The 244198-nt window shown below is 42.3% G+C and overlaps 2 protein-coding genes across 3 annotated transcripts; one reads left to right on the top strand and one right to left on the bottom strand.

The window, feature by feature from the left end:
* Positions 1–16963: 16963 nt before the first annotated feature.
* LOC116984255 (interleukin-6-like) lies at positions 16964–18462 on the bottom strand. Its single transcript, XM_033038375.1, has 5 exons — positions 18424–18462; positions 18158–18324; positions 17713–17826; positions 17322–17468; positions 16964–17223 (listed from the first exon to the last, which is right to left on the bottom strand). The coding sequence occupies exons 1-5, from the start codon at positions 18437–18439 to the stop codon at positions 17050–17052; spliced, it is 618 nt and encodes a 205-aa protein (XP_032894266.1). The 5' UTR covers positions 18440–18462; the 3' UTR covers positions 16964–17049.
* Positions 18463–78621: 60159 nt separating this feature from the next.
* rapgef5 (Rap guanine nucleotide exchange factor 5) lies at positions 78622–222263 on the top strand. 2 transcript variants are annotated; one of them, XM_033046205.1, is made up of 26 exons: positions 78622–78948; positions 100172–100225; positions 105585–105691; positions 106578–106699; positions 112906–113077; positions 117543–117627; positions 121308–121356; positions 122902–122969; positions 130262–130411; positions 153524–153639; positions 153984–154072; positions 172053–172131; positions 182810–182957; positions 183046–183143; positions 189933–189963; positions 196112–196184; positions 197536–197685; positions 198758–198855; positions 199387–199509; positions 206741–206910; positions 212501–212591; positions 213619–213669; positions 214837–214924; positions 216467–216531; positions 218167–218221; positions 221261–222263. In XM_033046205.1, the coding sequence occupies exons 1-26, from the start codon at positions 78757–78759 to the stop codon at positions 221377–221379; spliced, it is 2643 nt and encodes an 880-aa protein (XP_032902096.1). In that variant the 5' UTR covers positions 78622–78756; the 3' UTR covers positions 221380–222263. The 2 variants fall into 2 exon arrangements, with proteins under 2 accessions (XP_032902096.1, XP_032902087.1); XM_033046196.1 differs by having other exon boundaries at positions 100169–100225.
* Positions 222264–244198: the final 21935 nt, after the last annotated feature.

Genomic DNA, 244198 nt, shown 5'->3' with positions numbered 1-244198 from the left:
AGTCGTGCCTGTTTGGGGCTGCTGGAAATTGAACCTTGTGTGGAGGGAGTGAATGAGAAATTGGAATAACAAACCTAGTGTGATCGATGGTTAGCATAGACTCAGAGGGCTAAAGGGCCTGTTTCTATGCTGCATCATTAAACCAAAACAAAAGCAAAGTTCTTCCTCAGATTCCCTGTAAATGTATTCTTCCTCTACCTATATCTATGCCCTCGAGTTTAGATATCTCTGCTATAGGGAAATCTTTCCTACCACCTACCCTATTTGTGCTTCACATAACTTTGTATATATTTGTAAGGTTCCCTTTAGCCCCCTATGCTTGAAGGATAACAAACCCACCTTATCCAGTTTCTTCTCGTATCCAAAATATTCTATCGCAGGCAACATGCTGGTTAATCTTTCCTGCATTCTCCCCAGGGAGAGAGATATTAGAGGACTGGGAAGGGGAGAAGGACACAGGGCAAGTGCTCTCAGTCAAATTGGAAAGAATGAGTGGCAGACCTTCTGAAAGTTTCCAAGGGACCAGACATTAGGATTTGGTGTGCATGGCCAGAATTGGGAATCTTTATGGTTAGCCTTGTGGCTGGTGTTGAGTCCAGTTAGTTAGGTGTGTGCCAGCCAGGGGACTGGTGTGATTTGATGTGGTGGGTTGTGTTGGGTACAGGTGTCACAAGGATCCCTCTGTACTTCACACATCCTCAATCTTTTTTCCATTTAGATAATAATCTGCTGTTAGGTTCTTCTTACCGAAGAGCATGACCTCACACTTGCACACATTAAATGCCACTTATCCAACCACACACTCAATCAACCTGTATCCTGTTATAGAGTGCAAATCGCATCATAACAACATGCCTACATACCTATTTGTATATCATTGATAAATTAGGATACCTTGCGCGCTCCTCCATACTCCAGATAATTACTGTAAACCATAACGTCATCAAATCATATTTTCTGCCCCTCCTGTTATCTTTTAATTTTAATTTCCCTCCTCACTATCTTGCACTATTACTCCCTTAGTTATTTAAACTGTATAACACATTCCATCACTTGAAGCCTCCTCTCTCTAATTTAGACCGCCAGGATATTCACAAGATATCTCATGAGGTTTGATCTATTGCATCATGGAATTACTATTTAGAATATCCCATAGAGTAGGAGTTAAAACTGGCATGTAACAAAGGTAATGCCACTATGGTGATGGGGGATTTCAATATGCAGGTAGACTGCGAAAATCAGGTTGGTTCAGGACCCCAAAAAAGAGTTTGTAGAATGCCTCCGAGATGGATTCTTAGAGCAGCTTGTAATGGAGTAGACCAGAGAAAAGGCAATTCTGGATTTAGTGTTGTCCTATGAACCAGATATGATAAGACAACTCGAGGTAAAGGAACCGCTTGGAGGTAGTGATCATAATGTGATTAATTTTAATGTAATTTGAGAAGGAGAACGTTAAATCGGAAGTGTCAGTGATGCAGTTGAACAAAGGGGACTATGAAGGCATGAGAGGGGAGCTGGCCAAGGTAGACTGGAAAGGGATCCTAGCAGGAATGACGGTGGAACAGCAATGGCAGGAATTTCTGGGCATAATCCGGAAGACGCAGGATCATTTCATTCCAAAAAGGAAGAAAGATTCTAAGGGGAGTAGGAGGCAACCGTGGCTGACAAGACAAGTTAGGGATAGAATAAAACTAAAATAAAAGATGTATAACACAGCAAAGAGTAGCCGGAAGCCAGAGGATTGGGAAACTTTCATAGGACAACAGAAGGAAACAAAACGGGCAATACAGGCTGAAAAGATGAAGTACGAAGGGAAGCTGGCCAGGAATGTATAGAAGGACAGTAAAAGCTTCTTTAGATATGTTAAGGGAAAAAGAGTAGCAAAGTCAAATGTGGGTCCCTTGAAGGCAGACACGGGTGAAATTATTATGGGCAACAAGGAAATGGCAGAAGAGTTGAATAGGTACTTCGGATCTGTCTTCACTAAGGAAGACACAAACAATCTACCAGATGTACTGGAGGACAGAGGATCTAAGGGGGTAGAGGAACTGAAAGAAATTTTCATTAGGCGAGAAATAGTATTGGGTAGGCTAATGGGACTGAAGGATGATAAATCCCCTGGGCCTGATGGTCTGCATCCCAGGGTCCTCAGGGAGGTGGCTCTAGAAATAGTGGATGCATTGGTGATCATTTTCCAATGTTCAATAGATTCAGGATCAATTCCTGTGGATTGGAGGATAGCTAATGTTATCCCACTTTTCAAGAAAGGAGCGAGAGAGAAAACAGGGAATTACAGGCCAGTTAGCCTGACTTCGGTGGTGGGAAAGATGCTGGAGTCAATTATTAAAGAGGTAATGGGGCATTTGGATAGCAGTCAAAGGATTAGTCCAAGTCAACATGGATTTATGAAAGGGAAATCATGCTTGACTAATCTTCTGGATTTTTTTGAGGACGTTACAAGTAAAATGGATGAAGGGGTGCCAGTGGATGTAGTGTATCTAGACTTTCAGAAAGCCTTTGATAAAGTCACGCATGGGTGACTGGTGACTAAAATTAGAGCTCATGGTGTTGGGGGTAGGGTGTTGACATAGATAGAAAATTGGTTGGCAGACAGGAAGGAAAGAGTAGGAGTGAACGGGTCCTTTTCAGAATGGCAGGCAGTGGCGAGTGGAGTGCCGCAAGGCCGCAGCTGTTTACCATATATATTAATGATTTGGAAGAGGGAATTAGGAGCAACACTAGCAAGTTTGCGGATGACACAAAGCTGGGTGGCAGTGTGAACTGTGAAGAGGATGTTAGGAGGTTGCAGGGTGACCTGGACAGGTTGAGTAAGTGGGGAGATGCGTGGCAAATTCAGGATAATATAGATAAATGTGAGGTTATCCACTTTTGCGGCAAAAACAAGGGGGCAGATTATTAACTCAATGGGGTTAGGTTAGGTAAGGGGGAGGTACAGCGAGACCTGGGTGTCCTTGTACGCCGGCCACTGAAAGTTGGCGTGCAGGTACAGCAGGCAGTGAAGAAAGCTAATGGAATGTTGGCCTTCATAACAAGAGGATTTCAGTATAGGAGGAAAGAGGTTCTTCTGCAGTATAGGGCACTGGTGAGACTACATCAGGAATATTGTGTACAGTTTTGGTCTCCTAATTTGAGGAAGGACATCCTTGTGATTGAGGCAGTGCAGCGTAGGTTCACGAGATTGATCCCAGGGATGGCGGGACTGTCATATGAGGAAAGATTGAAAAGACTAGGCTTGTATTCACTGGAGTTTAGAAGGATGAGGGGGAATCTTTTAGAAACATATAAAATTATAAAAGGACTGGACAAGCTAGATGCAGGAAAAATTTTCCCAATGTGGGGTAAGTCCAGAACCAGGGGCCACAGTCTTAGAATAAAAGGGAGGTCATTTAAGACTGATGTGAGAAAAAACTTTTTCACTCAGAGAGTTGTGAATTTATGGAATTCCCTGCCGCAGAGGGCAGTGGAGGCCAAGTCACTGGATGGATTTAAGAGAGAGTTAGATAGAGCTCTAGGGGCTAGTGGAGTCAAGGGATATGGGGAGAAGGCAGGCACGGGTTATTGACAGGGGATGATCAGACATGATCACAATGAATGGCGGTGCTGGCTCGAAGGGCCGAATGGCCTCCTCCTGCACCTATTTTCTATGTTTCTATGTTTCTATGTTTCTATAGAACATTAAAGCCAAATAAACTAATTCTATAGATAATGTAATTTATAATGTATTTGTTTGTTCTGGGAAGGAACATTACTTAGATCTTATTATTTCTTTCCTTTCAGCAATGTATTAAAATGTTGCTCAAAATCTTTGGTGTGGAACTTTGTAATTTTCTTTTACCTGGTGGCACCCTGTTGGACTGTGATAGATTTGCTGCCTCACAGCTCCAGAGACCCAGGTTCGATCCTAGGTGCTGTCGGTGCGGAGTTTGTGCGTTCTGCTTGTAACTGCGTAGGTTTTCTCTGGATGTTCCGGTTTCCTCCCACATCCCAAAGATGTGCAGGTTGTAGGTTAATTGGCTTCTGTAAATTGCCTCTCGTGTATATAATACGAAAATGGGACACATGGTGATCGGTGGTCGGCATGGACTGAAGGGCCTGTTTTCACGCTGTATCACTAAAAACAAGTGCATTTATCTTAATGACCAGCTTTGTAGTCAGTGCTGAAAACTCATGCCTATTGCCCATATCTACCTGGCATCTATAAATGATCCAAGCAATGTGGAAAAGGTGGAATTCTGTTTTCCAACTTTGGTCTCTGGTGCATGTGCAGAAATTGGTACGTCATTGGAGACATACTGAATTTAGCTTTAGCCTTCTGAGCAATTAATGGCATGCTTTCTTGGCCCTTGTGTCAATGTGGATGGACGGGATAAATTATTGGTAATGATTGGTGCTCCGATTTCCTCCCACACTCCAAAGTCATACAGTTTTTGTAGGTTAATTGGCTTCCTGTAAAATTGCAAATTATCCCTGGTGTGTAGGATAGTGCTAGTGATTGCTGGTCGGCATGGTAGGCCAAAGGGCCTGTTTCAACTTTATCTCTAAAGTAAAGTAAAGTGAATTTAGGAGTTTGAAGCTCTTGACCATTTCCACTACGGCACCATTGATACAGATGGGATGGGGTGTGTACTCCACGCTGCTTCCTGAAGTCAAGGAGCAGCTCCTTCACTTTGTGACATTGAGGGAAAGGTTGATGTCCTGACACTAAGCTCTCTCTCTCTCTCTCTCCTCCAATTACTTAATCTCAACATTATTTGAGATCTTGCCCACCACGATGGTGTAAACTGCAAACCTGTAAAAAATTGAGTTGAAGCAGGCTTTGGCCACACATTTTCAAGTGTATAGGAAGCATTGTAACGGGGACGAAACACAGCCTCAATTATCATGGAAGATATTTTGTCGCTTGTCCTTATTGATTGTGATTTATGGGTCCGACAGTCAAGTATCCAGTTGCAAAGCTGAGACTTGCATCCAGGAATTTGGAAATGAGTTTGGTGACGTATGGTAAAATGATACAGGGCTACATGACGCTGTCTTTTGTGGTTTTCCTTTGGACATGAGCGTAAGAATTCTAACTGAAGCATTTGAATTTTCCAAATGTTTGACTGTGTTTATTAAAATTGTCCATTCAAATACAATGTTTACTAATACTTGGAGATGTCTGAAACAGGCGTGGCCATTATTTCTTGCCCATTGTAAACATTCTTTACAAAATGTTATTCATAATGGATCTTAAGACTTGCTAAATCACAGCAGGGGCCAATTAAGCTCATTTATGGGACAGATAAAGAAGGATATTATTGAACCAGGGCAAATAGTGGGCAGTGGAGGCCAAGTCACTGGATGGATTTAAGAGAGAGTTAGATAGAGCTCTAGGGGCTAGTGGAGTCAAGGGATATGGGGAGAAGGCAGGCACGGGTTATTGACAGGGGATGATCAGACATGATCACAATGAATGGCGGTGCTGGCTCGAAGGGCCGAATGACCTCCTCCTGCACCTATTTTCTATGTTTCTATGTTTCTATGTTTCTATAGAACATTAAAGCCAAATAAACTAATTCTATAGATAATGTAATTTATAATGTATTTGTTTGTTCTGGGAAGGAACATTACTTAGATCTTATTATTTCTTTCCTTTCAGCAATGTATTAAAATGTTGCTCAAAATCTTTGGTGTGTAACTTTGTAATTTTCTTTTACCTGGTGGCACCCTGTTGGACTGTGATAGATTTGCTGCCTCACAGCTCCAGAGACCCAGGTTCGATCCTAGGTGCTGTCGGTGCGGAGTTTGTGCGTTCTGCTTGTAACTGCGTAGGTTTTCTCTGGATGTTCCGGTTTCCTCCCACATCCCAAAGATGTGCAGGTTGTAGGTTAATTGGCTTCTGTAAATTGCCTCTTGTGTATATAATACGAAAATGGGACACACGGTGATCGGTGGTCGGCATGGACTGAAGGGCCTGTTTTCACGCTGTATCACTAAAAACAAGTGCATTTATCTTAATGACCAGCTTTGTAGTCAGTGCTGAAAACTCATGCCTATTGCCCATATCTACCTGGCATCTATAAATGATCCAAGCAATGTGGAAAAGGTGGAATTCTGTTTTCCAACTTTGGTCTCTGGTGCATGTGCAGAAATTGGTACGTCATTGGAGACATACTGAATTTAGCTTTAGCCTTCTGAGCAATTAATGGCATGCTTTCTTGGCCCTTGTGTCAATGTGGATGGACGGGATAAATTATTGGTAATGATTGGTGCTCCGATTTCCTCCCACACTCCAAAGTCATACAGTTTTTGTAGGTTAATTGGCTTCCTGTAAAATTGCTAATTATCCCTGGTGTGTAGGATAGTGCTAGTGATTGCTGGTTGGCATGGTAGGCCAAAGGGCCTGTTTCAACTTTATCTCTAAAGTAAAGTAAAGTGAATTTAGGAGTTTGAAGCTCTTGACCATTTCCACTACGGCACCATTGATACAGATGGGATGGGGTGTGTACTCCACGCTGCTTCCTGAAGTCAAGGAGCAGCTCCTTCACTTTGTGACATTGAGGGAAAGGTTGATGTCCTGACACTAAGCTCTCTCTCTCTCTCTCCTCCAATTACTTAATCTCAACATTATTTGAGATTTTGCCCACCACGATGGTGTAAACTGCAAACCTGTAAATTGAGTTGAAGCAGGCTTTGGCCACACATTTTCAAGTGTATAGGAAGCATTGTAACGGGGACGAAACACAGCCTCAATTATCATGGAAGATATTTTGTCGCTTGTCCTTATTGATTGTGATTTATGGGTCCGACAGTCAAGTATCCAGTTGCAAAGCTGAGACTTGCATCCAGGAATTTGGAAATGAGTTTGGTGACGTATGGTAAAATGATACAGGGCTACATGACGCTGTCTTTTGTGGTTTTCCTTTGGACATGAGCGTAAGAATTCTAACTGAAGCATTTGAATTTTCCAAATGTTTGACTGTGTTTATTAAAATTGTCCATTCAAATACAATGTTTACTAATACTTGGAGATGTCTGAAACAGGCGTGGCCATTATTTCTTGCCCATTGTAAACATTCTTTACAAAATGTTATTCATAATGGATCTTAAGACTTGCTAAATCACAGCAGGGGCCAATTAAGCTCATTTATGGGACAGATAAAGAAGGATATTATTGAACCAGGGCAAATTATTTGCATTAATGCCTGTTTTTTTCGACTACTGATTTAAAATTCTCCAAATACCATGGGATTTGAATACACATCCTCTGGAGCGGTAGTCTTCAGCTTTACTGTGTTTTATTTTGGTATACCTCGTCCAACAGCTAGTAATAGGCGATATCTCCACGATATTCCAGCATCTGCAGTTCCCTTTTGAACAGCTAGTAATAGACAACTTTATGTTTCATACAATTAAATATTGGGACGACCAAGATCATTGTTTTCAATCCTTTCCTTTCCAAGCAGCAAACTCTGCCAACTTTCTGATGTTGTCCGCTGTTATATTTGACTCCAAAATAAAGTTCTAAGCTCATATCTGTTCCATTATCAATAGTATTTAGATCAACTTTCATAATATTGTCAGATTGTGGCCCTATCTCAGCACATCTGCTGTTGAAAACTTCCCCTATGCCTTTACTACCTCCAGATACTACTATCCCTTTTCCTCCTTAGTTGGCCCCCTCTCTTCATTTAAAATTGTTCATCTAAATCTTTGTGGCTTAAATTTGTAATTTTACCAAATCTTATAGAATCTAGAGCACAGAGCAACAGCATGGAAACAGGCCCTTTCCCAATGACATTGACCAAGATGCCTATTTAAGCTAGTCTCATTTGCCTGCCCTACTGATATAACCATATAACCATATAACCATATAACAATTACAGCACGGAAACAGGCCATCTCGGCCCTTCTAGTCCGTGCCGAACACGTATTCTCTCCTAGTCCCATCTACCTGCACTCAGACCATAACCCTCCATTTCTTTCCCGTCCATATAACTATCCAATTTATTTTTAAATGATAAAATCGAACCTGCCTCCACCACCTTCACTGGAAGCTCATTCCACACAGCTACCACTCTCTGAGTAAAGAAGATCCCCCTCATGTTACCCCTAAACTTCTGTCCCTTAATTCTCAAGTCATGTCCTCTTGTTTGAATCTTCCCTACTCTCAGTGGGAAAAGCTTATCCACGTCAACTCTGTCTATCCCTCTCATCATTTTAAAGACCTCTATCAAGTCCCCCCTTAACCTTCTGCGCTCCAAAGAATAAAGACCTAACTTGTTCAACCTTTCTCTGTAACTTAGTTGCTGAAACCCAGGCAACATTCTAGTGAATCTCCTCTGTACTCTCTCTATTTTGTTGACATCCTTCCTAAAATTAGGCGACCAAAATTGTACACCATACTCCAGAAATGGCCTCACCATTGCCTTGTACAATTTTAACATTACATCCCAACTTCTATACTCAACCATATGCCACCATCTTATTCACCCATAACCTAATACTTGCTGCTCTTCATCGGTATTCAGTTCAATTGTTCTCTATTCAAGAATATGGGTAGCAAGGTGGCACTGCGGTAGAGTTGTAGCGCCGGAGTCCCGGGTTTGATTCTGACTACGGGCGCTGCCTGTATGGAGTTTGTACATTCTCCCAGTGACCGCATGGGTTTTCTCCGAGATCTTCGGTTTCCTCCCACACTTCAAAGACATTACGGGTATGTAGGTTAATTGGCTTGGTGCAAATGTAAATTGTCCCTAGTGTGTGTAGGATAGTGTTAGTGTGCGGGGATCGCTGGTCAGTACGGACTTGGTGGGCCGAAGGGCCTGTTTCCGCACTGTATTTCTAAAAATAACACCTTGTAAAACATCCGTTTGTCTCGACTCCTGCTTTCCAATTAACAAATTGTTATGTCTTGTTACGTTTAAAGCTTTTTGTAATTTTACACTTCTATTCTCCAAACTGCTTTGTTATGTGGGCAGAAATGTTCCATTGTTCAGTAGTATGAATCATTCAACATTGTAGCACTGACATGTTGTTCTGTATAATTTGCTTCCAATAAATAATAATATGTTAGTTCTTTGGCCAGAAATATCCATTTCTTTTTAATTGAACACATAACATTTATAATCTCTGTCCTCTTTCAACACACATGCAAACTGAATTGAAAGATTGTTGTCAGCAACCGAAAATGCCCTCAGTTTCAACTGGGTGATTATCTTTGATTGTCACTATGACGTATATATGATCATCTCTCAGAAGAAAAGTGAACAGGCTCCATCTAGTGGTTTGTGAACTTATAGAAACATAGAAACATAGAAAATAGGTGCAGGAGGAGGCCATTCGGCCCTTCGAGCCAGCACTGCCATTCATTGTGATCATGGCTGATCGTCCCCAATCAATAACCCGTGTCTGCCTTCTCCCCATATCCCTTGATTCCACTAGCCCCTAGAGCTCTACCTAACTCTCTCTTAAATCCATCCAGTGACTTGGCCTCCACTGCCCTCTGTGGCAGGGAATTCCATAAATTCACAACTCTCTGGGTGAAAATGATTTTTCTCACATCAGTCTTAAATGACCTCCCCTTTATTCTAAGACTGTGGCCCCTGGTTCTGGACTTGCCCCACTTTGGGAAGATTTTTCCTGCATCTAGCTTGTCCAGTCCTTTTATAATTTTATATGTTTCTAAAAGATTCCCCCTCATCCTTCTAAACTCCAGTGAATACAAGCCTAGTCTTTTCAATCTTTCCTCATATGACAGTCCCGCCATCCCTGGGATCAATCTCGTGAACCTACGCTGCACTGCCTCAATCACAAGGATGTCTTTCCTCAAATTAGGAGACCAAAACTGTGCGCAATACTCCAGATGTGGTCTCACCAGAGCCCTATACAAATGCAGAAGAACCTCTTTACTCTTATACTGAAATTCTCTTGTTATGAAGGCCAACATTCCATTAGCTTTCTTCACTGCCTGCTGTACCTGCACGCCAACTTTCAGTGACCGGTGTACAAGGAAGCCCAGGTCTCGCTGTACCACCCCCTTACCTAACCTAACCCCATTGAGATAATAATCTGCCCCCTTGTTTTTGCCGCCAAAGTGGATAACCTCACATTTATCTATATTATACTATATTTGCCACGCATCTCCCCACTCACTCAACCTGTCCAAGTCACCCTGCAACCTCCTAACATCCTCTTCACAGTTCACACTGCCACCCAGCTTTGTGTCATCCGCAAACTTGCTGGTGTTGCTCCTAATTCCCTCTTCCAAATCATTAATATATATGGTAAACAGTTGTGGCCCCAACACCGAACCTTGCGGCACTCCACTTGCCACTGCCTGCCATTCTGAAAAGGACCCGTTCACTCCTACTCTTTGCTTCCTGTCTGCCAACCAATTTTCTATCCATGTCAACACCCTACCCTCAATACCATGTGCTCTAATTTTAGTCACCAGTCTCCCGTGTGGGACCTTATCAAAGGCTTTCTGAAAGTCTAGATACACTACATCCACTGGCACCCCTTCATCCATTTTACTTGTCACATCCTCAAAAATTTCCAGAAGATTAGTCAAGCATGATTTCCCTTTCATAAATCCATGTTGACGGACTAATCCTTTGACTGCTATCCAAATGCCCCATTACCTCTTTAATAATTGACTCCAGCATCTTTCCCACCACCAAAGTCAGGCTAACTGGCCTGTAATTCCCCGTTTTCTCGCTCCTTTCTTGAAAAGTGGGATAACATTAGCTATCCTCCTATTCACAGGAACTGATCCTGAATCTATTGAACATTGGAAAATGATCACCAATGCGTCCACTATTTCTAGAGCCACCTCCCTGAGGACCCTGGGATGCAGACCATCAGGCCCAGGGGATTTATCATCCTTCAGTCCCATTAGCCTACCCAATACTATTTCTCGCCTAATGAAAATTTATTTCAGTTCCTCTACCCCCTTAGATCCTCTGTCCTCCAGTACATCTGGGAGATTGTTTGTGTCTTCCTTAGTGAAGACAGATCCGAAGTACCTATTCATCTCTTCTGCCATTTCCGGTTGCCCATAATAATTTCACCCGTGTCTGTCTTCAAGGGTCTGCCAACCTGCCTGTCGTTTCTAATGGATGTATAACCCTGAATATTAAGTTCCCAGGCCCGATCCTCCTGCAGCCACGTCTCAGTAATCCCCACAATGTCATATTTACCAACCTCTAACTGAGCCTCAAGCACATCTACTTTATTTCTTATACTTCGCGCATTCATATACAATAGTTTTAATTCCTTACGCATCTCACCTTTCACATCGATCCCTATTACACTTGGCCACACTCTCCTATCCATGTGTGAGCTTCCTTTCCCATTAATTCTGGGGGTCATTAACTATCCCTTTACTCTCTTTCCCTTTAACTCCATCCTCGATCATCCCATTTGACACCGCTACCTCCCTTATTCAGTTTAAAACTACCAGTGTAGCAGTGGCAAACCTGCCTGCCAGAATGCTGGTCCTATTTTTTTGTTATATTTATTTTATTAGAAGCAATTGAACAAAGAGAAAGTAATTGATATAACAGTTATACAAATTATCATACTGCCTCAATTTTAATATTTTATAAACTAATAAATAAATCGGAAAAAAAGAAAAAGGAAAAAAGAGAAAGAAAGAAGAAAAGAAAAAGAGAAGAAAGAATTTCGAGAAAGACCCTACCCTTCCATAAGCCTGCCCTCCCGACCCTAGTGTCAGTTTTGAGTTTGTGTTCAACCATTATGTTGTTGAAGAAACTCAATAAAAGGAGACCATATTTTGGAAAATTGATCTGGTTTGTCAGTCAAGACAAGCCTTATGTTTTCTAGATGTGGTGTCTCGGTCATTTCTGTGATCCACATCTTCACTGTGGGAACTGTTATCTTTTTCCCAAAATTTTAGTATAAGTTTTTTCGCAGTTATTAAACCATAGACAAGGAAGCGTCTTTGAGATATCGTTAAATTAGGACAGCCCTCTGACATTCCTAATATTATTAGTTTTGAATTTGAAGTGTTTTAGAAATGATGTTAAATACTTCCGTCCAGAAGTTTTGTATTTTTATACACGATACAAAAGAATGAGTTAGGGTGGTTCTTGAAAGTGACATTTATCACAAAGAGGAGAGACAGTTGGGAAGATCTTGTTCAATTTGGTCTTTGAGTAGTATAACTTATGTAATACTTTAAATTGTATCAGGCAATGCCTGGCATTTAAAGAACAGTAGTATATGTATTGTAGGCTTTCCTCCCATATATCATTCGAAATGGGTAAACCCAGCTCGTCCTCCCATGTTCGCCTATAAATCTCAGAGGGTGGGATGTCAATATATAGATGGGTGTTATAAATGTAAGATATCAACTTACTTGTATCGGCATCTCTATTCAAACAATTGTCTAATATATCTGGACCCATAAGAGGACAGTCTTGTGTATATGTTTTCACGTAATCTGGGATTTGAAGATATCTAAAAAAATGATTGGCATTCAGGTCATATTTCTCCATATTAAGTTTGTGAACTTAATCACTAATAGCACTCCTAACTCATCTTTTCAGCAGTGTATTGTTATTTGTTTATTATTATCACATGTACAGTGAAAAACAATGTTTTGCGTGCTATCCAAGAAGATCATACCATACGCGAGTACAACTGGTTGCAAAAGAGTTACAGTAATTACAGCTACAGAGAAAGTACAGCTAAAAAGGTACAGCTGCCACGGGGTAGATTGGAACGTCAGGAATTCATCCCAAGCATTTGAGAGATCCATTCAAGAATCAGAGAACAATGGGGAAGAAGCAGTTCCTGACTCTGGTAGTACGTGCTTTGAAGCTTTTATATCTTCTGCCCGACGGTAGGAGAATAAAAAGAATGACCGTGGTTGTGAATGGTCCTTGATTATATTGGCTGCTTTCCTGAGACTGCACAAACTATAGATAGAATTGATGGGAGTGGGAGGCTAGTTTATGTGATGGACTGGGCTATGTTCACAACTTTAGGCAATTACTTATAGTGGGGCAGAGCAATTGCCATACCAAGTCATGATGCATCCAGATATGATACTTTCTATGGTGCATGTATAGAAATTGGAGTCAATGGAGACATGCCAAGTTTCTTTAGCCTTCTATGGAACCAGAGGCATTGGTTAGCCATCTTGTCAATGTGATTGGATCAAGCCAAGTTGTTGGTGATTCTACACCAAGAAACCAGAATCTCCCAACTGTCTCTGCTCTCAACCATTTCTTCTTCAGCGCCATTGATGCAGACTAGGGTGTGTATGTCACCCCACTTTCTGACATTGATGATCAGCTCTTTCCTTTTGCTGACATTGAGGGAGAGGTTGATCTCTTGACGTCATGCTATTAAGCCCTCTATCTTACATGCTCCACTACAACATTTTTTTCAGATGTGACCCACTACGTTTGTGCCATCTGCCTGCTGCTAATGTCAAGGCTTCTGCACAAACTATTTGCACCCAGACGTAGATTCAATGCTTGGCATTTCTCTTGGAATACAACTTGACTGAGAAAGTCAGCAGATAACTTATAGGGCGGCACAGTGGTGCAGCGGTAAAGTTGCTGCCTTATAGCGGCAGAGACCCAGACTACGGGTGCTGTATGTACGGAATGTGTACGTTCTCCCCATGACTTGCGTGCGGTTTCTCCGGGGAGCTCCGGTTTCCTCCCACATTCCAAAGGTCCAAATACGTAGGTTATTTGGCTTCTGTAAATCATCCCTATTGTGTGTGAGAGAACTAGTGTCTTGATGATTGCTGGTCGTCATGGACTCGGTGGGCAAAAGGCCTGTTTCCATACTATATCTCTAAAAACTCTTTAAAAAATAATGTGCAAATGTGGAGAAGTAGGTGGTAGAAGGTTCTGGAAAAGAGAGAAAGGCACACAACAAGACATTAGGTTTCCAGGGAACAATTGTCCAACGTGAATATTTTGAAGAAAATGATGTGATACACCTGTGCTTCAGAAAATGTGCTCAGTCTGAAATCTGTCAACAAATGTAGCTAAAACTACAATCTCAAACAAGGTAAAGATCATATCACTAGTTCTTCTCAAGATGCTGACAGCATCAAAATGTTCTGACTTTGCCTCCTGCCTTCACATTTTATCTCGTTGGTCTTTCCTTTTGCCTAATGAACCAACCTCTTTGTTTCTTCTCAATTTTAATTTTATCTGATGAACCCCCAAATTTTTTTTTCCAGCTTGTAAATGATTGATGCTACTACACAGGTCAAGAGTTTAAAGTAATCTTTAATTGTAACACATAGTATAGCGGTACAACAGGTTATTAGTTGTTAGTTCATCACTACCGCTTCCAAGACTACCTAATATAGGAAGTGGGTGTTAATATAAAGCATACAGTAAGGTGGGGTTAATGATGCTACTCTACTATGATTGGTTCACATGCAATAACCAATCTACACAGCTCTTTATCAAAACCTGCACGGTTAAAATACTTTTACTAAATCATACTTTGACTCCTCACACCCTTGTAATGGACTGTTCGAACTACTTCCCTCCGGCAGACGTTACAAGGCCTTCTACGCCCGCACCTCCAGACTCAGGAACAGCTTCATTCCCAGAGCTATAGCGGCTCTGAACCGGCCCTGCTGAGTGCCCCCCACCCCCATGGACTGTCTCCCTCGGATGGTCACGTCGCACAAACACATCTGCACTTTAGTCTGTTTGAACTGTTTTGACTATTTTACTGTTGTAATGTTCTTTTACAAACCATGTTCTCGGGGTATCTAAATCTAAATCTAAATTTTATTAGTTACTTAAGTTATGACATCGGATGGATGTTGCATACCAAATCTCGTTGCACTTATGTGCAATGACAATAAAATATATTATTATTAATTATTATTATTATTATTATTACATATTCTATGATGAAAGTAGTTCCAGCATTACAGATATGTCCTTCTAGCAATAGTTTTCATTACTTGGTAATATCATGTGGAATCTACAATATATGTACTCCTAGACATTTTATGACATTAATATCTATCTACATAATGAAAAATTAGATTTTCAGAAACCAAACATAAATGCAGAACTCTGTCAATTATCTAACTATAATCTAGTAGAAATGTATCAGCAGTTCATTGCTGTTTTTGTCTCTGCTTACACTATCCTAATTTTGGAAGCCGTCTCAAGCTTTTCAGAAGTTAATTTTTTTAACTTGATAGAATGGTGTGATACTATCCAAATATGTTGTAAGAAATTCTATGCATTTATAGTGACTAATTTACAAACATGTGTGATCTAAGCTACACTAACTCGTATTAGGCAATACTAAGGATATTTGATTCATTGTGGATGCAGCAGTAAAACTATTTAGAAAAGGAAGCTACATTGGGCCAAAAGATTGGACAGGTTAGACTTGTACCTGCTACAATTTAGAAGAGAGGTACCAATTGAAACATTTAAGATTCTGAAGGTTCTTGACGACATGGGAGAACCTCGAATGTACTCGGCTCACTGTTTAAAAATGCTGTTTAAAACCAGTGGTATCATTTTAAGAAAAAGGAAGTGAAAGGGTATTTCTCTTCCTCAAATGGTAGAAAAAGTATTTGTATACTTTCAAGACCGATGCTTTAGAGCAAAGAGAAGAAAGATGACCACAGGGAGATGTGAAAGCGGAGTTGAGTTACAATCAGGTCAGCCGTGGAACTATTGAAGATCAAGGCAGGCTCGAAGGGACAGCGTCCTGCTTCTGTCGTTAATTCATGTGTTCATAAGGAGATGTTTAATTTTCATTTCTGACTATTAAATACGTTCATTCTGTGTTTCACATAGAAAATTATCTCAGTGGAACGTTTTCCAATTTGTTGGCCTTTCTGGTTTATCTCTACTGATTAAAAGACAATTTGATCAGATCCAACCTGTTTGCCTTGTGAAACAAAGAATTTATATCATAACCAAATCATTAACAGTCTACAATTTGACGTTTTAATTTATTGTATCTGCTAGGAAAATTGGTGGTCTATGCATATCTATCAGAATTATTAAGACCAGATTAAAACTTACACTTTAAATATCATCATGTTTAATTTATTAAATATATCCCAATCAAGTCTATACAGTGGTAACATAAAATATACACAACTATCTCCAGACTAATTTGGCATACAGTAAACGACATTCAGTGAATCTGAAATTGGCTCATGTAGATAATAACAGTATCATAAATATATATTTAATCATCACAAAACATACATAAATATTTATATGAATTCAACAGTTAGTTTGAATTCAACATTGCTCACGATCTAAATTATAAATAAATAAAGCATATTTCAAAATATCACTTAAATTTTGATGGGGAAAAATAAATATAAATAACATTGAACAGTGTAAACAACGTTTTACAAACATTTTCCAAAATACAACTTCTGAAGTTTATAAAGTAATTTCTTTTGCAGAATAATCTTTATGTACTTTAGTAATAGATTGAATCACTAAACACTGAACTACAACGTTCATACACTGAGACGGATACTGCCTCGCGTTTAACCAAATTGTAGAGGTTACAAGTTTCCTGGAGTTGGAAGGAAGCACCAACTCCGGCAAGTGGGCACTCGCGTGAATGAGTTTTCTCAGCAGCACTCGTGAACAAACACGGTCAAGCGCTGCTCGAACGCCTATTGCAAACGCCAACAGCGCATTCATTAATCAAGATGGTAATGTGGACTTGTTTTTATTGAATCCAACTAACTGCGCAATATTTTCGCTATTCCCACGGCACTCCATTTGTTACCACTTCTGCTGGAACAATCAAATACATAGTCGTAGATGGACACAAAAAGCTGGAGTCAGCGGGACAAGCAGCATCTCTGGAGAGAAGGAATGGGTGACGTTTCGGGTCGAGACCCTTCCCGAGACGTCACCCATCCCTTTTCTCCAGATATGCTGCCTGTCCCGCTGACTCAAGTTTTTTGTATCTATCTTCAGTTTAAACCAGCATCTGCAGTTCCTTCTCTCTCTGCCAAGTCTGGGGTGAGCCCGTCCTGTGGTCTCACAGTCTCATGAAGCGAAGGGCTCGGGATGATTTCTCCATGAACCGAGTGAAGTCTCGCAGGGTGACATGCACGTTCACTTGTCTGTTCCAGTCTGTTTTTGACACCAAGTCCGAGACAGAATCTTCCAACTCGCTCTGGCCCACACCACTGATGCCAAACTCGACATTCAACTGAAATATAAAGAAAACAGCAGTGTCGGTGATTTGAGTTTTCAGATGCTGCTGTGAGCATAACCGGCTGTTCAGTAAGTGGTTCCGTTTACACTAACCTGGTGCATTAACAATTCAGATAGGCGCCAGGAGCTGGATCGCACCCATATCATTTGATCGTTTGAGCTCACGATAGATGTTTCCGCTGATACCAAGAAGGGGTGGTATTTTTGGAGACCTGTTGCAATCGCTCTGAGGCATGTTTCCTGCATGGAAAAAAATACTTAAAATAGGCTCTTCTCACTGTTTTGGCAACCTGTACCCGAATTGCATTAACTACTACTAATACTTTGTAAAATTTATCATCCAAGCCTAGTAGCCGAGTTGTACAATTTAGCTTATGGTATTTTTTTGGTATACAACTACTATAAATCGAGAGTGAGGCAAATAAACGTTTTACATAATATTCCACCTCACACCGAAACTCCTGCACCAACCGCGGAGACTCACCTTGTGGAAACTGATCATAGTACATCTGTCCTGAGCTCGGATCTGCGGCAGGTTAAAGTCGTAAGTGAGCAACGAGCCCTGGTCCCCGTCACAGAAGGAGAAAAACTCGCACAACTGCCGGGGAAAGAAAGGTGAATTAGTGAGAGGTTGAGTAAAGACCGAGTCAAAGGTTGTGCGGTTCCGGCCCCGCCTCTCCCAGCGCCGCACCTGCTCGCATTCAGTCATTCTTTCATTCATTAATCAACCAATTAATTAGTTAATTAATCAATCAATTAATTAATTAATTAATTGATTCATTCACTCGCTCACTCGCTCATTCACTCATTCACTCGCTCATTCGCTCATTCATTCATTCACTCACTCACTCACTCATTCATTCATTCATTCACTCACTCACTCACTCATTCATTCATTCATTCACTCACTCATTCACTCACTCGCTCACCTGGGTGTCCCGCAGCGCTGCCGCTGTGCTCCGTATCTGCAGCGCCAGGGGGGCGCAGGTTGCACAGCCCAGGGCGGGTGTCTGTAACCGCCCCGCCGCATCCACCAGCTCCGTCACGGGAAAAGCGGCGACTCTTCCGCACATCGCCAGGAACAGCAGGTAAAAATCTGCAGGGAAAGAGACAGAACAGAATTAGAATTGCCGCTTCCTGCGAACTCCACCTGAAATGAAATACGAACAGATAACTGGGATCTTGGTTCACTGACTTTGAGCCGGTCTCATGTTGTGTTTCTCTTGATCAAAGCTCTGAGATGTTTACCTGCCCCAGCTTTTTATTGCCCACTATTTATTCATCACTACCTTTGAGGAAATTCCAGTTGGGAATTTACTTTCGCAATGTTTATATTACAACATCAATTACTCACCGTTCGATTCTTCCCTACTTCGAGGACGTGTCCCGGTGTTGAAGAGGACTTCCACTCCTGCATAGGTATCGGGTCTGAAGAAGGGTTTCGGCCCGAAACGTCGCCTATTTCCTTCGCTCCATAGATGCTGCTGCACCCGCTGAGTTTCCCCAGCAATTTTGTGTACCTTCCACTCCTGCATTGTTGTTTCTGAGGTGACTGATGAGGGCAGCGTTGAATAACCACGAGTCTTCCGCCTTTCGTATCATGTCGTTACGGTGACAAAAGCTCACGATATATCCGAACTTTTTAATCAACATACTGAGAACTAATCACGCTTTTCGTTAAAAAAAACCTCATCATAAAATCACCCCTTAAAACAAAAAGCAATATACAATTTATTTCTGAACGGTATGTTCAGAAATGCACCGTGCACCGTATGTATGAAGGAACTGCAAATGCTGGTTTAACCCGAAAATAGACACAAAATGCTGGAGCAACTCAGCCAGACAGGCAGCATTTCTGGAGATGAGGTTTCGGATCGAGACCTTTCTTCACCTACACCTTGATGATTAGGTCCCACACAAAAGATTAGTGTGCAAAATTAGAGCACATGGTATTGGGGGTAGAGAACTGGTTGGCAGACATGGAACAAGGTGTAGGAATTAACGGGTCCTTTTCAGAATAGCAGGCAGAGACTAGTGGGGTGCCACAAGGCTCGATGCTGGGATTTACAATATATATTTACAATTATTTACAGTTATTTACAATATATATTAACGATTTAAATAAGGCAATTAAATGTGACATCTCCAAGTTAGCGGATGAAACAAACTTGCTATGAGGCTGCTGGGTGACTTCAATAGGTTGGGTGAGTGGGCAGATGCATGACAGACGCAGTACAATGTGAATAAATATTAGGTTATCCACATTGGCGACAAGAACAGGAAGGCAGATTATTATCTAAATGGTGTTAGATTAGGAAAAGGGAGGCGCAACGAGACTTGGGTGCGCTTGTACATCAGTCACTGAAAGTAAGCATGCAAGTACAGCAGGCAGTGAAGAAAGCTAATGGCATGTTGGCCTTCATTGCGAGAGGATTTGAGTTTAGGAGCAAGGAGGTCTTTCTGCAGTTGTTTGATGCTCTGGTGAGACCACACCTGGAGTATTGTGTGCAATTTAGGTCTCCTAGTTTGAGGAAGGACATTATTGCTATTAAGGGAGTGCACCGTAGGTTCGCCAGGTTAATTCCCGGGATGGCGGGACTGACATATGATGAAAGAATGGGTCGTCTGGGATTGTATTCACTGGAATTTAGAAGGATGAGAGGAGATCTTATAGAAACATTAAAATTCTTAAAGGATTGGACAGGCTAGATGCAGGAAAAATGTTCCCAATGTTGGGGGAGTCCAGAACCAGTGGTCACAGTTTAAGAATAGGGGGGTAGGTCATTTAGGACTGAGATGAGGAAAAACTTCTTCACCCAGAGAATTGTGAATCTGTGGAATTGTCTGCAACAGAAGGCAGTGGAGGCCAATTCACTGGATGTTTTCAAGAGAGATCTGGCTCTTAGGGCTAAAGGAATCAATGGATATGGGGAAAAAGCAGGAATGGATACTGATTTTAGATGATCAGCCATGATCATATTGAATGGCGGTGCTGGCTCGAAGGGCTGAATGGCCTACTCCTGCACCTATTTTTCTTTGTTTCTATTATCGAATGCGTGTTTGCATTATGGATTTAAAACTATTTTTGGCTGGATTAAAAACAAAAATAAATCTGTGTCTGCACTGACAATGAGTCTCAGCCTAAACGTTACGTTTATGCTGCATGCCCTGTGTATGTCGTTATAACTTTATACCCCGTTCAATGATAAAAATTATATTCATATCCCCATTTATTAAAACCCAGAAATACATCTACATATATTTTCACTTATTTTTACGTCAACATTTTTGCTTTGTTTTTAGTTAAAAACACATACATATATAGCATGGAAGGACTGTAATTTAGTCGACTGTGTCCAGAAAAGCTAAGATAAAGAAGAACTCAGTCAAATTGTGGTAACCAGCACGCCCGTGGCCTTAGGTACAGTATTTCAAGCGCATAACCAAATAACCTTAAATGTCATCAAGGTTTCTATCTCCACCACCCTTTAAAATAGCGAGTTCCAGTTCTTCACATTGTCAGGATGTAATCTTCATTTTCTACATCTTCTACTATTTGTTTTACATTTAAATCCTTGGTTTTGACCTATTAAATAAAATAGATATTTCCTCTCTCACTCAAGGCTTTTCATTAATTGTAAAAAAAAGAATATAAGAAATAACAAAAGTTGGCCATTGGACCCTTTGAGCCTGTTCTGCCATTCAACAAACTCAGTGAGTCAAAGTGCACATTTCCGTGCTTAAATACTGTATTATTCTAAAATCATGGCTGAGGTTCCAGCTCAACATCATTGCCTGTTTGCAGATCCCTTCTTGTTTCCTCTATGCTTTGCTTGGACATCCGGGGCTTTTATCTCACTAAGTGTGTTCTCATTAAAACCTTTCAAAACATTTTATTACAGGGGATGTTAGTGTTACAGATAGTAGTCATTGAGTAGTAGTCAGTTCACCATGGTCTTCTTGTGTACAATAGATGTTCTTTCGAAGCAGGTGGAAACATTGTGTCACAGAAGTGGGAGGTTGAAGATGTGATTGAGTACTGCAGTCAGTTGGTCCACACAGGCCTTTAGTAAATGGCTAGGTAGCTGTCTGGGCTGGAAACTTTGTTTGGATTCATCTTTTTGAAGGATGCTCAGACATTCACCACAGAGACTGATATCACAGGGTTGTAAGGCACTGTGTGTGTCATGGTTCTCCCCTTATATCTGTGAGTAAATAACATTAAACTCATGAGTAATAGCATTGAACTCATTTGGAAGTCATGCATCATTGTCACACGGTACCTGGTTTTGCCTTGTAGGAAGTGACAGTGTGTAAGCTTTTCCACCACTGATGTGTTTGGAAGAATGAGAGGGGCTCATTCTTCCAATTTATACATTTCATATCTGGTGCAGGGAAGATTAAATGTGTGTGTGAAAAGGGGTTAATTGCACTCACTGCTCTTCACTGTAAGATACCAATATTAAATACATTTAGTTTTAATCTACATTTCAAATTGCCATATGCTGGTGACTCATAGTTACCTGTAATAACTCATAGGCAGCGAGGAGACAATCTCATTCATAAAATTAAACTGATGAGAAAACTTGAAATTGGGCAACAGGCCACAGAGTAAGCTCTTTGCAGTGAAATCAGATAGCAAACATGAGGTGTAAAATATTTTCTCTATTTCCTACTTATGAAAAATTCGTACATGTATTTTGAATAATTTTCGCAGCAGTGTAATTGTGATATAATCATAATTATGTTTATTGTGTTTCCATTTATAATTACAATGGACATAATTAACAAAGGAAATCAGTCACTGCAGAAATATAATTATATTGTCTTTCAATCCTTTAAAAAAAAAAATATCTTTCTGCATAATTACCAATATTTTAACTTAATGAATGCACATATTTTGTTGTTGGTCAATAAGGGGTTACACATCAACTGAACTGGATATCAAATATCTTCTTCCAAAAAGCAAAAAAACCTGCAGCTGTTAGAACGTACAGACAGCACCCGTAGTCAGGATCGAACTAGGGTCACTGGCGTTGTAAGGCAGCAACTCTAACGTTGCACCACCGTGCTGCCCAAGATGAATTAAAAAACATCGGTATGAGTAAACAAAACGTTTTGGAGAAATAAGGACGTTTTATTTTAAGATGTAATTCGTAGAAAAGAAAAGGGAGAATCAGTGAGCATGATGTATTTTCAGGAAAGCCATTGATAAAGTGTGACAAAAGAGATGAGTGGGCAAAGTTACATTGGATTGGGGTAATATACTGGCGTGGATTGAAAATGGTTTTACAGGAAACAAAAAGTTGTAATTAATGGATCTTTTTCAGAGTGGCAGTAGTTTCCCAGTAGAGTATGATAGTGCCTGGACACAGAACACAGGTAATGATTTGGGTGAGGGAACTGTGATGTCTGGGCACGAATCCTTTACAGGAACCAACTGTAATATTTCTAAATTTGTTGACAACATTACCATATTTATTAGATGTGAGGGAGTAAAGAGGCTTCAAGGTGATAGGTAGATAAGTTAAATGAGTGAAGAAATACACAGCAGGTATAGTAAATAGGGATGAATGTGACATTATCTACTTTGGTAGAAAAGTAGTCAGATTAGCGATAGATTTTGAAATGATATACAAAGGGATCTGGATATCTATGCGACGTTGCTGAAAGTAAATGTGCAGATGCCAGAATTTAAGGTGGCATATAATACATTGGTCCTCATTGTAAGTACGGGAACAGATGTCTTACTACATTTATACTGGGCATTACTGAAACTCAGAGTATTGTATGCAATTTTGATCTCCTTACCCATGAAATAAAATATATCATTAAGAATGTGCAATTGCAGAAATGCCTTCTCATTTGTCCCGTGGGACACGCCGTTTATGATGGAACTCAAATAAGTTAAGTCTGTCACGTTACTACTCCGACCCCACGTCACCCGTTTCGATGCCCATGTAGCAACATCTCCAACTACGCGTTCACTCCGACAGTCCTCCCTCACGCATTTTGATCCTTGCACGTCTGACCGTCCTGATGACATTTCCGCCGCTGCAGGTAAAGTTCAGTCAGCACCTCGCAACACTTCACAGTCACTCGCCTAACCTCGCCCCCACCCAAAACCAAACACATCAGCGTACACAGCAGGGTCGGATTCACTCCACCTTTCAGTCACCGTCTGCCCTCATCTGTCTGCTTGTCTTTCAATTCAAGAAACAAAACGATCTGAAGAGGCAGTGTAGCATACACCGACTTCCCGCCTGACAGGCTTGAGGAGTGGCGAGCCCTGGCAGAGAGGACACTGTCTGCCCGCTGCCACCCCCCTCTCTCTCGCCGCCGCCTCCGCTCTCCCCCTCAACCCGACCGCGTCCCCCCCACTCCCTCTCCTGCACCCCCCACCCACCCACCCACCCTCCCGCCCAGCGGCTCCCGTCGTGATTGAGCTCAGTCCACCCGTGGAGAAATTGTTCTTTTTTTAAGGATTAAAGTTCCTCATTTCAGTCTTTCGTCTCTGTCATCCTTGCAACAGAAACGTTTGCGCCGGCAATATATATCTGAAAGAATCTGACCATCGAACACTGTCGCTCGCAAGGTGCAGGTGTGTGCAGCGACAGGCATGGGCTCAGGCTTGATGAATTGAGATGATCCGTGTGACACAGAGACGTGCTTGCAGCCCACAAAGTCCGTCCTGACAACCACCCTGTGCACCTGTCCGATGTATTAGTCCCACAAACACCGCCCCAACACATTCTCCCCACAACCAAATACGAGGGCACGTCTTTATCTTGTGGGAGGAACTCCACCGTCGCAGGGAGAATGTGTAAAGTCTCCACAGACAATACAGGACGCCAGGGATAAACTCAGGCACTTGCCTATCCCCACATGACATGTATATCAATGACATTCCAAATGCAGTTTCGGCCAGATTTCGACTAAAACACCTGAAGACAGCTTGTCCAATACAGAAGGATCTGGATGTTCTCTGTGTGTGTGGGGAAAAACCTGGCAGATGTCATTCAATACAAGCAAATGTCATACCATGCATGTCTCACACAAGATGAAACCGCTTTTATCGGAGTTCAACATAGGTAGCCATACATTGCTTGCTGTCGACCATCACCCATATCTAGGAGTCGAATTAAGCACAGGTTTAAATTGGGTGACGCATATTAATCAATTGTCCAACAAAGCAAATAGAACTCTCGGCCTACTCAAAAGAAATTTTCACGCATGTAGTACATCCGTCAAAGAGAATGCCTACAAGTCCTTGGTCAGACCCAAATTGGTGTATTGTGGAGCCGTATGGGATCCTTTCAACAACAACAACAAGATCACCCTGGAGAAAGTACAACGCCGAGCAGCCCGCTTTGTATGTAATGACTACAAGCGCAAATCAAGCGTGCATAATATGCTGACTTCTCGTGAATGGGATACCCTAGAGCTCCGCAGAATCAGGCTAAGACTTATAGCAATTTACAAGGAGATTCACAAAATCACGCCATCAAATCTCCCGTCATCCCAGACCACCAACTGCCATGAAACGACAAAATAACGATCCCTACATCATCAACTCGCTAAATTTCAATAAACCTTGCTACCAATATTCCCTTTACCCAAGGACGATAAGGGAATGGAATACGTTACCACCCAACACACGTGCTGCTCCCAATGTTAAGTCATTTAAAAACGGGATTGAGCAACTAGATCTCAACTTGGTCAAAAAGGCCCACTTCAACATGTAATCACTACTCTACTCACTCCGACCTGCATTGATAACCACTGATTAGGTGTTTACACAGTAATCAACCAGAACCAGAACCAGAACCACATCTACGGGGACTTTGTAAATAAACGTTTGCTTCTGTATTTAAACATAAGCCTGTAATAAGGCTGTCTTCTTGCATAAGGCGTGCACAGCCTAAAGTTGTGGGACACCTCGTTCTATTTGATCTTATTTGATTGTGCACACCAGGTTGATTGCATTCGTTGAAACAGGGCGGGCCACATGAAGGTTGCAATCTCCCACCCCTAACAAGGCAGTAATTAGCCTCTGTTGTTGTTGAATCTATTCAGAATCTTCTGTGGTTCATCATTGGTGCTTCCAATATTTTTCTCCATTAGGTGACTTTTTAGGCGAGTGCAGGAGACTCTGCGCTCGCCACATGGTCACCACATGTTCGCTGGTGGTCTCTGGTGAGTCTCCTTCATGGTCGTGAGGAGTTCCCACATTCTGGGAACTTGTCGCGGCCTCAGTATGGTCGTCGCAAAGTTTTCAACATGTTGAAAAATTTTCTGCGACCAAAAATTGGTCCCATGGAGATAATCAATAATCCTGTAGTCGTAGGTACAGTTGTAGTGCGGTCGCCATGTAGTTGTAGGTAGTCATAGGTAGTTTTTGCCTTTGCTGACCAGTCATTTTCAGTGGCTCAATAGGGAAAAAAAACGCAAGCAAGAGTTTTCAGAACCAAGGAAACTGACCGGTAATGTTTAATGTCCGCCAAAATTCACAGCTGTGTATCTCTGGCTTATTAAAAGTCGCCGTTCCAGTCGCCGGTTTTTCAGTGACCTGCTACGAATTGACAGTCGCCGGCAGTCGCCTGAAAAATCGCCTAAGTGGGACAGGCCCATAACTTTTCTTTCCACATCCAGAATCCAGATCGGGCGTTCTCTGCATTACTTCTCACTCCATTAACTCCCCACCCTCAACTTCTGACATTTTCAAAGAGACTTTCCCACGATCTTCACCTTCCCATCGCCTCCATTTACAGCCTTCTGACCACCAGGGGCGCCGGGGAGATGGCCAGCCCAGTCGGCAGTCCATTCGTTTTTTCATCTTTTGTTATTTTTAGCGTTTGTTAAGAGTCTGTTTTAATATACTTCGGTTTGTTTTATGTGCAGGGAGGGGAGGGAGGGGGGATCGGGGGAAACTTTTTTTCAAGTTCTTACCTTCCCGGTGATGCGATTGATTTTTGGATCAGATTCTCCGGGATCTGCGGCCTACCATCGCTGGAGCTGGAGGCCTCCTCGGACTGTCGTGAGCCCCACCGTGAACCTCGCGGACTTAACATCGGAGCGTTAACAATCCTTGTTAACAATCCCAACAATCCTTGCCTGGGATCGCTCCCACCGCGGCCTGCAGACTTACCATCAAGGGTTCGCAGTCTCAGGAGAGGCTAGTTGGGAGCTCCAATGCCGCAGAAGGTTCAACCAGCCCCAACGCACGGTTCGATCGCTCGGCGCAGGGGAGCTGATAACCCCCCGATGCAGGAACTGAACGCCTTGACACGGAGGGCCCGAACGCCGCCGCCTACGGGAGTCAAGATCGTCCCGCCAACAGAGGGCTCGAGGCTCCTGACCGAGGAAGAACAAAAGGAAGGACTTTAACTTTATTTTGCCTTCCATCACAGTGAGGAATGTGTAGGGATCACTGTGGTGGATGTTCATGTTAAAATGTGTTTTTGAATCTGTTGCTTTTAATTGTATGACTGGCCAGTGAAATTCCTCGTATGTTGCAAAACATACTTGGCGAATAAAGATCTGATTCTGATTATGATGGAACCTCTGGAATGCTCTGAACCAGATCCATTGGTTTTACAGCACCTTCCTGTGCTATCAAATGGCACATATATTTGAGTGGACAATAGCTGCTTTAAAAAGAGTGGCAGGGACACACTTTCCTAGCAAAAGGATTTGAGTATAGGAGCAGGGAGGTTCTACTGCAGTTGTACAGGGTCTTGGTGAGACCACACCTGGAGTATTGTGTACAGTTTTGGTCTCCTAATCTGAGGAAAGACATTCTTGCCATAGAGGGAGTACAGAGAAGGTTCACCAGGCTGATTTCTGGGATGTCAGGACTTTCATATGAAGAAAGACTGGATAGATTTGGTTTGTACTCGCTAGAATTTAGAAGATTGAGGGGGGATTTTATAGAAACTTACAAAATTCTTGAGGGGTTGGACAGGCTAGATGCAGGAAGATTGTTCCTGATGTTGGGGAAGTCCAGAACAAGGGGTCACAGTTTAAGGATAAGGGGGAAATCTTTTATGACCGAGATGAGGAAAACATTTTTCACACAGAGAGTGGTGAATCTCTGGAATTCTCTGCCACAGAAGGTAGTTGAGGCCAGTTTATTGGCTATATTTAAGAGGGAGTTAGATGTGGCCCTTGTGGCTAAAGGGATCAGGGGGTATGGAGAGAAGGCAGGTACAGGATACTGAGTTGGATGATCAGCCATGATCATATTGAATGGCGGTGCAGGCTCGAAGGGCCGAATGGCCTACTCCTGTACCTATTTTATATGTTTCTATGTTTCTATGGTAATGTTGAAAACAGTACAACACAGGGAATTCAGCCCACAATATTTTTGCCAATCATACTGCAAAGACGAACCCTGATCTGCCTGAACATGGCCCACATCACTCCATTCCCTGCATATCCAGGTGCTTATACAAAAGTAGTTAAACTGGAGCTATCATATTTGCCTCCACCTCCACCCCAGGCACTCACCGCCCTCTGTATAAAACTTGTCCGGCACATCTACTTTAAACTTTGCCCTTCTCACCTTAAAGCTTGCTCTCTAGTATATACATTTACATTCCTGTGAAAAAGGTTCTGACTTCCTACCCTATCAATGCCCCTAACAATTTTATATACTTCTATCTCATCTCCCTTCAACCTCCTGTGCTCCTGAACAACCAATCCAAGTCTGTCCAACCTTTCCCTGTAGCTAAACCCTCTAATCCAAACATAATTCTGGTAAACCTCCTCTGAAGCCTTTTCAAAGCCTCCCCATCCATATATATATATATATATATATATATATAATAATATATACACACACATATATATAAACTATATATATATATATAAAAATAAAAATATAAATATATACAAATAAATACAAATAAATACAAATAAATACATATACATATATATTGTTGTATATGATATATATGATATATAGTTGTATATGATATATATCTAGTTGTATATGATATATATATCATATAGAACTAGATCCCAGCAGAGATCCCCGTGGAACTCCTGTGGACAGACTTCCAGCCTGAATATTGTCCTTCCACCACAACCCTCTGTCTTCTATCAATATGCTAGTTCTGAATCCATACAATCAAATCACTGTTAATTCCATGCATTATAATCTTCTGTATTAACCTACCATGAGGACTTTATCAAATACTAACATCTATGTAGACAACATCCACCACCCAACCCTCATTGATCATCTTTGTCACCTCAAAAAACACAACCAGGTTAGTAAGACACAATCTTCTGTGTACAAAGCCATGCTGACTGCCTCTAATTAACATATTCTCTTCCAAATGGAAGTAAACCCTTTCCCGAAGAATCCACTCAAATAGCTTCCCAATCACTGACGTGAGGCTCAGTGGCCTATATTTCCCTGGAAATTTCCCTTTTCAATTGGTTTTACCAGACCCAGGCAATACTAAGGAACCTGAGGTGATTATATTTGTCTTGGAGTTACCCCACATACAGCATAGAATTTCATGGATAGTCCCTGCCATAACCTGGTACTCTTGAATAAGAAATAATGACCACATAAGACTGACTTCAGGTAGAATCCAATCTGTGGTTTCAAGTGCTGATTTAAAATTTCAGGAATATTTCATTTGTAATTCAAGGTATAACTCATTTGGATTACTGTGGGGTTGCTCAATAATCTTTTGTTAATGGGGACAGTCCCAAATGTTTACCTTCATTACACATATTTGAGCAACAGGAGTATCTTGGAATGGGCATGCTGAGGAAAGAGGCAAAAAGACACAAGAAATAACGTGCCTACTGAATTCTCTCCAGCCTCTTCCTCCCTCTAAATTAAATCATGGTTTCCCAGCTCTGTTGAAGGGCAATTGGCTTGAACCTTCAACTGCTTTCTCTTTCCACCTATGCTGCCTGACTCCTTTCAGCATTTTATGATCTTGTTTAAGAGCTCAGGCATCTGTAGTTTATTGCTCCAAATGCTTAGCAAAGGATGCATAAGTATGAGAGGAAAGCGACTATTGGCTCTTAGGGCTATGACTAAAAAATAATGAAGTTACTGGGAAACAGTACTTGTCCACATAGTATTTGTACACAAAGTGCATTTATCTTCACAGAATTTTATATTTTGTTCATTAATTATTTACTTTCCAAAACTGAGGAAGTTGCTAACAAATTTTGAAAGGCATTGATGACTCAGTTACCTTGCTGTGAGTCTGGAATGATAATTATATTTCATTTCCTGTTCCCTTCAACCTCCGGTGCTCCCGAGCAAACAATCCAAGTCTGTCCAACCCTTCCCTGTAGCTAAACCCTCTAATCCAGGCATAATTCTGGTAAACCTCCTCTGAAGCCTTTTCAAAGCCTCCACATCCTTCCAATATTGGGTCAACCAGAACCGCATGCAATATTCCAAATGTGGCGTAGACAAAGTCCTATAAAGCTGCATCATGACTTCCTGACTGTTATATTCAATATTCTGACTAATGAAGATAAGCATACTATAGGCTTTCTTGACCACTATTTCGACATATGTTGCCACTTTTATAGAGTGATGGACACCAAGATCCCTCTGTACATCAATGCTGTTAAGGGTGCTGCTATTAATTGTACAATTTCCCCTTACAGTTGACCTCCCAAAGTGCAAAACGTCACACTTGCTCAGATTAAATTCCATCCGCCATTTCTCCACATATTTCTGCAGCTGAACTATTTCCCGCTGGATACTTGGGTAGCCTTCCTCACAATCCGCGACCCCAGAAATCTTGGTGTCATATGCAAAGTTACAAAACCAATCACTTAAGTCAGTCATTTGTATATCTATATCTATATATATATATTATCTATATTACTAAAACTCTGTTCTTGACCGGTTTTGGCTTTCTGTGCTGCGGTTTCCGAGAGTACGCCGCCACCTACGGCCGTCATTTTTGGCCAGCTCGCTCAGAGCCCCCCTCCGCCGCATGTGTGCCAAGGATTTTTCCCGTCGATTACAATTGACAAATATATTAATGTTTTTACAACATTCCCCATTCTCTCTGCTGCCCCTGCTGGAGGGAGGGGGGGACTATAAAACCAGGAAGTGGTGTGCCTCAATCAGTCTCTGCAAGTGGTGTGCCTCAATCAGTCTCTGCAAGTGGTGTGCCTCAATCAGAGCTTTGAATGACACTGACAAATGTCTACAGCACTGTGAGTACCCTTAATTTGGTTTGAAAATGAAAATATGGTTAGAGGTAAAAAAGCACTGCCTGCAAATGGTTGTTTGGGTTGAAGTAAAAAGGCACTCTCTCTCCCCCCCCACCTCCCTCTCCTCTCCCCCTCCTCCCTCTCCTCTCCCCCCCCTCCTCCATCTCCCCCCCCCCCTCCCTCTCCTCTCCCCCCCCTCGCCTCTCCCCCCCCTCTCCTCTCTCCCCTCCTCCTCCTCTCCTCTCCCCCCCTCTCATCTCCCCCCTTTCCTCTCCCCCCTCTCCTCTACCCCCTCTCCACACTCTCCTCCACCCCCCCCTCTCATCACCCCCTCTCCTCTCCTCTCCTCTCCTCTCCTCTCCCCCTCCCTCTCCTCTCCTCCTCTCCTCTCCCTTCCTCCTCCCTCTCCTCTCCCCCCTCCCTCTCCTCTCCCCCTCCCTCTCCTCTCGCCCCCTCCCTCTCCTCTCCCCTCCCTCTCCTCTCTCCCCTCTCCTCCTCTCCTCTCCCCCCTCTCCTCTCCCCCCTCCTCTCCCCCCCTCTCCCCCTCTCCTCCTCTCCTCCCCACCCTCTCCTCTCCTTCCTCTCCTCTCCTCACCCCCCCCTCCCCCCCCTCTCCTCTCCCCCCTCTCCTCTCCCCCCTCTCCTCCCCCCCTCTCCTCCCCTCCCCTCTCTTCTCCCCCCCCTCTTCCCCCCTCTCCTCTCCTCCCCACCTCCCCCCCCTCCTCTCCTCCCCCCCTTCCTCCCCACCCCCTCCTCCCCCCCTCCCCCCCCTCCTCCCACCCTCTCCTCTCCCCCCCCTCTCCTCTACCCCTCTCCTCTCCCCCCTCCCCTCCCCCCCCTCTTCTCTCCCCCCCTCTCTCCCCCCCTCTCCTCCCCCCCATCTCCTCCTCCCCCTCTCCTCCAATCCCCCCCTCTCCTCCAATCCCCCCCTCTCCTCCTCCCCCCCTCTCCTCCCCCCCTCTCCTCCCCTCCCCTCTCCCCCCTCTCCTCCCCCCTCCAACCCCTCCCCCACCGTCCCTCCCCTAAACCCCCCTACCCCCTCCCTGCTCCCCACCTCTCCCCCACCCCTCATCTCACCCCCCTCTCAGCACTCCCTCTCTCTTCCCTACCTCTCTCCCCCTCCCTCTCTCCCCCCTCTCTCCCCCCCTCTCTCCCCCCTCTTCTCCCCCCTCTCTCTCCCCTCTCTCTCCCCACACTCTCTCCCCTTCTCTCTCCTCCCCCCTCTCTCCTCCCCCCCCACTCGCTCTCTCTCTCCCCCCTCCTCCCCTCCATTAGCGTGAGTGCGGGAGGGGGGGGGGGGGGTAGTTAGTGTGTGATGCTGCATGCTGCCTCCCCCCCCATAACCGCACGTTGGGGGAACAGACCCAACGGGTCTGCACTTGGTCTAGTATATATATATATATATATATATATATATATATATATATATATATATATATATATATATATATATATATATATAAAAACATTAAATCTGACTTTGAAAGCCATAGATATGTCAAAAAGAAAAGGTTATCTAAAATTAATGTCTGAAGAAGGGTCTTGACTGACCCGAAACATCGCCTATTCCACCGCTCCATAGATGCTGCCTCACCCGCTGCATTTCTCCAGCATTTTTGTCTACCTCAAATTAATGTGGGTTCTTTATAGACTGAGACAGGAAATCACAGAGAAAAACAGTGGCTCATACAAATGAGCATTATTGAAAAATTAATGTTGGGAAAATTAACAGGATAGCATTAAATATCCAGATCTTGATGACCTGCATCCTAGAGTTTTGAGGAAGGTGGTGATGGAGAGTTATGGAAGCAATGTAAATTCTAAAATGGTTTCCTACATATTTGAAGATAGGAAACATAATCACATTATGTAAGAACGAAAGGTGAGGAAACATTGTGGGCTACAATCCTGGCGAGAATAGTATTGTAAGTACTGGAATCTATTTTTAAAGAAATGGTAGCAGAGCACTTTGAAATTAAAAATATAATTTGGCAGAGTTAATGTGGATTGTAAAAGGAAAATCATATTTAACTTGGAATTTTTGAAATTGTAATTAACATAATAGATATCAGTTGATGCAATGCACTGTAGTTCAATATTCATACCTTCAATAAGATGTCATACTAGGGATTTTTATATATAAAACCTGTGCCTCCAGAAGTGTAGAAATATGTAGGTGTGGATTGAGGTGGCGCTAATGGGCAATAAACAGAAAGAGATCTATTTCTGGTTGGGAGGATATGACTAATGGGGTGCTTCTAGGATTGAAGCTGGGATCCCAGTCATTCACAATCTCCATCAGTGATTTGGATGAAGGAATTAATTGCAGTATTCCACATCTGGAGCATTGTGTACATATCTCTCTACCCAAATGGGGGATATAATGTACCTGTTCTAAAAGAAATACAGCAAGAATTCTCCAGAGTTACTTATTGGATGACGAGTTTGCCATATGCAGAGATATTAAACAAATTGGGCTTAATGCTTCAGTGTGTTTAGGGGAATGATAGGTGAATGGGAGGTGATCTTATTGATGTATACAATTCTTAAAGGGCTTGAAAATGTAATTGCATGGATGATGTTTCTCTTAGATTGGATGTCTGGAATTAGGTGAAGGAACTCAACATATGAGGTTGATCATTCTGGATGGAGATAAGAAAAAAATGTCTTCACCCAGAGGATGGTGAATTGTTGGACTACCGAAAAAGGCTGTGAAAACAGTTGCTGAGTATATTCAAGATTCAAATCAATAGACTTTTAGATATTAAGGGAACCGAATAATAATGGGTCAGTGCTGGAAAATGCCACTGAGGTAAAAGATCCGCCATAAACTCATTGAATATTGGACTAATCACAAGGTACTAAATCGTCTACTCTTGCTTCTGTTCACTAGATTTTGCTGTAGTGAAGGAAGCCTTTGACTATACGTGGCTAGATCAGCCCCTCATTTAAAGTTGTTCAGAATCACTAAGTTATTCCATGCTTTTATTGTGAGGCTTGTCTGGCCACCATTTGTGCAGGATTCAGGTGAATACTGTTGTCCAGTGTGCTGTGGCAATGTATTTATGATTAGATTTATCTTTGTGTCCCGTGCAATAACTGTTTACTCTTAAATTATCTGATTTTACTGATATCTCTTATCGTATCATATAATGCCCCTGTCCCACTTAGCAAACCTGAACGGAAACCTCTGGAGACTTTGCGCCCCACCCAAGGTTTTTGTGCGATTCCCGGAGGTTGCAGGTTGTTGCCGGAGGTTGTAGGTAGTGGAAGCAGGTAGGGAGACTAACAAAAACCTCTGGGAACCAACATTTAAAAAAAAAAAGTTGATTCTATTGTCACAAGTTTTATTTGGGATTATAAGAACCATAGAATAAGTAAAAACCATTTATGTAAATCCAAGACAAATGGAGGATTAGCTTTACCAAATTTTTTGTTTTACTTCTGGGCAGTTAATATTAAAAATATGAACTTCTGGTTGGAAGATATGGATCAGCAACCAGACTGGTTAAAGATGGAAAAGGAAGATTGTTTGCCTTTTGAAATTGGCTCGATTCTGTTAGCTCCCACAAAACTGAATAAAAAAACCTATAGTGAAAATCCTATAATATATAGTGGTATACGAATTTGGAAACAATTAAAAAAGACTTTAAAATTGGATAATTTATCACTTTCTCTCCCCATTGTAAATAACCCTTCATTTAAACCCTCTGTGTTGGATAAAGGTTTTATACAATGGAAAAAATATGGAATTAAAAAGATGGGACATCTTTACAGAAAAGGTATTTTTCTTTCATTTCAGGAGTTACAACAGAATTATGGACTACATTCAAATATTTTTTTTTAGATATTTACAACTTAGAGTTTATGTTAAATCACACACACACAAGAATATAGAACTAGAGAGCCAGAGACTCTTGATGAATGTTTAAATAAACATCCTAATACAAATAAATTAATATATCACATTTATAATACTCTTTTAAATAGTGAGGTCCCGCCGATGGAATAAAATAGCCAAGCATGAGAAATGAATTAGATCAACCTATAATGAAAGATATTTGGGACGAAAGTCGACAACATATACATCAATGCTCGTTAAATGCCAGACATTCTTTAATACAATTTAAAGTACTACATAGACTGCATTACTCTAAAACAAAATTAAATAGAATTTTTCCACATGTCTCCCCTATCTGTGATAAATGTCAATACTCAGAGGCTAATTTAACTCATACTTTTGTAAATTGTATAAAAATCAAAAATTTCTGGACGGATATTTTTAGAATAATTTCTGAAGTTGTTAATATCCAATTGGATCCCGACTCAAAACTAATAATATTAGGAATATCAGAACAAAGCCTAAAACTTCCTTGACTATAGTCAAAATCAAAAATATAATAACTGGGAAAAAATGAATATGAAAATTTTGGAAAAATCCAACAACCCCCACAATTAAAATGTGGATTATGGAGATGTCAGAGACCTTACATTTGGAAAGAACTAGACGTCTTAATTGACAAACAAGAATTATTTGCTAGAATATGGTCTCCATTTATTGATTTTCTGAAAGGGTAAATTGGTCCGGCACGGAAGCCTGTCTGAAACTTGAACCCAGGATTAGATGAATAGTTATGTTTTATAATCTACGCACCTATCTCCAAATAATTTTTTTTTTTTTTAAAGTAAGAAAAAAAAAAAAAAAAAAATACTCCAGTATTTTCTACCCACATCATTTTAGATGCCAAAAGGCAATTCATCATCTGGAATTTTTCTCAACCCCAGCTGTATATGATCACCATAATCATCTATTTCACCACAATCATTATTTTTGTAGAAAAAAAGAACTGCAGATGTTGGTTAACACACAAAAGGACACAAAGTGCTGGAGTAACTCAGCAGGCAAACAGCATCTTTAAGGAAGGATCTCACCCCAAAACACCACCTATCCATGTTCTTCAGAGATGCTGCTTGACCTGCTGAATTTCTCCAGCACTTTGTGTCTTTTGACCATCATTACTCTTATACAAAACCTGTCCTATCCAAGTACATGTCTAACTGTTTCTTAAATGTGGGAATAGACCCAGCCTTAACTACCTCCTCTGGTAGCTTGTTCCATACACCCACCACCCTTTGTGTGAAAAAGTTACCCCTCAGATTCCTATTAAATCTTTTCCCCTTCACCTTAAACCTATGTCCTCTGGTCCTCGATTCACCTACTCTGAGCACGAGACTGTGCATCCACCCGATCTATTCCTCTCATGATTTTATACACCAAATTATTCCTCTCACGACTTTATGCAGTGACTAATGGGGTGCTGCAAGGCTCGGTGCTGGGACCCCAGTTATTTTCAATATATGTTAACGATTTAGATGAGGGAATTAAATGTGACATCTCCAAGTTTGCGGATGACACAAAGCTGGGTGGTAATGTGAGCTGCGATGAGGATGCTGTGAGGCTGCTGGGTGACTTGGATAGGTTGGGTGAGTGGGCAGATGCAGTATAATGTGGATAAATGTGAGGTTATCCACTTTGGTGGCAAAACCAAGAAAGCAGATTGCTATCTGAATGGTGTCAGATTAGGAAAAGGGGAGATGCAACGAGACCTGGGTGTGCTTGTACATCTATATTACTAAAACTAAGACCTTGACCGCTTTCGACATTCTGTTTCGTGATTTCTGAGAGAACGCTGCCACTTACGGCCATCATTTTTGGCCACCTCGCTCAGAGTCCCCCTCCAGCGGATTGGACAGGAGGATTTTTCCCATCGATAAAAAATCAGAGAGTTATTAATGTTTTTTAAATTTTTACCATTCTCTCTGCTGCCCCCGCTGGCAGCAGGGGGGAGGGAATATAAAACCCGGAAGTGTCGAGCCTCACTCAGTCTCTGCGAGACGGAGGAAGCGAGAGACACACGGCTCTCTGAGCTGCGAATAACACTGAACGCACGTCTACTCCACGGTGAGTCCCCTCGATGTGGTTTTCAGAAAATATGTTTTGTTGGCTTGCAAAGTGTTTGCGCAATTGGCTTGGCTTTTAAAGGGCTTTCAGAAAATGTGTTTTGTTGGCTTGCAAAGTGTTTGCCCAATTGACGGCTTATAAAGGGCTTTCAGAAAATGTGTTTTGTTGGCTTGCAAAGTGTTCGCCCAATTGGCTTAGCTTTTAAAGGGCTTTCAACTGTTTTCGGATGGATAAAGCGTGAATAAACATTTTATTAGATCAGGACTGTGTTTAATTGCAAAATTGGCGTTCATTCCGTGACTTACGTTTAGTGGCAAGATGGCGCCGATGATGTCATTACCGGTTAGCGGCAAGACGGCGCTGAGTGCGTCATTCCGGTTCATGGCAAGATGGCGCTGACTGCAGAAAGCACAGAGTGAAGATGTCGTTGAATAATTCAAGAGATCTTACTGCTCTGTCTATGGTGAGTATGTTTGTTGGACATTATTTAAAGCACGTTTTTGCTTCAGCAGCAGCCTCGACAGGAGGCTTTAAATGTTTGAATCATTCGGTTTACACACTGTATGTTCACCACATTCTGAAGTTACTTGGCATTTTAGTATTGGTTGTGTGTGAATGAGTCTGTGTGAGTGTGTGTGTGTGTGTGAGCCTGTGTGTCTGTGTGTGTGAGTCGGTGTCTGTGTGTGTGTGTCTGTGTGTGTGGCTGTGTGTCTGTGTGTGAGTGAGTCTGTGTGTGAGTGTGTGTCTGAGAGTCTGTGTGCGTGTATAGGGGGTTGCACGTAAGGTCTCCGGGTGAAAGAGCTTGACAAACGGAACCGCTCAATCCATCTGGAGGACATCGCAGCTTCCGGTATATGTTGATAATACACGAAACGCGTAATTTCCTACCTATTAAAAACTGCCAAAATGGTGAATTTTTGCGCTGTAAATAATTGTGGAAGTCAGGGTAACCGTGAGAGACATCTATCCTACTTCAGAATTCCAAAAGTGAAGAGAAATGAAGGTAAAGAGAAGCGAGAGCTGAAGGGACAACAACAGCTAAAGTGCTTGGCGAACATTGGCTGTGCAGATATAGAAACATAGAAACATAGAAATTAGGTGCAGCAGTAGGCCATTCAGCCCTTCGAGCCTGCACCGCCATTCAATATGATCATGGCTGATCATCCAACTCAGTATCCCGTACCTGCCTTCTCTCCATACCCTCTGATCCCCTTAGCCACAAGGCTAAGGGGATCGAGATTGAAAATATTGGGAATTATCGCGTTTGCTCACTGCATTTAATCAACAGTAAGGCATTATTTGTGTTTTTTCTTGATTCCTTTTGTGTCTAAAAAGTTACAGAAGTGATAAATCTGGCTGTAAAATTTTAAAATCGCCCATGGTTCTGAAGTGGATTTTTACATGCAAAAAGAAAACGCTTCTGAAGCTAAATTTATCATTAAAAAAATCTCCAGACTTATGAGTGGTGTGTGGAAAAGTAAGTTTTCTATCATTATGCTATTGAGATGTATATCCACTCACGCATAGCCCCCAACTCACAGGCAAGGCTAGAGAGGGAGGGGGGTAGATAGAGAGGAATACAGAGGCACAGAGAAGGACACAGAGGCACAGAGAGGGACAGAGAGGCACAGAAAGGGGCACAGAGAGGGACACAGGCATGGAGAAGGACACAAGAGGCACAGGGAGCGACAGAGGCACAGAGAGGGACACAGAGGCACAGAGAGGGACACAGAGAGGGACACAGAGAGGGACACGGAGAGGGACACAGTGGCATAGAGAGGGGCACAGAGAGGGACACAGAGGCACAGAGAGGCAGGGGAGCTTGATGCTTTTTGGAGCCAGGGTTTCCTGGTGTCCGCTGCCTTTAAGAGTTGGGGTTTCCGATTTGCGCCGTCTTTTGAGTGGGTGGCCCTGCTGCGAGCGGGCGGCCCTGGGCAACGTGAACACAACATGCAGCCATTGTGACATCACCAGCAGTTTCATTTTGTAAGTTATTTGAGATTTTTGAACAGTTTGATTAATAACTTGAGAAATAATGCATGCATTTTTCAGATGAGGCAATTTCTGAATCCACGAGATAAAACTCTACAGGAATATGTAAACAAATTATCATTAGAGCGTTGTTTATTCAAGCAGATGTGATCACACAGACACACACACACACACACACACACACACACACACACACACACACACACACACACACACACACACACACACACACACACACACACACACACACGGAGGATAAGAGGGAGGGTGGGTGAGGGGGGAAAGGTGGGGGAGGAGGGGAGGAGAGAGTGAGGGGGAGAGAGAGGGGGTAAGAGAGGGGGTGCTGAGAGGGGGGTGAGGTGGGGAGCAGGGAGGGGGAGGGAGGGGGGAGGGTGGAAGGGAAGAGGGTAGGGGGTGTGAGGGGAGGGGAGGGGGAGGGGGGGGGGGGAGGGGATAGGGGAGAGAGAGCGGAGAGGGGGGAGGAGGGGGGGAGGGGGGGGAGGGGGAAGAGGAGGGGGGGAGAGGGGGGGAGGGGGAGAGGGGAGGAGGGGAGAGGGGGGAGAGGGGGAGAGAGAGGGAGGGGGGGGAGGGGGGAGGGGGAGGGAGGGGGAGGGAGAGGGGACGGGGGTGGGAAGGGGGAGAGAGGGGAGGAGGAGGGGAGAGGGGGGAGGGGAGGGAGGGGAGGGGGGAGAGGGGGAGGGGAGGGAGAGGGGAGGTAGGAGAGGGGGGGGAGGAGAGGGGAGGTAGGAGAGGGGGGGAGGAGGAGAGGGGGTGAGGTGGGGAGAGGAGAGGGGGGAGGAGAGGAAAGGTGGGCGAGAGAGAGGGGGGGAGAGGAGAGGAGGGAGGAGGGGGGGAGAGGAGAGGGGAGGTAGGAGAGGGGGGAGAGGAGAGGGGGGGGAGAGGAGAGGGGGGGGAGAGGAGAGGATGATGAGAGGAGAGGGGGAAGAGGAGAGGGGGAGAGGAGAGGGGGAGGAGGAGAGGGGGGAGAGGAGAGGGGGGGGGGGGGGGGGGGAGAGGAGAGGGGGGGAGAGGAGAGGGGGGGGAGAACCTAAAAAACATTTTAGAACCATAAAAGACATTCTGCAAGCATTGTAGAACCAAAAGAGACACTTTTTGCAAACATTTTAGAACCAATAAACACTTTTTGCAAACATTTTAGAACCAATAGACACATTCTGCAAGCGTTTTAGAACCACTAAGGACACTTACATTTGAGTAGACATGTGTTCAGTGTTATTCACAGCTCAGAGAAACGTGACCCTCTGCCTTCCTCCAGCTTGCAGACACTGATTGAGGCACACCACTTCCTGGTTTTATAGTTCCTCCCCCCTGCCGCCAGCAGGGGCAGCAGAGAGAATGGGGAATTTTGTAAAATCATTAATATATGTCATTTTTAATCGACGGGAAAAATCTTCGACACACACATGGTGGAGGGGGGCTCTGAGCAAGGTGGCCAAAAATGACGGCCGTAGGTGGCCGCGTTCTCTCGGAAATCGCAGCACAGATGGCCAAAACCGGTCAAGAACAGACTTTTAGTAATATAGATATAAGATAAGATAAGATATAACATTCTTAAAGGATTGGACATGCTAGATGCAGGAAAAATGTTCCCGATGTTGGGGGAGTCCAGAACCAGGGGTCACAGTTTAAGAATAAGGGGTCAGCCATTTAGGACTGAGATGAGGAAAAACTTCTTCACCCAGATGGTTGTGGAATTGCCTTCCACAGAAGGCATAGGAGGCCAATTCACTGGTTGCTTTCAAGAGAGAGTTAGATTTAGCTCTTAGGGCTAAAGGAATCGAGGGATATAGGGAAAAAGCAGGAACGGGGTACTGATTTTAGATGATCAGCCATGATCATATTGAATGATGGTGCTGGCTCAAAAGGGCCGAATGGCATACACCTGCACCTATTTTTCTATGTTTCTATGTACACCAAATTATTCCTCTCATGATTTTCTGCAATTTCATCCCTGTAACAGTGTCATGTTTGATAGATCTTCCCTGTAGTACTAAACTACTGTTTGAATTCATTTTAAAATACTTCACAACAAGAACTGAACTGTAGATTAAGGGTGTTGTCTTCCCAAAGCATTAAGTAATTTGACCAAGAGATTTTAATCGTTCTCATTAACGCATTGTGGTTTTGGAGGTGTTTTTCTGTGAGAACCTTTCCTGCAGCTAAGGTAGTTTTCCACAATTCATCCACAGTTCAGCATTCTTCTTCCAGCATTCTCTTATTTCTTCTTACTTAAGGGCCTGTCCCACTTGCATGCGATTGCGTGCGTTTGGTGCGACCAACCGAAGCGGAGTTCACGAGAAGTTCGCGCTAAGTTCGCGCTAAGTACGTGCTAAGTTCGCTCTAAGTTCGCGCGTGACGTCATTTACGTCATGCTTACCAATCAGCTGGGCAGGAGGCGGGCCAACTGAATTTGGGCGTCACATGCCGTCGGGCGGTGATGTCATCATGCAACGCCACGCCAGGCGGTGACGTCATCACGCAACGCCACGCGCTAGGCGTACACCGTCAAGACGCTGCGTACAACGTCAAGATGCTGCGTACAACCACAATGCACCTGCGTGCCGACAGGCCGTTGGCGCGCAAAGATTTTGGCCACTGCAAGAATTTCGGAGCCCCGTGCGGTGTTGGGACCAGCCCCGCACAACTCCGGGCTTCTAAGTGGGACAGGCCCGGCGCGGCCATACGGTGCCTGTACGCCTCAAGCGACCACGAGGTCGCGTAATTTGCGAGCCAAGGTCGCGTAAGTGGGACAGGCCCTTTACTCATCCACTTGATGTGTTTCACTCTCTATCATAAATTTCTACCTATTGCATTCTCATCATCCTTTTTTGCTCTCTCCTACCTCTTTACTCATCTTTTAGCTCCTCTCAGCTTCCTCTCTCCTTCACTCCTCTATCCATTTTTTTTCTCCACTTCCATTGACATCTCCACTTTCCCAGCATTGTTTCCCTCCCTGGTTCCAATTATTCACTGACTGCATAACCTCGGTTGACTAAATGTTGCACCATATCTAATTACCTGGTCACAAAGTCAATTTGCATGTGTATCCATTTAAGATTATTTTTCAAATTAACTTTGATCCTTGAGCAACTTCTACTAGTCTAATTCAGAAGGGGTTGTTAGGTAGGTGCAAGAGGGTGGTTCTAGCTTGAAGACTGATAAGAATTTAGTTTTAACAAAAGTTGTTTTGTAAGAAGTCAGGGTGCAAGACATCTGTGTTAAAAGTAAATACATTTGCAGATAACTAAGCAACTACAGAAGCACTGTTCCTTTGTCAAACCAGCCATTTACCTTCTAGGTACAGCAATTTGGGAACTACCTTTTCTTTGTGAAATGAAGGGTCAGCCTAGACAGCAGGAAAACAAAACAAGAAATATCTGCATGTCATAACTAATTGTATGGGGAACGAGAAGGTCCCATTGATGTGGAATGAGATTTAGGAATTCTTCAGATCTGCACCTTTTAAATGGGGTAAGTGAAGCAGAAATATACCAACACTGATATTTACCACAAGAGGAAGACACCTGTATATTGCTACATGCATGCACATATTTTTTTAATAGTTTTGAAGCACACACATATAGTCATTACTTACTTTGAATTTTTTAATGCAAATACACCACCGATTTTCAGGCACCCTTGGTTCCAGAGCCTTGCCGGATTATCTGCTTTGCCGGGCTAACATGTAATAATAATTCATAATAATAATAATGTGGGTTGCTGTCCCCGCTCGACATGTTGATTTATCCAGAGAACAAGGAAGAAGCCGGGAGAAGCGAGAGCACAGTCACCGACACACAACTTAAAGTAAAAGTGCACAGCAAACACAGCTCGGCTGCTGTACAGGGACTGCTTTGCTGTGTTCTACATAGGTCCCAGAGCTTGGCCGACTCACTTGATCACGAATTGAGCAACTTGCAGCCCTGAGGCTCATACACGCACCCAATCAGATTTAAAAATAACATGAACTCTTTCCCCCTTTCAACACCTTATTATACTGGTTTACTGTATATCTACCAGTCTCCAAAGTTATTGCAGCGCCACAAGATGAGTTTTGTGGATATCAAATAATGTTGAGATGGTGTATTGCAAGGAGATTGAGTAGCTCGTGACCTGGTGTCGAGACAACAATCTTTCTCTCAATGTTAGCAAGACAAAGGGCTTGAATTCAGGAAGCGAAGCGGTACACATACCCCAGTTTGCATTGATGGAGCTGAAGTAGAAATAGTTGAAAGCTTCAAATATCTATGAGTAAATATCACCAACAATAACTCCTGGACCACCCATATTGAAAGAATGACCAAGAAAGCACACCAACACCTCTACTTCCCAGGAAGGCTTAGGAAGTTCGGCATGTCCCCAACATGCACCGTCGAAAGCATTTTATCGGGATGCATCACAGCATTGTTTGGGAACAGCTCCATCCAAGACCACGAGAAATTGCAGAGAATTGTGAACGCAGCCCAGACCATTACACAAACCAACTTCTCTTCCATTGACTCCATTTACACCTCACACGGACTCGGCAAGGCCACCAGCATAATTAGATTAGATTAGATTAAACTTTATTAATCCCCTTATTCAGGGGAAATTCTGATGTCCTTGCAGCACACTAATAAAAATACAACATAGATTCAAAAAGAAGTTCAACACAAAAACATCCCCCCACAGTGATTCCCACTGTGGGGGAAGGCACAAAGTCCAGTCCCCATCCTCTTGTCCACCCAAAGTCGGGCCTATTGAGGCCTCCACAGTCGCCGCCACGGCGCCCGATGTTCTCGCCGGGTGATGGTGCTTCGGCGTCGGGAGAACCCCCAGCGGCTAAGGATTAAGGATGAGTCGCGCCCCGGCCACTCCCTCTTCTCCCCTCTCCCAACGGGCAAAAGGTATAAGAAGTGTGAATCGCTGACCTCCAGATTCAGGGACAGTTTCTTCCCAGCTGTTATCAGGCATCTGAACCATCCTACCATAACTAGAGAGCAGTCCTGAACTACTATCTACCTCATTGGAGACCCTCAGATTATCTTTGATCAGACTTTACTGGCTTAATCTTGCATTGCACTAAATGTTATTTACATTATTTCTTTTATCATGTATCTGTACACTGTGGATGGCTCGGTTGTAATCATGTATTGTCTTTCCACTGACTGGTTAGCACGCAACAAAGGTTTGTCATTGTATATCGGTACACATGACAATAAAATCAACTAAAGTAAACTAAATAACATTTTTGCTTCTTCCGCCGGATGACGCCAAGATGAACATTTGCTTTGATCCAGCTTCATTCTGCATATCCTCCACCTCTCCCACTCCTCTTCCTGCCCCTTCTCCTCTCCCACCGTTCATCTCCTCGCTGTTCAGGTTGCTCTCATATCTCCCAGCACCAACACTCCACGCATCTTCACCACCTGTTCCTGATCGCGTTCCCAACCCTCAAACTCCCAGATGGCTTGCAGTTGCATCCGGATCCCCCGTAGTGAATACCCCGTACAGTAACACTATTCTACACACTAGGGACAATTTACAATTTTACCAAACCCAATTAACCTACAAACCTGCACGTCTTTGGGGTTTGGGAGGAAATCAGACCACCCGGAGAAAACCCACAAGGTGACAGGGAGAATGTGCAAACTCTGTACAGACCACCCGTACTACTCCTGATCAAACCCGGGTCTCTGTGCTGCAAGACAGCAGCTCTACTGCTCGGCCACTGTGCCGACCTATAGTGGAGCCACTTATGGTAATACAAAGGAAGAGAGGATGCACAATTTGTGTTGTTGTTTAGCAAAACCACTACTGTACATCACCTTTTAAATTTTTTTTTTTTTTTTAATGTTCAAAATTCTTTAAGAAGAACACTTTGAAGATTATCTTAGAACAATTATCTTTCACAAGATGATTGCAGTTTGCTAACACAGGATCACTGGCAGAGGATTCTTTTTTTTCCTTTTCTTTTTTTTTCTTTTTTTAGCAGTAAAAGGAAGTAAAAAAAGAGAATAGTAGAAAGAGAAGCGCATGATACCGAACAGTGAGGAGAAGGAAAGAAGAAAAGAGAGAAAATAGAGAGAGAAAAAGAGATAGAAAACAGGGAACTGAAGGAGAAATAACTATGGGTTTCGGCCCGAAACGTCGCCTATTTCCTTCGCTCCATAGATGCTGCTGCACCCGCTGAGTTCCTCCAGCAATTTTGTGTACCTGAGAAATAACTATTTATTATTCTTGACCACCCTTCACCCGATCCTGAAACAGTTAATTTCTATGGTTATGTTGCACCATATGCTTGTAAGAAGTCGATAAATGGAGACCAAATCATTAAGAATTGGTCTGCTTTGTCTGATTGTCGCATTTCTTCAAGATGTGAGGTTGACACAATTACCTATAATTGTAATTGTGAATGTTCTGTAGTAATCTCATGAATAATCCAGTACTTTATTCTTGAACTCTTTCTCTTCATCTGTTTGCATCCTCTTGGTAAAATCACAGGCATAACCCCATTGCAAAATAATGTCAATGCTAGAAATGTGAAATAAAACATAAAACATTGAACATGTTCTGTAGGCCAGAATGTCAGTTTTAATGCTATTTGTTTTTGATTATACCTTTCTGTTTCTGATTTTGACTTCTTCAAAAAATGATTTTGACTTCTTCAATTCCATCTGCCATTTTACCAATTTATCAATATCATATTATAGATTTTAACTACTTTCCTATCAACAACATTGAATTCTGTGGCATCTGCAAATGTACTTCTTCTTCTTTTCGTGTCTTTGAAGCTGGTTGGCTATATGACAGTTTCCCATTCCTTTACACAGTCCTTTGCGTTTTTATTGAACACTGCAAGATCCTTTGAGCTGCACTGGTTGGGTAGTAGGGGGCAGACAAGGCAGTGCTGCATTGTATGGTCCTCTTCTCCACATTCACAGGCGGTTTGGCCAGTTTCATAGCCCCATCTGGCCATGGCAGCTTTTGATCGCCCTGTTCCTGTTCTCAGGCGGTTGAGCTTCTTCCACTGGACCCATGGTGCTTCTGAGCCCGGAGGGAGGGCTTCAGAAGGAGGGATACCCATGTCAGTAGGAGGGGGGTCGTCCTCAAGCCTTTTTGTCCATAGTTGGAGTCTGGTTTCTTCCCGTGATGCTATTAGGGGCTGGACATGGCTGAGAAAGCTTCTCCTGGACTTCAGCCGTTGGACGGGGGTACACGTCCGTAGAGGAAGTGGCGTTCATCACTGGTGGCCTTGGTCATCTCTACTCGGCTGGCGACTTCCCGTCTCACATCAGCAGGGGCAATGCCAGCGAGGAGGTGCAGGTTGTTTATGTTGGTGGGCTTCAAGCAGCCAGTGATTGAGCGGCAGGTGTTATTCAACGCTGGGGTTGCAAATGTACTAATCACACCTCCTACATTCATAACCAAATTGTTAATGTATACAGCAAACAATAGGGGTACCATTACTGATCCCTATGATGTATCACTTGTCACAGACTTTGAATTCACTCTGCACCATTACCCACTGCCTCAGATTACCTTGCCAATTTTGGACCAATATTCCCTTGATCCAATCAGCCTACATTTTTGGACCAGTCAAGTGAAACCTTGTCAAAAGCTTTTCAGAAGTTTGTTTTAAATAATTCTGATCTATTGCCAGGGTTTCATTCTTCCACAAGGATTGTTACTCACATATGGGGTTTCACCATTGCATAACTTAGTATATGTCTTTAACGTCTTAATTAAAATCTTTTGTGCCCCCATTTGGCATGTGCAGATCGCTGAGGCTAATATTTATCATCACTGTCAAGTTTGCTCAACATTGTTAAGTTTAAACAACCTAATACATTTTTGGTTACATTTTCATTCCTGTCTGGAAACCCTCAATGGCTTCAACTTATCCAAGCTTCATAAACACCTCCAGTTTTTTGTGCTCACGATTTAATACCAGTTTGGCAAATACTAGCCCTTTTCTCAGCCACATATTACTTCGGTATAATTGGTGACCTATCCTTCTGTTTCCCTTCAAATTTCCAACAGTTTCTAATTTCTCTCTACCCATCTCACGTCTGCATGAGATCGATTTATTTTATTCTGCTTTCATGAACTTTACCTAATCACGTTCCTCTCTTGGCTGTCTTTCGTGCTTGATGGCCATCTCATTGCATATGGCATCTGAGACAAAGTTACCTGGATGAGTGGTGCTGTTGCTGATGAGTTAAGGTCAGATTTTAGGTCATAGTTCTGACTATCATTGGCAGCTGTTGCTCTGATGGTTTAAAGAAGACTATGATTTGGATAAAATTATCCTTTCTTCTCATTTTCAGGATTTGATTCAGACATCAGACATGTCAGAATGTGCCAATCAACTGACTGTTTGCTCTTCAACTCTTGTCAGCTTGTCAGGATTTCAGAGGAAAATCAATGTTTTCACTGCAATTGAAGCTTGTTGGCATTAACCATTTGAAAGATGGGATTGCTGCCTGTCAGAAGCAGTCACAGAGTAAACAGTAAAACTGAAGGCTGCTTATAAGAAGCTGACTGGAGACTGGAAGTGGCTGCCAGCAGAATAATAAGATACTGCTCATTTTTTGGATTTGCAAGTCACCTGGGAAGGGAAAATGGGCCAGATATTTCTGGAAAAATAATGGCATGATAAAAAAACATGTATTATTAACATGTAAACTGGCCACCAAAATCTAGGGATTGAGAAATAAACTACAAGCTGTGAATAGCCACAACCTGCAATTCCATTCACACAGTTTCAACACCATATCAATTACTTTCCTAGAATCTCCTTCTGTGTTTCTTCTGAATAATCACCCATTTCCCGATAATCTATTCTCTCATATGCCCATGAATGAGCCACTAGTTTATCTATGAGTCATCGATATTAATGATAAATTCCAGTCACCAACCAGCTCCTCATCGAGATATGGAATGGATCAGAGCATCCAGGGAAACCTACATGTTCCACAGGCAAGTCATGCAAATTCCACAAGGACTACAGAAAGGGGACACTCTCACTCCTTAGAGAATCCTATATTTCCAATAAATATACAATCGATGGAATAAATGATGCATAAACCATCTATTATGGCTCGCAGATCAATACAATCAATCCCATTGCCCCCTTTACTTTCCTCAACACATTATCTTGTGCCTATTTGTACCCTCCTGATTCTCCCACCTATTAACTATGCCAGGGGTAATTGCAGCGATCAATTAACCAGCATGCCATTGGGATGTGGTAGGAAGCCAAAGCACCCAGGTTGAAAGTCACAGGGTCAAAGGGGAAACTCCACACAGACAATACCAGAAGTCTTGAGAGATCAGCAAAAGAGTAAACTGATAGGCTCAACTTTTCTGAGTTCTCAATAAATTTGGAATCCCCATATTTCAAAGGTTCAAAGGTTTCGAAGGTCTTTTATTGTCACGTGTGCTAATTATGGTGCGGTATTATGCGAATTACCATACAACCATACTAAAAAAGCAACAAGACGCATCTACATAAAAGCTAACATAAGCATCCACCACAGCAGATTCCCCACTTTCCTCACTATGATGGAAGGCAATAAAGTCTAATCTTCTTCCCTCATTTTCTCCCGCGGTCGGGGCAGTCGAAGCTCCTGCGTCGGGCCAGCTGAAGCTCCCGTGTCGGGACAGTCAAAGCTTTCGCATCGAGGCGATCGAAGTTCCAGCGTCCGGGCGATCGTATCTCCGTCGAGGTAAGAGATTAGAAAAAGTTTCCCCCAACCCTGTCCCCCACCCGCCTCATAAAACAAGCTAAAGAAAACGAAAAACATACATTTAACACATATTAAAAAACAACAAAGAAGAAAGGGACAAACAGACTGGACAACTGGGCAAGAATGATTCAGGATTAAATACCACTTAGATCCTCTTGATGGTGCTGTTGAACACAAATGCCGCTGGAGAGCTTGATTAGAAAGCTGCCGGAGTTTGTGGAACTGCAATTCTTAAATAAATTATCAAAACAAAATCTTGCCAGATTGAAGAGGAATGAATTTACTCACAAAATTAACTGATCGTCAAAAATCCACAAGAGCAACAGATAATTCTCTATGGAGTTCCCAGTTTTTGCCCCAGATTTGTATTTAACGGGATAATAAGATCATATTGTTTGGTCTCTCGTGCCTGCATTCATGGCTGATCTTTTACCCCAACAGCACTTTCCTGAATTAATTTGATTTCCTTAACATCCAAAATGCTGTCTATGTCTGTCTTGTTCAGCTCAGTGACTGAGCCTCCACAGTCCACTGGAGTAGAGAATTCTAAAGGGCCTGTCCCACTTGGGCCATTTTTCTGGTGACTGCCACTGACTGTCATAGTCGGACCAGGTCACCGAAAAACTGGCTACTGGACCCTCCTACGACAATGTCTACCACAAGCTACACCAACCTACCACCTAATCGACGTTAAGCTACTGCAAGCTACCTACAACCGGCAACCCAATTGTCGCGACTTAGGATGTCCACCTACGACCACACCTAAAACAACCTACGATGATACCTACGATAAACTACATCCACCCGCGACAAGCTACGAAATGCTACAACCCTGTCGTCGACAACTGAGGACAACTGAAGACACATAATGTCATTTTGGCCTCTAAAACAATGGAATCACCCAGTTTTCCTATAAAATGGGTTGTAGAGTGCGGTTTCGAACCATTCTGCATCATGACTACCGTGGAGCAACATCAGAGGGCATTGCTCTTATGACAAGAAGAAGAAGCCCTGCTGCTTGCAGCAGCCCTCTTGCTTAAAGATCTGCAAGACAGAAGGACAAGAAGAATGGTGAAGAAGAAGCCCAAGAAGAGGTCAGTGTGGTTGAAGGCCTTGTCCTTGAAGAGACACAGGTTGGGCCAGTATGAAAACCTGATGACTGAGCTCCAGCACAAAGATGAGGCTGCCTTCAGAAACTTCACTAGACCCCCCTGAGCTGTTTCAGGAGCTGAAGACACGGGTGGGCCGTCTCCTGGCGAAAAAGGAGACCTCCATGAGGAAGCCACTGGAACCAGGCCTGCGCCTAGCCATCACTCTCCGCTACCTGGCATTAGGAGACTACTACAAGAGCCTCTCCTACAACTTTTTGTGGCCCACAACACCATCAGCAAGGTTGTCCGAGACACCTGTGAGGCCATCATCAATGCTTATGAAGATGAAGTCATGGACTGCCCTAGTACACCAGATGAGTGGAAGAGAGTGGCGCAGGGCTATGAAATTAGATGGAACTTCCTGCACACTTGTGGGGCAGTGGAAGGCAAGCATGTGACCATCAGGTGTCCACCCAAGGGAGGTTCTATGTACTTTAACTCCAGGAAGCTCCATTTCATTATACTCATAGCTGTGGTGGATGCAAACTACAACTTCCAGTTTGTGGATGTTGGTACACCTGGCAGTGCCACAGATGGTAGAATCTGGAAAGAGATCTCCCTTGGGCAAACACTGAAAGAATGAAGAGCAGGCTTTCCTGATCCAGAACCTCTGCCAGGAAAAGGCAATGCTGACATCCCCTACACACTGGGTGGTGATGTTGCCTTCCCACTCAGGTCATGGATGATGAAGCCATACCCTCACAGGCGGATGTCAAGGAAGCAGAGGATCTTCAACTACAGGCTGTCCAGGGCTAGGAGGGTCATGGAAAAGGCCTTGGGCATCCTCGCCAGCAGATTCAGATGCTTGCTGACTATGATGGAGCAGGAGCCCAAGAATGTGGAGACCATTGTCTACGCACCATGTGTCCTCCACAACCTGATCCGTACCAGAAGTGCAGTAACAGCAGCCATGGTGGAGGGTAACCGAGTGGACAATCAGACAGGCAACATCACTCCAGGCTCATGAAGAACTGTAGGACAGGCTGCATCGATGGTGGCACTGGAGAGATTTCCAGGAAACACCTGCAACAAGAGAGCCAAGGACCAGAGAGACCATTTCTGCACTACTACAACTCCAAACTCGGCAGTGCACCATGGCAGAACGACATGATCTGAAGATCAGCAGCAAACAGCCCACACCACAAACAGAAGTCCACAACTCCAAGAAGAGAGCCCACAAGAGACCACACAAAAAGGCAATTTTCAGGGCCACCCACACCCTCCCAAAATATCTTAATTTTCTCAATGCAGTGCAACGCTTGTATTCGTGTGTTTGTTTTATTGATCAAAAATATGAAATTTAAATATTTGAAAGTAATACCATGAACTTTAAACTTTAAACTTCAAACATCAAACAAAACACAAGTATAAAAACATCCAGGACAACATTATTACACTCAGGGGTGATCTGTGTCCATTAATCCAGTAAAACTCAAGTGCCCACTTGCGTCCTGGGTATCTGTATTTATTTTTATCTGATCACGTGTTTTTCCAAAGTCGCTACTTGACTTCTCTTGACAACAACTTGGTGACAACCTACGACAGCACCTACGTCAGGAGAAGACAAGCTGCGACAAGCCCACGGTCGCCGACTGTCGCTGAAAAGCTTGATTAGAAAGCTGCCGGAGTTTGTGGTACTGCAATTCTTAAATAAATTATCAAAACAAAATCTTGCCAGATTGAAGAGGAATGAATTTACTCACAAAATTAACTGATCAAGTCAAAAATCCACAAGAGCAACAGATAATTCTCTATGGAGTTCCCAGTTTTTGCCCCAGATTTGAACATTTCAAAATCCAGCGGTGACCAGAAAAACGTTACGGCACTTTGGTCAACTGAGGAGATTACTCATACAGGCGACACCCCGGCGACGGTGTGGCGACTGCCTAGTCGCCTAAAAAATCCCCTAAGTGGGACAGGCCCTTAAAGATTCACCAGCTTCTTGGTGAAGAAACTTCTCATCTCTGTCCTGGACGCCTGCCTCTTATGTTGAGACAGTTTTATACTCCAGCCAGATGAAGTACGACCTCTGCGGCAACCCTGTAAAGCCTTACAAGAATATTTGATTTTGTTTCAATGGCATCTCTGCTTAGAGGCATAGAGCCATAGAGTGATACAGCAATGGAAACAGGCCCTTCGGCCCAACTTGTCCAAACCGGCCAACATGTCCCAACTACACGTCCCACCTGCCCACGTTTGGTCTATATCCCACCAAACCTGTCCTATCCATGTCTAACTGTTTCTTAAATGTTGGGATAGTCCCTGCCTCAATTACCTCCTCTGGCAGCTTGTTCCATACACCCACCACCCTTTGTGTGAAAAGGTTACCCCTGAGATTCCTCTTAAATCTTTTCCCCTTCATCTTAACAACTGCTTGTTCTTCTAGTTATGCCTGCTTAATCTCCCCTCATGCAACAAAACCATCATCCCAGGAGTGGATTTTTTTGGGTGGGACTAATAATACCATTGCCAGAAATTATTAAATTCAAAATCAAGTTATGTTTTAGGCGGAATTTAAGCTATAATTCACAGTGATGGTTGATAAAAAAGGTTTTCTTTGAATTTTACTGTTCCTATTTATTAACGACAAAAAATTAACTAAGAGAACTGTTATAACCTGCAGTTATATATTATGTAAAACATTCTGATTATGAATCTTTTGCTTTTATTTATATCTATATTGTGAGGGGGAGGTTGCAGAGATTCTAGTTGATTGCGTTGTGGAGAAGTTTAGGGCTGGTGGGTATTTATTGAAATTGTCAGAGAGTTGGTGGAGATGACTGATGGTTAAGGGTTAATGTGGGGGCTGCACAGGGAAATGAACAATGTGTTTGTCAATTCAGGGGGTGGACAGGGAAGTGACAAGTAGGCGGAGCCTGAGGACTTTGATAAGGGATGAGTGGGGGCTAGTTAGGAATGACAATAAAGACAATGCATATGGAGGCAGATAGATGTCCTGGACTTCTGGCAGCAAGCCAGGGAGGCAATGGGCTGTTAACTACCACTAAAGCACGAGTACAATTAACACATACACGAGTACAACGGGTAGTACAAAATGAGAAAGGAAACAGAGAGCAAAGTATAGTGTTAAAGCTACAGAGAAAGTGCAGATAAAAGAAATGCAAGGACCGCAAAATAAATGTGAAATACATCCACATTCTATGAGAGATCCGTTCAGTAGTCTGATAATGGCGGGAAAGAAGTTGTTCTTGAATCTGGTGGTATGTGCTTTCAAGCTTTGTATCTTATATAACCATATAACCATATAACAATTACAGCACGGAAACAGGCCATCTCGGCCCTACAAGTCCGTGCCGAACAACTTTTTTCCCTTAGTCCCACCTGCCAGCACTCATACCATAACCCTCCATTCTCTTCTCATCCATATGCCTATCCAATTTATTTTTAAATGATACCAACGAACCTGCCGCCACCACTTCCACTGGAAGCTCATTCCACACCGCTACCACTCTCTGAGTAAACTGCCTGACTGAAGAGGAAATGGCCGGGATGTGTGTGGTCCTTGATTATGTTGGCTGATTTCCGGAGGCAACATGAATCAGATAGAACTGATGGGGGGAGGTAGGTTTGCATGTTGGACTGGGATGTGTCTACAACTCTCAGCAATTCCTTGCTGCCTTGGGCAAAACAGTTGCCAAACTAAGTTGTAATGCATTCAGTAGGGTGGTTTCTACATTGCATCTGTAGAACTTGGGAAAAGTCTTTGGAGACATGCCAGGTTTAATTAGGCTTCTAAGGAAATAGAGACATTGATGTGATTTTTTGGCCTTGGCATCAATGTGGTTGGATCAGGACAAATAGTTGGTGATATTTACACATAGCAGCCTGAAGCTCTCGATCATTTCCACTTCAGCATCATTGATGCAAACTTGGATGTTTACTCCACCCCACTTCCTGAAATAGATTACCAACCCCTTGGTTTTGCTGACGTTGAGGGAGAGGTTGTTTTGTTACTTATCTACTTCTCTATCTCCTTTCTATATCATTGTTCAAGATAGGGCCTACTACAGAGGTGAATCTGCAAACTTGTAGATGGAGTTAGAGAAGAATTTGGCTGCACAGTTGTGAGTGTATAGAGAGAATACGCTCACATCTGTATAGTGTATAGTGCACCGCTGAGAATGCATCCGTGTGGGGCACCGATGCTATGAATTATTGTGTTGTCTTGTGGTCTATGGGTCAGGGAGTCTAAGGTCAATAGACAGAAGTGGCTGCTGTCCACGTTTTATGAGCTTGGAGATGATTTAAGTTGGAATTATGGTGTTGAAGGCAGAGGCAAAGTTAATAAAGTGGACTTTTATGCAGGAGTATTTGTTATCCAGATGTTCTAAGGATGAGTATAGGGTTAGGATGTTGGTGTTTGCTGTAGACTTGTGGCAGTAAAGGAATTGTAATGGATCGAGGCTGTCGGGGAGGCTAGAATTGATGTGCACCATGATCAACCTCTCGAAATACTGGTCAACATGGTGGATGTTAGAGCCACTGAACAGTGGTCATTAATGCACACTCCCTTGCTATTCTTTGGCACGAGATGACCTTGGTCTTAAGGCAAGTGGGAACTTCTGATTGGAGTAGGGAGATCAAAGATATCTGTATCAAAGGTATACTCCCATGTGCAGATTCTGGGGTGACAGCTGGGGACTGTCCAGGCTAGTTGCTTTCCACAGGTTCACTCTCAGGAATCGGTCTGCAACTTTGGCCGTGAGTGCAGATGATCCCAAGACTGTTGGTGCTGGTGTAGCTATTCCACTAATCTTCTGTTCAAAATAGACATAAAAGGCACTTTGCTGATCGGGGAGCAGTGCACTGTTGCCAGCAACACTATCCGTCTTCACTTTGTATCTTAAAATCCATGGAATACCTTTAGAATTGTATAAATTGTTGCACTGTGGAAAAATGTAGCTTCATTTTCTATTGTTGACACTTTACTTGTTCTAATGCTCGTTACAGTGCACCAGGTCTACTGCTTCAACCATTTCGTTCTCTCCTTTAAGTTGTCTAATTTCATCAGTAAACACCTGAGGATATTTCTACCTTAAAAAATTCTTCTTCATTTGCTTACAGATGTTTAAAATATATTTAAAATATGTTATGACTTCTTCAGAAGGTATTCACTATCATTATAATATAATAATATCCATGCTAAAAAATATATCCTTCTGGGTGGCAGAGGTCTTATTGTTATGTAAGCTGCAGCTTTGCAATCTAATTTATGTTTTTAGTCACCACTTTGAACAAACACTTTGCCTGCCCCAAAACAGGAAGAAGAGTTCCGTCGTGAGATATAATTGCAGATCTAAGTGATTCCACCTTTGGAAGTTTAAAAGCTTTGGCTGTTTTCCTGAGTAAATGAAGGGGGACTACATTATATTCAGTTTTCCCATCTATTTAAAGCATTATACAGTTGCTTGACTCTAAACGTAATCCATTCCACATCATTCAGACTATACAAACTGACTTAAATGACAATAAACCGGTTGCTTCTGGCTCATCATCAAATTTTCTGGCTGTGCGTTTACCTGCATTTCCTTGGCAATTCTTTGCACATTGATTGCTCTTTCTGCATGCGTTGCATCTATCTATATTACTAAAAGTCTGTTCTTGACCGGTTTTGGCTTTCTGTGCTGCGATTTCCGAGAGTACGCCGCCACCTACGGCCGTCATTTTTGGCCACCCCGCTCAGACCCCCCTCCGCCGCATGTGTGCTGAGGATTTTTCCCGTCGATGAAAATTGACAGAGATATTAATGTTTTTACAAAATTCCCCATTCTCTCTGCTGCCCCTGCTGGAGGGAGGGGGAGGGACTATAAAACCAGGAAGTGGTGTGCCTCAATCAGTCTCTGCAAGTGGTGTGCCTCAATCAGTCTCTGCAAGTGGTGTTCCTCAATCAGTCTCTGCAAGTGGTGTGCCTCAATCAGAGCTCTGAATGACACTGACAAATGTCTACAGCACTGTGAGTACCCTTAATTTGGTTTGAAAATGAAAATATGGTTAGAGGTAAAAAAGCACTGCCTGCAAATGTTTTTTTGGGTTTGGGTTGAAGTAAAAAGGCACTCACTCTCACCCACCCCCCCCCCTCTCCTCTCCCCCCTTCTCCCCCTCCCTCTCCTCTCCCCCCCTCCCCCTCCCTCTCCTCTCCCCCCCTCTCCTCCTCTCTCCCCCCTCTCCTCCTCTCCCCCTTCCTCTCCCCCCCTCTCCTCCTCTCTCCCCCTCTCTTCTCTCCCCCCCTCTCCTCTCCCCCTCTCCTCTCCCCCTCCCTCTCCTCCCCTCTCCTCCCCTCTCCTCCCCTCCCCTCTCCTCCCCCCTCTCCTCCCCCTCTCCTCTCCCCCTCTCCTCTCCCCCCTCTCCTCTCCCCCTCTCCTCTCCTCCCCCTCTATTCTCTCCCCCCTCCCCCCCTCTCCTCTCCCCCCCCTCCTCCTCCCCCCCCTCTCCTCCTCTCCTCTCCCCCCTCTCCTCTCCCCCCCCCCTCTCCCTCCTCCCCCCCCCCCCTCTCCCCTCTCCCCCCCCTCTCCTCTCCCCCCCCTCTCCTCTCCCTCCCCCTCTCCTCTCCCCCTCTCCTCTCCCCCTCTCCTCCCCCCTCTTCCTCCTCCTCCCTCTCCTCTCCCCCTCTCCTCTCCTCCCCCTCCTCCTCCCCTCCCTTTCCCCCCCTCCCCGTCCCTCTCCCTCCTCCCCTCCCCCCCCTCCCCCACCGTCCCTCCCTCCCAACCCCCCCCTCCTCCGCTCCACCCCCACCCCCCCTCCCCTCCTCTCCCCCCTCCCTTCTCCCCTCCCTGCTCCCCACATCTCTCCCCTGCCCCCTCATCTCCATCCCCCTCTCTCTCTCCCCTCCCCTCCCTCCCCCCCCTCTTTCCCCCCTCTCTCTTCTCACCCCCTCTCCTCTCCCCCCCCTCTTTCCCCACCTCTCTCTCCCCCCCTCTCTCTCTCCCCTCTCTCTCCCCCCCTCTCTCTCTCCCCCCTCTCTCCTCTCCTCCCTCCCCCTCTCCCCCCCCTCCCCCTCTCCCTCCCCTCCCCCTCTCTCCCTCCCCCCCCCCCCCCTCTCCCCCCCCCCTCCCCCCCCCCCCCCCCCCCTCTCTCCCCTCTCTCTCTCCCCCTCTCTCTCTCCCCTCCTCCCCTCCATTAGCGTGAGTGTGGGGGGGGGGGGGGGAGTTAGTGTGTGTCGCTGCATGCCGCCTCCCCCCCCCCCCCACAACCGCACGTTGGGGGAACAGACCCGACGGGTCTGCACTTGGTCTAGTATTTTACTAAAAGTAGAACACTACTCTCTCCTGCGGAACACATGTTTCCTCCCACAGTTCAAGTACTTGGTTTCCTTATTTGGAAGCTTTTGTTTGTCACCCAAGAGATTCCTCTGCTTTCACATTCTGTACTGTTGACTCAATAATGACTTTATGTTGAACCCCCGTGTTCTCTGCCACATTACAAAATCTTATTTGTTTTCTCTAAGGCCAGGTTAGTTTCTCAAATTAAGCTTCCACATTTTTAGCCTGCCATTCCAAACGCAAATCTGTCTCTTGAGTATATTTTTCTGGCATAATTGCATGAAACTCACAACCTTATTATTATTATTATTATTATTCTGTATTGATTGTACAATTCAACAACATCTTAGCTCCACCTATAAGAATGTTTTTTCCACAATTAACAATTATGAAAAAAAATATGCAACACAAATATTATTTCACGTTTAGCCCCTTCTTTGACCCAGTCTGTTCAAATGGAATAAATATAATGTACCCCTACATCTTTCATTGATAGGAAATGCCCTATTGTACAGTATAAACAAAACAAAATATATGCTGACTACTGCAGCGGTATATACTTAGTCATAAAAAGAAACAAAGTGCTGGAGTAACTTAGCGGGTCAGGCAGCTTCTCTGGAGAACATGGATAGGAGATGGTTCAGGTCGGGATACTTCTTCAGACCTATTGCAATGAGGTGGGGATGGGGCAACCTTCTGGCAGGTGATGGGTGGATGTGGGATTTTGCTTGACAGATAGCTGAACAAAGGACAGAGATGAAAAAAAAAGTGTGAGATATGAATAGATGGGGTACAAAATGTGAAACCAGTGGAAGTAATAATACTAATTAAGTTCTCACACCATATATTTTAAGTACAAGTAGATGGGCTTGGCCATTACAAATCCTATCTTGGTGAAGAGTTCTGTTTTATTGTTTATTAAAGAAATTATGGGAATATGCTTTTGAAATTATGATGAAAACTGGTTCTCAGTATTACACATTCTGCACCACTTAAACAAGTAACCCGATCACTGTTCTTTAGTCCATAGACAATAGACAATAGGTGCAGGAGCAGGCCATTCAGCCCTTCGAGCCAGCATCGCCATTCAATGTGATCATGGCTGATCATCCCCAATCAGTACCCCGTTCCTGCCTTCTCCCCACACCCGCTGACTCCGCTATTTTTAAGAGCCCTATCTTGCTCTCTCTTGAAAGCATCCAGAGAACCTGCCTCCACTGCCCTCTGAGGCAGAGAATTCCACAGACTCACCACTCTCTGTGAGAAAAAGTGTTTCCTCGTCTCCGTTCTAAATGGCTTATCTATATTACTAAAATTCTGATCTTGACCACTTCCTGTTGTTCTGTATATTGATTTTAGAAAAAACGCTGCCACTTACGGCTGTGATTTTTGGCCATCTTACTCAGAGTCCCCCTCCGCTGCGCAGGACAAGAGGATTTTTCCCATCAATGAAAAATAAGAGTTATTAGTGTTTAAAAAATGTTGAGATTCTCTCTCCTGAAGGCCACGCCCCTTCCGGAGGGACTATAAAACCCGGAAGTTTTGAGTGCCTCAGTCAGTCTCTGCAAGATGGTGGAGCAAGAGGATCAAATCTCTCAGTCTGAGCTGTGAATAACACTGAACACATGTCTACTAAACTGTGAGTGGTTTTACTGTCCTGTCAGTGCCCTTAATGTGGTTTGAAAATATAGTTTGAAAATGCTAAAGCTGTGTTGCCTTTGGTTTGGAAATGCTAAAGCTGTGTTGCCTTTGGGGGCAGGGGGAAGGGGAAAGGGAAAATTGGGTGTGAATCCAGGTGAGACATAGGGAAGAGAGGGGAAGGGGAATATTTGTAGGTTAAAAATGATCTAAGCTTGGGTGAGCTTCAGCTGTAATATTTTATTCAGTTTGGTGTACCGCATATTGTGAATGAGGTTAAGGCATATAACTGGGTGGAGAGAGATTAACTAGAATGGGCTGGAAATATTTGTAATATTTAAACCTGAAGGTGTATTATCTGAGATACCTTTACAGCATCTTCTCTATTTGTCTCCTTAAAGCATTATGTATATTGACCTGCAGGTTTTTCTGTTTGTACACAATTCTTAAAATTGTATTTAAGAAGGAACTGCAGATGCTGGAAAATCGAAGGTACACAAAAAAGCTGGAGAAACTCAGCGGGTGCAGCAGCATCTATGGAGCGAAGGAAAAAGGCAACGTTTCGGGCCGAAACCCTTCTTCAGACTGATCGGGGGTGGGCGGGGCGAGGAGAAGAAAGGAAAAAGGAGGAGGAGCCCTAAGGCTGGGGGATGGGAGGAGACAGCAGGGGGACTGAGGAAGGGGAGGAGACGGCAAGGACTAACAAAATTGGGAGAATTCAATGTTCATGCCCCCAGGATGGAGACTCCCCAAGCGGAATATGAGATGCTGTTCCTCCAATTTCCGGTGTTGCTCGCTCTGGCCATGGAGGAGACCCAGGACAGAGAGGTCGGATACAGAGTGGGAGGGGGAGTTGAAGTGCTGAGCCACCGGGAGGTCAGGTTGGTTATTGCGGACCGAGCGGAGATGTTCGGCGTCCATCGGGTCCGTTGACCCGCGCCACTGGACTCCCACCATCGGGTCCGTTGACTCTCGCCACTCCACCTCCCTCCAGCAACCCACAGCCGTCGCCTTACCTGGAGCCTGGACTCTGCACTGGGCCTGAAGCCTCCACGCGGCTTACTCCCACTCTCCTGGGTTTGACTCCACTGGGTCCTAGTGCCAGTCTGCCCAGCCTGGTTAACCTCAGTAGCAGTTCCACTGAGTCTTCCCCATCCCCCTCTAACTATGTGACCCATGCTCTTCCCCACCCACACCACAGCCCTCTCACCCCCCCCACCCCCTGACCACCCATCACCCCCCCCCCCACCACCCACCACCTCCCCACCACACATCGCCTCGTCCCCAGTCCACCCACCTGCCTTCCTCCGGCCCCAACCCCCATCCCTGCCGGGTGTTCACCATCCCCCCTGACCTCCCCCTATCCGACACCGAACGGTCTGTCCTCAACAGAGGTCTTACCATCTCCAGCACCATCACCGACTTCATCAGCTCCCACGCCCTACCCGACCGAGCCTCCAACCTCATTGTTCCCCAGCCCCGCACGGCCCGATTTTACCTTCTCCCCAAAATCCACAAACCTGACTGTCCCAGTAGACCCATTGTTCGTGCCCCACCGAACTCATTTCAAAATACCTTGACTCCATCCTATCCCCCTTGGTTAAATCCCTCCCTACCTATGTTCAAGACACCTCAGACACTCTCCGTCATCTCCGCGCATTCCATTCTCTAGGCCCTCACCCCCTCATCTTCACCATGGACGTCCAGTCACTCTACACCTCCATCCCCCACCAGAATGGTCTCAAAGCCCTCCAGTTCTTCCTCGACCAGAGAAGCAACCTATACCCAGCCACTGACACTCTCCTCCACCTAGCGGAGCTGGTCCTTACCCTCAATAACTTCACGTTTGACTCCTCCCATTTCCTCCAAATACAAGGCGTAGTTATGGGCACATGCATGGGCCCCAGCTATGCCTGCCTCTTTGTCGGTTACGTCGAGCAATCCTTGTTCAATATACACCAGGGCCCCATCCCCGACCTCTACCTCCGCTACATCGACGATTGCTTTGGTGCCACCTCCTGCGCCCACACACAACTGACTGACTTCATCAACTTCATCACTAACTTCCATCCGGCACTCAAATACACCTGGACCATTTCCGACACTTCCCTACCATTGCTTGACCTCACTATCTCCATTGCAGGTGATAGACTTCTGACCGACATCCACTATAAACCCACTGACTCCCATGGCTATCTGGACTACACTTCTTCCCACCCTGCTTCCTGTAAGGACTCCATCCCCTACGCCCAATTCCTCCGTCTACTCCGCATCTGCTCCACGGATGAGGCGTTCCACACCAGGGCATCTGAAATGTCCTCATTCTTCAGGGAACGGGGGTTCTCCTCCTCCACCATAGATGAGGCTCACACCAGGGTCTCTTCCATACCCTGCAACACTGCTCTCTCTCCCCATCCCCCCACTTGCAACAAGGGCAGAGTCCCCCTAGTCCTCACCTTTCACCCCACCAGCCGTCACATACAACAAGTAATCCTCCGTCAGTTTCGCCACCTCCAACGTGGCCCCACCACTCGCCACATCTTCCCATCTCCCCCCATATCTGCCTTCCGCAAAGACCGCTCCCTCCATAACTCCCTTGTCAATTCTTCCCTTCCCTCCCGTACCACCCCCTCCCCGGGCACTTTCCCTTGCAACCGCAAGAAATGCAACACTTGTCCCTTTACCTCTCCCCTCGACTCGATTCAAGGACCCAAGCAGTCGTTCCAGGTGCGACAGAGGTTTACCTGCATCTCCTCCAACCTCATCTATTGCATAGGCTGCTCTAGATGTCAGCAGATCTATATCGGTGAGACCAAGCGGAGGTTGGGCGATCGTTTCGCCGAACACCTCTGCTCGGTCCGCAATAACCAACCTGACCTCCCGGTGGCTCAGCACTTCAACTCCCCCTCCCATTCCGTCTCCGACCTCTCTGTCCTGGGTCTCCTCCATGGCCACAGCGAGCAACACCGGAAATTGGAGGAACAGCACCTCATATTCCACTTGGGGAGTCTGCATCCTGGGAGCATGAACATTGAATTCTCCCAATTTTGTTAGTCCTTGCTGTCTCCTCCCCTTCCTCAGCCCTCCTGCTGTCTCCTCCCATCCCCCAACCTTCGGGCCCCTCCTCCTTTTTCCTTTCTTCTCCCCGCCCCCCCACCCCCGATCAGTCTGAAGAAGGGTTTCGGCCCGAAACGTTGCCTTTTTCCTTTGCTCCATAGATGCTGCTGCACCTGCTGAGTTTCTCCAGCTTTCTTAAAATTGTATCATTGTTCCACTTATTTATTGTTCCAAAAATTTTTTCGTCACACTTGTTTATTAGATTTCATGTGTCCATTCATTCTTCGATGTGCTTCTGAGGTGTATGGCTATCTACCTCACTATTTACTATAAGTTCATAAATGATAGGAACAGAATTAGGGCATTCGGCCAATCAAGTCTACTCCATCATTCAATCAAGTCTACTCCATCATTCAATCAAGTCTACTCCATCATTCAATCATGTCTACTCCATCATTCAATCATGTCTGATCTATCTTTCCTCAACCCCATTCACGTGCCTTCTCCCCATAACCCCTGACGCCCATATTAATCTAGAATCTATCTATCCCTGCATTAGAAATATCCTCTGACGGCCACGCAGCCTTCTGGGGCAATGAATTCCACAGATTCACCACCCTCCTACTAAAGAAATTCCTCCTCATCTCCTTTCCAAAGCAACGTTCTTTAATTCTGAGGCCATGGCCTCTGGTCCTAGACTCACTCACTAGTGGAAACATCCTCTCCACATCCACTCTATCCAGGCCTTTCACTATTCAGTAAGTTTCAATGAGGTCTCCCCCTCATCTATAACTACCGCTCTGCATTATTTGCAATTACTGAAATTTTGCCAGCCCAAATCCAATTTGTTATTTTTTTCCAAAATGTGGACTGATCCTAATACCAACCAATGTTGGAGTCCACTACATATGACACACAAGCATTCATAACTACTTTTGTCCCTTGGTCTATTTTATTTCACACTGCTAATGCCCTATAATTGTCATGGCCTTTAATTTTGCTAAGTAATCAATTATTACATTCAAACAAATGTTCAGATATAGATCATCTATAATACCCCTGTCATCTACCGTTTCTGTACCTTCAGTAAAATTGCTGATCAAGTTACTCATAGGTAATATGGCATTAATAAATTGTTGTTAGCTTTCAAATAATGGTTAATACTTTTCTAAATAGAGACAATAATCCTGGACATGGTGGATTCCTAAAATCTCCCCACCTGACTGGACAGTACTATTACTAAAAGTCTCAGCTTGATCACTTCCTGTCTAAGTTTTAAATATATTTTAGAAAAAACGCTACCCTATATCGCTATGATTTTTTCACCATCTTACTCATAGTCCTCCTCTCCTCAAAGCGCCCCAAGGTTTTTTCCGATCGGTGAAATAATAAAAAAGTTATGAATGTTTAAAAAATCGTGAGATCAGCAGATTGGTCTTCTCGCCTGTCTGTCACCATAATGAAGGTAACGCCCCTTCCGGGGTCCAGGAGACTAAAGCCCCGGAGGCCGGACATGGGTCAGTCACCCCGGAAGACCGTGAGTGAGAGTTGAGTCCAGAACTGTGAGCCTGCGCTGTGAGTGAACTGAACTGTGAGTCTGCACCGTGAGTGAACTGAGCTATTAGTCTGCACTGTGAGTGAACTGAACTGTTGGTCTGCACCATGAGTGAACTGAACTGTTAGTCTGCGCCGTGATTGAACTGAATTGTGAGTCTGCGCCGTGCTAAGTCCAAAGGTCGCGCTCACTCCAGACGTCCCGTGCACTCCGGAAGTCCCGCTCACCCCGGAAGTCCCAGAGTACTTAAGGAAGTAGCTCCAGAAATAGTGGATGCATTAGTAATAATCTTTCAAAACTCTTTAGATTCTGGAGTAGTTCCTGAGGATTGGCGGGTAGCAAACGTAACCCCACTTTTTAAGAAGGGAGGGAGAGAGAAAACGGGGAATTACAGACCAGTTAGTCTAACATCGGTAGTGGGGAAACTGGTAGAGTCAGTTATTAAAGATGGGATAGCAGCACATTTGGAAAGTGGTGAAATCATTGGACAAAGTCAGCATGGATTTACAAAAGGTAAATCATGTCTGACGAATCTTATAGAATTTTTCGAGGATGTAACTAGTAGCGTGGATAGGGGAGAACCAGTGGATGTGGTGTATCTGGACTTCCAGAAGGCTTTCGACAAGGTCCCACATAAGAGATTAGTTTACAAACTTAAAGCACACGGCATTGGGGGTTCAGTATTGATGTGGATAGAGAACTGGCTGGCAAACAGGAAGCAAAGAGTAGGAGTAAATGGGTCCTTTTCACAATGGCAGGCAGTGACTAGTGGGGTACCGCAAGGCTCAGTGCTGGGACCCCAGCTATTTACAATATATATTAATGATCTGGATGAGGGAATTGAAGGCAATATCTCCAAGTTTGCGGATGACACTAAGCTGGGGGGCAGTGTTAGCTGTGAGGAGGATGCTAGGAGACTGCAAGGTGACTTGGATAGGCTGGGTGAGTCGGCAAATGTTTGGCAGATGCAGTATAATGTGGATAAATGTGAGGTTATCCATTTTGGTGGCAAAAACAGGAAAGCAGACTATTATCTAAATGGTGGCCGACTAGGAAAAGGGGAGATGCAGCGAGACCTGGGTGTCATGGTACACCAGTCATTGAAAGTGGGCATGCAGGTGCAGCAGGCAGTGAAGAAAGCGAATGGTATGTTAGCTTTCATAGCAAAATGATTTGAGTATAGGAGCAGGGAGGTTCTACTGCAGTTGTACAGGGTCTTGGTGAGACCACACCTGGAATATTGCGTACAGTTTTGGTCTCCAAATCTGAGGAAGGACATTATTGCCATAGAGGGAGTGCAGAGAAGGTTCACCAGACTGATTCCTGGGATGTCAGGACTGTCTTATGAAGAAAGACTGGATAGACTTGGTTTATACTCTCTAGAATTTAGGAGATTGAGAGGGGATCTTATAGAAACTTACAAAATTCTTAAGGGGTTGGACAGGCTAGATGCTGGAAGATTGCTCCCGATGTTGGGGAAGTCCAGGACAAGGGGTCACAGCTTAAGGATAAGGGGGAAATCCTTTAAAACCGAGATGAGAAGAACTTTTTTCACACAGAGAGTGGTGAATCTCTGGAACTCCCTGCCACAGAGGGTAGTCGAGGCCAGTTCATTGGCTATATTTAAGAGGGAGTTAGATGTGGCCCTTGTGGCTAAGGGGATCAGAGGGTATGGAGAGAAGGCAGGTACGGGATACTGAGTTGGATGATCAGCCATGATCATATTGAATGGCGGTGCAGGCTCGAAGGGCCGAATGGCCTACTCCTGCACCTAATTTCTATGTTTCTATGTTTCTATGTTAAGTCCCACTCACTCTAGAAGTCCCGCTCAGTGGAGAGGTCGCGCTCATTCCGGAAATCCCGCTCAGTCCAGAGGCCACGCTCAGCCATGTGAGTAGATTCAAGAGAGTTTTACTGTCATATATATGTTGTGAGTGTGTGAGTGTGTGTGAGTGTGTGCGAATGGGCATGTGTGAATGTGTGTGTGTGAGTGTGTGTGAGTGTGTATGTGAGTGTGCGTGAGTGTGTGTGAGTGTGTGTGTGTGTGCGAATGGGCATGTGTGAATGTGTGTGTGTGAGTGTGTGTGAGTGTGTATGTGAGTGTGCGTGAGTGTGTGTGAGTGTGTGTGTGTGTGATTGTGTGTGTGAGTGTGTGTGTGTATGTGTGATGGAGGGTGTGAGTGATGGAGGGCGTGAGTGTGTGTGTGTGATGGAGGGTGCGTGTGTGTGAGAGAGAGATGGAGGGTGTGGGTGTGAGTGTGTGTGTGTATGTGATGGAGGGTGTGTGTGTGTGATGGAGGGTGTGAGTGATGGAGGGTGTGTGTGTGTGTGATGGAGGGTGTGTGTGATGGAGGGTGTGAGTGTGTGAGAGATGGAGGGTGTGTGAATGTGTGTGAGTGTGTGTGTGTGAGTGTGTCTGCGTGTGAGTGTGTTAGTGTGTGTGAGTGTGTGTGATGGAGGGTGTGTGTGTGTGTGATGGAGGGTGTGTGTGTGTGTGAAAGAGATGGAGTGTGGGTGTGTGTGATGGAGGGTGTGTGTGTGATGGAGGGTGTGCGTGTAATGGAGGGTGTGTGTGTGAAATGGAGGGTGTGAGTGTGGGAGAGATGGAGGGTATGTGAGTGTTTGTGTGATGGAGTGTGTGTGTGTGGGTGTGAGATGGAGGGTGTGAGTGTGCGTGTGTGAGATGGAGTGTGTGTGATGGAGCGTGTGTGTGTGCGTGTGTGAGCCCACCAGCCGTGAGTGAGTGAACTGCCAGCCGACCACCCGTGAATGAGTGAAGTGCCAGCACACCAGCCGATGGTGAGTTAACTGCCAGCCCACCAGCCATGAGTGTCAACTGCCAGCCCACCAGCCGTGAGTGAGTCAACTGCCAGCCCACCAGCTGTGAGTGAGTCAACTACCAGCCCACCAGCCATGAGTGAGTGAACTGCCAGCCCACCAGCCGTGAGTGAGTCAACTGCCAGCCCTCCAGCCGTGAGTCAACTGCCAGCCCACCAGCCGTGAGTGAGTCAACTGCCATCCCACCAGCCATGAGTGAGTCAACTGCCATCCCACCAGCCTTGAGTGAGTGAACTGGAAGCCCACCAGCCATGACTGAGTCAACTGCCAGCCCACCAGCCGTGAGTGAGTGAATGGCCAGCCCACCAGCCGTGAGTGAGTGAACGGCCAGCCCACCAGCCGTGAGTCAACTGCCATCCCACCAGCCGTGAGAGAGTGAACTGCCAGACCACCAGCCATGAGTGAGTGAACTGTGAGTCCACCAGCCGTGAGTGACTGAACTATGAGTCCAAGAATCCATTCGGCCCACAATGTCCATACTAGCCCTCTGGAAACCAGTCCCTTCAGCCCACAACACTCATACTAGCGCTCCACTCATACTAGGGCCCCTCCCTGATTTGAGGATATTAAAACTCCGTGGAAAAAAATGCTGTTAAAAATCTCCGCTTTCCGCGAGACAGTGGGGGTGGGACTGATGATCGAGGGTGCCGATTGGACGAGAGAGACGTCAGTCAGCAGGCAGTGGGGGAGGCCATGATGATTCAGCGCGATGATTGGAGGAGGGAGGTGTCGGTCAGTGGCGGAAGTAGGGGGGTTGGACTGAGGATAGAGTGTAGTGATTGGAGGAGGGAGACATCCTGGTGGAGCAAAGATCAAACCGGAGCTTGAATCGGTCCGTTCGCAGGGCTTTTCATCGCCCGGTCCGGTGCAGCTTAAAATCGACCTTGGGATCTTCCACCGCCCCACGGTCAACTTGCTGCGTCGAGGTGATCGAGACTCCTGATGTTGAATCCCCCGCCGGGCGATGAAAGGCCTCACAAAAGGGCCGATTGATGACCCACGATTCGGGGCGGACGAAGCTGCTGTTGCCGGATTTTGGAGTCGGTCACCAACCAGGTCAGTTCCCAATGTTACCGGCCATAGGGCCCACAGCCGAAACCTCACGTGTGTGTGCTCGCAGCCGCCAAGAAATTGTGTCCCCCCCATGTTTTGACAGCGATTTCCGTGCCTGGTAGAAGTTGGTAAGAGTCATTGGAAACTTCCTCAGTCTTCTGAGGAATAGAGATATTTCTCGGCCGTAGCTTTATTATGGTTGGTCCAGCAGGTTCTCTGCCATCGCCACCTTGGCACCGTTGATGCTGACTGTTAGGAAAGTTAAGAAAATGCCCTTTAATTGCACTTCAATATGTAAAAATAAGCCTTTAACAATTATGATGTGACCAGATCTATTTGTATGTTTCAGTTCTCCCATGCTTAGAGAGTTTTTAGCATTGTTTACTTCATTACATAGAATGATACATGAGCTCCCAGGCCACCCAAGTCATGGTGTTTATCCTGCACACAAACATGCCTTAAAAATGTAACATCTTCATGGACCCATGGAAATCCCTGGCCAATTAATGGTCCAATGGAAATGATATTTAATTGTCGGGAGAACACTTGAATGCAGCTTCAGGAGCTCAGAAAATTCAAAATTGCCCAGCTACTTATTTCTTAAATTACATCCTAGCCCATTTGTAGAAAAGTCTACATATCCTTCACCTTAGAACCCACAGAACCGGTATGCGTGTAAATTGTTCTTAACTCTGATGGACTGCCTTACAAGAATCCCGTGTGCTCTTTATTGACTCTTCATTGTTTCATGGTGATATGTGTGCCACATAAATCATTTAGAACAGTAATAGTTTCTGCAGATTTTCAACCCTCTGTAAAAAAGATCTCTTTTTATATTTCTTTTAATCTTCCATATTTTGTATTTCTATAATCCTTTATCATAGACCTACGGAATTACTCAAAACATGGGGTGGCACGGTAACACAATGCTAAAGTTGTTGCCTTACAGCGCCAGGGACCCAGGTTCCACCCTGACTACGGGTGCTGTTTGTATGGAGTTTGTACATTCTCCCTGGAAGCTCTGATTTTCTCTCACACCCAAAGTACATACAGATTTGTAGGTACATTGGCATTGGTAAATTGTAAATTGGAAATTGTCCCTTGAGTGTGTAGATTAGTTTACGGGGTGGGCGCGGACTCAAGGGGCTGAAGGGCCTGTTTCCGCGCTGCATCTCTAAAGTCTAAAGTTTCTACCACCTATTCTGACCACTTGCTTCAGAATCTGGGGCAACTCAGAAAATCAACCCTTCACTATTTTTCCAAATGAATCCAGATCCTATCATGTCTCTGCATTTGTGTTTCTTTACTTGTTTTTCGATTACTTGTCTTAATGACTACAGGCCTGTCGCACTGACCTCTGTAGCCATGAAGACACTCGATAGGCTTGTGCTGGCCAAGCTGAAAAATATCACAAACTCCCTGCTGGACCCTTTGCCGTTTGCATATCGGGCCAATAGATCTGTGGATGATGCAGTCAACCTGGGCCTGCACTTCATCCTACAGCACCTAGACCGCCAGGGGACCTATGCGAGGACCCTGTTTGTTGATTTTAGCTCTGCATTCAACACCATTGTGCCAGAGCTACTACACTCCAAACTTTCCGAATTGACTGTGCCTGAACCTCTCTGTCGGTGGATCACCAGCTTCCTGACGGACAGGAAGCAGCATGTGAGGCTGGGAAAGCACATCTCGGACGCACGAATGCTCAGCATACAAGCACCACAAGGCTGCGTACTCTCTCCTCTCCTCTACTCTCTCTACACCAAAGACTGCACCTCCACAGACACCTCTGTCAAGCTTCTCAAGATTGTGGACGACACAAACCTGATTGGACTGATCCAGGATGGGGAGGAATCTGCCTACAGACGGGAAGTGTCACAGCTGGCGTCCTGGTGCCGTAGCAACAACCTGGAGCTCAATGCTCTTAAGACAGTGGAATTGATTGTAGACTTTAGGAGAGCTCCCCCTCCCCTCACCCCACTCACCATCAACAACACCACAGTCACATCTGTGGAGTCCTGAGAACCATAATCTCCAAGGACCTTAAGTGGGGGGCTACCATCGACTCCACAGTCAAAAAGGCACAACAGAGGATGTACTTCCTACGGCAGCTGAGGAAGCACAATCTGCCACAGGCAACGATTGTCCAATTCTGCATGGCCATCTTAGAGTCTGTTCTCACCTTCTCCATCATGGTCTGGTTTGGCTCAGCCACCAAGCACGACACCTGGAGGCTGCAGCGAATCGTCCGATCAGCAGAGAAGGTTATTTGCTGCAACCTTCCCTCCATTGATGAACTGTACACTGTAAGGGCCAGGAAGCGAGCGGGCAAGATCATCTCTGACCCCTCTCACCCTGGCCACAAACTCTTTGAATCTCTTCCCTCTGGAAGGCGACTCCGGATTGTCAAAGCTGTCACAGCCAGACATAAAAACAGTTTTTATCCACGAGTAGTTGCTCTACTCAACAGCCAAAAATCAGTAGCCTCCCTTTGATCTGATATTTTGTTGGTTCACATGCTTGATCAATGGTGTTTTATCATTAATGTTTTATTATTATTAATGTTTAGTGTTTTCTGAGTATTTCCTCACTGTCACTGTATGTCATGTTGTTACTTGTGGTTGGAGCACCAAGGCAAATTCCTTGTATGTGAATACTTGGCCAATAAACAAACAAACTTACTTACTTACTTACTTACTTACTTACTTACTTACTTACTTACTTACTTACTTACTTACTTACTTACTTACTTACTTACTTACTTACTTACTTACTTACTTACTTACTTACTTACTTACTTACTTACTTACTTACTTACTTACTTACTTACTTACTTACTTACTTACTTACTTACTACTTACTTACTTACTTACTTACTTACTTACTTACTTACTTACTTACTTACTTACTTACTTACTTACTTACTTACTTACTTACTTACTTACTTACTTACTTACTTACTTACTTACTTACTTACTTACTTACTTACTTACTTACTTACTTACTTACTTACTTACTTACTTACTTACTTACTTACTTACTTACTTACTTACTTACTTACTACTTACTTACTTACTTACTTACTTACTTACTTACTTACTTACTTACTTACTTACTTACTTACTTACTTACTTACTTACTTACTTACTTACTTACTTACTTACTTACTTACTTACTTACTTACTTACTTACTTTATATCAAATAGCATGCTGGTGAATCTGATAGAAGTCTGTCCATTACCTAAATGAATCTATCTGGAACATCCCTCATTAATATACCTTGCTGCATGATTTACTTACATACTAGCCGCCATGTACAAAGAGAATAAAAGTTGTAAATGCATACTGAATATTTTATCTCTCTTAAGCAGAGTATTGTACTACCAGAGTGGCAGATGAAGTTTAATGTGGATAAATGTGAGGTTATCCACTTTGGTAGCAAAAACAGGAAGGCAGATTACTATCTAAATGGTGTCAAGTTGGGAAAAGGGGAAGTACAGCGGGATCTGGGGGTCCTTGTACATCAGTCTATGAAAGTAAGCATGCAGGTACAGCAGGCAGTGAAGAAAGTGAATGGCATGTTGGCTTTTATAACAAGAGGAATCGAATATAGGAACAAAGAGGTCCTTCTGCAGTTGTACAGAGCCCTAGTGAGACCACACCCGGAGTATTGTGTGCAGTTTTAGTCCCCTAATTTGAGGAAGGACATTCTTGCTATTGAGGGAGAGCAGCGTAGGTTTACAAGGTTAATTCCCGGGATGGCGGGACTGTCATATGCTGAGAGAATGGAGCGGCTGGGCTTGTACACTCTGGAGTTTAGAAGCATGAGAGAGGATCTCATTGAAACATATAAGATTGTTAAGGGCTTGGACATGCTAGAGGCAGGAAACATGTTCCCGATGTTGGGGGAGTCCAGAACCAGGGGCCACAGTTTAAGAATAAGGGGTAAGCCATTTAGAACGGAGACGAGGAAACACTTTTTCTCACAGAGAGTGGTGATTCTGTGGAATTCTCTGCCTCGGTGGTCGAGGCAGGTTCTCTGGATGTTTTCAAGAGAGGGCTAGATAGGGCTCTTAAAAATAGCGGTCAGAGGATATGGGGAGAAGGCAGGAACGGGGTACTGATTGGGGATGATCTGCCATGATCACATTGAATGGTGGTGCTGGCTCGAAGGGCCAAATGGCCTACTCCTGCACCTATTGTCTATTGTCTATATTGTCTATTGTCTATTGTATTTTAATTGTTAGGGGAAGTTAATAACATCCTTTTCATCTACCATGAAAAAGAGAGTTACTTCCAAGTAAGGTATATTGATGGTTAATTCTGACAACTGCCATGTTTCCGTGATCATTTCACTGTAGTGTTAACTACAAATTACACTGGTGTCAGCAATTTCTAGATGGCTGGGCCAGCGACTGAGTATTATGTGTGGATCACTAATGCAGTTATCATCATTAAACACAAGCTTCAAATTTCAATTACGATGCAATTACACTATTTGACATTTCCATCTTGCAGCTGAAGGTGTTATCAGAACGTGGATGGTTTAATAAATTATCATATGATAAAGTTATACCAGACTCAATTAAGCACAGGCAGGACTTCCAACAGATGTATTTAAAAAAATCCTAATTTCAGTATTTGGCAATTTTACCTTCAAATGCCGCAGTGTGGGATTGGCAAATTCACATGGGGAAAATTAGTTGTGTTGATATTGGATAGACTTGACATGAATTAGTGCTTGTGGCTCATGCTGTGTATTTGGATCAAGAAATCTCATCGGATTTTCCTTCTACTTAATGCAGATGACCCACTTCACACTGAAAAGAAACTCCTAATTTCATCGCAGTTTGAAATAGAAGCCTGATGTGCTTTCTCGCCTAAATTGTTAGTGGATCTGTGTGAGAGGGGGAGTTTGGTGGTAGTGGAATGCAAACAGATTTATCAGTCATATACCTCTTCAGAGATCTCGATCGGAATTTTTTTATTGTTTATGCCAATCTGTGAAATGACAAATTAGAGACAAATTGGCTTCTTCCAATAGATTATCATTTAGATTTTTGAAAAATAATTGGCATTGGCATGAATTATTAGATTAGATTAGATTAGATATCCTTTATTGCCATTCAGACCTTTCGGTCTGAACGAAATGCTGTTGCCTGCAGCCATACATGTAATAATAACAATACACAATAAACACAAATTAACATCCACCACAGTGAGTTCACCAAACACCTCCTCACTGTGATGGAGGCAAAAGTATTAGAGTTACTGTCTCTTCCCTCCTCTTCTCCCTCTGCGACGAGGCGATACCCCACCGGGCGATGGTATCAGTCCCGCGGTTCAAGCTCCGCGGCCCGGGGGTGGTCGAAGCTGCCGCCCTCCAGTCCAGCGGACGCAGCTGTTGCAACGGGAGCTCCGGAAAACAGGCACCAGCCTGTGACCTGCGAGCTCCCGACATTGTCATCCACTGGCCCGCGGCCGAGCCCCGGATCCAGGTCGCCGCCACCAGAACACCGCCTCAGCCACCGGAGCACCGTCTCCGCCCCGCACCGGGCCGCCCACACGGCAGCGTCTCAGCCCCGCACCGGGCTGCCCCCACGGGAGCGCCTTCCAGCCGGGAGCCGGTCCGTCCTCACCGGAGCGCCTTCCAGCCGGTAGCCAGGCCACCCACACGGCAGCGTCTCAGCCCCGCATCGGGCTGCCCCCACGGGAGCGCCTTCCAGCCGGGACCCAGGCCGCTCACACGGGAGCGCCTTCCAGCCGGTAGACGTGCCGCCCGCACGGGAGTGTCTCAGCCCCGCGCCGTCCGCCCTCACCGGAGCGCCAAGTCGTGCCGCTGCCCGGACGTCGCCACAGCTCGAAGACGGCCAGCCTCGCGTTGGTGAGTCCTGGCTGGCTCTACCTCGGACCCTCGAGGTCGGTCGCAGGTTGGAGGCCGCCAGCTCCGCCATTAGGCCTCAGCGCAGACGGGGGAAGAGAAGGGGGATACGACAAAAAAGTCGCATTCCCCCGAAGGGAGAGACAGAAAGCCCTGTTTCACCCCCCCCGCACACACAACACCACCTAATAACCAAAAAATTTACTAAACTAGACAAAAAAAAACACACAAAAAAGTAAAAACAGACAGACTGCAGGCGAGCCGCAGCCGTATCACAGCGCCGATGGAAGTGAAAAAGCCCACTGGAATGTCCATTAAACTTTGGTCCCTTTGCTTGTGACTAATAATGAACAACTTTGCAGCACTAGTCTGAGGGTTAGCCTTCTGCACAAACTATAGTAGTGAGTTGTTTATGTATGATTTTAATTTGTTTATTTTTTTCTCCACCATTAAAATCATAAAGCGCATTTCTTATTTCATCAAGAGAAAAGACAGTGAGCTGCTTCCAGACCTTCAGCATTTGCCATTGTACAGAAAGCCAAAAAGTGTCCTGAATGATTTTGTCTATTTTCCTCTTGGCATGGTTGAATTTGAAAAGCTCACTGAACATAATATTGGGATTTTCATAAACCTAAGATGTCTTAAAGCTGTAGCACCCAATCTATTGCTTATGAAATGGCACTGTATAGGAAAGCATTGTGGTCAACCTTTGCACAGTAAGATCCTGAAAATGAGACAAGGGTTTGATTTGTCTTGTTGATGATGTTGCTTGAAGCATGAACCAGGACTCCAGCCTGCATGTTGATCATTAAAATTCCATACATTTTGTCATAGAAATTTCGCAGCATTGAAACAGGTCCTTTGCGCGTATGATGACCATCGTACTTAAATGCTAACTGGTCCCATTTACTCGCAATTGCCTATAGCCTTCTTTGCCCAAACAATTCAAGTAATGGACGTCCATGGTGGGGAGGAGGGCGTTGGGGCTCATTGGGGTGGAGGTCATTAAAGAGGGCATGTGAGGTGTCTTGGACATATGACGGGAGAGATTGGACCAGGGGGGATAGTATGGAGTCGAGGTATGTGGAAATCATTTCCTTGGGACAGGAGCAGGCAGCAACAATGGGTCTGCCAGGGCAGTTGTGTTTGTGGATTTTGGGGAGAAGGTAAAACCGGGCTGTGTGGCGAAGGGAAACAATAAGATTGGAGGCTGTAGAAGGCAGACAGCCAGAAGTGATGAAATCAGTGGTGGTGTTTGAGATTGAGGCCTGGTGCTCATCTGTGGTTTCATGGTCCAGGGATGTGGGAGGAGGTGTCTGAGAGTTGCCACCTGGCCTCAGCCAGGTCAACGAACCGGACCGCCACAGTGCCTCCCTTGTCAGCGGGTTTGATTGCAGTGTCAGGGTTGCTGCAGAGTGAGCGGAGGGCTGTACGTTCAGAGGGGGTGAGGTTGGAGTAGGTAAAGGGAGTGGAAAACTCATCGGTCTCCTCCATTGTCAGAGTAAGGCTAAACGCAAATTGGAGGAACAGCATCTCATATTTCACTTGGGCAGCTTACAGCCCAGTGGTATGAATAATGATTTTCCTCACTTCACGTTTTCCCTCTCTCTCTATCCCTCCCCCACCCAAGTCACACTAGCTTCTCATTTTCAACAAACAGCTACAAACAGCTTACAACAGCCTGTTTCCTTTATCATTGTTACTTTTTTTGCATATCTTTCATTCATTGTTCTTTATCTCTCCACATCACCATCTATATCTCTTGTTTCCCTTACCCCTAACCAGTCTGAAGAAGGGTCTCAACCTGAAACATCACCCATTCCTTCTCTCCAGAGATGCTGCCTGTCCCGCTGAGTTGCTCCAGATTTTTGTGTCTATCTTTGGTTTAAACCAGCATTTGCAGTTCCTTCTTACACTTGTTCAGATGTCACCAAACTCGCGCGAGTCAGTACTCATCTCTGCAACTGGAGCCTCCACTTCCTGACTAATAGACCCCAATCAGTGAGGATAGAGGACAAATCATCATCTACTAAAATCCTCAACAATGGTGTTCCGCAAGGATGCTTTCTCAACCCTCTTCTTTACTTCTTGTACACCCACGATTGTGCAGCCCTGTACAATTCCAATTCAAGTTACAAATTTGCAGATGACATCACCATTGTGGGCCAGATATCAAATAATGATGAGACAGAATACAGGAAGAAGATTGAGAACCTTGTGACCTGGTGTGGAGACAAAACCTTTCTCTCAATGTCAGCAAGACAAAGGAGATTGTGATCGACTTCAAGAAGTGAAGTGGTACACATACCCCAGTTTGCATTGACAGGGCCAAGTAGAAATGGTTGAAAGCATCAAATTCCTAGGAGTAAATATCACCAATAACTTGTCCTGGACCACCCATATTGAAGCAATAGCCATGAAAGCACACCAATGTCTCTACTCACTTAGAAGGCTTAGGAAGTTTGGAATGTCCCCAACAACTCTCACCAACGTCTACAGATGCGCCGTAGAAAGTATTTTATCGGGATGCATCACAACATGGTTTGGGAACAGTTCCATCCAAGACCACAAGAAATTGCAGAGAATTGTGGACCTAGACGATCACACAACCAATCTCCCTTCCAATAACTAAATTTACACCTCACGCTGTCTCGGCAAGGCTAGCAGCATAAAATTAAGGACGAGTTGCACCCTGGTCACTCCCTCTTCTCCCCTCTCCCATTGGGCAAAAGAACTATAGAAGTGTGAAAACGCACACCTCCAGATTCAGGGACAGTTTCTTCCCAGTTGTTACCAGGCAACTGAACCATCCTACTAACAACTAGAGAGCAGTCCTGAAGTACTATCTACCTCATTGGAGACCCTCGGACTATCTTTGATCGGACTTTACTGGCGTTATCTTGCACTAACTATTATTCACGATATTCCCTCAATCATGTATCTGTACACTGTGGATAGCTTGATTGTAATCATGTTATTGTCTTTCCGCTGACCGGTTAGCATACAATAAAAACTTTTCACTGTACCTCTGTACCTCGGTGGCAATAAACTAAACTAATGACTGATGCCTCTCAAATGTTATGAGAATACTTGTCTCCATCATCTCCTCGGGCATTGTGTTCCAGACTCTAACTACTCTGTGCGAAAAGATTCCCCCTCAGATCAACCTACCTTTCATCTTATAACTACGCCCTCTTATTTTAGACACTCCCACCAAGGGAAAGATATTCTCACTATCTTTTAACATCATTCCTGACCATAGTTTCCGTACCTCTACGTCTAAAATTAACTATGTGCTGACTCACTTGCAAATTATTATGCTGGGCTGGATTGAATTACTATTCCTTTCATGCCAAACTACAAATAGGATGCAAATAATACTATCAGAGAACTACCAATCCAATGAGCAGTACAGCACAGGAACAGGTTATTCAGCCCACCATTTCAGCCCTGAACATGATGCCAAGACCTACCCTGACTTGTTTGCACATAATCCATATTCTCCCATTCGCTGCATATCCATGTGCTTATCCAAAAGTCTCTTCAATTGAATTGAATTGGTGAATTGAATTGAATTTCCTTTATTGTCATTCAAACAATAGTTTGAACAAAATTGCGTACCTTGCAGTCATGACAGAAAAAAAAGCAACAAAACACTCGATGAACACAGTTTAACACAAACATCCAGCACAGTGAATCTCCAGGCACCCCCTCACTGTGATGGAAGGCAAAAAGTCTTATCTCTTCCTTGCTTGTTCTCCCGCTGCGTCGAGGCGATCGAGGCTCTTGATGTTGAAGCCCCCGCTGGGTGATGGTAAGTCCTGTGGCCGATTCCAAGCTCCGCGAACGGGCTGATTCAAACTTTGCGATCCGGGGTGGACAAAGCTGCCACCCTCCAGTCCAGCGGACGAAGTTGTTGTGCGGGAGCTCCCGAGAATCGGCCACCAACCTGGGACCTGCGAGCTCCCGATGTTACCGTCCACAGGGCCCGCGGCCGAAGCCTCCGAAACTCCGAAGTCGGGTCACAGGCACAGCACCTCCTCCGAAGTCAGCCAGCTCCATGATGGTAAGTCCACAGGCTCTGCCACTGGAGCCTCAAGGTCGATTCCAGTTGGAGGCCGCCAGCTCCACGATATTAGGCCTCAGCGCAGACGGAGATGGAGGTACGACAAGGAAAAGGTTGCACTCCCGTTGATGGAAGGGGTTTAAAAAGAGGCTTGGCAGTGCCGCCACTTCTGGATATTGCCACTATTGCATCTGCCTCCACCACCACCTCTGGCAGAGCATTCCAGACATTCACCACCCTCTGTGTAAAAAAAATTGCCCTGCACATTTCCTTTGAACTACATCACTCACCTTAAAGCTATGCCCTCTATTATTTGTTTGTCATATACATCAATGATCTGGATGATGGTGTGGTAAATTGGATTAGTAAGTATGCAGATGATAATAAGATAGGTGGTGTTGTGGATAATGAACTAGATTTTCAAAGTCTACAGAGAGATTTAGGCCATTTGGAAGAGTGGGCTGAAAGATGGCCGATGGAGTTTAATGGTGATAAGTGTGAGATGCTACATCTTGGCAGGACAAATCAAAATAGGACATTCAGGTAAATGGTAGCGAATTGAGGAATGCAGTTGAACAGAGGGATCTAGGAATAACTGTGCATAGTTCCCTGAAAGTGGAATCTCATGTAGATAGGGTGATAAAGAAAGCTTTTGGTGTGCTGGCCTTTATAAATCAGAGCATTGGGTATAGAAGTTGGGATGTAATGTTAAAATTGTACAAGGCATTGGTGAGGCCAATTCTGCAATATGGTGTACAATTCTGGTCGCCAAATTATAGGAAGGATGTCAACAAAATAGAGAGAGTACAGAGGAGATTTACTAGAATGTTGCCTGGGTTTCAGCACCTAAGTTACAGAGAAAGGTTGAACAAGATAGGTCTTTATTCTTTGGAGCGCAGAAGGTTAAGGGGGGGACTTGATAGAGGTCTTTAAAATTATGAGAGGGATAGACAGAGTTGACGTGGATAAGCTTTTTCCATTGAGAGTAGTGAAGACTCAAACAAGAGGACATGATTTGAGAATTAAGGGACAAAAGTTTAGGGAGCAACATGAGGGGGATCTTCTTTACTCAGAGAGTGGTAGCTGTGTAGAATGAGCTTCCAGTGGAAGTGGTGGAGGCAGGCTCGATTTTATCATTTAAAAATAAATTGGATAGGTATATGGACAGGAAAGGAATGGAGGGTTATGGTCTGGGTGCGGGTAGATGGGACAAGGTGAGAGTAAGTGTTCGGCACGGAGTAGAAGGGCCGAGATGGCCTGTTTCTGTGCTGTAATTGTTATATGGTTATATGTTTATATTTGCTATTCCCATCTTAGGGAAAAAAGGTTCTTAAGGGTCTGTCCCACTTAGGCTATTTTTAGGTGACTGCTGGCGACTGTCATAGTCATAGCAGGTCGCCGAAAAAACGGCGACTGGAACCCACTTTCGACATAAAATTTGAAATAGAATCATTACTTTAACAACAAACAAATACTGAAGTCAGCACCGGCGACAACCTACGCCACCTGGCGACAACCTACATTAACCTGGCGAAAACTACGACAGCACCTACGTCAGGAGAAGTCAAGCCACGCTCATTGGCGTCAAACTCACTGTCGCCGACTGTCTCAGAATTTTTTTTAACATGTTGAAAATCCAGCGGCGACCAGAAAGACACTATGAATCTTTCGGCGAATGAAGAGACTACTCATGACCATACAGTCGACACCCCAACGACCATGTGGTGAAAGCCTAGTCGCCTAAATGGGACAGGCCCTTCCATCGTATCTATGCCTCTCATCATTTTTTTTTTGATTAGGTTTAAAAAAATTATAATGTTTAAATATGAGTTCTCTCATTAGCTTGGCACAGAAATCGAGAAGAGCCTGTTTTCCCAGTGCACTGTGGGGAAAAAGGAAACAGTGCATAATGGGACATCCTGCACCTGTAGATGACCTCATTCAGTATGCGATATACTATGCAGAATGCAGATTATATGCATAGCAGAAAGCAAATGGCTGGGTGGAGTAGGTAAAACTGCAGCTTGTTAAACAGAGCACAGCAGACATAGCTACAAACAGAAGTGCTTTGCAGAACAAGAAGGAAAATGAGTATCTATGATCGGTTGTAAGAGGATGGCACAACCATCTGATATTCCTGGCAGTCTTTGTGTCCCAGAAGTAGGACTCTTAGCTGCTTTAAAATGGAACAGAAATTCAAAGGGACAAGGACAAATAAGACAGAAGATAAAAGACCTGCCTGCATTATTCAAGAATGGATTGAATCTCAAGAAGAAACATGCTGATGTGGTAATTGTACAATTTTCTAATTTATTATATGTTGGAAAGAGATGGGGCAGATTAGCTTCACAGTTCTGAGGAAAGAGTTATGTTGTCCTTTCTATGATAGGTCATTTAATATACAGTACATTGTGAAAGGTACGGGGCAAAGCACTTTGTTGAACGACATATACGTTAGACAAATATGATTGTGGTAATGTGATCACATAGCATGAAGCCTTCACAAATAGATTGACTATTGTTCATAGAGGAACATGTTATATACAACCTAAGCAAATAAAGATAGATTTTAAGTAATCGCTTTTTAGTCACAATGAACTGACTTGATGCACTGATCCAATGAAGCATTAACCTTGTCATCTTTGATACTCTCAGGAGAGTTTGATTTTTGTATCAACGTGAAACATATCAGCACTTTACATTGAGGGCAATCATCCTCAGGACTGTAATCAGTGTCAAAAAAGTAACAACTTAATTTCACATTACAATATAGAACCATAGCTCAGTAATGGCACTAATCAATTTTTAGAGAAATCACTTAAGTAAAAAATAGAAAGCTCTTTTTGAAAAAGAAACCAAAGAAGGTCTGATGTTGAAACTGACAGATCTTGAAGAGTTTCATTAAATTGCCTGAATGGTTAGATTGTGTTTTGTAATATGTGTTGCATGTTGTTCTTGGTTATCTGATTAAAGATTTTAGTAATACAGATGACCTCCGTGGTACGCAGATGGTGTGACTACTTAATACAATATTGCAATGAAATATGGCTAATTAAACGTGCCATAGAATTTTTTTCAGCCACATCTTAATAATTAAAATCTTGGTAATTTGAAAATGCTGAAAATGCCCGACAAATCAGGCAGCATCTGTGGAAAGAGATACACCAGAAATAGCAAATTCAGACTCACATAAGAAAATTGGGACTGAAGATGATGGGCTGTCTGTGCTGTGCATTTCCAATTTATGTCATCGCAAAATTGGTATCAACCCTTTCTCAGACTAGCCCTCAACTTTCTCTCACCGGCCCTCTTTATTGAAATTATATCAGTCTTATTTCTTATGTTGCTGGTACCGATGAAGGTCATTTAACTGAAATTTTGCGTCTCTCCATAAATACTACTTGTTCTGCTGAGTGTTTCGGGTATTTTCTGTTATTGTTTCAGTTTTTAGCTTTGCATTATTTGTCCCAATTACTGCGATGAATGTCTGGTGGTTTTCGTTGTGATAAGACATATATGCATGACCAATTGGCATGGGGCACAGCAACTTTAAGAATAAGGAGTAAAGCGGCTTTTTCACGGGGCGACTTGACGCAAGAGTTCACCAGAGTTTAACATCGTGGGAACCTCGTGCGATAACAGTACGGCATTCGTGGACCACCGTGGACCACTGTAGCGCTAACGGCAGGTAATCGTATATCTTGGTCACTCGGGAGAAAATTCAAGAAAGTTTGAATTTCTCCAAGAGTGACTTGTACACTTGTGGTTGAGCATTGCAACATTGTATGAACATAGTGGCCAGTGCGATATCCGTGCGATATCCGTAATAACTCTTGCGGGTACCGTGGGAACTCCTGCGAACGGTGAGTAACTGAGCAGTTTGATTGTCAGTGCTTGTTTTACCTCATTGTTAAATAAATATATTTTTTACTATCAGATTGATGTCTGCAATTCTTCATTAATACATCACTACAAGATGAATGTCTCTAATGTTATAATCCCTCTCATGCTGAAACACAAAATAGTTGAAGGGAGGTGAAATAATCACATTTTCATTCTTTTTCATTTTTGAGTGTTCAGGTACCTCACTTGCTGAGCTTTTTTACTCCAGCAGTTTGTGTCTCTTTTTGTCTAAAGCAGTTTCTAAGACTGTAGGAACTCCGCATACCAGGCAGCAACTACGGAGGGAAATGGACAGGCGACACTTTCTTCAGGCTGCCTTATCTCTCTCCCCCCTCCCCCCAACTCCCACCCCCACACACAAATGCTGGAGAAACTCAGCGGGTGCAGCAGCATCTATGGAACGAAGGAAATAGGTAACGTTTCGGCCCGAAACGTTGCCTACTTCCTTCGCTCCATAGATGCTGCTGCACCCGCTGAGTTTCTCCAGCATTATTGTGTGTGGGTGGAAGTAGGGGGGAGGGGGAGAGAGAGAGATACTTGCATAGAGGCACAAAAGTTAAAGAAAGGGCAGATAAACAGAGAGGGGGGGGGGGGACTTCCCTCAGTGCCCATCTGTTACCATTAATTGGACAGTTCGGTCTGTGAAACGCAACACGCCAGCCTCGACATCTAGCCCGGTGGTCAGTCCTTTGAAGATAGACACCAGTTGCTTGGAGCAACTCAGCCGGACAGGCAGCAACTCTGGAGAGAAGGAACGGGTGGCGTTTCGGGTCGTGAGCCTTCTTCAGACTGAGGTCAATCCCCTGCATGGATAACAGGAGTCCCAGCCAACACGACAATCGCCCGCTGCACAGTCTCGGAGCTTCCACTGCGAAAACGGTGCCTACATTTGAGCACTTATGTGACTGAACCATCCTAACACCAACCACAGAGCATTCCTGAACTACTACCTACCTCATTCGAGACCCTCGGAATGGGTGACATTTCGGGACGAGACTCTGAAGAAGGGTCTCGAACCGAAACGTCACACATTCCTTCTCTCCAGAGATGCTGCCCGTCCCGCTGTGTTACTCCAGCATTTCGTGTCTATCTTCCGTATGCTCTGTGATGGTCATCTCGGAGTCAAGTGGCAACTCTGGTCTGTAGACACGAGGAACTGCAGACGCAGGAATCACGAGCAAAACACAGAGCGTTGGACGAGCCTGACCCTTTGAGTTCCTCCATCACTTTGTGTTGAAGTCAGGTCTGGACATTGCTTGGCTCAGTCTCAGGCGCCGGCTAACTAGGAAGGTCGTGTCAAAGTCCAGCACTAACACTCAAGAAATAACGTTTGCGGCCTGATGTTGCCAATATTTAATTGAAATCATTAATAAAGTAAATAAATAGATACCGGTCTAATCAGTATCTACGGGATTGGACAGGCTAGATGCAGGAAGAATGTTCCCGATGTTGGGGGAGTCCAGAACCAGGGTCCCAGTTTTACAGTCTACCGTGGGAACTCTTTAACTCAGTAAAGTAAACTAAAGTAAAGTAGCCTTTATTGTCATATCAGCGCACAGGCAGCAGTTGATTGTTGCTCTTTTCAGTTTCCCAGGGGTCGGGACGGGACTGGAGTTGGGAGGGAAAGGTGGGGGAGTCGAGGGAGAGGAGGGGGAGACAGATGGGGGTGTCTTCATTTACTGGCGGCGGGTGTCTGTCACTGAAGCAGGCAGGTGAGATATCACATCCACCTTGTGTGTGCCTCTCCCTCTCTCTCCCTCCCTCTCTCTTACACAGGCTGAGAGACTCTGCCTCTGTGAGTGTAAGTCTCTTTCTCCCCCTCTCCCACACACAGTAAGACCGAGGTACTGTGCTCAGTCCATTTGTGTCTCCCACATACACAGTAAAACATGTCTCCAAATGAGCCAATTCAACCATTTATAGTGTGTGAAAAAAAAGTGACATCATTTGTGCCACGTGATGATTTAACAACACTTCACAATGTTCATTCAAGATTTAACGGGAAAGCTCGGGAGACGGACAAGTCACTCGCACAAATAACAGAGATGCCGAGTACCGTGGGAACTCTTTATCTACCCCCCCGTTATATCGTGTGATATCGTGCTAGATCACGACCACTTCACTCTTGTTACATCTTGCGTCAAGTCGCCCCGTGAAAAAGCCGCATAAGCCATTTAGAACGGAGACAAGGAAACACTTTTTCTCACAGAGAGTGGCGAGTCTGTGGAATTCTCTGCCTCTGAGGGCGGTGGAGGCAGGTTCTCTGGATGCTTTCAAGGGAGAGCTCGATAGGGCTCTTAAAAATAGCGCAGGGGATATGGGGAGAAGGCAGGAACGGGGTACTGATTGGGGATGATCAGCCATGATCACATTGAATGGCGGTGCTGGCTCGAAGGGCCAAATGGCTTACTCCTGCACCTATTGTCTATTAACATGAGTCATTAGTGATACAGAGTGGAAATAGGCCCTTAGACCCAACTTGCCCACACTGGCCAACATGTCCCAGCTACACTAGTCCCACCTGCCCACGTTTGGTCCATGTCCCTTCAAACCTGTCCTATCCATGTACCTGTCCAACTGTTTCTAAATGTTGGGATAGTATCTGCCTCAACTACCTCCTCTGGCAGCTTGTTCTGTACACCCACCACCCTTTGCATAAAAAAGCTACCCGTCAGATTCCTATAAATTCTTTCCTCCTTCACCTTAAACCTATGTTCTATGGTCCTCGATTCACCTACTCTGGGGAAGAGACTCTGTGTATCTACCGATCTATTCCTCTCATGATTTTATACACCTCTGTAAGATCATCCTTCATCCTACTGCACTCCAAGGAATAGAGTCCCAGCCTAGAGCCCGCAGAGGGATATCAAGAGTCAAGAGTCAAGAGAGTTTATTGTCATGTATCCCAGATAGGACATTGAAATTCTTGCTTGCTGCAGCACAACAGAATATTGCAGGCATAAATACAGAACAGATCAGCGTGTCCATATACCATAGAATATATATATACACATAAATAAACAGATAAAGTGCAATAGGCTGTTATAGTTCAGTTTGTTTGAAGTTGTGCTTAATAATCCGATGGCTGCGGGGAAGTAGCTGTTCCTGAACCTGGATGTTGCAGTTTTCAGGCTCCTGTACCTTCTACCTGAAGGCAGCGCAGAGATGAGTGTGTGGCCAGGATGATGTGGGTCCTTGATGATGTTGGCAGCCTTTTTGAGGCAACGACTGCGATAGATCCCCGGTTGAACCCGGGTCTCTGGCACTGAAAGCACTGTAATGCCCCTGTCGCACTTAGGAAACCTGAACTGTAACCTCTGGAGACTTTGCGCCCCACCCAAGGTTTCCGTTCACGGAGATTTTTGTCAGTCTCCCTACCTGCAACCTCCGGCAACCACCTGCAACCTCCGGGAACCGCATGGAAACCTTGGGTGGGGCGCAAAGTCTCCAGAGGTCTCCGTTCAGGTTTCCTAAGTGGGACAGGGGCATAAGGCAGCAACTCTACCACTGCGCCACCATGCCGCCAATACATGACTCAATGATTCTGATACTTCAAAGCAGCTACAGCTAGATTTATAAACTGGAAAACAGCAATTAAGTATTGGTGTCAGAGTGTGATGTATCCGATGTAATTCGCAAATCACAAGCAAAAATTATTTAAAATAAAATTTTAATTAAAAGAAAACGTTACATTGAATTACTATTTTGTATAATTCTATTTCCTCTTGGAAATAAAATTGCTTTATAATGGATTTCCATGAAAAATTGTTTTCTTCTACACTTTTATGGATTAGTTGCTCATGCAATTGTACAAGTAACAGCAATGATTTTTAAATCCATATGCTCATCATTTTCGGGTGGGGATGTGGTTCCTAATGTATCTTTCTATGCCAAAAGCCTTTTATACACTTGCCCTGTAGTAATTGCTGTCATCAAATTTTGTTTCTTTGGGATGTAATGTGTAACATTATCAGGCAATCAATAACTTGTTGTACAAAAGCTGTTATACTGTCGTCATATAAATGAATAGATCCATTTTGCAGAAGATACTTTGATTAAATATTTATAATAGACTGAAATATTAATATGTCCTGTGAAATATTTGTACCTATTGTGATTTCATGTTATTACAGTCAATTATGAAGCACAGATTCATTAGACATTACAGTAGAGAATGCCACTCATCCCCTTTATCTTCATTCTAGCCATGGAAAGCCAAAAACGTTCCAGTTTTTGATGCATAATCATGTATGTTACATGCTTCAATGTATATCCATGTACCTTTTAGACTTTAGAGGTACAGCATGGAAAGAGGCCCTTCGGCCCACAGAGTCCACGCCGACCAGCGATCACCTCGTACACTAGCACTATCCTACACACTAGGGACAATTTACAATGTTACAGAGGACAATTAACATACAAACTTGTACATCTTTGGTGTGTGGGAGGAAGCCGGTGCACCTGGAGAAAATACACGTGGTCACAGAGAGAACATACAGAATCTGTACAGATCGAACCCGGCACTCTGGCGCTGTAAGGCAGCAACACTACTCCTGCACCACTGTGCCATGAGATGTACCTTTTTAAATGAAATATGGATTTCTGCCTTACCACCTATTAAGGATGTGAGTTCCAAACTCACAACATATCTGAAAAAATATCTCTTCCCCAGTTTAATTAATTTTTGAATTGAAATGGTCAGTCAAAATATTTTCTAGAAAGTAGATTATTTTGAAATAACTTGCATAAGTTAATCTCCATCTTGTTGATTTAATATAGATAAATATCTGATCCAAAGTGTAAAATTAGTTAGCACTGAATGTTTATTTTTTGAGGTTTTGTGAGTAAAAAATCAAATTATTAACTATGCATCTTTACTTAAGAGAACACTCAGTCTATTGGACAGTGATACATTTATTGTCATATTTTATCATCCTAATGTAACTGGACAGTTATTATTGTGAATTTATGTAACAGTGGGTAACACTGTTGTTCATACATGAACAGTATGTTTCGGCTCATTATTCAAAGGTCATTTGTACAGTCCTTCGACGGCAATCTACGTGCCTCCATTGGATGAATTTCATTAGCTTCCAGCAGAATGTGGTAAGAAGGCTTCCCCTGAGGATTGGGAAACAGGAACTGTTGATTTCATTTCCCTTCCCCAGCATATCTGGTCTTCTATTGTCTCAGAAGGAATGACATTTCACAGAACTCAGGAAATGGTCTGAGACCCTGCCTCCACCCTGGTGTGTGACAGGAAGTAGTCAAATAACAATTACGTGAACAATGCGAGAGGAGCTGTGAGTCATGGATTAAACTTTTCACCGTTGCCATTCCTGTTGGACAACAGGGACCCAGTTTATTTCAAGGTGAAATGGATAAGATTAGTTCATAACTTGTCAGACCACAAAATAAATTGCCAAATATTAGAAATACAAAAAGATTGTTGAGTGGTATTCAATTGTTAATGTACTGAGCCTGTTTCGTCTTTGCATATTCCATGCATAATTTGACCCTTGCTATACCTCAGAGAGTTCAAAGTTAAACTGAAAATCTTAAAGCATGAAATTTTGTTGACCAGCTTGAGTATTCAAAGTTGATGCATTAATTAAGTTCTCACACCATATATTTTAAATACAAGTAGATGGGCTTGGCCATTACAAATCCTATCTTGGTGAAGAGTTCTGTTTTATTGTTTATTAAAGAAATTATGGGAATATGCTTTTGAAATTACGATGAAAACTGGTTCTCAGTATTACACATTCTGCACCACTTAAACAAGTAACCCGATCACTGTTCTTTAGTCAATAGACAATAGACAATAGGTGCAGGAGGAGGCCATTCAGCCCTTCGAGCCAGCAGCACCATTCAATGTGATCATGGCTGATCATCCGCAATCAGTACCCCGTTCCTGCCTTCTCCCCATATCCCCTGACTCCGCTAGAAGGCAGGACAGGGTACTGATCGTGCAAGAATATATAATGTGAGACCTTGTTGGTTAGATCACATTTGGAGTATAATGTACAGTTCTGTGTGACACATCTCAGATGGATGTGGTTATGCTGCAGAAGGTGCAGAGGGGATTCACCACCAGGATGTTTAGGAAGGAGCTGCAGGTGCTGGTTTACACCAAAGATAGAAACAAAATGATGGAGAAACTCAGTGGGTCTGGCAGCATCTCCGGAGAAAAAGAATAGGTGTCTCGGAAGAAGGCGTTGCGGTGCTAGGAGGTGAATTGCTTGCTGCAAGTATCCAGCTCTGACGTGCATTTGAAACCATAAGATTTTTGTGGCTTTTTGAATTGAGTTCCTGGCCAGTAGTGATCCCCAGACCATGTGAGAATCAGCAGGGGTAATGCCATTGACCACCACAGGCATACACTTAAATTCTCTCTTACTGGAGGCACGATTGAGGCATGAATGTTGTAGCTTATTAGCATTTGCTTGAATGTCGTGATGGTCTTGCTGAGTGTATACATGCACTGCCTCATTAGATGCTGAAAAGCCAATGGAATTGAACGTGCAATCGTCAATGAATCACTTCACTCCTGTCTTATTGATGAGGCAGCTGAAGATAGTTGGGTCTAGGGCATTGAATTGGACCTAATGTATTACTTACAACAACAGTATGATGTTTGACCTACAGCAAGTAGTTTTAATTAACTCCATTACATATCCCATTATCCATTCCTCATTCCTCAGGATGGCCATGGTCTGAGAACAAACTGTTCTCAACCTTGACTGCGGTGGTATAGTACAGGATCACTCGCACAAGGACTTAAAGGAATAGACAAGTGTGAGTAGTTTCATGCCACTTTGCATACATTGATATAATTTTGATTTGAATTGTTTATTTTCTGGAACTTTTTATTCTATGTTGTGACCCTCTGGTGAACCGAATTTGTGACATTTTTGGCAACTGGAAATCACAGTTTGATGAAACCTTCAGATAACTTATGAGCAGCATTCATTTAATGAAAATTATAACCATATAACCATATAACAATTACAGCACGGAAACAGGCTATCTCGGCCCTACAAGTCCGTGCCGAACACTTATTTTCCCCTAGTCCCATCTACCTGCACTCAGACCATAACCTTCCATTCCCTTCCCATCCATATACCTATCCAATTTATTTTTAAATGATAAAATCGAACCTGCCTCCACCATTTCCACTTGAAGCTCATTCCACACAGCTACCACTCTCTGAGTAAAGAGGTTCCCCCTCATGTTACCCCTAAACTTCTGTCCCTTAATTCTGAAGTCATGTCCTCTTGTTTGAATCTTCCCTACTCTCAATGGGAAAAGCTTATCCACGTCAACGCTGTCTATCTCTCTCATCATTTTAAGGACCTCTATCAAGTCCCCCCTTAAATTCACACAGAGAGTGGTGAATCTCTGGAACTCCCTGCCACAGAGGGTAGTCGAGGCCAGTTCATTGGCTATATTTAAGAGGGAGTTAGATGTGGCCCTTGTGGCTAAGGGGATCAGAGGGTATGGAGAGAAGGCAGATACGGGATACTGAGTTGGATGATCAGCCATGATCATATTGAATGGCGGTGCAGGCTCGAAGGGCCGAATGGCCTACTCCTGCACCTAATTTCTATGTTTCTATGTTTCTATGTTAACCTCTGCGCTCCAAAGAATAAAGACCTAACTTATTCAACCTTTCTCTGTAACTTAGTTGCTGAAACCCAGGCAACATTCTAGTAAATCTCCTCTGTACTCTCTCTATTTTGTTGACATCCTTCCTATAATTGGGCGACCAAAATTGTACACCATACTCCAGAATTGGTCTTACCAATGCCTTGTACAATTTTAACATTACATCCCAACTTCTATACTCAATGCTCTGATTTATAAAGGCTAGCATACCAAAAGCTTTCTTTACCACCCTATCTACATGAGATTCCACCTTCAGGGAACTATGCACAGTTATTCCTAGATCCCTCAGTTCAACTGCATTCCTCAATTTGTTACCATTTACCATGTACGTCCTATTTTGATTTGTCCTGCCAAGATGTAGCACCTCACATTTATCAGCATTAAACTCCATCTGCCATCTTTCAGCCCATTCTTCCAAATGGCCTAAATCTCTCTGTAGACTTTGGAAATCTACTTCATTATCCACAACACCACCTATCTTAGTATCATCTGCATACTTACTAATCCAATTTACCACACCATCATCCAGATCATTGATGTACATGACAAACAACAGTGGACCCAACACAGATCCCTGAGGCACCCCACTAGTCACCTGCCTCCAACCTGACAAACAGCCATCCACCATTATTCTCTGGCATCTCCCATTCAGCCACTGTTGAATCCATCTTGCTACTCCTGCATTAATACCCAACAATTGAACCTTCTTAACCAACCTTCCATGAGGAACCTTGTCAAAGGCTTTACTAAAGTCCATATAAACAACATCCACTGCTTTACCTTCATCAATTTCCCTAGTAACCTCTTCAAAAAATTCAAGAAGATTAGTCAAACATGACCTTCCAGGCACAAATCCATGTTGACTGTTCCTAATCAGACCCTGTTTATCCAGATGCTTATATATATTATCTCTAAGTATCTTTTCCATTAATTTGCCCACCACTAAAGTCAAACTAACAGGTCTATAATTGCTTGGTTTACTCTTAGAACCCTTTTTAAACAATGGAACAACATGCGCAGTACGCCAATCCTCTGACACTATTCCCGTTTCTAATGACATTTGAAATATTTCTGCCCCTGCTATTTCTACACTAACTTCCCTCAATGTCCTAGGCAATTTCCTGTCAGGACCTGGAGACTTATCCACTTTTATAGTTTTCAAACGTGTCAGTACTTCCTCTTCTTTGAATCTCATAGTATCCATAGCTACTCTACTTGTTTCCCTTACCTCACATAATTCAATATCCTTCTCCTTGGTGAATACCGAAGAAAAGAAATTGTTCAATATCTCCCCCATCTCTTTTGGCTCTGCAGATAGCTGTCCACTCTGTCTCTCTAATGAACCAATTTTATCTCTCGTTATCCTTTTGCTATTAATATAGCTGTAGAAACCCTTTGGATTTACTTTCACCTTACTTGCCAAAGCAACCTCATATCTTCTTTTACTTTTTCTGATTTCTTTCTTAAGATTCTTTTTACATTCTTGATACTCATCAAGCACCTCATTTACTCCATGCTGCCTATAATTATTGTAGATCTCTCTCTTTTTCCAAACCAAGTGTCCAATTTCCCTTGAAAACCATGGCTCTTTCCAATTTTTACTATTTCCTTTCAACCGAACAGGGACATAAAGATTCTGTACTCTTAAAATTTCCCCTTTAAATGTCCTCCATTTCTCTTCTACATCCTTCCCATAAAACAAAATGTCCCAATTCACTCCTTTTAAATCCTTTCGCATCTCATCAAAGTTAGCCTTTCTCCAATCAAAAATCTCCACCCTAGGTCCAGTTCTGACCCTCTCCATAATTATATTGAAACTAATGGTATTGTGATCACTGGACCCAAAGTGCTCCCCAACGCATACCTCCGCCACCTGACCTGTCTCATTTCCTAACAGGAGGTCCAGCACTGCCCCTTCTTTAGTAGGTACCTCTATGTATTGCTGCAAAAAACTATCCTGCACACATTTTACAAACTCCAAACCATCCAGCCCATTTACAGAATGTGTTTCCCAGTCTATGTGCGGAAAATTGAAATCTCCCACAATCACCACCTTGTGCTTACTACTAATATCTGCTATCTATTTGCTCTTCCAATTCTCGCTCCCCATTTGGCGGTCTATAATACGCCCCTATAAGTGTTGTTACACCTTTCCCGCTTCTCAGTTCCACCCAAATAGCCTCCCTAGACGAGCCCTCTAATCCATCCTGCCAAAGCACTGCTGTAATATCTTCCCTGACAAACAATGCAACACCTCCACTTCTTGCCCCTCCAATTCTATCACACCTGAAGCAACAAAATCCTGGAATATTTAGTTTCCATTCACAGCCCTCCTGCAACCATGTTTCACTGCTCGCCACAACATCATACTTCCAGGTGTCAATCCAGGCTCTAAGCTCATCCACCTTTCTTACAATGCTCCTAGCATTAAAATATACACATTTAAGAAACCCACCGCCTCTTATTCTCTGTTTATTTTCTTTTTCTTCTTTCTCCCCTAGATTTTGGGTCCGAGTGCTTCCCTTCTCTGCCTCCTGCCTCACACTCTGTCTACTAGCTTTCTCTATTTGAGTCCCTCCCCCCAACTATTATAGTTTAAAGCCTCCCCAGTAGCCTTTGCAAATCTCCCCGCCAGGATATTGGTCCCCCTCGGGTTCAAGTGCAACCCGTCCTTTCTGTACAGGTCACACCTTCCCCAAAAGAAGTCCCAATGATCCAGAAACTTGAATCCATACCCACTGCACCAGCCCCTCATCCACTCATTTATCCTCCACCTCGCTCCATTCCTACTCTCACTGTTGCGTGGCACAGGCAGTAATCCTGAGATTGTTACTTTTTTGGTCCTTTTCCTTAACTCTCCTCCCAACTCCCTAAATTCATGCTGCCAATGAATTGTGCAGTCCTCAGCAGAGCTCCTCTCTAAATTTAAGGTCGGACTTTGCACAGTGTCGCACTCGTGAAACCATGAAAGCACAGTTCTTGCCACAAGATGCACAGCAAACCATTCAGAAACAGAAGCAAGGGTTTGAAATAAAGAAGAGGAAATTAAACAAAGAATCAAGGAAGCCCCCTCCTGCCAAGTTATCTGAAGGTTTCATCGAACTATGATTTCCAGTTGCCAGAAATGTCATAAATTCGGTTCACCGCAGGGTCACAACATAGAATAAAAAGTCCCAGAAAATAAACATTTCAAATCAAAATTATATCAATGTATGAGAAATGGCATGAAAATAATCACACTTGTCTATTCCTTTAAGTCTAATGTGCGAGTGATCCTGTACTATAGTCTGAAGAAAGGTCTCGACCCGAAACGTCTCCCATTCCTTCTCTCCAGAACAGCTGCCTGTACCGCTGAGTTACACCAGCATATTTTGTCTATGTACTACACCAAGGTTAAGAATAGTTTGTTCTCAGACTGTGGCCATCCTGAGGAATGTATATCTGAGACATCAGCTATTACATCAGTGGATTACCCACTAGTAAATAATAATAAAAAGGCAAGATTTTCATTGTACCTGTACCACACTGTATTTGTGACAATAAACCTGACTGGACTTGAAAATGAATAAATAGAAGACAGAATGTTTTATTTTCATGTCCTGAAATGAACCAATGAAATTCTTACTTGCAGCAGCACAACATATATGTAAATGTAGTACTGTGAAACCCATAATAAACAACAAAAATATAATATATATTTTATAATATACAAGACCAAGTGGGACCCGTTGGGTCCCGTCCCCTCAATGCGCGGTTGTGGGGGGAGGGGGCGGCCTGCGGTGTCACACACACACACTAACCAACCCCCCCCCCACACACACACACTAACAACCCCCCCCCCCCACACACACACACTAACCACCTCAACACACACACTAACCACCCCCATTTATATTATATTAATATTATTCATTCACTCCTTTTACCCCATCCCCCGCCCTATCCACTCACGCATAGCCCCCAAATCGCAGGTGCAGCGAGAGAGGGAGGGGAGTAGAGAGAGAGGGGCACAGGGGCACAGACAGAGACACCGAGAGGGACAGAGGCACAGAGAGTGACACAAAGGCACAGACAGAGACACCGAGAGGGACAGAGGCACAGAGAGTGACACAGAGGCACTGAGAGGGACACAGAGGCATTGAGAGGGAAACAGAGGGAGACAGAGAGGCACAGAGAGGGACACAGAGGCACAGAGAGGGACACAGAGAGAGACACAGAGAGGGACACAGAAAGGGACACTGAGGCACAGAAAGGGACACTGAGGCACAGAAAGGGACACAGAGGCACAAAGAGGGACACAGAGGCACAAAGAGGGACACAGAGGCACAGAGAGGGACACAGAGGCATTGAGAGGGACACAGAGGCACACAGAGGGGGGACACAGAGGCACAGAGAGGGAGAAAGGAGGAGAGTAGTGGGGAACGGGCAGTGGGGAGCGGGGCGGGTGCCAAGTAAATGACTGCGTGTTCGGCGGCTTCAATCCAGAGCCCGGGGGGTAGGGGTCGTCACAGGGGAGGGCTGGTTCGCTTGAGGGAGGGACAGAGAGAGGGCTGTGGGCGGACATGGAATCGAGAGAGGCCACGGGCGGGTGGTCATGGACCCAAAGTCCCCGAGCGCGGGGCGGACTGAGAACAGGCAGGGCAACGGCGAGCGGACGGGCCCACGGTAAGCGGGGGGGGCGATAAAAGGACTGTTAGTCGAGGGGGCGGGGTGATGTCACTCGCAGTGCGTGGAAAACAGTGCGGAGCAGGATGCTTGTGGAAAACAGTGCACACAGGCCGCGCGAGCAGACCCATTGTGACGTCATCAGGTCATTTATTTTCTGCTATTTGAAATTTTTTAACATTTTCACAAATAACTCAAGAAATAAAGCTCTAATTTTTCAGGTAAGCTGATTTTTGACTCCAGGGGGTAAATCTCTACCGGAATATGTTTTCCTGTTAGCGCGTTGTTTCATCGAGTGGATGTGAGAACACACACACACACACACACACACACACACACACACACACACACACACACACACACACACACACACACACACACACACACACACACACACACACACACACACACACACACACACACACACACACACACACACACACACACACACACACACACACTATTTAATAGCCTGATCATTGTAGGGAAGAAGTTGTTCCTGAACCTGTGCGTCACAGTTTTCTATATCTTCTTCCCGATAGCAGGAGTGAAATAGTACCATGGCCAGGGTAGTGTGGATCTCTGATGCTGCTGAAAGCCTTTTTGAGGCTGTGACTCTTGTGGGATATGGGGAATTTTGTAAAATAGCAATGATAAAATGTAAATTGCTCTGGCTGGATTAATGAATGTAGGCTGCTTTGTGTTTACTTATATTGATCTCCGAAAGGGAATCCTTCCTTCCTCTTCCTTTCACCACTTTTGAACCCCAGGGTCCTAGGCAGGTAATTGTATTGGTAAGGGCTGGAACAAGGCACTCTCAACAATACCATAAGTACCTCCAGAAATTATCCATTTCACAATTTCTTAAAAAATAGTCAATAAATTATAATATAAATCATCATAAAAGTTATTATGACACTTACACTTCAACATTGAATACCCAGTTACCATGGAAATGGAAGCTTTCCAATTATAGATCTCATTTTTTATCTGCCCATTGGGAACTTCGTAAAAATGGCACTGCTAATTGCCGATTTATAAATATTGAATGCTGCTCAGTGAACGCTCTCTATCTCTGATGTTAGTAGCATCATAGAAACTTAATCAGCTTGAGGAAGAGGCGTAGGATCCCATATGGATTTCATTTTCATTAGATTTAATTGGGGTCGATCTAAAAAAAGGGCTAACTGCAAGATGCAGAACTGAATGTAATAATTTAACATAAATCAAAATAATTATTACAGCTATGATATCCCAAGGACTTTTCTTGCAGATAAAAGGTGTAGGGCTCAAATCTCATAGATATGACACTTTCAAACATTTTTTTGAGCATCATTTGCTTGCTCCAAGTTTTATTTGAACCAGTCCAAACATCAACCTATAATTGACGATAGACTGGCGAGTCTAAAGAAGGGTCCCGATCTAAAACTTCACCCATCCTTTTCCTCCAGAGATGCTGCCTGACCCGCTGAGTTACTTCAGCACTTTGTGTCTATTGTCAGTAAAAAAAACAGCATCTGCAGTTCCTTTCTAACCAGTTTTAATGTATAACTTCAGACCATTCTCATGAATATCTCACTTTGGGAGCAGAAGCGTTTCTCATATCATATAATATATGGTCCTTCCAGGTCTGCAAAAAACACTTCCAGTTGCCTCCACTATGAGATATAGAACACAGAACTTAGAATATAACAGGACCTTCGACCCACAATATCTCTGCTGACTATGGTGACAATTTAAACTAATCCCATCTGCTTGCACATGATCTATATAATTCCCTGCTTGTGCTTGTCTAAATGTCTCTCAATATTGATGTCATATTTGCTTTCATCATTTCACCTGCCATCACTTTCCAGGCACCCATCACTCTCTGTTCAAAAAAACTTTACCTCACTAATCTCCATTAATTCCCCCCCCCCCCCCCCCCCCCCATCTTAAATCTGTGCCGCAGGGTAACATTTCCACCCTGGTAGAAAGACCAGTTTTATATACTTCTATCAGCTCTCCTCGGCCATTGCTACAGTGAAAACAATCCAAATTTGTCTGACCTTTCCCTCCAGATAATAGACTTTATTTCAGGCAATATCTTTGTCCTGACCTGAAATGTCACGGATCCAGGGATGCTGCTTGACCCGCTGAGTTTTAGTTTAGTTTAGAGATACAGTGCAGAAACAGGCCCATCGGCCCACCGAGTCCACACTGACCAGCGATCCCCACACATTAACACCATCCTACACATACTAGGGATGATTTTCACTTATACCAAGTCTATTAACTTACAAACCTGTACGTCTTTGGAGTGTGGGAGAAAACCGTAGATCTCAGAGAAAACCCAGGCAGGTCACGGGGAGAATGTACAAACTCCGCACTGACATCCGTAGCCAGGATCGAACCCGGGTGTCTGGTGCTGTAAGCGCTGCAAGGCAGTATTTCTACCCCTGCGCCACCGTGCCACCCTACACCAGCACTTTGTGTCTTTTTTTCGTAAACCAGCCTCTGCAGTTCCATGCTTCTACATTTGGACTGTTCCAGTGCAAAATATATTTGGTGAACCTTTCTCCCGTACATCTTTCCTGTAATGCAGCATCCAGAATTGCACACGATATTCCAAATATGGCCTAATCTAAGTTTTATTCAACTGCAACATGACTTCCCTACTTTTATACTCGATCATTTCATTATTTCCTAAAAGAACTCAATCGGGTTTGTAAAAAATAACGATCTCCCAGCCAAAGCCATGCCGATTATAAATCCATGGTTATCCGGGTATTCCCAGAGTTTGCAGACAGCACCATTCACAGTCTAGTGTAAAGAATTTAGGGAATTCCATCAAACAAGATATCCAACAAATAAAGCAGAAGTTTTACACCTACAGGGTTTATAATAAAACAATTGTTCACCCCACTGTGAACAGTTGTTTAGTTTTCACTGTTCATGGTACCATATTGGAATTCTTCTCTTCTGCACCTCAAAATAGCTTTTGAATAAGCAATTATTTGAGATTACAAGAGTAATAATTAGTAAAGAATACTGTGCTGAAATTTAAAAAGTTTTTTTTGAAACACTAATGCCCTGCAAAAAATTGATAGAACAGTACATCTTATGAACAGGCTCTTCAGCCCACCATGTCCATGCTGAAATCAATACAAATGCCAAAGTTTGAAATTAAATGATCAAGTCAATGAATAGGTTGTGACTTTTTCCAGAAAGATAAAGAAAATAGTTCTGCCATAAGAATCACAGTTTGCTGAACCATGATCAAAATTGTTTTAAGATATTTGAAGTAATTTGTGTTGCAATTAGTAATTACATGAGTTTCAAGTTGATGCCCTAACAAAATAATAAGTCCAAATCTTTATTGTGTACCGACAATATTATTGGCCTGGACGTGTGTAACTAAAACATTTATCTTTGTACATCTAAAGTTGTGGTCAGTAACTTGCTACTGTTTTGTTGACTGCTCTCCAACATATTGTTTCAGTAGCTGGTGATCTTTACAAAGAACAATTATTAGTTAATTTAGAGAAAATAGACACAAAGTGCTGGAGCAACTCAGCGGGTCAGGCAGCATCTCCGGTGAAAAAGGATGGGTAACCTTTCGAGTCGGGACCCTTCTTCAGACAGTTAATTTAGAATTAAAAAAAAAAAATGTTTGAGTGCTTTTAATGTTTTATAAGGATTTGTATGTTTACAAGATTTAAATTTGTTTTTAATAGATTGTGAGCGTTTGACAGCTTGGGCAGTTTACGGATATTACTTGGCTGTCAAAGCTTTTTCTGGATGGATGGATGTTCTTTTTCTTCTCTCAACACACCCCTCCACAACCTAATCACAACCCCACCAAATAAATGCACATAAGATCCCACAATACTGGGGAAACCCTTGCCATTACTCAGAGCATGGGGCCTGCTTGCTGTCTTACATAATACCTTGTTAGCTCAATCGCTCAACAAATATATATATAATTTTTACGAAATCACTTGTGAATGTGCATAGCTTACTGCTGCCAACAGATTTGGCCCATTAAAGTATTGAAAAGATCTCAACACTGTTTATTTTATTCCAATTACCCCGGTCACTATTTAGCAACACAATTTAAGATATAGGAGACTGTTAAAATGAATGGATTATGGATGATGCAATGTAGGGCAATAGACTGTCAAATTTTAACAGCAACAATGTATTGTACATATAGAGCACATATAATATGGAAAAACATTCCGCAGCACAGCACAGCACAGCACAAGAATGCCGTCAAGCAAAATTTGACAACAAGCCACATGAGGGAATATTAAGGTTGATGATCGGAAATTTGATTAAAGAATTTAGTGTACAAGAGGATATTCAAACTGTAGTGAAAGGAACTGAAATTTCTTCCCGGTTTTGTACTGTTGTCAATTTAACCCATTGCAGTGATTACATCAGTTATTTTCTAACCACATTGGTCAATACTGGCCTACTTTCACATCTGCTTTTTAGGAGAAGTAAATGTATAAAGATATGGGATTTTAGGAAGATTCTGTATTTGGGCCTCTGCATACTATTAGTGTCGACCGATTTAAATTGTGTCAGTATCAAGAAATTGCGAGCTTGTGCAAGGTTATATGGATGTAGATCGTAAAACTGGAGGCAGTAGCAGGGTAAAGGCCTTCAGAGTTATAAAACAGGGATAAAACTGAGCTGCAGCTTAAACTTGGTACAATAATTTAATCAATATTTGTCAATGAGGATTCAATGAAATGAAAAATTAATTAATTTTGACTTTTGTAAAAAGCCTAAAAATTCATTTGCACAGATGGTGTCTGCATGTAACGCAATGGATAGCAGGTGCAACAAAACTCCTCAGTCATAAGTTCTGAGTCATCAGGAACAACTGAACAGCCCCACACATCTCGCACGTGTCATGCTGTTACAGAGTATGCAAGGGAAAGTATCAGGTTAAGTCTGGAACTGCGCCAGGACCAGGAAAAAGTGAAGTCCAGGTTTATGGTCATCGAGGGATTGGATCAGAGCCTTCGTCCAGGGTTGAATGTGAAATCTAAGGTCAGGGCATCAAACATGAAGATGGTGGTAATTGGGGAAATGAGGGCAGGATTTTTTCATTGGCAGGGCAGGGTTTGGAACCATGGGAGAGGGACCAGATGAAGAGTAGGTAAATAAATGAACCTACTTGAGTGGAGTGACGAGTTGGGAATTGCTCAGAGCTTTTAGATCAATGTTGTTCTGTGGAATTATTGATTAACAGAAGCACTACAGAACAATGTGACTTAATTTCCAGTGTGCTGCTCATCATCATTCTATTTGTGTCTGATATATGCAAGTATAAATAGTGACTGGAAATATCTGATCAAATTTCTGGTTCAGAACAACTTGATGTGGAATCATTGTAATCGCATTCCACCCCTGACTGGCTGATTTATTATCTGTAGAGCTGAAAATAAAAAGCAACAACACCATATCAACATCTGTAGCTATTAGCTGGATTGAACTAGTGTGAGTGAAGTATTAAGCTGATTGCCAATTGGTGTTGGACAACAGCTGGTCCATGAAGCTGGTCTGGCTGGGTTTATAAAACATAATGAGGAGATTGTGGTAGATGTGAAATGAGCAAACATTAGTGAGGACGATTTTGGAGTGCTAAGGTGCTATGCTGTAATCGCTGCCAAAGGTGCCTCAACAAAGTACTGAGTAAAGGGTCTGAATACAAGATCCTAACCCTCTCCTTTACAATGACCTCTACGCTAATTGAAGCTAATGGAGTCGTTGCTATAATGCTAGTTTAGGTCATGGTAATCTCATGTTTCATTGCACTGGAAGTTTTACTTGTTGCATGTCATGGACCTATTCAGGGTTGTTTTTCATCTGTCAATTTATCTGAAGCTGCTAATCACTTTTTGTGTTTATCATATGTACTGGTGATAGATGGATGCCTAGTTTATTAGACCAATTGTTTATGTACTTCAAAGACAATTCAGTGTATCAAGTCCTTGAAATGTCTTGTTGCCATATGTTGCTGTGTAAAAAAAGGCAGATATTCTTCCATTCAGAAGTGTTATTAAATTTAATTTTTGTACTTTATTGAGATTTTTAACCAGTCACAGTTATGGGAAATATATGGTAACTGCAAATCTCTGTTACATAGCAGTGATAAATTACTGGAAAATTTGTCAGCATTTTTGTAGTGCGATGGTATTATAACATTGCTTATTGCTAAATTTCTCTCTGGTTACTGGCTGCCCAAGGACAAAGAAATGGCCTGGTTGCCACTTCAATCCCTTGAAAGTGTTATCTAGAGCCAGGATTTTGCCATAAATGCCAAATGTCCTTTCATGCCTTTTTTGATGATTTCACCAGGATAATGCCTTTTTCACGATCGAGTAACTAAATCAGCCTTTTTTTGCCGTTTTGCTAAGAGGTCGTGCTATTTTCTCTAGTTGTACCGTGATTACAATGATGTTTTCTATGTAAACATGTTAATGTTATTATTAACGTGTTAACATAGTATAACTTGCAAGAAGACTTCCACCACTGGGGCGGAACCTAGGGTGCCACCGTCGGTAAACATAGAAACATAGAAATTAGGTGCAGGAGTAGGCCATTCGGCCCTTCGAGCCTGCACCGCCATTCAATATGATCATGGCTGATCATCCAACTCAGTATCCCGTACCTGCCTTCTCTCCATACCCTCTGATCCCCTTAGCCACAAGGGCCACATCTAACTCCCTCTTAAATATAGCCAATGAACTGGCCTCGACTACCCTCTGTGGCAGAGAGTTCCAGAGATTCACCACTCTCTGTGAAAAAAGTTCTTCTCATCTCGGTTTTAAAGGATTTCCCCCTTATCCTTAAGTAGTTCATTCGTTCGTGCCGCTGCCCGCTGGTTCATGATCTATTTAAGAATGAACTGGCTGCCTGTAACTATCAGAAAGTTCTGGTTACCTTGCAATTAAATTTGAATGAGATCTCACCAAAAACTTGTCTTAAGTCTCTGGCTGATGAAACAAACCTCCTCGGGACGTACCATTTCTCAATGGAAAGCTGTCCAAAGGCTGAAATTTATTCTATTAAATGCAATCCCCATGGACTTAAAATATTCACACTTTCATATTTTTATTATATTTTAAACCTAAATTAAAGCCCACCCATTCAGCAAACCAAAGGAATTAATTGGCATATGACCCATATTCTATTATCATTCCTCAGGTTTTGGCAGATTTAATCTTGATATTCTATTTCTGGAGCATGATAATAATGGTTATAATCTTTTTGTCAGCAGATAGCAAACTTGGAAAAGAATGCTGATTCCAATCTATCAAATTCCACAAGAAAGGTAGGCAGTATAATAAACTCCTAGAAGGTCATTTGCCCATTGTTTCTATATCCAGAAGCCAAAGGGGGTGATCATCTGATTATTGTATGTGTCCATGTTTCAAATCATTTGTGCAAAAGAAAATAATTCCATAGTCGACCATCATAATTCTCTGCTGAGTTGTAGATAGTTGATTAATATGAAGCTTTGCCAAGTGGGTAATAATTCTGGATGGTCTGTTGTTTAGCTTAGAGATCGTAACAACATGGTAACAGGTCCTTTTGCTCATCGATTCCGTGCCAACCAGCAACCACTAGGGACAATTTACAAAAGCCTTATATATCTACACGTCCTTGGAATGTGGGAGGAAACTGGAGCATCCAGAGAAAACCCACATGGTCACGGGGAGTACAAACTCCATACAGACAGTACCCATAGTCTGGATTGAACCTGGATCTTTGGCGCTGTAAGACAACATCTCCGGCAATGTAAGGCAGCAATTGCACCACTGTGTCACCCTTTACATTGTGTTCAGTGATGGAAATGGGGGAGTACGCAGGGGGACGGCGTTCCCCTAGTTTTCAGTTTCCATCCTGTGCATGAATTCGCAGCTTTATCCAGCGCTACTTAATCCAAGGGCGAGCGAACGAGCGGACAGACGGACGAACGCAACGATCATAGAGCGGAATAGATGACACTTCGGGTCGAGACCCTTCTTCAGACTGAGTCTGGGGAAAGAGGAACAAGAGATATACACGGTACTAAGGGCAAATGAATGGAAGATATGGCTATAACTCCCATTTCCCTTTCCCTTGACTGTCAGTCTGAAGAAGGGTTTCGACCCGAAATGTCACCTATTCCGCTCTATGATCGTTCCTTTCGTCCGTCTGTACGCGCGTTCATTCGCTCTTGGTGCACCAGACTGATTCCTGGGATGGCAGGACTTTCGTATGAAGAAAGACTGGATAGACTCGGCTTGTACACACTAGAATTTAGAAGATTGAGGGGGGATCTTATAGAAACTTACAAAATTCTTAAGGGGTTGGACAGGCTAGATGCAGGAAGATTATTCCCGATGTTGGGGAAGTCCAGAACTAGGGGGTCACAGTTTAAGGATAATAGGGAAGTCTTTTAGGACCGAGATGAGAAAATCATTTTTTACACAGAGAATGTGTGGAATTCTCTGCCACAGAAGGTAGTTGAGGCCAGTTCATTGGCTAGATTTAAGAGGGAGTTAGATGTGGCCCTTGTGGCTAAAGGGATCAGGGGGTATGGAGAGAAGGCAGGGATGGGATACTGAGTTGGATGATCAGCCATCATCATATTGAATGGTGGTGCAGGCTCGAAGGGCCGAATGGCCTACGCCTGCATCTATGTTTCTATGGTGCTGGCGCTTCTCACCCTTGGACTCTGGCGAACACACACACACACACACACACACACACACACACACACACACACACACACACACACACACACACACACACACACACACACACACACACACACACACACACACACACACACACACACACACACACACACACACACCATGTCTGGCAGATCGGTGCGGGCCATGGCATCAAACGGATCATGGCAGCTATCGAAAAAGTACGGAAATGGTAAGGGGGAAATTTAAAAAAAAAAAAAACACCCGAAGGAAATAGATGTTTAACAAAAAAAAGGGGGCCGGCGATCGCTCCGTGTCGGGGGGGAGGGGGGAACGCTGGCCTTAAGACGATGGGACCGATTGCTCCCAATTGGGCCCCGCGCCAGTGTAATCTATTCTCGGCTCGGGTAGATCTACCCCGGGTGCAGGGGGGGAGAGCGGGGTGGAGAAAGAGTAGAGGGGTGGAGGGGGAAGAAAGGGTTAGAAGGGGAGGGTGTGTGAGGGGGAATGGAGAAGGGGAGGTGGGTCATTCCCTCACGGTCCCGGGGCAGCGCTCCCGCCCCTCCAGTCGCCGTGCTTCACGCACACAGCCCCAGCTCCCACCCTCTCACTCACCGGGGAGACGCGGTGAACAATACAGGGAGGGCCGGGCCAGGGGTTGTAGCAACGTTTACAAACCTCAACCACCTCTCCCTCCCTTCTCTCCCTCCCTTCTCTCCCTCCCTTCAGGATCTAGTTAATTATTTTTTTCATTTCACCGTCACTAAAACATGTGGTATTGTATTGTCACTAAAACATGTGGTATTGTATTGTCCCTAAAACATGTGGTATGTACTTTATAGAGGTGATCTACACATTTTGTTTGTTACTTGTAGGCTTGCATGAATGCAACTTTATATTAAAATACAGCTTAGATCTGTTTGGTTCATTAACTCGCAGGTACTTTTTAAGTGCACATTTTGATAACTTTCCATTCTACCATAGAGATATAAACTGATAAAGATTACAAATAAAGATATAGACTTTATTTGTATTTCTATGATTCTACAGAGCTTGGCTGGGAACCTGGGACTCACCAAAATTGTTCCCAATTGGGCCCTGCACCTCCTAAGGCCGGCGGAGGGGGTGGGGGTGGGGGTGGCTTGAGTGGGTGCAGGATTTTCTGGAGTTCCTCCCAAATGGCAATATTTTGTATGTTCAAAGTTTAAAAAGGAGGACTAGGCAGGAATATCAGAATGATCACTTGCAGCTGAGAAAACAAAGATGATTTGTGCATGAAGAAGCCATGACCAAAGCAAAGATACTAGAACGGAGACGGAAGCTGGTTACGGAAATGGTGTTGAAGATTACCCATGACCCTACTACGACTTTATCGTCGAGTGAACTATCTTGCTCCGCTATAGGATATTTGGTTGCCAGTCTCCATGAGATGGAGAGTGTGGAGGAATATGGCGCTGTAAGGGCAGTCCACGTCTTTCACCAGTTCATTGGAACTTTTCCCAATTCCATAATGACTGTCTAAGAACTTGGCCCTCATCAGCCCTGGTGTCTCTCTGCCGTAAACAGAGTTCACCTCCTGGACACTCAACTCATGGACCACCCGCTCCTTCCTGAAGTGGATATCAAACAGCTGTAAACCGCTGGCAGGACTGTGACGGAACGCGAATTCCTAGTCAAAGTAGCGAACGTGGTTGTTTACAACGTGGTATCTTGGTCCACGTGGCTCAAACTGGAGGGGACCATAGGGTTGAAACTTCTGTCGAGGTCTCAGCGAGGAGTAGTTGGGATCCGAATCCATCCTTTGGATCTCTCTCGCTCTCTCACTCCCTCTCTCTCTCACCCTCTCGCCTCGGCATTCCCGGAATCATTTGGCATTTTGCGGGGACGGCTGCATCTGCAGTTCCTTGTTGGGTGGGTGGGGGAGCCCTGGCCCTGGCCCGTGGCGTTTTCTGGTCCGTTCCTTCTGTGGGTGGTGTCTGGCCCACTGAGTTCCTCCAGCACTCTGTGTTTTGTGTTTGGCTCTGGAGTTGAAGGTGGACACGGGGGGGCTGGGGTGGCTCAGCAGGATGGGCGGCGGCTCTGGGGAGTGGGTGGCGTTTTGGGTCGAGACCCTTCTGCAGACAATCACAAGTACTCTCACCAACGAGAGTTCATTTCGGTCTGAAGATGGGTCTTCTCTCCAGAGTCACTGCCTGTCCCACTGAATTCATCCAGCTTTATGTCTATCTTCAATTTCAAGAGTTAAATAAAAAACAGAGTGCTGGAGGAACTCAGCGGGCTAGGCGGCATCTGTGGAGGGAATGGATTAGTTGTTTCGGGCCAGGGTTCTTCTTCAAAAGGAAGGAACTGCAGATCAAAGATACTAGTATCTTTGCTGCAGATCAGGCATGATATTCTTCCAACTTAAATCATAATTCCGATTTTATTGTCTTCCTATTTTCAATTTTTTGTGCCCGATTATTTGGCGGCCTATCAACCGCTGTCTCTAAGGGGGTTGCGTCCAATCACCGACCAGCTTCCCTTAAAATTTCCGTCCAATCAACAAATCGGTGTCCTCCCGTCCAATCAGCCGCTGTCTCCAAGGGCATTGTGTCCAATCACATAATGCGCTGGTCACTCGGTGGCCAATCAGACAGTCTCCTAGGGGCCGTTTGATCAATCACCGACCTGCTTCCCTCACCGAAGCAGACGATGGCTGCAGCCGACACAGAGAGAGGGAGAGATGCAAGAAAGCAGCTATGACATATAATACACAATAAACTATATTATAAATACACAATAAACAAGTGATGCATTCTTGTACTCTAACATGGGTATGTCCGCACATAACAAAATCCCCCCCCCCCCTTCCTTCCCAACCTTAGCCTCACGGACTTTAGAGTACCCCTATTTCCTAAAACCCATTTCCATCACTGATTGTGTTGTATTTGAAGTGCCTGAATTATAGGAAACGCACATTTGAAAAGTATGTTCTTCTCTATTTCTGGCACAACCAGATATGCAAAATGTGTCAGTTGTGATTCTGCATTATTTATCAAATGGCTACCATTAAAACCTTGAAATGCAATAACAGATTTGAGAGTAACTTGGGTCACTGTGTTTGCCTGCAGAAATACTTGGTTGCAACATCAGCAAGGGCAGCATCTGCAGTTCCTTCTTAAACACATTAGCAAAGGAGACTTGTTTGACACTGATGTGCTAGCTAAACCTGTATCCCTAGATGGATGGATGCAATCAGTGGGCATTATTATGTTCTTTACATCATTTGGTCTCATTCTGCATTTGGGGTATATTCTTACCTCAATTTTGTCAATATATATTGATTGTATTGAAATTAGCTTATAAAGCCACATCACTCAACTGGTTCATTTTGGGCTGACAAATGACTCACTGCTGAAATATCTCATGAACTCATGGCATTATGACCTCTTGAATCAGCCCTGTACATTGAAGGCCCTCCTTTTGCCTGCTTCCTTATTGTGAAGTGGGCAAATGAAACCTGTCCTGGAAGTTCTAGGGTTGGACCTCAGCAAGATTGGAGGTTTGGTCAGTGATCAGTGTCAATTGATGATTTGAGGAGTTGTTGTGAGAGTCGAGCATTGGGATTTGCAGGGGAAAGCAGTGTTGGGTTCAGCAAGGATTTAATGTCAAGGAAGGACCTTGGTGGTCAGGGAGGGTACGGAGGATGAGGGGTGGGTGATGCAATCACTAGTTAGATGCTAAGATTGTTAATTGGGTAGATTTTGCTTGATATTTATTGGGAGAGGATCAGTAATGAGTGGAGGTTGCATTGCTGGTCTGAAAAGAGTTTGCAATTGATAGAGAAGATGTTTTTTTACCAGTGTTCAATATACAACACTGAAGCTGACGCCTTGCCAGTGATAGAATACATTTGAATAAGAATACCTTGTTTAGTTTTACTCAGCCAAATATCCTGCACTACTTCCTAATTATCTAATCAATTTTCCATTACTTGATTCTTTGTCATAGATATATTCGGAGACCATTTGCTGTGCAGGGCGAGCACTAAGGGATAACTTTGTATCACTGGCACCTCACTTACTGAAAGATCGAATAGCTGATACTGGGAAATTCAAGTAAGTAAAAATAAATCAGTCCATGAAGAGGGATGTTAAGCATGCTGTGTGGAAATTGTCTGCCATGTTTCCTTGTTTATAACAAATGTTCTGAAAAAAAGCTTACAAAGAATTTTAGAGTGATTTCAAAATCTTTTGATTATTCTTTGCAAAAATATTTATGTACACTATAGTCACAAAATACAAATAATAGTAATATTATTTAATTGTTTTAACCTGTGGACATAAATTCATAGAGTGATTTGCTACTTTGTGGATTAACAAACTGAAATACAAATTATATCTTATCCTTACAGGTTATTTACATATTTCCTTGCAACAGACTGCATTTTTTTCGTTCTCATTTCATAAGTGATGGGAGCAGATTTAGGCCATTCGACCCACCTTGTCTACTCCGCCATTCAATCATGGCTGATCTATCTCTTCCTTCTATCCCTATTCTCCTGCCTTCTCCGCATAAGCCCTGACACCCATACTAATGGATGGCGTAGTGGTAGAGCTACTGCCTTACAACGCTAGAGACCCAGGTTCCTTCCTGACTATGGGTGCTTGTCTGTACAAAGTTTGTACGTTCTCCCCATGACGCGTGGGTTTTCTCTTTGGTTTCCTCCCACACTCCAAAGACGTACAGATTTGTAGGTTAATTGGCTTGGTATGAATGTAAAATTGTACGATAGTGTTAATATACAGGGGATCGCTGGTCGGTGCGAACTCGGTGGGCCGACGGGCCTGTTTCTGCGCTATATCTTTAAACTAAACTAAACTAATCTCGGAAGTACAATGAGAAAAAGCAGAATGTAATATATTCCGGCAAAATGCTAATGAATAAATAAGATACATTTAAGATATCGCTTTAAAATTGAAAGTTTGTTCTATTTCTTAATAGGAGAAGCTCCGTGGGATTTGAAATGGTGGACTGGTTGCTTGATCAATGTTCATTCATCGACACTCGGACCAAGGCAGAAGGAATCTGGCAGACTTTGTTAGAACTGGGAATTATATCTTCAGGTAATCAAATATGTTCAGTGTTGCTTGCAATGCTTTTGGAGCTGAGATAAATGATGGATCATGCTCTTGGTCTCTGTGCCAATTCCACCCGAGTTTCACACTCTGATTCCCTTGACACCGGTACAGATTCACAGGTGGATCCTGATTCCTGGGAAAGGAGTCCTGTAGTCCATGGAAACAAGCCTATCGGCAAAACCTATCCAGTGTGTAGACACAAGGAACTGCAAATGCTGGTTTGCATAAGTAGACACAAAGTGCTGGAAAAAGTGGGGCAGGATGCTCCTGGACTTGCCTCCCCCTCCTTTTCCATCTACATTCCTTCCTCTGGCTTTATAATTTGCAACTCTTCAATTGTTTTGTTTCATATCTTCTGTCTTTTCAACTCTGGTCTTTGTCCAACCATCTACTTATCAATTAAACCTTCTCACCTGTGTTGCCTGCTAGGCTTTGTTCCTCCCCTCTCTTTGAGTTTTCTAACCCTCCCACCTAAATCAGAGTGAAGAAGGGTCCCAACCCAAAACATCACCATCCATGTTCTCCTGAGATATTGCCTGATTTGCTGAGCTAATCCAGCACTGTCTTCTTTTGTTCAGTACATCCCTTCTAAGCTCGGCCCATATCCTTCTAAACTTACCTATCAATATATGTGTCCAAATATCTTTTAAATGTTGTTATTGAATCTGCCTCAATTATTTCCTCTGGCAGTTAATTCAATTCATCTACCACCCTCTTTGTGTAAAATTTGCCCCTCAGGTTCCTGTTAAATATTTCTGCTCTCACCTTAAACCTATGTTCTCTGGTTCTTGAAACCCCTACTCTGGGGGAAAAAGACTGTTAATTCACCCTATCTATTACCCCCATAATTTTATATACCTCTTTCAGATCATCCTTCAGCCTCCTGTGCTCCAGGAATAAAGTCTTAGCATTCCCTATAGCTCAAGTCCTGGCAACATCCTCATAAATTTTCTCTGCATTCTTTCCAGCTTAATTGCATTTTTCCTATAGTAGTGTGACCAAAATTGAACAAAATCCTCTGTGTGGCCTCGCCAACATCTTGTGCAACTGTACCATTATGTTCTAGCTTCTTTACATAATTCCCTGACTGATCAAAACCACAGCGCCAAAAGCCTTCTTCACCACTCTCTCTACTTGTGATTCCACTTTCATGAAACTGTGTTCCTGTACTCCTAGATCCCTCTGTTCTTTAACACCCCCCAGAGTCCTACTGTACAACGTGAAGGTCCTGCACTGGTTTGTCTTCCTAAAATGCAACATGAAAAAATGAATGCAATGAATAACCATAATCTTGGTGCCTCTTTATTTTATTTGACTTTTTAATTTTCATAACAGATTTGGCTATTGTGTTGTGGACATACCAACAGATACATAGTATTCATAATGTAGACTTCTAAAAATTAAAGTTGGGGGGGGGGGGAGGGGGGGGGGGGGGGGGGGGGAACAAGATGGTGAGAAGAGCATTAAAATAATAATAATAAAATTTGTCCATTTACCACCTAAAATGCACGGGCTCTTGATTGCATTAATTGTCACCTAGTTCATTGGTAATTCACACAAATTAAAAAAACATACTTAAGTACATCACTTCCTATGTATAACAATAACATAATACATTTCGTAGGTCAAACAGGATGCACCAGACAATAATGTAGCACAAATATTCCATCACCTGGGACATTGTTGATGGCAAGTTAAGGATGATCTGTTTTGCAGTGACAGCCACCATACAATGCAACACTTGATATATTCTAATACAGTTGATTTATTGTGCCACTGCTCTCTTAACAGTACATCTTCAATGGAGTAAAACACATATATTTTGATGTAGCCAATGAAAGGTTGTTCCATTACTCGGTGCTAGTTATTTGCAACATTAAGAAACAAAGAATTTTCTAAATGTTCAATGCACTTAGGTGCCTTGACATATATTGGCATGCTCTTTAATATTGTATGTTCAGCAGCATTATCAAACATACATATATTTCTTTGAATTAGCACATTTAAATAAAACCAAACTATTTATTGGTTTCAAAAGATGACATAAAGTGATGACATTAACTATCTTGCTCTCATCTGGCATGAGTAGGGAATACATCGAGAGCTAATACATTCTCAGTAAACTAGAGAATGAGGGAAAACAGCAAGCACCTCCACAAACTGAGAAACAATGGCATGGGTTGTATTGTTTTCTAAATGGTAAACTGGAAATATATACACGCGTGTGCGTACGTGCGTGTGTGTATATATATATATGTGTGTGTGTATATATGTGTATATATATATGTATATATCTATATCTATATCTATCCCATCTATCCCATCTATCTGTATATATTTTGTCTGTAAGGTAATCCTTGCAAAAAATAACTATTGGTTCTAAAGCTTGCAAAAAAAATGTCTATTGGTTCTAAATTTGGTTCATACTAGCGCTCCAGAAAGCCGCCCCCCCCCCCTCTCCCCCCTCCCCTCATTGGCTTGGCTTGGGTGTGTCTTGAAATTGAAAGGCACTACTTACTGCAAATGGTGGCATGAAGTTGAAAGGCACTATTACTGCAAATGATGGCTTGGTTGCTTTGGCTTGAAGTTGAAAGGCACTACTTACTGCAAATTGTGGCTTGAAGTTGAAAGGCACTACTTACTGCAAAAGGTGGCTTGGGTGCAATGGCTTGAAGTTGAAAGGCATTACTTACTGCAAATGGTGGCATGGAGTTGAAAGGCACTACTTACTGCAAATGGTGGCTTGGGTGCTTTGGCTTGAAGTTGAAAGCACTACTTACTGCAAAAATGGTGGCTTGGGTGTGGCTTGAAGTTGAAAGACACCACACTGCAAATGGTGGCTTGGGAGCTTTGAAGTTGAAAGGCACTATCACTGCAAATGGTGGCTTGGGTGTGGCTTGAAGTTGAAAGGCACTACTTACTGCAGATGGTGGCGTGGGTGCATTGGCTTGAAGTTGAAAGGCACTACTTGCTGCAAATGGTGGCTTGGGAGCTTTGACTTGAAGTAGAAAAGGCACTATTACTGCAAATTGTGGCTTGAAGTTGAAAGACACTACTTACTGCAAATGGTGGCTTGGGTGCTTTGGCTTGAAGTTGAAAGGCACTACTTACTGCAAATGGTGGCATGAGGTTGACAGGCACTACTTACTGCAAATGGTGGCTTGGGTGCATTGGCTTGAAGTTGAAATGCACTACTTACTGCAAATGGTGCCTTGGGAGCTTTGAAGTTGAAAGGCACTACTTCCTGCAAATGATGGCTTGGGTGTGGCTTGGGTGTAGCTTGAAGTTGAAAGACACCACTTACTGCAAATGGTGGCATGAAGTTGAAAGGCACTACTTACTGCAAATGGTGGCTTGGGTGCTTTGGCTTGAAGTTAAAAGGCACTACTGTAAATGCACTTCCTGTTTGCACTGTATATTGATTTTAGATAAAACGCTACCACTTACGGCTGTGATTTTTGGCCATCTTACTCAGTCCCCCTCCGCTGAGCAGGTGCAGAGAATTCTTCCCACCAATGAAAAAAAAAAGTGTTATTAGTTTTTTTTTTAATGTTGAGAATCTCTCTCCTGTCAATCACTCCATGAAAGCCACACCTTTTCCTGTGGGGGGGGGGGGGGAGGGGTTATAAAACCCAGAAATGTGGGTGTGGCTCAGTCTCTGCAAGATGGAGGAGGGAGAGGTCACGACTCGCTGTCTTTAGTGGCTTTGCACCCTACTTCAAATGGTATAAAACTGCACTTGAATTTGGTGGCCTTATACCCTGCTTGAAATAGAATTTCAAGGATTAGCCGTGAGTCAACTACCAGCCCACCAGCCGTGAGTGAGTTGCCAGCACAACAGGTGTGTGTGTGTGGGTGTGTGTGGGTGTGTGTGGGTGTGTCTTTTTTGACCAATGATGACCTGTACACTACACATTGTCGGGAATTTTAGAGGCCAATTAAATTAGAGACCTGCATGTCTTTGGAATGTGGGAGGAAACCGGAGCACCCACTTGGTCACAGGGAGAATGTACAAACTCTGGACAGACAGCACCAGTATCGAACCTGGGTCCCGGTGCTGTAAGGCAGCAACTCTACTGCTCCACCACTGTGCCGCCCTCAAGTTACAACATTTCTTGATATTCTATCATCTTTAAAAGTACTAAACAGTCTACTAATGCTGCAATTTTGGGTTTAATGTTACATTGCAGTATTACCTCCTGCTAGAATGTAAAATTAGTTGAAAGCTAGTGATGATGATTTAATCACATCAATTGTGCAAACTGTTCCAAATACCCACCACTCTACGTGTGAAATATATGTCCCTTTTAAATCTTTCCCTCTCACCTGAAATCTCTGAACTCTAGTTTTTGACTCCTCTACCATGGGAACAATACTGTGAACATCCAACTTCTTTCAGCCTGTCATGATTTTACATACTTTTATAAGGTCACCCCTCAGCGTCCTACGCTCCAGGAAAAGAAGTCCCAGCCCATACAATTATTCCTTATTACTCAAGCACAGCAGTCCCAGTAACATCCTCGTGAATTTTTCTTGCATCCTTTCCAACTTCATGACATCCTTCCTGTTGCTGAGTGACCAGAACTACACGTACTGTTCCATGACTGGTCTCACGAGCAACTCGTACAGTTGGAACATGATGTCCAAACTCCTATACAATTGCCTGACTCGTAAAACAAGCTTGCCAAAGGCCTTCTTCACCACCCTATCTACTTATGTTGCCCCTCTCAGGGAACTATGTACCTGTACCCCTTCGTCTCTCTGTTCTACCATACTATCCAGGGCTCTGCCATTTACTGTGTACTCTCTTTTCTGGTTCAATGTAACACCTCACACTTGTCCAAGTTAAATTTCATATACTATTCCTTGGATTACTATCAAGGTCTGGCAGTGAAGGTTGGTAGGTCCGTCTGCTGTAACTGAAATCCGTTATAAAGAGGTCTGTAATAATGAGGGTATACAGTATGGCAGATCTTTTTGAATAGGGTGAGAATTAATGTACACTTTGTGCCTTGAGGGTCTGAGGGCTACTGGACAAGATCTCCAAATAGGACTTCCCTTCTGCACAGATGGTATTGGAGTCAAAGGATGTGTAGGGAGGATATACTCCCTAGCCCAGATTACTTTCTATTGAGATATTGTGGCCATTAAAACATGCCACATGCTGTGTGTCTATGTGTTCTGAACAGTGAAGATCAGAGAGTTAATGTAGGACCCATACCACAGCCTGAATACAGACTGTCAAGCCGTAAGCCTTGGGGAAGCAGGCATGCCAGCAGATACATCTGCCCTCTCTGCCTCGCTTTCCAAGCTAAAGGAAAAATCAAGGAATTTGCACTTCCTGAGTTTAGAAAAGCAATAACAGCAGCACTACAGCAATAAAGATGCCAAATTGTTACAGTGTAAATCAGCCACACCTTCAACTGTTGGAGTAGACCAGACAGAGGTGTGAGCTTGTGGTTAAGGCCTCATAAGGTGACAGAAGTCTGTGGAATTTGTGGACAATGTTCCCCAGAAAAGAATCCCTGCAGACCTCCTGCAGTGCTGAGGACTTCCATGCCTCCTCTCTTGGTGATCAGTCCAAGTCTGCAGTCTCTTCAATGCATCTAGTTATTTTCCAAGTCATTGAGCAAAGCAGCAAGAGTAACCTGAAGTCAAGTGCTCGGTAGCATTCGTACGTGAGCGTGTAAATGGCTTGTTAAGCTGTCAAAAAATAGTTGTTAAAATATCTTTCATTTGTGTGCACCAACAAAGTTTGGAAATACATCAGAACCGTACACATGGAGAACTGATTTAATTTGGTGCTTTCCCGTCCTCAGAAACATGTGACCAGGAAGCAAGAACTTACTTCAAGAACTGCTCTGGGAAGTGGGCGGAGAATCTTTAGAATTTTTACCCCAGAGTGTGAGTTCAGCCATCGAGTTCATTCAGAACAGCGATAATTAAGGGAATTAAGGGAATAGTGCAGGAAAATGGCACTGAGATGAATGATCAGCCACGAGTTGGTTGAAAGGCAGAGCCGTCCTGAAACTCCTGCACTTATTTATTTTATCCTTGTGTTGTTATGCAAGTACTCTGTTGATTATTAGCATAATTCCTGCAAAACTGGACCCACAATTCACAGGTCTGGCAGTTGTAGTTTTGGGTGCTTAAGGCATTGCACTATAATCACTGAGTTTTCTATTTCATAGCAACGAAAAGCCAAGAGAGATTTGAAGATAAAGATATTTTTTACCAGTTTTCAAACGATGAATGTGATGTCCTAGTCTGCCCCTTTGGAAAGGACGAGGAATGGAAAAATGGTGCAAGACTGCTTGGGCACTTAGTCCCATATATTCAATCAAGAACAAATCTGCAGATAATGTTAGTATATTTTATGATTTCTTTTTAATATGCCAAAGAAAGAAATGAACTGATACAGAAGAAAATGTCACCTGTGGTACAATGCATGGGGATTAATTTGTTTTGACACATAATCTTAAACAGTTGATAACTAATCAGTTGAGCACTTGTACACCTCACCCAATTTTATTTACATTGAAGTTAATCAAGTGTTTGGTGATGCCTGCTCCATAAGCCAGATATTGCCTCATACTTAAAGGTGTTGATTTGTCATTAGTTAAGTGTGTGTTCATAGGAATGGGAAATGTTTGCTTGTTAACAAAATCCTCATGGCATATGTTGGCTGAAGTCACATGTGTACATGCATAACCCAGCTCTGCTGATTAATTAAAAGCTTGCCAGGGTAGAACAATGAGGCAGACATTCATAAATAATTGTAACACAATTGCACATCAGTGATGTTCACTAAACAATCAAAGACATCAAGACTGTTAGTAGCTGAATCTACATCATATCGCCAAATAAATGCAACAGCTAATTCTCATTAGGAAATGTTGCAATGGGGAGGGCTGGAATGGGTGAGTTTTTTAAATAAAAGCATGTATGTGGATTGATTTATGCAAAGAGATTACAAACTCATCATTTTGGTTGATTGGTTTTGGAGAAAGTGACTAGGATGAGAGAATTATAGTGCTGGAGGAACTGAGACAGAATGGAGATGGGGTTGCAGGTTTTTTGTGACTGATAAGATGAAATAAAGGATGCATTGAAGCCATATTGAACTTGAGAATCTCAGAGGAATACTAGGCAGCTAGCGGAGGGAGAGAATTGAAGAATACCTGAGAATGGTTATGGACCAGAGAAGTTCTGTAACAATTGACACCGGAGGAATGAGGGGGGAGGTAAAGGACAATGAAAGAGAATGGACATTGTGGGTAGATGGAAAGAAAAGTAATTTCCTTTTATGAAAGAAAATGGGCTACTGCATCTATTTTTCCATATGTCTTGAGCAGAGAGAAATATTTTGCACAGGACTTTAAACATTTAACCTGATTTTTGGAAGAGCAATTCAGCATAGAGAAAAAAAAGGCATGGTCTTCAATTCTGTAGAACAAGAGGATAGGAGACAGGCCATTTAAGATTGGGAGAACTGCAACTGCCTAAAAATAACTCAAAGACTTGGAGTGATTTATCATATTCCAGGGCGCTACCCATTGTGGCAGCTGAGCTACCATGTGGAAATTGAATGACAGGAATGTTAGTGTCCAAACGGGGTCAATGATCAGAGAAGTTTTGGAAAATCTACTCAAATGTCACTACACCAAAAAAATACATTTAGCATGACAAAAGCTCCAAGGGTTAATAGGAATGATTATCATACAAAACTTGGCACCCAAATATATTATCTATAGGGCAGGTGACTAAAAACGGCCCAATCGATAGGTTTTAAGAAGGATTATTAAAAGATTGAGGATTAGAGTGGTTTGAGGATGGAAATATTTTGCAAAGTGGCACATCTTCTGAAATATTTTGCAAAGTGGCACTAACTTAAGAGACCTGCAGGAATATGTGAAAAAAATGTCTGACCTACTTATTGATTATGTTTATTTTTCCCACAAACACGTCTGGGACACGAACACTTCACATGTTAAAACATTGGTGTATTTTCCGCAAAGTGTGACACTGCATACTTCCATATGTACTTCCAAAGATGGCGGATGTGCAGGAGTGGGCACCGTCTGTGTATGGCAGCCTGCCCGCAGTCCGTCTCTTCACCTTTTTTTAAATTTCAAGTCCTGTTAAAAAATGTTAGTTGGAGGTCTTTTATGTGGTGGGTGGGGAAGGGGGAAACTTTATTTCTTAGTCCCCTACTTGGTTGGAGAGGCAGCATCCCTTCGAGCTGCTTCTTCGCCCTGTCCTCGTGGCCTACCATCGAGAATGGAGCGGCGTTTCGTGTCGGGACCGGCCGGGACTACAGCTTCGGCGGTGGTGGTGCAGCGCTGGGATACCAGCACGGAGTGGGCGATGCCTTACCGGGTCGCCGTGCGTTAAGCTCCGGAGCGCTGTGGCCGCCGACTCCCAACATCGCGGAGCTGTGGCTGCGGGCATTTGGCCGCGGGCGGCGCTGGATTTGGAGCACCGCGGAGCCTGGGATTGAGTTCGCCGGGGTCGGAGCTCCACCGGCACGGCCTGAGGACTACGAATGCCCCGGTCTCCGGGGAGGAGGCAGCCGCTCCAGACTTTCCAAGCCGCTGAGGAATGTTTCACCCGACGCCGGTGTTCCATCTTCACGGCAAGAGGGCCCTGAAAATGATCGGATTGGCTGCAAGGCCACAAATGGGCCCCGACCTTGGGTGTTTCACAGAGGAAGAGGACTTAACTTTCTGGTGCCTTTCCCCACAGTGGATATTTTTGATTCTGCTGTGGGGGGACGTTTGTGTTGAACTCTATAATGTGTTGTGTCCATTTTCTTTATTTTTTTTAACCTTTTTCTATGGTTTGTATGGAAACTTATTATCTATTTTATGTAAAGCATTTTGGTGTCAATGCGAGTTGACTTAAAACGTGCTATATAAATAAAACTTACTTACTTACTTACTATAAGTCATACTGAAATGCACGCATGCGGCAAAATCAGTTGTAGTGCCTATCCTGGACAGATAGCTGATTGACATATTTGAGGGAAAGCTGGGCATGCAGTCCTGGAAATCATGCACTTTTTTTCCGTAATAATCATTCATTAATTTTAATGACCAGACAATATTACAGATATGAGATCTCAACACCCCACCCCCATTGGAACTATTATTATGTAAATGACATCATTAGCTAACAATGTGCACATATACTGTATAAAATGGTCATGATTTAGATAAGATACCACCAGCTATTAGTATCTACAGATCTATACTACAACTTCTTCAGGAATTCAGAGGGTGGTGGAAGACCAGAATAACATTTTCCAAAATAAATATAATTAGGAGGAAATGTATAACAAATGAAAGTAACCATTTCAGGTAAAATGTACTGTTTAGATAATAGATATATTTTCCTAAGCCTATGTTTAATGTATCTCGTTAATGTATCTTTAATTTACGGTAGATGAGCAATGCATAAGTCTAGCTCAAATACTTAATAGAGTGACTTACAGAACTAGCTTGAGCATACAGAAGGTCAGGCAATTTGGGGAAACCGAAACAGAGTTAATGTCTCAGGTCACAGACCCTTCGTCAGAACAGGCTAGGTTTTTCTGACCTGAAAGCTTACCCCGTTTCTCTTTCCAGAGATGCGACTTGACGTGCTGAATATTTCTTGCACTTTCTGTTTTTATTTCAGATTTTCAGTGTCTCCAGTTTTATTGACTTTGCAGAGAGTAATTGGCTCAAAATAATGGACAAGCCAATTATTGAAAATGTATAGTATAGAACCAAAACTGCAGTTAGTGTGAAGCAATGGCATGGAGTTAGAGTTAAATAACCAATAATAGACATACCACAATAATTGGATTTGGCATAATAAACCCTGACACTTTAAAAGCCCGCCTCCTGATCTTAGCTTGATGGGAATGCATGCTTTCTTTATGTCCCAAAGATGATGGTTCATTTCTAAGTAATTCAAAATCTGAACAACAGTTTTTTGGCATAGTGTGAACATGTGTCAAATTTGTAAATTACTGGAGTAACTCGGGTATAAGGAAGTTATTTAGAGTCAAAGAGTTACACGACATGGAAACAGGCTCTTCAACCCAACTTGTTCATGCCAACTTAAAGCCCCATCTAAGCTAGTCTAATTTGCCTGCATTTGGCCCATACGGATATTGTATATCCATATAAGCCTTCCTTAGCCATGAACCTGTCAAATTGTCATTTAAATGTTATTATTGTACCTGCCTAACCACTTCCACAGGTAGCTTATTCAATTTCTGGTAAGGCATTGAACTTTCTTGTTGGAGTTCATTTGAATATTTGAGGATGGTGAAATGCACGTTGACTAATACAAATTACCATTGTCAGCTTAAAAATGATTACAACCAAATCATTGGACAATGGAATGGAGTCATTACCTTTTCTTATATTTTCTTAGCCATTAGTCCGTTTATTTACAGATTCTAATTTATCTGGGTATCTGCAAACTGTTCACAAAAATACAGTTGATTTAGTACTGTTATCTTGTAATTTTAATCATAAATTTTAGCAATAATGGCTTTTATGAAATGCATGATTATTTTACATTGAATTGAGAATTAGTAAATGTAATATCTGTTCATTCCCGCTCTATGTTATTGATACAACATCTGTATTGTAATTGGTTTAAAAAGATAAGTTGAATGTTTCAGAACCTATGTCCTTTAGAACTGAGCAAAAAAAAACACAGGCTGAGATCCATCCATGTGTTCAAGGAGAGAGAAGTGTATTTTATGATTTTTCTACCTAATTAGCATTCAATGAAATTAATAGCTAATGGATTCTCCACTCTTTATTCCCAGCTCTGAACAGAAGTCAGCGGAGGAGAAAATAGTTTCATCTGATGAAGTCCTGCAAATTCAGGAGCTTGCTCTTTTATCAGCTACGGTAAAAAACCTTATTGATTCAGGAATGAGCAGTAATTTTCTTAGGATTTCAAGAACTGAAGCTTAATGGGGTATGTTTGGTTTTGGGGAGACGCACAATGGGCACCAGTGAATGGTAAGCCAGTTTTTCACCCCACTTGATCTGAAATCGATAAATCAATTTTATGACACAGCACATTTTGTGTCACCACCAAAACGAAAGCTAATTTTGGTTCTAACTCCTTCCAAAAGGATTGAATGCTTTTGGATTGCATGTTGCGCAACAATTACTCCAGAAATTATGACTTCTGAGAGGACAAAAGGAGTCGCAGAGTGACTGCCTTGCCTATTTTAATATTCATTATTAGTTCTTTGTCCAAATGCAAAGCAAGAATCCAAATGGAGCTTCAGTAAAAATAAGAGGAAACGTCAATTTGCACCCAATAATTTTAGAAGCACTAGTGTTTAAAAAGGTTTGTGCAGAATTGTACTAGTTTCTCACCCAAAAATAACCATTGTGGGGCAGTGGGTTTGAAATCTTTTCATGGGTTTTCTGACTGGTACCATTCAGATTCAGAGGTTTTCTGTGTGTAAGGCTGGGAAGTAAAGCTGAGGTTAGTTGGACATTGCAAAGTTAGAAATTGTCTTTGTCGGCAGTATTTAGTAGGGGTTTTCAGAGGAGGATGTTATTTGAGGAGCGATGTCAGACACTGTAGCCTGAATATCAGATATTGGGGAGAAAGGAGTTGAATGTCAGGAATCTGTTAGCAAGGCTGAGAAAGGAAATAAATTGCTTTGGACAGCTGAGGTAAATATAATTGCTCCCACTGGCCATGACCAGTACAAGTTTGTACTTACTGGTCTAAAACCCTTCTTGCTCTCTGTAAATGACTGAATAACACAATCTGAAATCCAAGATCATCTTTAATCAGTATCCAAACTATAGCGGTACAGCAGGTTGTTAGTTGCTATAACTTCATAACCGCTTTCAAGACTGAGCAGTACAGGAAGTGGGTGTTAATCTAAATCGTACAGTAGGGTGGGGTTAGTGATGCTATTCTACGATGATTGGTTATTCTGCATAAACCAATCTACACTCTCTTTCAGCAACTATGTTTTATAAGATAAAGAAATCCTGGTCCCGGGGTTAAAAGTAAAATTTATCTTGAAATGAGGCCCTTTAAATTATTTAAATTAAAGACCATTTTTCTAAGAGCAGGCTAGTCATTTGCTTCCAAACAACCTTGGTTGCAATGTGAAAAAGGTGCACAGCAGGTCGGTTGGGATTGAAATGCAGGTATTTGAATAGGGTGGCTAACAGTTAAATCTAACGAGGCCGAGTATTGCAACAAATCTCAATCTTAATTATACTTCTGTTGAAGGATTTAAAACATTGTGAATATTTCCTCTGTATTCTTAAGCATCTTGAATTAACTGACAAGTATTTTCCCCCTTCACAGAGGCAACTAATTCTCAATTTCCCTTTTTCTCTGATGTTCCTTTCTTGCAGTGGGATATTGCTAGGGTTGCCAGCTGTCCCGTATTAGCCGGGCCATCCCATATATTGGGCTAAATTGGTTTGTCCCATACGGGATGGCCCTTGTCCCATATTTAACTGCTACTACTCTGTAATCACCAGAGGCCTTGCTTAAGACAGATCCTAGATCTGATACAACAGCGTGCATGTTGCATGTACTGTTGACGCCACGCACAAGTGATTCACCTGTCATTAGTTGTACGCTATATTTTACCAGTCTCTGTAACCCCCTCCCCCTCAATGTCTCGCCCCCTCAATGTCCCCTCCCTTCCCCCTCAATGTCCCCTCCCTTCCCCCTCAATGTCCCCTCTCCCTCAATGTCCGCTCTCCCTCAATGTGCGTGTGATGGCGCCTAACGGCAGCGGCTCAACTGCTGTCCCTCTGTCTTTTTTTAATTTTTGTCACGTTCGATGTATTTGGTTTTAATTTTCATTATTTTTTAGCTGTGTATATGTGGGGGGGGGGGGGGGGGGGGGAATCCGTTTAATCTCTTACCTGTACGGGGACCCGACTTTTTCACTGTCGGGTCTCCGGTGTCGTCGGGCCTGACATCGTGGTGCCGGCGGTGGTCTCCAACCGGAACCAACCTGAGGGCTCCAGCCGCGGAGCCTGCGGACTCGCCATCGCGGAGCTGGCCGACTTCGGAGTGGGGAGAGCTGTGGTGGCGCGCGGCTGCAACCCGACTTCGGAGCTTCGGAGGCTCCGACCACAGGCCCGGTAGACAGGAACATCAGGAGCTTGCAGGTCCCTGGTGGGAGACCGCTTTTCGGAGCTCCCACAATGGCAACGTCTCCCGCTGGAATTGCGGGGTTTAAATGACTATAGCGGGGCCTAACATCGCCCGGCGCGGCTTAAACGGCCGCGGGACTTACCATCGCCCGCCGGGGTCTTTAACATCGTGGGCCCCAGCCGCCTCGACACTGCAGTTGGACTGCTGGACCGCGGGAGAAGAACAAAGGGAAGAGATAAGACTTTTGCCTTCCATCACAGTGAGGAGGTGTTGGAGATTTACTGTGATAGATGTTTGTGTAAATTGTGTTAAGTGTGTGTCTTGGTTTTTTTTTGGAATGTCGTGACTGCAGGAATGAAATTTCGTTCAAACCTTGTCTGTTTGAATGACAATAAAAGGCATTCCATTCTATCCCCCTCCCCTCAAACAGAAAGTTGGCAACCCTACATCCTGCGCCAATGTTTCTTTCCTTCCTTCATCAAAATGATCACTCTTTCTCTTGATCCATCTTCACCAGAGGCACTATCCCACCCTTTTAAGACACTCTTCCTCCCAAAGGCACTTCTCCCTCTTTATTGACTGTTTCTCACATCTGTTCAGGATTTAGGGTGATGGGTGGATGGGTACTGTTGCACTTGTCAAAAGGTGTTCTCCAACCATTATTAATTGATTTGATTCAGACTTACTGGAACTTATTATAGTGCACCATCATAATTTCACTGGAGGCCATTTGAACGGGGTACTGATTGTGGATGATCAGCCATGATCGCATTGAATGGCGGTGTTGGCTCGAAGGGCCGAATGGCCTACTCCTGCACCTATTTTCTATGTAGCTATGAAATGCGCACTCACTGAAGATATGGTGATCTAAATCTGAGGAAAGTGAGAGCTTTTTTGATGATGTTTATGGTGAAGTCATGTGAATTATCTTGAAATGACAGATTTGATTTCTCTTTTCATTTTAGCATCAATAAAACTTAGTTCATTGCAGCACTTCAAAACGCTTTGCACGATGAATTATTATATCCATGTAGTCAAACATTCAATTTATTCTGGGAAAACTGTAATTACAGTGAAATTGCTTAAAATAATTTTTAATTTAAACATATTTTCAATGCAGTAATTTAAATATTAATATTTGCCTCGGGATCATAAAGCACGATTGTCACCACTCCCTGATAGACCATGTCTTCATAATCAGTACTCCATTAAAAAAATACAATTCAGTTTTGTAGCTGAAAATTCCTAAGCAGATATGATTAATGTAAATTCCTATTTGCAGCAAAAGATAACAATAAATGCGTATGCATTAATAGGAATAATTTTGATCACATTTAAAAAAAATGTTCCTTCGGGTCTTCTGCTGCAGAATATGTTTACAAAACAGAATAACCTGCTGATCTGTGACAACTCATGTTTTTTCTTTGGACAATAGGTGAAGAAGGAGCTGGATGCTGCTATTGCTTCAAAAACAGAAACATCACGTGAGTAACTCTATTCGATTCCCACCCAGTTGCTTTCCGCCAGCAATGTTCACACAATGCAGAAGGATAACGTGCATTACTGACACCACATCCTCTGAGGGAAAAAGTATTGACCTAATAGCTGTAACACCCAGTTGGTACTTCCTATCAAACCGGGACTGAATAATGGCTATATCATGCTTCAAACCAGCTGCTTCCTTAAAAATAGTTCTGTTTATTTTATACAAAAGGTCAGTGTTTAACTTTTAATATATAATCTCAGTTATTCATAAAATAATTAGATGGAACAATAACAAGAAAAAGAAACATTCAATTACTGAAAATTGAAATAGAAACAAAACTGCTGGAAAATGTACTGCTTGCATTTCACCCGTTATACATAAGAATTACAAGCAGAAAGTAGATAATGGCCCTCTGAACATGTTCTGTCATTAATCAAGATCATAGCTGATCTACTATCTCAATGCCATTTTTCTTAACTATTCCCACTTCCTTGAAGGAGAATGAGGGGCAATTTAATTGAATATAAATTGACAGGCCAAAACTGCATGAACAAGAAAGATCTAGTTTCCTTGGGAGATAATTCAGTAACTAGGAGGTCATAGCCTTGTTAATTGGCAGCAGATTTGGAGTTAGAGGACAGCCGATGAACAAATTTTCACCAAAAAGTCATATTGATTTTTGGAACTCATTGCCTGAAAGAATGGTGAGTGCAGGACACCCTCATCACATTGAAAAAGCACCTGGATGAGCTGTAATCCAAAAGAGTACAGATCAGGAGAAGGAGGAGAAAGTAATTGTTCAAGAAGGAACTGCAGATGCTGGAAAATCGAAGCTACACAAAAATGCTGGAGAAACTCAGCGGGTGCAGCAGCATCTATGGAGCGAAGGAGAAAGTAATTGTCTGAATCTGGAATTAGCTTGGGGTTGCTGATTGTGGTTCCTCAGGAAGCTGTTTGGTAAGTCACATAGTCTTGTCTTGATCATATATCTTTATTCCCTCAATGATGCTAGGTCAAACTCTTGAAGTAATATAATAGCAATGATATTTAGCAATCATTTGATTATTATGGGTGTCAGGGGTTATAGGGAGAAGGTAGGAGAATGGAGTCGAGAGGAAAAGATAGATCAGCAATGATTGAATGGCGGAGTAGACGATGGGCCGAATGGCCTAATTCTGCTCCTGTCACTTATGAACTAGTGAAATGTAGTAGTATCTGCACCAGTTGAAGAAGAATGCTCGCTACCACTTTTTTTGAGAGCAATTAGCACAGTTATTAATTGATGGCCAGGGAGAACCAAGCCTATAACATATCCAAATATTTTATGTAGAATTTTCCCAAAATAATATTTGGGGTATTTTTTCTTAGGGTAAACGTGCAGCATACATTGTAAAACTCTCCTGCAGGCAGAACATATGGCTGATGGTGTGGGTAGCTTTCAGAAAATAATTCAAATATTTCCTCTGCTTTACCTAACTGTTAAAGATTTAGCGATGCAATCTTTGTTTAGGCAATGATAAATTCATGGATTTTTTTTTTTTAGCGTGCAAGGAAGAGAACAGAAGCCAAGTTGATTTGAAAGACGCTGCTGAAAATCTCAAGAAGAATAAGGTAAATTAACTGCATAGCAATAACATACATCAACTTTATTGAACAGCAATTAAATGCTGTGCACATCTCTAAATTTGCTAACTTGAACTGTAACGATCCTGTTATTTGTTTTATTGATTACTGTTTGCATTTTCTACATCTGCTGTTGGATGGAATTTTAAAGCTGGGCTTGTGCCTTCACAAAAAAAGTGATTTGAGTTATTCCATTGCTGGGGAAATGAGAAGAAAAGTCAAAAGCTATGTCCTATTGCAGAGAAACACAGAAACATAGAAAATAGGTGCAAGAGGAGGCCCTTCATTGTGATCATGACTGATCATCCACATCCTTAAAAAATTTGATCTGCTGAGCTGGGAAAATGTAATAAATTATTCAGACTCAATTTTAGTTTATAAAATCATCCATGGACTAGCCCCACCTCCGTTAAAAGAATTTATAAAGAAGAACATAAATAGGTCGACAAGAGCAGCATCCAGGGGTGATTGTGTTGTCCCGTTTAAGAAAAGTGTATTTGGCCAGACAGTATTTTCCTATAGAGCGTCGCATACCTGGAACGCGATCCCCTGCTTCATACGGGATCTGCCAACCATCACCACATTTACAAAACAACTCAAAAAATGGTTACTGGAAAATCAAACCTGTATTCATAATCAACCGTAATATAATCATCTGGCAGTCTTTTATTGTTACTTTTTAACTTTATTGTCTGTTTTGTTATGTTTTTTGTTTGTCTTTTGTTTTGTTTTGATTCTTTTCTTATGGATTGAATGTGTTGTGATGTGTTAACCTGGTTTACCAGAGGGATTACAGATGGAAATTAGCCTATAGCTATAATCTTGCGTATTGCATGCAAATGTTTATAAATATGCACTGTCCTTAATAAAAACATCTAAAAAAATAAATTAAAAAAATCAGCAACGCGTGCCTGCCTTCTGCACATATCCTTTGATTCCGCTAGCCCCTCGAGCTAAATCTAACTCTTTCAAATTAATCCAGTGAATTGGCCTCCACTGCCCTCTGTGGGAGAGAATTCCACAAATTCCAACTCTCTGGGTAAAAATGTTTTTTCTCACCTCAGTTTTAAATGGCCTCCCCATTATTCTTAGACTGTGGCCCCTGGTTCTGAGCTCCCCCAATATTGGGAACATTTTTCCAGGATCTAGCTTGTCCAGTCCTTTTAAAATTGTATATGTTTCTATAAGAAATTGATGGCCCTCTCATCCTTCTAAATTCCAGTGAATACAAGCCCAGTCTTTCCAATCTTTCCTCATATGACAGTCCTGCCATCCCGGGGATTAACCTTGTGAACCTACCTGCACTCCCTCAATTGTAAGGATGTGGTCTCACCAGGGCCCTGTACAACTGCAGAAGGACCTCTTTACACCTATACTGAAATCCTCTCATTATGAAGCCCAACGTACCATTTGCTTTCTTCACTGCCTGCTGCACCTGCATGTTTACTTTCAGTGACTGGTGTACAAGGACACCCAAGTCTCGTTGCACTTCCTTTTTTCCTAATCTGACACCATCAAGATAATAATCTGCCGCCTTGTTCTTGTCGCCAAAGTGGATAACCTCACATTTATCTACATTATACTGCATCTGCCATGCATCTGCCCACTCACTCAACCTGCCCAAGTCACCCTGCAACCTCCAAGCATCCTATTCACAGTTCACACTGCCACTCAGCTTTGTGTCATCTGCAAATTTGCTAATGTTACTTTTAATTCCATCATCTTAATCATTAATATATATTGTAAATAATTGCGGCCCCAGCACTGACCCTTGCGGCACTCCACTCGCCACTACCTGCCATTCTGACAGGGACCCATTTATTCTTTGTTTCCTGTCTGCCAACCAATTCTCTATCCAAGTCAATACCCTACCCCCAATACCATGTGCTCCAATTTTGCCCACTAACCTCCTATGTGGGACCTTATCAAAGACTTTCTGTAAGTCCAGATACACTACATCCACTGGTTCTCCTACATCCATTTGACTTGTCACATCCTCAAAAAATTCCAGAAGATTAGTCAAGCAGGATTTCCCCTTCATAAATCCATGCTGACTTGGACCAATCCTTTTACTGCTATCCAAATGCCCCATTATCACCTCTTTAATAATTGACTCCAGCATCTTTCCCACCACCGATCAGGCTAACTGGTCCCCGTTTTCTCTCTCGCTCCTTTCTTGAAAAGTGGGATAACATTAGCTACCCTCCAATCCACAGGAACTGATCCTGAATCTATAGAACATTGGAAAACCATCACCAATGCATCCACAATTTCTAGAGCCACTTCCTTGAGTAACCTGGGATGCAGACCATCAGGCCCTGGAGATTTATCAACCTTCAGTGCCGTCAGTCTACCCAATACTATTTCTCGCCTAATGCAAATTTATTTCAGTTCCTCTGTCTCCCTCGATCCTCTGTCCTCTAGTACGTCTGGGAGATTGTTTGTCTTCCTTAGTAAAGACAGAACCAAAGTACCTGTTCAGCTCTTCTGCCATTTCCTGTTGAACTCTTCTGCCATTGATGTTCCACCATCTTTCATGCTAGGATCCTTTTCCAGTTGACCTTGACCAGCTCCTCTCTCATGCCTTCAATGCCCCCTTTGTTCTACTGCAACACTGACACTTCTGATGTGACCTTTTCCCTCTCAAATTGCAGATTAAAACTTATTATATTATGGTCACTACCTCCGAGCGGTTTCTTTACCTTGAGTTCCCTTATTAAATCTGGTTCATTAGACAGCAGTAAATCCAGAATTGCCTTCTCCTTGCCTGGTAGGCTCCAATACAAGCTGCTTTAAGAATCTATCTCAGAATCACTCTACAAACTCCATTTCTTGGGGTCCAGAATCAACCTGATTTTTCCCAGTCTACCTGCATATTGAAATCTCCCATAACCACAGTGGCATTACCTTTGTTACATGCCAGTTTTAACTCCTGCTGCAACTTTCACCCTATATCCAGGCTACTGTTTGGGGGCCTGTAGATAACTCCCATTAGTGTCTTCTTACCTTTGCAATTCCTTAATTTTATCCACAACTACTATACATTGTCAATCCCTATGTCACCCCTTGCAAGGGACTGAATTTCATCCCTTACCAACAAAGCTACCTGCCTGTCCTTTCTATAGCACATATAACTCTGAATATTTAGTTCTCAGCCCTGATCCCCCTGCAGACATGTCTCTGTAATCCCCACAATGTCATATCTACCACTCTCTAACTGAGCTTCAAGCTCCTCCACTTCACTTCTTATACTTCGTGCATTCATATATAATACTTTTAATATATTACTCACCTCACCTTTCACATCGATTCCTATTTCACTTGGCCATACTCTCCTATCCCTTCATGAGCTTTCAGTCCTGTTAATTCTGGTGTCTTTCTTCACTTTTCCCGTACTCTCTTTCCCTTTAACTCCATCCTTGTATTTCCAATTTGTCTCTCCCCCCCCCAACTATTTAGTTTAAACCCACCCGTAAAGCAGTGGCAAACCTGCCTGCCGGAATGCTGGTCCCCCACCTGTTAAGGTGCAACCCGTCCCTTTTGTACAATTCACCCTTACCCCAAAACAGATCCCAGTGGTCTAAGCATCTAAATCCCTGCCCCCTGCACCAGCTCCTCAGCCACACATTCAGATCCCCTATCTCCCTGTTCCTGCCCTCACCAGCACGAGGAACTGGAAGCAAACTGGAGATAACCACCCTGCTTTTCAGCCTCTTTCCGAGCTCTCTAAAGTCACGCTGCAGAATCGCTTTCCTCTTTTTCCCGACGTCATTTGTGCCTACATGTACTTCCGGCTGCCCCCCTTCCCCTTTGAGGATGCCCTGCAATCGGTCTATGACGTCCTGGACCCTGGCACCAGGAAGGCAACACACCATCCTTGAATCCCGCCTGTTGCCGCAGAAACCCCTGTCTGTACCTCTCACTATGGAATCCCCTACTGCCATGGCTCTGCCTGTCGTCTGTCTCTTCGACTTTGCCTCAGCGCCATGTTTTGACTCGCAGACCTGTCCACCGCTCAGACTGGCAGTGTCTTCTGTCCCAACAGCTTCCAAGAGGGTGTACCTGTTTTCAAGATGTACAACCCCAGGGGTCTCCTGTACTCCAAGTTTCCTTCCCTTCCTCATTGTCACCCATCTTCTCTCTTCCGATAACCTCGGTGTAACGATCTCGCTGTAAGTCCTGTCCAGGAAATTCCCGGGTGATCCTGAGGTCACCCAGTTGCCTCTCCAGTTCCCTAACACGGTCAGGAGCTGAACCTAGACATATTTCTAGAATTGTAGCAGCCAGAGGCACCAGCCGTGTCCCTGACCTCCAACATCCTGCAAGCAGCACACTGAATCATTTGATGACAAGTAATTATTAGTTAGGTGTGCACTTTTCCGGTTTCTAGTGATAGTTGTATGTGTGCTACAAATTTTGTTGCCAATACCAGAAGTATTTTCAGCTTCACAATAATTGGCTCCACCAGTAAAGAGGGATTTATTTTTATTGATCGGTATATAATTAGGTGGCTGTATCAGTGAAGCAATCACTAATATGAACTGGAAATTGTAATCTTGCAAACACTCAGCACAACTAATCTCTTACTCTTTAAAAAGGGAGATGAATTTAATAAGAAGAGGCAAATTACAAACCAGTAGAAAAAAATATTTCTTAATGCATCAATGAACATGATGATATTCACACTAAAAGACACACGGTGCTAGAGTAAACTCAGTGGATCATATTTGCATTGCAGCTTTTAGAACATTTCACATTTTAAAGAAGAATGAAATATATATGCATTTCTGATTTGTGATTTCCTCCTAATATATCATTGCTAATTTTAAGTGGTAAGCTTCCACTGGCCCGGGTACAAATTCAGAATGCATTTCATAGCTGGGCGATATTCAATACTTCTTCCAAGTATTGATAATCTGTAGAGGATAATCAGGAGGCAGCTTCCTTGTCCATGCATGATAAGATCCATGAGATTTCATAGGATTTGAGGTCAACATTGCAGACTTGAATGGCTGTCCTTCTCCATCTGTAAGCCAATGTGTTGCTGCCTCACATGGCTCTGTCCAGTTGGTCACCCAGCGATTATGATGGCGGATCACATAAACTAAGACTCAATTTTGTCAGTACAACTTTGTCAGGCTGTTGTTTAACTACTCAATGAGATAGTCCTTCTAACTTAGATTTCAGTCCTCAGCTGTTTGTGAGGAGGACTTTGTAATGTTGACCAGGCTGTGAGTTAAGGCCCTGTCGCACTTTCCCGAGTTACTCATGATCTCTCCCGAGTTTTCCACTTGATTCGAACTTTGAGAATTACGGTAATAGCCATTCGTATGTACTCTGGGCTATTTTTTTTAACTCGTGGACATTTTACAACATGTTGAAAAAACGTCCCGACTTACTTGATGCCCCGAGTTCCTTCGGCTGGCATTACGAGCTGCTACGAAAAATCTATGGACTCCTACGAGCTCGCTACCGACATTCCCTGAGTTCGAATCAAGGAGAAAACTCAACGGGAGAGTTTGAGTAACTCAGGAAAGTGGGACAGGGCTTTAACTTTGCCATGTGCTCATGCCAGTGCTGGATGGTTGGCCACTTTTATTCTTTCACCGTTTTGTCTATGATACATTTGAGGTCATTTCAGTTAAGAAGCAATAACATTGCTACGTGAATTGGATTAAATATTGGTTTGAACGATAAGAATGGTAAATTTCCTCACCTGAAGAACATTAGTCAGGCAGCTTTTTTTTTTTTTTTTTTAGGTTTGGGCTGAGATTTATTATTGTTCCAGGTACAGTGAAAAGCTTTGCTTTGCTATCCAATCAGATTAGATAATATCAATACAAGCAAGCCAAACTCAAGAACAATAGGGTGGCACGGTGGCGCAGCAGTAGAGTTGCTGCCTTACAGTGACGGTGACCTGGGTTTGATCCTGATTATGGGTTCTCAGTTCAGAGTTTGTATGTTCTCCCCGTGACCACGTGGGTTTTCTCCGAGATCTTCGGTTTCCTCACACTCTACTCCCACACTCCAAAGACCTACAGGTTTGTCGGTTAATTGGCTTGGCATAAGTGTAAATTGTCCACAGTGTATGTAGGATAGTGTTAATATGCAGGGATCGCTGGTTGGCGTGGACTCGGTGGGTCGAAGGGCTTGTTTTCGCGCTGTATCTCTAAACTAAACTAAACTAAAACAGTTAGTGCAACGGATAAGTTATAGAATGCAGAATACAGTTCTCAGCATTGTAGCACACTAGTTCAAAGGACAAAGTAAAATGTTCACAAAAGGTGCAGGAGTAGGCCATTCGGCCCTTCGAGCCAGCACCGCCATTCACTTTGATCATGGCTGATCATCCACAATCAGTACCCCGTTCCTGCCTTCTCCCCATATCACTATCTTTAAGAGCTCCATCTAACAATGGGGTAGAGGGGAATCAGACAATACCCTAGCTTATGGAAGGACCATTTGGAAGCCTGATAACAGGTGTACCTGAGTGAGAAGGTACACACCTTCAAGCTTCTGTACCTTCTCCATAGAGAGGAGCTGGGAGAAGAAGGAATGACTGGGATGGGGTTAGTCTTTGATTATGTTGGCTGCTTTCCCAAAGCAGTGTAGATGAGAGCAATGGTGGGAAGTATGATCTGTGTGATGGACTGGGCTATATCTACAACTCTACAATCTCTTGCGGTCTTGGGCGAAGCTGGTCCCAAAGCAAGCGGTGATGCAACGCAACAATATGCTTTCTATGGAGCATCTGTTGAAATGTTACAATAATCTGGTAGTTTCACAATCATCAATATCTTGTCTTTTCTTGATAAATTCAGGATCATTATTTGAATTAACAATTCACAGCTGCCATTGGGATTTTTGTCCAGACCTCCAAGTTAATAGCTTTATTTCTTAGCTATTGTACAGACAATTCACTTGTAAAAATGACTTGGTTTTCGATAATTGATTATTTTGAGAAACAAGCCCCTCTCCTAAAGGACTGTTGTGAGTATTTTGTAGTGCTTGTGTATCTCTGTATACGGAATCAGACTACACTGATCTCATATATTTTCTTCCTGGAGAAGATGTGATGATATGTATCTTTATGAAGTAGTTACTAAGCAGCAGCATTTCAAATCTTTAGGCATGATGAAGTACTTTGAATAATTTCTGGCTGGGTGTGAAAGTGAGTGCATTTGACATTTGATAGTGATCCAACACTGCACAGTATAATCAAGATTCTGCACATCTTAGATTGTGGTTTAAAATACCTGTTTTTTTCATTTCCAACCCAGGATGGAATAGTTTGCAGTGTAAGGGAGGGAGACGATATTGATGGCAATGAATTAATCCAAAAACAGTCAACTGTAGCTCCTGTTATTCTGACAGAAGACGTTTACCATGTTCATGCAGTCACTGAAGAGAATTTCAGCAGGATACGGAAGGTGAGCCCTCAGTAAAATCTTACAGTTGCCATGTGACATGGATAATACTGATATTCAGCATGTGAACTGGAACATGACAGTTTTATCAAATCATATTCAGTTTAACATCTTATTTCGCACTGCGGTCTGTATTTAAAGAATCATATAATTTTCTGTTTTCATTTTTGGCCAGAGACTGACAAATATTAAATATAAAATACAGTTAATAGTCATATTTTCCCTCCAAACACGTTTGTCTTTGTGAAGAGAACATACAGCCTGCCTTAATCAATGAATCATTTGATAATATTGTACTAATTCCTCAAGCGTGATGACTTTCAGATGTAGCATTAGGGAAAGACAGCTAATGAAATTCAATTACCTGCCCTGTGTTCCAAACTGAATAATTTTTATGAGTGCCAACAAGCTTTTCTTTATGCAGCTATTTGTAGCCTATTACAAAGCTGAAATGTAGATGCCCTGTAGAGGAAATGTTTAGGAGTGATATTCTTTATGTGACAAGTAGTGTTTAGAGAGGAATATGCTGTTTGGACGCAGTGATAATGGTGGTCTATTTATTGTCCAGCTTTAACATCTTAAAATTGTGCACCTGCCTTAACGCAATGGTTGTACGCTTCTCAGAGTTGGAGCACTGTAGATTCATGTGGCCGATATTTTAAATCAATTGTCTAATCATTTAGCTCATTGCTGATGATGGAATCTTGTCATGAACAAATCGACTGTCATGCTTCCCTGCAGTGCATCAGGGATCACTCATTAAAAAGGATGTGAAGCATTTTGAAACATCTTGTGGTCACAAAATGTGGAATATAAATGGAAGTTTTTGCCTAAAGATTCAGAGTATGGTATGAAAAGAAATTGCCTTGAAAATTCAGTGCATAGTATATGCATGTTTCTCACATTGGCTTGGCTGGGGAACACCACAGGGGGTTGGGCGGGTGAAACAGTGGCGCAGCAGTAGAGCTGTTGTCTCACAGCGCCCTCTAGGATGGGATAGTTTAATGCCTTGCTCTCCACTAATGCAATCATTAATGGACTGCAGCCACATTTTATGTTTTGGTGCTCATTCCCCCATTGTGAGAAGATTAAGATTGGAGCTGGATACTGCAGTTCAATTAATCAATGTACAAATTCCACAAATTTAAGATCTGGGATCAGCAGTAGCTGCATCACCCTGAGGTGAACTCCTACTTTTAGTAATGGACAAAAGAGGAGGATATTGTTTTTAATTTTGTTGTGTAAAATATAACTACTAATAATTTTGGAAGAAATCTCAACAATAAGGTGACACAGTGGCTCAGCTGGTGGAGCTAACTATGTTAGAGACCAGGGTTTTATTTTGTCTCGGGTGCTGGCTGTGTGAAGTTTGCATGTTCTCCCTGTGACAGCGTGGGTCTCCTCTGGGTGCTCCAGTTTCATCCGACATCCCAAAGATATCTGGCTTTGTAGCTTAATTGGCCTCTGTAAATTGCCCTTAGTGTATAAATGAATGTGAAAGTAAGATAACATAGAATTAGTATGAACGGGTGATCAATGATCAGCATCGATTATGGGATGTCGAAGGGCCTATTTCCATGCTGTATCTTTCAATCAATCAATTCAATCAATAATTGTACAACCAAATTATAGGAAATCTATACATCTTATCTCTTCCCCAAAAGTTAACTTCATGATATGCCATTGAATTCCAAAATTTCAACATTATCTTTCATAATGAGAAATGTGATGAAGTCTTAAATATTCCTCAAATTATCATTGCATTGTTGGGGCAAAATTGTGATCCATAAAATCTCAAGAATGTGTCAACCAACATAATTATGGAAATCAAAATAGTATTTGTCCACTTCAGGGAAAGATCATAAAATGGTGATCTGCATCACTCAAGTGAAGTCTTAGAATTTTTTTTAGCAAACCAGATAAAAAAAGTTCTGGCTTTGTAATTATACTGATTTTATGCTCTTTTTTTTAAAGCATATTTCGACTCTTTACCCGCAAAGATAAAAATAAAATCTCTTGGAAACTATGGAAAACAAAATGAATAATTATCAGCAAAAGGATGATCTTTTCCTCTGAAATAAATTACTTCATTTTCTCTATTAAACTGTATAAAAGGTTAAAGTGAAAATGATGACTGACTTATTTTTAGTACATTACTCCAACAATGGGGATACTGTCTTAACTGAAATGTCTGAAGAGGGTAACCTTTTATTATCAGACTTTGAAGGCAGTTATACAGCGGATATGTTTGGACTGTGAATGAATTCTAAAACCAGCTGTCTTTTTCAGAGGGACTAAACTTTTTCACTGAGAGAGAACACAGTAACATATTATTTAAGAAATAACTGCAGATGCTGGAAAAATCAAAGGTAGACAAAAATGCTGGAGAAACTTAGCGAGTGAGGCAGCATCTATGGAGTGAAGGAATAGGCGACGTTTCAGGTCGATGCATATTATCTAACCACTGCTTTGAAATTATGCTTTAACAGCAGATTTCTTGATTTTTTTGTCAAGATTATACACAGCATTTTTGTTAGACACAATGTTGGAGTAATTCAACGGGACAGGCAGCATCTCTGGAGAGAAGGAAAGAGTGACGTTTCAGGTCAAGACCCTTCCTCAGACTGAAGAATCTTCGATTTAAACCAGCACCTGCTGTTCTTTCATACAGCATTTTTGTTAATTGGTTAATGTCGGAAGATAAATATCTGAGTAGTTAAAAACGTATTATTTTTCCACTATCAATTTTTCTTTTCATGAGCTTCAAACTTTTCGATTAAAATATGAACTTTTGTGGTCTTGCTCATAAGATGCTTATGTGAGCAATGTCTGATTATTTGAGCAATGGCAGATGGCACATAGGCTAAAGTCTATCTTAGTAACGTCCATTAGAGTGGGTGCAAGCTGTTTCCATTTATATTCGCAAATCTAACTGATTTAAATCAACCTCAATCGCATATATTTCCCTTTTCCTGGAGCATTAAAAAAACGAAGAAAGTCGTATCTAAATAGAGTTTCTTTCATGGCCTTAAGATGTCCCAAAACTCATCACAACCAATGAGTTTTGAAATGTAACTATTGTGGTAAAATGGAAATGCCACAGCCAATTTCCCTAAAGCAAGCTTCCCCCAAACCACAGAGATAATAACCAGATTCCCAGTTGCCTGAGAATTTAGTACTTGTCAGCGATGTTTAATATCTATAATATCTATATAGTAACATCAGCCGATTGTATATATTGTATAGAATGTTGTTCAGATGCAGAATATGGTGACTGATGCGTCTATTGGCAGAATTCAATTTCAAGGCAAATCTGTTTGAGCTGTGCTTATTAAAAATATATATATTTAAAAACCTCTCAAAATGCCAAGGAATCTTTTATATCCACCTTAAAAGACAGACAAGGCTCATCCAAAACCTAATGCTCCCAATAGCCCCAATAATCTCTTTGCAAATATGTCCACCTGGATATTTGCTCGAGGCACAGGAGTGGAACTTGAACCTTGATTTCTGACTCGGTTGTAGGAATGTACCACAGACTATTGTTGATGCCACAGACTGAGTTAGTACAAGCAAAATATTCAATCTTACCCCCCAAATCATGTTCTTTTAAATCCAGATGACTAACATAATTGAATACTTTAACATGGAAACATCAATGTTATTGAAATATAACATAAAATCTGTCTGAATACCAGACGCCCACACATATCAAAGAAATATCTTATAATTATTACAACCACATAAGAGAACTAATCATGTGGAATGAGGCACAGGCTTAAGGAAGATATGCCTTTGTGTGTGCTCTTATAAAGATATAGGGGTGGTCCTGCTTTTGAACCTAGCTCAAATCTGTTTGTTGTTGTGAACATATGCAGTTGGCGTGTTATTGTTTAAGTGATATGAAGCCTCACATTTACAGGAAGAGTAAAAGAAAGAATTCTAAAGGGCCTGTCCCACTTTCACCATCTATTTCACGACCTTTTTTACTGGTGGACATTTTTCATCATGCTAGAAAAAACGCCCCGACCTACTTGATGCCACGAGTACCTACGACTAGCATCACGGCCTGCTACGACCTACCTACGACCTCATGACGACCATGTTGCGAGTGTGAGTCAAGGGCAAACTCGGCAGAGGTCGTGAATTAGGTCATGAAAGTGGGACAGGCCCTTAACTCTCCCAAATGATCACCCTGTAAAAAGAAAATAGGTAATGTTTGCAGATAAGAAACTGGGTGGCTGAACTGATAGGAATTGGTAAACAATACCAAGTAAATTGTGTTTTCAAAAAAATTAGAAACACTCTCACTTGGTTCCACATTTTTACATTAATTCCATTTAGAAATCTGAAAATAATGAAGACAAATGCAGGCCCTGAACAGATTTACGTTGAGAAAGTTCCTCGTATGTTCCATGGATTACACTCGTCAAAAATTTGTTCTCTTCTTCTGGAGGCGTTTATTTCTGTTAGTGACAGTTCCATTTACTCTCCACTAGGTACCTTGAAGGCATATTCCTTTGAATGCCAGCAGGTCATTCAGCCAAAGAAAGCAGCAATGAAGAGCCATGCCCTTGCCTCGGTGAAACTGCACACAGGAGCACATTTCAGCAGTGTTCACTGGAGCAAGAATACTGCACCTTCTTGAACTGTGAACAGTCACCTAGACTGTTTACAGTGAAGAGTAGCAGAACACTGGTTAGGATTAGTACAGTTCAGGTATTGAATCAAGGAAACTCCAGGTCTAAATCATTCTCTTGTGCACTGAGACTCAAGTAAAACTCAGTAACTCAACTCAACCAACAGGAGAAAAGTTGTGGACTATACAATACAATACAATAAGGATTCTATAAACAAAATGAAATGAATCAGATATTTAGTGAGAGATTATATTCCATGTAATGGCTACAAAAATAATGAAATACATTTTGGGACATTTATAGATATGACATCTCATAGGTGGGGAAATATATGAGTCCGGCCCCACAAAAATCCTAAAGCTTCAGATGTTTATCAGATGTTTTCTGTAGATCAACTCTTCACATATGCAGGTGCAACACTGGTTGTACAGCAGAGCTGATGGGAATGAGTCTGAGTGCCAGAGTTGTGGGCCACGTTCACCAGTATTGTTGTTTCATTCTGAGCTGAGGAGAACTCAGGAAAAACACTGTAAATACAAGTCTCTTATTAAGCTTCACCCGAGACCCTGCTGTTCAAAGCTATCCTGTTAAATGGATAAGATTCATGGTGGGAGGAGGGTTAATCTTAACGGCAAGCCAATTTTGGAACAAGAAATCATGAGATTTTGTTATTTTCATTTCTACCTGTATAATTCTGAGCATGCTAATTTTAAGTGATACAGGAGTTTTGCATTGGTGCCCAATTCTCAACTAGCAGGGGAATACCTCCAAGCCTCTTGGAAATCGGGGCCATAAATATAAAACTAATGTAGAGAAAGGGCTTTCACAGTCGACTGGAAGAATCCGTGGTAGGAGAGGCCAGAGCTTCTGTTGTGGGATGCGTAGGAGAACCCTGATCTTCCTGAAAATAGAAAGAACAAATATGCTCTGAATAAAAAATAAGTGCTGGAGTAGCTCATTGGGTCAGGCAGCATCTGCCTGTGCAATCCCTCTCCAGATGCTGCCTGACCAATTGAGTGCCTTCAACATTTTTTTGTTTTGGTCAAGCTTTCAGCATCTGTAATTTCTTGTGTCTCCAGTTCATCCTAAATGTCTCTTTAGCTTTCCAACCTCCTTGTGCTGGCATTCATCTGAGGGGATAGTCAGTGCAGCTTTTCTGTTTTGGTCCAAGTTAAAATCGCTGCCAGGCCTGATGTAATTGGCCCCTGATTAGCATGTCTCAACTACGACCTCATCTACCCAGTGGCACCTGCTAAATTCACAAATGCCAAAATCCAGCAATCTTTCTGGTGGATAAATAAATAGGCACCTTTCATCATGTTTCAACAGACAGTATTGTCAGGCAAAATGCATTGCCATCCAAATTTATCGAGAAAATTGTAACTCCTCCTCCTATTGTAATAGATTTTCAATTTTCAAAGAATAACTGCAAGTTATATAGTACAAATTTATAAAAGTAAATAAAACAACACACCAACAATATGTTCATAGTCATAGAGCACATCAAAAAGGCCCTTTGGCCCAACTCATCCCTGCTGACCAAAATGCCTCATCTACACGCCCCATCTACCTGTATTTGGCTCTTATCTCTCTAAACCTGTCCTTTCCATGTATCTGTCCAAATGACCTTTAAATTATGTTATAGTACCTACCTCAACTACCTCCTCTGGCAGTATGTTCGATACACCCACCACCCTCTGAAAAAGTTATTCCTCAGGTTCCTATTAAATCTTTCCCTGCTCACCTTACACCCTATGTCTCTGGTTCTTGATTCCCTTACCCTGGATAAACGACTGGTTATTCATCCTGTATATTCCCCTCATGATTTTGTACACCTCTATTAGATCACCACTCATTCTCCTGTGCTCCATTGAATAAAGGCGTAGTCTGCCCAACCTCTCCCTTTAGCTCAGGCACTCAAATCTTGGCAACATCCTCATTAAAAATAACTCACATTTTTCATTCCAAGTCTTAGTGGATAAAATAACAGAGAGACGAGGGGATTGTTCACTAGAATTTTTGAGGGACAAGCTGAAAGAAGTGTTTTAAGATATAATATCCTTGACATTATTACTGGAGGAATAAGATAGCAAAGCAAAGAAATTGTACTAAGCTTTCATTAGATGCTGGCTTCATTGCAATTGGAGTATTCGTGAAGAAAAAAAAATTGGAATAAAACCACTCAACAGGTCAGGCAACATCTGTAGAAAGAGAAACGGCTAATGTTTCAGGTCAAGAACTCTTTATTAGTGTCTATTCAATCTGGGCACCACAATTTAGGAACAATATCAAGGCTTTAGGTCAGAAGTCTGTTTTTAGGTAATGGATCCTGTATTGGAGACTGAAACTGGAATTGCACTTACTTGAGCAGAGAAGATTGAGAGACAATTTGCTAGAAAATTAAAATCATGAATAGTTTTCAAGGGGGAGATAAAGTGAAATTATTTCCTCACCAGAAGGCGGGTAAAAAAGAGGACATTTTTTAGGTGACCTGCAGTACGAGAAAAAATATCATTTATGTGTAAGAATTTGTCTTCAGGAATTCACAATTTGGTAGGTAATAATAACTGATTTAACAATAACTTTTGAAAGGGATTTAGAAAAGTGCAAAAGAAAAACGATTAGAGGACTGCAGTGCATTCGCAGGGAAGTTTGATCTGATTAGACAGTTTTTTAAAAACATGTGGACACATGAATACATTAGCAACCTTCAGTGCTCTTTATTCTATGATTCTAACATAAACATGAGCCAGATTGTGCTGTCTGGTGATAAAAAGATAGCGGTCATAAGAATGGAATCTGCAGTAGTTTGCAATAGATGAGGAAAAGATGTAGACCTTTAAGGGGCTGTCCCACTGCGGCGACCTAATCAGCTGCAGTAAAGACACGATGGTGCAGGAAGGGGCTGACCATCCCACGGAGTGACAGGAGAATAGACTAATCCACGTGGTACTGACTGGCAGGAGAGGAGATTGATCTGCGCATGAGCGTTTTTTATGGTTTTTAACCCTCGCTAAATTTTACAATATACCACCAATTGGAATGAAACTTGTTGCACTCGCAGGAAAGGAGAATGGTGAGTGAGCTGGTGAAAAATCATAGCGCTATCGCGTACCGTTTTTGTGCAAATAGAAAAACCGTGCAAACCCGAAGAGCACAATATCAGAGCTTTAGTTATGTATAGATAGCTGCCATTAAGCTGGAAAGAGTGTAGAAAAGATTTACGTGAAAGTTGTCAGGCCTGAGTTACAGGGAGAGTGTAGGCAGGCCAGGACTTTATTCCTTGGAGAGTAGTAAACCGAGGGATGATCCTATAGAGGCTTACAGGACCCTGAGAGGAATGTACATAGACCTTTTCTCAGGGAGTGAGAATCATAAAGAAGAGAGGATCGGTTTTCAGGTGAGAGGGGAAAGAATTAAAAGGGAGCTGTGGAGCAACTTCTTCACCCAGGGATTGACGCGTTTGTGGAATGTCAATCAATCAATCAGTTTTATTCATCACATACACATATAAGTGCAGTGAAATGAATTTGCCAGCAGCGGTACAATCAAAAAACAGAACACACAATACACAATAAGATTTAACACAAACATCCACCACAGCATTCTTCACTGCGGTGGAAGGCACAAAGTACAGTCAGTTCTCCTCCATTGTTCACCCGTGGTCGGGGCAATAAACCTCTGCAGTCGCCGCTACGGGCGGCCGGATCTACAGGCCCTCTCGTTGGGACGGTCGAACACACTCCGCAGCTTGGAGATCCCGAATCGGCGCTTTCCTACCGGAGACCGCGGATTCAGGATGTTGTAGGCTGCAGGCCGGCGGTCGGAGCCCTTCTCTGGCTATCCCCGGCGAGGGAAGCCAGGCTTCGGATGATAAGTCCATGCAGCGCCTGCAGCTAGACGCTCCGCAGACCGCGGCTTCAGGATGTTATAGGCCATGGGCCGGCGGTCGGAGCACTTCTCCGGGGATCCCTAATGAGGGCTCCAGACACGGCGCCCGCGGCTAGAAGCTCTGCATACCGAGGCTTCAGGATGTAACAGTCCATGGGCCAGCGATCGGAGCACTCTCTTCTGGCGACCCCAGCACGGGCTCACCCGCTCAGCGACGAAAAGTCCACGCTGCGCCTGCTGCTGAAACTCCGGGCCCAACTCCAGGAAAGGTCGCTCCAATCCATGCTGTTCGGCCGCGAAGGAGGCGACATGGAAAAAGTCGCCTCTCCATGAAGGAGGTGACCGAAAGCGGTTCCCCCCTTACCCCCCCCCCCCCCCCCTCACCACCCCCGACACACCGAGCGAAACTAAAACAAACATTTGGACACACTAAAAAAAACAAAAAAGTAGAAATAACGAACACGCTGCTGGCAGGGCAGCCGTCTCACAGCGCCCCCCACCGATCACCTCATGTGCCGCCTGAGGAAGTGGTTGATGCAGGTACAATAACATTTAAAAGACATTTGGACGGGTACATGACTAGCAAAGGTTTAGAGGAATATGGTATAAACGTGGGCAGATGAGACTATGGGCATCTTAATCAATATGGATGAACTGGGCCAAAGAACCCACTTCCTTGCTGTGTAGCCCTATGTCTGTGATTTTATAAACTGCCCAGAAATTGTAATGCGTCCCTGACAGTCGGTGCACTGGGTGTTTTTTTCATCAACAACCTATAATTATCACAGGCCTGCCACTGAACATTTAAGTTGCTTATGTTTGGAGTGGGGAGGTAAGCATAGTGAACCATCTTTCCACAATAATCATTGGATATGCTGGTAATATGGATATTTCATCATTTCCAATTTCCATAGTGAGAAGCAAACTGGAAAAGATTGTTACCATTTTACTGTCTTATGGAATTACTTTTGGATGAATGGATTTAGTGATATTGCTGAGAATGTTAAGGATCTATGTAGTTGTGCATCCTAAAATGCCGACCAGCTACTCTTGCAGGTTGGGATTTGTCGTCCAACACAGTAAGGTACAGAAACTCCACTAGAAATGTGTTCTAATTCCCTTTAAAGAGAGAATGTCAGAATTAAAGGACTTTCTTTTAGGAAGGAGATGAAGAGAAATTTCTGTCGTCAGAGGGTGGTGAATCTGTGGAATTATTTGCCACAGAAGACTGTGGAGGCCGTCAGTTGATATATTTTAAGGTAGAGATAGATAGATTCTTGATTAGTACAGGTGTCAGAGGTTATGGGGAGAAGGCAGAAGAATGGGGTTAGGAGGGAGAGGTAGATCAGCTATAGTATAGTATATCTTTATTGTCATTTTCCTGAGTACTCACATACCCAGAGGAAACAAAAAAACGTTGCTCAACCAGTGTTCATTCAGTGTGCAGTAAAAAATAAATAGAAATAAAAATACATATATCATGAACAAATTAAACACTCTACTCTCTACTAAACATCAACAGGCGTTCCGATCAGCAGAGGCACGACAGTGGCTCTGCTGCAGTGTGTCCAGGTTGGTGGTTGGTGCGCGATACTTTGGCAGGGGGCAAAGTCCGTTTATCAGTCTTATAGCCTGCGGGAAGAAGCTGAGGAGCATCCTGCTGGTTTTGCAGCTAATGCTCCTGTACCTCTTCCCAGATGGCAGGATGGAGAATATGTGATGCGATGGGTGGTAGGGGTCTTTGATGATGGAGATGGCTCTGCTGATACATCTCTTCCTGTATATGTCCAGCAGGAAAGGGAGTGGAGCACCAATAATCCTGCTGGCGGTCTTCACAATCCTGTCTAGTTGGTGCCGTTCGTATGCCTTGCAGCTCCCGAACCAGGAAGTGATGCCGTAGGTTAATGTGCTCTCGATTGTCCCCCTATAAAAAGTTCGTAGGTGTGTAGTGGGGAGACCTGCTTTCCGTAGTCTTCGGAGAGGGTGTAGTCGCTGCTGGGCTCTCTTGACCAGTGCTGTGGTGTTGGTCGTGGACGTCAGGTCATCTGACAGGTGGAGTCCTAGGAACTTCACGCTGCTGACCCTTTCCACATCAGCTCCATCGATGTGCAGAGGTGTATGATGTTGTTTTCCCGCCCTCCTGAAGTCAACCACCATCTCCTTAGTTTTTCCCACGTTGAGAATGAGGTTGTGGGATTTGCACCATCCTGTGAGCCGACTCATCATTGTCACTGATGAGACCCACCACTGTTGTGTCATCAGCGAACTTGTTGATGAAGTTGTTGTTGAGTCTAGCAGTACAGTCGTCGTGTGTAAGCAGACTAAACAGCAGGGGGCTTAGCACACAGCCTTGGGGCGAGCCAGTGTTCACGGCTATGGTTTTTGATGTCCTACTGCCCACCCTGACTGAGTCTGAAGAAGGGTTTCGGCCCGAAACGTCGCCTATTTCCTTCGCTCCATAGATGCTGCTGCACCCGCTGAGTTTCCCCAGCAATTTTGTGTACCTTTGCCCACCCTGACTGTCTGCTGCCGTTGCGATAGAAAGTTCAGGACCCAGTTACATGTGCCAGCATCAACCCCCAATAGCTCCAACTTCTCCACCAGCTGCTGCGGAATGATTGTGTTAAAAGCAGAGCTGAAGTCTATGAAGAGGATCCTGGCATAAGTATTTTTCCGATCAAGGTGTGACAGTACGAGGTCCAGTGTTGTTGAGACTGCGTCCTCTGTGGATCGGTTGGCTCTGTAGGCGAACTGCAGTGGGTCTAGGTCGGCAGGTAGACTATTTTTGATATGCTGCATAACCAGTCACTCAAAACACTTCATTACTATGACTGAATGGTGGAGTAGACTTGATTGGCTGAATGACCTAATTCTACTTCTATTCCTTATGACTTTAGGACCTAATCTAAATGCATGCCTATGCATCTCCACTAAGGCTTCTGTGGTCAGAGAATAAAGAAGACTTTGGGAATAAAGAATAAAGAGATGGAGGAACTAGTTAGCAAATTCAGATTTGCAATATATGCAGACAATTGATATTTACAGTGACCAGGGCGTTTTCATTTAACATATCCATTTATTCTATTGCCGTTTACAGAAATACCTCACTTTAGAGAAATTGCTGTATTAATATTGTTCTGCTCCCGAAGAGAAATAACAGTTGGAAGTTTGAACTCCACAAGAAGTCACAAAGTGAACATTTAATTTTTCGATTTCATAATGAACATGTCAATCAAGCAGCAAATTTCCTCAGTGACCTGCAATGTCAAATATTACATTTGGAACAGGGAATAGACAGAAATGCTAAATAAGGACAATAAATTATGCAAGGTAAAGCTGAACTGATAAAAGAAAGAAAATTTGACAGCAGATATTTAAAGAAGTTATTCGTGAATGACGATTTCGTTAGGCATTTTTGGGCCAGACGTTACACTTGAAAGGGTGCAGGGAAGATTTACGAGGATGGTGCCAGGACTTTAGGGTCTGAGCTATAGGGACAGGCTGGGCAGGCTAGAACTTTATTTCTTAGAGGGCTGAAGGCTGAAGGATGATCTTATTGGTGCATCAAATCATGAGGAGAATTAATGGGGTGAATGCACCAAGCCTTTTACCCAGGATAGGGGATTGAGGATAGAACCAGAGGACATAGGTTTAAAATGAGAGAAGAGAGATTTAATAGGGGCAACGTTTTCACACAGAGGGTGCTGCCAGAGAAGGTGGTTAAGGCAGGTACCATAACAACATTGAAAATATATTTCGACAGTTAAATGGATAGGAAGATTTAGAGGGATATGGGCCAAATGCTGGCAGGTGGGACTATTGTAAATGGAGCATCTTGGACAGTTTGGGCTGAAGGGACTATTTAGAAACATAGAAACATAGAAATTAGGTGCAGGAGTAGGCCATTCGGCCCTTCGAGCCTGCACCGCCATTCAATATGATCATGGCTGATCATCCAACTCAGTATCCCGTACCTGCCTTCTCTCCATACCCTCTGATCCCCTTAGCCACAAGGGCCACATCTAACTCCCTCTTAAATATAGCCAATGAACTGGCCTCGACTACCCTCTGTGGCAGGGAGTTCCAGAGATTCACCACTGTCTGTGTGAAAAAAGTTCTTCTCATCTCGGTTTTAAAGGATTTCCCCCTTATCCTTAAGCTGTGACCCCTTGTCCTGGACTTCCCCAACATCGGGAGCAATCTTCCTGCATCTAGCCTGTCCAACCCCTTAAGAATTTTGTAAGTTTCTATAAGATCCCCTCTCAATCTCCTAAATTCTAGAGAGTATAAACCAAGTCTATCCAGTCTTTCTTCATAAGACAGTCCTGACATCCCAGGAATCAGTCTGGTGACCCTTCTCTGCACTCCCTCTATTTCTCTGCTGTTTGACTTTATGATCTCCTCGGAAGAGGCTATTTGTCCATTTGGCCTGTAGTTTTTGTGTGACTGAGCCATGTAATTATTCTTGGAGCATTATCACCCAAATCCTGGGTTCAAACCAAAATTATATGGATAAAGGGACAATAGAGTTCATTTTAACTTCCTACCCTAACAGCAAAATGTACAACTTAAAGTTATCTATAACATATGGTGCTAAGTTACCAGATCTTCCGAGTGGCTAACATGTAAATAAAAGTATTCCATGATTGTAATAGGAAGTATTGTTCCTGGACAGAATATTGATGGAGTTTTATACCCAATGCTTTTTACTTAAACTGTGGTTGATGCTAACGTTCAATGAGAAAAATATTTATTTGTCCAGCCCTGACACACACATTGATGATGAATAATGCATTCTAGTAAAGGCAAAGAAAATAGTTTAGAAATACTGCCTGCAATCAGAAATTGGGTTGTGGTATCCAACTCCTTCACCAAATATGTTATGTAAAGAATAATCTTGAATTTGATGTTACCAACAGAGAATACAATACCAATACAATACAATTCAATTTATTGTCATTTGGACCCCTTGAGGTCCAAACAAAATGTCGTTTCTGCAGCCATACATTACAAACAAATAGACCCAAGACACAACATAATTTACATAAACATCCATCACATTGCTGTGATGGAAGGCCAAAAAAACTTATCTCTCCACTGCACTCTCCCCCCCGATGTCAGAGTCAAAGTCAAAGCCCCCAGCGGGCGATGGCGATTGTCCCGCGGCCATTAAAGCCACGCCGGGTGATGCAAGGTCGCACATCGGGTTCTTGATGTTAGAGCCCCCGGCGTGCGCTCGCAGAGTCCCGCAGCCATTCCAAGCCGCGCGGGGCGATGGTGCAAGGCCCCGCTCCAGGAGCTCTTCAACCCCGCAACTCGGGCGGGAGAAGTCGTCGTTGCGGAAGCCCCGAAAAGCGGTCTCCCTCCAGGGACCCGCGGGCTCCCGGTGCCGCCGTCCGCCAAACCTGCAGTTGCAGCCTCCGAAGCACCGGAGGTCGGGCCGCAGCAGCGTCCACCACCGCTCCACCCGCTCTGGACTCGGCCAGCTCCGCGACGGTGAGGTGAGTAGTCGGCACCACAGCCCCCGGTCTTCCTGTTGGAGGCCGCTCCTCGTTGCAGCCCCAACGACAACGGAGACCCGACAAAGAAAAGGTCGGGTCTCCCGTGCAGGGAGAGATTTAAAAGTTACCCCCTCCCTCCCACCCCACCCCCACCCCCACCCCCCACACACATACCCCAACAAAAAATAACAAAAAACTACATAAAAACATAGACATAAAATAATTAAAACGCAGACGGACTGCAGAGGCCGCTGCTGACAAGAGTCGCGCCGCCCACCGAATTTATCGGGCGGGAGAAAGCATTCGAGATGGAGAGCATGGCGAAGATGTGGATGCAATGCTCTGGCCCAGGCTTTCTAATTACAGCTTCATTGTGTGGAATTACACAGTTAACTTTAAACATACCTGCATTTCCTTGAGAGTCTGTCAGACTCTGGTTGACTGACTGTAATATGACATTATGGAATAAATAACACCTAATTATAGATGTTTTGCTGCACATTCACCTCTAATTTTGTGCCTGCAGAATCTTGCCAGTTTTGTACAGTCAGCATCAACTAGAAATCAAATTCCGGCTCCTGCATACATCAAAGTGTTTTTAACTCCAGCTTCCTGGTCAACATTGTCAGGGATCTAGTCCCCTCACTACATTTATATGGCCAGTGATGCCAAGGAGAAGTGGTTAGCATGGGTAGTATACGGGGGGCTTCTTGTTTCCTTGGCATAGCAGATATCAGACATGGCATTGATTCAAGGGAGGCTGGGTTAGAAAGAAATGTGGGGAAAACACATGATGTTCTCCTGTGTGCCCGTTCAGCCCTGACATAATGGTCTGCCTGACTTACACTGGAGTTATGTCACACCAATGTGAGGTGTGAGCTGACTAAAGGTCCACTGGTCTCAGCCTGCAACAGCTGATTTGCACCAGAAGGCTGTGAACAGTGATGTAGGTTCAATAACCCTGATAATTTAAAACTGAGCCCAGCAATGCTGTGTGGGAGATTTTGATGCCCCAATGCAGATCACTTCATTGCCAACTCCTACTTGATCTGCTCCTGGTTTACCTGTGACTGTTTAACAAAAGTTGCAGGTTGCAGGCCAAAAGCTCCAATTTATGCTGACAAAGGAGGACGAATTTAATATGCAATCTGTGATATCATTAGACATATGATTGATGCCTGGAACTAGTCAGCCATACTAAAGTGTAGTTAGTGCATATGTGCGTGCTCGGCCCAATTTTCCAACCACAATGATGCATCCCTTTCGGTAAAATCGATATTTTGTGTGATTTTCACTTGGAAAATCCCATGCAAGTGAATCCAATTTCTAGCTAATGTGTTTACCTTGCCTAGAATTCATACCTGAAGGGAAACTAGGAGAATTATATTGGACCTCTCTCAAGCCGAGACTGTACCCTCCATTCCATGGCAACTGTGCATAGGAGCGAAGGAAGAGGCATTAGGGATAAGTGTGTAAAAACTACAGTTCATTGGTATGATATTGATGTAACTGACAGAAACACAGCTCTGGAAGTTGGTGCTACTCAGTGTGCACTTATCTGAACTTTAGTAGACTGATCATTGTTCCTGATTCTGCTCTGAGCTAACACTTTTAAAAGAGCTGAAAAAATTTAGCCGCATTTGTTGAACGTCAGTAAAATGACATTATATACTATGTATGCTCAGTGAAAAATCAGTGCACTGTTCCATCAGTAGAGATTGCACATTTATGTGCTGGGTGAAATATCATTAAAGTGCTTGTAGTGTTCTTCGTTTTTATTTTTACTTAACTATTTACTTTGCAAAATATATTGGAAAGGCTTAGGGAAACCTCTGTCTGAGTGGCTGTGGTCAGATAAAACTACTTCAAGATAGTACAGGAGTAAACAGCTGCGTGCCTTATTCATTGAAGGAAGATGTTCTTCAAACTAATTATCAATCACAGAAAATGATTCTTCAAGGCAAAATATAAAATGGGCTGTACTGCTAGTCTTGAAAGTGGTCCTTTATCAAAGGGTGAATACGATAACATAAAAGGATTTTGTTCTTGCATGCAGCATCTAATTATACACTAGAAATTGCTGTTGAAATATTGGATGAAAGATTGTTATTCAACTCCCTTAAGTATTTATATTTTAATATCACACAAAGTTTTAGTGTTCCTTCCCATATAATTGTAAGATTACTTTTACTTTGACCAGTAAACTTTAATTTTAATTTGCTGTAGAATTCTTTTAGTTCAAATTCAGCGAACGCGGAAGTAAACAAGATACATTTTTTTTTAAATAAATCCTGTTTTTCTGAAATGTTTTGGAGTTTACAAAACATTAGGGGCTCTGGCTGAGATTTTTTAAATCTTCACTAAACACGTGAGATGCCAGATGACTGCAGGATGGCAAATGTGGTCCTCTTTATCAAGAAATACAGTAGGCGAAAGCCTGGTAACCATAGACCTGTGAGCATTTATATCAATGGTATCATCAAAGATACAAAAAACAATTCTGCGGGGGAGGATTAATGATCACGTAAAGGCCGGGACTAAAGAGAGATAGCTTAAGGGTCTGTCCCACTTCACGACCTTTACAGGCGACTGTTTGCACCCGTGATAGGTCGCTGACATTTTCAACATATTGAAAATTCAGCGGCGACCAGAAAGACTTTGGAGACCTCTCACGACCGTAGGAGACCTCTCGTGAAAGGTCTCCTACGGTCGTGAGAGGTCACCCGCGACATGTCGCCAGGGGTCGCCTGTGTGGTCGTAAGAGTTCTCCTATGGTCGCGAGAGGTCTCCAAAGAGTCGTAGCGTCTTTCTGGTCGCCGCTGATTTTTCAACGTTGAAAATTTCGGGGTCCTAATTTCGGTGCCGGCAGTCGTCTGTAAAGGTCGCGTAAGTGGGACAGGCCTTTAACATGGCTTTAGTGAGGGCAGAATCTGTCTGATCAATTTGACGGACTTCTTTGAAGAGCAAAGTGTATCGATGGGGCCAGGGCAGTGGATATGATTGACATGAACTTTAGTAAAGCCTTTGATATGGGCTGGTTCAAAAGGCTAGGGCCCAGTGTAAATTGGCAAAATGGATCCAAAGTTAGGTTGGTAAGAGGAGACAAATGATGATTGCAGGGGATTATTTTTGTGATTGGATGCCTGTAACACAGCACGGTGGCACAACAGTATCTTTGCTGCCTTTTAACACCGGAGACCTGGGTTCAATCCTGACGACTGGTGCTGTCTGTACGCAGTTTTTACATTCTCCCTGTGACCTGCGTGGGTTTTCTCCGGGATCTCCGGTTTCCTCCCACATTCCAAAGAAGTATAGTTGGTTAATTTGCTTTGGTTAAAAGGGTGTGTCCCTATAGTGTGTAGGATAGCGTTAGTGTACGGGGATCGCTGGTGGGTGCGGACTCGGCGGGCCGTAGGGCCTGTTTCCGCACTGTATTTCTAAACTCTAAACACAGTGGGTCAGGCAGTATCTCTGGAGAAAAGGAATAGGTGACATTTAGGGTCAAGACCCGTCTTCAGGCTGAGAGTCAGGGGAAAGGAAATCAAGAGATATAGACAATGATATAGAGAGATATAGAACAAATTAATGAAAGACATGCATAAAGTAACGAAGATCAAGGAAAGTTGGAGCCCACAATGGTCCATTGTTGGCTGTGTTAATGAGTTATACAGACAGTGAAACAGGACATCAGTGAAACTATTACAACGACTAGTGATATCTCACATGGACCAGTGCTCAATACAGAAGTCTGTATGTAAAATGATGAGTGGTATGTATAAGGTAGTGGTATGTATAAGGTAGACTGCCGGCAACCTTTTCTTTATCAGAGAGATAGATAATACCTGACAACAAAGGTTTAGGGTAAAGAAAATATGAGAGGGACCTTCTTCACCCAGAGAGTGCAACTTCCTGCACTAGAGCCACAGTACGCAAATGAAAACCTTGAAATGCAGTGAGAATTTATACCTCAATTACCTCTCAGTTAGTGAGATTCCAGCCTCTGTCATTCATAGAAAATAGGTGCAGGAGGAGGCCATTCGGCCCTTCGAGCCAGCATTCTTTGGGTGAAAATATTTTTTCCTCATTTCCCCTCTAATATTTCTATTGATGACTTTAAACCTAATTCTCTTGGTTTGTGATCCCTGTGCAAATTGATATTGAAATGTGTTGGTGCACAGAGATACTTAGGGATGTTTGTACATGAAACACTGAAAGTTAATGTGCATATACAGCAACCAATTGTGAAGAGAAATGGTTTACTTGATGTTTACTACAAAAAGATTTGAGGACGATGGTAAAGATCTCTTGTACGTCTGGTCTCCTTGCATAAGGAAGTATATACTTGTGACAGATCGAATGCATTCAAGATTCACAGGCTGAATACTGGGAATTCATTGTCCTATGAGCAGAGATTAAAAAGACCTGTAATCTCTAGAATTTAGAAGATTGAGATCTCTGAAAGAAGCACATTTCTTACAGTATTTGGTGAGGTAGATGCTGGGGTGGTGTTTTCTAAGGCTGCAGTATCTAGAATGAGTCGTCAGTCTCAAAATGAGACATTGACCACTCAGAACTAAAGACAAAACACACATTTCTTCACACAGTGGCTTCTGTGGAAATCTGAGCCCAAGAGGACTCTGGAGTGGCTCAGTATCTTAAAGACATAAAGCACAAAGGATGGCAGAGTGGTGCAGCGGTAACATTGTTGGCTTACAGCACCAGAGACCCAGGTTCAATCCTGACTACTGGTCCTGTCTGTATGGAGTTTATACATGCTCCCTGTGGGTGCATTATCTTCCCATTTATTGTACATTCCCCAGTTTTATTGAATCTCCCCAAATGCATTATGTCACACTTCTCTGGACTGAATTCCATGTGCTAGTTTTCTGCCCGACTGACTACTCCATTGATGTAGTCAAGTTCAAGGAATAGATTATAAAATGGCAAACATCAGCCACAGGTGCAGCACAATTCGTAATTCACTTATCAATACTCTCAATTAACCAGGGTTGATCTAAAGCATGCTTATGCTTCACTTAACCCTCGTATATGTTATAGCTCTGGAAGTCTCACATCCAGATCCCACAATTTTCATTGTGTCATCTGTGCAACTATGCCACTTAAACATATTGCATGGCACTGATACATTCATCCACTGCAAGACAAGGTACACAAAGGTAGCAGACATTATGTGGAAGTGGGGACACATTCTAACCCTCTGGAAGGAACTTTATTGAAAGTCTTGTGGATTATGGTATTGTGTCCAAAATGGTAGCACTGTAAAATTAACTTTGCAGACTGTTCGATATCTTGATATAATTGCTCTGCATACTTCTACCAGCAGGTAGCTGTGTGCTTGTTAGCACCATTACTAATATGGCATCTGATGTGCTACATGACAGTATTGTGTGCAGACCATTAAGGGCCTGTCCCACTTATGCGATTTTTTTTCGGCGACTACCGGCACCTGTCATAGTCGCAGCAGGTGGCCAAAAATGTTCAACATGTTCAAAATCCAGCAGCGACCAGAAAATGGTACGACTCTTTGGGCGACTACTCACGACAATATAGAAACATAGAAAATAGGTGCAGGAGTAGGCCATTTGGCCCTTCGAGCCTGCACCGCCATTCGATATGATCATGGCTGATCATCCAACTCAGTATCCCATCCCTGCCTTCTCTCCATACCCCCTGATCCCTTTAGCCACAAGTGCCACATCTAACTCCCTCTTAAATATAGCCAATGAACTGGCCTCAACTACCTTCTGTGGCAGAGAATTCCACAGATTCACCACTCTCTGTGTAAAACATTATTTTCTCATCTCGGTCCTATAAAACTTCCCTCTTATCCTTAAACTGTGACCCCTAGTTCTGGACTTCCCCAACATCGGGAATAAATTTCCTGCATCTAGCCTGTCCAACCCCTTAAGAATTTTGTAAGTTTCTATAAGATCCCCCCTCAATCTTCTAAATTCTAGCGTGTACAAGACCATACAGGCATCACCCCACGATGTTTAGATGTTTCTTCAATATTGTAAATGTACCTGCGTCTACCACTTTCTCTGCCAGTTTGTTCCATGTATCCACCACCCACAGAAACAAATGTAAAGCAAAGTAACTGTATTTTGGATATCAAACAACTGCATTGTATAAAAATATGCACCCAGTTCCATGGAGATGCCTTAAAAAGGTTAAGCTTTTAGAATAGCTTATTGATGGTCGGCATTGACTCAGTGGGCCAATTGGCTTGTTTCCATGTGTGGGAACAAACTGCAGATGCTGGTTTACACCGAACATAGACAAAAATGCTGGAGTAACTCAGTGGGACAGGCAGCAGCTCTTGAGAAAAGGAATGGGTGAAATGTCATTCGAGACCCTTCTTCAGACGGGTTGAGAGAGATATTTCCATGTTGTCTCTCCTTATGATTCAAATATGTCAGTCACTCTCTACTAAATTAATCACAGATATGCAGCAACCTCTGCAGCTCAATGTTCTGTGGTGAAAGGCAAGTCCAGCTGCTACCTAAATGCGGGTTTCTGTTCAGATTAATTCTGGATAATTTCCTCCTCTTCCGTCCCCTCCACTAATGTACTGATATGAATACGGTGCCACTAGGATATTGTGCCTCACCCTTGCAAGCTGTACAGAATGATTAGATGAAGGCCAGGGGCCATTCCGTTAAGGCGTGTGCTGCACGTGCAGTGTCAAGACCAGACATAAATGAACAGGTTAATTTCCAAACCCTGCATAATACTTTTTTTTTTCCGCTATTTCAAAGAATTTGTTTAAACATGACATTTTTAGAAATGCATGCTTTATAGTTTTCTCTACTTCTTGATGATTTCTTAACTGATGTTAACTGCTCAGCCTCGAGTCCACACTGACTTTAAGATAACTGGTTTACTCTATTAACAGAAAGAAACAGAAACACCACTGATGTAGCATTTTAAAAGTGTTGATTTATAATAGTACAAGTACAGTCCTGAGGTTCCCAAGTGGGTTAAGTGCAATCAAATGTACAAAAAGCATTTCTGACATTCATTATTTTCTATTTAAACCATTAGATCAAATTGTTGAGGCAATATGGCAGATGGTACAATACTTGCAATGCAGGCTGGCTCCTGTTCACTTAGGATGTGACAAATAGTCATGGAAAGTGCATGACTCTTTACTTTATCACTGTCACCTCAATGTGGAACTGTGGATCAGGCCAGGGGGGGGCGAGGCCTCTCATGTTGTTGTAGACAGGCTTGAAATAATATTTGAACATAATATCTTTTAAGGTTCTCATGCCCACTTCTTTGGTGCATTACCATATCCAATTAAAAAATAAAGAAAGAAGTGTCCAGTGACAATGTCACAAAATTAATAATCCAACGATCTAGACCTCACCAATGGCATTTCAATTTGGTTAATTAATTGAATAAATCAGGACTAAGAACCCACTATCAGTGGTGGTGAGTGTGAAATAACTGGATAATTGTTATTAACACATCTTATTTACCAATGCCCTTGAGAAAAGGGAGTCTCTCTTCCCTTCAGTATGTGAATCTAGAATAACAATAATATGGTTGTTTCTGGTGTTCAGAAAAGCACTGACTCAAACCATCAAACATTGATTCTATCACACAATCACAATGAAGCCACTACAGTCACCCACCATCACCCTAAGCAGCTGATTCCAATATGATAACCTTCACAGACATCAGCATAACCATCTGGAAATGTTGGCAAAATTGGGGATGACCAGTCAAGCAATAGCCCAACAAATGTGTACTCTTCATAACATCAGGTAACAATAAAGGCTGTCCAATGCTCTTATTGGGCATGTGCTGCACGTGCAGTGTACATGCCTTTGAGACAGCGATGCTGGCTCGAAGGGCCGAATGGCCTACTCCTGCACCTATTGTCTATTGTCTAATGCAAAAGCGAACTAAAAGAGTGGTCACACAGTGGTATGTAGTAAAAAGAGTGGAAGCTCTCAACATTAACACAGGACATGAGATGAAGTCTTGCAGCATTGGGATGAATGGAGGTGAATACTACCTACCACTCTCTTCCAGCTGATGAATTAACATTACTTTATATTAAAAGGTACACTGAGGGTAGCAAAGCCCTCAATACTTATGAGTACTTTAAAAAAATATATCCCCAATTTATACCCAATTAAATCTCTAAAGTCCTAAGTCTAAAGTAAAATATTGTCACTACACTGTTCAGTCCATCACAGATTCTGACCTCCCCACCATCAAAGGAATTTACAGGAGCCACTGCCTCAACAATGCAGCCAGCTTCATCAGAGACCCCTGGCACCCTGGCCACACACTCATTTCACCCCTGCCATCGTGAAGATAAGGGAGCCTGAAAACTGTAACATTTGGGTTCAGGAACAGGTTAATCCCCTGCAGCCATCAGGCTAGAAAAAAAAGAGCAGCAATGCTCGCAATAAAATCCTAAAGTTAGCACCCATCAGATAATGTAGTTAATGCTCTGGAGCAGGGTTTGACCTTTCACCTTCTTGCCTCAGAAGCAAAGGTATGACCGTCAGATGAAGGCTGCAGTTCACCTTGTCATATGAAATACGTGGTGTTGTTAAATTAATGAATGCTGTTCTATTAGCCTTATATGGTATTTTTAACCAGCTGATGTAAAATATTTTCAGCTGTGTAAAATCTACATTAAAATGAGGTAATCTGCATGAATACAAAATAAAGGCAATGCTCAGGCTCTCACTTTGTGAATTGTGACAAATCAGCATTAAAAATAGTTTTGTCTCATAACATCAGACTTCTGACCCTGACAACATTTGTAAGTTAAATGTAGAAAAGCAATCATCTTTAGTTGTGCTTAAATGACTTGTAATATGATAATAGAAAAATAAAGAACATTTTCTTACATGGATGAACTGCTGGCATTTATCTGTGTGCTGGCAGCATTAACTGAAGGGGAAATAAGAAGTCATGTTTCATAGTGTACATTGTACAACACAGCAATTTCTGTTTCGGCTGATTAAGCTGCATTGTTCAGCTCCCTGCATAAATCCCTTGAAAATCCAGAATTTGCTTTCTCTTCTGTGTAACAGAGTGATGAAGTGAGTACCATCCGAGTGAAAGAACAAGGCCGTGATGTACTCATCCTGCAAAAGGTGTCGTCATCTAGCCCAGCCCCCGCAGCAGGGAGTGCCCTGAATGATTTGAGGTAAGTGGTTCACATACTCTGCAGAGCACTCAGCAGCCAGATGGATCATATCATCTGAAGACTAACAGTGGGGAAGAGAAACCACTGATATCACATAATGGGCTGGCTGTAAGGAATGAGATAATAAAAGTGAACAGCATGGGAAGTTCAATATTAAGACTTTTTCATCCATATTTAGAAGACGAAAGAGTTTCCAAAATCTTTGCAGACAGTACTGGCATGACCTTGCCTGCCTTTGATGTGCCTTATTTTAAATATATTGACGAGGATTCAGAGGATGAGTGGAGTAATCCTTCGCAGTCCTCAGTAGAAGAAGATACAATCAAATCTTCACTGTCTAACAGGTACGTGGTGGTGGCTGGAACCCCTGAAAAGATTCTGGAGCATCTGCTCAATGATATACACTTGGAGGAAGGTGAATGCAAAGAGACTGGTAAGGACACTAATCTTGCCATTAAATCAAATAAATACATTTATTTCTGACTATTATTTAACATGTTTAATCTGTGACTAATAATCATTTCTGCATTTCAGATGATTATTATTTTGATATCCCTTTGAATCAATATCTTTATTCATTGTTTAGCAGAATACACAACATGGTGCACCACAGGGATATCAAAATGCCTTGAAGGGTTTTACAGGGTTTCTGAAGTGTTAGCATTTGATTATCATTCCATAGTGTTGAATGCAAAATGTATATTACTGTTTGCAGAATATCAAATTCAAAGTGACAATTTTCTTGATCTTAACTGAGTCACTGTCTGCTGGCATTTTCCCTTTTCTGTAATACATATTGTAAATCAAAAGCAAATCATTGAAAATGCTTCTGAAGCATGCACTGTGCTCAGAACAGAAATATTGAAAAGTCATAAATAGTCTGACTGGTGGCGACAATGTAAAAGTGGGGCCACAGAATTTCTTCATAATGCATTGACTCAAATAATATTGCTGTTTGAAAATAATTACAGAGAGCAAGAAATCAGCATTGCAAACCAAATGATGATATAAATATTGTGAGAATGTAAAAGATCCTAAACTTTTACATTTGAACACTACTATCCTTTGAGTGAGTCACTTAATGGATCATCTTACATTCATGTTCTGAATCTGGATGTAATCAATGATTGTGAATAAAAAAAATCAGGATTCAGAATTAAGGAAAATGCAAGTTGTTCATTATTGTTGAATTTTAATTGTGATGAATATCATTCCAGAAAATAATTTACAGATATAATAGTCCCATGAATCACTGAATTAAAACAGACACCTACATACCAAAACAGTGGGTTTGTTACATGCACTTGAAACTGACCTATTACTTCCCTGGTTATGAAAAATCATTTGAATTATTGATTCATATTGATTCTGACATGGTGGTCAAGTCCATTGGATTATATGGAATGGATTGAAATATAATTTAGATTTTGAGTCTTCTTGCCAAATTTAAGTGCATAATGTTGGAAAATTCCTAAATCCTCTTTGATTTTTGAATAAATGATGCTGTGTTCCTAATAATAATAATAATAATAATAATTATATCTTTTATTGTCATTGCACATAAGCTCAACGAGATTTGGTATGCCGCTTCCAACCGATGTTATAACATAAATAACTAATAAAATTTGGAGTTAGATATCCCGAGAACATGGATTGTAAAAAGAACAGTAAAACAGTCAAAACAGTTCAACAGACTAAAGTGCAGATGTGTCTGTGCGACGTGACCATCCGAGGGAGCCAGTCCAGGGGGGATGGGGGGAACTCAGCAGGGCCGGTTCAGAGCCGCTATAGCTCTGGGAATGAAGCTGTTCCTGAGTCTGGAGGTTCGGGCGTAGAAGGCCTTGTAACGTCTGCCTGAGGGAAGTAGTTCGAACAGTCCATTACAAGGGTGTGAGGAGTCTTTATGGATGCTGATGGCCTTCCTGAGGCACCGTGTGTGGTAGATGCCCTCCAAGGCTGGTAGCTGTGTCCGAATAATCCTCTGTGGACGACGCGCTGAAGAGCTCTCCTCTCCGCCTCCGTGCAGCTGAGATACCACACAGAGATGCCATATGTTAATATGCTCTCTGTGGTGCAGTGGTAGAAGGTTGTCAACAGCTGTTGGGGCAGACCAGTCTTTTTTAGTGTCCTCAGGAAGAACAGTCGTTGCTGTGCCTTCTTGACCAGCGCAGTGGTGTTGGTGAACCATGTGAGGTCCTCTGAAATGTGAGTGCACAGAAACTTAAAGCTGGACACTCTCTCCACACTTTCCCCGTAGATGGAGATTGGGGCGCATTCTCCATTATGGGACCTCCTGAAGTCAATAATCAGCTCCTTGGTCTTGGAGGTGTTTAGTGACAAGTTGTTACGTGCGCACCAGTCCGCCAGGTTCTGCACCTCCGCTCTGTATTTTGTTTCAACAACTGAGGCTAGAATCAGGGTGGTGAGCAGCTTTCATCCATCATACCTGAGGCCAGGATAGCTGATGTTTCTCGTAAGGCTTCCTTGCTACTTGTGGACTACAGCAGGGTGAGGAAGGGATGTTACTCTGTCACTACAGCAGTGTTGATGTGCTTGTATGGTTTGATATGGCATTTGAGCCCAGAACTTTGATTCTAAAAGAATGTGATATCATTGGAGAGGGTGCGGCGGAGATTCACTAGGGTATAGCCAGAATGGAGTATTTGATCATGAGGGACTAGATAGGCTGGAGAGACACAAAATGCTGGAGTAACTCAGCAGGACCGGCAGCATCTCTGGAGAGAAGGAATGAGTAATGTTTCGGGTCGAGAACACTCTTCAGACTGAGAGTCAGGGGAGAGGGAAACTCGAGATATGGAGAGTAAGGTATGAAAATTATAGATCAATGCAGACGTTGTGAGCGGGTTAAAACGTGGTTGTAGAGCTGGGGAGCAGGAGAAAGCACAGAAGGGGAGCAATGAGAGAGGTTGTTGCTAAACTCTTGTCTGAGAGAGGAGAAGTATTTCTTCAAAGTAGGCATACTTTGAGAAGATTTCACGGAGCAGGGTTTGATTGCCATGATGTGGAGAAGGCTGAGGGGGAACCTGATTGAGGTGTATAAAATTATGAGTGGCATGTACAACAGGGTGGTGAGGAACATTTTGCCTTAGCAGAGCCTCCTGTGACCAAACGGCATAGGTTGAAGCTGAGGAGTGGGAGATTTAGAGGGGACTCGAGTAAGAATATTTTCAGTTAGTGGATGATTAAGATCTGGAACTTACTGCCTGAGAGGATGGTGGAGCCAGGTACGTAACAACATTTAAGTATTTAGATTAGCACTTGCAGCAAGGCTATGAGCCAAACGGGTGTCAAGGGTTATGGGGAGAAGGCAGGAAACTGGGATTAGGAGGCAGAGATCAGCCATGATTGAATGGCAGAGTGGACTCGATGGGCTGAATGGCCTAATTCTACTCCTATAACTTGTGAACGTGAAATGCTGGGAAAAAACATAGAAATTAGGTGCAGGAGTAGGCCATTCGGCCCTTCGAGCCTGCACCGCCGGAAATGGATTAGTAAAGAGTGATATTTAATTGTTAGCCTGTAGCTGGGTTTTCTGACTGACTTCATCGGCACCCACATGGACACATTGCATGACCATTATGCAACATCCCATTAATCATGGGGCTGCTGGTGGAAAATTCAGCAGCATTGAGGCCTACATGCGGGCACAATTGAATGGGACGTACACAGAGCTGAGCCCTTTCTGCCGCATGCTGCATCATTATGGAGTGCCCAAAGTGCAACAGAAGACATCTCTGCATCTGGATCTTGGTCCAATCATGGAGAGAGGCCTAGTTGTTGGGGTCATGCAACTGAGCCAGAGCCTGTGAGAGAAGTGCAGTGGGATGGGTTGGTGAAGGGTCATGATAGAAGAATAGGATTGGGGCCTGATGCTGGGGTGATGATCAAGAACTGAGATCCGGGGTGAGATAGAGGCGGGGAAATTAAGGCTGAGCAGGGTGGTTGTTAAAGAATCTTGAGCTTGGGGGCCAGAATAGTTGGAGTGGTGGAATAGGGTTCCCAAAGATAAATTTCAATGACCAAGGATAAGCCTCATGGATACATTTTAATGACCATATTCCAAAGGGAATAGTGTAATTGGGTGCTCATCATATGTGGAGAATGATCTTCTAGGGTTGGATTCATTTGCTTGGGTTGGATTTGCAAACGGAACAGAGATATGCAATAAATACAGGTTGGTGACACAGAGAGAAAGGGTCAGCCATGAACCTATTTGAATGGTGGAACAGACATGGGGCCCAATGGCGAGCTCCAGCTTCTACTTCTTATGTTTTTATGCCAACTTGAATTTCCAGTGGGATGTGCGTTAGTGCCAGTACTCATTATAATCACATTCTGCTCAGAAAAATAACAATGTTTAAATCCGTAAGAATGAAAAAAAAATCCATAGTGTGTCTGAAAGGCCTGCAACTTTGATTTGAAGCCGGTTTGCTTTTTTTATTAATTGACAGGAAGTGCCAATTATCTGGTGGGAGAATAATGCAATGAGGCCAAAGTGAATATTCAGATTTATGTTCATGAGGGAAAGATAAGAAGTTGTACTGGGAATCTCATCATCTCCTATTTATCATCAGCCTCAATTTAAACTCTCTCTCAGCATGAATGTCAGGAACTGCTTGTTTTCCATTTTCTTTTCAGTCTTCCTATCCCATTATTCAACCTGACCACCAGCCCTGACATTTAAATTTATATTTTGCCGCCAACATTAAGTGTGCAATATATACAGCCTGCATGGTGTACTCTGTTTCTGAAATTTGATTCTGTTAATTTTAATGGAGCCAAATTTCAGAAGCAGAATACAGTGCATATCCAGTTATATCTCATGCTTAATGCATGTGAATCTCTAACTCTTTGTCTTTGAGATAAAATTATAAATTCTTCTAGGAAGCGTTCAACAACAAATAGAAGATGGTGACCAAAATAATTACTGATGCTATCAATTTTCTATTCAGAAATAAAATTATGTAATATGTTGTAAACAAATTAAATGATTGTGACACTACTTTTGAGTGATACTTGCCTTCAGGCTTCCTTTCAACAATCCATCATAGCATTGCTGACCCCCATTGTTTACAGGGTATGATTTATATTCTGAATATTGTTATTGTGTGATTTTGTGTTTTCATGCCCAATGTATTGGCACACATGTGTACGATACAGTATATGGTCATTAACATGATGCAGATGCATTATGCAACACTCAATATCAGAAAAAATGATCTCATTAGCAGATAATTTCATTTGAAAAGTCAGATTGCATTTTTGAATATACCAAAATCACATTTGTGCTTTTAGTATATTTATTTTACTTGATTAAGATGCATGATCAAGTAAGCATAACTGTCCTGTTACGCTGCAGTGTATTCTCAAAGGATGGAAGCACCTGTGTTTTAACAATTATTTTGACAATATAAATTAGGAAAGATTTTTATGTTCTGGATTCATCCAAATTATACAACTCATAGCCCATGAGGTAAAGCCAAAATATATGGTTGTGTCATTTGAATATAACTTTACAACAGCAGAAAATATACACAGGGTGATAACTGTTATTGTGTAAAGTTGGCTTAGTGCATTTTCCATGGAACATGCTTATGTCACAAATTAAGTGGCAGGCTGCGGGAAAAAAACAAGACAAAACATGGTATGCATATATTCAATCACAATATACTGTCTGTTTAAGTCTTAATGAGCTAGATTATAGGCAAGTGACATTTCAAGATGGGCTTTGTAAACACCCTTTAGTTGTTTCAATTGACCGAGGCATTGAGGACAAGAGTCAAGAAGTCACACTGCAGCTTTATAAGACTTTGGGTGGGCCACATTTGGAGTAATGTGTGTAGTTCTGGTCGTCCCATTTACAGGAAGAATGTGGAGGCTTTGGAGAGAGTGCAGAAGATGTTTTTGAGAATGCTATTTGGATTTCAGGATAATAGCTATAAGGAGATGTTGCGGAAATTGATTATTTTCTCTGGTGCTTTGGAGGTCAAGAGGAGACCTGATAGAAATATATAAAATCACGAGAGGCATAGAAATCGGAAATCGTAAGAACCTTTTTTCCCTGGGTGGATATGTCAAAGACTCTAGAGGACATAGTGAGAGAGGGAAAATATAAAGGAGAAGTACAGGGTAATGGGCCTGTTCCACTTAGGCAACTTTTTAGGTGACTGCAGGAGACTATGGAGTCGCCACATGTTCGCGGGTGGTTGCTGGGGAGTTGCCTTCATGGTCGTGAGTTCCCGCATTCTAGGAAATAGTCGCGACCTCATTATGGTCGCTGCGAATTTTTCAATGTTGAAAAATTAGCGGCGACTAGAATGAAGCCGCCATGGAGCGTATCGAGAATTCCCGTGCCGTAGGTGGGTCGCCAGGAGGTCCTAGTGGGTTGCCAGATGGTCAAAGGTTCTCTTAGGTTCTCGTAGGTTGTGGTCGGTGCTGACCGGTGAATTTCATTGGCTCGTTGGGGAAAAGAAATGTAAGCAGTAGTTTTCAGAATCAAGGATAACCGACCGGTAATGTTAATGTCCGTCAAGCTTCACAGCCGTGTATCTCTGGCTTCTTAAAAGTTGTTTCCATTCTTTCTCTCCCCCCCCCTTCTCCCCCCCCCTTCTCCCCCCCCTTCTCCCACCCCCCTTCTCCCCCCCCCTTCTCCCAACCCCCCTTCTTCCCCCCCCCTTCTTCCCCCCCCCTTCTTCCCCCCCCCCTTCTTCCCCCCCCTTCTTCCCCCCCCTTCTTCCCCCCCCCTTCTTCCCCCCCCTTCTTCCCCCCCCCTTCTTCCTCCCCCCCCCCTTCTTCCCCCCCCCCTTCTTCCCCCCCCCTTCTTCCCCCCCCCTTCTTCCCCCCCCCTTCTTCCCCCCCCCCTTCTTCCCCCCCCCTTCTTCCCCCCCCCTTCTTCCCCCCCCCTTCTTCCCCCCCCCTTCTTCCCCCCCCCCTTCTTCCCCCCCCCCCTTCTTCCCCCCCCCCTTCTTCCCCCCCCCCTTCTTCCCCCCCCCCTTCTTCCCCCCCCCCTTCTTCCCCCCCCCCTTCTTCCCCCCCCCTTCTTCCCCCCCCCCTTCTTCCCCCCCCCCTTCTTCCCCCCCCCCTTCTTCCCCCCCCCCTTCTTCCCCCCCCCCTTCTTCCCCCCCCCTTCTTCCCCCCCCCCTTCTTCCCCCCCCCCTTCTTCCCCCCCCCCTTCTTCCCCCCCCCCCTTCTTCCCCCCCCCCCTTCTTCCCCCCCCCCCTTCTTCCCCCCCCCCTTCTTCCCCCCCCCCTTCTTCCCCCCCCCCCTTCTTCCCCCCCCCCTTCTTCCCCCCCCCCCTTCTTCCCCCCCCCCCTTCTTTCCCCCCCCCCCTTCTTCCCCCCCCCCCCCCTTCTTCCCCCCCCCCCCCCCTTCTCCCCCCCCCCCTTCTCCGTGTTTGTGTGTGTTACACTCTGACAGTCGCCGTTCCAGTTGCCGGTGTTTCAGGTGACTGCCGGCAACTTGACAGTCACCGGCAGTCGCCTGAAAAATTACCTAAGTGGGACAGGCCAATAAGCCTTTTGCACAGAGAGTGGTGGGTGCCTGAAACATGCTGCCAGGTGAAGGTGGTGGAAGCATTAAAATAGTGGCATTGAGGAGAGATAGGAACATGGATGTTCAGGGAATGGAGAAAAATTTATCACGTGCAGGCAGAGGAGATTAGTTTAACTTGGCATCATTTTCGGCACTGGCATTGTGGGCCGAAGGGCCTGTTCCTATGTTGTATTATGTTCTATTTACTCCTTTGCATCTATCATATTGATTTACAAATGACATTGTGCTATTGTCTAAGCTCCGTGGTTTTCTTAAGATTTATTAAGGAGCAAACAAAATAAAATTGTCGTGCTGATTTTTTCCCTGATTTCTCCAAGTTTTTAAGGATAAAGTTAAATCCCCAAAGCAAACTTTTAAGTTAGCAATAAAGTTGACTATGGTATAATATCTCATTCCATCTCTCAGAAATGTTATGTATTGACATAAACCTAATGGATTGATACATTTAAATTTTACTGTAAACCACTGTAAGTTATCACTTGTATTTAAAATTTGATTTGAACTTCCTTGTAATGAGAAAACAGTTTGATTGGTGTCACAATCAGGAAATAAGTGTATAAATCCTTTTGAATCTTTTATGTCCCCTCTCCTATTTATGTATGAATCACTAAATAGTACATCTAAGTAATGTATTGATTTTACAGATGCATGATCCATTCTCATTTACAACAGCCTCTATTTCCTGATTCCAAAAATGTGCTCCTTTTGTGGTAGACCCCTACTATGTGCTCTTCTATTATCTGCAATTATATTAATGGTCTTTTTCCTCATTTCACGTAGTGGGCGAATGGGGTCAAAAGTAGCCGGTCTTAAAGGAAATTAGTAAAATGATTGTTGATCGCGGCTTTCACAACACATTCCTCTTGTGCAAGTTGAACTAAATGTTACTAAACCTGTGTTGTACCTGCTCTGGCACTGTGCTTTTTTCCCTACGTGCTCCTCAGCTTTCTATTTGTGCCAGAACAGGTTCAATTGATCTTCATCTGAGCTATCCCAGATGAATATTGGGCGAGATGAAAGCAGCTGCCTTTAAAACAAACAGTTATTATCAAAGTCTTAACCTAGACCAGTTATCCCTCAAAGTGTCCAATCAGGCAATCATTTTTTATTTTTCATGATTTGATTTGCCTATTTCAATTGCATTATTGGATATAATGTGACATTTTCACACAGACGGAGTTGGTCTTTTCAAAACCCTCTAAACACTGATGGATGCAGGCATTATTCCTGCTTTCTTCTGGCATTTTGGCTAAATGTAATAAAACAATACTCTAACTCTAAAATAGTTGCCTATTCAGGCTAGTAACTATTTTCCCCAACACATTGGTATGTGTTTTAACTTGCTTTTTAAACAATGCAATGTTGCGAGGCATTGCAGAAATAATTCATTGACCTCAATGCCAAGTTTAAACTCTTTCTTTAACTGTTGATGCCTTAAGGCACAACCAGCATTTTTGACCAATAACTAAAGAACATCTGAGTGTTTACCAGTAAGTTTCTCAATCCATTCCACAAAATACTGAGGCAGTGAATGGCACTGGTTATAAATATTAAGATAAATAATCATAAATCAATGGAGGTTTGTGAAATCTTTAGTAGATACATTTATTCTATTGGTAGAGATAACTACAATAAATCATAATCCTACTTACCAGCTTGAAATCTCTCCAGTCTAGTTCTAAGAGTGTTAAATATTTGCCACACATAAAACACTTTAGTCTTTGCATAATGCTCCATTGAGTGTTGTGTCTTTCTGAACTGTCTATGAATATCTTCTAACCCAAGACAATTCCGAGTATCTGCATAAAAAAATAGCTTTTAATGTAAAAGCATAAAGCTTTCAATCATGAAAATAGTTACTAGGCTGATAGGCAAAGCCAACGGCATATTCGGGTTTATTACATTATGAAATTCTGCCAAATGGTTAATGTAAAGCATTTCTGTTGCAAGATGAGCACCTTGGCAGGGCTTATTCAATGTGGCTACAGGCAATTCAACATATCTACCAAATTCCAGGAAACTCCTATCGGTCATCAAAGTCACCCGGGTTCTCATAAACATATAAGCATATAACAATTACAGCACGGAAACAGGCCATCTCGGCCCTTCTAGTCCATGCCGAACACTTACTCTCACCTAATCCCATCTACCTGCACTTAGACTATAACCCTCCATTCCTCCATAACCCTCCATTCCTTTCCCGTCCATATACCCATCTCATGCATCAGACGTCTCCAAATCAAAAATGAGAACATTCCGTCATACTAAGAAACAATTGCGAGAAAACTTGTTTTCAATGTGTACGTACTGTCTCAACTTAGATGATGGTGCACATTGAAATGTTCTTTCTTGTTTCGCTTTGAGTGTCAGCAGCTGCAACATTAGGTCCAGGGCTTTTAAGGGGTCAGGGATGGCTAGGGTCAGGATTAACAGAGGGAGAAGAAGATGGCAGATGGGTGGCAGGGTTTTAGGAAACAAATGCTGGGAAGAGACATTTGAGTTCTTCTGTCAAATTATATCTTATTGGGGAGACCAGACTTCATCCAGGACTTCCCCATATTGTACTGCACTATTTATCACCAAGATGTGTTACATCTACAGGAGACAAAAGGTCAATGGTTTTACCAGATAAATTCTCTTGGAAACAGAAGTTGTACATCTCCAGAGAGTGTGATTTGCTGCAAAGGTCTCAGATGATTGTTTCAAAGTGGCAATCTGGAAAGCAAAGTTAGATGCTTTATAAACAAAGGTAGGCAAGTAGATTGGAATGCAGACTTCAGTTTACAATCAAATCAGCCACAGAGGTTACATGGCCTCCAGCAAGAAGAATCAAGGTCATGTAAACTCTATCAGGAATGTGGGCGGCAATGTTCTAACAACTCCCCAACTATCTACCTCTGAGAATTGTTGAGGTTCAAGGGACCCGCAGACCTGCTATTGATTGTGAATCTGATGGAATTGCAGCATTTGTCCTCCCACCAAGAACATTTCACCAGTGCCCTTGCTGACTTTGTCTGCCCTCCAAGTCTGCTGGTGTCCATAGAAATATTGGAAAGCCTTGTTCACTGAGCCCTAAATTCCAAAGTTTTCTTCAATTACCTCCAATGAATGTGATCAGCCTGCTTCCAGCTTCTCTACAGTGAATAGAGTATTGGTATTGGTTTAATATTATGAGAGTGTACTGCTCCATGACAACCAGTCAGGCAACATCACAGGCACAAGGACATTTTCAAGTGTGATTTGTCTTGGAATATTTATTTTGTTTTAGCTGCTCTTCCAATGTGGCCAAATGAGAGGTGTGAGACCAATCAAAGGAATAAAAGTAAAATGTTGGAGACTACAGATTAGCCGTTACATGTGTTCAAGGGTTTCAGCCCGAAACGTTACCTATTTCCTTTGCTCCATAGATGCTGCTGCACCCGCTGAGTTTCTCCAGCATTTTTGTGTACCAGCCGTTACATGTACTGGTTTGTGTAGGAAGGAACAGCAGATGCTGGTTTAAACTGAAGATAGACACAAAAAGCTGGAGCAACTCAGGGGGACGCAGCACCTCTGGAGAAAAGGAATGGGTGACGTTTCGGATCGAGACCATGGTTTTGCAGATGAGAAAAATGGTAGACAGCTCAGCAAGAAAGGTATGCTCAATCCTTCTACCTCTGCTTCCTGCTCTGCTTCCTGCTTCCTGACTACAGATAGTGGCAGACAGTACAAGTGGTGTTTATGCATGCGTGTGGTCTTCTGTTTGATACACGAGTTAGTCAGCAAGGGTTTCATTGCATGTACATATGGGCTATGGTGTTGGTGTTAGTTCACTATTGGCAGATGTACTGAGATACAGTGAAAAACATTCCTTTCTTTGCTATCCAGGCTGATCATATCATACATAAGTGCAATCAAACCATATCTGAGTACAACAGGTAATGCAAAAAGAGAAAATAAACAGAGTTCAAAATATAGCATTACATCCACACTTTGGGTGGCAAGGTGGCGTGGCAACAACCTTACAGCGCCAGAGGCCTGGGTTTGATTCTGACTGCGGGTGCTGTCTGTACAGAGTTTGTACGTGCTCCCCGTGACCTTAGTGGGTTTTCTCCGAGATCTTTGGTTTCCTCCCACACTCCAAAGACGTACAGGTTAATTGGCTTGGTATAAATGTAAATTGTCCCTAGTGCGTGTACGATAGTGTTAATGTGTAGTCGGTGTGGACTTGGTGGGCTGAAGGGCCCGTTTCCATGCTGTATCTCTAAACTAAACTAAACTAAACTAAAATGTACAGAGAAAGTACAGATAAAAAAATTGCAAGAGCCATAATAAGGTGGTATGGAAAATAGGGAATACATCCTTAGCATTCCTGAGGTCCATCCTGACAACGGTGGGAAATACTGTAGCTGACCTCCTTTATAGAAACATAGAAAATAGGTGCAGGAGTAGGCCATTCAGCCCTTCGAGCTAGCACCGCCATTCAACATGATCATCTCTGCATGAAGCAGTTTTTCCTCATCTCAGTCCTAAATGGCCTACACCTTATTCTTAAACTGTGAGCCCTGGTTCTGGACTCCACCAACATTGGGAACATTTTTCCTGCATCTAGCCTGTCCAATCCCTTAAGAATTTTCAGTTTTTCTAAAGATCCCTTCTCATCCTTCTAAATTCCATTGAATATAAACCCAGTCGATCCATTCTTGAATGACCGGGCCGGTCTTCAGGAAAGGCCACACCACTCCATGGTGTAGGCCGTAGGGGGGAAACGGAGATGTGACACAGAGAAAAATCGCATCTCTGTCGAGGTAAGTAACTGGCAAGTATCTGAGTATAGGACTTCCTTGCTCCTATACTCAAATCCTCTCACAATGAAGGCCACTGCCTGCTGTACCTGCATGCTTACTTTCAGTGACTGATATACAAGGACATACAGGTCTCGTTGCACCTCCCCTTTTTCTAATCTGACACCATTCAGATAATAATCTGCCTTCTTGTTCTTGCCACCAAAGTGGATAACCTCACATTTATCCACATTATACTGCATCTGCCATGCATCTGCCCACTCAACCAACCTATCCAGGTCACCCTGCAGCCTCATAGCATCCTCATCGCAGCACACACTGCCACCCAACTTTGTGTCATCCACAAACTTGGCGTTTTTTCTCTTTGTCTAAATCATTAGTGTATATTGTGAATAACTGGGGTCCCAGCACTGAGCCTTGTGGCACCCTGCTGGACATTGCCTGCCTTATGTACCAGTGCTCAAATGTTGTATCTACATCCAGTACATTGTGGAAAGAGACTGAAGGATAAAGTTAGATGGCTCCATTACTTTTATAGCCAATGTGAATATCGCACTGCCCAGTGTGACAATTTCAGTGAGGACAACTATACCAAAGAATAGATGTGTAAAACTCTGCTCCTTGCCAGGGCCGGCCTTAAGACAATTGGACCAATTGCTCCCAATTGGGCCCCGCGTCTAAGGGGGCCCCGCGCTAGAGTAATCTACTCTCTGCTCGGGTAGATCTACCCTGGGTGGAGGGGGGAGAGAGGGGTGTAGAGAGTGTAGAGGGGTGGAGGGGGAAGAAAGGGGTAGACGGGGAGGGGGGTGTGAGGAGTGAATGGAGAAGGGGGAGAGGGGTAGGTGGGTCGTTCCCTCACGGTCTCGGGGCAGCGCTCCCGCCCCTCCAGTCGCCATGCTTCACACACACAGCACGGGCTCCATCCCTCTCTCTCCCCGGGGAGACGCGGTGAACAATACAAGGAGTGCCGGGCCGGGGGTTGGAGCAACGTTTACAAACCTCGGCCTCAGCTCACACCTGTCGGCCCGGTACCCCGGCATCCGCTCCCGCCGCCGACCCTCTCCCTCTCTTCTCTCCTTCCCTTCCCTCCCTCCCTCCCTCCTTCCTCTCTCTCTCTTTTCCCTTCTCTCCTTCCCAACCTACCTTCTTTCTCTACTTCCCTCACTCCCTTCTCTCCTTCCTCCTTTCTCTCCCTCCCTCCATTCTCTCCTTCCCTCCCACACATAACGCACAGACAACTAACACACACACAACTAAATTGGGGATGGGGTAGAAGCCCAAAGAATAGGATGGGGCTGAAGACAAAAATTTAATGCCTGGACTGGTTTTTCGCCAATAGTTATTGGTTTTAAATCAGTTGATCTAGTTAATTAAATTACTTTGTTTTCATTTCACAGTCACTAAAACAAGTGGTATTGTAACTATGTACTTTTCAGAGGTGATCTACACATTCTGTTTGTTACTTGTAGGCTTACATGTATGCAGTTTTATGTTAAAATGTAGCTTAGATCTGTTTGGCCCATTAATTCGCAGGCACTTTTTAAACGCACATTTTGATTACTTTCCATTCTACCATAGAGATATAAAGTCTATAATATACTTTATTTCTATTTCTATGATTCTATAGACCTTGGCTGGGAGCCTGGGGCTCACCAAAATGGTTCCCAATTGGGCCCCGCACCTCCTCAGGCCAGCTCCCTGCTGTGGCTGAGGTTGGCAAATTGCTCCCTAAACATCCCTGGAGATACAACCTCCTCTTGAGAGCTCATTCCAACCACTTTGTTTACCTTGTATTGCTCTGCATTCATTCTGCTCATTTCCCCAGACATGTTGCATTCCTAGAGGAATGTCTGGGAGCAACATGTTTGTACAAAACCTTTGAACTCAGACAAAGTTGTTCATCACCTCGCATACCACTCCCTGAAGACTTCAGCAATTATAAAGAACTTTACACAGTGCCGCTGTGCCGCTAAAGTACTAAAACTTGTGCCGCTGAAACATTAGAAATCAGTCAGCAATTAACTTGAAAGCAGTTGTTGATTCCTTTGTGCAGCATTCATGTGTTGTTTTCTTCTATTTCTGAACTTGTATTCAGATATGTGAAGTTAATAGTCAGGGTGTGCTGGAGTGCTGAGGTCCAAACTGGCAGCAACGGATGCCAATTGGCTTCAGGGTGAACAAGCTTTGCATATTTTCAGTAGACTTTGGTTATGCATGAGTAAAACTCCCGAACAATATAAAATCTGGCAAGAATTGTACTACAAATGTGCACGTGTGCATCAGAAGCCAGTTTTGGAACCAATCAGCAACCTGTAGAGCCCCAAATTGGACAGGGGTAAAGCAGATAATACATTAAATGATTTTGTTGTTGACTGCAACAATTTCAGCTCAGAAACCATTCTGTAACATGTTGTTGTAAATTATAAATTGTTACAATTATGACAGAACAGCTGAAAAAAACTGATCATTAATTTTGCTGCACTTGAAAAATGATTGTTCCAATTGAAAAATGTAGAAAATGCCTTTCTATAAGAAATGGAAGGCAATTAAAGAGACACAAAATTCTGGAGTAACTCGGCAGGGCATCTTCAGAAGAGTCTCGACCCAAAATGTCACTCATTCCTCCTCTCCAGAGATGCTGCCTGTCCCGCTGAGTTACTCCAGCATTTTGTGTCTATCTTCGGTTTAAACCAACATCTGCAGTTCCTTCCTACACAATGGAAGACAATAAGTATGTTTGGCTGTTCACACACTGGTTAATCGGGATGCCAGTCTCAAGTCACCTTGTTCAGGCTGTGATGAAATTTTGCAGCTCTACAATAATTGAATTTGGATAGGAAGGAACCTAAAGCACATGCTGCAGGGGAGATTACATATTTACAGTATCAAAAACACAGCATTGCATGGGCCAAGCCTTTCTCTCTCAGGCATTGATTTGGTTTAAGATTATATAATTCAAGGGATTTAGCTAATCTTTTAGAAGGAGACAGTTTAGAAAATAAATTCCTACTTCTGGCAAGATAAAAATCCTAGCATTTTGCCCTGTGCTCGCTTTAGACAGGTAAAGACAAATAATAAACACAAAATAGTGTTTTCTGTCTCTTTCCAGCTTTACACAGGATGTTCCCACATGTTGGAAAGCACAAACATTTCTCCTAGCATGCACTATAGATACAATGCTGGTGGATTTTCTTTTTTTCCATGCAACATGAGTAATGATGAATAAACTTAAGTTGTCATTGCCTTGTTTAGTGCTATATTATGTGCATGTTGTCAAGTCCTTTGCCAAGATCCCCCATGGTGAGCTTGTCCAGATCATTCGGTCACAGGCGATCCAGGGTGAGCTAGCCAACTGAAAAAATAGTTTAAGAAGGAACTGTAGATGCTGGAAAATCAAAGGTAGACAAAAATGCTGGAGAAACTCAGTGGGTGAGGCAGCATCTATGGAGCGAAGGAAATAGGCAACGTTTCGGGTCGAAACCCTTCTTCAGACTGATGTGGGGGGGGGGGGGGGTGGTTGGCGGAGAGAAGAAAGGAAGAGGTGGAGCCAGTGGGCTGAGGGAGAGCTGAGAAGGGGAGGAGAAAGTAGGGACTACCTGAAATTAGAGAAGTCAATGTTCATACTGCTGGGGTGCAAACTGCCAAGTGAAATATGAGGTGCTGCTCCCCAAATTTACGGTGGTCCTCACTCTGGCCATGGAGGAGGCCCAGGACAGAAAGGTCGGATTCGGAATGGGAGGGGGAGTTGAAGTGCTGAGACACCGGGAGATCAGCTTGGTTATTACGAACCGAGCGGAGGTGTTTGGTGAAGCGATCGCCAAGCCTACACTTGGTCTCACCGATTTAGAGCAGCTGACATCTAGAGCAGCGGATGCAATAGATGAGGTTGGAGGAGATGCAGGTGAACCTCTGCCGCACCTGGAAAAATAGTTTGCTAATGGAGTCAGAGGGTGATCGTAGAAGGTTGATTTTTTGATTGGATGCCTGTCAACAGTGGTGTGGTGCAAGGATCTGTGCTAGGTTTCTCTGTTGTTTCTCATCTATGCAAACGATTGGGATGACAATTTAGTTAATGTAGTTAACTGAAAAAGGGTTTCAATCTGAAACATCACCTATCCATTCCCTCCACAGATGCTATCTGACCAGCTGAGTTACTGCTGCACTTTGTATTTTGCTTGAGATTCCAGTTCTTAGTGTCTGCTCGTTAATATGGTTAGCAAATTTGCAGATTACATCAACATTGGTGGTACAGTGGACAATGAGATGGGCAATTTAAGTTTATAGAAGGTCTGGATCAACTTGGGAAGCGGGCTAAGGAATGGCAAATGGAACTGAATACTGACATGTGTGAGATGGTGCATTTTGGTAAATCTATCACACTTGCCATGCCTCCAGACACTTGAGACTTTTTCCATACCTCCCCTGAGCTATTAGTAGTACACCTGCATTTAATCTGCTCCCCTAATCTATCACTTGGTATAAATACCTGAGATCATCACCAAATGGGTGTCGACTAATCAGTTCTGCATTTTGTTGGTTCAATAGCAGTTCTGAGTTCTGTTGGTTCCTGATCTATGTCTTTCGGTTCCATTCATGTCTGGATTTTGAGTTTTCTTCAATACTTGTATTCGCGTCCTTTCCATTTGGGACCTCCTAACAAAATCAAGTAGGAATTTATACAGTAAATGGTAGGACGCTGGTAGGTGAAGTAGAGTTGAGAAACCGAGGGGTACAGGTGCATGGTTCCCTGAAAATGGTGACTCCAGAGGCCACTTGCCTGCACCAGTAAGAATATTCCATACAGGCATTGGGATGCTATGTTGCAGCTGTACAAGATATTGGTTAGAGCACATTTGGAAGCTGTAGGAAGGATTTATGGAAAGGGTGCGGAAAAGATTTACCAGGATGTTACCATAACATGAGGGCTTGAGTTATAAGGGGTGATGAGGTAGGGTGGGATTTTTCCCTGTAGCATAGGAGGCTGAGGGGTGACCTTGTTATGGTATATAAAATCATGAGAGGCTAAATCAAGAATGGTCACAGTCTTTTTTCCAGGGTAGAGGAGTTCAGAACTCTCCTTATAAGAGAGTGGAGTGTGCTGTGTATGTGAAACAAGTTGCTAGAGGAAGCTCTAAAGGAACGCGCAATGTTGATGTTTAAAATACATTTATGCAGGTACATGGATAGGACGTTTCTATGCCAAACACAGGCAAATGGGACTAGATGAGCTACAAAACCTGGTTGGCATAGATAAGTTGGGTCATTGGGCTTGATTCTATGTTGTTCAAAAGGGAACTGCAGATGCTGGAATATCGAAGGTACACAAAATTGCTGGGGAAACTCAGCGGGTGCAGCAGCATCTATGGAGCGAAGGAAATAGGCGACGTTTCGGGCCGAAACCCTTCTTCAGACCATGTGGTGTGGAGTACGGCTTGATTCTATGCTGTGTGACTCCATGACTCAATGACTATATGTACACTTTTGATCACCTGAATACACCTTAAGTTGTTTGTTTGATGGCCCATTCTTGCTCCTATTTCTTATTTGATGTATCATTACCATAGGGAACTGGCTTACAAGTATATTCAAAATGCATATAGCATTGCCCACAAAATTGTATCAGACTAAGGACTTGGTAATTGGGTCATCATTTTAGATTTCCCCCAGGTCATTTTCATCTACTTTGCATTAAATGAAAACAAATACACCCTCAAAAACTAACTACAAACAGCCATTATTTGAATAACCCGAGATATATTTCACTACATCGCTTGGCAATCGGATACGGGATGCAACATAAACACTTACCAAAAAGTCTTAAGAAATGAAGATGTACATCTATGGTAAGTTCTGTAATACTGATCCTTTTGGGTTTATTCTTTAGCTTTTGCACACGGATTGGTGAGTGGGCAGTTATGTTGCTGTAGTGTAATAAATACATTTTCTTTTTAATCCGGTTTGCAGGCTCAGTATATTTTGTGTATTAAATAATTAAATTGCTGATAGATGTAATTTTGAGACAATTCAGTTTAAAAAAAAAAAAGTTTTCTTTTACAGATATCTTGCTGGACGATTTTCTTCTTACATACACAGTCTTCATGACAACCAGTGATTTGTGCCATGCATTACTGAGACAATATCCTTTCAGATATCTACATATACTAGCTAGCAAGTTAGTAGAGGATTATCATGCTTAGAAAGATATGTTGTGAAGGACCAAGGCTTTATGATCTCAAGAAAGAAATAGGTTGAAATGTGTAGGAAAGAACTGCAGATGCTGGGGATTCTTCAGTCTGAAGAAGGGTCTCGACCAGAAACGTCACCCATTCCTTCTCTCCAGAGATGCTGCATGTCTCGCTGAGTTACTCGGCATTTTGTCGCTACAATAGGTTGAAATGTTCTCTTGATCTCCTAACTTTGGTGAGTACCTTTGATTTCTGCAAAATAGTCACGTGCCATTCAATCACTCATCAGAAATCATCAAATTTATAAAATGCAATTTTATTTGTAAATCCCATCGATAATATAATGCTTAGTTTCCCATTGTTTAACAAGTGTAAATAATGAATTAAAACACAAGATCCACCATGTAGGTATGAATGCTGAACACTTTAGTAATGACTGATTTAAGAAAAACTCACTTGAACCATAAATTACGAATTCCGTATTCCTGTACTGGTAAGTCAATTGTGCATTTTGGTGAACTGTACATGTGGTGTGGAGTATGGCGATGACCTCTGACTTACCAATAGAATGTGTGTAATAGGCCAAAATATTAATAAATGAAGCAGTAAAATGGGACCCATGTTGGCCTCGTCAACATCTGCATGTTGAGCTCTCAGCTACATGTCACTGGGAGTGGGGGATCCCTAAAGGACTCTACACATTGCAGCAGCGGAAAAGGTTGCTAGGAAGAGGAGGGAGAAGGTGGGGGATGAGGGACATGGTGCTATCTTTTGTGCTTCAGCACTCATGGTGAGATAATCTGGCCCATTTAATTACCATGGTATGATTGGTCTCAGGCCACTGTAAAGTGTCCACTGGTGAAGGGGCCAATGATTGCAGCATGCTCCTTAAAAGTAATTTGAATGAAGGCACTATGATCAGTGTGGATAGTTGATTGATTTATACTTTATTGTCACGTGTACTTGGCACAGATGAATTCTTTGTTTTGCATACAATCCTTGCATACAATCTCTTTGTATGCAAAGAGTCAAACATATGGGTCATTAAGTTCTAGTTAAGACTGTGTTAACATAACACAAATTGAAGAAAACACTAGTGATGAATTGAGGACCATCACTTGCATTGAATGGCTGAATTAGTTATAACACAATTTTGATCGGGAACACGAAAAACATTTAAAAGTTATCTAGAAATTATCAAACTGAAATCCATCTTGGAATAAATTAGCATAGGGGTAAATATTTTGTTTCCATGTAACCTCCTTGCTGTAATCTGACATCATTGTCTCTTCAGAGCACAGCTACTACTTTAACCACGCGTGGTCATTGAAATTGACAAACAATCGCTTCTAATGACACTTGCACAATGATTTGGTATTGAAAAGTGAGATTAACAGACATTGTGCACAAGATCTAGATTTGACGCTGCAGAACCTTGAAGTGCCATTATACGTTCGATATTCAAGTTTGTATAGGTGATTGATGAAATTTCCATTTCTCCTGGGAGTGGAGAGAATGTGTACAATGTGACCTGTGACATGACATGCAGATGATACAAAAATACGCGGAAGTACAGGTAGTGTAGAGAAAGCAGGGACTCTGTAGAAGGACTTGGACAAGTTGGGAGAGTGGGCAGAGAAGTGACAGATGGAATATAGTGTAGGAAAGTGTGGAGTCAAGCATTTTGGTTGTAGGAATAAAGGCATAGACTATATTCTAAATGAGGAGAGAACTCAGAAATCAGAGGTGCAAAGGAACTTGGGAGTGCCGGTATAGGATTCCCAAAAGGTTAATCTGCAAGTCGATCGGCAGTAAAGAAGGCTAATGCAATGCTAGCATTTATTTCAAGAGGGCTAGAATACAAAATCAGGGATGTAATGCTGAGGCTCTATAAGGTGCTGCATTTGGAGTATTTTGGGCACCATATCAGAGGAAGGATGGAGAAGGTCCAGAGGACGTTTACAAGAATAATCCCAGGAATTAGTGAGTTAAGATAAAATGAGCATTTGACTGCACTGGGCCTGTACTTGCTGGAGTTTAGAAGAATGAGGGGGACCTCATTGAAACTTACCAAATAGTGAAAGGCTTGGATAGAGTGGATGTGGAGAGGATGTTTCCACTAGTGGGAGAGTGCAGGACTAGAGGTCATAGCCTCAGAATTAAAGGACGTCCTTTAGGAAGGAGATGAGGAGGAATTGCTTTGGTCAGAGGGTGGTGAATCTGTGGAATTCTTTGCCACAGAAGGCTGTGGAGGCTGTCAACGGATATTTTTAAGGCAGAGGTAGATAGATTCTTGATTAGTATGGGTATCAATGGTTATGTGGAGAAGGCAGGAGAATGGGGTTAGGAGGGAAACGTAGATCAGCCATGATTGAATGGCAGAATAGTCTTGATGGGCCGAATGGCCTAATTCTGCCCCTATCAGTTATGACCCGATGACATAATTGTCTCATGTCAGTTGCGCACCCAATGCTGAGGTGAAATGTGTGCTTGGGATATTTTCCCAATGGGTTTGATTCCACCTAGAAATAACAAAACACAATAACATCTACAAATGCGTTCAATTTCTAGGCGGTGATTTTTCTGCCCCAATACTGACAGAATGTTGGATCAACTTTCGGTGTTTACAATTAGGTTGTGACTTGTGGACTGTTATGTCACTTTGAGACTGAATTGTCAAAATGTCTATGAAAAGAATCCGATAATTTTGCGATCAATAATGTAGCGGAGCGTGGTCTTGCATCACCCGGCGCGGCGTTAATGGCCGCGGGACAATTACCATCGCCCGCCGGGGGCTTTGACTTTGACTCTGACATCGGGAGGGGAATGGGAAGTGCAGGGGAGAGATAAGCCTTTGCCTTCCATCACAGCGAGGAGGAGATGCGCTGTGATGGATGTTTGTGTAAATTGTGTTGTGTCTTGGTTCTTTCTTGTGTGTATGACTGTAGAAACAACATTTCGTTTGAACCTCAATGGGGTTCAAATGACAAATAAATTGTATTGTATTGTATTGTATTGTATTGTATAGCTATGGGTCATCTATATGACTATGTGCTGAGAAGTGCCGAGGGTAAGGGAGTGAAAAAGTGAGTGAGCAGAGAAGAAATTATACTTGCTGGGAGACCTTCGCTAACTTTTCATTCTCCCCAACATCCCTTTGGAAGAAGAAAAGAAGTCTTGAATGAGATGAATCCACGTTGGTCTGCATTTTCTAATGCTTATCTTTTTGCCACACATGGTTCTCCTTAACAATTTTTTTTTTAAACCTCAAAATGTCTGCAAATCTAAAATAAAAATAGAAAATGCTGGAAATTCACAGCTGTTCAGGCTGCATTTGGTTCTTCTGAAAATAGCTATAAAAAGCTCTACGTAATGTTTGAGAAATCTGTGAAAGATTTGTTTGCCAATTTTTTAAACCAGCAGACATGTTTTGTGCATCTGTAAACCAGCAATATTCTGAAAGAACACTAAGTCAGCAGAAAAACACCATGCTTTCATGTTCGGCTTCTAATTACCCTGGAAAATCCACTGGCACTCGACAGTCAGAGTTTTGTTTCTAATGTTTTAAAGTATGATATACATTTGCCACTTTGGGCACAAAATGTTCCTACAAAAGACAATGAAATGAGCAGCAGATTATCTTTTGCGGTGTAGTTCAGGGTTGGAAAAGTAATGACCAGGAACAAATCCACTGCTCAAATTCAAAGTAGTCTTTTGCATTCACCCGACAGAGCAGAGTTTAAAGTCCCATTCATAGGTCGGTTCTTCCAACAGCCTAACCTGTCTGGACTGGTTTTTGGGTCTCTATTTTTCTGCTGGTTCTGAATTAAATTTTAATCTACAACTTTCTGACTCAGAAGTGAGATTCTTAACTGAACAACAAATGACATGTTTAATAAATCTCATGAAATGCACACTGAGTTAGCAATAGTGAAGAACGTCCTATTAAAAGCATGCACTTACTTGCCTGTGCATTGGAAAGTAGCTAGAAATGTCAGTCTAGTGGATTCTCCACTAACATTGTTATCGTAAATAGTATAAAGATGTGCAGCACACGTACTGTGACAACTTGCAAAAAGCAGGCCATTTCTTCCTCATCTCCGAGATGTGTGCCTATTCTATCTGTAGATGGTGAGTTTCAAGGGTACCTCACAGAGTAAAGCCACCATTTCAGGGCAGGGTCCATCGGAGCTTTGTTCCATGGCCAACCATCTACAGCCGTTTCATCAAATAATTTCCTTCTGTCATGAGATAGGATGTTTGCTGATGATTACAAAATGTTCAGTTCTATTCATAATTCCTTAAAAACAAAATATTCTGCGCCTGTATGCACCAAGATCTATCCATCAATTCCATCTATAATTCACGATACCTTGGGAATGCAGCCAATATAGTCAAGGACCTTTTTCACCCTGGTCATCCCCTCTTCTCCCCACTTGAGTCAGGCAGAAGATACAATAAACTTGAAAGCACATACAGTAGTCGCACCTCCCTTTGTTTGGCCCATATACTTTTAAACTGATCCTATCCATGTACCTGTCCAAAGGTTTTTAAAAACTTGTGATTGTACCTGCCTCAATTACCTCCTCCTGCAGGTCATTCCATACACCCACCACCCTTTATGTAAAAAAGTTGTCCCTCAGGCTCCGATCTTTCCCCCATCGCCTTAAACCTATGTTCTCTGGTTTTTGATTCCCCCACTCTGGGTTAAAAAAAAATAATTTACCCCATCTATTCCTCTCATGGTCTTATATCTCTCTCTAAGATCACCCTTCATCCTCTTGTGCTCAAAGGAATAAAGTCCTAGCCTGCTCAAACTCTCCCTGTTGCTCAGGCCCCCGAGTCCTGGCAACATCCTCGTAAATCTTCTCTTGCACCCTTTCCAGCTTAACACCGTAATTCTTATAATAGGGTGACCAAAACTGAATGCAATACTCTAAATGTGGCCCCACCATTATCTTTATTTTATCCCATCCTATCACTATAATATCCACCAGCTATCTGAGAAATCTGTGCTTTCTCCCTTTCTGGCCATGCGTGCACTTCAGATAACTTGTACTCTCTCGCTGTCTGCACCATCCTATGGAGTTCCCTCACTAAACATCTATGCCTTTCTAACTCATTTTCCTCTTTTAAGATGCTTCTTAAAATGGTGCTTTTAATCATCTGACTCTTTGCTCTATCTTGTCCATTAAATCTCTTGTGGGGTGTGTGGCTGTATTTACGGATTGCCATTTCATTTGATGCATTATATAAGGAGCAGTTTTAGTGATGGTTTATAAATATAAATTATTCTGTTAAGTGGCCAGCAAATACATTTTGACAAACTGTATAATGTTAAAAAAAAAATCCTGCAAAAAATCATTGGAAGTCTGTGGAATTATCTGCCTCAAAGGGCGGTGGAGGCCAGTTCTCTGGATAATTTCAAGAGTGAGCTATATAGGGTTCTTAAAGGTAGCGGAGTCAGGGGATATGGGGAGAAGGCAGGAATGGGGTACGGATTGGGGATGATCAGCCATGATCACATTGAATGCCGGCGCTGGTTCGAAGGGCCGAATGGCCTACTCGTGCACATATTTTCTATTGTCTATAACAGTGGTTCTCAACCTGGGAGTCGTGACCCCCCATCCCTATGGGGGTCATTTGGGGCTTTGCCTGGGGTCATGAAGGGGACACAAATAACATATCAATTTGTTGAGCCCATATTTAGGAACCTAACAAAGGTACATACCACATACAGTATTTTGTTCGCGTATGCGCGTACTGGTGCCAAAAAGGTTAAGAACCACTGGTCTAACAGAACAAAAATGTCATCAAATTATTGGATATCAGAGTGAACAGGCATGGAAAAGATATGTAAAAATAATCCCTGTAAATGAAGATGAATGACAGAAGGGAAATGGGCAAGAGAACTGAGGAAACAGCTGAGGTCTCATGACCCGAAGTAACTTCCGTCATTCAATGGTTTTCATCTCTATTTATAAAGAAGCCTGCTGGCAATTCCATTAACTCCAGCATTTAATGGTTTATTTAAAAGAGCTTGGCTAAATAATGCAGGATGTCCAGTTTTTAAGAAGTGGAGTTCTGCATGGAGAATACGGGACTGAAAATCCCTTAAATAATTTTAATTGAGAGCCATTCATGGCAGAACATTACAGTCATGACAGATCATCTATCTGGTTTGAAATCAGCCAGTATAGCATGAATTTTAAAGGCATAATGCTTTCTGACGAACAAACCTGACAAGTTTTACTTCAATTAACCATCTGAATTCAAGTGCAATGGGTTAGCAATTACAGAAACTGCAATTATTGTTTTGTTTTAATGGTTCTTTCATTTCACATTGTAAAGATGTGTAGTGAACTATGCATGCAATGAGCAGCAGTCTCATTGTGCACTAATTTGGTTGGATTTCTGCAATTTGGGCCAGACATTAATTCAGAAAATGATAAATCTATGAATTAATAGTTCAGTTCTTTCGCTAGTTCAGTTGAAATCGAAATCATGACAACTTCAGAAAATAAGTAATATTAAAAGTGCACGTAAGATTTTACTATGTTATAATTCCATTTTTGTCATTGTTGATCGCATAATGCTTTCAGACTTGACCAAACCTGAAAATTACAATGAAGTATGTAACTGCTGATAATGGGAATCAAGTTAAACAGAACATAAAGAAGACACGAGAGACTGCAGATACTGGAATCTTGATTAAAAAACAATCTGAAGTAGGGTCATGTCCTGAAACACCATCTGTCCATTCCCTCACACAGATGTTTCTGACCTGCTGTGTTCCTCCAGCAAAAAAAGTCTTCTGGAGCAATTCAGCAGGTCAGACAGCATCTGTGGATGGAACTGGTCAGTTGGAGTTTCAGGTTGAGACCTTTCCTTTGGGCTGAAAGAGTGAGGGGGCAAAGCCAGTGTAAAGAGAGAGAAGGTGGGAAGAACTGGCATGCGGTAAGTGGATCCATGTGCAGGGTTGTGGGGGAGGGGGGGGGGTAGGTGGGAAGGAGAGAGGGTTGGAGGGGGAGGAGAGAGGCGTGGGGATAACTACGCTGGGGCCAGATTGGTGTAGGAAACTGGGGCTGAAGGTGATGTAATCTGGTTGGAAGAGAAGGTCAATGAGAAGGGGAATGGGTCCAATGAGAGGAATGCGTGGGTGATGGGCAGATGTTGTGGGTGAGGAAGAAGCTGGGTGAAGAGTCAAGTATTGGAAAGAGGGTTTCATGTGGGAGATTGAGAGTGGATAGAAATTCTTGGGAGGGGAGAACAGGTTAACTGAAATTAGTGAATTCAGTGTTCATGCCATTGGCTTGCACAGTAGATTACTGAATAGGATTATGAGATACTGTTCCTCAAATTTGTGTTTTACCTCACCCTGACAGTGGCGGAGGCTGGGGCAGGCAAATGTGGGATGAGCAGTAATGAAGTGTGGGAATGGGCAGGAGTAATGAAATGGCCAGAATCCAACAGTTCTAGATGGCCATGATGGACCGAGTGCAAATGCTCGGCAAAGTGGGGACTGAGTGTGCTCTTGAGGAAGAGGCCACCTCGAGAGCATCTTTTGCATGGACAAGGTTAGAGGAAGTGTAAGTGAATATCTATCTCACCTGGAAGGGCTGTTTGTGTCCCTGGATAATGGCCAGGGTGGAGGAGTAGGGATAGATGTTGCACATCCTGCAGTTACAGGGGAAAATACCTGGGGTTGGGGATGGACAAGTGAGGATGGAGGAGTGGATTGCAGAGTCATGGAGAGAGTGGTCCTTGTGGAAAGTAGGGAAGGGTCTGGAGCGGAAGATGTCCCAAGTGATGAGTCTGTGTAGTAGCTGGCAGTTAATAGCCTGTAGATGGGAAACTGCCTGACCATCTACATCTGAAATAAACAATGATAGGAAATATTAAAGAGAGATGAAGGCTACTTTGCCTTTTGACTCTTGATTATGAAATTGTGCAGTTGTGATACGTTTTGATATTTTAAGCTAGTGCAATGTCTGAAAACGTAATAGTTATTGAATCGTAAACTTTAATGTTCAGTTTAGTGTTCACAGGATTACCCCAGTGTCTTGATAAAAACATTGCACTAAGGAATTGAACTGAAAGCCCTAAATTTGATCTCTGATCACTACTTTGTTTTGGGTCACAAATGGTTAACATTTGTATGACTACTTTCAGCGAAAGGGCTTAGAGAAAATCGATTAAAGATCCCAATAATCACAGATAGTTAATGCAGAGAAAGCAGCTGAGTGTCTGAGAAAAACATCAGGTTGTGCCAGGGTGTCTCTTGAATTTTGAAGAGAGTGTTTTGCTCACTGATTGAATTGAATTGAATTGAATGCCTTTATTGTCATTCAGACCTTACGGTCTGAATGAAATTTCGTGCCTGCAGTCATACATACAATCATACAATAATAACAACAATAAACACAAATTAACACCACCACAGTGAGTCCTCCAAGCACCTCCTCACTGTGGTGGAGGCAAAAATCTTAGGTCTGCAGTCTCTTCCCTCCTCTTCTCCCTCTGCGCTGAGGCGATTCCCCACCGGGCGATGGTACAAACAGTCCCGCGGCTCACCGAACCCCGCAAACTGGCTGACTCGAACACCGCGGCCCGGGGTGGTCGAAGCTGCCGCCCTCCAGTCCAGCGGACGCAGCCACTGGCCCGCGGCTCAACCCAGGACTCAGGTCACCGCCGCCAGAACGCCTTCCCAGCCACCGGAGCACCGTTCCAGCCCCTAGTCGGGTCGCCCTCACGTGAGTGCCGTTCCTCCCTCGGGCTGGGCCACTCCGACGGGAGTGCCGTTCCACCTCGGGCTGGGCCACTCCGACAGGAGTGCCGTTCCACCCTCGGGCTGGGCCACTCCGACGGGAGTGCCGTTCCACCCTCGGGCTGGGCCACTCCGACGGGAGTGCCACAGCCCCTCACTGGAGAGTCCCGGCCCCTCGCCAGGCCGTCCTCACGGGAGCGCAGTTCCAGCCCCGAGCTGGGCCGCCCTCACGGGAGCGAGCCCAGGGTGAGTCCTGACTGGCTGCCTCCGGAGTCCCGAGGTCGCCAGCTCTGCCATTAGGCCTCAGCGCAGACGGAGGCAGAGAGGGGGGATACGACGAAAAAGTCGTATTCCCCCCAAGGGAGAGACAGCAAGCCCCGTTTCAACCCCCCACTCACATAAACACAACCTAAAAACCAAAAGCACAACTAGACAAAACGAAAAAAAAACAACACAAAAAAGTAAAAACAAACGGACTGCAGGCGAGCCGCAGCCGTTCCCAGCGCTGCCACTTCCGGACGAATTGATAAGTCATGCAGCAATAATATTTAATATTTTAAGATAACAAAATGTGATGATTAAACTACAAAATTCCATCAGATAATGTAATTTAGTGTTTTTAACTCAATACTATAAAACCCCTTGGAATAAATGAGATGAGCATTAGGAACTGAATTTGTTGGAGAGCAAATTTACCTTCCTCAGCAGTTACTGCAGAATAACTGTACATTAATCTTGTAACTACATTTCACAATTTAACAGCCTCTGAGAAGACAAGGGGTGTGCACAATATTAGTGGCAGGAAATTTGATAGTTCCTTCAGACTCATTCATATCAGAGCAGTTATTAAATCATTTGTGGTTCCCACTGGCAAGGTCATTATTGCAGTAGAATTCTTCTCAAAAAGATAAGCGGAGCACTTGATTTAATAGCAAAGCTTGTAAATTAAATTTGTTGTAAATGCAGAGTTTTGCAATCAATTTAAAGTAAGATGGTGCAATTGATTTAGGATATAATTGATGGATACTACAAGATAGATAAGGTTTGAAACATTATCTTCCACCTTTGGACTCTCATCAGTGCAATGAAAGATCATCAAATCCTTTGTACTGCTGAATACCTGAAGGGCACTTGCACTACTTTGTGGATCATCTTTCCTCACAGATTATCATTATGATAGTCCTTCATTTTTTAAGATTCACTCAATTGAAGGATATCACTAAAAGGACATTTTTATTGAAATGCCTACTTACCCTCAAGCGTGTGTAGTGGTGAATTGAATTATGTTCATACCCTTGTTTGCTTCGCTGCCACATCCATCAATACTTTCCTTTCCCCATCCAGAAAAGTGATTTGGAATAACCGACAAAATGATGAATGGGAATGATGTGATTCCATTGCAATATGGAGTAGACAAAATGAGGGAAGAGTAGTGATAATTGAGAGGCTTATTCCCCGACAACATGCTAACATCAGAAAATGAGTTTAGAGGAATGTTAAAGAGAGTACAGTATTTTTTTTTTTTAGTGATCTTAAAATTATCGCTGTTGATGGATTACTATAAATACCAATACAAAGGAAAGATTGAAACCTGTTGCATAGTTGAATAATTCACGCCTAAATTTTATTGAGATTCAATCAGCTTCTGCTAAACAGGGGAATCATAACCGAGTTGCATTCTAGCGAACTCAAATCTTTGAAAGACTACATATTCATCAGCTGCTATTCAGGAACTAGATTAAAAAATTTCAGCCGTGAAAATTAAACAAATCGTAAGTAGTACAAACACACAACCATACAATTTGCTCTAAAGTTGTGACTTTTTTTAAACCACCATGCTTTTTTCCTTGACTGAAAGCTACATATTGTTCTCAGACACATGCTGAAAAACAAGGAGTCTTGAAAAACAGCTTGTACCGAAAGCGTAAAGTTCTGCGTATTGTGTCACAGTGGGTCTATCTTTACAGGACATTATTACGAGAAGATGAAAATACTAAATTGCTTTTTAAGGTAGGGTATTTTAAAATTTCTAAAATATTTAGTATTTTATTTACAGTCTTCATAAACAACATGCCATGCTTGTCCTTTTGTGCTACAGAAACTTTATAGGTGTGTGCTGGATGATCTTTTTGAGTACCCGAGTTTGGAGAAAGATTTGAAAGAACTCCAGAGCCTGTTTCGGACACCTCGCAGACAGTGAGTATGACAGACATGCATGTCCTGTCTAGTGCTGCTCTATTTACTGCTCTTGAGATTCATACAGTTAACAGGACGTGGCTGTTAAAGTACTGATTATGGGAGAAGAAAGAGGAGAATCATGATACATGAGGCACTCATTCCAGGACAACATGCTGCCAACAGAATACTGACAACCTTTGTTTGGTGATATTTATTACCCATTGACTTGGTACAGAATTTCCTGAAATTAATATGCGTGGTTGCCTATTAAACTTGCTCCGGGCTTGCACTTGGCCCAAGTTCCCGAATGCTAATTCCAATCCACATTTATAGCCTCCAGCTCCAGCCGCACATGTGGCCAATGTTCTTGACCTCTGACTCCAGCCAAACACCCGCTTGATGTTGCCGACCTAGTTCCATATAACAATTACAGCACGGAAACAGGACATCTCGGCCCTTCTAGTCCGTGCTGAACACTTACTCTCACCTAGTCCCATCTACTTGCACTCAGACCATAACCCTCCATTCCTTTCCCGTCCATATACCTATCCAATTTATTTTAAAATGATAAAATCAAACCTGCCTCCACCACTTCCACTGGAAGCTCATTCCACACAGCTACCACTCTCTGAGTAAAGAAGTTCCCCCTCATGTTGCCCCTAAACTTCTGTCCCTTAATTCTCAAATCATGTCTTCTTGTTTGAATCTTCCCTATTCTCAATGGGGAAAAAGCTTATCCACGTCAACTCTGCCTATCCCTCTCATCATTTTAAAGACCTCTATCAAGTCCCCCCTTAACCTTCTAGGCTCCAAAGAATAAAGACCTAACTTGTTCAACCTTTCTCTGTAACTTAGGTGCTGAAACCCAGGCAACATTCTAGTAAATCTCCTCTGTACTCTCTATTTTGTTGACATCTATCTATCTATATTACTAAAAGTCTGTTCTTGACCGGTATTGGCCATCTGTGCAGCGATTTCCGAGAGAACGCCGCCACCTACGGCCGTCATTTTTGGCCACCTTGCTCAGAGCCCCCCTCTGCTACATGTGTGCCGAGGATTTGTCCCGTCGATTAAAAGTGACAGAGATATTAATGTTTTTACAAAATTCCCCATTTTCTCTGCTGCCCCCGCTGGCGGCAGGGGTGAGGGACTATAAAACCAGGAAGTGGTGTGCCACACAGTCTCTTCAAGATGGAGGAAGGCAGAGGGTCACGTTTCTCTGAGCTGTGAATAACACTGAACACATGTCTACTCAAATATAAGTGCCCTTAGTGGTTCTAAAATGCTTGCAAAAAAGTGTCTATTGGTTCTAAAGCTTGCAAAAAAGTGTCTATTTGTTCTAAAGCTTGCAAAAAAATGTCTATTGGTTCTAAAGCTTGCAAAAAAAGTGTATTGGTTCTAAAACTTGCAAAAAAATGTCTATTGGTTCTAAAGCTTGTAAAAAAATGATTATTGGTTCTAAAGCTTGCAAAAAAATGTCTATTGGTTCTAAAGCTTGCAAAAAAATGATTATTGGTTCTAAAGCTTGCAAAAAAAAATGTCTATTGGTTCTCAAGCTTGCAAAAAAAATGTCTATTGGTTCTCAAGCTTGCCAAAATAATGTCTATTGGTTCTAAAGCTTGCAAAAAATGTCTATTGGTTCTAAAGCTTGCAAAAAAAATGTCTATTGGTTCTAAAATGGTTCATACTAGCGCTCCAGAAAGCGCCCCACCCCCCTCCCCTGGTTGGCTTGGCTTGGGTGTGTCTTGAAACTGAAAGGCACTACTTACTGCAAATGGTGGCATGAAGTTGAAAGGCACTACTTACTGCAAATAGTGGCTTGGGAGCTTTGGCTTGAAGTTGAAAGGCACTATTACTGCAAATGGTGGCTTGGTTGCTTTGGCTTGAAGTTGAAAGGCACTACTTACAGCAAATGGTGGCTTGGTTGCTTTGGCTTGAAGTTGAAAGGCACTACTTACTGCAAATGGTGGCTTGGGTGTGGCTTGAAGTTGAAAGACACCACTTACTGCAAATGGTGGCATGAAGTTGAAAGGCACTACTTACTGCAAATGATGGATTGGTTGCTTTGGCTTGAAGTTGAAAGGCACTACTTACTGCAAATTGTGGCTTGAAGTTGAAAGGCACTACTTACTGCAAATGGTGGCTTGGGTGCTTTGGCTTGCAGTTGAAAGGCAGTACTTACTGCAAATGGTGGCTTGGGTGCAATGGCTTGAAGTTGAAAGGCATTACTTACTGCAAATGGTGGCATGGAGTTGAAAGGCACTACTTACTGCAAATGGTGGCTTGGGTGTGGCTTGAAGTTGAAAGACACCACACTGCAAATGGTGGCTTGAAGCTGAAAGGCACTACTTAATGCAAATGGAGGTTTGGGAGCTTTGGCTTGAAGTTGAAAGGCACTATTACTGCGAATGGTGGCTTGGTTGCATTGGCTTGAAGTTGAAAGGCACTACTTACTGCAAATGATGGCTTGGGTGTGGCTTGAAGTTGTAAGGCACTACTTACTGCAAATGGTGGCTTGGGTGTGGCTTGAAGTTGAAAGGCACTAACTGCAGATGGTGGCTTGGGTGCAATGGCTTGAAGTTAAAATGCATTACTTACTGCAAATGGGGGCATGGGTGCATTGGCTTGAAGTTGAAAGGCACTACTTACTGCAAATTGTGGCTTGAAGTTGAAAGGCACTAATTACTGCAAATAGTGGCTTGGGTGCTTTGGCTGTAAGTTGAAAGGCACTGCAAATGGTGGCATGAAGTTGAAAGGCACTACTTACTGCAAGTGGTGGCTTGGGAGCTTTGGTTTGAAGTTGAAAGCCACTACTTACTGCAAATGGATGCTTGGGAACATTGGCTTGAAGTTGAAAGGCACTACTTACTGCAAATGGTGGCTTGGTTGCTTTGGCTTGAAGTTGAAAGGCACCACTTACTGCAAATGGTGGCTTGGTTGCTTTGGCTTGAAGTTGAAAGGCACTACTTACTGCAAATGGTGGCTTGGGACCTTTGGCTTGAAGTAGAAAAGGCACTACTTACGGCAAATGGTGGGTGCTTTGGCTTGAAGTTGAAAGGCACTATTTACTGCTAATGGTGGCTTGGTTGCTTTGACTTGAAGTTGAAAGGCACCTCTTACTGCTAATGGTGGCTTGGGTGTGGTTTGAAGTTGAAAGCCACTACTTACTGCAAATTATGGCGTGGGTGCATTGGCTTGAAGTTGAAAGGCACCACTTACTACAAATGGTGGCATGAAGTTGAAATGCACTACTTACTGCAAATGGTGGCTTGGGTGCTTTGGCTTGAAGTTAAAAGGCACTACTGTAAATGCACTTCCTGTTTGCACTGTTCATTGATTTTAGATAAAACGCTACCACTTACGGCTGTGATTTTTGGCCATCTTACTCAGCCCCCTCCGCTGAGCAGATGCAGAGAATTCTTCCCATCAATGAAAAATAAAAGTGTTATTAGTTTAAAAAAAAATGTTGAGAATCTCTCTCCTGTCAATCACTCCATGAAAGCCACACCTTTTCCGGGGGGGAGGGGAGGGGTTAAAAAACCCGGAAATGTGGGTGTGGCTCAGTCTCTGCAAGATGGAGGAGGGAGAGGTCACGACTCGCTGTCTTTAGTGGCTTTGCACCCTACTTCAAATGGTATGAAACTGCACTTGAATTTGGTGGCCTTTAACCCTGCTAGACGTGGTAAGAAACTGCACTTGAATTTGGTGGCCTTATACCCTGCTTGAAATAGAATTTCAAGGATTAGCCGTGAGTCAACTACCAGCCCACCAGCCGTGAGTGAGTTGCCAGTACAGCAGGCTTGATTGACTGAGACGCCAGCCCAAGAATCCATTTGGCGCACAATTTGCATACAAGCCCTCTGGAAACCAGTCCCTTCAGCCCACAACACCCATACTAGCTCTCCAGAAAGCCCCCCCCCCCCCCCAACTGGCCACCAATATTAGAATTGGTGGAGAGGTGGAATATTGCGTTGGATGACCAGCCCTCCTGTGTGATGCTGGGACCCAACGGGTCCCACTTAGTCTAGTCTTTCCTATAATTTGGCGACCAAAATTGTACACCATATTCCAGAATTGGCCTCACCAATGCCTTGTACAATTTTAACATTACATCCCAACTTCTATACTCAATGCTCTGATTTCTATAGGCCAGCACACCAAAAGCTTTCTTTACCACCCTATCTATATGAGATTCCACCTTCAGGGAACTATGCACAGTTATTCCTAGATCCCTCTGTTCAACTGCATTCCTCAATTCGCTACCATTTACCATGTATGTCCTATTTTGATTTGACCTACCAAGATGTAGCACCTCACACTTATCAGCATTAAACTGCATCTGCCATCTTTCAGCCCACTCTTCCAAATGGCCTAAATCTCTCTGTAGACTTTGAAAATCTACTTCATTATCCACAACACCACCTATCTTGGTATCATCTGCATACTTACTAATCTAATTTACCACACCATCATCCAGATCATTGATGTATATGACAAACAACAGTGGACCCAACACAGATCCCTGTGGCACCCCACTAGTCACTGGCCTCCAACCTGACAAACAGCCATCCACCATTACTCTCTGGCATCTCCCATTCAGCCACTGTTGAATCTATCTTGCTACTCCACCATTAATACCCAACAATTGAACCTTCTTAACCAACCTTCCATGAGGAACCTTGTCAAAGGCCTTACTGAAGTCCATATAGACAACATCCACTGCTTTACCCTCATCAATTTCCCTAGTAACCTCTTCAAAAAATACAAGAAGATTAGTCAAACATGACCTTCCAGGCACGAATCCATGTTGACTGTTCCTAATCAGACCCTGTTTATCCAGATGCTTATATATATTATCTCTAAGTATCCTTTCCATTAATTTGCCCACCACTGACGTCAAACTAACAGGTCTATAATTGCTAGGTTTACTCTTAGAACCCTTTTTAAACAATGGAACAACATGCGCAGTACGCCAATCCTCTGGCACCACTCCCATTTCTAATGACATTTGAAATATTTCTGTCATAGCCCCTGCTATTTCTACACTAACTTCCCTCAATGTCCTAGGGAATATCCTGTCAGGACCTGGAGACTTATCCACTTTTACATTTTTCAAAGGTGTCAGTACTGCCTCTTCTTTGAATCTCATAGTTTCCATAGCTACTCTACTTGTTTCCCTTACCTCACATAATTCAATATCCTTCTCCTTGGTGAATACCGAAGAAAATAAATTGTTCAATAACAGTCACACACTCTGTCCCTATTCATGATGACTGGCTCTGTCCGCACACATGGCCCATGCTTCTGACCTCTGCGTTGGCTGCATACACCTACCCAATGTTGCAAGCCACTGACTCAATATAATAAAAGCAGCTGGAAGATAACCCACCCATGCCTTCTGAAATGAAAGTGTCTCGTACTCCAATGTCAACAAACCTTGTATGGCAGTGGAGCTGATCTTCAGGGCTAATGGGAAACTGTTCATCCAACAGTGAATATACTTCACAGCCACAGACTCCCAGCAGATAAATGCAATATGCAGATGCTGCTTGCATTTCTGCACATTCAGATGCCATGCTCAGATATCAAGCTCCTAGCTTCATTCCTACATGAAGACCTCAATCGAAGCTCAAAACTCATGGTCTGCCGGGCAGATGTGATCCCTGCCCACCTCTATGCTTCTGACACATAGACAACAGAGAGCAGACTCCACATGGCCCATAAAATATGCCCCCAAACCTTACCTCTGCAAAGTACTCCAAATTCATTAACCAAACCAACATCAATTATAGAGTCATACAGCATAGAAACAAACAGGTGTCTGAAGAACAGTCTCGACCTGATACGTTACCCATCCCTTTTCTCCAGAGATGCTGCCTATCCCACTGATTTACTCCAACATATTACTATCATCGATAGAAACAGGCCTTTTGGCCCAACTTGCTCATGCTGATCAACATGCCCCATCTAACTAATCCCACCTGCCTGCATTTGGCGCATATCCTTCTAAACCTTTTCTATCCATGTACCTGTCCAAATGATTTTTAAATGATAATAGCAGCCTCAACTACCTCATCTGGCAGCTGTTTCCGAATACCAATCATCCTTGTGCAAAAATAAAATTGCTCCTCAAGTTCTTATTGCATTCCCCCCCCTCACCTTAAACCTATGTCCTCTGGTTCTTGATTCCCATACTCTGCATAAAAGACTTTGTGCATTTACCCCACCTATTCCTCCCACTGAGGAAAGATGGTGTTAAGCTGGAAAAGGTGTAGAAAAATGTACAAGGATTTTTCCAGGACTCGAAGGCCTGTGCTATAGGGAGAGGTTGAGCAGGCTAGGATTTTATTCCTTGGAGCGCAGGAGGATGAGGAATGATCTTATAGAGGTATACAAGATAATGCGAGGAGTAGGTAGGGTTAATGCACAGTCTTTTGCCAGAGTAGGGGAATTGAGAACAAAATGACATAGATTTAAGGTGAGGGGGGAAAGATTTACTAGGACCCTGTGGGGTAACCTTTTTTACACAAAGGGTGGTGGGCATGTAGAACGAACTGCCAGATGAGGCACTAGAATAACATTTAAGATACATTTGGACAGGTACGGATAAAATGGGTTCAGAGGGATATGTGCCAAAAGCAGATAGGTGGGACGAGTGTAGATTGTGCGTGGGCAAGGTGGGTCGAAGGGCCTGTTTCTACGCTTGGTGCAAGTTAACTGGCTACCCTCTAGACATAATGTATGCAAAACTGTATAAGCAAGAAAAGGATATTTGAAATATTCTAAATTAATTTATTTTTGTTTCAGCACCATTGATGACTGTTCACCGCACAAGAAGGTAATTTTTTAAAGGTTGAAGCTTTTTTGCATTCTTTTGCAAGACTATGAAAATAATTAGATAACTGATAATATCTTTCTCCAAAATATCATGATGATGGTGTTACTTCATGCAACACATTCATTCTTTCAAGGGTGAAGTCAGGGAGAATAGAATGCAGCAGAGGAGCAAAGAGGGTCTTTCTCATTTAACATTTTTAACATCATGCAATGATTTATCAAGATGCATATAATATCTGAATGCAGGCAGCTCCATTATGAGGCTTCACCGAGTCATACACCTGTACAGTGTTAAGTCAGGCCCTTTGGCCCAACTTAACTACGTTGACCAAATTGATATTCTGGGCTTGCTCCAGTTGTGAGGTTTTGGCCCATATTCTTCTAAAAATTAAAGCATAAGAAGCTTTATATCAACATGAAAGTCTTACAAGCTAGATTTATAGTTATTGCTGAATCTGAGTCCAGAACAAAATAAACTGAGATCAGCTTGCAGTAATGCCACCATAATAGTATGAACATATCTCAAAATAATGAACGGCATTATTCACTTACTTCTACTGTGCCTCTTCTCTCAGTGGACATGTTTTTCCACCAGGTTCACTGGTTTCCTCACATCTCAAAGATGTGCAAGTTGGCGGGTTAATTAGCCATTGTAAGTTATCCTTTGTGCATAGATGAGCAGCCTGCAAATAGAAAGAAAGGCATTTAATACCCCCTCCAAAGATATGATCACTATAATCTAAGATGCAATTTAAGTTCAGAACTGATGAAGTGTTGCACTCTTGGGGTGACATCTTTTGAATGAGGTATTAAGTTAAGGCCCTTCCTGCCATCTCAATTGTACGTAAAAGGTCACGCGGGTCATTTTGTAGTGAACTATTGCCAATATTCATCCTCCAAACAAGGCCACTAGAATAGATTATTTAATCATTATGATACCATTGTGCTGGAATTGGATACTTCTGACATTACCGCAGTGATCACACTCAAGATTCATTTCATTAATTGTGTTGAGATACCTTGAATGGGATGTGTAAGGCAATATATAAATTCCAGTCCTCTCAACTGATGTATCAGATTTGCTGCTATTGTGCATGTTCTCACTGTAAACATGTGTTGCCATCAAATGCTCCGGTTTCCTGGCACATCCCAAAGATGTGCAGGTTGGTGGGTTAATTAGCCACTGCAAAATTTCCTTCATGTGCAGATAAGCAGTAGAATGAGGAATTATTTGATGAGAAAGTGGGAAGAATAAAAATGTGATTAATGCAGGATTAGTGCAAATGGGTGATTAATGGTCAGCGCAGAGTTGGTAGGCCAGAAGCCATGTTTCTGTGCTGTATCTCTCAATTACTCTGTGGCTCTCTGATCGTGAAATAACTGCACCAAAGATTTGAATTTATACGTTAGCTCACTGTACAAAGAAACCTATTTATACTGCATATTTACGTCAAATAATAACCCATTCTTGCCAATGATATGTGCAGACTAGCCTAGATTAGGAATTGGATCAAAGCAAACACGCAGTCTCAAATAATAGACATTAAAACCATACCTTAGACTACCAATCAAGGGATTAACTAATAAGTATAATTAAATAAGTTGCAGTTTTTCTTTAACCACTGTTGCACACTCACAGCGCTCAACTACTCAAATGAACATGTTTATGATGATAATTGCCTCAGGAATTTCAGTCTGTTGATATCAGATCCATTAAAATTCAGAATGTTGAGCTGGCTGAACACATTTTTGCTGCTCTCATTTAATTTTATTCCACAAAGTTTTAAAGTATTCCCCAGATATTAATTTGTAGCGATAAGTTGTCTGCAATGTAATGATTCTTTTTCACATTATAACCTTTCATGTTTGTAGCTTATTATTTCAAAGGTTATTTTGTCATTGATCAATTGTTCTTTAGTTATCATGTTAATCTTTGTACCAGCATTAATTGTTGCAAATCTTATTGACATTTTAACCTGCAAGATGTGCATTTTTTATTCATTCAGTATGCTAGAGCTATGAGCACATCAGTCTCATTTACATATTTTATATCCTTGAATAATAATTATAGGTAGATATAGGTAAACCAAGGGTTCCTACATATCTCTGTTATAGAAGTGGCTTGGAATTTGTTGTGATATTATAGATTAACAATAGTGGTGTGGAGAACTGTTTGATACTTTTTTTGTATTCATTGTAAAATTGTTCATTAATATTCAAAACAATAATTTCTCATCTCAGAATATGAAATAATGTACATGGATAGGAATGGCATACAGAAGTGTAGGCTTATACAATTAGATGAAGATAGATAAACATGAAATGTAAACATGGACCATTAGGACAAATACCATCCTTCTGAACTGTACATAGAAACATAGTAGGTGCAGGAGCAGGCCATTCGACCCTTCGAGCCAGCACCACCATTCAATATAATCATGGCTGATCTTCCAGAATCTTACATTCTTTGTAATTCTGTGAAATGGTGCATTGTTTTTCTATTTAGTATTTTTGGTCAATACTGAGCATTATCAAAAGACATGGAAACCAATTAGCTAATGTTATTGAACTATTTGGTGTCGATTGTCATCTGATGAGGTTCAGTATTGACAGCGCTTTTGCCATCTCACAATGGAGTTCCATGAATGGTCGCCAAATTTGAATGAAGATGTAATCCATCTGGATAAATCTTCAGATACTGTAGTTATGAAAAGGAAAATTTGAAAATATATAGTTTTATTGACAAAAAAATGAAATGGGAAAACAAAATACACCAATTTCACGGAATTAATAAAATGAACTTTTGGTGGTCTTTTGCAAAGAGCAGGGACTATCAGTTTAGCTTTTTCGAAAGACCAGCAGAGGCAAAATTTGTTGAATTGCTGCATGTTTGTGTTACAGAATTCCATTTGGAAATGAAGGGATGACATAGTGAAATAGGTAGATGATTAGAAGGGGAGAAAACAAAATATGAAGCACAAAATAATTCACCAAAGGATGGTGCTACCATTTAAAGAAAGGTTATAACTAAGTGGCGAATTACATATATGATAATGTGATGGTTAATGATAAAATCAGGAGATGTATATAAAATGTAGTTGAAGGGTGAAAGGACTAAAGGATGCGGGAAAAAAAATCATAAGCTGAGGCGACAACATGGGCAACAAAATTTTGTCTTGCCAACAATTAATTCTTCTTATAAATAAGAAAGTGAAAAAGAACGGAAAATAAGAACTTATTCATTGGCAGTTGATGTATTCAAACATTAAAAAGTCAATGAGTGGAGCCAATGGGGTGCATAAAGTTGAATGTGAGTGATATTGGTAGGTGAATTGGTGGGAATTTGAATAATTGCATTATTACAGGAATGGGTGCCTCAGGCTGTGAAGTGGTCTGTAGAAACAAGGAACTGCAGATGCTGGTTAATACTCCAAAGGGAGATAAAGTACTGGAGTAACTCAACAGATTTGGCAGGAGAACATGGACAGGCGACCTTATGGGGTCAATACCCTTCTTCAGTCTGAACTTTACATCTGACTGAACTTCAGTCTGAACTGACTTTTAGTCTGAAGAAGCGTCTTGACCCAAAACGTTACCTATCCATCTTCTTCAGAAATGCTGCCTGACCTGCATTGGTGTGAGAAATGGTGTGATTCTGTAACCCTACCAACACGTCCAGAGAGTTGTGTAATGCAGCCAATGCATGTCTGTATTACAGGGCAATAGAGTGGCTCCAAGGCAAATTCCTTGTATGTATACAACTTGGCTAATAACATTTATTCAATTCAATTCAAACTCTTGATCCTATATTCAACTCCTTAAACCTAAATGACTGCAGTTTCCCTTTAAATTCTTCAGTTCAAAGTATGTGTTGCCTTCGCAGTCACTGACTTTAATTAGTCATACATCCCAGAGCTACAATGAAAATGGATCTGTTAAAATGCCGCTCTCTGGTAGACACACTGCTCAGCTCAGCCTACTCACATCTTTCGCAGGCTTTCAGTTTATGATAGACTGACCATTTAAGTGTTGTGAGGGATCTTCAAAGTGATTGCAGCACCACCTAGTGGTGTTACCTATTTCAGAAGCAGTAATACTGCTCGAGTTTGAAGTGATGTTGAGAGCTTTTGTCTAGTATTAAATCAAAATTTAGTTCCCTTTTTCTTTAACTGCTTACTCCTTCTTGAATTAATTTGTGCAAGATATATTTCCCAACAATTAACTTGGGAGAATAAGACCATAACCTATTGTTAATTACTTGAAGTGAATTCAAAACTATTGAATTGAATTGAATTGAATGCCTTTATTGTCATTCAGACCTTACGGTCTGAACGAAATTTCGTGCCTGCAGTCACACATACAATAATACAATAATAACAACAATAAACACAAATTAACATCCACCACAGTGAGTCCTTCAAGCACCTCCTCACTGTGGTGGAGGCAAAAATCTTAGGGCTGCAGTCTCTTCCCTCCTCTTCTCCCTCTGCGCTGAGGCGATACCCCACCGGGCGATGGTACAAACAGTCCCGCGGCTCACCGAACCCCGCAACGGGCCGGCTCAAACACCGCGGCCCGGGGTGGTCGAAGCTGCCGCCCTCCAGTCCAACGGACGCAGCCGCTGGCCCGCGCTTCAACCCCGGACTCAGGTCATAGCCGCCAGAACGCCGTCCCAGCCACTGGAGCACCGTTCCAGCCCCGAGCTGGATCGCCCTCACGTGAGTGCCGTTCTTCCCTCGAGCTGGGCCACTCCGACGGGAGTTCCGTTCCTCCCTCGGGCTGGGCCACTCCGACGGGAGCGCCATTCCTCCCTCGGGCTGGGCCACTCGGACGGGAGCGCCATTCCTCCCTCGGGCTGGGCCACTCCGACGGGAGTTCCATTCCTCCCTCGGGCTGGGCCACTCCGACGGGAGCGCCGTTCCAGCCCCAAGCTGGGCCGCCCTCACGGGAGCGAGCCCAGTGCAAGTCCTGAATGGCTCTGCCTCCGGAGTCTCGAGGCCGCCAGCTCCGCCATCAGGCCTCAGCGCAGACGGAGGCAGAGAAGGGGGATACGATAAAAAAGTCGTATTCCCCCGAAGAGAGAGACAGCAAGCCCCCCACATAAACACAACCTAAAAAACAAAAACTAACTAGACAAAACGAAAAAAAACAACATAAAAAAAGTAAAGACAAACGGACTGCAGGTGAGCCGCAGCCGTTTACCAGCGCCGCCACTTCCGGATTAACCTTCAGGTTAAAATAATTTGTGGGGCAAAGAATGGAAAAGAGACTATAAAATGTTGAATTAAGATTAGTGACTGGTGTTGAATAATGGTGTTTGTCTTTTGTAATGGGGGCCTCTTGCTGTGATTTGTAGATCGCATAATAAGTTATTATAGGCCATCCCCGGATATCGAATGGTTTCCCTTTTCACAAACATCTCTTCAGAGTTTTAATATATGCATAAAAATCAGGAGAGAAAATAAATTTGAATGCTTGCCCTGCTTTAAATCTCTCACATACATTCCCAGCAGCTGTTTCCTTCTTCACCCTCCCCTCCCCTCACCTGTCTCCAACTGCCCTTTCTCTCTTCATTGTCTGCTTCCATCTACCACCCCCATGCCTCTGACTCCCAACTCCACATTTCCCTTCCCCCCCCCTCCCCCACCTGCTCTATCTGCTCCGTCATCTTTCATCCCGCTTAGTCCGTTCATCACCTGCTGACCCTGTCTCACGCCTCTCCGTCTCCTTTTTATACCGGCTATCTTCCTTCTTTATTTTCTCTAGTGAGTCAAGGTCTCAACCCGAAACATGGATAATTCTTCCCCGCCGCCTTCTACCTCTGAATGCTGTTCGTCCTGATGAGCTCCTCCAGCAATTTGTTATTTGCCCCAGATTCCAACATCTGTAGTCTCTTGTGACACCCAAACACATTGTTGCCTTCATCCTTATCAGTGCATTGGTTACATGTTCCTAAAAGAGCAGTGTAAGGAATTTCATAAACTATGGGAACTGCATTTGAAGACAGTTTCAAAAAGTATTTTCAAAATGTTTCTGTCAGACATGGTGGCTTATTGTAACAATACAATTCCACATAATTGCTTTTGGTTTGCAATAGTGGCATGATTACCAACATCAATCAATATACTGCATGTTTTATTTATTTACAGAATCCAACAATTTTCAATCAACTCAGTTGCAGAGAAAGATGGCTACAACCTAAACCATATGAAGCTGAGGAAGGTTAGTTGTAGAGGGGAAATCTGAAGACAAATAAAATGCTCAATTACTCTATTGTTTATCCATTTCCCATCTGATCGAATTAGCCTTGACTTGGGGTATTTTGGGAAATATTCACAATTCTTTTGTTAATTCAGCAAAGTATTTTCAGATTTCAGGCTTGGTACCAAGAGAACTCACATTTTCCAGATGGCTGTAATAATCTCATTTTTAAGACTATCTTGGTTAGGACAGATTGATAATCCCTGTTTCTATTAGGCATTGCTTTTTACATTTAATATTTGCACTGGAGGCAATGGTAAATTCATGTAATTAGTAAACGTTGATAAAGAATGCTGTTAGATTGTTAAAACCTGTCATAAAGCAAACACTGCATCCTGCAGGGAGGCCTGGATAGAGAATGTGGAGAGGATGTTTCCACCAGTGGGAGCGTCTAGGGCCAGAGACCATAGCCTCAGAATAAAAGGACGTACCTTTAGAATGAATATGAGAAGGGATTTCTTTAGACAGAGGATGATGAATCTGTGGAATTCATTGCCACAGACGGCTGTGGAGGCTGTCAATAGATATTTTTAAGGCAGAGATAGACAGATTCTTGATTAGTAAGGGTGTCGGGGGTTATGGGGCGATGGCAGGAGAATGGGATTGATAGGGAAAGATGGATCACCCATGGTGGCGTAGGCCGAATAGCCTAATTCTGCTTCTAGAACTTATAAACTCATTAACATAAGACATTTCAATGGTGTGACACAGGTGTTGACATCATTGTGTTACAAGTACTGTGGATATGAGATAATGCATTTAATTTATTACATCCACGTTATAGACTTCCACTGGCCACTACAACAGCAGATTTAACATCAGAAGTTCACACACAATCTATGTTGGAATTAGGGTCACTGCTAAATTGGATGCCACATATATTTAGTGCTTCTTAAGTAAAGTAGGTGATTATTTCATCCTCTCGGGTATAAGAAGAGTGTTTTTGTAAATTGTATGAATATCGCTCAACTGTGATTTTTCAAATCTAAAATATAGTTAATCCTCCTTGTAACGGAAGCCGACACCAACAAAAAGCTGAATGAGAACTAATATAAAGTAATCTGTCTGACGATGGATGCCAGTCCTGAAGCACTAAGTGTTGTACTTTCACCCAGCCTTGCCTAACCTGCTGAATCTTCCATATTTACTGTATTACATGTGAAAGGAACGAGGCTGTAACACAGGGATATGTATCAATCTTTTCAATATTCCATGAATGTTATGTTTTCTTCCATGTATGATTCACCTGCCTATTTAAATTGGGTGGAAATTATTTCATTTTTTAATACAGCTCCTTTATTTATTTGTGCAGTTTTTTGCCGTGTATATTTGGCAGACCATTCGTATGTTAGCTTCCGAACCAAAATGTCGACATCAGCACAGGACATTCTTCACAGAGTGGCTGAGAAACTTCAACAGTGTGAAAATGATTTAATTCTGGTGGCAGTCACATCTTCTGAGGGTGAGTTTCCCCTTTGACATGCCAAATGCCAGTATGTCTTAAAATGCCCTTTGAAATTGCCTGCCAAGCTACTTAGGTGCATCATTACCATTACATTCACACAGAAAGAATACAAATTGATGGATTATTCGGAAGGGAGCGCCGTTGAGTATGGCAGTCTTTCGGCCTTTCATTCTTTTTTAAATTTTAATTTGTCAAAAAGTTTTGTTTTGGAGGATCTTTTAGTCTTTTTATGTGGGGGATGGGTGAAAACTGTTTTTCTCATTCACTACCTGGTAGAGGATATGTCTGTTCTCCGAGCCGCATATTCGCCCCTCCTTGCGGCCTAACATCTGGATTGGCACGGCCTTTCCTGTCGGAGATCGGCCAGAGCTTCAGCAGCGGCAGAGCACTGAAGTACTATCGCGGAGCGGGCGATGCCTTATCGGCATCGCCGTGTTGGAGCTCCGGAGTCCTGGGACAGCCGACTTTAACACCGTGGAGCTGTGGTTTGTGGAGCTTCCAGCCGCAGGCGGCACTGACTTTAACATGGCGGGGCCCTGGGATCTTTCGCCGAGGATTGCCGGGTTGGAGCTCCGCCCAGCTCAGCCTATGGACTTCGGGAGCTACTGAGAGTGTTCTTCCGACGCCGGAGTTCCATCGTCTGGCGAGAGGGACTGAACATCGGGCCGCCGTTGCGGCAACTGCGGAGGCCTCAATAGAGGTGGCATGGCTGGAGAGAGAGGGCACATAGAAAATACCCATTCCCACCCAGCAAAGATGTCTGCAGCTTTACAGCAGCCAGCAAATTCATCCTTATCCATATCGCGCTGGTCTCCAAGATGCCTGTTCATTCTTAAGGGGTGTCCATACGTTGGTTGTGTGTAACATGGAGAGGACCCATACTGAGTCTGGTACATATAACTTTTCAAATAACTGAATGACATCAGATTCACAGAACCCAGAAATATCCTGCCCATTTGCTGTTCTTGTGTAAAATGAAATGTGCATTTTCCAGTTGTTGATTTTTCTGGGTGATAAGAAATGGAATAGCTACTTTGCCAATTTTTAAATTTGTTTCTCCTGTTTTCAGAAAGACATATTCTCCAACCTGATGATGTGTCAATTTTCAAATCTCTTCATCCCACCACCCGGATATTTGTTTGTAGAAAAGATTCCAACAACTGTTTGGTAAGATATAATTTCACACAAACTGTGAATCAACATTCCCGGTTTTGTTGCCTGCACTCTGATTTCTTTTGGATAATGCTGATATTTAGTAGCTGAGAATTTGTCTGTCTTCCAAACCAAGGGCAGTTATGACTTTGGACTGTATTACATAATCATGGAGAAGCAAGAAGAATGTGAGACCCTGGTCAATGCACAATTAGTCATAAACTCCCATTTAGTTCCTTCTCAACACTGATACTGTTTTTGGCAAGTCTGTTGGGATTGTTTGTGCGGCCCATATGAGTGTGACAACACATCACCCGTTTAAGATCAGTAAGTTCAGTTATTTTGTGGTAGTTGCATGAAGATGTTGGTGCATTACTTTAAATAGACTGACCCTTTACCAAAAAGCATAGAGAGAACATTTTAGTAAAGCATTATTCATTTTTTGTTTTGATTATCCAGTATCATTGCATATAAATAAATTCCCATTATAATTTTATGATAGAGACACATACAGTAATTAATAGGAATTTTCTGTATCCATTCCAGTCTCCTACAGTGGAAAATGATGAAACATCACAAAGAGCCATACAAGTTCTTGGAATGAACACCTGGCATTTAGCCAACAAACTCACCAATTTTGACTGGGATTTGTTTAACTGCATCTGCGAGGTAAATGTTATATATTAAAGTTATGAAATCATTTATCTGCGCACACTGTATGTTTAGGACCTCCGCTGTTGTAAAGGAACATCTTGGGATGGTGGTTGAACTTTTCCTCAGCATTATCAGAAACTTCAAAGTATCAACTATGGCGACTGATCGAAGCATGATATTTTTGTTCCCTGTCACAAAAAAATCTGAATTAGCAGCAGAGGAGAAGATTTGATTGAACAAAATTATTCTGAGCTGAATGGATATTAATTTGCATGATCTACTACGTACCGTTCCATTATATTCTGTTAGAGACAATTCTGCCTTATTCAATCTTCACATTTGGAAGCATACTAAATGTTTAGATTGATGTTTGTGGGCGTGTTTGTTGGTCTCACCATTTTAACCCCATTTCCTCTCCCCAGTGTAACCACCAAACCACTCGCTCACCAACCTCCACTTGTGCCATACATTGGTTGGCCAAGACTTCAGCCATATTTGCCCCATGATCTGAAACTTTTACAGCCACCTTCTGTCACCACTTATGGCAACTCCTTCCCAGCTTAGTGTGCCAAACAAAAGCTGTGGTGTGCGTACCGAATGTTTAAAATAATTGTTGTTGCAATTGCTGTTCAAAATAATAGAAAAAAAATATTCAGGAGAGTGAAATCCAATGGTCAGGCCAGTTTGTTGAAGCTGAAAAAAAATTGTGTCCTGTCGGAACAAGGAAGTGATGGTAGATTTTACTGTTGTTAACATTCAGTCTTTTGCCCAGAATTCTGGAATGATGATTAGTTATAGAATCATACACCACAGAAGCAAGCCCTTCAACCCTCTCGTGTTTTCATCTGCACTAATCTTACATTCTTTTTTTTAATTTTAAACAGATGAAAACAAAATGATTCTAGATGTAGTCTCTTTTAACTGAACTTGATTCAGATTCATAATTTACATGCAAAACAAAGCAGCGGTAAAAGGGTAAATAAAGCAGGCGGTCTCACCCTCCACATTTATAGCCCTCATTTTATGGCGCACTTTTTGTCCGATACATTATGCAGGTGATCTTCACTCTGACCTCTCCCCCACTTTTTCCAGCAGTTGTAGAACTGAAACATTACAGGCTGACTCCTTCCTTCTATTCACACTCACTGGAAAAATAACTTTTGATGTTGTCATAGGAAGAAGAGTTTATTGTGCAAGTCAGGAATTACTACAATTAATTAACATTTCCTCATCATCAAAATAGCTCATGCGCAAGTTTGTGGTTTGTGTCAGCGAACACACTGCTTTCAAAATATGTTTGTTCGATGCCATAGCTTTAAGATAATCTGCGCTAAGATCTTTCAAATGTAGGAATTGTTTTCCTACTAAGTATAGGAAATCATAAACTGACAATAATGTAATAACAAGAAACAATGCAGATGCTGGTTTACCCAAGAAAGGCACAAAATACTGGAGTAACTCAGCGGGTCAGGTCGGGTCGGGTCGGGTCAGGCAGCATCTATGTAGAATGCGGATTGGTGACATTTTGGGGAGGGATCCTTCTTTAGACTGATTGCAAGTTGGGGGTGAGGGGGGGGGGGGAGCAAGGATGGGGGAGAAGAAAGCTGACAGAGAAGAGGGGCAGCAATAGGTGAACTCAGACAAGGGATTTTTTGATTGCGATAAAGGCCAGAGATGAAAAAAACAGGTCTGTGCCCAACAAGATAATGAGTTGCAAATTGTGAAGCTTGAGGATAGTAACATTCTGAATTGTGTAGGAAGGAATATAGGGAGAGGGGGATGTGCAAGGTCAGCCATGGTTCAGGGGAGGAGAGTAAGGGGGGTGAAGAAAGGGTGGGGTGGGGGGCTTGGGGGTGAAAGGGGAGAGGGAAGGTGACGGTTGTGGAAGTTACCTAAAATTGGAGAAGTTACCTAAAATTCAATGTTCATCCCATTGGGTTGTACCCAAGAGGAATGTGAGGTGAGATTCCTCCAGTTTCTGTGTGGCCTCACTCTGGCAATGGAGGAGGCCCAGGACAGAAAGGTCAGTGTGGGAATGGGAAAGAGTTAAAATGGTTAACAACCGGGAGATTCCTAAGATCTTGACAGACCAAGAAAAAGTATCCAGCAAAATGGTCGCCAATTCTACACTTGGTCTCACTGATATACAGGAGGCGAGGGAGGAAGTTTCGGTACCAGTGTTGTGGGGAAGGAAAAGTATTTGGATAGGGGGTGGTTTGGGCAGGAAGGAGATGAGTGCACCAAAGAGTTGTGGAGGAAGTGATCTCTGTGGAAAGGGGTGGAAATGGGAAGATGAGACTAGTGGTGGGATCATGTTGGATGTGTCAGAAATGACAGAGGATGATGTGCTGGATGTGGAAGTTGGTAGGGTGAAAGATGAGGACCATGGTAACTCTATCCTTGTTGCATCTGGAGGGAGGGGGAGCAATTCCAGAACCACGAGACGAAGAGGAGATGTGGGTGGGATCCAACTATGACAACCGGGGGGAAACTATATTCACCAAAGAATGAGGACATCTTGGATGGCTTCAAACTGAAAGCCTCATCTTGGAAGCAGATGCGGCAGAGATGGAGGAATTAAGAGCACGGGATAGCATCTTTGTAAGAGGCCGGATGGGAGGAAGTGTGGCCCAAATAATGTTGCAGTCGGTAGGTTTGTAGTAGACGTCTGTCGATAGTCTGTCCCTGTAATGGAGAGAGAGAGATGCTCAAGAAGGTACCTGACAGTATTGAGATGAGCTTCTGCTAAAAAAAAAATCAATGCCCAATAAACAAATAATTCCCTGGAAATTAACGAGAGCTTATTTTCCAATGTTAACCGAATGGTAGCAACAATCACTTTGCTAAGTACATGGATAATTGATCGTGTGATCTAAGCCCTGCTGCATCACTTGGAGGACAAAGTGCTGGCACTAGGAACAGTTCACTGGAACTATGAACAAGCAATTGAATATATAATACAGTGGCCAACAGCTTGTGGTAATTCAGAGTTAAATACATTTTACAGCGATCTGTGTTTATTAGCCCCTGTCACCTATATGTCGGGCACAGGTATTTCTACCCAGATATTGGTACATTTTACAACAGTTTTGCTGAAATCCCTGTTCCTGGAGCATGTTTGGTCGCCTAATTATAGGAAGGATGTCAACAAAATAGAGAGAGTACAGAGGAGATTTACTAGAATGTTGCCTGGGTTTCAGCAACTAAGTTACAGAGAAAGGTTGAACAAGTTAGGGCTTTATTCTTTGGAGCGCAGAAGGTTAAGGGGGGACTTGATAGAGGTTTTTAAAATGATGAGAGGGATAGACAGAGTTGACGTGGAAAAGCTTTTCCCACTGAGAGTAGGGAAGATTCAAACAAGGGGACATGACTTGAGAATTAAGGGACTGAAGTTTAGGGGTAACATGAGGGGGAACTTCTTTACTCAGAGAGTGGTAGCTGTGTGGAATGAGCTTCCAGTGAAGGTGGTGGAGGCAGGTTCGTTTTTATCATTTAAAAATAAATTGGATAGTTATATGGATGGGAAAGGAATGGAGGGTTATGGTCTGAGCGCAGGTATATGGGACTAGGGGAGATTATGTGTTCGACACGGACTAGAAGGGTCGAGATGGCCTGTTTCCGTGCTGTAATTGTTATATGGTTATATGGTTATATGGTTTCACCACATAACATTTGTTAACTAAAATAAGATTAAACAATAGGACTTTTGTGCGGCCGTTCATGGAGTATTGCATGCAGTTCTGGTCGCCCCATTACATGTGAAGGCTCTGGAAAGGGTGCAGATGAGGTTTACCAGAATGATACCTGGATTAGGGTTTTTAAAGTTTTGTTTAGCGATACAGTGTGGAAACAGGCCCTTTAGCCCACCGAGTCCATGCTGACCAGCGATCACCCGTTCACTAGTTCTATCCTACACACCAGCGACATTAGCTACAGGGAGAAGTTGGATAGACTTGGATTGTTCTGTCATGAATGCTGGAGGTTGAGGGGAGACCTGATTGAAGCATATAAAAGTATACACATACAAAGCAGACAGTCAAAATCTTTTTCGCTGGATGGAAAAAATCAAATAATAGACATCTTTTTAAGGTGAGGGGGGCAAGGTTTAAAAGAGATGTGCAGAGCAGGTTTTTTTTATAAAGGGTGGTGAGTGCCTGGAATGTGGAGGCAGGGTTAGTAGCTGAGGCAGATATGATAGTGGCATTTAAGAGACCTGGATTTAAGAGATCTGGATGTGCAGGGAATGGAGGGGTAGCGATTATGTGAAAACCGTTGATTTGGGCTTGGCAACATGTTTGGCACAGACATTGTGAAATAAAGTGCCTGTTCCTGTGCTGTATAGTGTAAACTTAAACCCTGGGAAATGCATTGCTCAGAGAAAATTTATAGCAGCCCATCCTTGTAGGTACTACTGCATTCGATAGCAGTGTGCCAAGTTTCGGAAGCAATACGCAATATAAAACATTCAAATGACGTTATACAGGAAGCAGGCATGGGAGTGCTATGACTAAACCCTGAGCAGAGTGAGTTATTGCCTCTGTACAAACAATGCTTTTGTTAATCTTGAGGACTCCATACCGGCATGGTTTCTAAATGGAACAGTGGGAACAGAATGTGAATTTGTATTCATACTCCTGAGGTATTCTGTGCGTTCTTCCTGTAGTAAACAGAAGTGCACATAATACTCCAAATGTGGCCTAACCAAAGTTTTACACAACTGCAGCCTCCCAGCTTTTATACTCCATGCCACAACTTATGAAGGCAAGCATGCTGGAAGCCTTCTTTATCACCCTGTTCACTTGTTTTGCCACCATAAGAAGACAAAGACTATACCCTATCCCACTGTTTTGTTTTGTTTTGTTTCATTTATTATTGTCACATGTACTGAGATACAATGAAAAGCTTTTGTTTGTGTGCTATCCAGTCAAGAAAAAGACTTTCCATTAATAAAAAAGACTGAATATGAATCTGACAAACAGATTCTTCTGTTCATCAATGCTCATAATGGACCTGCCATTTACTATATATGTTCTTCTTGCATTAGACCTCCCAAAATGTAACACCTCGTACTTTAAACTGCATCTGCCATTTTCCCACCCAGATTTCCAATTGATTTACGTACTGCCCTCAACTCATCAAATCTTGTGTCATCTGCAAACATATAAATCAGACCACCTACATTTTTTCCCCCCCCAGATCTCCAGTTAGAAACAACTATCTTTTATGATTAAGGCAATTTTGGATTAAATGTGACTCGATCTTCTGGATTAACCTACCATTAGGGTCCTTGTCAAATGCTTTACTGAAGTCGATGCAGACAATATCCACTGTCCTGCTCATCAATCATCTTCATCACTTTCTCAAAATCCTCAATTATAATTTGTGAGACGAAGCTATACTGACCATTTCTAATAAGCCCAAACTTTTTATTGCAAATGTATCCGAAGAATCTTCTCAAATAGTTTCCCTAATTATGATCTACCGTTCACAAAGCCAAAAAAATCCTGGTTGTACCTGTTATACTTTTAAACAAAGCAACAACATCGGAAATCTTCAGTCTTCTGGTACCTCGGCCATGGGTAAAGAGGATATGGAGAACCCTCTCAAGAACCCAGCAATCTCTTTTGCTTTCCTCAATATCCTGGGGGTAGACTTCTTCAATCTCTGAGGACTTATCTACCTTAATGTTTTTCAAATCAACACCTCCTTCTTAATATTGACATCCCCTGGAATGTCAACATAGCCCTCCCTAACCTCACCATTTCCTTCCACTTGATAAATCTGATGCTAAGTACTCGATAAAAAACTCAACTACTTCCTCCGGTTCCATTCATAAATTCTCTCCTTTATCCTATATTGGAGCTACTGTTTTCTAATTTACTCTCTTGATCCAAAGATAAAATGCCTTGCGATTTTCCATAATCCTACTTGTCCATGACATTACATGGTCCTTGTTAGCCCTCCTAATTATTTGTTTCTTTCCTGATTCCTTCATATTAATTCTAAGGCCTTGTCTGATTTCAGTTTACAAATATTTCACTTTTTTAACTAAATTTACAATCTCATCATCTAAGGTTCCTTAACCTTGCCATCTTTATTTTTCAACCTCACATAGCCCTTAACAGCATTTATGTCAGTAAGATATTGGGGTCCAAGACCATTGCTCCCTGAAAGTAGCAACACAAGTAGATAGTATTAAAGAAGACATGGTATGTCTCTTCATCGGTTGAGACATTGAGTATAAGAGTCAGGAAGTCAGGTGCAGCTTTATAAAATTACAGTTAGGCCGCATTGGGAGGATTGTGTGCAATTCTGACGGTGCCATTACAGGAAGGATGTGGAGGCTTTGTACAGTGTGCAGAAGAGCGTTATTACTATGCTGCCTGGATTAGAGGGAATTAGTTATAAGGAGAGGTTGGACAGACTTGGATTATTTTCTTTGGAGCGTCGGAAAATAGCAGTACCTCATTTTTCCACGTATTATTTCCTAAAGTGAGAAATGGTGAAGACCTAGGCTCACCTTTCTCCCTCAGACACAAAAATCATTTTCACTTGCACTTTATGTGCAAGTGACGAATAAAATTGATATTGATATTGATATTGATAAAAAGAGATTGTGAGAGCTACTGATGACATTATTCTTGATTCCTCTTCTTTTGAAGTTAATTCTTCAGTGTGAAGAATCACAGAGAAGGGAGGGGGAGGGGGGGGGGGGAGAACAAAGATGGACCTGGCATGAGATACTTTGCAGCTTTCACTTGTGTCAGCACCCTTTATGTGGTGACTATTTGCATATGTTGGGTATGCAAGCAAAGAATATCACTGTGATCTGTCACACGTGACAATAAAGCATTCATTCATTATATTGTGCAACTAGATCAACAATTGTTGAACTGGGATGTGGAGTAATAGAATATTGAAAAATTTCACTTGTCTTTAAATGGAAGATTGAGATATTAATGCTCATTTAGCACAAAAGCCTTGTTTAATATGAAGCCAAAATTGGTGTTTAACTCAAAACTTTCTAACTCAGGTGTCAGTGTTACACTGCTGATGCCTATAGATATAATGTATTCCAAAATATATATGAGGTTTCCAATAATATATTGTAATCAATAAAGTATTGAACAACAAAACCTTTTCATGGTTCTGTTCATATTTGACATTAAGCAATATATTTGCGTTTCGTAGATGTATTAATTAGTAATTGAGAAGTGTACTGAATTTGCTAAATTCTCTTTTACAGCAGGAACTGATTTATTACACTTTCCGCAGAGGGAACACCACTGCCAACCTTGACTTTTTGCTGCAACGGTGTAATGAGGTTCAGCTATGGGTCACGACTGAGGTCCTCCTCTGCAACCAGTTGTCCAAGCGAGTGCAACTTGTGAAAAAGTTCATAAAGGTCGCCGCACAGTAAGTGAAAATATTTGCCTGTACAAAGAAAACATGGAGGCATTTGCAGTGTAATTACCAAGGTCATGGTGATCTATTTGCAGTGTTAAAGGAATACCATTCTTGGGTCGAAGATAGACAAAAAGTGCTGGAGTAACTCAGCGTGTCAGCCAAGCTACTCCACCAAAGGAGGTCTGAAGAAACATCACTCATCCTTTTTCTCCAGAGATGCTGCCTTGACCCGCTGAGTTACTCCAGCATTTTGTATCTATCTTCAGTATAAACCTGCATCTGCAGTTCCTTTCTACACCATTTTTTGGGTCTGTATTTAGCAAAGCTTACTTGGAGAGATGGGGATAGGCAAGATCTGTTCAACTTTACAAAGCAATCATTATTATATAACCAAAACTTTATTTATATCAAAGCACTGCTTTCTCACAATCAAATTTAAAAAAAAGAGATGTGCCCAATAAAGTGGAAATATATAAAGATTTATGACACTTTTTCTGCAATAACCAGGAACACACACAAAACTATTTTAAAGCATACTGGTTATATTTAAAGATGATGAACTTTGACATAGTTATCTTTCTAATCCTTCTATTTTCATTGAGAGAGTAAGTACTAGATTATAATCTAATTAAGACATTCCTTACAGGAAAGATATTGGTTGAGAAATTAATCTTCACTATGCCAAAACAGACAGCATTGTGATGTTGAAGATTATGTTAATGTGAAGTGAAAGATATTAGTCCAACGGCAGATATCGTTTCCTTATTTTTTATCAATATATTCGTTTTTATTTCAATTTCACCTAAATGACATACAAAACAATAGAACATTATTCATTCTGGGGTATTGTGTGTAGTTTGATGATAAAAAAATGAATCAATTTTAAAATAAGGCTGTAACGTAACAAAATGTGGAAAAAGTGAAGGGGTCTGAATATTTTCTGAATGTACTGTAAATATACATTTACAAGCAGATACTCCAATCTGCTAATAGTCTCAATGTAAAGCAAGAGAGAACTACTCGTGTCAATGACAGGATTGCTGGCAGCTACTGCAATTCATTTGTTCCTCACCGTTCACAATTGCATTTCATATTTTAGGGGTCATAGAACCCCAAGTGATACATTTTGGAAGATATAGCTTAGTGGACAGTATGATGTATTGCTCAAAATGATATATTGCTGTCTGCACTTCGCTCAGCTTCCGTTGCTGGGGCATCAGCTTCTACAGAGCTGTGCTAGGTACTGCTTTGTTTGGCCACATGAGTAAAGTAAATATAAGCACATATGGGGAAGTACAGGAGGCCTCTGTGGTTGATGAAGAATATTAACTTGTGGTAGCTCACTTTAATCAACTTGATGAGGTCAGTTGTTATGACATTGGTCATCAGTGTGGGGAATGTTGCTCCTAATGAAAACCTCCCTGGCAACCTGTCACCACCGTCACTTGAAAGTAAACATGGAAGTTTTTGAGACTCCCCTTGTACAGGTCATGTTTCTCCTGGGTAACTAGCTTCTTTCTGCACCTTTCACTAAACCTAGGACATATAACCTCTGCCCTCCGAAATCACCAGTGCAGTCTTACTGTAACATGAAGAATGCTGGTGGATTTGCATTGGCCTCTGAGAGGTAGCTGGTGAGGTTTTAGCTGAGTGGTGATTGCTATTTAAAAAAAGTTAGGGCTTACACAAGGTGATGCTGTTCTTTAACTGGTGCTGTGCAATATTACAATCACTTTAGAGGTTTTAAGAATTGCATCAATGAGATATGCCTCATAATTTTAGTGCCGATAAAATGAAACATATTAATTTCTATCCCTGCATGTTGTACAGGTGACTCTAATTGGGGTCGAAGCAGGTAACTGATAGTTTCTGGAGATCAGAATGTTAACCAATGATTTCCATCTTGATAGTTCAGCCCCCACCTACTGTGAGTGCCTCTTCTCTTATCCAATTTTACCAATACACTTTTCAGCACCCATTATCTAAAAATACTCAGAACATGGTGAAAAGCAATCCAATGATCTTCCTCATAGTTTGAATCTTCAAAGGAGTTATACTGATGTAAAAACTCTTTTTTCTTCAAACACAGAACTTGTTCATTAGCCCTTGGAGGAATGTCCTAAGTAAGATATATTGATCTCTTTAACACACATGAAAGAACCCATGATCAATAGAGAACAATTCTGTTCATACCAAGAATGGCAGTGAAGTCTGAGGTGCAGGGAGCATCTGACTTATTATTGGAACATTATGTCAGCTCTCTGTGTGGTTCCTGACTAGTTCCTGTGTTTACTTGCACGTACTAGATAATTTATTGTTAACTGTCAAATACAAAGATCATTGTTTCTATAAATGTACTAATGATTGCCAGTTTAAACTTTGTTTAAGAAGGAACTGCAGATGTTGGAACAATCGAAGGTAGACAAAAATGCTGGAGAAACTCAGCGGGTGAGGCAGCATCTATGGAGCGAAGGAAGACTGAAGAAGGGTCTCGACCCGAAACGTCACCCATTCCTTCGCTCCATAGATGCTGCCTCACCCCTGAGTTTCTCCGGCATTTTTGTCTGCCAGTTTAAACTTGGCAGTTTTAGTGGCTCCACGGAAATTACTTCCATCCCTTTCCTTACGGTATTTTGCTTAGTTACCGTAATTTATCTACTTATGCAGTATTCGTGCAACATCTCCTTATCCATGTCTTTTATCAAATCATATGAAGAAAGACTGGATAGACTCGGCTTGTACTCGCTAGAATTTAGAAGATTGAGGGGGGATCTTATAGAAACTTACAAAATTCTTAAGGGGCTGGACAGGCTAGATGCAGGAAGATTGTTCCCGATGTTGGGGAAGTCCAGAACAAGGGGTCACAGTTTAAGGATAAAGAGGAGATCTTTTAGGACTGAGATGAGAATAACATTTTTTACACAGAGAGTGGTGAATCTCTGGAATTCTCTGCCACAGAATGTAGTTGAGGCCAGTTCGTTGGCGATATTTAAGAGGGAGTTAGATGTGGCCCTTGTGGCTAAAGGGATGGAGAGAGGGCCGATGCGGGATACTGAGTTGGATGATCATATTGAATGGCGGTGCAGGCTCGAAGGACCAAATAGCCTACTCCTACACCTATTTTCTATGTTTCTATGTTTCTATAACGTTAAATTATTTAACAAAGTGAGGTAACCACAAACCGGAAATTCCACGTGTCAGCAGTGCCTTGGTATGCAACCTCGTGATTACATTATGTAATTACACTACAATATATGATTACATTTCTAAATATTACACATGTTTGGAAATTTGGATCAATGATTTAGTTATGGCAGCAAAGCATTGTGGGTCACTCTGACCCCTGACCCTGTGAATGTTGAATAAAGGACAAGAACTTAAATTGGTAGGTTCACAAAACAGCCTGGATGGGGTTCTCTGTCTTGTGTCACACAGAGCTAATATTGTTGACAATCCACTTCAGTGTATGTACAATGTAATAGAAAATACGGGTTATTTGCAGACAGCTTTAATAGGGACATGCAAACTTTGTAGTATCTGGAAGATGACGCACTCTCTCAAAGTCCAGTTGATGTAGAGCATTGGAGATTCTGAGAGTAAATGAACTCTTAATGAAAGGAGTTAACAGAGAATGATCTGAGGGAGCTCCTGTCTCCCAGAGTTTCCAAACTTTTCTGGCTGTTCATGATTCATTCATTTTACCTGCCACCCCTCAGCGTCTTCTGGTCCCTGTCAGTAAATCGGTGAGCATGTTCCCTGCTCTCAACACTCACCACGTCGGGAAAGTGTTCCTGGGGTTTTTGTGCAATTCCCTTTAAATGTTGGCTTCTGAGATGAGGCTCATGGCCTTCAGCTGTGAAAAATGTAACTAGAATTTTACAGTGTCCCTAGTATTTCTGGAATGAAATTATACAAAAGAATCCAACATCACTGTTTTTTAAATGGCACTGGGCAATATCTCAATCTTTTAATCCTTGTAAAAAGGCATTTAGTTGCAACAATTATTTAATTTTAAAAACGTCACAGACCATTTTTTAAGCTCTATCTCTCTGCAGGGAAATATTGCATATTACACTTATTGACTTTTTGGGGGAAATTTTCAGTCACAAGCATTGTGCTGGGAGAACAAGAATCCCTTCTGGTACAAGGTTCCAGATTTTACAAAATGTAAACAAAATTGCTCTTCTCCAGTTTATCTGAGCAATTTTGAGCAATTATCAGAGATAATTGAAGATTGGTCACTGAAGAACGGTCTCGACCCGAAAGGTTGCCGATTTCCTTTGCACCATAGATGCTGCCTCACCCGCTGGGTTTCTCCAGCATTTTTGTCTACCTTTGATTTTCAAGCATCTGCAGTTCCTTCTTAAACAGAGATAGATAGATTACTGATTCTTGATTAGTACATGGGTCAGATATTATGGGGAGAAGGTAGGAGAATGGGGTTAGGAGGGAGAGATGGATCAGCCATGATTGAATGGCGGAGTAGACTTGATGGCCTAATTCCTATCACCTATGACCTTTTCTCAATTATCAGCCCCACGTTACATTTATTTTGCAGTTGCCCTGTCCCTTGGTTTATTGAATTAATTAAGGACCATTGTATAAATAATCAAGGATGTACATGTTCAATCTTTTTATTGTTTTGCTGTTATCTCCTGAAGAGCCTTAACTGTGTTTTTGAAGTGATTTTGTAAAGATTGAAGCAGAAAAGAATGGAAAGAAATATAAATGTAACGAGACAACAGAAAGCAGGCGCAGAGACAGATAATGCTGTAGTCATTCAGCCGGTCAGGCAGCAAGATTGGGGAGAGAAACGGTCCATATTTTGTGTCAAGGGGTCTTCCTAAGAATGTATTAGTATTGGATTATTATTATCTTGTCTAGGAAGACTGAGTGAAAAGCTTTGTTCTGCATGTTATTCAGACAGATCACACCATACATGAATGCAATGATACCATACATATGTACAACAAATAGTGCAAAAGGAGAAAACAAACTGAATGCAGAATATAGTGTGTAGGAAGGAACTGCAGATGCTGTCTTTAAACGAAAGATAGACACAAAGCAGGAGTAACTCAGCGAGTCAGGCAGCATCTGGAGAAAAGGAATCGGTGATGTTCTGGGTCAAGACCCTTCTTCAGGCAGAATATAATGTAACAGCTACAGAGGAAGTGCAGATTTTAAAAGTACTAGAGTCACAACGCGGTCAATTAGAGGTTCGAGAATACATCCTGAGCTCATGAGAAGTCATTTGGAGAGAAGAGAGAATGATGGGGGTGTGAGTGATCCTTCAGAATTTTGGCTGCTTTCCTGAGGCCACATGAAGTGTAGAAGGAGATAATGGATGGAAGGGATGGGGGAAAGGTTGGTTTCTATGATGCCAAAGGGTTTGGTTGATGTTTTGTGTCAATATCTTGGTTCAAGACTCGGGATAATAACGGGGACTTAGCAAGTGGAGATTTTGCCCCAACAGAAAGCAGGTAGGAGATTATAGGAGTCCTGGATCTTTCCTGATGCACCTGTTTTGTGATTGATGCAGTTTTTCTTTATTGCGCAACTAACACAAAAATCTAACATGGAACCATGTTCTAACTCCTAGCTGCAGGGCACTGCGGAACTTTAACTCTTTCTTCGCCATTATAATGGGTCTGAACAGTGCTGCTGTCTGCCGACTATCTCAAACCTGGGAGGTAAGCACTTGGCTGTTGTGAAGTGTCATTTCTCTGTACAACGTTAAGAAAGAGTGAACAAAGAAACATTATGGGATGCTGAAGTGAGCAGTAGAGAGTTGTCTTTTGTTAATATGTGGAAACAGATCGTTAATGAGACACAGTCACAGTATGCCAGAAGAAAATGGAGATGCATCAACCATTGCATTGAATTACACAGCTTTTCCATATTATTCAAATGGTAAGGTGCAAGGCATTATTTCAGAACATTTCCAGCAAAGTTCTCTTAAATTTGCTATTAATTATTTCCTTGAAATTTTGAGTAACGTTCCAACTTATACATTCATTTTTATCCCATTCTTAAACCAAAATACATTCAATGTTGTCAGACCAATTTGCTGAAACCCCTTGTGAAAAATAAGCACAATGTGCATACAATATAATCTTGGGAATTAACTACATCCTGTTCCTGTTCCCAAGAGAAAGGCTGAAAATGTGAAACCGACAATGGTTTTATTTGGCCATTGCATCTTGTCAAAGCTGTTGTGAAGCATATTGATTGTGTGTCCTTTTGATGGAAGGAGCAATCCTGTGTCATTTTTTTAAACAACTGACTCACACACTGCAGTAGGAAAAAATGAAACATAAAATATGTTTGTGATGTTGCCATTAACAGCGCCATGATTTCTGACCTAATGGTCCTTCCAAGTTTTAGGTGCAATATCACACTGCACCTCTCTCTCAACACCTCCATAAAATATATCAGGACAATTGTATGATTGGTGTTGAGCTGGAGAATAAAGAAAACCTCCCCCACCACAAAACACACATGAATCCAATTATCGTTTCTGACACTTCATATCAGTTTTTATATGCCTGGTACATGGAATAGTGGGCTCATGAATCAATGATGCAGGAAGAATTACAGACATTAAATATACCCATTAAATCCTGAGAGAGAGCAGATGGTCTGTTATTTGAAGAAACATTTTGATTTTGTGCTATCATTTGACTAAAAGTTTCATATTGACATTTTTTTCTATCCTAGAAATTGCCTGGGAAATTTAAAAAGCTCTTCTCTGAACTTGAACATTTAACAGTAAGTCTCAGTATGTTGGACAATGCATAACACTCTGATTAGAGTTTAGTTCTATGTTTGATGCACTGGTGGTTTTGAATTCAGAGTAAAGCTACGCACATTGGAAATTTAGGTGTTGTGAGCAAGAAAATTAATGGAAGGAAAATCATATAAGCAGAATGTCAAGGCTATAACTTCAAAATGTTTGGCACAGTGTCGCTATTAGAGCTGTTGTCACAGAGAGCTGGGTTCAATCCTTAACTCTAGGGATGCCCATGCGAATTTTTCACATTCTCCATATGACTGCATGGATACTCTCATGTTCTCCAATACTCCAAAGACATGCTGTATGCCCACTGTAAATTGCTTTTAATTTAGTAGAATTTAAAGGCCGTTGGCAGGAATATAGGTTTAATGGTCAACACAGACTTATGAAAGGAAAAGTCTGTTCCTTTGCTGTATAACAATAGGCGTATGCCTCTAAAATATGTGGAGGATTTATGATTTTGCTACGTTGTAGCTTTATCTCCATTGGCAGGGCCTCTGACCAACTGGATGTTGACAGGTGATCTTACAACTTCTCTGTTGAGAAGCAAGGAGAGGGAAGAATTACATTTCACGTTTTTCTTCACTCCTTACAATGCTATGTACGACAATGATCGCAACTTCTACTGAAGTGTGGATGGCTGTTGGCTCGCTAGAAGATCATCCACCCTTTGACAGATCTTGTTTTTGGTCCTGCTGGGGGTCCACAGCCCCTTCCTCACCTCGCAAGCCAGATGGGGGAGAAGGTTTAGTCACCAACTATCCGACCATGGAGCAGGTAGCACGGGATTACATGGTACCCGTGGCGGGGGGGAATGATAAAGGTGAACATTTCTTCAATCCTTGATGTAGCCATCTCCCACCTTCACGAGAGCAGAATTTATCTCTCTTATGCCTCCTACGCTTAGAACAATTGAAAATTCAGGAGTGGTGCCCCTCATCTGATCACCTTAATTTCTATGAAATGTCAGTTGAAGTCCCAGAAAAAAATACCTCAGTATTTGATATCATTTTTCCTGGACTTCTGCTGAAAAGAAATTGAAAAAGCAAATAAAAAAATTGAAAGGCTGCAAATGGTAATGATTTATTATTGCAAAGTAATGTGTATAAATGGCATTGATTTAATATATTTCACATTTTTAGGATCCGTCTTTGAATCATAAAGCCTACAGAGATGCTTTCAAAAAGATGAAACCACCAAAAATACCCTTCATGCCTTTGCTGCTAAAAGGTAATCTCAAACAGGACATTTTGGAGAGGGGGAGATGGGTTTGGGTGCTGGGGACAGGGAAGGAAGGTGAAGACCTAAAATTAAAACAAACCAAGTTAATGCTGTTTACCACGTTCGCAGATATGCCTCTGATCTGACATCATATTTTTCAAATTTAAGTGAGTTTTTGTGAATTACAAATTAGTCATAAAATATGAATTATAATATTCAATTTGATAAGCCTGACAAATCATGAGTATGAGGCATTTAGGGTGAGATGTTAACATTTAAAATACCCCAATCCAAACACAACCTACATTTAACCCACACATTTCTAAGTACAACAGGATAGGAGGCAGGTAGACAATGCAATACATCCAGTGCACTGTGTATAAAGCATTGATCAGTGTCACAATATGGGATATAAGTGCTTTTGAAACCACTTCCATTCAGTTGGCCTCACGTGGGCTCTCTCAAGCCTTCCACTGTTACACCCCTGCCCACCAATCTTATCCCAAATCTTTCTTCAACAACCAATTGTAATCTAAACCCATTTCCCCATTTCTGATGACTCTATTCAACCTGCCCCCACCCTGCCCAATACACACTAAGCATGTACAGAGTCATTGTGCATCACCATTTAACATGTATTTCCAGAGAGGAAAATATTTGTGGGCATATTGATTCATTAAGCCTTATAATGAGGTTTATTTACCATTAGTTGATTGTTTAATACTGAATGACCAGTTTCACAGGGTTAATGTTGGATAGGCTGGTTCACAGATAAATGACAGATGGAGTTTAATCCAAGCTGTGAAGTTGAATATAAGGGGGAAATATGTAGTAATGGCAAGACACTTAAGAGACATAACATACAGAAGGATCTTGTGTCCAAGTCCATAGCTCCCTGAAAGCAATAATATAATTGGATAGCGCAGTAAAGGTATGGTATGTTTATCTTCATTGGTCAAGGCATTGAATATAAGCAACAGGCAATCATGTTGAAACATTATGGAACTTGGTTAGATCAAACTTGTTCTGATGGCCCTGTTACAGAAAAGATGTGGAGGCTTTGGAGGTGGTGACAAAGAGATGTATCATATTGTTGCCTCGATTAAAAGGAATTAACTATAAGGAGAGGTTGGACAAATATGGGTTTTTTTCTGGATCGTCAGAGGTTGTGGGCAGACCTGACAGAAGTACATAAAATTTTGAGAGGCATAGATAGTGGTGTTTATGAGATATGCAGGGAATGTATATATAAGGATCACATGCAGGCAGAAAAGGTAATTTAATGATCAGCACAGACATTGTGGGCTTGTGCCTGTGCTGTACTGTTCTCTGTTCTTTATTTCTTAAAAAAGAGGTTTGTTGAAGAAGCTTCTTCTCCTTTCGTATTCTTAACATGTTCTCAAATGTTCAGCGAATTTGAGATACATTTTAAAGAATTGCATCATCTGAATAGTTCATGAAGTGTTACAGTTTTCTCAATTGACAATGCAGTTCAACATTTATTTCTGCTGGATATCTATGATTTATCACTGTTTTTTTTTTTATTGTCAGATGTAACATTTATACATGAAGGAAACAAAACCTTTTTGGATAATCTTGTCAACTTTGAAAAGTTGGTATGTACAATTCATATTTAGTATTTTCTGAAATGAGTACTAGAATATGGCTAATTTTCATGATAAGTAAGCATAACCATATGGTATATCCAAAGTTGAATAGAAGTAAACAATGTTAATTAAGGAATGGCTAGTTTTGATAATTTAAAGTCATTTTTAGCAAATATTTTTGTGCTTTTCTGTTAATGAAAGTAATAACCAACTGAGAGATCACAGCTCGTCATTGTTTTCCCACAAAAATTATTTCTAGCTGCTAAATATGTCAAATCCAGAGCTGGGCTAGAGAGCTTAAAGGCCACTAAACGTGAATGTTGGTCAGGGTACACACAATTGCTGGGGAAACTCAGCGGGTGCAGCAGCATCTATGGAGCGAAGGAAATAGGCGACGTTTCGGGCCGAAACCCTTCTTCAGACTGATGGGGGGTGGGGAAAGAAAGAAGGAAAAGGGGAGGAGGAGGAGGAGCCCGAGGGCGGGTGGATGGGAGGGTGGGAGGAGACAGCTAGAGGGTTAAGGAAAGGGAGGAGACAGGTCATGTCTCAATTAAAAATAAAGGTTCACTACTTTGTGCAAAAGTAGCAGAAAATCACCTCTGACAAATATTAATGATAATTGATATTAAAGAATTGATGAAGACATATCAATCTGTTGAGGATTAGTGCACAATGCTGTCACAACGTTTATCATATCTGGTGTGGAGACTATCTGCAAAACCCCTTGTGTTCTCTGGTACAGCCTGATGCTTACTTTCCCTATCCCACCACACTTACTTTCTTTTGGATCTGGAAGACTGATCCTGTGAATCAAGCAGGTCCTGACGCCATGCAGTGAGACCTGAAACAATAACCTGGATGGGGCAGAACAAGCTCGAGAAACCTTGAAAGGATGGCAAATCACTGCCTCCAGAGCTTTGCAGCCTGTCAATCTCTTCAGGAATTACATCTGATTCTGAATGTTTCTGATGTTCAGAAACATGTAGAAACATTTGAAAATGAAATAAACAGCTGGAGTTTCTTTTAAAGAAAAACAATTCAAATAAACGTAAGCCCTTTGGAGCTTAGGCAGGGTCCAATGGAAAAAATACAGATGAAGGACAGACAGTAAATTGGTGAAGGACGGTGTCTCAGTCACCCGGGAAAGTTGCTGACACTGATGTTGAGAATTTCCTGTAGTTTTGATTGAAAATGTTTGGAAACCTCCAAAATCCAGGCTATTGTACTTACATGAAGCGAGATCTGTAGTTTCCTTTGGCAGTTTTGTGGATACGCTTCATTGAAATTATTGTGATCCTGATCTTCAATATTCAACAGCAACTTTGCGAGGAGCCCAGTCGAATTGCAAAGTTAGTCTAAACGTGGCTGCCAATTTTATCCCTGTGAATTGTGCCAATCTCTCACCTAGTTTGTAACAGGTTGATAGGACCATACCCAGGAAATTGAAGGTAGCCTGTTTGCAGCAGAACATGAGTCCTCTAACACTGATGTTGCAATGGAAATCACGGAACATCATCATCTACCATTAAAATAGGTTCTACTACAATGCAATATGCAAACGCGTTGTAGGAGAAAGCAATTTCTAGTTTACTACTTGCATTTTATGCAATTTTTCCTTGTGTTCATTTTTCTCTCTGTTCCTAGCACATGATTGCAGATACCATTAGACTGCTGAGGCACTGCAGGAATAACCAGATCAGTAAGTATTAGAATTTTCATTGTTCGCAGGGCTGAATGAGACGCATTGTGGGGATTCAGGAGATAGAAGGGTCCTTCCAATCATTTTACCATTTTTCCTGCTCTTTTTTTTTTTAACAAAGAGAGATTTTAGGTGATTGAAGAGAAAAATAAAATTGATTAATTTCTGACTTCATATGAAATCCTTACAGCACAGACTGAGGCCATTTGGCTCATCATATCTCTTTGCCAGCCTCTAGTACACCATTTCAGTCAAGCCTGTTTGTCTTATCTTTCCTCATAGCCCTTCAAATTATTTTCCCTCTATTCCTATCCAATTCCCCTTTGAGAGGCCTGATACATCTCCAAGAGTTCTGGATTATAGCCACTCTTTGTAAAAAGAGGTTTTTACTTAAATCCCGTCATATTAAGTTTTTTATTTTTAGTTTTAGAGATATAGTGTGGGAACAGGCCCTTCGGCCCACTGAGTTTGCGCCGCACAGCGATCACCCTTACACTAGTTCTTTCCTCCAGGTTAGGGAATTTACAGAAGCCAATTAATTTACAAACCTGTATGCCTTTGGAATGTGGGAGAAAACTGGAGAACCCGGAGAAAACTCATGCGGTCATAGGGAGAACGTACAAAAAGTCTGTACATACAGCACGGATTGTCACATACAGTCAGGATTGAACTCGGGTCTCTGGTGCTATAAGGCAGCAACTCTACTGCTGTGTTAGTGTGTTGCCCCAATTTTTTTCCGCAAATCATAAATCACAGCTTCTAGTTCTTTAAACATCTGCTAACATGGCGGAAATGGCGGATGTGCGGGAGTGGGCGCCGTCTGTGTATGGCAGCCTGCCCGCAGTCCGTCTCTTCACCTTTTTTTATTTTAAGTCCTGTCCAAAATGTTAGTGGAAGTCTTTTATGTGGTGGGTGGGGGTGGGGAAGGGGGAACCTTTAATTCTTAGTCCCCTACCTGGTCGGAGAGGCAGCATCTCTCCGAGCTGCTTCTTCGCCCCATCCTCACGGCCTATCATCGAGAATGGAGCGGCGTTTCCTGTCGGGACCGGCCGGGACTACAGCTTCGGCGGCGGCGCAGCGCAAGGACACCATCACGGAGCGGAGCTACGGAGCGGGCGATGCCTTGCCAGGTCGCCGTGCGGTAAGCTCCGGAGCGCTGTGGCCGTCGATCCAAACATCGCGGAGCTGGGGCTGCGGGCGTCCGGCCGCGGGCGGCGCTGGATTTGGAGCGCCGCGGAGCCAGGGATCGAGTTCGCCGGGGTCGGCGCGGCCTGAAGTCTCCGAGTGCCCCGGTCTCCGGTCTCCGGGGAGGAGGCAGCCGCTCCAGACTTTCCAAGCCGCTTGAGGAATTGTTTCACCCGACGCCAGTGTTCCATCTTCACGGCAAGAGGGCCCTGAAAATCATCGGACTGGCTGCAAGGCCACAAATGGGACCCGACCTCGGGTGTTTCAGAGGAAGAGGACTTAACTTTCTGTTGCCTTTCCCCACAGTGGAAATTTTTGATTCTGTTGTGGGGGGATGTTTGTGTTGAACTCTATAATGTGTTGTGTCCATTTTCTTTCTTTATTTATTTTTAACCTTTTTCTATGGTTTGTATGTAAATTTATTATTTAATTTATGTAAAGCACTTTGGTGTCAATGCAAGTTGACTTAAAATGTGCTATATAAATAAAGCAATAATAATAATAATAATAATAATAATAATAACATGAAATATTTATCTCTATCTACCCTCATGATCATATAAACCTCATTCAAATACCTTATTGATCTTTTTACTCCTAGGACTGACATTAATTTTATATCCATAGTCATAGAACCATACACCATGTAAACAGACCCTTCAGCACCTCTTGTCCAAGAGGTCCCATCTAGGCCTGCCTGTGTTTGGCTCATTTCCTTCTCAACCTTACCTGTCCATGTACCTGTCTATGTGTCTTTTAAATATTGTTATTGTACTTGCCTCAACTACTTCCTACGGTAGGTTGTTCCATATGTACTTCCATAAGACCAGCCCTTAGCCTCTTGTGATCCAAGTAATACAGTCTTAGCCAATCTCTCCCTATAGCTCAACATCCTTGTAATCTTCTCTGCACTCTTCCTAAAGAATAGTGACCAGAATTGGACATAATACACCAGTTTATACCTAACTGCTGTTCTGCACAACTTAGTATAACCAGCCTGCATTTGAACTCTGTGCCTCTAATTATGAATCACATGAATCCATTAGTATCCACTTTCTCAACAGCCTGTAATATTTTTAAATGTTTATTCACATATTCACCCAGGTCCCTCTCTTTGTACACATTTACAACCATACCATTTATTCCCTTTGTTCTTTCTACTGTTTCTCAGCATTACATTTCATTTGCCACTTGTCTGCAATTCTGCCAGCATATTTTTGTCCTCTTTCAGTTTGCTCCTCAAAATGATTACGCTACCCATGATAAATCAATATTTCAACTTTCACAGTACATATTCACTCTTTACCCAAAGGAGTACAGGTAGTTAAAAATTGAACTGTTGGAATTTTAGCAACATTCATATCATGAGTTGCAAATATTTAGGGTTCAGAAGCCTTGGCTCTAGACTTGGAGACAGAAGTGTTCACTTGGGATTTGGCAAATAGAAATGCAATGGCCCCATTATTTTTGGCCCAATTACTGTAGATTTGCTCTGCTAATGTCATCAATAATTGACTGGGATTAATTTAGCTTACATCATTTGGGTGCTGTGATTCTCCATTCATCGTATTGTGATGGAAAATCTGCTCAGTTTTCACCAGAAAACATATTTTATAAGTATTATTATCAATTTCCATTGCTGTAGTTTCGAGATACACTTAAAACAGACTCTCTAGATTGTTGAAATGAACTGTGTATTTATGGACTGTGGACTGATTATTTATTGACAAATAGAAAAGGATACGGTTGAGTGTCTATTTATAATGAACATTTGCACATAAACAAAATAACAAGTTGGCCCATTGTGAAATTTCAGCATGACATTGATGAAAACACTTTCTATTCTGACTTCAGGTACGGATGGTAGTCGGAAAGACCACCAAGATGTGAAAACCTACATTCATCACTTGCATATTATTGACAACCAACAGATATTATTTCAACTTTCTCACAGGCTTGAACCAAGAACTTAATGATAGCTTCATCTTCCTGTAAGATTACGGTTGTTGAAATAAACTGTGAGGAACTCGGACATATCAACTGTGGCGAACTGGCTTGTTGAGAGTGCTACGCAGGGGATCTTTTGTCAAACCTCAGTCTATGCACAAGTCAGTACAAGAGATGAAAAACAGACCAAATTACTTTCAGATGAGAAAGTAGCAATGGGTTTGATGAGGATTTCACCCTTGCGTAAAATCAAAAAATCCTGTTTCATTATCCGAGATACATTGACAGCAGTCAAGAAGCCAAGAAACATTCTACGTGTTTGCTGAAACTAAGCAGAACAAAAAGGATTGTATTATTTTCAATCCACTTTCTGTTCCCAAAAATGTCAAAGCACAGATATTCAGACTTACTTCAAGGCACTGTGGCCAGGATCTTCGTCTCTGGCTTTATGTATGGCATCAGTGTTATGGGATGGGCCTTGTTGCTGGTGGATCAATGTGCCACTGACGCCAGCATTATGTCCAGAATGGGCCTTATTCAGACTTGTTTTGACAGGATTTCCACATGTGCTTGAGTGCCATGCAGTCAGTTTGAGCCAGAACTAATAGCTGTCACCAAAAATAAATCAATGCAACGTCACAAGGATGCATTCAACTGAGAACATTAGAAAACAAATAATCTTGTGCTATATTTAGTGATTACAAAAAACCATTGGAGCTCAAAACTGCAGATGCTAGAAATCTGAAATACAATTTAAAAATGTGATAATACTTGCCATCACATTAAGTTTAAAAGATGATTTGCCTTAGGTCTTGTTTGTGGACCTCCTCTCCTCATTATTAAATGTGAGTGTTGTTAGCAATCAACAGTATTAAATTAAAGGGTTCAAAGGTCAGTTTATTGTCACATATACCAATTAAGGTACAATGAAACTTGAATTACCATACAGCCATACTAAAAAAAAGCAACAAGACACAGAACTCCATCAAAGTTAACATAAACATCCACCACAGTGGATTCCCCACATTCCTCACTGTGATGGAAGGCAATAAAATCTAATCTTCTTCCTCTTCGGAGAATGAGAAAACAAGGAACTGCAGATGCTGGTTCACAAAAAGACACGCAGTGCTGGGCACAAAGTAAAGGAAACTGTGGCATAATGTAATTTTGACATTTTAACCTCATATAGCACCCCCATGTAGACCTCGTATAGCATCTTGTGGCCACTGCTCCTGTTGGCAATGAGGTGAGATCATCTAATGCACATCTCAATATTCTGGGACTGGCACATGTTGGCCCAGAAGATGAATACACCAGAGGATGATTAATATTTTAGCAGTTTTCAATGTTTACTTTCCTTCAGCATTCAAAGAACCTGCACCTTAGTGACATAATTCTGTATCATGGTAAGTAGATTGGAGTAGATGACTAAATGGGACTTTAGTTATTTTTATGACTGATGTTTATGGGCTTTTCTTAATATAGGCTATCATCCCATAGTTGGAACAGTACCAAGAGTATTTGCAAAATAAGACAAATAAAGCACAATGTATAAAGTCTATGTAAAAATTACACCCCTGGTGTTATTTATTTGCTCTCGTCATTTTCGTTAACAGTTACAGGCTTAGAGGCCACCCGAATCCTCAGAAACTGGTGAAGGTGATTACAAAGACAAAACTGTTCACACATTTTTTTATATTGAGGTTTGAGGAATTAGGTGCTTTGTTGGTTACCCTACAGCAGAAACCAGGGGATTCATAATATAATGAATGGGTCAGAACGTGCTGGAGCATGGCATGCCTTAGTATCATCATGTAAAAAATGATTTGTATCCTCGCTAGTTCAAATCGCTAACTAATAACAACATTGTGAAGAGAACGTGATATCCAGGATGAAAATTTACAGTGGAACATACAATGTTTCCTTAAATAATGAGAGTTAAGGATTGAAAATTAAACAGAGAAGTCACTGAAATTGAGTGTGAATAAGTCAATGAATTGAGTCAATGAATTGAGATCTAATCAGATTGGGTAAGCGAAATAGTGAGAGGTTGAGTTAAGGAGAGAAAATAAAAGCAATAGAAAAGTTTTTTTTTCTATATGTTATTTTTTAAATGGGTTTTAAAATATGACATGGGTTTAAGGTGAAGGGGGAAAGATTTAATAGGAACCTAAGGGGCAACTTTTTCATACAAAAGGTGGTAGATATATGAAATGAGCTGCTGGAGGAGGTAGTTGAGGATGATGCTATCACAACGTTTAACAAACATTTAGACAGGTACATGGATAGGATGGGTTTAGAGGGATATGGGCCAAATGGAGGGAAGTGGAACTGGTCAAGATGGGGCATGTTGGTTGGCGTGGGCAAGTTGGGCTGAAGGATCTGTTTCCATGCTATATGATTCTATGAATCTATAAAATCTTTAATGACGATTAATACCTGGAAGACTTTACCTGAAACAGCACAGTTACCACCTTCTCCCTCTTGCCTAGGTATGCTGATTGGCAGTCAGTAACATTGTTAGTAAGATTGTTTTGCTATTATACTAAACTTCCTGCAATCAGTTTAATGAACAATTAAATCCAATAAGTGCATGTAAATCCAATTAATGCATTTTTAAAGTGGGGAAACCCAAGGTTCAATGCAATTTGTGTGCAGGGCAGAGTAGTGTAAATCAATCAGAGTAATATTATTTTGTAACTACACACCTCATAGCATCTCTCTTAATCACTTGAATTTGCTTGCGCTATGTATATTCTAATGTCAAAGTACATTCATATATTTTTACACATTTCAGCCCGTTTTTAAGCAAGGATACGCAGTCCATTTAACCTTGCAAGGCCATGAATGAATGGCCCTATACTATCACACTGCTGCGAGTTTGAAATTCAGTCATAATTTTGTTCTCAATTGAAAATTCACAATTGAAATGTCACCCTGTTATATTATCTTATAACCAGTGCAGGTTTAACAAACTCCTCGATACAACCGTGTCATTTAGCATTGTTGGTTATAGTCTGGAATAATTTACATTAAAATGTGCAAGGATTTTAAAGGGAACAGTTCAAAGAACTCCCAAACATTCAGTGCAAGGATGGGAATAGAATGCATTTCATGTTTATTGAATGTATTTTAATGCATTATAAATTGTAGTAAGATTGATGGATGCATTGCTGCAGTTTGGCCAGCAGCTGGCAATGTTGTACTCTGTAAATGTTGATAATTTTCCATGCACGTCACTTGCATTGCAGAATCCTTCCCTCAGACTTTTCTCTGTAAGAAGTTAGATGTTTGAGTGAGTCACAGAAACCATTGGTTTTCTTACTTGATTGCTATTTGAGAACGATTTACTTTACCCGTCCTGAGTTAATTTCCCTGGTGCAAACTGGATATCTATAGAGGGTTTCAATAATGTACCACATGTGCCGAAAGTACCCTTGAAGTGCCACAATAGCATATTGTCAATGACATTAAAGAAACATAGAGACTCTCTGTTGTTTTGAGTTTAGGAACAGACTGTATTTAATAACATTTTCGGTAAATGTTACACTCTGAAATGTTGCACTTGTAACATTTGACCAAATGTGGCATTAAGAAGCCTGGTACAGATAAAGTCAATGAACTTCAAGAGGAAAACATTTCAGTGGTCGGGGTTGTGCCTTACGCAATGGTTGTGGTTGATAGATTGATAAATGGAGGTGAATAGATTCTTAAGGCAGTGTCCTGGGCCCGACCAGCTTCAATTGCATTATTAATGATCTTCCTTCTGTCATAAGGTCAAAAGTAGCATTGGTTACTGATTACTGCACAATCATAAATCCCATTCACAACTCCACAGAAAATGAGGTGTTCCATGCCTGCTAGGCCCCTTGTCCACTGTCTTAAACATTCACTTTCTTCTGCACCAACACCCAGTGATAGCAGTGTGCACCTTCTAAAAATCCAGGGCAGATGAGAGCACCGGGAGCATAGGGACACCAACATTTGGTTGTTCACCTCCAAGTCGACACCAGCCTGATTTCCCACCTCCATCACCACCTCCATTCCTTTACATCCCGACACTGTTGAACGTATCATTTGACCAAATTTATTCTTTAGTTATTTCTCCACCCAGTTACTTTTGTTTATTTATTTATTTATTTTAAAGAAAATTATATGAGAAGCAATTGTACAGAGATAAAACATTTGGCATCTAAAATTATACAATTATTGTACAGCTTCATTTTTAACCTTATAACCTAAATTATGAAAATGAAAAAAGAAAAGAAAGAGAAAACAAGAAAGAAAAGAAGTAGAAAGTGAAAAGATAGATTGAAGAAGAACAAAAGAAAATCCCCTAAGTGTAAGCAGAAAGATGTAGGAATAAAAAGAAAAAAGAAAAAAAAAGTGGAGATATACCTTGCCCCTCGTCCCCCCCGCCCACCTCACCCAACCCAGCATCGGATTTTAAATTAAATTTGAGTTGCACCATACTTGTAAGAATTCAGTAAACGGTGTCCATGTCTTAAGAAATTGATTTGGTTTTTCCGCCAAGACAAGCCTAATGTTTTCCAAATGTAGTGTCTCGGACATATCTGTGATCCACATCTTCACTGTAGGGACTGTTGTCTGTTTCCAAAATTTGAGTATTAATTTTTTCGCCGTTATTAGGCCATAGTTAAGGAAACGTCTTTGAAATATCGTTAGCTTAGAACAGGCCTCTGACATGACTAGTGTGATCAGTTTTATATCGGGATCCAATTTAGTTTTAAGTATTTTGGAAAATATATCAAAAATTCCCCTCCAGAAGTTTTGTAATTTTGTGCAGGAAAAAAAAGAATGGGTTATAATTGCTTCTTGGAGGAGACATTTATCGCAGATAGGAGAGACATTGGGAAGATCTTGTTCAATATAGACTTTGAATAATAGAGTCTATGCAGTATTTTAAATTGTATTAGGGAGTGCCTAACATTAAGAGAACAGTAATGTATTTATAAAAGACTATCCTCCCAACTATCCTTTGAAATTGTTAAACCCAATTCGTCTTCTCATGCTCACCTAATTATTTCCGACAATGGGATATGTACATTTAAAAGGGTATTGTAGAAATAGGATATTAACTTATTTGTATCTGCCTTTCTGTTCATGCATTAGTCTAATATATCTGGGCCCATAGAATGACAATCTAGCGTGTGTATTTTCACATAGTCTCGTATTTGAAGATATCTAAAGAAATTACTATCTTTCAAATGATATTTCACCTGTATTTCTTGAAACGAGAGGAAGGTCCCGTTCTCATAAAGATCTCCCAGCTTTTTAATTCCTAGGCTTTCCCATTGTGCAAACGCCTTGTCTAAAGTAGACGGTTTAAACGATGGATTATTGGCGATTGGTAAGAGGAGAGAGATATTTCTCAATTTAAGGGTTGATTTCAACTGTTTCCAAATTCGTAAGGTGCTATGGATTATCGGATATTTCTCATACACTGATTTCTTCAGATGTATTGGAGAGAGAAGAATCGCGCCTATATTGAAACAATCTTCCCTCTCCATTTTTAACCAGTTTACATGTTGGCATGTATCGTCCATCCAGTAAATTAAATTTTTAATATTAGTTGCCCAATAATAGAGAAGAAAATTAGGGAGAGCCAGTCCACCGATTTATTTAGGTCTGCATAAAGGCCATTTATGAATTCTATGAGTTTTATAATCCCAGATAAAGTTTGTAGTCACAGAGTCAAGTTTAAAAAAAAAAAAGTTTTTAGGGAGGTAAATCAGTATTGATTGAAATAGGTACAGGAGTTGTGGAAGGAATCTTTATGGCATTCACTCTACCTATAAGGGAAATCGGAAGTGTTTTCCAAAATTGAATAAGGGCATTTAATTTGGTGATTAATGGTGGAAAATTTGCTTGAAAGAAAGAGGGATATTTTCTAGTCACGTAGACTCCAAGGTATTTGAATTTTTCAGTAGCAATTCTAAAGGGAAATTTTAGGAGATGTTACTTGAACTTGAATAGAACAATACAGCACATGAATAGGCCCATGAGTCCATGATGTCTGTGTCGATCATGATGCCAAATTAAACTACTCCTTTGCCTGCATGTAATCCATATCCCTCCATTCCCTGCATTTTTGTGAGTATCTCAAAGCCTCGTAAATGCCACTATCATATTTGCTTTCACCACAACTCAGGAAGTTACCACTCTCTTTGTAAAAAAAATGTGCCCTTCACCTCTCCTTTAAACGTTCTCTCTCACCTTAAAGCTGTGCCCTCCAATTGTGACATTTCCACCCTGCAAAAAAGATTCTTACATGCTACCCTATCTATGCCTCTTATAATTTTATAAACTTCTATCAGACCTCCAATGCTCCTAATACCTTCTAATCCAGGCAGCAATCTGGTAAATCTCTGTAAACCAAAGCTTCCATGTTCTTCCTGTAATGGGGCGACCAGATTGCTCACAATAATCCAAATGTGGCTGAACGAACATTTGATGAAGTTGCAACATGGCTTCTTGACGCCCCTAATTCAATGTCCCAACTGATGAAGGCAAGCATACTTCTTTACCACTCTTTTTACTTGTGTTGCTATGTACCTTGGCCCCCGTAAGCCTCTACATATCAATGCTATTAAGGGTCCTGACAATAACTATGTACTTTCACATTATATTTGACCTCCCAAAGTGCCCTTCACCTCTCCTTACACTTGCCCAGATCAAGCTCCATCTGTCTTTTCTCTGCCCATACCTGCAAGTGATTTATCTCACTGTTTCCTTTGACAGCCTTCTGTGCTGTCATCAACTTCACAAATTTAAGTGTTGACTGCAAACTTACTATTCAAACCATCCACATTTTGGTTCGAGACATTTATATATATCACAAACAACAGAACTGAACATTGCAGAATTCCATTGCTTCATGACTCCTGAGATAATAACATCTTTACACCACTTCTTGTAGGGAGTTATTAATTACCATCAATTTTTTTAGGAATGCGTTCAATGCACTTGCCACAATAAGATGCAGTAACCAAGTTCTAATACAATCAGATCATAGTTTTATTTACTTTATTAGAAGTAGCCGACCACAGGTCTAAGAAATGCGGTGAACCAATCATACTCAGATCTTTGCTTCGGGCCCAGCCCTGGTTACAAAGGTGCAAGATTCTTTTGTATAAGTAACTTCCAACAGTTTCAATTATTATCTAGTTGATATTTATCCACAGCTCAATTAAACTATGTGTTTTTGTTAAATAATCTAACGCTTTATGGTTATTTTTGATCATGTTGGTTGAATCACATTTACACTGAAGGAAGTATTTAGGTAGAATTTGAGGCATCATTTTACAATAGAGAAGGATATTTACTTTCAGGCTATCATATACCTGATTCAAAATGCTTAAGATGTGTTCAAAGTGAAAATTTAAATAATATTTTAAATGCACTGCCATTTAGGAGGAAAAGCACATACTTTTACATCACAACTATTAGTGATTTTTTTTGTCTTTAAATCTGTTCTACCATTCTCATACTGTGAGAATTCTGTATTTTCTACTTGCCTATATTTTCAAATTGCTAACTCAGAGGACCTCTGGTGACACCATTCTCCAAGAACACAGTGAATGAACCTTTCTCTCTGTTATAGGGACTCTGTTCATGCATTTGGAACTTGTGTTGTGAACTTATAGGCCTCAATGCTTATTGAATAAAGTCTTGCCAGATAGGTTCAGTGAAATGATCACATAACCAAATTATTACTCCATAAATTAATTATTTAAAACCAGAATCGGTAAATGGAATTGATTTCCCTGACCATGCATCCAGAAGTTTGCTCTTCACTACTTACAACTACATTGCTAAGTTATTTATTTTTGTTTCTCTGACCTTACCATGAATAAAAATATAACATTTGAATTTTACCAATGTTGACAACTATTGGCAATAATTTGCACAGGCCCATCGTCTTCCACCCTGCTCCATCCACCTTGAAACAAATCAATGTGATTCAGACTGTCAGCTGCATCTTGCCTTATAACAAGTGATTCCTACCTACCCTCAGTCAGTGTTTAAAGTAAAAAATCTGCTTCACATTAGGGGAAATTTTGTGCAATGATGTACTTGAGTTTATTGGGTTAGTGGTGACTGATAAAAACCGGGTCATTATATTTTACAGTAATCTGTGTATAGCAATTATGTTTTGACATTGGATCTGGTAACTATTTATTGATGCAATGTATTTATTTATATCATAACTGTTTGTATGCATTAATATGTACTTGCTGCATTCTGGATTATATTTTAAAGCAGAGAAAATCAAGAAGAGTCATTTTAAAGGAGCCATTACAATTCCATGTAGATTATTTCTGAATAAACCCCAACTGCATTCGTATCACAAAAGAAAAAACAACAGAAATCAACCAATTTAAATATAGGTATTATTCCTGTGGCACATAAAGCTCCTTCCTCTGTTTTTTATTTTGTAGTAGTTTGTAATGCAATAGCAATAATTTATGTTTCTCCAAACTACTGTACCACAAATCTTCACCCTTCTCCAGCATTACATTTGATTCAGTCAGAGAACATTCCTTCCTGAAAAATAAGTTATTTATGTTGTGATTAGGGGGTATGTGTAAAGCGTTTTACCCATTGCTAAATTGGTATTGGGCCTGGAGTTCAAATCAGTGGAGGCTTATCAGATGAGAGCAATACAGGTAGTTCTGCTATAATGCATGTTTCCATAACATTAATTGGATATGATGCGACTGATGTATTAGAGAATGCTATTTGCATTATGTGGGCCGAATTGGGTACAATTTCATTTCAATTGGGAACTAGAGATTTACTTAGAAGTTACTTTGGAAATTGACAAGCAGTAAACAGGCACCATTTTCTTTTAAGAACGCAGCTGCTGAGCGGGTGTTCATTGAAATTGACATGCAATTACTGCCATTGAAAATGATAATCTATTAAACAATATAAAATACTGTCATCTGGTATCTTCAGCTTGCAGTAACAACAATAAACATAGCTATTAAAAAGAACTGTTATTGAAAATCCTGCAGGAAAAATAGCAGCTTCTGCAAATCTGAAACCCTCTGGTCCCTAAAGGGCCTGTCCCACTTTGCGATTTTTTCGGCGACTGCCGGCGTCATATCAGGGTCGGCAAAAGATTTTGAACATTTCAAAATCCAGTGGCGACAAAAAAATGTTGCGACACTTGAAAAAACACCGCGCATCTTACGTCATCACGCCGCATCACGCCGCAAATTTTTCGGTGACCTGATACGTCAGTCAATGATGCCGGCAGTTGCTGAAAAAATTGCCAAGTGGGGCAGGCCCTTAATTCACTTTCGTTTTGTTTTTATAACATGGTTTTCTATAATACAAAATTTCTTGGGAATACAACTATTGTATTATCATATTACCACCTGTAGTCAATTGGGTGCACGCTGAGCCATCCTTTTGAGGATGACTTGGAAGGAACAATTGATCCTTGAGTGTGCATTGGGTACCTACAATGATGTAACTGAAAGCTGAATTCATCTTCAATGGTTTGTACTCCCCCTACTCCCACTGGTAGTACTCAATCTTGAGTAGCTACTGTTTATTGTGAGTCTTAGAGGGGTCAATGAAAATCACAAAACCCACAAAATGTTCCGGTTTTATTATGTTGTGGACACAGGAAAAGTTTGGTGTTCAGTTCTCTTTAGCAATGTCCAAATTAATCCAACTCTGCATTTCTGTTCTGAGTTTATCAAATTTCTTCACTGTCTTATCAACGATAACATTTGAAATGTTAATAAATAAAACTTTTATACTAAACACAGGCAATGACAATGATTTTGCTTCTGAAAATATCCTCGGTTTACAAAATCAACTGATCCCCATGAATTATGTTTAAGGAAAATTTTATTTGTGACGGTAATTGATGACAATTTACGTGTGCTAAGTTTAACATGATTCAGATCACATTAACCATAATTAGGTCACATTTTTAAAACACACTGTGTGGCCGTTGGCGCAGAGGGAGAACAAAGGGGGAGAGACAGAGACTTTAAGATTTTGCCTTCCACCACAGTGAGGAGGTGTTTGGTGAACTCACTGTGGTGGATGTTAAATTTGTGTTGATTGTGTGTTTTTGCCATTTTTAAAAATTATATGTATGACTGCAGGGAAACAAAATTTCGTTCAGACCGAAAGGTCTGAATGACAATAAAACGAATCTAATCTAATCTAATCTAATCTAATCTACAGTGGCATAGCAGTTAGTGGTTCTGCAGCACCACTATTAGCTTTCCATGAGGAGTTTGTATTCTCCCTGCTTCTGCATGTGCCTAATTTACATGCATGTAGCGGGGTAGACTAAGGAAATATGAAATCACCCTTCTAACCTGAAATGTCTTCTTTCAGCATTTTCACCAAAAGAACACTAATAAAACAACAAATACAATGTTATTGATATGTTGGAATGAGGTGAGGGAGGTGTGGATGACGGTTGAGATTATGTCAAATCTGTATTTGGAAAGAAAAATATGTCCTTTTTGTTGTGATGTGAAGGGAACCAATCTATTTTTGCCGGTGCAACTTCCAAAGCAAAGTGCAATATTCTAGATCGGGACTGTACAAGGCTACTCAAATACAAATACTCCTCAGTAATCCAGCCCCTTGAGATAAAGCTGACATTTCATTAGTTTTCTTGATTACATTTGTGCTTGTGTACTGACCTCCAGTAATGTTTGAATGAATACCTTTCCATCCTTGCAACTCTGTCCTCGATCATTAGGCAAATATTCCAAGGTGTCTCTTCTGGATTTAAAATCGATGATTGCATATCTTCCCCCACCTTCACTCTGTCTAACTACTTCTGCCACAATTTGGCCCATTCACTTAATCCCTCTGTGTTGGTTCAAGAGTTGCAGAAATAATTGCTGAAGTAAATTGGGAAGTGGACATTGGAAAGGTAATGTTATTCAAGCAGAAGAATCAGATCTCAAGACTAATTTAGCAATTTATTTATGCCACATATTTTTCATTTCAATCTGCCGACTAATTATTTCTCCCATGTAATTGATTTAAAAAATATTTTCATGTGCCTTATCTATTTATTTAAGTCCAGTTATTACTGATTTATTCCTCCAGAGCATTTAATGTTTCTTTCAGACATTTCATTATTTATTCAGCCACTCCACTCAACTAATGAATTTTTATTTATGCAGAACAACTACTCATTTGTTCAATTCAGCTGGGATCTTGATTATTTGTACGTTTATTTAATCACTTGAAGGCTGGTTAGTTAATGGTTTATGCCTTCATTAAAAAAGTCAATATTTGGTTCATTTATAATTATTTATTTTTTACTAATTAGCTGGCCTTAAATAAATCTGGAATAAGATCAATATTGTTGCCAACAAGCTATACAGGGATCAATGCTGAATTACTCAACAAAGTTGGCTAATGAAGGTACTCAAAAATGCTGGAGAAACCCAGCGGGTGCAGCAACATCTCCTTCGCTCCATAGATGCTGCGTTTCTCCAGAATTTTGGTGTACCTTCGATTTTCCAGCATCTGCAGTTCCTTCTTAAACAAAGTTGGCTAATGAGTTGCCCAGACAATGAATAAAGGATTTGATAAGGAGTGAAAGAATTGGTTTCCTGGAGTAGAAGAGTGCAGTACAGGACACGTCTAAAATCTAAAATTGGAGCTAGTTGATGCAGGCTAATGTTCAGTAATGTGGAAATCTGGAAACGTCTCAATCTTTCAGCAGGAGCAGGTGACGTGAAAGCTTTGTGTTGGGCAAGATCTTTAAAGGTTAAGGAACTGTTATGTAGATGGAGTAGGGATGGCTCAGTCATGATCTGATTGATGTGAAAAGTGATGTATGGCATACTGCTGCATAAAAGCACATTTGTAAAAATAATTACCTTTTTACTCTATAACCTCGGTATTCTGGCGCAAAAATAGGAGATGTGCCTGCACCAGTTTACACTTTCATTCCCAATAGCTTGGTAAAATCATAGAATTATGAGTCATAGAAAATTGGATGCCTGCTTTGTGATTAATTCTCAAGGAAGAACCCTACAGTATAGTAGAGGTCTTTCAGTCACCAATTCTACACTGACCATCAAGCATCCATTTAACTAATCCCATGTTATTCTCACCTCATTCACATCAACTCCAGCATTCTAACACTCACCCACGCACTAGTGGTAGTTTAATCTACCTGCCTGCATGTCTTTATGATGTGGAAGAAAACAGCACTTGAAGGATAGCCCCATGGTCACAGGGAGAACATGCACACTTCACACAGTCAGCAACAGAGGACAGGATTGAGCGAGTGTTGCTGAAGCTGTGTGCAAGCAACAATACCTGCGACATTACATCCAATCTCCTAACTGTTCTGAAGAAGACAATGAAGAGTGGCATGTTTGATCCATTGGAGAATTTATGGTGTTTACAGAATTTTCGAAGGGGATAATTAACCTTTGAGGAAGGTATGGTGAAGAGAGGACAGTTCTTAATTTTGCCTGAGGAAATTGAGAGGCTCCTAGGTGGGCCTGTGGGAAGCTTGGGCCAGGAGTATTGAAACTGACATTTACCAATGGGCAATGGCAGCTCCCACCTCTCTTTCACTGTTAGGTTTTCCATGGCTGAGGAAGCATGCAGACGATCATTTAAAACTGAGCTTCCATTGTATTCAAGATTCCACTTTATTTATTTATTTATTTATTTTATTATTTATTTCAAAACAGAATAAAAGAATAAAAAAATGTGAAACAGCATACAAAAAACAAAACAAAAATATTTATAAAGTGTCATAAACAATATCTATAAATAAATGAAATCATATGTGTCCGAAAAGGAGCAGGAAGAAGCCAAAGCTTATTAATTCCCACCCCTTATTCAACTGCTTGTAATTATCTTATACAAATTTAGCAGCTATATGTACACCAGCCACTATATGTACACCAAGTTATTTACATTTGAACACTAATCAAATATTTACAAAGCCATTGAAAATATGGTGGGATTCTGAAATATTACAACATTTCCTGTTCAGTTGGCATTTCAGCTTGTACATTTAATTATTTCATCTTCCCTGATCCCTTTTCCCTCTCATTGAGGGATATTAATCGCAATGACAGTGTTACCATTTGTTGATATTTATGTTCAAATTTATCTTCAAATTTAATGTTACTTCTTTATTGTTGTGTCCTATTTTCAGAAACAATGCCCTTTCATCCCCTTAAATCTTGTGGCATCCATTTTTTCAACTATTTCAAACACAGTAAATAAGAACTTAACCTAATCTCCATGTAATTGCAGCATTAGTCATTGTGACAAATAAGGGGTTTGTTATTGAACAATTTAATTTTAAACTGGTTCATCTTGAATGTTTCTTTGAGGAAAACCATATAATTTCGCAGTGAAATTCAATGATCCTCACTTCATTCTTACATTGCTATTTTTGGTTGTCCAAGTGAAAGAAATTTACAGGAATTCCTTGATAACGAGTCAAGACAAACAAAAAAAAATCCAAAATCATTTAATCAAGGAATAAAGTTATTTGATACGATTTATTACCAAATCAAATTAAAACACAATAAACTATAAATTCTAAACTGTAGCACAATATTTTAAGTTTTATTTGATAACTGATCACATTTACATATTACTAGACTACGTGGGACCCGTGGGGTCCCATGTTCACACAGGACGCTGGTCCCCAACGCAATATTCCACCTCTGCACCAATTCCAATATTTGTGGCCAGTGGGTGGGGTGGGGTGGGGGGGGGGGGGGGGGGGGGGGGGGTTTCTGGAGCGTTAGTATGGGTGTTGTGGGCTGAAGGGACTGATTTCCAGAGGGCTAGTATGGATATTGTGGGCCAAATGGATTCTTGGTGTGGCAGCTCAGTCCCTCAAGCCTGATGTGCTGGCAGCTCACTCATGGCTGGTCGACTGGCAGTTGACTCACGGCTATTCCTTGAAATTCCAAGCAGAGTGCAAGGCCACCAAATTCAAATCCATTTTCCTACCATTTCAAGGAGGGTGCAAGGCCACCAAATTCAGGTTCAGTTTCCTACCACTTCGAGCAGGGTGCAAGGCCACCAAATTCAAGTGCAGTTTCCAACCACTTCAAGCAGGGTGCAAGGCCACCAAATACAAGTGCAGTTTCATACCACTTCAAGCAGGGTGCAAGGCCACCAAATTCAAGTGCAGTTTCATACCATTTCAAGGAGGGTGCAAGGCCGCCAAATTCAAATCAGTTTCATACCATTTCATGCAGGGCGCAACGACATCACATTCAAATGCAATTTCATACCATTTCATGCAGGGTGCTAGGCCACCACATTCAAATGCAGTTTCATACCATTTCAAGCAGGGTGAAACCACCATAAAATCACCATAAAACCTCACAAAACACGACACTCACAGTTCAGTAGACATTCAGTGTGTTCAGTTGATTCACAGCTCAGACAGAGTCATGACCTCTCCCTCCCCCATCATGCAGAGACTGAGCCACACCCACACTTCCGGGTTTTATAATCCCTCCCCCTCCCACTGGAAAAGGTGTGGCCTTCATGGCGTGATTGACAGGAGAGAGATTCTCAACATTTTTTAAACACTAATAACACTTTTATTTTTCATTGATGGGAAGAAGCCACTGCACCTGATGAGCGGAGGGGGACTGAGTAAGATTCCCAAAAACCACAGCCTTAAGTGGTAGCGTTTTATCTAAAATCAATATAATCCAAACAGGAAGTTGTCAAGTTTAAACAAACAACCATTTGCAGTGCCTTTTCACTTCAACCCAAAACCCCCAAACAACCCTTTGCAGTATCTTTTCACTTCAACCCAAACCCCCCAAACAACCCTTTGCAGTGCCTTTTCACTTCAACCCAAAACCCCCAAACAACCCTTTGCAGTGCCTTTCTACTTCAACCCCAAACAACCATTTGCAATGTCTTTTTACTTCAAACCAACCATATTTTCATTTTCAAACCACATTGAGGGCACTCACGGTTGAGTAGATATGTGTTCAGTTTTATTCTGAGCTCAGAGAGACCCTCTCGCTTCCTCCATCTTGAAGAGACTGAGTGAGGCACACCACTTCTGGGTTTTATAGTCCCTCCCCCCACCCACCAGCAGGGGCAGCAGAGAGAATGGTGAAACATTAATATCTCTCCGATTTTTCATCGATAGGAAAGATCCCCTGGTCCAGTCTGGCGGATGGGGGCTCTAAGCACGGTGGCCAAAAATGACGGCCGTAAGTGGCGGCGTTCTCCCGGAAATCACATTGCAGTGTCAAAACCGGTCAAGACCTTACTTTTAGTAATATAGATGTTTAAGAAAAAACTGCAGATGCTGGAAAAATTGAAGGTAGACAAAAATGCTGGTGGAACTCAGCGGGTGAGGCAACATCTATGGAGAGAAGGAATAGGCAACGTTTCAGGTTGAGACCCTTATTATGTGTACATAAAGAGAACATTAAATGTACAAGACACGATTGACATTACTTGCAAACTTTGTATGTTAATTGAAACACAGTCATTGAAACGTATAAGCAAGCCATTGGCTTTTGAGCATGCCATAAAACAATTTCATAATTTGTAAGCATACAAATTAGCCAGAAAAAGCAGCCAACCAGAGGACTGGGAGAAATTCAGTCCAGCAGAGGAGGACAAAAGGCTTAATTAGGAAAGGGAAAATAAATTATGAAAGAAAACTGGCAGGGAACATAAAAACTGACTGCAAAAGTTTTTATAGATATGTGAAGAGAAAAAGATTAGTTAAAACAAATGTAGTTCCCTTGCAGTCAGAAACAGGTGAATTGATCATGGGGAACAAGGACATGGCAGACCAATTGAATAACTACTTTGGTTCTGTCTTCACTAAGGAAGACATAAATAATCTGCTGGAAATAGCAGGGGACCGGAGGTCAAATGAGATGGAGGAACTGAGTGAAATCCAGGTTAGCCGGGAATTGGTGTTAGATAAATTGAATGGATAAAGGCCAATAAATCCCCAGGGCCAGATAGGCTGCATCCCAGAGTACTTAAGGAAGTAGCCCCAGAAATAGTGGATGCATTAGTTATAATTTTTCAAAACTCTTTAGATTCTGGAGTAGTTCCTGAGGATTGGAAGGTAGCTAATGTAACACCACTTTTTAAAAAGGGAGGGAGAGAGAAAACGGGGAATTACAGACCAGTCAGTCTAACGTCGGTAGTGGGGAAACTGCTAGAGTCAGTTATTAACGATGGGATAGCAGCACATTTGGAAAGTGGTGAAATCATTGGACAAAGTCAGCATGGATTTATGAAAGGTAAATCATGTCTGACGAATCTTATAAAAATTTTCGAGGATGTAACTAGTAGAGTGGATAAGGGAGAACCAGTGGATGTGTTATATCTGGACTTTCAGAAGGCTTTCGACAAGGTCCCACATAAGAGATTAGTATACAAACTTAAAGCACACGGTGTTGGGGGTTCAGTATTGATGTGGATAGAGAACTGGCTGGCAGACAGGAAGCAAAGAGTAGGAATAAACGGGTCCTTTTCAAATGGCAGGCAGTGACTAGTGGGGTACCGCAAGGCTCAGTGCTGGGACCCCAGCTATTTACAATATATATTAATGATTTGGACGTGGGAATTGAATGCAACATCTCCAAGTTTGCGGATGACACGAAGCTGGGGGGCAGTGTTAGCTGTGAGGAGGATGCTAGGAGGCTGCAAGGTGACTTGGATAGGCTGGGTGAGTGGGCAAATGCATGGCAGATGGCAGATAATATGGATAAATGTGAGGTTATCCACTTTGGTAGCAAAAACAGGAAAGTAAACTATTATCTGAATGGTGGCCGATTAGGAAAAGGGGAGATGCAACGAGACCTGGGTGTCATGGTACACCAGTCATTAAAAGTAGGCATGCAGGTGCAGCAGGCAGTGAAGAAAGCGAATGGTATGTTAGCATTCATAGCAAAAGGATTTGAGTATAGGAGCAGGGAGGTTCTACTGCAGTTGTACAGGGTCTTGGTGAGACCACACCTGGAGTATTGCGTACAGTTTTGGTCTCCTAATCTGAGGAAAGACATTCTTGCCATAGAGGGAGTACAGAGAAGGTTCACCAGACTGATTCCTGGGATGTCAGGACTTTCATATGAAGAAAGACTGGATAGACTCGGCTTGTACTCGCTAGAATTTAGAAGATTGAGGGGGGATCTTATAGAAACTTACAAAATTCCTACACTTGTCTTTTGTAGGTGCTCCTACCTGCATGTTCAGGGAGCAACAGTCATTCAACTCAAATAACACCAATAATGCTGTAAAACTTACAAAATTCTTAGGGGGTTGGACAGGCTAGATGCAGGAAGATTGTTCCCGATGTTGGGGAAGTCCAGGACAAGGGGTCACGGTTTAAGGATAAAGGGGAAATCCTTTAGGACCGAGATGAGAAAAACATTTTTCACGCAGAGTGTTGAGTCTCTTGAACTCTCTGCCACAGAAGATTGTTGAGGCTCGTTCATTGGCTATATTTAAGAGGGAGTTAGATGTGGCCCTTGTGGCTAAAGGGATCAGGGGGTATGGAGAGAAGGCAGGTACAGGATACTGAGTTGGATGATCCGCCATGATCATATTGAATGGCGGTGCAGGCTCGAACGGCCGAATGGCCTACTCCTGCGCCTATTTTCTATGTTTCTATGTAATTCAATCAGTTCTTTTTCCACCTCTTTCCTCATAACCATGCACATTATTTTCTGGTACTTCCCATTTGCAGGCTCTGATTGTTCCTATTAACCTTTCAGGTAATTAAGTCCAGCTCTGCACTTAAAAATAATGTTTTCTCACATCACATCACAGCTTGTGCTCTTCACTTTTAATCACTGTCTCATCGTCTATGTTTATTGATAATGAGAAGGATTTTGCTCTGTTCATCCTATCTAATTCTGAAAGAAAATTTCTGATTTATAGAAAATCTACCCCATAAACTATTCAGGATTTACATACTTGCCCTAAAGTGTGATAAACAGAATTAAGCATCACATGGCAAATGTAGCCGAACAGTGTTTTAAAACATAACCTCCATACTTTGGTAGTCTATGGATTTGCTACAGAAAGCCAGTGTCCTTTAGTAACAGTTCTTAGTGTGCCCTGGTATTTTCAAAGATGTATTTAAAATCTTTTAGAACTGTCCCACTCTTTAGAACTGTCATTTAGTCCAGTGGTTCCCAACTTTTTTAGTTCATGGCCCCCTTGGGCTCTTTAATTTTTCTGTGCCTCCCCTGACATTATTAGCAGAAAAAAAGTGGCCCCCTTCATTGAACCTGTGGCCCCCTAAATCCCCAAATGTTTCTGTGGCCCCCCTGAAATTTGCCATGGGCCCCAGTTGCGAATCACTGATTTAGTCAATGCTGTTAATCGTCTTTTGTGTCAGAATTTATCATTTTTCATTACACCATAATAAACTTAATCTACCCATTTTGCCCACATGACTATATTCCTTCAATCTCTTACTATTCTTGTCACCAATTACCTCAACTCTTGGAATTGTATCATCTGTACTGTTCAAGTGTTACCCTCACAGCCACATCCTATCCTAAATATCAGTGCAATGACCTTGGCAAACACTCCATCAATCTCCAATCTGGAAACAACCATGATTCTCTGCTCTCTTTGACAAATCCAAACTCGTAGCTATACTGCCACTGACAAATTTTCTTCCAGGGATCACAATTTCACTCACTAACATTTTGCCTGAGGTTTCCACAACTGCTTTATGAAAAATAACTTTATCAAATCAATTATATTCCTTTATTACCTCATCAAAAAGTTAAATTTGGTTAGCCAACACAATTTGCATTTAATATGTCCAGGTTGGCACTCCATTTTTAATTCAAAATTCTCCAAAGATGTATTAATGACTTCTTTTTGGTACTGGAAACTGACTGGCCTACAATTGTTTGGCATGATACAACCCATTTGGGACAGATTTGCCTTTTACCAATCCTCCAATACCTCCCCAATATCTATAATATAATGTCAAGTGGTTAGACACAATTTCAACAGTTACATTGGGAATACCTCGCTGAATTTTCAAATGGGAAATGTTTTCAAAGGACTTGCATACACTCACAAAGGTGTACATTTCGAGTGGAAATTACAAACTTTGGAAAACTCCCAGCAGCTGCTCGATATTCATAAAAATCATCTAACCACATAATTACATGAAATTACATATATACATAAGCAATTTATTTAGCCATCTTTCCAAGCATTTTAAACCACACCTAAATTTTGACTATTTGCTTTTTAAAGGTTCAGAGGGAGAATTCAGACTAAAGAGCCTATTTTGAGCACTATAGCCATGCAGAACAGTCTAAGATATAAAGGGGCTTAGAAGAAAATACATCCCTATTTTTTTTTCTCTCTCCATTTCTCCTCTCCTCTCTCGCTCTCTGTTCTCACGGCTTGTGTATTTTACAAAGCTATGGTTATCTCTGGCCATTCTGAGGAAACTACATTTTCAGTCAATTTCTGAGATTGTAGACTGCAAACTATTTCATGTACTAATGTACTACCTACTCATGTCCTCCTTGACTCCCCTCAACTTTTCTTGGCCTTCTCTCTTGAAACGGAACTTGCCAGAGACCCCAACCTTTCACTTAAACCTTGACCTGCTCCTTGCTTTTCTCAAACTTCCCCTCAGACTCAGGGTTGATCTCCCATCCAACCAATCTGTGTCTTCATCTGTTCCTCCCTCCCACAATCTCCTTCCCAGTCACTGTGATTGTAAAACATTTTGAATTGGTACCTTGGTCCAGTCTTCCTGAAGCTTAGAACAAACGTGTAAAATTAATTAAATGGGATATTTTGTGCATCTTCTGCCAGATCTACAGATAATAGACCCATTTGATGCTCAAAATAGGCTTTTTAGTCTGAATTCTCCCTCTGAACATTTAAAAAGCAAATAGTCAAAATTTAGGTGTGGTTTAAAATGCTTGGAAAGATGGCTAAATAAATTGCTTATATATATATATATATATTCCATGGTTTGATTTGTATGTTCTTGCAGAAATGTTCAATCAGTTACAGCATAAGGACAGAATCACTCATTTTCAACAATATAAGATTTTACTTACATTTTAAGAAATAGTTGGATTCATTGGCCTAGAATAAGTTTGAAGCAGATGCTTCCTAAGTCAGTTCATTTCTGTTTATTTTATTTTATTGCCACGTGTATTGAGGTATAGTGAAAAGCTTTTGTTGTGTGCTATCCAGTCAGCAGAAGAACAATACATGATTACAATCGAGTTGTTTACGGTATATAGACACATCATAAGGGAATAACGTTTAGTGCAAGGTAAAGCCAGCAAAGTCCGATCAAGGATAGTCTGAGGGTCGCCAATGAGGTAGATAGTAGTTCAGCACTGCTCCCTGGCTGTGGTAGGTTGATTCAATTGCTTGATAACAGCTTCCTTATTTATATCTTAGTTCCTCCTGTAGATATTTTTCTTTTACGTTATTACGCTAAGGCATGACATCTGATAGTTCTCATCAAACTCGGTAACATCTCAGGATCAGATTGACTGACAGTCATGACACTGAACTAGCCCTGCTGGCTCCTTGCCACAGGGTTGCCCGGGAGACGAAACCCGAATGCCAGGGGATGAAACCATGTAGTTACATTTCTTTTATCCAGGCCACATGGAAACGATGATCTGGCAGGGTTGGCACATTGCATCTGTTCAATTATTTTTTATTAAAAAAAAGGTCAATAGTTTGTAATGTGAATATGTTATAATTTGTCGGAAAGTAAATGGTAGAATTGCAATATTAGTCCAGATATCAGCTGTGTTATCTGAAGACCTGCTGAGTGGAGACTAAGAGTTCCTGTCAGGGAAGGGGAGAAAATTATAGGGTGAGTCACTTCATGAGTCTCACGTGCCTGCCAGTAATCGATTCAAGAACTGTAATATCAGAATACTCGGCAAATTTGGCTTATTTGACAAATAATGGAGCCTGATGCAGAGATTCCAAAGAGAGAATGAAATTAAGTTGTTTTTAAAATGAGAAAGAAGTTTTAAATTGAAAACAAATTCCATTAAATGGTTCTTGAATTTGTTTTTCATTCCCAGAGCTGTTCTGATATAATTGGTAGGATGGTGGTTAATCTGATGGTTAAGCTTTGCTCACATCGGATGATGGAAGGTGGGATAGAATTAAAACTCAATTGAAGTTTTCCGGGGCATGGTAGGGGAGGAATTTGGTGGCTGTCCTGTGAAGATGCATCGACTCTGGCATGCAAATGCTTTCCCTGCAACTGAAGTGACAGTTTGTACGTTAATTGGCTTGGTAAATGTACAATTGTCCCTAGTGGGTGTAGGATGGTGTTAATGTGCGGGGATCGCTGGTCGTTGCGGACCCGATGGGCCGAAGGGCCTGTTTCGATGCTGTATGTCTAACTAAACTAAAAGGATGTGGTATGGAGACAAAAGAGACTGCAGATGCTGGAAAAAATACGGTATGTTCATCATCACAATTTCTGAATCCTACATTGCCTTTACTCAAGATAATTTGGTTCTTTGGGCTTCATAAAAAAACTCAAGACTAAATTAGCTTCACTGGTTGCCATTGATGCAGATCACAAAACTACATTATGTGTACAATGTAATCATGTCGAAAGTACTCAATAGTGGTTTCTTTGAGTCTGCAGGTATAGCTTTGTGATTCTTCAGTTTTATTTTCCTAATGAGTGACATACTTGTACGTTGAATGCAAATTTATTGATTACCGGTTACCTGATCATCACCTAAAACATGTAACATCAATTCAGTGGCATGTGAGACCATAGGCCTAAGGCATTTCTGAATTTACAGCAATGGGACTCAACAAAACAAGCCTTTAGCTGCCTCCACCATGAAAAATTGGTGCAGGAGTAGACCATGACCTTCATTGGCCAAGTTACTGAGCGTAGAAATTTGGATGTCATATCACCATTGTAGAAATCATTGATTTGACTTCATTAACAGTTCTAGTAAACCACACTACAGGAAAGATGTGAATAAGCTAAAGAAGATACAGAAATGATTCACAGGGGTGTTGCCTGGAGTGGATGGTTTGAATTACAAGGAGAAATTGGATCGGCTGGGTGTGTTTTTTCTGGCGCAAAGAAGGCAGATAGAGATAGGTAAATTAACAAGAGGATCAAATAGGGTAGATAGCCCGAGTCTGATTCCCATGTTTGGGGTGTCTGAAATTAGAAGGCATATGTTTAAGGGGAGAGGGAGAAGGTTTTTCTTGGAATTTAAAGGGTAATTTATTAAAATAGAAAGTAGATGGCCTCCGGAATGCACTGCCACAGGAGATGGTGGAGGCCAGAACAGTTACAGATTTAAGAGGTATCTGGACAGATATAGACATAGATATATATGGACCTAATGCATATGTGGGATTAATATAGGTCGGCTGATGGCTGGTATAGATGTGATGGACCAAAGAGTGTCTTTCTGCGCTGTACAACTCTTTGATTCTATGAGAGCATCCGCTTCACCTCCATTCTAAATGGTAACTTAATGAATAAAAATGGCCCCTGAAAAGGGGAACATTCTTTCATCATCTACCTTCCATGCTGCTAACGCCCTTATTTATTTCAATAGGCCAATCTGCTCAATTGGTGTTGGCACAGGTAGAATTAGTGTGTATGATAGAACTGCAGCCCTGTGCTTTTGCTTTTGCTTTGCATTTGCTCTTCTTGACCTCACCTGAAATGAAAGCAAATGGATTGTATTGTTGGCTGGCCCCGCCTGCCCTGTGCTTGACTTGACTTGAAATGGATTGACTTGACATGAAATGGATTGTTGTCCCTGCACTCAC

The sequence above is a fragment of the Amblyraja radiata genome, chromosome 2 (genome assembly GCF_010909765.2).
Source record: "Amblyraja radiata isolate CabotCenter1 chromosome 2, sAmbRad1.1.pri, whole genome shotgun sequence".
Classification (NCBI taxonomy): Eukaryota; Metazoa; Chordata; class Chondrichthyes; order Rajiformes; family Rajidae; genus Amblyraja; species Amblyraja radiata.
Note: the sequence above shows the minus strand (reverse complement) of the source record. Positions and strands in the feature narration are given on the sequence as shown.

Coding starts and splice junctions, on each gene's coding strand:
- rapgef5 (XM_033046196.1), top strand. CDS start 78,757: ATGATCGGTTGTAAGAGGATGGCACAACCATCTGATATTCCTGGCAGT. Junction 78,949..100,168: donor AGAAGAAACATGCTGATGTG/GTAATTGTACAA, acceptor TCTTTTTGTCAG/CAGATAGCAAACTTGGAAAA. Junction 216,532..218,166: donor TTGTCAACTTTGAAAAGTTG/GTATGTACAATT, acceptor CTCTGTTCCTAG/CACATGATTGCAGATACCAT.
- LOC116984255 (XM_033038375.1), bottom strand. Junction 17,827..18,157: donor CAGCGCTGCGGGACACCCAG/GTGAGCGAGTGA, acceptor TTTCCCCGGCAG/TTGTGCGAGTTTTTCTCCTT. Junction 17,224..17,321: donor CTGAATTGTTAATGCACCAG/GTTAGTGTAAAC, acceptor TTTATATTTCAG/TTGAATGTCGAGTTTGGCAT.